This window comes from Plecotus auritus (genome assembly GCF_963455305.1).
Source record: "Plecotus auritus genome assembly, chromosome: 8".
Lineage (NCBI taxonomy): Eukaryota > Metazoa > Chordata > Mammalia > Chiroptera > Vespertilionidae > Plecotus > Plecotus auritus.
This window is the reverse complement of record NC_137782.1, coordinates 98,466,359-98,744,238: the sequence shown is the minus strand read 5'-3', so window position 1 is coordinate 98,744,238 and position 277,880 is coordinate 98,466,359. Positions and strand designations below refer to the sequence as shown.

At 55.0% G+C, this 277,880-nt stretch overlaps 13 protein-coding genes across 67 annotated transcripts in view; 6 read left to right on the top strand and 7 right to left on the bottom strand.

The window, feature by feature from the left end:
- Positions 1–39, bottom strand: part of PCMTD2 (protein-L-isoaspartate (D-aspartate) O-methyltransferase domain containing 2) — a 16,716-nt gene extending 16,677 nt beyond the window's left edge. For 4 of the 5 annotated variants that reach the window (XR_013961377.1, XM_080683347.1, XM_080683346.1 and 1 more), the window contains exon 1: positions 1–17. This exon is cut by the window's left edge and continues 114 nt beyond it. The gene's annotated coding sequence lies outside the window, so the exon portion shown is untranslated. The other variant, XM_080683343.1, reaches the window with a different exon arrangement.
- Positions 40–12,303: 12,264 nt separating this feature from the next.
- On the bottom strand, positions 12,304–65,715 carry MYT1 (myelin transcription factor 1). The gene is made up of 23 exons (XM_080686457.1): positions 65,426–65,715; positions 50,432–50,529; positions 43,184–43,238; positions 42,699–42,729; positions 37,983–38,045; positions 37,316–37,563; positions 35,670–36,491; positions 34,101–34,235; positions 33,458–33,548; positions 33,057–33,170; positions 32,050–32,264; positions 30,517–30,641; positions 29,665–29,931; positions 27,301–27,455; positions 26,379–26,441; positions 26,198–26,266; positions 22,060–22,122; positions 21,751–21,834; positions 18,356–18,574; positions 17,335–17,426; positions 16,647–16,750; positions 14,277–14,420; positions 12,304–14,042 (listed from the first exon to the last, which is right to left on the bottom strand). Exons 3-23 carry the CDS (start codon positions 43,236–43,238, stop codon positions 13,902–13,904), a joined length of 3,300 nt encoding a protein of 1,099 aa, XP_080542583.1. The 5' UTR covers positions 50,432–50,529; positions 65,426–65,715; the 3' UTR covers positions 12,304–13,901.
- A 44,234-nt stretch (positions 65,716–109,949) lies between these two features.
- Positions 109,950–123,683, bottom strand: OPRL1 (opioid related nociceptin receptor 1). 2 transcript variants are annotated; one of them, XM_080686264.1, is made up of 4 exons: positions 123,390–123,683; positions 122,455–122,710; positions 117,537–117,892; positions 109,950–117,464 (listed from the first exon to the last, which is right to left on the bottom strand). In XM_080686264.1, exons 2-4 carry the CDS (start codon positions 122,676–122,678, stop codon positions 116,941–116,943), a joined length of 1,104 nt encoding a protein of 367 aa, XP_080542390.1. In that variant the 5' UTR covers positions 122,679–122,710; positions 123,390–123,683; the 3' UTR covers positions 109,950–116,940. The 2 variants fall into 2 exon arrangements, with proteins under 2 accessions (XP_080542390.1, XP_080542391.1); XM_080686265.1 differs by lacking the exon at positions 122,455–122,710.
- Positions 123,684–126,835: 3,152 nt separating this feature from the next.
- Positions 126,836–127,795, top strand: LKAAEAR1 (LKAAEAR motif containing 1; the record flags this gene model as incomplete). Its single annotated transcript, XM_080684120.1, has 3 exons — positions 126,836–127,289; positions 127,536–127,658; positions 127,736–127,795. Exons 1-3 carry the CDS (start codon positions 126,849–126,851, stop codon positions 127,793–127,795), a joined length of 624 nt encoding a protein of 207 aa, XP_080540246.1. The 5' UTR covers positions 126,836–126,848.
- Positions 127,796–131,545: 3,750 nt separating this feature from the next.
- On the top strand, positions 131,546–137,126 carry RGS19 (regulator of G protein signaling 19). Of its 17 annotated transcripts, none has more exons than XM_080685928.1 (6): positions 131,547–131,652; positions 132,061–132,181; positions 134,683–134,779; positions 134,925–135,043; positions 136,035–136,109; positions 136,191–137,125. In XM_080685928.1, the coding sequence occupies exons 3-6, from the start codon at positions 134,750–134,752 to the stop codon at positions 136,615–136,617; spliced, it is 651 nt and encodes a 216-aa protein (XP_080542054.1). In that variant the 5' UTR covers positions 131,547–131,652; positions 132,061–132,181; positions 134,683–134,749; the 3' UTR covers positions 136,618–137,125. The 17 variants fall into 17 exon arrangements, with proteins under 17 accessions (XP_080542060.1, XP_080542058.1, XP_080542054.1 ...); XM_080685927.1 differs by having other exon boundaries at positions 131,852–132,181; XM_080685929.1 differs by having other exon boundaries at positions 131,573–131,652; positions 131,852–132,181; positions 136,194–137,126.
- A 690-nt stretch (positions 137,127–137,816) lies between these two features.
- Positions 137,817–144,956, bottom strand: TCEA2 (transcription elongation factor A2). Of its 3 annotated transcripts, none has more exons than XM_080683205.1 (10): positions 144,717–144,956; positions 142,229–142,291; positions 141,807–141,912; positions 140,632–140,722; positions 139,712–139,842; positions 139,544–139,600; positions 139,005–139,159; positions 138,779–138,925; positions 138,211–138,282; positions 137,817–138,016 (listed from the first exon to the last, which is right to left on the bottom strand). In XM_080683205.1, exons 1-10 carry the CDS (start codon positions 144,786–144,788, stop codon positions 138,008–138,010), a joined length of 903 nt encoding a protein of 300 aa, XP_080539331.1. In that variant the 5' UTR covers positions 144,789–144,956; the 3' UTR covers positions 137,817–138,007. The 3 variants fall into 3 exon arrangements, with proteins under 3 accessions (XP_080539331.1, XP_080539329.1, XP_080539330.1); XM_080683203.1 differs by lacking the exon at positions 144,717–144,956 and adding an exon at positions 142,941–143,903; XM_080683204.1 differs by lacking the exon at positions 144,717–144,956 and adding an exon at positions 142,941–143,163 and having other exon boundaries at positions 138,779–138,922.
- Positions 144,957–155,197: 10,241 nt separating this feature from the next.
- SOX18 (SRY-box transcription factor 18) lies at positions 155,198–156,908 on the top strand (the record flags this gene model as incomplete). Its single annotated transcript, XM_080683445.1, has 2 exons — positions 155,198–155,525; positions 155,655–156,908. 2 exons carry the CDS (start codon positions 155,198–155,200, stop codon positions 156,440–156,442), a joined length of 1,116 nt encoding a protein of 371 aa, XP_080539571.1. The 3' UTR covers positions 156,443–156,908.
- Positions 156,909–167,198: 10,290 nt separating this feature from the next.
- LOC308256624 (uncharacterized protein C20orf204) lies at positions 167,199–168,922 on the bottom strand (the record flags this gene model as incomplete). The annotated part of the gene is made up of 4 exons (XM_080684933.1): positions 167,199–167,336; positions 167,538–167,690; positions 167,788–168,060; positions 168,917–168,922. 4 exons carry the CDS (start codon positions 168,920–168,922, stop codon positions 167,199–167,201), a joined length of 570 nt encoding a protein of 189 aa, XP_080541059.1.
- A 2,092-nt stretch (positions 168,923–171,014) lies between these two features.
- PRPF6 (pre-mRNA processing factor 6) lies at positions 171,015–210,543 on the bottom strand. Of its 2 annotated transcripts, none has more exons than XM_080683162.1 (21): positions 210,350–210,543; positions 208,729–208,897; positions 207,104–207,222; positions 195,442–195,520; positions 194,825–195,001; positions 194,461–194,616; positions 190,509–190,603; positions 190,014–190,170; positions 189,018–189,180; positions 186,136–186,254; positions 185,073–185,291; positions 182,541–182,663; positions 179,463–179,584; positions 177,891–178,029; positions 176,918–177,037; positions 176,473–176,649; positions 175,954–176,087; positions 175,229–175,320; positions 174,049–174,163; positions 172,178–172,304; positions 171,015–171,654 (listed from the first exon to the last, which is right to left on the bottom strand). In XM_080683162.1, the coding sequence occupies exons 1-21, from the start codon at positions 210,418–210,420 to the stop codon at positions 171,502–171,504; spliced, it is 2,826 nt and encodes a 941-aa protein (XP_080539288.1). In that variant the 5' UTR covers positions 210,421–210,543; the 3' UTR covers positions 171,015–171,501. The 2 variants fall into 2 exon arrangements, with proteins under 2 accessions (XP_080539288.1, XP_080539289.1); XM_080683163.1 differs by having other exon boundaries at positions 179,463–179,527.
- Positions 210,544–212,369: 1,826 nt separating this feature from the next.
- SAMD10 (sterile alpha motif domain containing 10) lies at positions 212,370–217,049 on the top strand. Of its 4 annotated transcripts, none has more exons than XM_080683938.1 (5): positions 212,418–212,639; positions 214,553–214,734; positions 214,810–214,981; positions 215,354–215,454; positions 215,695–217,049. In XM_080683938.1, the coding sequence occupies exons 1-5, from the start codon at positions 212,549–212,551 to the stop codon at positions 215,755–215,757; spliced, it is 609 nt and encodes a 202-aa protein (XP_080540064.1). In that variant the 5' UTR covers positions 212,418–212,548; the 3' UTR covers positions 215,758–217,049. The 4 variants fall into 4 exon arrangements, with proteins under 4 accessions (XP_080540065.1, XP_080540064.1, XP_080540063.1 ...); XM_080683937.1 differs by having other exon boundaries at positions 215,354–215,494; XM_080683939.1 differs by having other exon boundaries at positions 212,370–212,639; positions 214,553–214,981; positions 215,354–215,494.
- A 2,345-nt stretch (positions 217,050–219,394) lies between these two features.
- Positions 219,395–230,098, top strand: ZNF512B (zinc finger protein 512B). 10 transcript variants are annotated; one of them, XM_080686877.1, is made up of 18 exons: positions 219,395–219,490; positions 219,731–219,798; positions 221,381–221,503; positions 221,816–221,958; positions 222,309–222,437; positions 222,555–223,303; positions 223,420–223,646; positions 223,751–223,822; positions 223,921–224,067; positions 224,229–224,344; positions 224,414–224,506; positions 224,703–224,801; positions 224,880–225,050; positions 225,199–225,393; positions 225,604–225,705; positions 225,977–226,039; positions 226,372–226,470; positions 226,684–230,098. In XM_080686877.1, exons 3-18 carry the CDS (start codon positions 221,383–221,385, stop codon positions 226,927–226,929), a joined length of 2,772 nt encoding a protein of 923 aa, XP_080543003.1. In that variant the 5' UTR covers positions 219,395–219,490; positions 219,731–219,798; positions 221,381–221,382; the 3' UTR covers positions 226,930–230,098. The 10 variants fall into 10 exon arrangements, with proteins under 10 accessions (XP_080543003.1, XP_080543001.1, XP_080543002.1 ...); XM_080686875.1 differs by having other exon boundaries at positions 219,731–219,810; XM_080686876.1 differs by having other exon boundaries at positions 219,731–219,810; positions 221,360–221,503.
- A 135-nt stretch (positions 230,099–230,233) lies between these two features.
- Positions 230,234–241,656, top strand: UCKL1 (uridine-cytidine kinase 1 like 1). Of its 18 annotated transcripts, none has more exons than XM_080686883.1 (16): positions 230,234–230,415; positions 235,768–235,958; positions 236,121–236,227; positions 236,304–236,474; positions 236,548–236,619; positions 237,523–237,712; positions 237,821–237,882; positions 238,434–238,450; positions 239,464–239,505; positions 240,307–240,405; positions 240,477–240,570; positions 240,645–240,707; positions 240,793–240,915; positions 240,984–241,091; positions 241,168–241,324; positions 241,407–241,656. In XM_080686883.1, the coding sequence occupies exons 1-16, from the start codon at positions 230,315–230,317 to the stop codon at positions 241,484–241,486; spliced, it is 1,677 nt and encodes a 558-aa protein (XP_080543009.1). In that variant the 5' UTR covers positions 230,234–230,314; the 3' UTR covers positions 241,487–241,656. The 18 variants fall into 18 exon arrangements, with proteins under 18 accessions (XP_080543009.1, XP_080543012.1, XP_080543021.1 ...); XM_080686893.1 differs by having other exon boundaries at positions 230,247–230,415; positions 235,771–235,958; XM_080686897.1 differs by lacking the exon at positions 230,234–230,415 and adding an exon at positions 231,337–232,936 and having other exon boundaries at positions 235,771–235,958.
- A 5,039-nt stretch (positions 241,657–246,695) lies between these two features.
- DNAJC5 (DnaJ heat shock protein family (Hsp40) member C5) lies at positions 246,696–276,778 on the bottom strand. 2 transcript variants are annotated; one of them, XR_013961511.1, is made up of 6 exons: positions 276,527–276,746; positions 252,436–252,553; positions 251,611–251,824; positions 250,980–251,151; positions 250,826–250,894; positions 246,696–250,540 (listed from the first exon to the last, which is right to left on the bottom strand). XR_013961511.1 is itself a non-coding variant. In XM_080685882.1 (5 exons), the coding sequence occupies exons 2-5, from the start codon at positions 252,540–252,542 to the stop codon at positions 250,437–250,439; spliced, it is 597 nt and encodes a 198-aa protein (XP_080542008.1). In that variant the 5' UTR covers positions 252,543–252,553; positions 276,527–276,778; the 3' UTR covers positions 246,696–250,436. The 2 variants fall into 2 exon arrangements, 1 of the variants encoding a protein (XP_080542008.1); XM_080685882.1 differs by lacking the exon at positions 250,826–250,894 and having other exon boundaries at positions 276,527–276,778.
- Between the last annotated feature and the right edge of the window lie 1,102 nt (positions 276,779–277,880).

Below are 277,880 nucleotides of genomic sequence, written 5' to 3'. Positions count from 1 at the left end.
TGCGCGGCCAACGGCCCCACTGCGCGTGCGTCCCGGCCCGGCGCCGGAAAGGGCCGGGCGGGCGTTCTTGGCCCCGCCCCTCACCCGGCCCCGCCCACGAGGTTGTGGCTGCGAACTGGCGCGAGGCCCTGGGGAGCCGGCGGGTCGCCCGGCGGGTCGCCCGGCCGGCCGCCCAGCGGGCCTTGCACCCTGCGGGGACGCGGAGTTCAAAGGGCAGTGGGGCCGGTCGAGGGGAGGATTATCCCTTTCGCGCCCCACCGCGAGCCGGGGCCCCTAAGTGAGCACGACAGGCAGGGGGCAGGTGATGGACAGCCGCTGGCAGCGGCGGCTACCTGGGCTTGGGTGGCACGGGAGGGACAGAGGATGTGCAGGACCAGAGGATCCAGCCTAGAGCTGGCCGACGGCTTAAAGCCAGGCCGGGCCGCCCACCCCTCCTGAGCCCCCGCTGCCGGTTGCCGTCCACCCCGCAACCCCGCCTCACCTGCGTCGGGCAGAACCTCCCCTCTTTCCCGGCCCCAGCAGAGAAGCCCCGCAGTTGGAACAGGCCGCCAAGCTCCAGCAAAGTCAGCTGTTTTGTCCATAAGGGACAGTTGAAGACATCCCAAATGACACCTGGTCCCAGCAGTGTCATCTGAACAAATGCGTGTTAATGTCACAGCGCTTCGGTTCCTGGGTATTGACAGCAAACAAAAAGGATTAGGAGGTAGTGGAATGCGACTCGTGCAAGTCCGCCGGTGTGAGGGAGAGGAAGGAGAGGGCTGTCCAGGGCGGGAAGAAGCCTGCGGGTAAGCATAGAGTCTTTGGTGGGGCTTTTCCATCCACCGGGGCCTGAGAGCGCCTCCTTGCAGGATTCCTGTCTCAGATGATGTGGGGGAGGGTGGAGTTTGGGCTACAGGGCCTATTGGGTCCTACAAGGCAAAGAGGAGGTTTTTGAATAATTATGAAAAGGGGTAATATGCAGGTGTGAACTGCAAAGCTACCCTGGGGGAGGCAGCAGGAAGCGTCCGCTAGGACAGCGTTGGGGGTGGGTGGTGAGCTGCTAGAGTGCAGGAGTGGGAAGGGTGTGTCCACTTTGTTCCTCTCAAGGTGAGTGGGGGCTCCTGGTGAAGCTGACAACTGCCACGTGGTGGCCTGGCAGATGGACCCTGCACAGGCTGTCTGATAAGCGCACTAAGGCTTGCTTTGCTTCAGGTAACCCCATTTTTTAGTTGTTGTTTTTTAATTGTGAAAATATATAGAAAACGTAAATTTACCATTTTAACCATTATTAAGTGTACAGTTCAGTGGCATTAGGTACATTCACATTGTTGTGTAACCATCACCACCGTCATCTCCAGAACTTTTTTTATCATCTGCAACTAAAACTCTGACCAAGATGCCTGAGACAACCAAGAGATGGACACAATATGTGAACCGGCAGTGTTTAGGGTGCTGGGTATTGTGCAATAGCTCAGTGACTCCCGAGAGGTCAGAAGCCAGTGGGCCAAACCTTACAATCACCTCTTCCTACTGCTGTCACAGTTTCCAGGCCACAGTGCAGAGGGGAGTCCAAGCAGGTCCTGGAGTTGAGGAAATAAAACTGAGAATGCAGGGAGACCAAGGCAGCTAGCAGCCCCAAATCACGCTGGTCCTGAGGAAGGTCTCAGAGATCTGCAGGTTCCCACAGTCGCACCAGGCAGGGAGCAGTACCTGACCCACCAGCACACTGGGAGCCTTGTGTCCAGTACATAGAAGATCTTGCTTCATCCGTGAGGAGTAACTAGCTTCTGACCCCAGCTAACAAATCAAAGAAAGCTTTGGAGAGATCAAACTGTTCCTAGTAACTGTGTCCTAGAACAAAGCTAAACAATATTTAATATGAATACAAAATTTTCAGCACTCAACAAGGTAAAATTCAGTGTCTGCCTCCAATCTAAAATTGTCAGGCATACAAAGAAGGAGGAAAATACAACTCACAATGAGAAAAATCAATCCATTGAAAGTGACCCAGAGCCCTAGCTGGTTTGGCTCAGTGGATAGAGCATTGGCCTGCAGACTAAATGGTCCCAAGATCAATTCTGGTCAAGGGCACATGCCCGGGCTGTGGGCTTGATCCCCAGTAAGGGGTGTATAGGAGGCAGCCGATCAATAATTCTCTCTCATCATTGATGTTTCTTTCTCTCCCTCTCTTTTCCTCTCTGAAATCAATAAAAATATTTTTTTTAAAAGAAAGTGACCCAGAGCTGACATAGATCTTAACATTAGTAGACACAGACATTAAACCTGTACAGCATGTTACCATACTGAATGCTATAGGCAACTGTAACACAATGGTAAATATTTATGTGCCTAAACATAGAAGAGGCACAGTAAAAATATGGCATAAAAGATAAAAATGGTGCACCTGCACGGGCGCTTGCCAGGAATGGAGTTTGCAGGGCTAGACATTGCTCTGGATGAGCCAGGGGTGAATGGGTGATGTGAGGCCTGTGCACCTCAGGGCACTTTATGAATGCTGTGCACTTAGGCTACAGTCAACATATTTTTTTAAATTCTTACGTCGTAAAGTAATCTTAGCTTTAACTTTTTTACTTCAGAAACTTAACTCTTTTATAATAACACTTAGCTTAAAACAAACACATTGCATAGCTGTACAAAAAGATTCTTTATATTACTCTATTTTTAAATTTTTAATTTATTTCTTCATTTTAAACTTTTTTGGTAAAAACTAAGATACAAACACACACATTAGCCTAGGCCTGCACAGGGTCAGGATCATCACTATCACCGTCTCCCACTCCACGTCCTGTCCTCTCTGGGGGTCTTCAGAGCAGCAACACGCATGAGCTGTCCTCTCCTGTGACAACACACCTTCTGCTGGAGCACCTCCAGGGCTCTTCCTGAGGGTCACCCTTCAGAAATCTGTCCATGGTGGTCGGCTTGGTTTCTTTTTTCCAGCATAGACTTGCTTATAAGCACAGGAGCACGCCTCCCTAGGAATGAAACCTTTCTGTGTTGGGGCCCGTGTGTTAAGGAGTTGGCTGAGGTCTAAAAGCTGCTGTGAAGCCTTCACTGAGTTTCTTGGTGCTTCTTTTTCTTCCCGTGCGGTGTCCTTTTCTCTCACCTCTGCCGCTCTGCCCTGCTGTCCCAGGCCCAGTGGCTCCTCCGTAGTCAGTCCCGGAGCTCAGTGCACCCTCCTCCACCAGCTTGGAGGTGCTGGCATCTCAACCATGGGCTGGTGGTTTCTGCGACCTCCTCATCCTTGGCAAATCCTTTGAAGTCACAGGCTACGACGTCACTAGGTGATAGGGATTTTCAGTTCCATTTTAATCTCATGGGACCACGTTGTACATGTGGCCGTCATTGTCCAAAACATAACTATGTGGTGCGTGACCATAAGCCAGCAATGAACAATTAGAATTAGACATTAAAAACACAATAGCATTTACATTAGCACCAAAAAAGGAAATACTTCGGCATAAGTCTAACAAAGTACGAGATCTGTATAAGAAAAACTACAAAATCCTGATGAAAGAAATCAAAGATCTAAATAATACCCAGATATTCCATGTCCACAAATAGGAAGACTCAACGTAGTTAAAATGTCAATTCTTCCCAATTTGATCTGTAGATTCAATGCAGTCCATCAAAATTCCAGCAAGTTATTTTATGGATATCAACAAAATGATTCTAAAGTAACATGGAGAGGAATAAACAGAGTGGCCAACACAACATTGAAGAAGAACAAAGTTGGAAGACTGACACAACCCAACTTCAAGACTTACCGTAAAATTATGGTGATCAAGACAGTGTGGTATTGGTGACAACAACAGACAAAAGACCAATAGGACAGAAGAGAGAGCCCAGAAATAGACCCAACAAAACAGTTAACTGCTCAGTGACAAAGGAGCAAAGGCAACACAATGGAAAAAGGACAGTCTCTTTGACAGTTGGCGCTCGCACAACTGGACATCCACACGTGCAAAAACCTCACAATAGTCACATGAAAGTTCTAGAAAATAACATAGAAGAGAATGTAGCTGACCTTGGGCATGGCAATGATATTTTACATACAACACCAAACATATGATCCATGAAAAAAAAAAAGATGGGCTTTAGTTAGTAATGTATCGGTCTTGGAACATGAATTATAACAATGTGCCACACTGATGCACATCACTAATAACAGGACTGCACTATCACTACAACTTTTCTGCAATCTCAAAACTACAGACTATTCCTTTCTCATCTTCACCTGAGGGTATTTTCTTCATTGCTTTTTAAGAAAGTGGAAGGGAGGGTGGGAGGGAGAGAGAGAGAGAAGCATCAATGTGAGAGAGACACCAACTGAATGTGCCCTGACGGAAACTGAGACCCTTCCATGTGCGGCCAGCACTCTAACCATTGATTAACCCAGCCAGGGCCAGACTATTACTTCTTTGAAATGATAAAATAAAAGCTAGAAGAAGAAGCAGACTCACACAATGTGACGTGATAAAGCGAGTTTCCAGGCAGAAAGCAAATGATACCAGATGGAAATGTAGATCTACACAAAAGTATGAAGAGCATTGGCAAAGATAGCCACATGGGGAATGTACATATAAGCTATATGTCTGCACAGTAAATGTTTTCCTTCGTGTGCCTGTCCTGGCTGAGGATACCACTTGTTTTATTTGCCACAGAGCTGCCGCTCTTACTGTGGGCAAAGACTGCCTTGGCAGTTACAGTCACGGCGATGTTTATCAGCTCGGAGCCTCCTGTTCTGAGGAGCAGCTGCTCCATTCCCAAACCTCAGACAGTGACCAGGAAGCTGAGTCAGGGCTGCAGATGGAGGCTCCTTCGGCTGGTGGAGTGAAATTAGACAAACGTGACGGGGGGCGGAGGGGAGGTCTTCCCTGCTCCCATGTCAGCCAGGAAGCACTGCTAAGGAAGGCCACCCTCACTGCCTTTTGCAAAGGACGTGGGAGGGTGGGTGGCAGCTCCACCCGCCCCCCTTTCTGACATCTCAATGGAGGAGGAAGGTCTAGTGCCCACCCTCTTGGTGTCCTGGGTCTCTGAGTGAGGTCCTTGCCAGCAGATGCATGAAACACCATGAGGCGGGAAGCAGGCGGGGGCGGGGCACCTCCCAGAGTGGCCTTGGCCCTGAGCCTTCTCTCCTGTCTCTGACAGTGCAGAAAGTGAGCCTGGAGGGTCTGCACCTCAGCAGCTTGAGGCCACAGTGATAACAAGATTCCAACTTCACCACAAGGTGTCGCCACAGCACAGCTTTTGTGATGGGAACATCCAAACTAGGTTCTCTGAAAAGGGGGAAAAATATTTCTTCCTCTTTTTAAGGCATTTGCAACCAGAACGGAGTCAATGCACGGCTCAGAGTCCTGTCAGAGCCTCTCTGCTGTGTGCTGCGCAGGCAACTGGGCGTGATGTTGACTTGAAAATACTGGTGAACTCTAATCTTTTTATTTGTACATGTAAAATGACTCATAAAATAAAAATAACTTATCTTAAAACAAACCACCTTAATAAAAAGTTCCCATGCAAGGGCGGGGGGGGGGGGGGGCGGTCCACTTGGCTAGGCCATTGTGCCCAGGTGGTTGGTCAAACATCAGTCTAAATCAGCCGTGGGCAAACTACGGCCCCGCAGGCCGGATCCGGCCTGTTCGGCTGTTCTATCCGGCCCGTGGAGCCCGCGGAGCCGAAAGAGCGGAGGGTTCTCTTGCTCTCCCCTCCGCTCCTTCACCAGCAGCAGTGTTAACATGGCAATGTCAGGAAACACGGGAAACACAGCCGCAGCTCCTTCTTCTGAGTGGGCGGATTTATATCCGCCCATTCAGTAGAAGGAACAACCTCTCAATCTTCCAGACACTTCTTGTAATGCCCGTGGACACGTCTCCCCTGACATCACCCTGGGAATGCGTAGACATGTTATCGTGGTGATGTAGGGAGACACGCCCTTGGAGAGCACAGTATCAGAGCCTTTCTCAGGTAAGATTAAGAGCTCTACTCAAACACAATTTTTTCCTGTTCCCACATTCTGTACATCACAATGACTTGTTAATAAAACAACAAAGACTTTCAGCTTTTAGGGCTTGTATCCACTGCAGGTTTTTTTTCCCACTGCGGACGCGCGCAGCAGGGAAAAAGACACACAGAGGACATGTTACACTAGCCATGCTGCGGCTGCATTTTTTTGCTGATGCGGCTGCATTTTTTTGTGGTATCAGTAACGCTACCGTGGCCACTAACCGCATGTGTTAGCGGCAAAACAAATGCATTTTGCGCTGCGTTTGCTTCTCCCCCTTGCGCCTGTAAAAATGCGTGCTACAGGGCATTTGTGTTAACATGCACCACTGCACATTAGCATCAACGCAAACATGATGGAAACCTGTGTACCCTGCATTAACCCTAACTGCGCTGCATTGCAGTACTGCACCACACTGCAACGGCAGCACGGCTAGTGTGAACGAACCCTAATTCAGTGGGTTGGACAAAAAGATTGTATAGAAATGTGATGAACTAAAGATTTTATTACAAAATCGCTTAATTTCAGGGTTTCAGAAGTAATTGGACAAATGAAAAACTGAAAATCAAATGTTCATATCTAATACTTGAATGAAACCCTTTCCTGGTAATGACAGCCTGAAGTCTTGTACTTATGGACATCACCAGATGCTGGGTTTTCTCCTTTGTAATGCTCTGCCAGGCTGTCACAGTAGGGGTATATATATATAAATAGCCTGCCATTTCCAGCTTTTAATAAGAAAAACTGTTGCAATGGGCATTTAAAAGTGGCACTTGGTTGTTTTTATAGAGTCCAGTGGATGCAATCTGACATTGATAATGGGCTCTTTCACATTATGTGCACTGCGGCTGTTTTTTGCCAGTAACGGAAGTGCTAGTGGTAACTACTGGTTACCCATGTTTTGCACTGCCCTAGCACCTCCCATACAAGTGTGTCTGGAAGACACAGCAATGTGCAGCTATGTGTGTTACCATAAACAAAGGGCCTGTGTGAAAGATACACAGGTTTTCTATGGAGGAAAGGGGTTGTTCTCTATGGTCAGGGTGTGCCTCTGTCCCATGTCTGAACTTTTTCAGATGATTTTGTTATATATTTTTTAGAAGACCAAAAATGTTATAGTAGAGCAAATTTAATCACTTGTTTTTATACTTTACTGTCTTATTTTAGTAAAGAATTTAATAAGAGAACGGTACTGTTGGTTTTAGCCCAATATTAAACATGAGTGGACCAAAGAAAAGGAAAGTGGACAGTGAATGCCGAGTGTTTAAGAGGGAGTGGACAACAAAATATTTTTTCACCAAAGTCCTATCAATGCCGGTATGTCTGATATGCCAGGAAACATGTGCAGTCTTCAAAGAGTACAATCTCAGCCGTCACTTTGCCACAAAGCATGGCAACTATGCTAGCAAGCAGTCACCTCAAGAACCGGGAGGCTACTGCACAGAGGTTGATGGCTAAATTACAGGCTCAGCAAAATGTCTTTCACAGACAAACTGCAATTCAAGAGACAACTACCAAAGCAAGTTTTATGCTATCATTCAAATTAGCAAAAGCTAGCAAACCTCTCTCTGAAGGCGAGTTTTTTAAAGAATGTATGATAGAGACAGCAGGTCTCTTGTGTCCAGAGAGCAAAGGCAAGTTTGAAAAACTCAGCTTATCGCGCAGGACAGTGACTCGTCGAGTGGAACTGATTGATGAAGACTTGGCCAGCAAGTTAAATAGTAAGGCAGAGTTCTTTAAGTTTTATTCACTGGCATTGGATGAAAGTAATGACCTAAAGGACATTGCTCAGCTCTTAATTTTTATCCGAGGGATTAGTGACAATTTTGAAATTACGGAGGAGTTTTTAGCCATGGAGCCACTGAAAGGAAAAACACGGGGAGAGGACTTGTATGACCGAGTGTCTACTGTCATCGAGAAAATGAAGCTACCATGGAGTAAACTTGCTAATGTCACGACAGATGGATCTCCAAATTTAACTGGAAAAAATGTTGGACTGCTAAAAAGAATTCAGGATAAAGTGAAAGAGGAGAACCCTAACAAAGATGTTACTTTTCTTCACTGTATTATTCACCAGGAATCATTGTGCAAGTCTATATTACAACTTAATCATGTTGTTAATCCAGTCGTAAAGCTTGTTAATTTCATTCGAGCAAAGGGACTTCAGCACCGTCAGTTTATTAAGTTTCTGGAGGAAACTGATGCGGATCACCACGACTTACTTTACCACTCTCGTGTCCGCTGGTTGAGTTTGGGCAAAGTTTTCCAACGAGTGTGGGAGCTCAAAGAAGAGATTGGTGCATTTTTGAAATTAAAGGGGAAGTCTGACGAATTTACTGAGCTGAGTGACAAGAATTGGCTGTGTGACTTTGCATTTGCTGTAGATATATTTTCACATTTGAATGAGCTAAATGTGAAGCTACAGGGAAAAGATCAGTATGTACATGACATGTACACTAATGTGAAAGCCTTTAAATCGAAGCTGATTTTCTTTTCCAGACAAATTTCAGACAAAGTCTTCACTCATTTTGCCACACTAGCCACACAGAAGGAGACCATCCAAAACATGAAGAAATACAGCAAATCACTGGATGACCTGCATGCAGAATTCTGTCGCTGGTTTTCTGATGTTGAAAAAATTGACCAGTCACTTCAACTGGTGGCCTGTCCTTTGTCACAAAACCCTGAAACAGCACCAGAAGAGGTGCAACTGGAACTCATCGATCTTCAGTCTGACTTTGTCCTAAAGGAGAAATTCAGCTCTCTTGAACTAAGAGACTTTTATGCTTCACTTAATGAAGCCACTTTTCCAAACATCCGGAGGATGGCACAGAAGATACTGGTGCTGTTTGGGTCAACCTATGTTTGTGAGCAGACATTTAGCGTCATGAACATCAACAAAGCCCCTCACAGATCCAGCTTAACTGATGAACACCTCAGATCTATCCTGAGAATAGCCACAACAAAACTAACTCCAGACTTTGATGCATTAGCTAAAAAAGGAGACCAACAACACTGTTCCCACTGAAATTGATGTTTTAAAGACCAAAAACCTTTCAACCCAGTCTACATTGCCATCTACATCTACGTCCCAGACATAATTTGGAAGTTGCACTAAAGAAAATGTTTAATTTACTGTTTACACATTTTGTTCTTTTCTATTTGTTTTAGTTTTTAATTATTTTACTATATTTAAGTTTAATTTGAAAGGCTTTTGTACCTTTCCTTTGTTAGGCAATTTTATTTTGCCTTTGCCATCTTCAATATAAGGTATGTTATTGTGCTATGATTCCTCCATTTTTTGAAGTTTCAAATTATAATAATTAGTGTTTACATTCTTCTTGTTAAAATGTTTGAAATGAATAAAACTACTGAAATAAAAAAAAAGACCGTACCCTTTTATGTAATGATGTTTACTTTGAATTTATATTAGTTCACACAAATACTCCATCCATGCTTTTGTTCCGGCCCTCTGGTCCAGTTTAAGAACCAATTGTGGCCCTCGAGTCAAAAAGTTTGCCCACCCCTGGTCTAGATGTTGCTGTGAAGGCTTTTTTGATGTTTTTGTGTGTTTTTTAAAAGTGATTAACATGTAAATCAGTAAACTTTGAGTACGGCAAATTCTTCTTCATCATGTGGGTGAGCCTCATCCAAGCAGTTGAGGCCCTAAAGCAAAGACGGAGACCCCCAGGGAAGAATGAATTCAGCCCCAGCCAGCCTTCCGGTGGGAAGCTACAGCATTAGCGCTTCCTGGGTCTCCAGCCTTCTGGCCTGGCCTTCAGAGTTCAGCCTGAGCCCCAACAATCACATGAGCAATTTGTTAAAATAAATCTATTATATAACTAATCTATCTCCTATTGGTTCTGTTTTCCTGGAGAAACCTGACTAATGCAGGGTCCTTACAAAGAAGTGGCACCAGACCCGGGTCCAGAGGTCTGTCTACAGGACACCACACTTACTAGGATGTAGTCCCAAGGTTAAGGTTCCCTGCCCCTTCGCCAGCTCCCCGCCACTCATCACTCTCTCTTGTGGCTGAGGAGAGGGAAGAGCATGAGTGGGTAACCGCCTCAGTGAAGGGCCAGTTTGGGAAGAGTGGACTCCAGAACTCCGGCTGAAGCTGTTGGTGGCAGGTGTCACTTGGAAGGTGGCAGTAGCAGATGCGGGCGCTCTGCGGGTGCCAGGTGGGCAGCAGCGAGACTGTGGGTGCTTACGGGAGGCCTGTGTGGCAGCTGTGCGCAGACATCCGGTGGCTGCCACCAGCCAGGGGCAGAGCTCGAAACCAGGAATGGCAGCTGGTACAGATGGGAAGGGGGGCGGGTTCGAGGGTGTCCTCAGGGTGAGTGAGCTGGGGTCTAGGCTACCCCTCCTTCAGCAGCATGTAGTGGGGGCCCCTTTATTGAGAGGCTGGAAGTGACCTGCAGAAGGTTCTCGGGCCGCGGGGGAGAGGGGAGGACATGGGCCAGATGCAGCCTAGAGCCTTCACCTTCTGCATCGGAAGCCAGAGCCCCCATGACAGACCTCACCCAGCACTCCTGACTTATCGCTGCACCATCCCTCAGCCCCTGCGGACACACTGCCCCGCCTGCCCCTACAGAGCATACATCCCTGAGGGGCTGTGGCTCCCCACCCCCTCCAAAGCTCTGTACTGAGCCGAGGAGTGGGAACTAGAGACCCTCTGAGAAGGGTCCGTCTGGGCCGCTCCATGGTGCTGAGCTTCTCCCCAGACCACACCAGCTCTGACCCTCCATCTTGGCCGGGTCAGGGTCTGTGCAACATCCCACTTAAAGGGTTTAGGGGCTTGAACAATATTCAAAGGTCACGGTCCTGGCTCGTCTCCCACACACAGGGCGGCAGCAGCAGCTTGTGGGGAGGGTACTGGGCTGCATGATTCGACCTGCCCACTCCCACCTGCCCACCCACGGTCCCTTAACACCTGCTCCCAGGAGCCATTCAAATGCCCAACCAAACTGGGTGCCTTTGGCAGAGACACCCACATTCCCAGCTTTACCGACACATCCACAGGCTCCCCTACTCGGATCTGCTGGTGCCCCACTCCCAGGACTCCTCGCATGAGCACCCCATGCATTACATGCCACAGGTCTGGGGATACAGCCCGTCTCCTGGGTCCTGGACCCTCCCCCCACTCTGGCCTGACTATGGGGGCACCCTGCTCAGCTCCACAGGCAGGGGGACCAGAGGAGCTCTAGGGGATGTGCCTTTGCCTCAAGGAGTCCTGAGGGCCTCTGAGCAGGGCCACCCTCCTGGGGAGGGTCGGAGCATCCTGGCAGGGGATGGCATCTACCTGGGCCAACTCTTCCAAGAGGGGGGCAACCCTGTTCCTCCACTCCCTGCCCCTCCCCCCCACACACACTCCCCAGCGAACTCTCAGCCTGCAGAGTGGACACTTCAGAATCAGCCTTGCTCACATCCAAGCACCTGTGTGCTGATGAGCAGGGGCACAGTCCAGGCCACAGGCACCCCGTCCCCAGTGAGGCTTCAGCAAAGGGGACCCCAGGACACAGGCTTGTGGTACCCTCTGTCCTACAGCGGCACTGGCACCTCTACACCCCACGTGCCCAGCCTGTCTGCTCAGACAGGACTTGAAAATGAAACCCGGGATTTCTAAAGTTGCTCCTTTGCTCACATGGTAAACAGGAGCTCCAGGTCACCCTGCAGAGCCACATTCCCAGGGAGGTCAAAGTGTGCCCCTAACCTAGCCTGACCCTGGGGAGCTAGAGCCCCGCGCAGGAGCAGGAGACAGTGAGGTGCTGCTGCAAGGCCAGGGCTGAAGCCAACAAGAGGGAATCTGTTGCTCTGTGGCCTCCTGTAACTGGGAATTGCAAGGGTATAGCCTTCAGGTCTGGCTGGATCCAGGAGCTCTGAAAAGGTCCTTACAGAGCTCTTTCCTCCCTTCCTCCCCCCTCCACCTCTCTCCCCACTTCTCAGCCCTGCCTCCCTTGAGGGGTCCAAGCTCTCTCCTTTTGTAGGCTTTCTCCTTGTGGCCGGGAGAGATGGCCGAAGCAGCCACTTACCCCCCAGTTACACTCTCAGCAGGAAGACTTCTCCCTGAGCCTATAAGAACACACTGGTTTGTACATGCCTGGGCATGTGGGCAGGAGGGTGCAGCGTCTTAGACCTTCTAGAACCACACCTCGGGAAGTTGCGGGTTCCCTGAGTGGCAGCAGGAAGAGGCCTGAGATGAAAGCCCACCCCCCCAACTCCCCCACAAGGTGAGCAAGGGCTGCCCACCAAGGTAACGGGCGCAGGCACAGAGGCAGCGTGCGCACAACACACTCCCATCATAGTCAGAGTGGGCTTTTATTAGGAAATCCCCCGCCAACACACTGAGAAGTACTGTGCTGTGGGTTCCACGCATTTCCTGAGGAAGGAGGGTCACAGTATGAGCTCAGAGGAGCTGGTCCAGTGGGCGGGCGAATGCTCAGTGCCGCGGTCAGCACCCCCAGCGACAGGACTCGCCATCACGATCTGCACACGGACGCAGCACGACACACAGCTGCGCTACACACATCAACATAAACACAGAGCTGCTGGGGGCCTGCAACAAAGGAACCGAAAGGGAGAAAGAGAACCAAGTCTTTCCATTGGACCAAGGGAGGGCCATCCCCCAAACCACCAACTCCTCCATTACAAAACACTTTTTAAAAATTCCATTATTAAAAGAATAAATAACAAAATATATTAAAAATAATTTGATTGCATCAAAATTATAACTAGAAGTTATAGCAAGATTTCCTGTATGTGTGGCCTACCTCATAGTCAAATCGTTAATTTTGCTTTGATTTCATTTATTTCTCTCTCGTGGTATCCTGGCATGTGGGGGGCTACTTCAAACAGTATAAAATTAATAAATAAAAATGTCAAATAAATAGCAAATGTTAACATAAAAAAGGTTGTGAATATAAATACTTACATCTTGACAAAATTAAATAATTTACAGAATAATTAAACTAACTACTTTTTTATTTCTTCCAGAAAGAGCAATTTCTCTACTTGTAAATACTAACTTGGAATTGCAGTCACAACTGATTTGGACTCTATTTACATGTAGGAACATTGTGTTTTTAACACATTAAATTAAAATTTACCTTTTTTCGCATCTTTAGATCTAACAAGGAGTGAAACCTTGGTGTCTCCGATTAGAATTTGTCCCCTGACCTCACAGACACTGTCCCGCCTCAGTCGAGCTGAGCTGACCCCTGCAGTGACGGGTCAGGCCTGGGTCAGGCACCGAGTCCAGGCCCAGCCCTGAGCCAGGCCTGTGCAGAGCTGCAGCCCGGGAGGGGCTGCCCCGCCGCTCTGCCTGTGCAGCGCTGGGCAGCCAGCGCCCAGGCGTGAGGTGCTTTCCGAGTGAGCCAGCGGCTGACTTTCAGGGGCGCCCCAGGTTAGACACCTTGAGCTGATGGTGGGCTGCAGGCCTGCTCCTAACTTACCCTCTGGAGCGGTGCTTTGTTCCATCTTAACACAAAACTGAATTAACTGAAAACAGAAAACACACTCGCCACACTGGCCTTACAGAGCAGACGCGCCGGCTGGGCCCAGGCTCGCCATGGCCACCCCAGCACCACAGACACGGGAACATCGTGGTCACAAACTCCAAAACTTCCCTGAGAACCACTGGAGACCTCGAGCTGTACTTCAGATTATTTTCAGAAAACAAAAATAAATCCCTTTGTAATACTTCACACTCTGCTCTCGCTCAGGGAGGCTGCGGCCTCGGCCTGACCAGCATCGGAGGGAGCCCACCCTCCAGGCACCCCTCTGATCAACCGCGAGGCGGGCTGCCACCCAGAAGTCACTGTGACTTGGGAACCTCTGGGAGGGCAGTGAGGGGGAGGTAAACATGGAGCCCAGCTGGGGTCCTGGCACCCCATCCAGGCGGGGCCTAGACCTGGATGCCCCTCACGGCCTGCTTGATGCTCTCCAGGAGGGCCCTGTGCTCGGGGTTCTGGTAGCTCTCCCGGCTGGAGCACATGTCGGTGAGGGTGCTCACGTAGGCGTCGAAATTCTGTTCACATATTGGCTCCTGGAGGACAGAACCAGTCTAGCAAGCCCTGCCCGTGGCAGCCCCTGCCCACAGCAGCCCCGGGGTTTCAGGGGCTGTGGAGCTGCAGGGGACGAGGCCACACCCACCCAGCACTGACTGCCCCCTCCACTCTGTCACCCAGGAGGGTTGGCTGTGGATCTCCAGCAACTCAGGAGGACAGGAGTGTGTGGCAGCAGCCCGCCCCGTGCACCCTCAGGACCACCTGCTGCTCACCATGTGTGGAAGGCGGATGTTGGCGAGACTTTGGATGAGGGCCTGGCTCAGGCCCGACAGCTCCAGAAACAGGGCTTCATTCTGCTCCTCGATGAGCTTGTTCTCCTGCTCAATGGTCCGCAGGCTCTTCTCCATGGAGGAGATCTACACCGACAGAGACAGGAGCCGCGTTCCTCATGTCCTCCTGGGCCCAACTCCTGCCTCGGAGGGAGGGCCCTGCCCCAGGGAGGGGCTGGCAGCGACCTGGTCCCTGGGTGCAGGGCACACGGTGACTAGCAGGGCAGTGTGGGCCATGGCTTGTGTGTGTCTTCCTCGGGGTGAAGGAAAGGAGCCCAGGCAAGCTCAATCCTGGGCAGCTTCATAGTCCTTGTTTGTGATGGGAATTCTGCACCCAGTGGGGTGTCTGCTGCCTTTGGGTTTCCACCCCACAAAGACCAGCAATGTGTCTAATGCAGCTGTGGAGAGTGGGGGGCGGGGGGGGGGGAGGGCAGGCAGCCACTGTCCCCAGCAGCCCATCACCGAGGGGAGCGGCTGATGGCTCCTCCAGGCACCCTGACAGGGCCCTGGGGTTTCCAGCAGGACACCAGAGGGGACTCCCAGTCAGAGCCCAAGGGGGCTCCTGGTTCTACAGTGGAATGCCAGAAGACAGCGATGCCTGGGCTGGCGGCCATGGGCAGTGCTGTCTGCTCTGGGCGGCTCAGGCCACCTGTGCAGCCGTGCAGAGGCGTGTGGCTAGCACAGGAAGGTGGGAAGCCTGCCCTGAGGCCGGGCCTGGAGAAGACATGCTTGGGGACACCCCCTGCCTGACTGCATTTCGCAGGAGCCTGGGCTCAGAAAGTTCAGTGTTGGTGGTGACACTGTTGTGGGGGGAAGGGGGACAGGGGGATGTTTTCCTCCAGCCAGGTGGCTCTGTGACCAGTGGCTGGGAGCATCCTGAGTCGGCACCTGGTGGCAGCTCAGACTGAGGATGAGCTGGGCGTCTGCCTCTCAGCTTCAGCCTCCACCCAGCACCGGCTGAAACTCCCTGGAGGGGGCAGGGAGTCCTCCCTAAAGGACTGCTGAACACGCTTCTGTAGGTGGGCGTGGCACCCTGGCCGTGTGACTCAGTGGGTAGAGCGTTGGTCCTCAGACTGAAGGGTCCCAGGTTTGATCCAGTCAAGGGCACACCCCTCGGTTGCAGGCTAGATCCCTGGCCTGGTTGGGACGTGTTGGGAAGCAACCAATCAATGTGTCTCTTTCACATCAATGTTTCTCTCTCTCCCTCCCTCCCCCCCCCCCCCCGCCCCGCCCCGCCTCTCTAAAAAGAGAGAAAGGAGCCCAGGTGAGCTCAATGGAAAAATATCCTCAGGTGAGGATTAACAACAACAAAAAAAGATGGGTGTTGGCAAATGAAGAGAAATTAGAGGTGCTACCTGCTGGTTACTGATGCCAGAGGGCCCATGGTCTTTGAGAAGGCAAGGGCCAGGGCGGGACAGACACGGCACAAAGATGTGTCTTGGAGCCCAGAGACGGCCTGAGGCCCTCTATGCTTCCACTGCCCATGAACCTGGGGAAGATGCCGCTGGCATAGTAAAACCTCCCTGACCTCCAGGGCTGACGCTGTGTTTACATGGCCTCTGAGTGACAGGCAGCCAGCTAAGCCCTTTGCCTGGGAGGAAGGAGCAGAGTTAGACATGTCACGTGGCAGCCTCGGGTCAGGAGCCCCATTTTCTGTGCCGTCCTCGCTGCCCTCAAGTCCGACAGGGCCTGGTCCCCTCCTCATCCCTTTGTCCCGTCAGCCACAGGGACACTACTCTGTGCGGCCCCACCTCTGTATGCCCAGCTCTGCTCCAGCCCCACTCAGCATCCAAGGGCAGGCCATGGTCTCCTTTTCAAGATGAGATTTTTACTGCTTTTTTTCTGATCGCAAGCATTCACTTGGGGGAAATCCGAGGGATGTGGCACACACACGTGGAGTCCTTGGTAATGCCACCGATCAGCGGCAGCGCTGCTTTCTTGCAGAAACACGCTCCTCTGACGACCCGTGGAGCTGACTGCACTGTATCCGCCCCACAAGGACAGAAAGGTGTGCCCAGCCTGTGTGGCCACGCGGCGTGGGGCCAGCTCTGTCCAGGCTCTTCCAACCCACACTGTGGTGTGCTCCTCCCAACACTAACTCTGATGGGGCCACCAACCGCCAGTGCCAGAGGTCCAACACTGACTGGCAGAGTGGGCCAGAGGCGGCCATGAGCACCGTGCTCATCTGCCCAGCCCAGCAGTGACCTTGGTGTGGGGCTCGGCTCTTCCCTCCTCAGAGAGGAGGCCAAGGACCAAAGACAAAAGGACTTTGTTGAATTGAGGGCCAGTGGGCAGGTGGGCAGAGCCACCCACCTGGGACTGCAGCTGCACCATGGCGGCCTCCATTTCTGAGTTGGACTCGTTCAGGTCTCGAATTTCCTGGTTCAGCTGCTTGATCTCCTCGTCGTTCTCCAGCACTGCCCAGAGAGAAAGCCTGGTGGTGGCTCTCGGCCTCACACCCAGGCCAGCGAGTGGGGGTGTGGCAGAGGTCTGCTCTCTGGATGGAACTGGGGCCCCTTTTTAAGCAGAGGCACCTGGCCTGCTTTCTGAGCTCCCCTTGGTGAGTGGCTCACCTCCCACATTTCATGCTGAGAAGGCTGGTCTGCGGCCACTGGCTGTGTCTGTGGTTTGCCTCCTGGCCCTGGGCCACAGGCATTAATTGCCAAGAACAACATGGAAGTGTTTTCAGATGATACTGAGTTTCCTCAGCTGCCTTCTCCATGGAGACTGAGCTCTCTGCTCCACAAGCCTGCAGGGCACAGCCTCCAGGGCGGCCAGCAGGCTGCTCTGATGCCAAGACTCACCGATGCCCAGGTCAGAGCTGGAGTGCTGGGGGCCCAGACACAGGCCCCCTCCCAAGGTTGGGAGACCCATTGTCTCAGGTCAAGGGATCTGTCTCCACCATGATGGGTTCTGCATCTTTAACCCCCTCCCTATGGTAAGGCTCTCTCACCCCGGGTGCCAAGGTCCCATGCAGACGCTGCCCGAGGGGCGTCCTTACCATCACTAGTCTTAAACTTCGTGCCGAGAACATCATCCCCTGAGAGTTTTCCCTTCTTTCCAGCAAAGGTTGCTCTGGGACAGCCGGACAAGCTGGAAGCAAAAGTCACACATCAAAAACCAGCCCAAGGTCACATATCCCAATGGTGGCCTGGGAGGGTCCTGAATGGAACTTTCTAGCTCATGACCTTTTGCCCCCTCACCCAGGGACAGTCCCCCAGCTCCCTTCATCCTCGTCTAGGACCCTGGTCACTGCCCTGAAGACTTGTCTCCCAGATGGCCTGGGAAGCTGACACCTCCCTCAGCACCCTCCCAGCTACGCCTCCCCAGCGGGGACCACGGCTGACCGCACCAGGCGTTTCACGTGTTTGTTTGCAGCCATCTTCCCACCCGCCCTGCCCATGTCGCTTCCAGGAGGGCCAGCTGTCAATCTCATCTCTGCTGTCTCTCCAGAGCCTAGTGCTCCGTGGACTCCAGGAGAGCTTGTGGAGTGAGTGAGTTAATCAACCTCATGGTGGACAGACGAGGGCAAATACAAGAAGGAAGACAGGACCCGGTGGTGGCCCTGTGCATCTCACCCATCACCTGGCACAGAGGAAGCGGGCTGACGAGAAAGGTTCACTCGCCCTGGGGCGGGGGGGCGGGGGGGTGAGCCCCTAGGACTGCTGACAGGACGAGGAGGGGTCTTGTCACCAGGCCTCTTTGCAAGACAGGCAAGGCCTGGCCCCAAACTTCAAAGAGGCCCCAGCATGAAGGCAGGGCCTGGAGCATGGCAGCCAACGCTGCTCCTGAGACGCTGGCCGCTGGGGCGAGAGGGACCCGGGCACGTGGAGGGAGGCGGTGACAGCCACCTCAGGACAGGCCACAGGCACATCACCTGGGCCACAGGCTTCCTCTCACCTCCCTAGGAGCTGCCAATCCTGGCCTTGATCTTCCCTCAAGAAAGTACCTGTCACCCCTGAGCCCTGTCAGGTCCCCAGGGGTCCCCAAGAGGCTCCCACATTGCGCAGAGGGACAGTTACCTCCGGTGGGTGAGGAAGCCCCCGTTGGCGTGGCCGGAGCCATCGCAGCCCGGAGTGGGGCAGGTGGGCCCCTCGTTCCTTGGTGACTTCCAGAATGAGGGGCCATTGAGGGAGCCCTCCTTCTGCCTGCGGGCAGCCAGCGGGCAGCCCGACGCGCTTCGGTGGGAGGCGTACTTGCCGCTGACGTGGCCAAGCCCCACGCAGCCTGGAACTGGGCACCTGGCACAAACGTTTCAGAGGTGAGCAAGGGGTGCTGGAGGAAGGGCCCAGAGACCCTCCCACACGGTCCCTGCCATGGTCGCAGCCCCAGGGAGGTGACAGAAGCAGGGATCACGGCCCCTCGCCAGCCTTGGCCTCCTGCCCCCTGCGTGGCCAGAGGGTCCCCAGCAGACTCTAACATGACTCCCTGGCCCCGAGGTGGCTCGCAGGGGTCTCTGGGTCCACACCTACTGGTAGACCTGCTGCCAATGCTGCCTTGTAACACGCCAGCGGTGAAGTGCCCGCTGGGACCACCCAGAGACCACTGGCTGGGAGCCTGCACCAAGCACAGGCCTGGGTGGCCTAGGAGTCACAGAGGGCAGAAGGGCACCCTGAGCCCAGCAGCTTGGGGACAGCAGGGGCCCTGCCACCCCACAGCACCCATAATGAGGCTGGTCATGGCATGATGCCCATGGTTGTCCCAACTTCGCCACATCTGAAATGGCGATGGAAACCATAGCTCGTGTGGGAAACGGGCTCAGACACCCCACAGTGATCCAGCCTGAGGCTGGCCTTCCCTTTGTTCAGGTTGTTCAAGGAGAGGAAGGGGTCCCTACAGAAATCACAACGCCCCAGGGACAGGTGAGATGACGTGAGGGGGCCTCAGAGTGACTGCCCCGCACCCTGCTGTCAGACCCAGGCGGTCACAAACAGCAGGGCGAGGCTGAGAGCTCTGGGTGGCCTCATGGGGCGGGACCTAGCCCGGCAGCTCACAGCTGTTCCTTCTGAGCACCGAAGGGTCTGGGCTTTAGGGCCAACAGGGGACAGAGAACAAGCTCCTCTACCTGCAAGTTCCTAGTCTTCTCCCTCCAACAAGCGAGCCTCCTTTAATGTGATGCTGTCACCACTCTTTGTGCTACAGACCCGCCCGCGCACAGGGCCCAGGAGGGGACACACCACCCAGGTTACAGAGAGGTCCCCAGGCTCAGAGAAGTCAGGGCAGGAAGCCCATGGCAGGGCCAGGCTGTCCCAGGGCTCCTGCAGCACCGGGGTGGGGCAGGGGGGCGGGGGGTGCACTGCCCAGTGACAAGGCCATCTGGGTTTCTGGCCCCAACACCCCAGCCTCAGTCGGAGCAGCCGCCACAGACACTTTCCCGGCCTTATTTGTCCCCCTCTGCCAGCTCCCTTTCCTTAGTCATCCCACCCACACAGACCTTGGCCTGTGGGGTGTCCACTGACCCCATCCAAGGTCACCTCAGCCCATAGTTCAGAGCAGACACACTGCCAGGGGCTCACAGGGGTTTGGGGAGGTTCCGTTTTACACCCATCCCCAAACCTGGACACCTCCCAGCTGAAGGCGTCTTGTGGGAGGCTGGGCCAGGTGCCCATGAAGCCCCGACATGACAAGATCAAAAGGCCAAGTGAGTGGTGGGACCTGGAGTCTCCTTCGCTCTCTGTGTCTGCAGGGACTGTGTGCATAGTGAGCACTTTCTTCCCATCCACCCAGTGCCCAAATCTTCAGAGCTGTCAGGTGACTATGTTAATAAGTGTGTGGAATGCCGACTCGGGTGGCTTCTGCACTCCCCGGAAGCCTGTGCTGGGAGCAGGAGTGATGAGCCACCGGGACCCCAGATACCACTGCAGCCGAGGACAGAGAGCATCCAGCTCCTGACCCCAGGAGACTCCACAGACCTGGATGGCCAGTTACTCAGCTGTGGCCAAAGGGATTCCCCACAAAGTGCTGACGGGACTTAATCTCAAGCAGAGCAGACACAGGGGCCATAACGGGAGCGAAACCCCGTCCCGCAGCAGGGCGGCCTGCAAAGGGAGGCGCTGCGTGGGCAGCCCCCTCCTTGCATGGGAGCCTCTAGGAACTCGCCCTTCCTGTAAAGGTTGAGCATTTCTGAAAGTCACCTTCTCAGTTGGCTGCAGAAATCTTGTTTGTTTGTTTTGTTTTTTTAAACAAAGTTCACAGCACACGGGGAAGAGGAGCCGATTCCCCGTGAGCCTGCTCGTCCCTGGTGCTGGTTTGAATCATGGGCCAGGACAGCACAGTGCGCTCACAGCCTCCAGCAGCACCAGGCATCCACCCCTGCGACCCGGCAAGCCCCGGACTCTCAGGAGGAAACACGCGGGCCACCCTCGCAGTTAGCAGGCAGCATTCCAACAAAAACCTGTTTTGCATTTTTGATTTAGCTTCCATTACATTGTTACCGCAAAATGTAAGTGAAGAAAAAGGTCACAGCCTATTACACCAAAAGGCTATGGGCCCCCTGTGAAGCTGTGACGCTGACCAGTGGTAGCTCCCCTCAGCGGGGTGCGTATCTGGCTGTTCTTGGCCACCAGGCAACATGGTCAAGTCAGACCTGCTCCCCGCTTGGATCAACCTGGCGATCTGACCACACGGCGATCTGATGGCCCAGCCCCGCCATGCTGCCCCAGGTGCCACACAGGGCCACAGCCACTCCCTCCCACTCCTCAGCTGCCAGGAGGACCCACTCTTGCTTTGCCACATCACCTCTCAAAGTCCTGGGCACACTGCATGGTGAGGCACCCTGTTTGTCCCTGTGGCCTTGCCCCCACCTGCTGGTAGAGGTTCAAGTGGGCAAATGGCCTTCTGGGAAGGTTACCGTGCAATGACATCAGCCCACTGAGAGGGGGACACAGGACCAGGACACATGCACCCAGTCACGGGCCAAGCACCCTCAGTGAGAAGGTCAGAAAGGGTTTCAGGGACTTAGATCACATAAGGCACAGGCTGCCCCCCTCCTCCCACAGCCGTGTCGAGGCCCCAGTCCAGGGTGAACTCCAAGGATCTCACTCGGCTCCCGCGAAGGTGTGTGAGCGCGCATGTCTGTGAGTCCCACACTCACAACCGGCCACAAGATCTGCCATCTTTCTAACCATAGCCTCCTCCTCAACCCCTGCACCCACCCTTTCCCACAGACAGGCAGAGACCTAAGCCCTGCACCAGGTGGCCTCCGGTGCATGGGTAGCAGGGCCCTGTGCCTCTCAGCCTATGGCTGGGGTCTGTGTGCCCCGATACAATGTACAGGGCTCACGCCTTCGTAGGCGTCCACATACCTGGGGCGAGAACATCTGTACAAGCAGGTGTTGTCACTGCCTGGAGTGTTAGTGGAAAGGGGATCGAGAAGATACAGGAAAGCCCCAGCTCTGCAGGCAAGGCCCTGACTTACTTCATCAGCTCGGGGTCTTCCTTGTCGTCCTTCGTTGGCGTCACCTTGGCTCCGCTCTTCTTGGCACGAGGGCAGCCTGATAAGCTGGTTTTGAAAGAGGAAAAATACAACCGTGGTCCCAGAGCAGCAGCGTCTCACCCTGGGATCAGCAGCCCTGGAAGGCCCCGACAGGATGCGCCCCCAAGAGCCCAGCTCTGGTGCAGAGGCAGCCCAGCCTGGCTGCCAGCACCATTAACGTCTTACTTGGACCTTTACACCTTCACCTGAGAGAGAGGCCCGCCCCAGCATCCCTGGGCGCAGCAGGCTCACCTGCGGTGCGAAGCGTAGTTCCCTGTGATGTGGCCAGAGCCGTCGCAGCCAGGTGTGGGGCACCTGCAAAGCAAAGGGACAAGGGAGCTGGGACAGAGCCGGTGAAGACGCCCGCCCAGGGGGCCTCGCCGTCGGTGGTGCCCATCCTGGCCAGCCTTCCACCGGGCCTTTGGCCTTCACTGCTTTGCCAGTGATTCCTCCACGGAGTCCCAGGAAGGCCAAGAGGAGAGCACAACCCCACAGCAGGGATGCTGGGCTCTGAGCCTGGCCTCGTGCAGGGTTTGGGGCTGCAATAGAAGGTTCCAGAACACACACCAGCCTTCACGCTACACGGCAAGCCTAGCACCTAGCACCTTGGAAGGCAAGCCTAGCACCTTGTCTCATAGTGTCACTGGGAAGGAGAGGGCTTCCTGAAGGAGGCTGTGCCGTGTCAGTGCCACTCACACCGGCCCCAGGACCACTGCTCAGCGTGTTCTCACCCAGCGCAGGGCGGGGCGGGGCAGCACCGGGAAAGGGGAGCATGACACACACAGCCCAGCTCTGCCCACACAGGGCATTGCAAACGCATTGCAGAGACGGTAGAAATCCCACTGTAGCGCATGAGTGTGGCTCCCTTAAATGATTTTCCCCAAATGACCTCTGAGCAACTTGAGTGTGCCTGCGGCTGCGGGCCTGGCTCTGCAGGTGTCCCCGTGAGGGTGCACCCCGGTCGGGGGCCAGGGGACCGGCAGGCCTGTGGTGTGGCATGGGGGAGCCAGTACTCCCAGGGCACTCCCACTGCTCCCCCTTCACCCTCCCACACAGAACCCCAGCGCCCACGTGGCCTGAGGGGCTGGGGACTAGCACGCTGCAGCAGGACACAGGCCTTTGCCTGCCGACCCCTTCTTCAGTGTCCCCACCGGCACACACAGCATCTGGCACTGGGGGCAGGACAGGAAGCTGGTGCTGCCAACGGATACAGGAGCACCTCCAAGAACCCAGCAGGCGGCACTACCTGTCCCCATAGGAATCCTCGAGGTGGGCACGTGACATGGGGCTCAATGCCCAGCCTCTTCTGGCCTCTCCTTGCCCTCAGGACTTTCTGGGGCCCCTCCTCATCGCTGCCCACATCAGGACCACACATCAAAAGCCTCCCTGGCATGGCCGTTGACCAACCAGTCAAATCACCCCCTGACCAGGTTGTGGGGTAACTCAAACCCCATTGGGGGCCATGTCCCAGTCATATGTGGTCACATTTCAACCCACCCATGTCTGGGACAAGGAGGCTTTTGCATTTTAATAGGAGCCGCCCCCACAGCCATCCAGGCAGCCATCACCCTCCCATAGCACTCCTGCGCTGCCCCCATGTCTCTGCACTGCCCGAGGCCCAGGGGCCAGCCGCTCGGGTCCTTCAGGCACATGGGGGGCCCCTCACATGACTCTCTGTGCTGAGGCCACAGCCCTGTGACGTCCTGCTGCCTCTTCCTCAAATGAGGGTCCTGCAAGTGCTCCCCAGAGGCAAGTGCAGCGCGGAGGGAGGAGGCTCTGCTCAGGCCTCTGCTTCTCCTCAGCCTCCACCCCCGAATGAGACTCAGAGGCTCAGGGTGGGTGGTGTCCTCGGCCTTGATGGGTTCCTGATGGTGGGGAAGGGCCCTGCAAGGTGCAGCCCCAGTGGGGCCTTAGTTTAGGGCAGGAACACACATGGGGTGGTGCCTGCCAGGCCCAGCACAGGTGGGACCAGCAACCCCAGGGGTCCCACTGAAGCACACCTGCCCCAGGCCGGTGAGATTGTCCTGCACTCCTTGCTGAGACCCAATTCAACAGCTTTTCCCAGAGTCGTGTCCCAGAGAGGGTGCTGTCCGTGTAGCTGGAGCAGTCTGGCACCAGCCCCTCTCGGGGCCCTGAGGACCCACAGGGCCAGCTGCAGGGACCTCCCACCACTTGCTTGTGAGTGGGCTGTCTGGGCAGGAGAAAGCACCTGTGTCTGAGGGGCATGGCGATGCACAGGCTCTCCCCTCTGAGCCCCATCCCTGTCCCCACCCTGTGCAGAGCCCCCATAACACCTTTGCACCCCAACTCCCCACACAGAGGGTCCTGAGCAGCCAAGTCCCACCCCTGACCACACCGGGGCATGTGAATGGGAAGAGCAAATGGATTTAATTAAAATACAGAAAACATCGTATGAGACTCACTGCACCCAGGTGTCACTAGGGAGGCCACCGAAAGAGTCTCCTTTGCAAGGGGTTGGCATAGGTGTCTGTCCCCATCCTGGCGACAGGGCTGGTCGGGAGCAGCCATACCGGCCGCCCACTGGACAGGGGGAGGGAGAAGGATCCAGGGAGCATTCGGCACCAGAAAGTGCTGGGGCCTCCCCCCCACCCCTACCCCCCGCCCCCAGCCAGGCAAGCAGGGCCCTGGGAGGCCCTGAGGAGAGGCTTTGGAACAGCGGCCTGCCCAAGGCTGAGGGGGAGCTTATTTCACACAAGGAAGACTTTCTGGTGCTACCTCTAAATATGTTCTGGGTTAAAGTTATTTTTTCAATCCTCACACGAGGGTATTTTTTCCATTGATTTCTAGAGAGAGTGGAAGGGAGGGAGGATGGGGAGAGGGAGAGAGAGACACATTAATTGGTTGCCTCCCGCCCCTACCAGGGCTGGGGAACTTGCAACCGAGATATTGCCCTTGACCGGGAATAGAACCTGGGACCCTTCAGTCTGCAGGCTGATGTTCTAACCACTGAGCAACCAGCCAGAGCTGGGATAAGTTCTTCACAGGCTTTTAGTCTGAAAAGGATGCAACACTCTCAAAGCCACGTTTCTGGTGTTTTCCATCCAGTGGCCCTGAGCACACGTGGTCATGGCTCTAAAATCACTCAAGCCCTCAAACCAAAAATCCATGAAAACCAATCACAGGTAAGAAAGGCAGTCGAATTGGAAAAGAAAACAGGAGGAAGGAGCGTGGGAGCGGCGGAGAGAGGAGAGGCTGGAAGGCGAGAAGGGGTCCCAGTAGGGCTGAGTGTTCCGCTGGGTTTCCGGGGCTGGACCCCAGGCATGAATTGGGATGAGCCAAGCCTTAGGAAACACTGTGTCCCAGCTGTCACTCCCAGAAAGACCCCTGGCAGCAAACAGGCCTAGCGCCACCCGGGAACAGAGCCCCTTGCAGCAAGGGGCAAGGAGGCTCTCCCCGCTGCGGGGGCAGAGCACTTGGAGATCTGGAGCTTTCTGACCTATTCTAAACCAGCTCAGGGCCTGGAAGCTTTGGCACTGCAGCTCCTCAGCTCAGCGCCAGGCCCGCTCCGTCTGGCCCCAAGTGGAGTGGCCAGGGAAACTTGTCTGGACCCAGGGCCTCCCAACACAGAGGCCTGGAGGGAGGAGCAGCCGCAAAGGGTGACCCGAGGGGCCAGAGGGACACCTCGTTTCCCGTGTTGGCTCAGCCAGCATCAGCCTATCACCGCTCAACTGAAGGCGTGAACACAAAGGCAAGGACAGTCCCACTCCACCCCAAGAGGACACTGAGACCTGAGAACCTCTGGGTGCATCGAGCAGGCTGTTGGGCAGGTGCTGGTGCCACGGAGTCTGCCATGCTGTGGTGCGTTAGGGGCAGGAGGAGCAGAAGCAGAAAGAGGAGGAGCTCGGCAGACAGAGGGAGGAGCAAGGAGCAGAGGCACATCTGGGGCACCAGGGCCAAGACTAGCAGCTGGAGGGCTGCAGAGAAGGGAGGGAAGGAGCTTTCTCTTTCACCAGCAACAGCACTTCATTTAGCACAAGTGGCACAGACTGGCCAGACTGGCGGTGGCGAGGCCAGTTCTGGGCTGGTCCACCCCAAGTGCAGGGGAGCAGGCCCTCGTCAGGACCCTCAGCACAGGGAGAGAACAGGCCACCAGGGGCCCTCAGACAGGCCGGCAGGGCCCAGGGCAGCACAGGAGCCTACAGCAACCCAGTGGGTGGGGACAGACAGACAGCAGCCTCAGAGCAGGAGACACAAGCACAGCGGCCCCAACCACGGGGAATCGGCTCCTCCACGGCCTTGCCTCTCTGCCCCTTCCTGCAGGCGGGCCGGCCCGGGACTGATGCTTACGATTTGGGCTGGAGCCTCATGGAAGGGGACAGCAAAGCTAGGGAGCCACCCAAGAGATGGGTGGCCAGAAGGGCAGACATACTTGAGGTCAGCAGAATGGGCAGCCATGAGGTTTCTGAGGCTCTTGTCAGCAAGAGGGCAACCAGAGAGGCTGAAAGAGAAGAGAGGGGGGGGGGGGTAAGCCAAAGAGGGGAGCAGAGCAGGAGAGGAGGAAGACCCACCACGCAGCACCCCAGCCAGGCAGGCCCGAGCAGGGGACGAACCTGCGGTGGGAGGCATAGTTCCCGGTGATGTGGCCACTGCCGTCACAGCCCGGGGTGGGACAGCTGGACAAAGAAAAAGAGCGTCAGAAGAGAGCGGGGCCCGCCTGCGAGGCCTGCCCCCGAGCCTGAGCAGGGACAGCGGTGGCACCTCTTCCTGAGTCACCCCAGGGGCAACGCCTCCCCCTCAGTCCTCAGAGCACAGTCTCAGCCTCGGACGGCAGCTCCCAGAGAACTTAACTCAGAAAGGAAAAGGGAACCAAGTCAAAGCTCTGTTTGAAGTTAGGGTGTCTCAAGCACACATGTGGGTGCCCGTGAACACATAGGAAGTTCCTTTCCAAAGAGCATGGCCTTCCCTGAGGACAGGGGCCCAGCCAGAGCCCGGAGCTGGCCGTCCTGGGGAGCAGCTACGGAGCAGGAGGTTCAGGACAAGAAGAGGAGCCCCGGGCACAAACAGCAAAGGCGCAGGCTGGGCGCCGGGTGCAGGTGCAGGCCCTCGCCCCTCCTCTGTGAGAGCTGGCTCTCACGGGCCGACAGGAAGGTGTGGGTTCCGTTTGTCTATGAATAGCTCCCAGCAGCCTCCCTGCTCTCCGGTGACACCTGGCTCCCTGAGGACCAGCTCAGAGGGCCAGTTGGCTTCCGGAGCTGAAGGCACATGCCCGGGGCAGTGGTCAGGCCTGGCCGTGGCTTCCCTCAGCCCTGGCCTGGTGCATGGGTAAAACAGGGACTCTTTCTCATTCTCAGTCATGTTCGAGGACCACATGAGAGCCCAGCGCAGTGCAGCGATGATGGACACTGTCCCTGGTGCCTGGTCAAGCCCCCTCTGCATAGAGGGCAGCGGAAGGCCCAGACAGAGTGACCCAACCTCCCAGCCCGGCCCGGCTGCACTCCTGTCCAGACTGGAGTTTCCCCAGGTGAGACTTACGTGAGCAGCTCCTTCTTTATGTCCTTGGAGAGAAACTTCAGCTTAAAGTTGGTCAGGGTGACATCCCCGGGATACTTCCGCTCCTCAAAATTCTCTTCGGACACTTCCTGGTCATCTGCTTCAGAAGAAGCAAAAGAATGGGCTGCTGGCTCTGACTGCAAAAAACCAGCAGGGAGAGGTTTTAACCGCTGGCGGGCCAGGCGCCCGCCCTGGGCTGAGGGAGAGGACCCTTCAGAGCAGTGGTCACAGAAGCGCGTCCTGGAGTCTCCCATCCTCTAGATAAGGGAGAAGAGAACCCTTAACAGACACAGAAAACAGCACCCCAAGGGGCTGGCGCCCCTTGACCTCAGCCAGAGCTGCCCGGCAACAGGAGACCCTGACATCCTCTGCATCCCGCATGGGGTGGCCTTGTCCAGCGGCCGCTGAGCCACCTCCTGAACACACACCTCGCCACCAAAGGTTGCCCTTCAGAGGGTGCACCCGGCACAGTGGGCACCAAATCATCTTGGTGGAAAGGCTGTGATGATGAGGTGGCACAGGAGTAACCACACGCAGAGCATAACAGAATGATCACCGTGACCCACTACCAGCTGGCCCTCGGTCCCCCGGCGACGCCTGCACTACAGCCGGCACTTCCTAAGGCGGCCCACGCAGGCGTCACGGCGGCTCATGACGCACCCCCAGCACTGGTCCTCGCTCTGTGTCCCTGCAAGTGTTCATCCTCTTGGGGCTGAGCTGTCCCTTTGGAAATGGAGCTCAGGGGAGCCCCTCACAGGCCTTCTGGGAGTCAAAGGAGGACACGCCCTGGAGCACCAGCCCTTGGAAGGACTGCTTGAGGTCTTGTCTCTGTTATTGACTCATTCGCCTGATTGAGTTGCAAGCTATTGACCAATGTCACCCCAATAAATTTAATTTTAAAAAAGCTCCTCTTCGGTGTGGACAAGGCTCCCAGAAGCACCGAGCAGGGAGCTCCGGGGGCTGTGGGTGCGGAACAGTGCGGCCGCACTGGAAGGAGCGTCTGAGCTGGGAGCCAGGGTCGTGGTACAGGGACCGAGAAGGCGTGGCTCAGGGTGTGTTGCTAGGGGTGGCCCCGTGGACAGGGGTCCCATGCCCGGGAGAGACAGCTGGGGAGAGGAAGGGACAGGGCTGAGCTGAGGCTTCTGCCTGGAGGGGCTGCTGGCTGCAGGGTAGAGCATGGGAACAGGCTTCAATGGCAGGAACTTTGGGGTGGGGCGTCTGGGCCACCCCATAGATGATGGCCAGTCCTGGGAGGGGACGAGGATGCTCAGAGAGAAGGGGACCAGCCCAGGGATGGGGATCAGCCTGAGGAGGGTTGAGGAAGGGCCAGTGAAGGAGACAAAGGGGGCCACTAGGGACAAAGTCACTGGCGGGGGGAGTGCAGCTAAGTCCTGGGGACAAGACAGGAACAAAGATGACACAGACGCAGAGGCCCCACATGCACTGCAGCCCCACAGGAGGGTCTTGACTATAGACGGGTCTCTGCCAAACAGGGAGGAAGTGGGAGCACAGCTCCAGGTGGGTGGGTCTTGGCCAGCCTCCCTCCACTGGGGCTGTCTCAGAGGAACCCCTCCTCAGTGCCAAACACCAAATTACAGCCATGTGACCTCAGCCTGGGGCCTCGTCTGCTCTTCTGTAAAGTGGGGGTGCATATGACACATGTAGAGGGAGCCTGGCTCACCAGCAAGACAGGATCACGGAGGGGACAGTGCTCAGACGGGAGGTCTCCCTGCCACCTCCTCCTCCTCCACAGGGACCTGCCCTGCCCTCCGGGGGTGAGGGGGCTGGCAGGGAGAAAGGGGCGAGGGGACCTGCCCACACTGAAGAGCTGCCAGGGCGGTGCCGCCCGCAGAGCTGGGCTTTGTTGTTCAGGACACACAGCTCTTCAGAAAAGCCCTCCATCAGCCAGCACCTCAGCTGGGTAGAGCGAATGGGCAGGGACTGCCCGCCACACCCAGACGGCAGCCCAGCACAGGCGCCCAGCTTTTTGCTCTTTACCAGGCGGTGCTTGTCTTGGGACCAGGCCACTGCCCAACACGGAGGCTCTGAGGCCAGGAGTTCTCTCCTGCCTCTGTTCACGGAGCCAGGTGGCCTGGAGAACCCAGGGCTGCTGCTGGGGTTTAGGTGTGCCTATTTGGGAAGTAGGTTGGCGGGAAGCCCCCAAAACCAAGGAGCTCTGAAAGAAGCCCCTTTTTCCCAGACTCTCCAAGGCCCCACCATGTCTTAGAGGCAAAGAGACCACACGCTCACACTGGCAGAAACCCCGCCCAGAGGCAGCTGAGTCCTTGCTGCCCGAGGGTGCAGAACCAATGCAAAGGGACAGGACCCCTCAGGCCGCGAACCCACCTCCTCAGGCTCCTCCTCTCGCTGGCGGCTGGGCTTGGTGTAGTCCAGAGGCCGGTCCCATTCATCCTGGTGTGAGGCCTGGCTGGACTGGGGTGTCATGGAGCTGCCGGGGGCACTGGTGCTGCTCTGGTGCTGGGAGGCCTCAGGAGCCTTCACCCCGGGGCCGGGGCCGGGGCCGCCGCCGCCAGGGAACGTGCCCTCCCGCCTGCGGTGCCTGTGCATACTCAGGTCCAGTGTCCCGTGCTCATCCACCTCGATGGCCACTGCCTACAACGCAAAGGGGCGTCTGCGTCCTGACCTCACACCCTCCCACATGGGCCTCGAGGTCCCGAAGGTGGCGCTGCACAGCGCCCAGACCTACTTCCCTCGGAAGGAAATAGCCAGACAGAAAGAAGCGCCTCCGAGAGACGAGGCCTGAGGCCCAGATGGAGGACATGTGACCGCCCTCCTTCAGTCTCCCAGGACCACAGACCAGGCCCTGAGGGCATGAGCATGGTCAGCCAAGAACATGTGCATGACCCTCAGTCTTAGGGAGACATGAGGGAACATATGTGTGCATGATAGTCTCAGGGAGATATGAAGAACACATGTGTAAGTGACCCTTAGTCTCAAGGAGGCACGTTGGAACACCCATGTAGTCCCTCTTTAGGCTCGGCACACAGAGCTCTCAGAAGGCACCCGTCCAAGCTCTCTGCTCACCAGGAGCCACAGCGGAGGGAGAGGGAGAAAATAGCACCCTCCCCAGATGGACGGGGTGGCCCTGAGAACGCCGCCCTCAGGCCTGTGGCCCTGACTGCAAATTCCTCCAAACAATGTCTGCCTCCGAAGGGGCCCCACAGGGGACACACCAACCTTGCCGGGCGCTTCCTGTGGCTTCGTGCTGAGGTTCTCGGGCCTTTCCCAGCAGCGTGTGGAGAGGTTCAGGATGGCGGTGGCGGCCATGTGCGCGGCCTCTGCGTCGTGCGCGTAGTCGAAGCCTGCAGAAGAGGGTGGAGAGCAGGAGCTGTGCTGGGGGAAGAGGCCTTTGGGAAGGTTTGGCTGCAAAGAGTGAACAACACCACGCTGATGTGCAACTTGGACAGCAGGTGGCACGCAGATGCACATGGGACGGGAGGGTGGGGTGCACAGGGCAGAGCTGCAGGGGAAGGGGTCGGGGCAGGGCCGTTCAGGCTGCTCACATGTGCCCACACCCAACTCCCGCTCGCCCTCCTGTTTGGGACTGAGGAGGCTATGTCTGGCTTGACCAAAATGTGTGCAGAAAGAGTAAAACTCTCCAAAGACATCAGCATCCCTGATATTTAAAAAAAACAAACACAAGTTGCCCATTGGTGAGTGGCTATCACAAGACGAAAGAGTTCTGCCAACAGGATGGCTGTTTGGAATGCCACCCAAGCAGGACAATTGTGTCAATCATCTCAAAGGGCTGATTTTGGTGTCCCCATAATAGTCCCTCCTTTAGTAAAGCAGCATTAACGTTCATACAAACACAAGGCATAAAATGGTGTCTTTCCTAGTAATTGTGCTCTCAGGTCTGAGATTTCTGAGTAATCACAACTTCCGACTTGCGGAGCGCGTGGGCGCTGGTGTCAGGGTGCCATGCGGGAAGGCAGGCTGCCCTGTCCTAGCAAGTGAGCGAGGCGCCATGCTCCAGTACAGCCATCTCGATCGGCATCTTTATTGTTAACTAACAGGTAGGAAAACCATCACTGCTGCGCTCAGGGCCAATTCCTACCAGCAGATGCCAGGTCCATCCCAGGCACCATGGGGCGCTTTTCCATTTCACATGCATCTCCAGGGCTCAGGGCTGGCAAGCAGTGTAATAAGTGACAAAAGGGCAGGAAGGGTATTCCCGAAGGTCCATGTTTATTAGTACAAATACCCAGAAACTGTGTTGCTTACTATCACAAATAGCACCTTGCATCCACCGGGCTGCCCCCAGCAGGAAGGGAAATGGCCCCTGTCAGGTACCAGGCTCAACACAGCAGTTGTCTGACCCGCCCCAGACACACACACACATGCATGCGCACCGATGCACCCACACATGTGCACACACATACACACACACGCACTCACATGCACACACACTCGCACACACCCTGCCTCACTCTGAGAATAAACAGGCTGGGAGTAGGTGGCCAGAAGAGCGGGACCTCTCAGGGTGACCACAGCAGCGATGTCATTCTCAAGCCTTTCGACACACACACACCACAAAGGGCTTGGTTTTGTTTCATGAATAGTGAGTCTGATGGTGAACAAGGAGGGTGGACACTGGGACAGCTAAGCCCTGGGTCTGCCCCATCAGCCCCAGGGCAGATGCCCTCCTAGCCGGGGTCCCTCCACTGCTCCTCACTCTACACCTCCCAGGAGCAATGCTCCCCAACTTACATTTAAAGGCTTTAGGTGAGGTTTCGCTGGTCTGAATCTTTGGGGCAAGCATGCGTTTGCCAAAAACCTGAGCATCAAAACTTGCGTAGTCAAAGGTGACCTTGGAGAACTTCTCCAGCTCCTTGGCCAGGTTGGCCCTGGGCGTGGAAGGGGCCACACTGGGCCGGTAGCTTCCATATGGAGGGACCTCGAGCTGCTTCACGAAGCACATGGGTCTGGGGTGCAGGACAGATGCAGAACCGTGAGGGCAGGACCCAGGAACCCAGTGCTACTCATCCCCCAGCCTGCTCAGGGACCCCTCAGAGCCAGCGGCCAGAGCCCTGGGAGACCCTCCTACATGTCCCGCCACTAACAGTTGTCTGGGGCCTGGTCTGTGTGAGGAAGAATGTCCTGACTCCTTGCAGACAGCATTAGCCAGAGGAGGCAGGGCCTGCGACCTTAGGAGAGCAGGTTTCAAACAGCTCAGCAACAGTGCGCGGGAGCCCTTGGCTGCGGGCCGCCCCAGGGCAGCCTCCAGTGGGGGTGGTATGGGCCCAGGGAGGAAGCTCTGCAGCAGATGTCCGAGAACCCTCAAGGAGAACCCTCAAGACTGGCCCGACGCAGCTCTTCACGGGCAGGAACGATTGAGATGGCCCTTGAAGGGCTGCGGCAGGGATGGGGCAGGCGTTGGAAGGCCACTGCAAGCATGCCGTTCTTTGTTATTGAAGCTCTTGGAAGAATTCAGATATTTAAATGCATAAAAGGTGGCATGAAGACCAGCTCAGAGAGCTCAGAAGCCGGGCAGGAAGACCACCAGGAGGAGACTGTCAATCACTCAGGACGAAGGAGCCTGCCCCCTCCCCTGCCCCCACCTCTGCAGCAGGCCAGAGAGTCCTGTGCACCCTGAAACTGCCCTCCAGCTCCATGCTGGAAGGCCCGCGGCTACTTGAGGCACATGCCCACACCCACATCCACAGGCACGCGCTGCCCACAGGCAGTCCCTCCAGTGCTGTGGCGCTTGAACTCGCCTGAGGATCCGCTCTGAGTTGGAGTCAGTCTTGGAAGGATCTCCTGTCTGCGGCTGTTGCTTCTCGTGAGATTTGGCTAACTTTTCTGCAGCAGCAATGGGACACCCAGACAAACTAGAGAAGGACAAAGGGGACAACTGAGCCTCTCCTCTGGGCCCTGTCCACTGGGCCGGGGACACGGCAGGAGCCTGTGGAGCCTGGGAAGCTGTCACTCCTCCAGAGTTGGCTTTTTCTTCTGCTCTGGGCTCGAGCATCAAAGCACCCACTGCTCAAGTGGTTTGTTTGGGGAAATTCTAAACCAGTGATACAAAGGGCTGCCCTGACCTTATGGCTGCCCTGAGGGGCCACAGCAAGCCCTGCGCACCCACAGCCACCCTCAACATGCCCAGCTTGGCAAGTACCTTCTGTGTGTGTTCCTGTTGCTGTTCACGTGGCCCTGGCCCGTGCAGCCGGGAGTGGGGCACTTGAGCACGTTCTCGTGCATGGCCAAGACTGCAAGAGAAGGATTGTGAGCACAGCCCGGAGGCAGGAGTCCGCCCGGAGGCTGTAGCTTCATAGCACAGGCACACCGCACCTTGAGCCGTGGTCCAGGGCAGTTCCAATCCCCAAGTCTTAGCCCAGTCAGGGCATGCCCCCCACCCCCCACCCGCCCCCTGCCTCCCTGGGGCAGAAACGAACTCAGCTTAGCAACCCCCAGCTGTGCAGTGTGACTGGCTCCTGTCAACCTCCAGTTCAGTTACTGCCTCCAGCCTGGGGCCAGGACAGGCTTGCCCTGAGTCCTCAGGGCGCAGACACAGCCCCTGCCCAGGGGTGGGGGGGGGGGGTGGCTTCATCTTCCTGAGCTGTGCCTCCCATGCCCATCTTCAGGGGGCCCTGACCCAAGCTGCCTTCTCACGGTGCATGACTGGGCACGCTCCATGTCCCCAGCCTCATAGGGCTCACGTATGGGCATCTGGACGGTGCCAATCCAAGGGACAGGGCCCAAGTGGCCACTTGGACACCATCCAAAACCAGCTGTGTCCTGAGCTTTGCAGAGCTACTCACTCTCTGGAGGGATCCTGTCCTTGTGGGGGCACCCTGACAGGCTGCGGTGGTGCGGGTACAGCCCCGTCACGTGCCCGGTGCCATCACAGCCCGGGGTTGGGCACTTGATCTCACGTTTCTCTGCTCTTGAGGAATCTAAACACACAACACACCAGTCAGAAAGTGCCCAGGAAGCTGCAAGCTGGGTGGTGAGAAGGACAGCTGATCCTTCTTTCTGGGCGTGCAGAGAGGAGAGTGGCCAGCCTGCCCCACAGCCCTAGAGGGACCAGGGCTGCACAGTGAGGCTACTCCAGAGAAACTGGTCCACACACGTGGTCTGCCCAGAGATCGGAGAAGCCCGGAGACTGCCCGAGCACCCCGAGAGCAGCTGCTCTGTGGCTGAGAGACACCTGGGGGGCAGCCAACCTGGTCCCTCTGCCAATGGCTTCAGAGTGAGGGCACACCTCCCAGAGCCCCACCCTCAGGGTAAGCCTCGGCAGAGAAAGATGACGGTCAGGGGAAAGGTCCCTGCCAGGACTGGCCATTTGATTGTGACAAAATGAGGAGGACAAAGAAGTTAAGAAACTTACCCAAATCACATGCCTACTAAATGCTGGGGCAGAAATTTAAGCTCAGGTCTCAGTTACCAGCCTCATTTGCTCTCTGCAAGGCCAGAGAGGTCACTCGTGCGTGTGGGGACCCAAAGGGGACACCTGTCAGGACACTGGTGATCTCCGGAGCCCGGCCTTTGCCCTGGAGAAGCTCCTGGGCAGACCAGCCCCTCTGGGAGAACCCGGAGACCTCGCAAAGCCTGGCACCAGCCTTATGGGTCTGTTCCCTGGGTCCCTGCCCTCAACTTTAGCCCTGAAAGCAGGGCACTGCATCTGGGTCCCCTAAGGCCCATCCCACCGGTATGAGTCCCTGAACACCTAGGGTCTGTATCCCCTCTCCAACAGCGTCCCACTGAACTGTGGATCCCAAGTCCACCCTCGGACTGACACCCTACACCACCCCTAAGTCCATGTCACATTCACTCGGGCCTCCTCGTGTCCACGTCCCCTCAAGGCCTGTGCAGGAGCCTGTGCTGGCCTGACTAGGAGCCCCAAACTGCTGTCCCTCAGTCTGCCACCCCCAAAGGGTCTCCCCTGACAGCTCTCCTCGGGTTGAAATAACATCACCATCTGTGTCCCCTCCGCTGTGCCCCTGAATATCTGATCCTGCGCCGGTCCCACAGGAGTGATCGTCTCCAGAAAGCATGGCCCTGTGTCTCCACAAGCGAGGCGGCCCCATGATCTACAGCTCACGCAAGTCCCTCCCAACCCGGTCGCTCCCCAGGCTGTGGCTGAGCCACTGAGTTGGGTCACTGTCCCTCCCCCTCTGCTCAGCTGGTGCCTCAGCTCAGTGCTGCTCTCTGGTGGCCCTGTGTGCGCAGCATGAGCCGTCCTCAGATTCGATGCCTCGTTCTGTGGCATGTGATCTTTGCCCCTTGGCTACGCTGCATCGGGCCGGGTCTCTTCTGGTGGCACCTGCACACCTGGTGTCCCCGGGGGAGGGACAGGGGTGGGCATGTAGGGCCCGCGCCAGCCCTACCTTTGCTGCCGTAGGTCTTCCGCATGGCATCCAGGGGCCTGGCCACCTTTGCCAGCTCTCCCAGGCCCGGCTCCGCGGGCTCGCACGCAGCCCGCACCTGCTCGGCTTTCAGGGCAATGGCCTGCTCCAGGAGGCCCAGGTTTCCCCGGGTCATCATGTCGTGCATCTCGGACTCGTCCGTGACTGCGGACTTCTGGGAGTTCGAGTCCTCATCTTTGCCGTCATCAGACCGCAGCTCCACCAGGACTGAGCACTCGGGCTTGCGGCAGGGGGGCTCAGGGGCCTGTTCTGGGGGGGAATGAGGGGTGCTCTCCCGGCAGGTCACATCAGGAATGACCTCCTCATCATCATCTTCATCTTCCTCGTCTTCGGTCTCCTCCTCCTCTTCCTCTTCCTCCTCCTCCTCTTCCTCCTCCTCTTCAGCTTTCTCCTCCTCTTTCTCCTCATGGCCCTCAGAGACTGTCTGCTGGCAGAGCTCCCTGCTGGCCACGCCCTCCAGGAACTGGGGGCCAGGCCCCTGAGTGCACTCACTGGTGACCTCAATGACCTCCTCGATGTCCTCTGGCTGGATAAAGACGTCCTTCTCCCCTCTGTCGCCGGCGGCCCCTCCTTCCACTTCCTCCTGCACCAGATGCAGGACACTGGGGCCCAGTGTGGCCTGCTGGCTGGAGCCCTCCCTGACCAGGGGCTCCTTGGAGATGTGACCCAGGTCTAGGAGGGAAGTGGCAATGACCTCCTGAAAGCTGCTGTAGCTGCCTTTGGAGGAGCCCATGGGGGTGCCGATGGAGTTGGAACCGAAATGAGACTGGACGGGGCTCCTTCCTGCACAAGATCAGAAAAGCCACATGAAGGGGCCACGGGGAGGCGGGTGTCCAGGCCTCTGTCCCCGCCCAGCAGTGGGCATCAGTGAGGTCATTTGCGTCACTGCCACGGCCTGGACCTGGAGGCCACAGTGAGCTTTCTTATGGGCAGACGGGTAACACCATGTGGTATTTTCTCAAATCACCTCACAAAATGGAGCTCAAAGAATACATCAGATTTTTAAAAATTGTTTCAAAATTGAAAAGTAGTAGACAAATTTTTTTTAAAGGACCCAAATTTAAATATTTTCAGGGCAATGACTAAGATGTGGGGTACTCCCCGCGCCGGCCCTGCAGTCCATGCTCCAAGGTATGGAGCACCCTCAGGTGCAGCCAGAGCTACGGACGGAGGCAGGTGTGGGGACCCTGCAGGACTGGCAACAAGTTAACCAAACCCACCTCAGACCGAGAAGCTCGAGGGTGCGAGGGGGCTTGGAACTTGGTCCGTCACACCAGCATTTGCCAACGGCGGGGTGCCCCAAGGGAAGCCAGTGCAAACAGGGTCCCCTCAATCCTCCTCCATCTCACCAAGTGCCAAGCAGCCCCAGGCTTCACTTCCCAAAGGCCACACAGCTGTGTCCGTGCATCAGTCTCTCACATGCACAGACACACACTCAGTCATACAGCGTTCACACAGCGCAGCGCGGCCTCGCAGGAAGCCCACCGCCTGCAGACAGGGTGCCCTTGTTCTCAGGAAGGGCTTTCTTGGCAGGGCGCTCTCGGCCCAGCCAGCAGCTCTCTGGCTCACACTGGGCGCCTTGATTCGGGGCAGAAAGAACAAGGCACCTTCAGCTGGCGGGGGGTGCCGAGCCTCCTCCTGTCCTGACATCTCGGCCTCGGCCTCCTCCAGAGGTCCTTCCGATTCCTCTGAGACAGAGGCGTCCTTCACCTCGGCGTCCTCGCTGCCGTCGCTGTCCATGCCGTATCCCTCATCCAGAGACAGCTTCAGGGGGGGTGACTTCCGCGTGGACACCAGGTGCTGGGCCTCAGGGCCCTCCAGCTTCCTCTTCTTGGCCAGAGGGCAGCTCTGCAAACTGGAGGAAGGAGGCCAGGCTGTGGCCACCCACAATGCCTCCCTGCCCCCCTGCCCTTCACCCTGTTTCTCTTGGCATCACATCACCATCCCTCTGCTAGAAGCCCTGGATTCGCTGGCGGGGTCGCATGGAGCCCCCAGGATGACTTGAGTCACCCCAGTGTGCCCCGGGTCTGCCCCAAGCTCTCCTACACAGAGTCCTGCGGCCTCCCAGTAGCCCACCTGGGAGAACCAGCGCTTTGCCTCAGTTGGGACAGCCCCTCCGTAACAGGTGGCGTGGGAGGACACCAGCTCAGCAGCCGTGGACAGACATGGAAGGTTCTAGATCTACAAAAGGCTCAGAGCGGTGGATGGGCTACAGCATCCCAGCAGCCCACCCTTCTTCCCAGGAACCAAGGTGAGGCCCACAGGCCTCCTTACCTCCGGTGCCTGGAGTACTTGCCACGGATGTGCCCTGAGCCCGAGCATCCCGGCGTGGGGCAGCTGGGGAGGCAAGCAGAGCGGTCACTGGGGAAGGGGCCCAACCCAGACCTCACCCAGGGGCAGAAGATTGTTTCCAAGCTGTTTGTCTCAGAACAGCCGCTTACAGTTGGCAAAAAACAAATGAAATCACTCCCCACATAACTAACTGTCGGGAGAGTGTCCGTGCGGAGGCAAGGCTCCCAGTGCACAGCTCCAGGAAGGCTCTCCCTCTCCGAGGATGAGGCTTTTCACGGCAGCCAAGCTGCCCGGGGCTGGGCAGGCTCTGAGGCACCCCCAGGACCGGGCCTGAGGTTGGCCCATGGCAACACACAGACTCTGGGATTCTCTGCCTGCAGCCTCGCCCAGCGCTGAGCCAGTGCCCGCAGGAAGGACGGTGCAAACACGAAGGTGTGGTGGCCACACCCGGTGTGGTGAAGCCAGGAGGATGGGTGACCCAGGAGCTGCCATGAGACCTTGGAGGGGGTGATGGTGGGCCTCTCCCAGCCTCCCTCAGGACTGGTGAACAAACGTGAATAGAGGCGAGACCCCAGGAGTTCCTCACCCTTCACCATCATCTGTCTCCCCACCGAACCAAACCGTGGGAAGCGCCAGAAACTTCTGGTCATGAACGTGGACCATGCCACCCAACCCACCACCCAGGAGCACCTCTCCAGTGCCCTGGGTGGGGCCTGGGTGGGTGTGGAGTGAGCATCCTGTGGGCTGTTGGACACATCACAGACTAAGGAATTTAAAGAGCTGTTATCACCCCATTTTACAGAGCAGCAAACTGACACCCAGCAAGATGGAGAGGTCACTTAAAGGAGGGGTCCGAGCTCCCCCTAGAAAGGGGTCACCCCAAGGTGCCCTGCCCAAGGGGAGAAGATCTCCTTTTTAACAGGAGCAACACCATGAGGCCTGAGCTCCACCTTGGAACAGACTTCCCCAGAGCCGAGAAGGAAAGAACATTCAGGCCTGACATCTGCAGGCTTCTGGGGCCAGGAAAGGGGCACCACCCTTGACCTCTGTCCAGACACCCCCAATAATTTCTAACCTGATTGGTCACTGGCCTGAGTGCAGACAGCTGTGGGGCCTGACTGGCCAGAGGACCACCCCTGTGACAGGTCAGGGAGAAACAGGACAGAGTGTGAAGGCAAAGCCCCACCCACACTGCGGCCTTGGGGCGCAGCTGGTGGGAGCACTGCCTGCAGCCATGTGGGGCCTTGAGGCTGCTCTCGGTGCTGATTTTCATTGATTTAGAAAGAAGACGGAAGGAGCAGGGGAACGAGGGGCGGGGAGGGAGAAGTGGAGGAGGGAAGGCGGGAGACATGCCACTGTCACTGTGGATTTCCTTTGCAGGCGCAGAGCTGCAGCCTGTCCTGGGCTGGCTGTGGCAGGCTGTGCCCCACCCTTTGAGACTTTCCACAAAAGCTCCTTGTTACGGGGGATTGGAAGCTGAGGTCCCAATTAGTCGATTAATCACTGAGTTAATCAGGCAATTAGGTGGCAGCTGCTGGGGAGGCCTGCGGGGCACTGGCGCTGCCTCAACACATCACCTGCCCTGAGACACACCTCCGCCCACTGATTCAGAAGAGGCCTGGCCTCCAGCCGGCCTGTGTGCAGCACTGGTGAGGGCCACTCGGGAGGCACTGGGATACAGGCTCGCGGAGGGCCTGGCGTGGGCAGCACTGAGCAGACCTGGAGACCGCTCCCCAGGTCTAAACACGAACAGTGTGTGTGGCAGCAGATGGACCCGGACTGAACCCCAGGAAAGTGTCTGTCACCTCTCGCAGTGTGAAGGGAAAGGCCACCGGACCACATGTTCTCACCCAACACTTAAATCCGCCCCAGAGGCAGGAGGTGCTGGGGCCCCACCTGTCCCAGCCTCCCGGCAGCTCATCTCATCACAACCCCTGTGCTACCACCCAGACACCAGGGCCATGCTTGAGCTGGTGAAGGGACAGCTGGGGTGCAGGTGACACGGAGCTCTGGGGCGATGGGGCCCATGTCCTCACCCACAGAGTGAGCCCTGAGCTTCTCTAACCTCACAGTGCTCCTGGCACACCACAGCTCTCCCTGTGTCAGTACCCACAGTGGGCATCCCACCAGGACGGGTGCCTGTCTGTTTGTGGTAGGGGGCAGTTCTAGCTTGCTACCCGTCAGCCTGTGGTGCAAATGTGCCCACTGTGGGCGACGTGCACAGAGCGCCGTTTGTGGCCATCGGTCACATACCCGTGTGCAGCTCATGGCCACGGCAGCTGTGTGATGCCTTGGTGCAGTCCACTCCGCTTTGCTAATGTCAGTTCTCGGGAACCTGAAGAGCAGCTGGATACACTATTGCTAGAACGCTGGGCGCCCATTCTACCCTGCTTCTCCATAGGAAACTAGATGGGTGTCTGTGACCAAGTCCACGGGCACCTGTCTGACTAACGAAGCTGGAAAGCCTGGCGCTCACAGAGCCTCATTCACCTGGCTGGGTCTTCTCTTAGGGTGTTTCAAAGCAAATCTATTTGAGTAATTTTCTCTTCAAGAGAATATCCAACCCTTTGTGTTTGCTTTTCTAACTTCTTCATAACTTCATCTATTGGCAGAATTAATTGCCTTTACCAAAGCAGAAGCCAGGATGTCCCCAGGTGAGCGTCACACGGCCCGGCCAGGAAGCGGGCCCTCCTCTCAGAAGCTTCTGCACCTGTGCTCAGGGCCTCGGGGGTCCCGCGGCCTCTCTCAGGGCGCCTGGTCTGCCTGCCGCCCACCCTCACCCTCTCACCCTTGACCCCGGACTGTGCTTTGAGCTGCAGAGCATCTGGTTCTGCTCTTTTGGCTGGAAAGCTTTAACCCTCTCACCCTCCGGTTCCCACTCACAATGACACCAGCAGGCACAGCTTCCAAGCCGATCCCTGACATCCAGACGGCACAAGCAGCCAGCGTGGAGCCTGCCCACGCCGGGGCTCTGAGCCTCCCGCCTCCTGCCCACGCCCCTTCCCTTTTGAAACCAAGTTAGAGCCCAGAGCTCGGGGGACTCTGGGACACTTTGGGGTCCTCCCGTTCTCCTGGTTGGCAGCAGCCAACCGCTCAGCAACCACCTAGAGAAGAATAAAGTGGTCCTGGCCCCAGTTGTTCCTCCGTCTAGTGTGAGTGCATGGAGGGCCAGCGAGGTGGAGCCGGCATTCTGCGGAAAGGCCATCAGCCTCAGGAAGGGCATGTTCTGTCTCCAGCTGGGAGTCTGGAAGCTCACAGAGACTTCCATGGGTGTGCTGGTCGCCCCAGCTCCTAAGCATGGCATCTTGAGGTGTGGCACACCCACCAGCGCCTGCGGGACCAGGCACGGTGCTGCCCCAGCACCAGAGCTGCTGGACAGAGGCCCTCCATCCTCCAAGGATGCGCAGCGTGCAGGCTGCCTCACAGGGAATTTGTGGAGATTAAATGGGGTACCCAATGCCCACATGGCATATTGGGGACCCTCGGCAAGCAGCACCTCCCCTTCTTCCCTTGTATTCTGAGCCAAAACGCGTCGGCACTGCCTTCCTCAGAGAAGCAGGGCCTGGGGCCGGTTTCTTTGCCAGTCACTAGACCAGGGGTGGGCAAACTTTTTGACTCGAGGGCCACAATGGGTTCTTAAACTGGACCGGAGGGCCGGAACAAAAGCTTGGATGGAGTGTTTGTGTGAACTAATATAAATTCAAAGTAAAGGAGCAGAGGGGAGAGCAAGAGAACCCTCCGCTCTTTCGGCTCCGCGGGCCGGATAGAACAGCCGAATGGGCCGGATCCGGCCCGCAGGCCGTAGTTTGCCCCCGGCTGCACTAGACACCACCCCCTGGGGCTCTGTCTGAGACCAAGGTCCCAGACCCCGGGAAGAGCCCATCTGCAGGCAGTGTGGAGAGGGGTGCTGGGCAGGCAGTGTGGGGAGGGGTGCTGGGCAGGCAGTGTGGGGAGGGGTGCTGGGCAGGCAGTGTGGGGAGGGGTGCTGGGCAGGCAGTGTGGGGAGCGGTGCTGGGCAGGCAGTGTGGGGAGGGGTGCTGGGCAGGCAGTGTGGGGAGGGGTGCTGGGTAGACAGGCACATAGGCATTGGGATGGGTTTCCTTCTGGCCATCCCCATCCCAAAGGCTTTGGCCAACCCAGGACAGAAGCCAGCAGGTGAGGGCACCTCAGCCTTCAGCCTCCAGGAGGGGCCTGGCCCTCGGGCTTGCACTCGCACTCGCTGCAGTAGGCTGTCCTTCCTCCTCTTCAGAGCTTGGCCCCTGGCAGTGTGGCCTGGATCTGCAGTCGCAGACTCTGCCACGCGAGACCCCAACACACCGCCTGCGTTTCCCAGTCAGTGGAACCCTTGGGCCCGGAAGCCTGTTCCATCTCGAGCCAAATGGGCCTCAGACCGTCCAACACAGAGCCTTTGTGACCCCACCAAGACAGCCCTCATGACTGCGGGAGACCCTGTGACAGCCCTGCCAGTGGTAGCCAATGTGCACAGGCTGTGCCCCTGCCATGAGGCGGCTGCGTGGTGGGGCCAGGGCAGAGGTGGGGGGCGGGGGGTGACAGCTGACAGGTGCCAAGGAGAGAGGGGCTTCATCAGGGAACGGGGCCAGAGGTGCAGTTGGTCAATCCCAGGAGCCCGGTGAGGGATATTAGGAAGTGCAGGGTCATGGGCACGACACACTCGGCGCCAGCGGGGAGTCCTCTTACCTGAGCTCGGCACCTGTGGGCTCCAGGGGTGCTGGTGAGAGACAGGAAGCACACGGAGTCAGCATTAAACGGGCACAATGGGGGCATGGCGGCCACCCTGTGGCACCTCCTCCTGACCTGCTAGTCGCCTTAGGTCCAACCTGGGAAGGCTGGTGGCTTTGGAGGGACAAGCGCCCCCACCCGACACAGGCTCCTGGGCCCTCAAGAGCCAGTGGGCACCTCCTCTCTAACTGTGCCGAGAACGCCCTGTGGAGCTGCGTCTGCCTGGCACCTCGCCCGGCGCTCTGTCTGGGAGAGCTCCGCAGCGCCCACAGCCCCCTGAGGCCACCAGAGGCCTTAGACCCAGGCCCCAGCCAGGGAGGAGCAGGCAGGCGGGCATCGCTGTGGGCCGTTCTCCTGCGGGGAAGTGGCATCCCACAGCCTTGGCCTGGGACTCGGACAGAGCCAGCTGTGGGTGCCAGGATGGACGGGGAGGCAGCACTCACCTCGCAGGGCCTTGGATCTGGTGCGAGCACGCATCTCCTCATTCTCTAAGCTCATCTGCAAGGAGAAGCAGCTGTCATGTTCAGAGGAAGACAGGGCTGCCGGACCTGCCTGAGTGCTTTCCAGCCCCAGCTTTGCTGGTGAAGGCGGGTCTGCGACACCGAATCCAAGGAATGGCTCCCAGGGCGGGAAAGACCTGGGATCTGGAGCAGCAGTGCTCCCCCACACCCTCCCCCCATCCCCGGGTCCTCCCATCCCCTGTGCCTGCCCCACCCCAACCGCAGGTTCACACCTGAGGAGGGCGGGGCCTGCTCCACACACTCTCATGGGGCTAGGGGCTCAGATACCAGGGCAGTTCACCGGCGCAGACTCCACCCCATTGTGCCCCCGTCAGAAACAGGTGGCCAGGACCTGGATGGACTATCCAGGAAGCGTCCAGAGGTGGGACAGCTTTGAGCTTCACTGTGTGCTGTCCCAGGAACAGTCCAAGGACAGGTGGCCTGAGCTCAGGGACAGTCCCTTAAGTGGGGCAGGTCACCCCTGCGTGTGTTCCTAGAGGCTGCTCGGCACACCCCACCCTGGGGACTACAGCGGGGACTAGAGACACATCTCTGTGTGCATAGCCACATCGACAATGTGAAAAAAACAGCTAAAACTAATGCTAATACTAAACTTAGCCCAATCTACCCAGAACACTATCATTTCAACAATGATTGATATGAAGATTGTGAATGAGACGTTTGTTCTGTGGTAACTCTGAGAAACCTTGCGTGTCTCCTGGTCTCAGAGAACATCTGCGTGAGCAGCCACCTGCCACATGCCCACAGCCACCAGGCTGTGTGGCCTGCCCAGAGGCGGAGGCCATATCTGTGAGAGCCAGGCTGGGGCGTGAATAAAGGCCAGCGATCAGCTCGCCAGACCCACCAGCCCTACCCAATGCCACTTCTCCCAGGAGAGGCTGAGTGGCACCTGCAAGGGGATGAGACACAGTCTAGACCAGCGGTCGCCAACCTTTCGGACCTCACAGACCACCAGTGATCTGCGGACCACCGGTTGGCGACCACTGGTCTAGACCCCACCGGAACCCATTAGTGATGCCCCCCAGTCCCCACCCCTGATCCACTTTGGTGGGGGACACACCCACACTGTCCTCCAAGGAGTCCCGGGAGAGCCCCAGGGGCTACAAGTCATAAGATGGATCCTTGGCCTGTGTCACTCATGACACATCTGGGCAGCAGGCGACGATGAGGTAGAGCATTGGGCAGGAGCCTCGACATGCTCTGTGTCTCCAAGAGAGAGCGGCCTCTGCCCGGTACCCACACCCGGGAGAGCGGGCCTCACCGCTCACTATGGTCAGGAAAAGGAGGAAGCAGCCCCACCTGTCTCAGGCCACCACTAAGGCTGCCAGGGGGACAGTGGACAGTGGGGAAGATGTGTCAGGAGAGAGGGAGCCGAGACAGTGGGAGCAGTGTCTGGGGTAGCCCCTGGGAAGACAGGTGGAGAGATCCCCAAGTAGTGAGATGAATTTTGCAGAGGGAAGCTCCCCCAAGCAGCACTAACATATGGTGATGTATGTGATTTGTTGAGGAAAAACCAAAACCTGGGGTGACTATGCGGGGCGGGCGTGGGCCGTGCGCTGAGTGCAGCTGTCCAGCAGCAGGAGTCGGGGGCTGCACTTTCCACGTTGGAGGCTCCCTGCGGACCAGTGGCTCACAATGGGAGTGAAAAGAGGAGCAGGTGTCCAGGGGCTTCATTACCCTACGAGCCTCACACTGCGGGCTGCAGCGCCCGCCAGGCAGGACGCACCGAGGCTGACGCCTGGCTGCCCGGCACCTGCTTGCAGCTGAAATGCAATCTATCGCTCTTTTTTTGTGATGTTTCCCAAGGAAGTTGGCAAGCACCCTGCTAGGTTAAAGTGTTCCTGGGTAATTTGGATTTCCTGCAGATAAATTATTCAAAGAGCAGAGAACAGAGAAGGTGGCAGGGGTGGGTCGTGGACGCCACCTCAAATGGCAAGCTCTTTGCCGAGCTAACAGCTGTGGCCTCTGTATCGGATGGTCGATCAGTGAGTTCTCCTTGGGGCATGTGGCTTTGATTTTAAAAGGGAAAAAAAACTGAATTACAGGAGGGAAGGTGGGTTGGCTCTTTAACGTGAGAGTGAATTGGGAACATGGCAGCCAAGGCTGCTTTCTGAGCTGTTTGGAAGTGGTCCTGGCTCCTCGGAAGCACTGGGCAAGGCTGCAATGACCCCAGTGAGCTCCAGGGCTCCCGGAGCACCTCCGGCTGAGGGTGCCGCTCCCATCCCAGGTGGAGCCAGCACACCCAGCAGCCCCCATTTTGCAAAGGCAAGGAGACACGTCCCCATTTTTCATTCATTTATTATTTAAAAACCCTTCACTTGTTCCAAGCACAAATCCATCAAGTTTCTGTTTTGGAGCTGCCCACAGATAACTAGACAGCCTCTCCCCTTAAGGGGGAAGGCCCCTTGGCACAGCTGAGCATCCTGCAGCCACTCTCCCGGGCACAGGAGCCCCTCAGAACCCGCCTGTGTTTCTGTAACTCCAGCTCGTTCTGCCACAGGAGCCTTTCCCACTTCCCGTGCTCCTTAAATGGCTCTAAGCTCTCATTAATATTTCACTAGTTCTGCCTTCAAAAGGAAAACTGGGGGGAGGAGGGGGCGGGGAATTTACAGATGCAGACGCACCGGCGTTGCCACATCTGCGAACCAGAGAAGGTGGTCCTGTCCTGTGTCGTCTCAGGACCCACGTCATCATGTGGCTCTCCCTGCTGTCCACTCAGCGTGTGACCAAAGCACAGGCGGGTCTCACAGCCACATGCCACAGAGACCAGCCCTCGTCCAACCGTCTGCATATTGCCGTTGCCCAAACTGGGTTCCCTGGGTTGAATATTTACAAACTGGGAACCAAGCCCATGTGGTCAGCAGCCTCCAAACCTCATCTGGACTCTGGGGCCACAGAGGTGAGCAAGGCGCTTGGGCCCAGCCAGTGACAGAGCGGACAGGGAAGGGTACTCTGTACCCAGGAGGGTGCAGTCCACATGGCCCACAGGCTTTGTGCATCTCCACTTTTATCCCAGAGGCCAGGTCTGTCCACCCCCCAAGTTCAGGGACTCTAGGGTGGTCTCTGGAGGTGCCCTCCACCCCCCCTTCCCTCAAGTCCCCAGCCCCACCCCGTCTATCGCCTCTCTCCCTCTCTTTCACTCCTTTCTTCTCCATTCTTCCCAGGCCTTCACAGCTGAAGAGCCTCCCTGCCCTTCTGCATAGACAGCTGAGGCCCAGCCCCGAGGAGCCTCAGACAACCTGCCTGCCAGCCCGAGGGTCCTTCACTCTAGGGAAGGGGGTGTCAGGGAAGAGATTGCTCAGGGGCTGCTCAAACTCGGGACCTTGGTGGGGAGGGAGGCTCAGTGAGTCAATGAAAACCTGAGGACATGTAGGCTGCCTCAGGGTGGGAGGTGCTCAGAGCTGGGGAGCAAGGAGCACCCTTAGGTGTCAGACCCTCTCAACAGTCAGGCCTTGCTCCCTCCCACTCCGCCCTCACAGCCCTCAGTTCCATGTGAGATAAGCTCCTTCATTCCTGTTTCCAGGTCACCATGTCCTACAGAGCAAGGTGCTGTGGCCTCGCTCTGCTCAGAACATATTGTGTAAGGATGGACGGATGGACAGACAACTGGGGAAGGCGGCTGAGCACACACCCGGACCCCGGGCTGGCGGGTTCCAGGGGCCTCAGGGATGTTCACTGGCCCTGGGATGCAGCAGGAGGCAGGTGAGTGTTTCATTTTATTTGGAATTCGCTCCAACAGCTGCAAAGCTTAGGACAATTTTTGAAGCCACAATATCATATGCATTCTAGTGTCTCTGGAACAGACCTAGAGGAAGAGAGGGAAGCATCCACTGACTCCCAGGAGATCATAGGCAGCCCCACCTGAAAGACGGGGTGACATGGAGTGAGGAGGGCAGAGGGACATAATGGAGGTGGTCGGGAACTGGCCATCACCTGCCCTATGGGCTCCAAAGGATCTGCCCAGTGTCCCCTTTCTCCAGGGGAGGGTGGGGGTCTGGGCTGGTTCTGGGCTCAGCTGAGGGCCGCGCCTGCGGGATCGAGCACTGTGGCTGGCACCACACCCACCCAGCAGCAGCTCGACCTCAGGACTAAGGGCAGTCTTCAGGTATGTTCCTTGCTCTTCTCCCTGGAACCCTTCAGAGCTCCCCTGCCCGCACTCCTCCCAGCTTCCCTTTTCTCTGAGTGTGCACCTGTGTGGATGGGTGGCCCTGAGCAGCCTCTGCTTCACAGATGGGCAGGCCCTGCACCTCCAGAGCCTTTGGCGCACACCCAGCTCCCCATCCTCTGATCTCTGAGGCTAAACCCCTCACCCACACCCCTGCACCCTTGATGGCTGGTGTCACAGCTCCCCTGGTTCCCTGCAGTGACAGCTCTGTCTCCCTTGGAGAGTCCCACTGCATGTCTGACATTCTCCTGACACTCCACCCATTGTCCGACCTCCTGGCAGCTGAAGACACCCGCCTCTGTTTTGGGTTGCAAAAAAGACACCCATGGAGTATTATTGAACACGTGTCTTGGGAAGGGTTCTCCTGACACCTCTAAGCATGGGGTCATGGCTCACTCCAACCCCAAGTTAAAATGTATAGCTACATAATGACACCCTGATAAAGCAGCCATGTCTAAGTCTCTCTCTTTAAAACTCCACCATAAATGGAATTTGTACCTTCCCAGAGGTAGAAATCAGGTACCTCCCTCCCTTGTCAGGAGCCCCAGGCAGGGTGACAGGGAGAAAGCCTGGCTGGGCGTCATGCAATCCACCTTCTCCATAGCATATCTCTAGTCATCCACTGAATAGCACTGTTTCATTCTTCAAGGTCAAGAAGAGGTATAAGGACCTACAATCAATGCCTGCACCTTTTCTCCTTAGGTTTAAACACACACACACACACACACACACACACACACACACAGCCCTAGCGGGTTTGCCTCAGTGGATAGAGCGTTGGCCTGCAGACTGAAGGGGTCCCGGGTTCAGTTCCAGTCAAGGGCACATGCCTGGGTTGTGGGCACAATCCCCAGTATGGGGCATACAAGAGGCAGCTGATCAATAATTATCTCTCATCATTGATGTTTCTATCTCTCTCTCGCCTTTCCTCTCTGAAATCAATAAAAATATTTTTTTAAAAATAATAATAAATTAAATAAAATAAGCAAGTGCTCACACACACACACACACACACACACACACACACACACACACCAGCCAGCACTTCCCCTAAACGCACAACCACCTAATCTTGTCTAAGGGCCCCTGCCCAGCCCACCTGGGAGCTGTCCACACGCCTGGTGCTGAAGCCAGGGTCAGATTGTGCACACCTCCCACAGAGGGTTCCGCTGCCCTCCAGGCACTGAGCTGATCCTTGCCTCACCCACCTCCTGCCTGAGGCCAGTCCTGCTTTGCCACTTGGTGCTCTGCTGTTCCAAGGCCAGCACGTCTGTGCTGCGGCCTCAGCCCACCGTGCTGGAAACCCACCCTTTCACTGCACATCCTCGGATCAGAACAGCAATTCAGGCCCTACCTGCCGAGGTAGAGGGACAAGTCTCTCTTGTAACAGCCAATGCTGCCAGAGAACCGAGCGTGGCCCACAGACTAGTGCACGGCAGGTCCCACACCATGAGCTCCTCAGGCCAGAGCCACAGTGGCAGCAGCTTCCTGACATCCCTCACAGCTCTAACACCCGCAGGGCACGTCCCCAGGCCCTCAGCCTCAGATCAAGTCCAGGCGGGCCTTCTATGGTGCTTCACAGACCCTGTGTTCCTGCACGTGGAAGGCCTATGGCAACCCTGCATGGGAAAGTCTATCGGCGCCATTTTCCCTGCAGTGTTTGCTCACTGCATGTCTCTGTGTCACATTTCGGCAGTTCTCACGATGTTTCAAACTTTTTCACTATTGATATATTTGTTATGGTGATCTGTGATTAATGATTTTTGATGTTATTATTGTAATTGTCTTATATGGGCCATGAGCCATGCCTATATAAGACAGCGAACTTAATCAATAAATGTGTGCATTCTGACCAAAAACAAAAAGAAAAATGTGTATGACTCACTGTCTTTTGATATCTGTTTTATTGTGGATGCCTGGACCCGCAATGGCTCTGAGACTGCTGTCACTTTTCTGGTCACGTGATCTCTGTTTAGCTGCTCAGGGCTGGGATGGGGTGATGCAAGTAAGGCCATCACCCGGGTGCAAATTTAAGGGGGAAACAAAAACTCAGTGATCAAGATTAAACAATATTTTAATGCAGTATTTTAACACATTGAAATCAATGTAGGAAATCCATGATCAAAATTTAAATAAAGGCAGGGTTGGTGTTACTGCCTTTTCTTTTGGCCTCAGGCTCCAGATGGCACCAGTCACCCCACAGGAAGGAAGGTGTGGATGGAGGTGCTAGGACAGACCCATGAAAGTGCCCAGTCCAGTCACCAGATTGGAAAGAAAGATGTTGGGCTTTGAGAGCAAATTACCAGCACTCTCAGAGGAGGTTGTCACCCAAAACGTTGTAGCCCTGGCCACCTACACTCTGGGCAGTCGCATCTTGGTGGCCAAACCTTGGGTCATGGTTTGGAGCCTTGTCAGAGAGTGTCTTTGTGTCAAGACAATGAGATCAGAATCTGAGATCTGGGAAGGGAGGCCCACCAAGCCTGCTGTCGCCTGCACTTTCGTCTCTGAGGGTCACCTGACCCTGGGGACCCTGCTTTACCTGGAGAACATCGTGGAAGTTCTAGAATTAGAGGCATGGTGTGGCTGCCAGCGCACGGGATGTCCTGGGCTAGGGAGCAGTACCACGGAGGGCACCTGAGCCACCGCCACCCATCTGCCTCTACCTGGGGAGATGGAAATAAACGAGGAAGCACACCTCACGAGTCCCTAGGGATTCTCAGCCTGCCCAGGGCACAAAGGGGAGAATGGCAGCAGTGGCTGAGGACATCAGGGAGCCTGATGCAATGGGGCCTCGGAACAGGGACCTGGCCCAAGTGAGGCTACTGTCACCTGTGGATTTGCTCTATTCGGCCACTCTTCTCCCTTAATTTAAAGTTCCCCTAGCCCCACCGGTCCTTTGCCTAATCTAGACTGATGACTAGACAAACGTCACCTGTGCTGCTCCAGGCCTGGAGGGGAGAGCTTTGTCTGCCCAGACAGGGCAGATGGCCCTCTGAGTGCCTCACCTTGCCACGTGCGTCCAGAAACCTCGAGGTCCTGCAGTTGCTGGCCTTGTCTCCGTGTGTCCACCTCTGGCTCAGCAGCTCACCCCGGAACTCATTTTCTGAGGGCCAGAAAAAGGAAACAATGAATGCAGCTGTGCGTCCCGAGGACAGAAGCCGAGCAATGTGGGTCATGTCTGTGCAGCCATCGACAGCCCCTTCCTAGATCCACTGAAAGACACGCCAGGCTCGTGGAGGAACATCACTGCTGATGGGGACACCCTGCACCTCATCGGGGTTACAAGACACACTGGGGCTTCCAGCCGGGGCTGGCGTGTCACTGAGGGGACCCTGCTCCCCTCGGCCTGGCTCCCGGCACCCGGCACCTTTCCTCTGCAAGGCGCCCAGTTAGGTTTAATTCCTCACAGAAACTAGGCTCAGCTGGATGGGACAAAGAATGGCCTTGTGTGCCTATTCCCTGCGGCACTCTGTTTCCATGACAACTAGCTTTCCACACCAGCAGCAGCGTTGCAAAGAAAGGGCATCAGTAACCAACAATAAAAACAGGAAATGAAAATGCCTGCGTTCTGCTCTCTGCTGCTCCCTGAAGGCAGCTTGGACTCTGCTGGAAGTGGTGGGGCCCACAGCTCTGACACCCATCGGCCCTGCACTCTTGGCAGGCATCCCCACATGGTCTGTCTAGAAGTTCACCGCTCCTGCCCTGGCACCCATGTGGCTCCTTCCCATAGCGTCCACGTGTCTGGAAACACCTCCAGACCCTCAAAGGGCCTCCTGTGACCTCCAGGAACACGACACTGAGAGACTCAGACTGGTTGTCAAGGCGACGCCTAATGCAAGGTCTTCAAAGGACTGGTTTGGTACCTACCATGTGCCTGCCTCAGTGAGCCAGGGGTGACCTGCAGGGGACCCTTGTGAGGACTGGCCTTGACCAGAGAGGTGTGGGCTGTGACTCCTGGCTCCCAGGTCCTCATCAGTCACTAGCACACCCAAAATGGGGACAGGCCCACGCGCCAGCATTCAGATTTCCAAACCCACCGCAGGTGTATGGGAGCCACACAGGCCCTGAATGAACAGGCAGAGGCTGCAAAGTGGGCGCAGACAGACTCACACCTGGAAGGGATAAAGGAAACGCGGGTGAGCCAGCCAGTCATAGGACGTGTCTGACACCTGAGGGCAGAGGTGAGCGTGCACCGGGTTCGTTCTCCACATACACCTCCCGGTCAGGAGACGCCACAGCCACCTGTGCACTGGCTGACGTGCCAGGCTACAGCGGCATTTCTTGTCTCCATGACACGTGTAAATGTGTGAGGTGACTGGGGCGTGTGTCGTGGCAGCTGGAGGGGAGAGCATAAGAGCCTGAGTAAGGTCTGTGCTGCGGGCAGGACTGTTTCCCCTCTTAGCACCCAGCAGGGGCCTTAGGTGTGCCCCACCCCTGTGCAACCCCTCGAGTTCCCTCCTGCTTCCCAGAGGAGCCCAGCCAGTGAGCAGAGCAAATAGCGCGGACGGAACTCTGTTTTTCTGTTTGATGGGAGACAACCAGCTCACAGGTGCTTCCCACACCACCTGGCCTTGCTCCCTGTGCTCCCCACACCTGCGCAGGGAAAGCACGGAGTAGAGAGCGTCTGGGCACAGGAGCAGGGCGGCACCTCAGCAACCTGGAGCTCACACCCCTGGGACTCAGCGTCAAACAGGGCGCAGCCCCGGGACCAGACCCTCGTCATGAACCAGTTCTCCCCTGATGTGAGTCCTTCCTCTTCCTGGGAAGATTTTGGCAGCAAACTGTCATCACTGCTGGGAGACAGCACTCCTCCTGGGCTAGGCCCCCCAGGACCTGCCCGTGGCCCGGCCACATCGCAGACCGGACGCCTCCTGTCTGACACATGGAGGCAGCACACAAAGCCCCCACCCGCCCAACTTGGAGTCCTCAGGCTGGAGGGCGGCCCTGCTGGGGCCCCAGCAGGATGTGCCTTGCAGGGGTCACCTGCTCTGAACACATGGGGCGGAGAAGCAGAGCTGCTTCCACCCCTGACCTGCATGTCCCCTTTCCACCCACCATGTGAGGGGGAAGGAGGTCTGGGGATTGAGAGCTCATGTGGAACATGCCCTCCCGGGATCGGTGCACAGTAGACACGTGAGGATGGCACAGCCTGTTATGGGGAATCTGAAGGGAAGAGCAGGCTGTCCTCGGGACGAGCTGCCTGTGAGCTCTTAGGTGTCTAATCAGCTCATCCGAATCCCTGCGCATGGACTCAAACAGCAATCAGGCCACTTGGGGGCAGGTGGTGAGGAGGAGGCACTGGCCGTGACCCCTCTGGGACCGGGCACCACGTGCCCTGTCTGTTCACACTGCCCAGTGTCTGTCCCCACAGAGGCCCCAAACTCACTTCTACCACGAGACTCTGGCCGGCAGACAAGCTCAGAGCAGCGACCAGGGTCTGCTGCCAGGGTGGTGGGTCTATGAGCGGGGCGACTTCCTGCCCAAGCCCAGCCAGCCCTCTCCTGATGGCAGCCACTGCCCAGCTCAGCAGCCCCAGGGCCAGCCCACCAGGCCAGGACAGTTTCTGACAAACAGCAGCACAGCCCTGGGCCCCGAGCATGAGAGATGGTCTCAGAAGGCCTCAGCCCAGCCCTCCTTGGTCCCCCTATGTTCCCGACATCCTGGCTGAGCCAACCTCTCCACGCGGGCCTGATGCCCCCTCCTTCCCAATATCGAATAAAGGGTCCCAGGGGCACCTCACAGGCTTCTCAACTGGACCCTTCCTGGGGCTTTTCAACTCTTCAACACACTTGAGGTTAAAATGACCATCCCTGTGGGCTCCACAGCCAGCAGCCTCCCTCTCACCCCCATCACAACCACATTTCTTAAGGGACCCAAACTGGCTAACTCTGCTCCTCACTCCCCACCGCAGTGGCCTCCACCCACAGCCTTCCACCAGAGCATGATCCCTGAGGGGTCACCAGTCATAGCCACGTCACATCCCCATGGTGCACCCCTGACCCCAAGCCTCCCCCCAACTACTTGCAGGTCCTTCTGGCCACTGGCCATCCCATCGACCCCTCTTCCGACTCTGGTCCCTGCTCTTAACATCTGCTCTTCATAGGACTGAGCTTTCCTCTCCCTGCTCCTCAAGCAGGGCACCAGCATTGTCTTGGGCCCCAAATCCTGCCACAGTTACATCCTGAGTCTCACCACAATCCGGCGACTTCTGTCTCTCCAGCTGTTTTGTTCGCGAAAATTGACTGATTCTAAAATGTACATGGCAATTTGAGGAGCACAGGATTGTCAACAATGAAGCTGGACACTCTCACATCACACGCAAAAGTTAACTCACAGTGGATCACAGCTCTCAATGCAAGAGCTAAAGTCTTAGAAAGCACAGGGGCACGCCTTCCTGACTCTGACTTAGACAATGGTCTCTCAGATATGACACCAATAGGACAAGTAATAAAAGTAAAAAGTGAATAAATTGGACTGCATCAAAGTTTAAAACTTTTGCACATCAAACACCATCAATAAGATGAAAAGACAACCCATTAACTGGGGGGGAAATATTTGCAAATCATATATCTGATAAGGGACTGATATTCAGAACACATAAAGAAGGCTTACAATGCCATAATTACTAGACCACCCAGTTTGAATAGAAACTTGTCCAAGGACAACATATGAATGCCAATACACACATGAAAAGAAGCTCAACATCTAGTTGTTAGGGAAATGCCAATTAATACCACAAACTCACTAAAGTGGCTATAATTCTTTTAAAACTCACACAATAACAAGTGTTGGAGAGAATACGGAGAAGCTGGAATACAAATGCGTTGCTGGCAGGAATGAAAAGGGCACAGCCCAGCCAGCGGGTCTCAGGGGTTGAGCAACGTCCTGTGCACCAGTTGGGTTCCCGGCCAGAGCACATGCTCAGGTGGCAGGCTCAATCCCCACTAGGGGGCATGCAGGAAGCAGCTGATGGATGGTTCTCTCTTATCAATGTTTCTCTCTAGCCCTTCCTCTCTCTAAAAAATCAATGAAAACATATTTTTAAAAATAAATTTTAAAAATTAGGGTGTATCATTAAAAAAAAAAAGTTTCTTTAGACAACTTTAAAAATATATATCAAGCCCTAGCCAGTTTGGCTCACTGGATAGAGTGTCGGCCTGGGGACTGAAGGGTCCCAGGTTCGATTCCAGTCAAGGGCATGTACCTTGGTTGCGGGCACATCCCCAGTATGGGGTGTACAGGAGGCAGCTGATCGATGCTTCTCTCTCATTGATGTTTCTAACTCTCTATCCCTCTCCCTTCCTCTCTGTAAAAAATCAATAAAATATATTTAAAAATTATATATATATATATATATATATATATATATATATATATATATATATATATAATTTTGGCATAGAGTCACTATATGACCCAGCAATTCCACCCCTAGGTAAAGAGCCAAGAGAAATGCAAACATACGTCCACACAAAGCCTTGGACACAATGATTCTTTACATCATTGTTCAGACCAGCCAAAAAGCGGGAACAGCCCAAATGCCTGTCAACTGCTGAATGGATGAAATGAAATACCACGGGCCTCGCCTCAGTTGGTTAGAGGGTCGTCCCAACACACCGAGGTGTGGCTGGCCAGGACACATACAATGAGCACATAAACAAGTGGAGCAGCAAATTGATGTCTCTCTCCTTCCTGCATCTCTAAAATCCATCAGTCAGTTATTTTTTTAAGATGCCACTGAGCTGTACTTGGCGACAAGAAGGAATGCAGTGCTGCTAGTGGTAGGGTGTGTGAGCCTCAGACAGAGAGCAGGGACACCGGCGCTGGGCTCCGTGTGCACGGCCATCCAGAAACGGTGACCCCGCAGAAGTGTCGAGGCTCAGGGCCCATGGGGAGGACCGCGGGTGGCACGGCTTTCCTTCTGGAGGATGCAATGTGGTGGTCCTTGCGGTGATGGGCGAGGCCCTGGATGTACCGAGACCACCGAAGCACTCACTCCGGTGGGGATGCAGCAGAGGGTCCAGGCCCACACCGGTGGCTTCCACTGGTCAGCAGGGACAATTTGCACATCAACGTAATGAGTCTAACCCGCTGGGTAAAACCAGTCGCATCTACTCAGAGATCAATAAAATGAATAAATTGGTAGTTAAGTGAGGAATGAGGCATCTCCATAGTTTCAAAGTACCTTCCTGCCAAATACTTACCAGGTGCAAAGAAAAAGACTGTCCCTGCATCAGGAGCTGTAGGACGGCACCATCTGACCAAAGCAGAGGCATCAGGGCCAGGGCACAGGGCCCCATGCCCGGGGCCTCCAGTCTTGGGGACAGCCAAGAAGTTCTACCAAAAGCTGACCAGCACTCTTCAGGAGGGTGAAGGTCATTGAAAGGTTAACGTGGTGGTACGTGGGCAGGCTACAGAGTATCTCGGATGGTGGATAAAGAAAATGGAATTTATTTAAGGAAAGGGCTGGGGCTGGGATGCCCAAAGGGAAGGGCTGCACAGCCCCGAGCCAAGGGCACACAGGGCGATGCTGGCAGCCCCAGGGGCTGGAGCTCCACCTCCTATGCAGCCACTGGCGGGAAGCCCTGTCGTCAGTGGGTCGGGCCGAGCTGGCAGACTGGGGATCAGATGGAGCACAGGTGTGCGATCAGGTGCCTCCAGGACAGGCGCCCTTCCTTATATGCTCTGACACCTGGTTCCAGCAAGTCCCTTCTGGCCTGTGCTCTCCTGAGGCGGGAAGCTTACAAATGGCCTTTAAGGATCATATTGCCCCCTGGTCCTAACATTTTCCTCTTCTCTCTGTTAGAAATTATTCTTATGGAATCGGGGCGAAGGTCTCTATCTTCTGGAACCACCTCCTGCTGATTGGGGGTGTAGAGATGTCCCTGACCCATGTTCGCATGTTGGGGACCTGGAGAGTGATGATAGTGTGTCCTGTAGGCCATGGTCGGGGTTGGCTGTGTGTCTGGAATAGTTTGTATATGGTTTTGGAGCAAGAGAAGGAGGGCATGGCCGATGCGAGGTCTGAGAGAAGGAGGAGACTCACTGAGGTGAGTGGACCCAAAATAGGTAGAAGCCACATCCTATTAGGGCACCAGGAAGAGAGGGGTTGCTCATTATCTTGGTTTTGTCAGTTACATATGTGTAACCATTCTGCCTGAGCATAGACTTTCTTTATGTTAGTTCCAACGAGACCGGAAGTGTTGATGGAGGGACAGAAAGTCTGTGAATACCTGCACAGACCCCTCCCTGCTCTTTGAGGATGGTACCAGGGTTACAGGTTGTCAATGACTAATCGTCTAGGGAGTCCAGGGGCCTGGGAAGTCAGCTAAGCGGTCCGCAGGGCACAGAGACGTTCCTCCTATTGGGTTGGTGAGTTCTATTAGAGTGTGTTCATGGCAGGTGAGCCCTCCCCATGGAGCTACAGCTGAGATTGTCCCAATGACCTTGCCAGGACTAGGTCAAAGGCCCTTTTTGTCCTGTGTGGGGCTGTGCTTTGGTTGGGTTGCGCTGAGGATAGCGATGCCTGTTGGTGCAATGACCCCAGGTTACAATCGTCCCGTGTTGGGAGTGAGCTATAGCCTCAGGGGTTCTGAATGGAGAGTTAAGCAGTTGTTGGGAGTTCTGCATGGACAAAGGAGTCCTAGGGGTGCTGGTAGAAGAGAAGGGTTAGAGGAATTATACTTCTTGAAAAGATGGCAGTTGGGTAGAGAAAGACAGTTGCGGATGGACCGAGCTTGGAGGTATTGTGTGGCTTCCGTGCTAGGGCTTTGAAAATGGGGGCAATGTGGTTTGTAGCTTTCCTAGCCACCAACTGCTGTGCTGAGCAGGGTTTGTGTCAGCTGTTCCTGAAGTAATGGCAGAGTGGCTTGTGTTTGGAGTGCAATTGTCGTCCTAGTTTGGCTGGCTTCCAGACAGGCTCAGGGGGTGAGCGGGACAAGCTGCCTGCTGCTGCCCACTGCTCCCCTGGTTGCAAGTTTCATGGGTCCCTTAGCGGTTAGGGGCTTCGTGCCTGTGAGGGGAGGAGAGAGGGGAGGGAAATGGCCGGGATGCTCCTTGAAGGGGGAGGACACACGGGGTCCTTGTCCTGAGTGTATTTCTCTCTTTCTTACAGGTGGAAATTTTAGGGGTGGTCTCAGGGGAGGGTCTTAACAGAATATTCATCAGCTTTCCAGGTGAGTTCTTTCAGGGTCATGGTCTCCACTGATTGGTCAGTGCCAGGTCAGGGGGTCATTATCCAGTCCAGCTCACTTGTCTGGTTTTGCTGGGTCTGGAACTGAAATACAGCTGAGGCCTCAATGTTATGTTTAGAGGAAAAGGTCAGGGGCCTAAACCCTGATATGAAAGATCAGGGTCCAAACTGTATGTCCACTGATGTGCCGGGGAGAGGAGGTCACCCTGGGGACAAGGTTCTTGTTCTCCCAGTTTTGCTCCTTGCTAGGCACCCACAGCTTTCTGCCCTGCGAGTGTCTGTCCCAGGCCATCGTCCTGGCTCTGCTCATGTGTAACAGTCAAGACTGATGCAGACCAGTGAGATCAGCCACCAGGCGCTGCGGCCGAGCTTGCCGTGAGCTGCCCGCGCAGGGTGTTCTGGGTGACGGCATGGCCGCGGCAAACATGCTCTGCAGGGGGTCAGGAAAAGCAGCTCTGTCCTGCATTTGAAATGTTCCTGTGAGTTTGAGGTTGCTTCAAAAATATTTTGAAAAATAACAGGACATGAGGACGTGATTTCAGTGACAGGGCAGTCAGTAGAGGTCTGTGAGGAGAGGTGCAGTGGGGCCGGCACCCTCAGGCCCTGCAGGTGCATGGCCCCTCTCAGCTGTAGGACTGTCCCTGGAGCCCAGGAGGCTGGCTCCAACCTGCCCTGCTTGGCCTAATCTGGGACACACTACTCTGCGCAGCCTCCTGGGTGGTGCTGTCCCTCAGGAGTCTGACAACCACAACATGAAAAAGTAAGTGGCTATGGTGCCCTGGACACATGGGCCCCAGGCAGAGGGACCCTATATTTGCCTCCTCCCACTCCCACCCCTATCCCTCCACCCCCCACCCTGGCTTTTCCTGGAGCCCTTGCCTCTCAGATAGGGAGCCCTCGTACCCCAGCCTCTGGGCCCCTCTCGGCTCCACACCTGGGTTCACAGCTGCGGGGTCCTGGGGCAGCGCTGGCATCCCACCCACGCTCCAGCTTTTGGCAGGAAACACAAGCAGAGCCCAGGGGTGAATGAGGCAAGTTTTGCTCTTTTTCTTTCCTTTTTCCTTAAGCTGGGACTCCGTGAGAATAAAATGAAGACTTGCTGAGTAGAGCAAAGACAGACGTGCTTTTGCTGAGTTTAGGTGGAAAGGGGGGAAGGGGAGGGGCATCCCTTCGCTCTGCGAGGTTCTTTCATTATTTTGCTTCTAAATCAGCCTCACTGGAACTTTCTCTATTCAATAAAAGCCACATGCAAGCCTGTCCTTAATCACGGCAGCAGCAGCTCTCTGCTGAGAAAATAATACAGACGTAACTTCCAGCCTCACACTTTTCCATTTATGTGCAAATAGTGACCTTTCACCCAGGCTGTCTCAAAGAAGTGGTTCCTTAAAAATGCAAATAGCACGTTGCTGTCAGTTACTGTGGCTGAGTCTTTGTTACGTTATTATTATTATTTCTTTTAACCTCACCAAGGCTGTAAAAACAACAGTGAAGTGCCCGGCAGTAATAATGACTTTCTAAACCAAATCACAGGCTGCTCTCCAGGCATCTGCCACAGAGCCTGCCAGCGGGGAGGGTGGGTCCCAGGTGGTGGGCGGAGCTGGTCAGCCCCCTGAGGCCGGCGCCTGTCCTGGGAGAGGCCGCTGTGTAGAGCTGCTCCAGCCTGAGTCGCCCAGGCCAGGCCTCCAACCCAGCCAGGTCCCAGACACAGGCTGCAGGAGCTCCACGCGGATGCTCACGGACTTCACAGGGAACCTTCTACCCCAAGTGGAGTTCCACTATGACCCCAGTCCCACCTCCATCTGGGCTGATGGGACCCCGGACGCTCTCGGAAGCTCCCCCCAGAAAAGAGCGGGGGTTGGGGTTGGGGTGGGGAGACAGGAGTGAGAAAGGCTGGAAGAACAGGCTAGGAGAACCAGGGGGAGCCCAAGGGAAGTGGCAGAAGGCATTGGGGTGGGGGCTCCCTGCGATTCCCTTGACCCACCCCACTAACCAACCCAGGCAGCAGGCCAGGCATGAGCTGGGAAGACGTGTGCTATGTCCCCTGCATCGCCCCCAGAGCTCAGGGCCCCATCAGTGCCACCCACCCATCCTCTCTGTCTGTGGCTGCTTCTCCTCAAGCTCAGAGCTTAGGCCACCCCGTGCTTAGGAAAAAAGGGTGGTGGCCAGCCAGGCTGAGCCGACCTCAGAAACCTCCAGAGCAAGCGCGTCAGATTGCCTGTCTCAATCCAGGGGTACACAGAGGAGAAGGCAGCATGATGGCCTGGCATGGCACAGCCTCACCCACAAGTGGGGAACCCAGAGGGCTGGTTCAGGGCCCTCCTCACAGGTCTCTGTCAACTCCAGAAGACACATGGCCCCATTTCCCTTCTTCACCCCCAGGGCCTGTTAGGGGAGACAAGGGCCAGCTCCAGGGCTCAGTGGCCCCGAGTGGCAGACAGCCAACCAGCCTTCAAGCAATGCCAGGGAACACTCTGCCGCTGTCCGGTCAGTCCAGGGTGGCCTCAGAGGGACCTTGTACAGGAAGGGGCCTGGCAGGAGGGGTTGGGCGGGGCCAGAGAGTGCACCCTGTAGCATAAGAAAAGTTGGGAGTCCAGCTCCCCTAACAGAGCCTATCTGGGGTCTGCAGGGGCCAGACGTGCAGCAGCAGGTTCTGAACCAGAAGGCGAGGGTCAAACCTGCAGCTGGATGGCAGGCCAGGGCCCAGAGCCAGCAGCCTGTGAAGGGCCACACCAATCCCACCCCTCGCTCCTGACTCTCTGAGGAAGCAGGGCCTGGCGGCAGCCTCTCTGGCTTTCCTGGAGGCTCAATGGCATTTCCAAGGCAGGCGCAGCAGAACTTGCATGAGCAGAGGCAGCGCGCTCACAGCTCTCACCAACTGTGAGACCTGGCGGGTGCACGTGAGGGGAGGAAACCCACACCGCTAACCTGCTTTAGGGGCCTCAGCAAACCGCCACAGCGAGGGTGGGAATAAAATGAGGTCACACAGAAAGCTGAACACGCTGAAATCAGACCGTAGGCAGGAGGAGCTGGAGGCAGCTCTACAGTCGGATAGCACACTCACAGGATGAGGTAGAACCAACCTCAGGAAGGAGCAGAGTGGACAGAACATTCAAAACCGAAACTCCTCACAGGGCATGTCAGTAGCTTTTCTTGTGACTCCATTTCCTTCCCACCTGAAACCACCATTGAGAAGCATCCCTGGCGTGGCCAGCCCAGGGCCGTCCACGGGAACCTGGGCAGCTGCACCGGCCGCAGCCAGGGGGGCAGGCCTGGGCCTGCAGCTGCTCAGAGGGAGCGGGGCACATGCGAGGGGGGTCAGTGTCCTACGGAGCTGCCAAGACAGCAGGTCAAGGATGAGACACTGAGCGCACAGAGAAGCTGCAGAGGTCCCTCACCCTCCCCACCCCCCCAACCCCCCCGGGGCCTCGAAGGAGAAGGAAACTCAGCTGCAGGGAGAGGGAGGAAGCGCCACTGGGAGGCAGGTCGGGGACCTTCACTTGGGGACGGAGACCAAGGTTGGAGGAAGCCGGACACAGACCATGGGCGTCTCCCAGGAGGGCTGTGCGGGAAGGCAGCCTGAGTGCATCCCAGGAGAGCGCTGTGTCTGACCCGCCGGGGGCGCGCCAGCACCTCCAGCATCACAGGAGCCCTGAAGCCAGTTACTCTCAGGGCTCAGCAAATCCTGCAGGTGCAAAGGCTGAAGGGCTGCCACACGTCAGCTCAGTAAGACGACAGGGATGTGGAAGCATCTGGGCCCTCAGAACTGTGGGTCTGGCTCACCATGACCCGGAGCCTCCCCAAGCCACAGCTGATGTGGGTTTAAGGTCTGGGAGCCCCAGGGACCCCTGTGGGCCTTGTCAAGCAGGTACCTGCACTTAAGGGAGTGTCTGAGCCACCATAGCAGAGAGAATGTGGGAGGGTAACCCTGGGTCTGATGAGAAGCCTGCGGGGGGGGGGGGGGGGCGGGGGGCGGTCTCGGAGCTCAGGCTGCTCCTCTAATGCGCAGCTTTTAGGCAACAAAATGGGGGAAAAAAGAGAGGCCCCAGATGGCTTCTGCCAGAGCCTTCAGACCGCTGTCCAACACGATCAAGGTGTGAAGCCAGGCGTGAGTGTGGGTGGGAGCTCCGCAGCGGGTCCATCAGCAGCTTGGGCCATATGGCGCGTGTGCCTACATCTAGGTCACCGCGTGAACACACTCGCACCGCCACCACCCCGAGCAACACAGAATGCCAGTCCTTCAAGGACCTATCACTGCCTGCCCCACTCAGTGCATGGCCCCAAATCAACCCCGCAGCACACCGCACACACTGGCCAACAAGCCCCTGCAGTTATCAGGACACCCTGAAGGTGGGGCTGCAGAGGCAGCGCTCGGGTGACAGGAGGGGCCTGAGACCAGTTGCCCCCCCCTCCCCCCGCCACCCCTGCGCAGCTGCCTCTCCCTCCGACTGCTGCGCTGGTCCTGACAGGGCCTGCTCACAGCCATCCTCCAGTTACTTTCATCCGTCTGATTAAAATAACATTGCACTTTTGTGGGTAAATTTAAAAACGGAAAAGGGATGAAGTGAAGGGTAAAGCCTCTCTTGGCACAAGAAAAGCACACGTGTTCCTGACGGTGAGAGCCAGCAAGGGCGGGATGGCTGACGGGGAAAGGAAGCGCTGGAGCTGCGCTCCCCTGTAGGGGTCCTGTCTGCGGAGTCTGAGAGCAAAAGCATTTCCAGTGAAAAACGTTCCTCTCTCATTTTGTTTTGAGTTTTTAAAGCAGCATTTGGAGAAATGAAACTCAGCATTCATGAAAGACAGAACGTCCTCTGAAGGCCTCGAGACCCCACCAGACCCGGCAGCACTCTGGCTGGGCTGCCCGGGAGGGTCCCCAGAGAGAATGGCCGTGGGGTCTTAGGAGCAGAAGGCCCTGGGGCCACTGCTCTCACCCCTCCGGGAAATGGCATTTTGGGGGCTGACTAATCTTCTAATGATGCCAGCTCCCAAAGACCATTTTTCTATAAACTCTCACCACAAAATTCCCGTTAAAGTGGACACTCAACTGCTCCGTTATTCATGAGGGAGTTCACAGGAAAGCCATAGGAGGCTGTCTGGGAGCTGGGACCGGAGCGAGGCCCTTTCCACAGCTAAAAGCCAACAAGAGGACCTGGCCGGTCCTCCAGGGCTGGGGCAGGTGCAGTGTTGGTCTTCCCAGCAAGCCTGTGTGACTGCGTCCCACTGGCTGCCCAGTGCCCTGCAGACCCGATCAGGTGACAGCAGCACCCCGCCCCTGGGCCAGTCCCTGCCTCCTGTCACTCCATCACTCTGGGCCACGTGCTGACCAAGGCAGTCACCCCAGTGGGCACTGAGCTTTCACCATGGCACATGGCATGCCCAGCCCATCCAGGAGGAGCTCGGCCCCACCAGTGTGCCCACTGCCATCAGGGCCACCGCAGGAGGCCCCGGGGACCTTGCTGGCACTCTGCACAGTGTCCGTCTGCAGACACTTGGTCCTGCTGTGTGCCCAGTGCTGGGCCATGCAAACCAGCACTCCCAATAGTGTGGCCGTCGTCAGGCATGGGCCCCATCCAGAGGGAGATCAGCTTAGCAGTGCTGCCTACACACTCCAGCCCCCTGCCCCCACTCCCACCCCTGCCATCACGCTCATAGAGTCACCATGTCCTGGTGGGCATCCTGGGTGACTCCAGGCCAAAAGAGGGCAGTAGGAAAAGGAGGGGCCAGGCTCTGGGTAGCACCAGGGAGAGTGCCCAGAACAGTTGGGCCCAGCTCCAGCCAGAACCAGCACTCCTATGAGCCAGGGGCCAGCATACTCTGCAGGCCTGTCTGACATCTCTGAGCAATGACAGGGCTTTTCAGTAAAAGCTGCTGTGACAATAGGGACAGAGCAAACTTTCAGCCCCAAAGGCTCTGCACCCACATAGGGTCACCTCTATCCAGGTTCTCTGCCATCTGGCACCAGAACTCTGCCTTTGCCAGAACCTTCCAAGAAGGTATATTGTCTCAAGTACTTGGGGCTGCCTCTAGACCAGGGCAATCCTGAGGGTCCCACAGGCCACCAGGTCAGAAGCGCCCTCCTTGACCTGCATGAGCTCCCAGGCCCACATCTGGGCCCTATGGTCCAAGGGAACTCAGCCCAGGTGGTTCCAAATGGAAAGGCCTCTGTTCCCAGCTCTCGTGGCCCTGGGAGGGCCAGTGCTGCGCAGGGCCCCTGTCTCCAGCTCCAAGGGCCGAGGGTTCCTGCAGCTGCCTCCTCTTTGCAAGCAAGCTGCGGCCTGCGCCCTGGCTGGCCTGCTCTGTGCAGCGAACCACTCTGGGAAGCTGGCAGGTCCTGCCCTGTGGGGGACGCCCTCCCTGCTGTGCCACAAACTCCAATCCCTGCTCTCCCACTCTTTTGTTTATCATTAAGTAACAGATCACACAGAAGGAGGTGATCATCACAGCCCTGGACCGATGGGAGACCTACTGCTGACGGAGCCAGCATCCTCTCCGTCACAGCCACGGTCCCACAGCTGCAGGTACACCTGCTCCTCTTCAGAAATGCACATAAAGTTTCTCGCCTTGCTACCAGATACCCCGGTGGCAAGGACCAGAGTAAGCACACCTGTCACCCCCCGCCAGGGACTCACCTCCTCGGATCTGCCCAACACCCGCCTGCCTTTTGTTCACTCAGCCACTAGCCCCAGAGACCTTCACAGGTTCTCTGACTTCTTTTTTAAACCACTAAGGCAACATTTCCCACCTCCTTCTCCCAAAAGAATAATGACAATAACTGCTGTCATCAGCACCCGGACAGGGACAGTCTGCTGGCCGAGACCCAGCCCTCCTCTTGCTCCAGAGCCACCTCCCCAGTGTTTTGTTTCAGGAATTAAACAAACTTGACCGGCCAGTGGTGTGCACTGGTGACATGGACGCTGAGACAAGAACAGCTGTGGGACAGGAAGAGGAGGTAGGCTCCCGTGTGAGGACCCACACACACAAGGGCCCAGGGCTCATCTACTTTCCTGGCTCACAAAGAAGGAAGTGATCCAGGGGACAGAACGAAGTCCACACCCTGTCATGTCACCCACAGACAAGGGCACCACGTCACTCAAAGCTCACACCAACTGCTCGGCCAACCAGGGCTTTTAGTTTTAAATACACAAGCCCAGTTACACCCATACATACACCATGGCCCTCGGGACATTGTCACATCGTGAGAAGGGACTGAGAGGAGCGGCTACTCAGTCCTGCACGTCTCCCCCACAGACACATGCACCTAGGTGTCGCTCCCTAACTTTAGAGATACATGACACGCAAAGACAAATGCTCACATGACCATCTCCACTCCGTGTTTTGTGGGGGGGGGGGGGGCCACACATGAAGTGTGGACTCTGAGTCCCCGTTCCAGGGAGATCTGCTGCTGACGGAGCCAGCGTCCTCTCTGTCACAGCCACGGTCCCACAGCTGCAGGTACACCTGCTCCTCTTCCAGAAATGCACATGAAGTTTCTCGCCTTGCTACCAGGTACCCCAATGTCTTTTCCAGCAGACACACAGCGTGTCCACTAGACTCAGAGGCCAAGCGTGTGAGCGAGCAGGGAGGGACCGAGAGGGGAGGAAACCAGCCCCGGCAGACCCCGGAGGAGAAGAGCGCCTGGGCCCAACAGAGCAGCTCTAGAGAGCCGTCCCCGACCTGCTCCCCCTGCAGATAAAGCCTTCATCCCGTCAGTTAGCTGCTCGCACACCCGGCCCTGTCCCCTGTCCGTCCGAGGGGGAGCCAAGCACCCGGGATCTGCCTTTGTCCGCGAAAGAACGTAACATTGACTTACCTTTCCCCACAGCTATTGTCTGTCCTCTTTCAAAATGACATCACGGAAAGCAATCATGAAATTTACATGGGGGGTGCAGGGTGGACGGGAGGAGGGGCAGGCAGCTGCCTGCCAGGCATCACATGTGGGGAAGCCTGTGTGCGGGTTTCAATTAAATATCTTCTCCCCTCAGTGTGCGGGCTCCTAAGCCAGCGAAAGGCAGCGTCTCATTTACTTAATGACCGCTCTCATTAGCAGCGGTGGCACGGGCTGGCAGAGAGGCTCCTTTGTAAATACGCTACCCATGAACCCTTGGGGCTCAATATATCTGTTTACTCTCCGAGGTGAAATAAATTTACAGTATAGCATCAGCAAGATGGATCTGCTGACCTGGGAACTGAGAGGGGCTTGGCTGGCGGAGCCCCAGCTCCTGCTCCAAGCCACCTCTAGCACAAGGTGCCTGCATTTGCGCACACTGGTTTATAATTAATATGCGGCATGATTGGATTTTTTATGCAAAATACACAAAAGGGCAGAAAGCGTCACAACTGCCATGCTCACCCCCCTCTGCTTTCTCCACCAGTGGTTCAGTCCAATAATTCCTAATAGCAGCAACCGGAGTGACAGATGCCCTGGGTTAGCACGGCTGCAGAGAAAGTACTTTACAATATTTATTGGTGGTTAAGAATATGACCTACCATCATAAAGAACGGACGACAGAATTTATCACTCAGATGAACCAGGAGGTTCATCTGCATATTCAAGTACCAGTGACTTAAATGGATATGTGTACATATTTTTAAAGTGCTTAAATAGTACTTGTGGCCACAGACCAAAAAATACACTCATACACACAAATAATCAATCAAGAAAAGATACTTTTCTTTTATTACACATTCCCTTTTTTAAATAATTATTTTAAAATAATAAAACCCTCTCAAAGAGAGGATGCGTACCTCCTGAAGCCCTAAAGCAGTAAGTTTATCGCATATGTGCAAGTTCTCTGCTCCATCTTTTTGAGTCTTTTTAAAACTGCCTGCAAGGAGCTATCCAATGAAAATCAAGAGGAGGAAAATCCATAGCACACACAATAGAAGTACCCACCCACTCTTTAGTCAACCCAATTGTCTGCTTTCTCATCTGTCATTTTGGGATTTTTTTCCACATTCAGGGGTAAATGTAGGCATTTCCTCAGGGTACCCGGGAGCCAAGGTATGCTTGCTAACTACTCAAGTTCCCTTTTCTTACTGATAAATCAGGCAAACAATTGTCCATTATCACAGTTAGGCTATTAGGAACTGTCCTGTGAATTTCAGACTCCTTCCTAGGACGGACTGCCATGGAGTGCAGTAGCTTCCCAGCAACAAACAGCATTTCCTGGTAAGCTATCCAAGAACACATAAACCCCAACTTAATTAGCGTCAAAGGTCTCAGGCCATCAAAAGTATGAATGAGACAGAACTAAAATATTTCACATTCTTTAAGAAAGCATGTGTTGAAAATCAGCTGAAACTCTTCCACAAGCAATTAGTTTTAACATGCAGTGTTCTATCTACAGGGAAGCCAACAAGCATCATCCTAAAAGTAGGCAAGTCGGTATGTTCAGTTCTTATACACACACATTATCCTCATCACATAAAATGCACACTATACGGAGGGCAATCTTTCAGATTGAGCAAAAGGCAATAAATGCACGCCTTCACTGGTCAAACTGAGGGTGAAACATTAATTATCCAACAAGGGAAGTTTGAGTCTTCTGCAGTGACTGCCTACCATTGTTTTTATTCTTTCGGAAGCTCATGTCCATTAGCCTAGAAGGACATAGTCCATTGAGAACTCTCCTAAAAAACCACTTCCTGTCTCCTCTGGACACGCTGTGTGTGCTGGGATACTTTACATCCGAGCCTTTGGCATTCAGCAATCCTATTAAACTCTTATCAGCAGGCTGCAGGCTCAGGCAGCCCTGGGCGCCATTGTTTGCAGGGGAGATATAGCCAGGGGGGGACCGGTGCTGAGTCAGCCAATTCCCCAACAATGCCCACTGTCTCAGGAAAGCACTAGTTCAGATCTGTAACAGTCACGATTAGGAACAGCAACAAACAGGTAGCAACAGGGAGGGATCGAGTTGTACAACAAAAGACCTGGTGCGGCACAGTTATTTCTTCAGGTAACAGGGCTTACATCTGCACAAACCTCAGTCTCAGCATTTCACGCAACCCCCAAAGACTAACCCCCACCCCCGCCCCGCCCGCCCGCCCAGCTGTGCAGCTGTGTTAGGAATGGGGCCTTCCAATGTGCTCGCTGCCAGTTCCAGGAACCGGGAGAGAAGCCCCGGGGCTGTTTCAGAAGAAACAGGTTTTAACGAGCACAGGTTTAAAATCTGGGGCTGACTCGTCCAGAGAACAAGGGAGAGTCACAGGAGAGGAGCAGGGAAGGGCTGTAGGGGCCAGCTTCTAAGGTTTAGCGGCTTCCCTTAGCCTGGAAGGTGGGGTGGCCACGCGCCTTGGTCTGATCAGCACTTTGGACAGCGCCATCGCCCAGAATGGCCTTTGTTCTCCCCACAGCCTCGGCTTAGGAGGACTCCGCGGGAGCCTTCACACCAAGGCTGCCAGCCCCTCATGGAGGTGACAGCCGCCAGGTGCAACAAACACTTTGTTTCTGGGTGACGAACACCAGGGCATTTTAGTGATGAGAACCTTCCTTTCCCACAGGTGAGCATGGAGCAGAATGCGTTCCTTTATGCTTTACAGGGAAGTCGCTGTGGCTGTTAAGGTTGGGAACATCCACAGGGAAACAACCTCTGTTTGGCTGAAGGGTCTCCAAACTCCACTGGGGGCAGAGAGAGCTTAGCAAAACCAAACCTGTGGCTGAAGCCGCGCTGGGGAGGCTTGATGATCGCTTGGCTGGAAAGATCATGTAAAATACGTGTAATTCCTTGTGCAAATCTGCACAGATATTCCAAGTATCTGTTCATTTGCTTCATAAAAACTCTTTCAAGTCATTTTGGTCTAAACTTTCTGCATCTGTGATTGGCACCACCTTCTCCGTGACCAGCTGGGTGAGGCTTTCTTGTGTGTGTTTTCTGAAAGCGTCCCTGCAGATGGGCGCCTGCCTTAAAGCTGCAGACGACAATTAGGGCCCTTGTGTGTGGAGCCGAGGTGGTCAGCATTAATATTGTATATGAACAGCTGAGGGCGAGGGGGGTGCGGCCCCAGGCAGGCGCTGGCAGATGGAGCAAACAAAACCCAGAGCCAGCCCTAACCGGTTTGGCTCAGTGGATAGAGCGTCGGCCTGTGGACTGAAGGGTCCCGGGTTCGATTCCGGTCAAGGGCATGTACCTTGGTTGCGGGCACATCCCCAGTGGGGAGTGTGCAGGAGGCAGCTGATCGATGTTTCTCTCTCATCGATGTTTCTAGCTCTCTATCCCTCTCCCTTCCTCTCTGTAAAAAATCAATAAAATGTATATTTAAAAAAAAAAAAAAAAAACAGAGCCACTCTTACCAGCACCCGGGGCTGACTTTGTGTGCCATCTCGTGCACCCGCACACACTCTGGGCCAGATTGTGAGACTGTTTCACGCTGAGACATCAAACACACCAACCCTCTGACACTGTGTGAACAGATATACGCACACAAACACACGTTTGGGAGGATTTGTAGGGCTCACACACTAACTCTTGCTCCAACACAGTGTTAATGGTACACACGGAGGAATTCTGCGTGTAACAGGAACGCAAGCAGCTGCCCCGGACACAGCCCCTCTATTCCAGATGAGCCTCTCCAGTCATACAGAGACCTGAGGGGCACACACGCCTGCTCCTCACCTCACCTCCTCTCAGAGCCTGGCAGCCTGCTGCACCTACACCCTCCCTCGCTGGCCCCCAACTTCAATCCCACAGCCAGCCCAAGGACAGGTGCTGCAAGCTCTCAGTCAGCCGAGGGAGGGGCAGGCTGGAGTCCGTGGGCCTGGCCTCTTTCAGGAGGAGCCTGTCTGTCACCTCCCCTGCTTCCCAGAGAAGAACGCTGAGTGCTGACGGAGACACAGCTAATTAGTCCCTTTGGCGTCTTGGCGGAAACCTGTGAACAGGCCCAGGGAGGGGTGCAAGGGGCTGGGGGGAGGTACGCACCCAGGAAGGTCCCGCAGAGTGCCATCCTGGCTGAGCAGGTAAATCTCCACTCCGAAGCCTGGACACTCGGTCACTTCATGCTGGGAAAAGTTGCTGCACAAACTTCTGTTTGCCCTGGAGAGCCCCTTCTCACCCAGCCAATCAGAGCAAAGAGCAGACAATCACAAATTAATGCCTTGCCAATGAGGCTCCCTTCCCCACACAATGGGCCCCAGTCCAGACAAAGAGCCCCACCTGCAGGTGGGGAAGAGGAACGGCCCCTCATATGGTGAGCCAGAGAGGCGCTTCCAAAGGACACTTCCCCCTCCCCCCATCCCTTCTTCCCTGAGCGCCTCCTCCCCTCCCCTCCCCCTCCTCTTCTCCCCTTCCTTTTCCTCTCACCTTCTTCCCCCCACCTTCCCTCTCTACCTACTTCACCCCCGACCAAGTCAGGACAGAAACTAGGTGGGTGACCAGTGGGATGGGGGGGAGGATAGGGTCGGGGGAGTCCTGGCCTGTCCCCAACATAATCACTGGCTGCCTAGGGGGCAGGCCCTAGGGCCCTGGAACTATGGGCTCCCCACCACCAAGCTAGGGAGCCCTGGTGGGGGATGCGGGAAGGTAAAGGGAGGACCAGAAACCCACCTCTCAGGGACGGAGGGTTAGGAGGGAGAAACTTGAGTTTGGCCTCTGGCAGCTCAGCCCAGACCAGTGTGGGGAGGGGCGGGGTGGTCTTTCTAGGACAAGTCCTCCTGCCTCATCCCCTTGTCCCCATTCTTCACTGCCTGCAAGGCTTTGTTTATGCAAAGTTTGGCCAATCCCAGACCGGGCTGGACACTCCCAGCTCGAAGCCTGGCTTTTGCTTACCCTGAGACAACTCAAGTCTCACCTCTGGGAGGTCTCCATCCCACCCTCCATCTGGCTACTCCCCTGCCTATAAGTGGGGGCACAGGCTGCTGATGGTCTGGGTGTGGGGTGGAGGCAAGACACACCGTAGGGGGCTGCTCAGGACTCCAGGTTGAGCCTGAGCCATTGGTGGGGGCAGTGCCTCTCACTAGTGGGGGAGGAAGCAGGTGTGTGGGAATCTATGTGGGCTCCAGTCTGAGGCTCAGGGCCAAGATCAGGCTGGAAATAAAAGGTGAGTCCTCTGATTAGTGAGGTTGGTGAGGGTGCAGGGAGAGAGGGGCAGGTTGGGGAGGAGAGGTGGGACAGGTGGGAGATCCCCTCCAGGCATTCATTGTCCCTTGTCTGCAACGACCCATGTGCTAACAGAACAGAGCTGACCTTGGAAGAGACATCCAGCCCTTCTGTGCCTCAGCTGCCTCCTCTTCCCAGTGGGTCCCAGGCCGGCGGCACTGACTGGCTGATGTTGGGTCCCCATCACTCACCCCTGGCTGCCCAGCCTCAGGGACCCAGGAAGCCCTCCTGGCACCACAGACACCAGGTGCCTGCAGTTAGCAATTCGCTCCCTCCACCTCACCCCACTCCCTAACCTTGGGGAAAGAGGATGGAGTTATTTAAGATTGATTATTTAAAGTAACAATGGGGGAATCTATGAATGCTTGTGCTGTTTCCTTTAATAAAACCAAATGACCTCCTAATCCATCACATGACAAAACCACTTGGACAAGTTCAGAGTCAAGTGAAACAAAGTCAACTACCCTCTGAGGGCTGCAGGGCCCCAGCTCCTCCATGCCCCACACCCCGCACTCAGTCAGAATCCTGGAATCAACACGACCCACCAGCCGGCCTGCAGCCCTAGAGCTTCAGGAGCATTTGCCTCTGGCCACAGGGTCCCTGGGAGGGCTGCCTGTCTGTAGGGTTCAGTTCTAGCTGTCAAGGGCAGAGGTCACTCCAGCCCCTCTCAGGGGCTCTGTGTGGCAATGCACCTTCCTCCAGAAGCCAGGGCAGCACTGAGCTCAGCCACCAACCCAAGGGAGCCCTTGGGACATCACCTTTCACAGCTATATGTCCCCTCACAACCGAGGCTTCCTGTGCCCTACCTGCCAGCTGGTTTTAGGGTGCTTCTGCCCAGAGTGAGGCTTCTCAATGCCAGCTGAGGGCAGGCTGCCCCCAGGCGTGGGGCCAGAAAGCTGAGTGCCATGTCAGATGGCCCCTGCCCCACACCTGGCCATCTTGAGGTTGGGGAGGCCAGACAGATTCAGACCTGATCGGGAAGCCCCACTGAGACTTCTAACTGCATCTGGGACAGTGAGCAGGGACCAGATGCCTTCTGAGGGCGTGGCCTGCCAGGACAGAGAGCAGCTGGCCTGGTCGCAGGGAGGACAGAGTCAGAGAAAAAGACCTACATGACAGGCAGCAGTGGGAAGGGGCTGGAGGCAACGGTCAAGGAGATGGACACAGGCAGAAGAAGGAGACGGGTGGGGATAAAGGAGAGAGCAAGGTAGAGAGGGGAGGAAGAAACCAGGCAGGCTCGGACAGACAGATGGACAGAGAAGTGAGGGAAGCAGAAAGGGAGGGAAGACAGGGAGCAGTGCTGGTGGGAATTTCCCCGCACCTTGTCCTTTTTGTGGCCTTCCACCCTCATCTGCATGTGTAGACATGTACATATGTGGTGTGTGTGCACATGCACATGTGTGATGTGTGACATGTGTAGTGTGTGTATGTGGGTGGTGTGTGTTTATGTGCACACATGTGGGAAGACGGAGGGCTCAGCACCTTCCCTGCTCCAGGGTCTGTTTAAATGGCTTTGGAATTCTGCTCCCAGAACAGATGGCCGCAGAGATAAAGTGCCCGGAGCTCGACAGAGTGAGGCAGAGGGCCGTTGCCATGGCAGGCCAGGCTAGTGGCATCTGCTTATTGGTGGCCATGAGGCTGCTGCCCACAAATGTCAAGACAGCTCATGGGGGGAACCCTCCAGCAGAGCCCTGGAGGGAGCACCCCAGCAGCAACAGTGGAGTTTGATGGAGCCAGGGGCCACTGTATGGCTGCAGGCTTGGGTCTGGGGACATCAGCAGCCTAGTCACATTGGGAGATACACTCCCTCCAACACTCAGTCCACAGGGGCTGGAGGTGGAACTCAGGACAGCTGACCCTGGGGTGTTCTAGCCGCACCCAACAGTGGAGACCAAGAGCCAGCCCACTGAGTGAGTGAAGGAAGAAAGAACAGACCCCGGTCAGCCCCAGTCTCAGACAGTGCCCTGGGGTGAGGGTGAGGTGCAGGGCCCTCCCATCCCAGAGGGCACCACAGAGCCCAAAAGAGGGAAAAGGCAGCTGGAGCCCTCAGCAGAGCTAGTCGTAGGGGCCAGATCTGGGCTCAGCAAGCACAGTAACCTCCTGAGGGAGCCAGCGGCCCAGCCTGAGGAGGAGGGAGAGAGACGTTGCATCTACACCTGGCACTGTGGAGTGCCCCTGCAAGGTCAACATGTGGCTCCAGACTTGCAATGTGGCTCAGAGTGCCAAGGGCCACAGATCCCAGACAGAGCTGGCCCTGGAGTCCAGCACCATCTGGAGCCACAGCCCAAATCCTGGCCTTCGGCACCATGGCGGCCCCAGTGCTTCCTCCCAGGGAACTCCCTGGGAAAGGCTCTCGGCGCAGGTACTCAACACCTCTGGGTGAGGAAGGCTCCCCCCTCCACCTGGTCAGCCTAGGGCTGCTCACCTGGCCAGTGGGCCTGGGGCAGGCCAGGACTAGCAGCTCTGTCCAGGGCCCCAAGGCCTCACCTTTCCCTGCACCCCACCCAGCCTTCATAGGTTAGAGCAGCTTGGAAACTTCCAAACCCTGTGCAATCCTTCCACCCCAACACACACACACACACACACACACACACACACACACACTCTCACACACTCACACTCGCACACACTCGCACACACACTAGTATTCACATGCACACGCACTCGCACACACTCACACTCGCACGCACTCGCACTCACACTCGCACATTCACACGCACACACTCACACATTCACACTCACACTCGCACACACTCACACACACATTTGCACTCACACACACTCGCACTCACACACACTCGCACATTCACACGCACATTCACACTCGCACACTCACGTTCACACACTCACACACACACCAGAGGCCTGAACCTGCTGGATGAAACTGCAATGAGCCCATCATTAGCCCTGACCTTTCCATGCCCACCTGTGCCATCCATGAGTGTGTGGAAGGTGGATGGATGGCTGTCTGGGTGGGTAGGTGAATGGGTGGGTGGTGGGTGTGGAAAGTGGGTGGATGAGTGAATGGATGGGGGTGGATGCATCACTTTGCTGGTTAGATTGGTACAGGTGATGGGGCTACATCCGTCATGGACATGGGACACTGCTCATTGGGCAGCGCCAGTATAACCATCCACAATGCTGCTGGAGCTCAGAACCCTGCGTGCCCCTCCCTCCCTGACCTGACCCCCCCACACACACACTGGGGATCCTGGGTCTGGAAGGAAAGAGAGACAGGCTGACAGAACACAGCCACTCCTGGTCCCCGGAGTTCAGGCTGGGACAGGACCTGGGAAGCGGCTGCCAGGCAAGGGCCCAGAGCTGGCCGGGAAGGGGAGCTGTGAGCCCAGAGCCTCCCCAACTGTCACCACGGGGGTCACCAGGCCCTGAGGACAAAAGCACAGTGAGACTCCTCTGGCCCACCAGGCTCCCAGCCTGGGAGAATGCAAAGACTGCCAGGCAGTATTCCCAAACAGGGTGTGGCCGCATGCACCTGGGAAATGCCGCCCTTTACAGCTGAACTAGTCATTGGGTGATCGCTTGATCAATTACAACACTCCAGACCCTGGCGCCTGCGGGTCTGTGGATGGGCCTGCCAAGCCTCAGCACCTGCCTGGCCAAGCACCACCCCATTTGGAGGGAGCCTCAAAAGTCTTCATGGGAGACCTTTGTGATGTGCAGCCGGACCTGAGGGCCACCTCCATCAGCACAGGCCCTGCAGGCCATTCCCCAGGGCCATGTCACCCCAATTATAGACAAGGAATGAGGCTCAGACAGCCACTAAGGGTGACAAGGCTCCAGGGCGAGCTCATGGCAGCCCAAGGGCTCCCCAGGGGCCCCACAGGCCAGAGCCTACCCTCCCCCACTGGCCTGGGCAAGGCTGCAGCTCTGAGGAGGCAGCAGGAGAATGAGACTCACTCTGAGTGGCCATTGTCCCACCACCTGTGCTCCTGGTTCCCACCCCCAACCCTCAGCTGCACAGGCAGGCGCACCTGTATGCAAATCTCCCAGAGGGCACAGAGGAGGGAGGGCCCAGCAGACCAGGGTGCTGGAGAGGAGGGCAGAGGGCAGGGGGGCACAGGCCCCCACCCAAAAGGGATAAGCAGGATCATGGGAGGAGGGGCTTCAAGCCCCACTCTGAGCTGGGGAGCCCCGTGGCTGAGGGACAGGACATCTGGGCTATGGGCTTGCATGGACCTGGGCACAGCAGTTACTGCTTGAACTTGAAGCTGCTGGCCCTCCAGTCATTCGACTGCAAAGTTTCCTTGGAAACATAACAAGGGCCTGCCTGAGTTCTCGTAAAACAATCCTGAATATCACGCGGTGGTAGGAGGTGGCGGTGACAGTCACTAAGTGCTGGCAGTGGCCTCCTAGTGATGTCGCTGCGCTTTGGGGAAGCCTGGTTCTGCAGTCCATCCTGCATCAGCCCAGATGGACTCGCTGGAAGCTCGAAAACCACGCCCACGACACTCAGGGTCACACGGAGCACAGGCAGAGCCGGGGCCAGGGCCCGTGTGCACACTGCACACTGGGAGCGGGATGTGGAGGCCAGACAGGCACAGTCCCGAGAGCACACCGAGCCCTGGGATAGGAGGGGCCAGGTGGCAGAGACACAGCTGGACGTCCAGGGCGCACCGAGGGCCCCTCACAGAAGACGCTGTCCTGCACCCTCACCACTTGTCTGAAGCCTGACTGAGGGCGCAGGCACACGGCACATCCTGAGCCTCGCTTCCTGAGCCAAGGTACTCAGACACCGCTAGGCTCCAACGGACAAGGCAACGCACTCCCGAAATTTCCCTTCATGCAACTGGACACACATCACCAGGGTTTGCAAAGCAGACTCTCCTCTAGTGCCATCCAGAAGGCGAACACAAACTCAAAAGACCTGGTGCCCCAGCTTCACCCCACAGGGCGGTGGGTGGGGAGCTCCTGGCAGCCCACAGCATCCCTGGCAGGCCTGGCCACGCTCAGCCACACCTCCTGCAGGGAAGGGATTGCCATGTCCTCTTCTGGGATGGACTCCAAAGCCAGTTCTGGACTCATCCTCAGCCTGAGCCGGAGGGTCCCAGGCCACAGCCACGCCGCCTGCAGCCACCTGCCCCCTGTGGATGGTGACCCCCAGTGCCCTTGTCTCGGTGCCTCGATGGTGGTTTTCACATTTATCCTGCAACGTGGGCCACTGTGCTGGAAACAGCTTCACAGGAAAGTGAGAACTGGCCATGGGACAGGGAGCACCAGGAGAGAACGGGGCCATTCAGCAGCCTGGGAGGGCCTTCAATCTGCCCCTCTCCTCGCGCCTCGTCCCAGGGACAGGGCTAGGGCAGACACAGCCTGCTTCACCCAGAGGCTACCCACCAGGGGCCCGGCGCTGTCGGAAGGAGGGAGTTTGAATGACGGGAGCGGCTGCAGGGTGAAGTGACCGAAGGGACCTGAGAGGACGCCCTGCGGGCATGAGCACGCCTCCTGTTCGCACTCACAGGGACAGGAACCACAGTCCCCAGCTCCAGATGGCCCCACCATTTCTAATGTAACCTTAGGGGGTCTGAGGGCCCCAGTCTGAGCCCATTGCCTCACACCCCTCAGTGCCCTTCCTTAGCGTACCTTTTGGGGTGCACTCACTTGCTCAGCGGCAGCTGTGGGGACACAGGGCATGGACACTCACTTGTGCTCCGGCCCAGCAGGGGCTGCCAGCCCACATGGACATGGACAGCACAGCAGGGGCTGGACACAGGGATCCATCTCACAAGTGGAGGCAGGCTGGTTCCCTCATGTCCTGCCATTGGGGGTCAAACACCCCAGAGCCCAGCCAAAACCATTTCAGCTGTCCACCTGGTTTAGTCCCTGGCCTGCGAGGGGTCTCCACTGAGGCAGACAGGCAGGCCCCTTCCTTGGCTGGAGAACAGGTAGGGCCCTTCCTCCTGCCCATGCCCAGCACCTCCCTGCACTCACCTGGCAGCAGCTACTACCCTGTCCTGTGTGCCCCCCATTAGGCCCCATCCTTCAGGATAAAGACCCAGCCCTCCACCTGCCCCTGCCTCCCGGTGCTCAGCCACCTTGGGGCTTGCTCCCACCCAGCTCTTTCCAGCTCCTCCTGCTACACCCTCTCTGGGAAGCTGCCAGCTGAGGTCAGCGTGTCCTTGGAGCTCTCCAGGCCCTGGGCCCTCCTGCAGCAGCCTTATCACAGATGGAATCTCACAAGTCCTGTCACCACTTGTCCAGCATCCAGCTCCTCAGGGACCGGACAGGGACACTCGGGCTGGCTCAGAGTTTCAGAGCGGAGTGGATGGAGAAGGGAGGAAGAACATGGAGGGGACTGCTGCCTTCCTGCACATCTGAGAGAGGGGTGAGGATGCTCCCCACTCCCCCGAGGGAGAACAGGCCGTCTTTGAAAGCTGGGCTGGAGGGAGCTGCCCGGAAGGCCGGTCTGGGAGTCCTACACAGAGTCCTACACAAAGGGCTCTGTCTGCAAAGTTGGGCCCTGCACCTGCCCTACGCTTTTCCATCCTCTCACCCAGAGGAGGGGCCTAGGCCTTCCCCAGGGAACCCGCAGTACCCGAGTCACCACCTACATGTGGCCTGGAGCTGGCTCAGATGGGTGTTGCCACATGCAGGGGCACAGGCCTTGACACTCACTCACCCTAGTGTGCAAAGTGCAGAGGCCAGAGCCCCAAACAGAGGCTGGGGGAGGGCAGAGCTGGGGAAATTCCCCCCCCCCACCCCCGAAACTGCAGCAGAATGCTCCCCTCTTCAGGCCACAGAGTGGGAGGAGCTGTTGAGAGCAGAATGTCACCAATAGCGCACCCAGGGCCCTCAACTCCCAGCATGGGGGCAGAGCAGAGGGAGGGGGTGGGGGGAGGGAAGGGAAGGGAAGGGAAGGGAAGGGAAGGGAAGGGAAGGGAAGGGAAGGGAAGGGAAGGGAAGGGAAGGGAAGGGAAGGGAAGGGAAGGGAAGGGAAGGGAAGGGAAGGTGGTGCTCAGAGTGAATCTGCACCCAGCACCCAGCTCAGGGGCTGAGCTTCTCACCAGCATCCTGTCTTGTCTCCTCCACAACAAACCCAGGCCCAGGCGTCCCTGGGTCTCTCCCCTGGGCTGCCCATCCTCCCCTCCTAGGACCCAGGAGAGAAGGCGGACCCTGAGCTGCATCTCTAGGCTGGGCGAGTCAGCAGCAGCTGCCAGGCTGGGGGAACACAGAGGGGCCAGGGCAGGTGGGGCATGAGTGCATTCAGCAGCCTGCAGAGCCTGACTGCTGAGTCTCCTAATTGCTTTAAAGTTGTACTAATTGACTTACTGAAAACAGAGTCTGGGGAGGGGGTGGAATGAGGGGAGGGAAGGATGTCCTGGAAGTCACAGCCTGTCCCCCAGCCAAGCTGAAGACTCCCAGTTCCCAGGGTCTCAGCCCGGTGGCTCTCTGTCTGCTGATGCCAGGCCTAGCCCAGGCCCCCTGCCAGATTTGGAGCTGGGGTTGGTTGGGGCCACACTCAAACTCAGGGCATGTCCATCCCGAGGGCAGGATACAGGTAGGGGCTGACCAGGCCCAGGCCCAGCACCAGGGGCCACAGTCAGTTAGGACAGGTCTGCCCCCCACCTGACCAGAAGACCCAAAAAGCAGACCTTCTGCTCTAACCGGTTTGGCTCAGTGGATAGAGCATTGGCCTGCGGACTGAAGGGTCTCAGGTTCAATTCCAGTCAAGGGCATGTACCTCGGTTGCGGGCACATCCCCAGTAGGAGGTGTGCAGGAAGCAGCTGATTGATGCTTTTCTCTCATCAATGTTTCGAACTCTCTATCTCTCTCCCTTGCTCTCTGTTAAAAAATCAATAAAATAATTTTTTTAAAAAAAAGCAGACCTTCTTCAGGACCCCAAGAGAAGGGCCAGCAAACATTTGGGAAGGGGAGTGAGTGGGTATAAAGGACCCTTCACCAACTCAAGATATAAACATGAGCATGGGTTTTTGTTTCTTCAAAAGCAAGCCTCCAAACCCTCTATTAGCACAAGTTTATGATTTCCTTCCGAAGCTTCCTCCTCCAACCTGAGTGTCCAGTAGTCCGAAACCATGAGGGGCTCACAGGAACAAGAGGAGCTGTCCTGCCCCAACCCAGGCAGGGTCCACCAGGTGCTGTTCCAGTGGCGGCCAGAAGATGTCACTGTGGAACATGGGTCCTGCACAGCCCTGTTAACTGGCTCCTGGATCTGTGGTCTCTCTGCTGTCCCCATCCCCATGGGCCACAGTGGGGACAGGGATCATGGCTCTCATCAGTTTAAGCAAGGCATAGATCCAAAGCCTGGGGGCTGTCTGCATTACTCCACTGTGTGCCTCCACAAGTCTCCAGGCCCTTGTGTTAAACCTGATCTTTCATTTGGGTCGGGGGTGGCAGTTTTTCTATCAGGCAACTTCCACCTGCATACTCCCAGCCCATCAGAGTGGCTCTAACAATGTTTGACCTAAAACTGAAGGAACTGGTGGGATGGAAATGGTCTCTCCTTTTCCTCCCAAGAGGCTGCCATGCAGATATCTCCTCCTGGCTTGGCCTCGCACCTGGCTGGCTCCCAGCATAGAGGGACACCCTCAGAGGGATATTTGGAGAGGCTCTGCCCACAGAAAGTGCTCATCCAATTTCTCTGCAAGGAGGGGCCTGGAGAGGACTACAGACATGCCACCCAAAAGGTGGCTCAGCCCTCCTCAGGGAGTGCGAGTCCACGCTCGGGCCTGTGGTGGGAAGTCTGTCCACCCAGAGGGGTTCCTCTCAGGCTCACCAAGGAGGCGAGGGGGGTGCGGGTGAGAAGAGTTCCTGGGAGAAGGACTTGCCACGCCCTGTGCATAGGAGGGGGTCAAGATTGGATGAATGGAAAAAGGTACAAACATATGAACAGATACAAGACCCACTTGAACACTCCGCAAGACACTCCGGGGGAGACAGGGCCACACTGGTACCAACACACACAGCACAGGAGCTGAGTAGTAGGAACAGGTACTGCTTACGGAAAGGATGAACCTTGCGAGCCCAGGTAGGGAGATGGGTGGGGAGGCCATGGACAAGCTGAGGGGCTGTGGTAAAGGGAGCCCGAGAAGGGAGAGCAGGGCCATGTCAGACCGGTTACAGGGGCACCGACTCTTCTGGTGCAGGGACAGCAGAGCACAGCAGGCTTGGGTGGCTGGGGAGGAGGGTTGAGTCTCCAGGAGGCAGGTGGTCCTGGAAGGAGCTGCTCTGGGAGGCATGACCAACTGCAGAATTTGGGATGTGGGAAGATTGGGAGCAGGATGTGAGGTAGCAAGATAATAAGCTGATTGGCAGATGAGTAAACAGTAATCTCTAGATGGAAACATGTTTATGGTGCAATTAGCAGCTGCGCCATAAATAAAAATGTAACTGTGTGATCAAGTTGTTGAGCCGCAGGAAATAGCTCTCCGTGACTGAGCCAGGCTTTTACACTGATGCTTCGCGCAGTGTCTGCATGAGGCATCATTGACTGCACTCCCCCCTCTCCAGCCCACATCTCCATGCCCAGCTCTGCCCTGACCCAGGACCAGAGGGAACAGAACCAACCCCTCCCATCTACTGCCCAGATTCTGCAGTACTGCGCAGGTACACGTCCCACCTGAGCTTTGCCCCGGACTCTCCCTCCTCTCTCACTCTTCCTCCTACAAAATCCTGCTTGGAACCCTCCCCCACCACTGGGGGAGCTCCCAAGGCCGGCCTCCTTGTCCCAGCCTCCTGATTTTTCTGTCTTTTTAAATTTTTTAAACACAAAAATGTTCAAACACATAGACAATGATAAACACTCTGAATTCATCGTCGCCTCTGAAATTGGTTTGTATCATCTCTGCATGTTTTCCATTTTGCCATCTACATACACATCCAAGAACATCATGTACCATTCTTTGCAGGTTACATTAATGTGATCGCACAGAGTAAAACCCTTTGAAACATGCTTTTTATTGCTCAGCATGATTTCCGAGGTGTATCAGAGCTGATCTGCCTGGTGTTAGCCCTGTGTGTCATTACTTGGGATGAATCGAACCTGTGCATTCCTGCCCAGGGACACGCAGGTAACGTTTTTGTCATGACAAGTACATTTCCAATGGCTCTGCCTCCTTGCTGCTGAGTGTTACAGATGACCTTGGGTGGCATGGATGCCCTGGGTGCCAGGGGGAGGCTCGCCAGGATCCTGGTGGTGGCTCTCTGGCCACAGCATGAAGCTCACATCTATTCACCGCACTTTGAGAATCCGATTTCCGTTTTGCGAGTCTCTTGTGTTTTCTGGGTGATTAGTGAGGTTGGGTGTCTCCACATAGAATTTGGAGCAGGAAGTACCACACACTCAGGTTCAGTCATCAGCCAACAACCCAGAACTTCGGGATAGTTAGGAGACTTCTCCCAGGCTCACTCCCGCAGGGCCTCGTGACTGACGGTTCTCCATGCCAAACAGCACGTGGCGTGCCTTTCTCAGACGCAGCTCAGCCATCTGGGGCGAGGGAGGCAGCACACAGGGTTCCCGAGAGCCACTTCTCCAGCTCTGCTCCCTCTGGCAGCTCATCTCTGGACAGCCCTGTGGCCCCCTTCTTTCCATTTTGCTGTAAATTTTCTGTTAAGGTATAAACATTTCCCCACATTGGAGGAGTAAACCTTGCTGGCTGTGTGTTTTACAAACGTCCATGTCCAGCTAAAACTCCTCTTTCCTTAATTTATAACCTTTCTGGGCCCTTGACCCCTATTCCAGGCACGTCGGCCTCTGGCTGTGGGCTCCTGGGCGCAGGCCTGCACCTGCTTGTAAGTGTATGCTGTTCTCTTGGTTCCCAGGGCCACTGCCTCCCTTGCAGGTGTCCCTGGTGGGGCCAGAGTGGGGACAGCCCCAAGTGTGGGGACAGCTGCCCCCATGCAGCCTCCTCTCCAACACAGTGTTGGAGGAAGGGCCACCAAGCCTGAGGATGAGGAAAAAGGTGAGCTGTCCCTTTAATTTCTTCCCAGGCAAAGCCTCCAGACTACAAAAGCAACGTTTTAATTTAAACATCCATTCACAGAGCACAGCTCTGAGCAGGGGTCTCATCAAAGGCTTTAATGATTTAAAGGGACTTGTCACGTGCAGAAGAGGTGGGAGGAGACCCCCTGGCTCGGCTTGGGGAGCGCAGCAGCTCAGAGCAGATGCCCAGCCCTGTGAGTGGGAGAACTGGTGCCCCACGGGGAGCTGCCACAGGAAATCAAAGGACCGGCAAGACCCAGGTGTGCAGAGGACTTGGCTCTGGACAGGGCAGCGAGGGGTCTCAGGTCGCCAAGTCCCTGCGCGAGGGCCAGACACTTTGCCGAGGCTCCTGGGTGGCGGCAGCTGCTCCCAGTGCCCACAGCTCCCACGGTTTGGAGAAAGGGAAAGCAACTTGAACTTTTACCTGGCTTCTTCCCTTCCTCTCTCTCACAATCAATAAATAAAACTGAGAGTGCTGGCCATCCCTGGTGGGCCACAGGGTCAGACAGGCAGCGTCCGCCCACCCCGCAGGTCTTCCTGTGTCCTCCAGACCCCGCGCACCTGGTGGGCCTCGTGATTCCTTCATTCCCACTGTCACCAGAGGGCCTTCCTTCTGTCCCCTTCCCAGCCAGGGTGCTCAAGGCCGTGTGCGGGGCCTCCTGGGGTCCTACCCGGCCGCACCAGGCACACATTCCACAGCTCTCCTGTCCTCCCCCTTCTCCTCTGACTGGGCCGCAGACTGAGGGGTCACCTGATCTGCACCCCACATCCCATGCTGTCCACATTCAGCTCAAGGCCATCTCAGTAGTCCCAGAGGCCCCTGTCCAGCCACACCACACTATGGTCACCAGCAGCTCCTACGGGACAACAGCCAAGTCCCTCTCCCAGGTTGGTTTCCCTGGGACCCAAACTCCTGTTCCCCACCCCCACCCCACTGTCAGGCCCCACCCACAGGGACCCCACCCAGCTGGGCACTTAATTTCTGACAGAGCAATTGTTAGAGAACCATCAAAGCTGGGCAACCAAAAACAATTGTTTTAAGAATTGGACTTCTCACCAATCAGGAAGAATATATGCACCCCTATGTTCATAGCAGCACAATTTACAATAGCTAAGATCTGGACACAGCCCACGGGCCCATCAGTAGATGAGTGGATAAAAAGTGGTGGTACATTTATAGCATGGAATACTATGCAGCAGTAAAAAAGAAGAATCTCTTACCCTTTGAGACAGCATGGAGGGACCTGGAAAGTATCATGCTGAGTGAAATAAGTCAGTCAGAGAAAGACAAGTATCACATGATCTCACTTATATGTGGAATCTAAGTAACAAAATAAACTGATGAATGGAGTGGATCCAGAGCCATGGAAGCAGGGAACAGAGTGCAGAATCTCAGAGGGAAGGCCGGGGAGGGTGGGTGGGTGGGAGGCAATCAATCAAAGACCTTGTGTGCATATATGCATGGCCCTTGGGCAGGGACAATGGGGTGTCTAGGGTGGGGGGGTGGGGGACAGGGGCGGGCTGGAAGGGTCAATGGGGGAAAAAGGGAACATGTATAATACTTTCAACAATAAAGAATTATTTTTTAAAAAAAGTTTTTGATTTTTGCTAATTGCCAGCAAACAGCAGATAATAATAAAATGCCCTCATCAAACCAAAAGAAAAAAGAATTGGGCTTCTTTTTTTTTTCTCAAAAGAGTCTGTCTAGTCATACTGGGAAAAATCATCATTTGAGTCTTTGTTACACCGATTTATGGCTTAATGTTTTTGGTTGAATTTTATGTCAGGAAGGGTCACAACTTTTTTGGCAAGGGCTCAACACACATGTGCTGAATGAATGAATGAATGAATGAACAGTGGTGCAGCACGGTGCTCTCACTCGTGGCCCTCTTTGGGAGGAGGCCGGAGCCCTGTGCACACCAATGGCCTCCCTGGCACTCCCACCCCCACAGACCTGGCTCCGTGAAGCTGCACTTCATCCAGACACCAGACCCAGCCCTTCCTCCCTCCCATTCCCAGCTCAGTGACCACCATCCAGCCGTCCACCATCAGCCTCCCCACCCAGCCCAGAGTGGAGGGGACCTGCAGGTGCACCCATTCTGCCTACCTCCCGGTTAGGATTGGTCTTGGGGGAGCCCCACAGGAGGGGGTATTTATTCCCCCAGCCCCCTCTCTGCAGGATCCCCACCCACTGGTCGCCCCCTTGTTGGGCAGCCTTCTCCAGGTCCTCTAGGGTAAGGGTGGACCTCTTACCCTTAGTGGCTTCTCAGCGCCCTGCACATACCTGAAGCTCTTTATTCAATTTCCCAAACTGACACAGATCCCTGACTTGGATCTTTTTTCTTTTTTAATCCTCACCCAAGGATATATTTTCCATTGCTTTTCAGAAAGAGTGGAAAGGAGGGAGGAAGACAGACAGAGAGGGAGAGCGGGAGAGAGGGGGAGAAGGGGAGAGGGAGAGGAAGAGAGAGATTGATGTGAGAGAGACACATCAACTGGTTGCCTCCTGCATGTGCCCTGACCAGCACAACCCAGATATGTGCCCTTGACTGGGAATCAAACCCATAATCCTTCTGTGTATGGCTGATGCTCTAACCACTGGGAAACACTGACCAGGGCTGACTTGGATCTTATACCAAAACTAGTGGCCTGGTGCACGGAGTCGTGCACATTGAAAGAAAATTAATTAGAAGAAATATTTTAATATCGCTATTCTCTATATTGAAATGTCAACCAAATTCACAATCAACAATGACAGATGAAAACACACACATGTGATTGGCACCAGTGAAAGCTTTATATGTACAGTGCATGTGAGAGTCAACTTAGCCTTTTTTCTTAATATTTTATTATTGATTTTTTACAGAGAGGAAGGGAGAGAGATAGTTAGAAACATCAACGAGAGAGAAACATCTATCAGCTGCCTCCTGCACACCTCCTTCTGGGGATGTGCCCGCAACCAAGGTAGATACACTTGACCGGAATCAAACCAGGGACCTTTCCATCCCCAGGCCAATGCTCTATTCACTAAGCCAAACCAGTTAGGGCTCAACTTAGCCTTTTATATGTAGAGAATAAACTTGCTTAATTAGAGCTGCTTTTTGATTTAGCTAAACTTTCTCCAGCCCAGTCAAGCACCCCAACTTCTCTTTCAGGTAATTATCAGCAACACAGCAGTAAATATCAACACAAAGCAGATTATTATTGTAGATCACACAGGGAGAACAAAGGGTAAAATATTTAACTGCAGCAGTGTTTGACTATATTCTGCGCAGTGAGAAAACCTGAAGTCATTTTCAAGTTCTACCATTTCTTACTTCTTTTCAGTCAGGTCAAGTTTCTAAACTTTTGAAATCTTGAAGGGGAAAGTGGATGTTATCGGAAGCCTGAAAATCTACAACAGCGGCACCCACCGAACAGCTGCAAACCCCAGAGCACTGGTCCCCAATTGGCGCAAACACGCGGATTCAGAGGAGCTCTACACTCCACCACAAAAAGGTCAGATTTCGCATTGGATAAGGTGAGGTCTCTGGTCCCGGCAGGAGAGAGAAACGCGTGCACTGCAGGAGCTAGAGGACTGGGGGAAGTCTGCGACTAGAAAAATTCCGTGGCTGTTGGGGCTGGCATGATCCATGAATGTGGAAGGGGGTCCTCAGAGCTGCTAACAGAAAGGAACTCTTAAAAGCAACCCATTTTGATCTGACACAAAAGGACAGCCTAAAAATTTTAAAAGTGTGCTGGCTGCTTAGACCCAAGGGGGAAAAAAAGACTGCACAGACTTGTGTGCAGCCCCAGAGTTCGCACACTTACGCTGGCTCTTTTTGTTTGTTTGTTGGTTTTTTCTTTTTTCTTTTTCCTTTAAATCCTTGCTTCTGATTAGTAAGCCCAATACATAGGATCACCCAATTGGGGACACCCTAAAACAGTGGTTGGCAAACTGCGGCTCCTGAGCCACATGCGGCTCGTTGGCCCCTTCAGTGTGGCTCTTCCACAAAATACCACGGCCTGGGTGAGTCTATTTTGAAGAAGTGGCGTTAAAAGAAGTTTAACTTTAAAAAAATTGGCTCTCGCCGAAACCGGTTTGGCTCAGTGGATAGAGCGTCGGCCTGCAGACTCAAGGGTCCCAGGTTCAATTCTGGTCAAGGGCATGTGCTGTGGTTGCGGGCACATCCCCAGTGGGGGATGTGCAGGAGGCAGCTGATCGATGTTTCTCTCTCATCGATGTTTCTAGCTCTCTATCCCTCTCCCTTCCTCTCTGTAAAATATCAATAAAATATATTAAAAAAAAAAATTGGCTCTCAAAAGAAATTTCAGAGGAGGATCCAAGATGGCGGCGTAGGTACACACCTAAACTGCTGCCTCACACAACAATTTCAAAACTACAACTAAAAGACAAAACGTCTATCACCCAGAATCACGGGAAAGCTGGCTGAGTGGAAGTTCTACAACTAGAAGGAGAGAGAAAACAGCATTGAGAGGTGCACAAGCGCTGAAAAGCTGAGGTACGGAGGAGCGTGGATCGGGCTGGCAGCGGACAACTGGGAGCACTGCTTTTTTCAACCCGAAGGGAGACAAGCTCCCGATTACTCCAAACTCCAGTTTCTGGGGAGACACGGGGGACCCAAACTCCTACAGGGAGAAGCTGGACTGTCTGCCAGGGTCGGAAAGTGAGGTTGGCTTGCTAGCAGGGCTGCGCGCAGGAATAATTGTTTACTGTGCTGGGGCGCGGGACGCGGGACGCAGTCGGAGATGCAGAGCTGGCTAACTGGCAGCCATCGCTGTTTGCCACGCCATAGCCTAGTGATGCCCTGAGACCCCGCCCCGCACAACCTACAAACCCACCCAAGCTCCAAGCAGCGGCTTTAGCATATGAATGGCCTGCCCTATCACAGCTTAACCTAACAAACTAGCAGCCCAGGTCAGACAGCTCCAAAACCTCCAAACCCCAAGCAAAGAGGAGAAAACTGTAGTTCTGGCTGTACCTCCTGCTGGGTGGCCTCAGACAGTAGCTGACCTGCACCCCATTGGAGATCCAGAAGCCAGAGTACCTAGTGGTCAGTGTGAGACACCAGATTTCAACTCTTCATATCCATAAGTGATACATTCAAGAGGCAGACTCAGTGAGCACCAAAGCCCCACTGAAACAAGTCCTGCACCATAAGAGTGTCTCCAGCACAGCAGTTCTTCCATTATAGACACAGCGGGTCCTGACAGCCAATTGGCCTGGAGGTCATTTCCTCCCAGTGTACCAACAGCAATCAAGGCTTAACTACACCAAGACTTTGCATTCAGCCCACAAAGGGGTATACCAAGAGCATCCACCTCAGGTGATTGGGGAGGCTGAGCTACTGGCCCCTATAGGTCACCTACCACACAAAGCCACTCCATCAACACAGAGAAGCAGCAAAATGCGGAGACAAAGAAACATGTCACAAATGAAAGAAATGGAGGAAAGCAAACTACTGGACAACATAGAGTTCAGAACCACATTTATAAGGTTACTCAAGAATCTTCTAAAAACCGCGGAGGAACTTAGTGAGACCTTTAAGGATCTTAATGAGAATGCCAAAAAAATGGAAAAAGACCAGTCAGAAATTAAGCATACACTGTATAAAATAAAGAATATACAGAAACTCAACTGTAGATCAACATACCCCAAGAATCAAACCAAAGATCTGAAATATGAGGAAACAAAAAACACCCAACCAGAAAAACAAAAAGAAAAAAGAATCCAAAAATATGAAGATAGTGTAAGGAGCCTCTGGGACAACTTTAAGCGTACCAACATCCGAATTTTTGGGGTGCCAGAAGAAGACAAATATTGAAAACCTATTAGAAGAAATAATAACAGAAAAATTTTCCTACCTGGTGAAAGAAATAGACTTACAAGTTCAGGAAGCGCACAGAACCCCATACAAGAGGAATCCAAAGAGGACCACAGCAAGACACATCATAATTAAAATGCCAAGGGCAAAAGACAAAGAGAGAATCTTGAAAGCAGCAAGAGAAAAACGGTTAGTTACCTACAAGGGAGTACCCATACGACTGTCAGCTGATTTCTCAGCAGAAACTATGCAGGCCAGAGGGAGTAGCAAGAAATATTCAAAGTGATGAATAGCAAGAACCTACAACCAAGATTACTCTACCCAGCAAAGCTATCATTCAGAGTTGAAGGTCAGATAAAGAGCTTCACAGACAAGAAAAAGCTAAAGGAGTTCATCACCACCAAACCAGGATTACATGAAATGCTGAAGGGTATTCTTTAAGAAGAGGAAGAAGAAGAAAAAAGTAAAGATAAAAATTATGAACAACAAAATGACATCAAATACATACCTACCAACAAGTGAATCTAAAAATCAAGTGAATAAAAAATCTGAAGAACAGAATGGACTGGTGAATATAATAGAATCAGGGACATAGAAAGGGAGTGGACTGACAATTCTCAGGGGGAAGGGGGTGTGAAGGGTGCGGGAAGAGATTGGACAAAATTCTTACACCTATGGATAAAGAGTGGTGGGGGGTAAGGGCATGGGGTGGGGTGGGAAATCAGGTGGAAGGGAGCTAAGGGGGGGGGGAAGAGGAACACCTGTAATAATCTGAACAATAAAGATTTATTTAAAAAGAAAATTTCAATCGTTGTACTGTTGATATTTGGCTCTGTTGACTAATGAGTTTGCCGACCACTGCCCTAAGAGACTGCAGGGGAAAGTTGTTTTTCTGGAACCTGGAGATGAGAGCGGGGAATAACCATCAGAGAACCAGCTCTGGGGCAACCCACTCCCACAAACAGGTATTGAATGTCACAGGGAAAGCAGGATCTAAGCACTGGCTAGAGAGGACCTTTAGACCCGGAGGTCAATCCAGAAACACTGCCACCCAGGGGTTGAATCACAAATTGACTCTTGTGTAAACACAAATAAAGGAATACAAGAAATTAAGACACATTGCCTGCTTAAAAATCAGGACTGGCTTACAACACTGAGGAGCAGTGGAACACAGGGAACTGCAATACTGTCCTGACTAGGAAACAGGCGTGCCAAACAGAACAGTAGAGGAAGTGAATGACCTTCACTACTGCACTTTTTTTTTTTTCATCTTTTACTTAAGAGACTAATTTTTTTCTTCTTTTTTCCTCACTTGATTTTACCTTTTTAATTTACATTTTTATTTTCAATCAGTATTATTACTACTACTATTTTGCCTATTTTTTAAAAAAGTATCATTTTATTTTCTCTTTATTTTACTTTGGGATTAGTGTTCTACATTCTATTTTCATCTTCCCTTTAGCATCATTTTACTCTATCTAAACGTTACCTTTATGCCATCACTCTCTTCCTAACTTTTCCCCTTTTGTTGTCCTGTTTCTCTTACCCTTTTCCTGCTTTAGATTTTCCCTATTCTTTCTTTTTAACCCCTGTTAAAATTTCACACTACTTATATATCTAATTTCCAATCCCCTGCTCCAAGTCCATACACACCTCTCTCTTCTGTCTTCACTATCCAAAAAATTGTTTTTCTCTCTGTCCTTTTGTTGTTATTTGCTTCATTGTTGATTATATCGATTTTTTATGCTTATTTGTGACATTGTTTTGCTTATTCTTTTTTTGTTTGTTTTGTTTTTGTTTGTTTTTTGCTTCTGTTTTCCCCCGCATTGCTTGATATTAGTTGTTGTTTGTAGTTTGTATTCATCTCCATGTACTTGTTGCTGGCATTTGCTGGGAATAGTGGCTGTTCTATTGGAGTTTTATCCCCATATATATAGTTTGTTCCCCTCTTCTTTCATATTCTCTTTCTTTTCTCTCTTACTTTTTTTTCCTTTCCCCAATTTCATTTTTTGCACTCCTTCCTTTCTTTTTTTTTTTTCTCTTCTTCTTCCTCTCCTATCCTCTAATTTGCCTTTCTCTAGTGGTCACCTTTACTTGGGGTTATTAATATCATGAATACATTTCTGTTCAGTGCCTTGTGTGTTGTACCTGTTTGTGTTGTATTTTGTGCCTTTTAATCAACGCAAGAGAGAGAGAACTACATAACCAGACACCCAGAGAAGAGAGACCATGGGGAGACAAAGAAAGAGCCCCCATATGAAAGAAAAGCAGGCATCACCAGAAAAGCAAGTAAACAAAATGGAGGCAAGCAACCTGCCAGAGAAAGAATTCAGAGAAATGGTCATAAGGTGACTGAAAAGAATGGAAGACAAATTTGACAATATGAGCAAGAACCAAGAGGAAATGAAGAAGAACCAAGAAGAAATGAAAAATGACATCGCTGCTGTAAAGAACTCAATAGAAAGCATCAAGAGTAGACTAGAAGAAGCAGAGGACCCCATCAGTGAGCTAGAAGACAAGGTAGGAAATAATACCCAAATAGAGCAGCTTCTAGAAAAAAAATTAAAAGGCAGGAGGAGAGCCTAAGGGAACTTTGGGACAACATGAAACAAAACAACATCTGCATAATAGGGGTTCCAGAAGGAGAGGAAACTGAGCAAGGAATAGAAAACCTGTTTGAAGAAATAATGACAGAAAACTTCCCTGATATACGGAAGAAAAAACCCACACAAATCCAAGAAGCTCACAGAGTCACAAGCAAAATGAACCCCAAAAGACTGACGCCAAGGCACATTATAATTAAACTGGCAAACACCAATGACAAAGTAAGAATCTTAAAAGTGGCCAGAGAGAGACAGAAAGTTATGTACAAAGTAACCCCTATCAGACTAGCGACTGATTTCTCAACAGAAACATCAGGCCAGAAGGGAATGGAATGAAATACACAAAGTCATGCAAAGGAAGGGTCTGAATCCAAGAATACTGTACCCAGCAAGGCTATCAATCGAAATTGAAGGTGAAATAAGGAGCTTCACAGACAAAAAAGGACTAAGGGAATTTATAACCACCAAACCAGCAATGCAAGAAATGCTTAAGGGTCTGCTGTAAAAACAAGTAATAGGAAGCGAATAAGAAACACAAGGGTAAAGAATAAAAATGGCAACAAATAAGCACCTATCATTAATAACTTTAAATGTAAATGGATTAAATGCCCCAATCAAAAGACATAGGGTAACAGATTGGATAAGAAAACATGACCCATATATCTGCTGTCTACAAGAAACCCACCTCAGAAAAAAAGACGCACACAGACTGAGGGTGAAGGGATGGAAAAAGGTTTTCCAGGCAAATGGAACTGAAAAACAAGCTGGGGTAGCAATACTTATATCTGACAAATTAGATCTCAATGTGAAGGACATAACAAGAGATAAGGAAGGTCACTTCATAATACTAAAGGGAGCAATCCAACAAGAAGAAATAACTCTTTTAAACATATATGCACCCAATACAGGAGCACCCAAATACATAAAAAAAAAAACTCCTGGAGGATATCAAGGGAGAGATTGACAGCAATACAATCATAGTAGGAGACTTTAATACCCCACTATCACCATTGGACAAATCCTCTAAACAAAAAATCAACAAAGAAGCATCAATCCTAAATGACTCACTAGACCAGATGGAATTCATTGACATCTTCAGAACATTTCACCCCAAAGCCACAGAATATACATTCTTCTCAAGTGCACATGAATCATTTTCAAAGAGAGACCATATGTTGGGTCATAAGCAAAGTCTCTTCAAAGTCAAGAAGATAGAAATCATATCAAGCATCTTCTCAGATCACAGTGGCATAAAACTGGAAATCAACTACAATAAAAACAATCCAAAAAAAATCAGACACATGGAGACTAGACAGCATGCTATTAAACAATGACTGGGTTACCAGAGAGATCAAAGAGGAAATAAAAAACATCATGGCAACAAATGACAATGAAAACACAACAATCCAAAATCTATGGGACACAGCAAAAGCAGTCCTGAGAGGGAAGTTCATAGCTCTACAAGCCTACTGCAAAAAAACAAGAAACAATGGTAATAAATTACCTAAACCTACAACTCAAAGTGTTAGAAAGAGAGCAACCAGAAAAGCCCAGTATAAGCAGAAGGAAGGAAATAATAAAGATCAGGGCAGAGATAAACAACATTGAGACCAAAGAAACAATACAAAAGATCAACAAAACCAAGAGCTGGTTCTTTGAAAGAATAAACAAGATTGATGAACCTCTAGCCAGGCTCACCAAGAAGCAAAGAGAGAGGACCCAAATAAACAAAATAAGAAATGAAATAGGTGAAATAACAACAGATCCCGCCGAAATACAAAGGATTGTTAAAAAATACTATAGCCCTAGCTGGTTTGGCTCAGTGGATAGAGCATCAGCCTGTGGACTGAAGGGTCCCAGGTTCGATTCCGGCCAAGGGCACATGCCTGGGTTGCGGGCTCGATCCCCAGTAGGGGGCATGCAGGAGGCAGCCGATCCATGATTCTCTCTCACCATGGATGTTTCTATCTCCCTCTTCCTTCCTCTCTGAAATCAATAAAGAAATATATTAAAAAATAAATAAATAAATAAATAAAATACTTTACATTTAAAAAAAAAATACTATAAACAACTCTATTCCAACAAAATGGACAACCTGGAGGAAATAACGTATTCCTAGAAAAATACAACCTTCCAAAACTCAATCAGGAAGAATCTAAACATCTCAATAGGCTAATAACTATGGAAGAAATTGAAGCAGTCATCAAAGAGCTTCCAGCAAACAAAAGCCCAGGGCCAGACGGCTTCACAGGAGAGTTTTACCAAACATTCAAGGAAGAACTAAAACCTATCCTCCTCAGACTATTCCAAAAAATTCAAGAGGAAGGAACACTTCCAAGCTCATTCTATGAAGCCAGCATCACCCTAATACCAAAACCAGATACAGACAACACAAAGAAGGAGAATTACAGGCCAATATCCCTCATGAATGTAGATGCCAAAAACCTCAACAAAATTCTAGCAAATTGGATCCAGCAGTATATCAGAAAGATCATACACCAAGACCAAGTAGGATTTATCCCAGGAATGCAAGGATGGTACAATATCCACAAATCAATAAATGTGATACATCACATAAAAAAATTGAGAGATAAAAATCACATAGTCATATCAATTGATGCAGGAAAAGCACTTGACAAAATCCAACACCCTTTCTTGATAAAAACTCTCAACAAGGTGGGAATAGAAGGATCATACCTCAACATAATAAAAGCCATATATGATAAACCCACAGCTAACATCATACTCAATGGGCAAAAACTAAAACCATTTCCCCTAAGAACAGGAACAAGACAGGGATGCCCACTCTCACCACTCCTGTTCAACATAGTACTGGAAGTATTAGCCATTGCAATTAGACAAGAAGAAGAAATAAAAGGCATCTAAATTGGAAAAGAAGTAAAGCTGTCCTTATTTGCAGATGACCTGATATTGTACATAAAAAACCCCAAAGAGGAGACCGAGTTTCTTCTTCTTCGAAAACCCCCATCTACGACTCCTACCCCTTCACCCCTCCAGTAGCCTCCCTCCCAAGCCCTCTCCACACTCCTCTTTGGCCATGAGAGAGGAGAGAATGAGACCAAAAGTCTCTTAGCAATACAGACCCTTCTCTGCTGCTGTTGCTGCTGTTGCTGCTGTTGCTGCTGTTGCTGTACTGCTGCTGCTTGGCCCTGGCTGGAGACATCTCACTACACCCAGGAGCAGCCACTTCCCCAGCTCTCCTCCTCCTTCGCAGCCTCCTCCTCCTCCTGCACTCCCCCCTTTACTACCCTTTGTGTCATCCTCCACAGCTCCAGGGAAGGCACTCAAAAGTGGGGGGCAGGAAAGGAGAGAGAGAACTACATAACCAGACATCCAGAGAAGAGAGACCATGGGGAGACAAAGAAACAGTCCGCATATGAAAGAAAAGCAGGCATCACCAGAAAAGCAAGTAAACAAAATGGAGGCAAGCAACCTGCCAGAGAAAGAATTCAGAGAAATGGTCATAAGGTGGCTGAAAAGAATGGAAGACAAATTTGACAATATGAGCAAGAACCAAGAGGAAATGAAGAAGAACCAAGAAGAAATGAAAAATGACATCGCTGCTGTAAAGAACTCAATAGAAAGCATCAAGAGTAGACTAGAAGAAGCAGAGGACCGCATCAGTGAGCTAGAAGACAAGATGGGGAAAAATACCCAAGTAGAGCAGCTTCTAGAAAAAAAATTAAAAGGCAGGAGGAGAGCCTAAGGAAACGTTGGGACAACACGAAACAAAACAACATCTGCATAATAGGGGTTCCAGAAGGAAAGGAAGCTGAGCAAGGAATAGAAAACCTGTTTGAAGAAATAATGACAGAAAATTTCCCTGATATACGGAAGAAAAAACCCACACAAATCCAAGAAGCTCACAGAGTCCCAAGCAAAATGAACTCCAAAAGACCGACGCCAAGGCACATTAAACTGGCAAACACCAACGACAAAGTAAGAATCTTAAAAGCAGCAAGAGAGAGACAGAAAGTTACATACAAAGGAACCCCCATGAGACTAGCAACTGATTTCTCAACAGAAACTCATCAGGCCAGAAGGGAATGGAATGAAATACACAAAGTCATGCAAAGGAAGGGTCTGAATCCAAGATTACTGTACCCAGCAAGGCTATCAATCAAAATTGAAGGTGAAATCAGGAGCTTCACAGACAAAAAAGGACTAAGGGAATTTATTACCACCAAACCAGCAATGCAAGAAATGCTAGCCCTGACCGGTTTGGCTCAGTGAACAGAGCGTCGGCCTGCGGACTGAAGGGTCCCAGGTTCGATTCCAGTCAAGGGCATGTACCTTGGTTGCGGGCACATCCCCAGTGGGGGATGTGCAGGAGGCAGCTGATCGATGTTTCTCTTTCGTCGATGTTTCTAACTCTCTATCATCCCTCTTCCTTCCTCTCTGTAAAAAATCAATAAAATATATTTTAAAAAAAGAAATGCTAAAGTGTCTGCTGTAAAAAAAAAAAAGAAAGAAAGAAATAGGAAACGAAGAAGGAACAGATGGGTAAAGAATAAAAATGGCGACAAATAAGTACCTATCAATAATAACTTTAAATGTAAATGGATTAAATGCCCCAATCAAAAGACATAGGGTAATGGATTGGATAAGAAAACAGCACTTATATATCTGCTGTCTACAAGAAACCCACCTCAGAAAAAAAGACGCACACAGATTGAGGGTGAAGGGATGGAAAAAGGTTTTCCAGGCAAATGGAACTGAAAAACAAGCTGGGGTAGCAATACTTATATCTGACAAATTAGATCTCAAAGTGAAGGACATAACAAGAGATAAGGAAGGCTACTTCATAATACTAAAGGGAGCAATCCAACAAGAAGAAATAACTCTTTTAAACATATATGCACCCAATACAGGAGAACCCAAATACAAAAAAAAAAAAAAAAACTCCTGGAGGATATCAAGGGAGAGATTGACAGCAATACAATCATAGTAGGAGACTTTAATACCCCACTATCACCATTGGACAAATCCTCTAAACAAAAAATCAGCAAAGAAACATCAATCCTAAATGACTCACTAGACCAGATGGAATTCATTGACATCTTCAGAACATTTCACCCCAAAGCCACAGAATATACATTCTTCTCAAGTGCACATGAATCATTTTCAAAGAGAGACCATATGTTGGGTCATAAGCAAAGTCTCTTCAAAGTCAAGAAGATAGAAATCATATCAAGCATCTTCTCAGATCACAGTGGCATAAAACTGGAAATCAACTACAATAAAAACAACCCAAAGAAATCAAACACATGGAGACTAAACAGCATGCTATTAAACAATGACTGGGTTACCAGAGAGATCAAGGAAGAAATAAAAACCATCATGGCAACAAATGACAATGAAAACACTACCATATAAAATCTATGAAACACAGTGAAAGCAGTCTTGAGAGGGAAGTTCATAGCTCTACAAGCCTACTGCAAAAAACAAGAAACAATGGTAATAAATTACCTAACCCTACAACTCAAAGAGTTAGAAAAAGAGCAACAAGAAAAGCCCAGTGTAAGCAGAAGGAAGGAAATAATAAAGATCAGAGCAGAGATAAACAACATTGAGACCAAAGAAACAATACAAAAGATCAACAAAACCAAGAGCTGGTTCTTTGAAAGAATAAACAAGATTGATGAACCTCTAGCCAGGCTCACCAAGAAGCAAAGAGAGAGGACCCACATAAACAAAATAAGAAATGAAATAGGTGAAATAACAACAGATCCCGCCGAAATACAAAGGATTGTTAAAAAATACTAAGAACAACTCTATTCCAACAAACTGGACAACCTGGAGGAAATGGACATATTCCTAGAAAAATATAACCTTCCAAAACTCAATCAGGAAGAATCTAAACAGCTCAATATGCCAGTAACTATGGAAGAAATTGAAGCAGTCATCAAAGAGCTTCCGGCAAACAAAAGCCCAGGGCCAGACGGCTTCACAGGAGAGTTTTACCAAACATTCAAGGAAGAACTAAAACCTATCCTCCTCAAACTATTCCAAAAAATTCAAGAGGAAGGAACACTTCCAAGCTCATTCTATGAAGCCAGCATCACCCTAATACCAAAACCAGATACAGACAACACAATGAAGGAGAATTACAGGCCAATATCCCTCATGAATGTAGATGCCAAAATCCTCAACAAAATTCTAGCAAATCGGATCCAGCAGTACATCAGAAAGATCATACACCATGACCAAGTAGGGTTTATTCCAGGAATGCAAGGATGGTACAATATCCACAAATCAATAAATGTGATACATCACATAAAAAAATTGAGAGATAAAAATCACATAGTCATATCAATTGATGCAGGAAAAGCACTTGACAAAATCCAACACCCTTTCTTGATAAAAACTCTCAACAAGGTGGGAATAGAAGGATCATACCTCAACATAATAAAAGCCATATATGATAAACCCACAGCTAACATCATACTCAATGGGCAAAAACTAAAACCATTTCCCCTAAGAACAGGAACAAGACAGGGATGCCCACTCTCACCACTCCTGTTCAACATAGTACTGGAAGTATTAGCCATTGCAATTAGACAAGAAGAAGAAATAAAAGGCATCCAAATTGGAAAAGAAGAAGTAAAACTGTCCTTATTTGCAGATGACCTGATATTGTACATAAAAAACCCGAAAGACTCCATAAAAAACTAACAGACTTAATAAATGAATTCGGCAATGTAGCAGGATACAAAATTAATGCCAAGAAATCTATGGCATTTCTATACACCAATAGTGAACTTACAGAAAGAGAGACTAAAAAAGCAATCGCATTTACCATCGCACCCAAAAAATTAAGATACCTAGGAATAAACCTAACCAAGGAGGTAAAAGACCTATACGCGGAAAACTACAGGACACTGAAAAAAACAGATAGAGGAAGACGTAAACAGATGGAAGAACATACCATGTTCATGGATTGGTAGAATCAACATCATTAAAATGTCCATACTACCCAAAGCAATCTATAGATTCAATGCACTCCCCATTAAAATACCAACAGCATATTTCACAGACCTAGAAAGAACTCTCCAAAAATTCATCTGGAATAAATAAAGACCCCAAATAGCCACAGCAATCCTGAGAAAAAAGAACAAAGTAGGTGGGATCTCAATACCAGATTTCAAGCTGTATTACAAAGCCACTATTCTCAAAACTGCCTGGTACTGGCACAAGAACAGACATATGGATCAATGGAATAGAATAGAGAACCCAGAAATCAACCCAAATCACTACACTCAATTAATATTTGACAAAGGAGGCATGAACATACAATGGAGTCAAGACAGTCTCTTCAATAAATGGTGTTGGGAAAATTGGACAGATACATGCAAAAAAATGAAACTAGACCACCAACTTACACCATACACCAAAAAAAACTCAAAATGGATCAAGGACTTAAACATACGACGAGAAACTATAAAAATACTAGAGGAATCCACAGCCAGAAAAATCTCTGACATATGCCAAAGCAATTTCTTCACTGATACTGCTCCTAGAGCAATGGAAACTAAAGAGAAAATAAACAAATGGGACTACATCAAAATAAAAAGCTTTTGCACAGCAAAGGAGACCATCAATAAAACAACAAGAAAGCCCACTGCATGGGAGAATATATTTGCCAATGATATCAACGATAAGGGTTTAATCTCCAACATTTACAGGGAACTCATGCAGCTTAACAAAAAGAAGATAAACAACCCAATCAAAAAATGGGCAACTGATCTAAATAGACACTTTTCAAAAGAAGGCAGAAGGAAGGCCAAGAGACATATGAAAACCTGCTCAAAGTCACTAATTATCTGAGAGATACAAATCAAAATGACAATAAGGTATCATCTCACACCTGTCAGAATGGCTATCATCCACAAGGAACCCTCATGCACTGCTGTTGGGAATGCAGACTGGTGCAGCCACTGTGGAGAACAGTATGGAGTTTCCTCAAAAAACTAAAAATGGAGCTCCCATTTGACCCAGTAATCCCACTTCTAGGATTATATCCCAAGAAACTAGAAACACCAATCAGAAAGGATATATGCACCCCAATGTCCATAGCAGCACAATTCACCATAGCTAAGATTTGGAAACAGCCTAAGTGCCCATCAGCAGATGAGTGGATTAGAAAACTCTGGTACATCTACACAATGGAATACTACGCTGGTATAAAAAAGAAGGAATTCTTACCATTTGCAGCAGTATGGATGGACCTGGAGAGCATTATATTAAGTGAAATATGCCAGGCAATGAAAGAAAAATACCACATGATCTCACTCATTTATGGAAAATAAAGAACATTATAACCTGATGAACAAAAAGATAGATTCAGAGGCAGTAAAGCACTGAACAGACTGTCAAATTACAGCGGGAAGGCTGGGGAGTGTTGGGGAGGGAGGGAAATAGATCAACCAAAGGACTTGCATGCATGCATATAAGCACACCAATGGACACAAGACACTGGGGGTGGGCGGGGATGAGACATGCTACAGGGAATAGGGCAGGCTGGGGGAAGGTCAATGGGGAAAAAAAGGGAGATATATGTACTAATATATGTAATATTTTAAACAATAAAGAAATAAAAATAATAAAAAATAAAAAAACAATGAATGCATAAGTAAGTGGAACAACAAAAAATAAATAAATAAATGAAAAAGAAAAAGAAAAAAGAAATTGTGAGGTAACCAGAACCCAAGAACGCCTGAGAACGTCTTTCTTGCCATGCTAGCAGTCATCAGCTGTACGGTAATATTATCTGGGGCAAATAGGGAAGTATTTTGGACTTATGTTCCTGACCCTTCATGGGTAAGAGCCCTTACGTGGGCTGATCCCCCACCTAATGTAGTCACCAATAATACCAAACACCTTGGTCATCCAGGAGGACCATGGGTGGGGTAAGGAAGTATAATTACACAGAGGTCGCCACCCAGCTTCCCTTTTGTATGACACAAAATCAAACCACTGCTCCTTTGTGTGTAAAATTAAAGAGAGGTTTCTGGCTTGCGTGGACACCAAAGGAAGGGGCTATCACTACTTGCTCCTGGAAGAGGTGCAGAAAATGTAACTAAGACCTTGTCTATACAAAAAGAAATTGACAGCCAGTTTGAAATGGAATTGCAGTGGTCTAGAGCAAAGAATATCCTTACATGATATTATTCTACAATGTCATTATAATTTTTCCTAGATTTGTGTTACCCCCATTACCTATAATAGTACCTCGCACCCTTGGGAATCAATAAAAAATCATCTTTATGGTGCTTGGAGACAAAGGTAACACATCTCTTGATATTTTAGAATTACAACAGCATAATGTACAATTATCCCAAACAAACTTACAAACTAATCCTTTGAATGTCTGGCAGCAATTTAAAAAGGACATGAAAGGATTTAATCCCTTCCACTGTGTAGAAGGCCCCCTGGGAAGGCACCTGAGCATTCTATATTGGCCCCTCTTGCCCTTTTGGCCAAGAGGGACCCTCTTCTCACAATCCAATTGCCCACAGCTGTTGCCTGAGCTTTCTGTTCATGCTGAGCTTGAAGCCTCGCGGTGGCTGATACCATGGATCTGTCTTTCGCCCAGTGGGGTGAGCTGGGCCCTCCCTGGAAAAGAAACCTGGGTTCCCCAAGATATGTGATCAGTGCCGGGGCCCCACCAGCAGGTGAGGGGATCCCAAGGCAGGTGCTGGGCGTGGAGGCCACGGGGGCATAGGCTACCAAGGAGACAGAACTGAACCTCACATCACCCTGCTTGGACCTGGAGGATGGCTGGTTAGCTAGAGATGGGTAAGATTCCTCAGGGAAGGAACAAACTAAGACAGGCACAGTCGCAGAGGGGCCATCAGGAGAGAACTTGGGGGTCAACAGAGGTGGGGCACAGACTCTCATCCCCCCAACTTTGCAGGGGCCTGAACCCTCACCCCTTCTGAGAGAGGTCTCCTACCCCATGGCTGCTTCACTTCCCATGCCCAGCTCAAATCGGGACCCAGGTAACAGACAGAGACTTGGCCGACAGCAGCTGCCCTCTCACTGCAACAAGACTTGTTTGAGTTGTCTTGTACCCATGGTATGGGGAAGTGGGCTTTTGATATCCAAATCCAGCCTAGCACCAGGAATGCTCAGGGCCTACTCAAGAAGGCAAATAATCCTTTCCACTAATATTTACAGGGTACAATAAGATTGTTGTTAGAGTATTAAATTTGACAGTAAAATAGTAGTCAAGTTTTCAGACTAATTTAAATTGACTAATTGGAATAAGCGAATATTCTAGAAAAATTAATGGTATTGGACAAAAAGCTGTTCCTAAAGTGTTAACTAAAATTTTTATCGGTAGTTCATCTCATGGTAAAATTGCGTAACATGTAATGAACCTAAAGCAGTCATATTTTAGGCAAAAAAAAATAAAATTTAAAAGCTATCAAGACTACATTATAAAATTTCCAAAAGCCTCCTAATATTAAAATCAAAAAAGGGGGGATAGTAGAAGAATATCATGTAAGGAAAAATATCCTGTAAGTAAATTACATCTAGAAAATTTTTACTTTAGAAAATTAACTTTCATTTGTAATGCTAACAGCAAGACACCCATGAAAAACACACATGGTGTCAAAACAAGCCAAAGGAAAATCGTTTGGGCAAAAAATGAAAAAGGATCCCAAGTCAAATTTATAGAAAAGATTCCTTTATTAACTTTTGGTCGAGAATATGTTTGTATATTTTCAGAAAACAACTCCAAGACCATGTGGATTCCTGCAACAGAGAGTATTGACAGGACTGTTCCAGCCATGAAGACAGAAGAGAAACAGTCCAGTGATGGAAGACACTGACAACACCTCGCCATACTAACAGTCAGCAGCTGTGCATTGCTGCCGGTTGCCCAGGACCAAACCAGAGAGGGTCGGACCTGCATTACCACCATTTGTCCACCATCCAGAACTGAAACATCATTGCTGACATGTACATTGAAATTGGGACTCAAAAGAACTGTTGGCCCAGAAAGAAACTCACTACAGACTGATTCATTTGCCTCTCAGTATAACCATTATTGCTTGTCTCATTTCCGGTTCTTATAAGTGTATTTCTAGTGTCACATGATCTCACTCATCTGGGGGAAATAATGAACAACATAAATAGACCCGGAGACAGGGAGGCATCGATCAGACTGTCAAACCTCAGAGGGAAGTAGGGGAGGGTGGGGGTAAAACCAAAGGACTTGTATGCATGCATATAAGCCTAACCAGTGGTCACGGACAACAGGGGGGTGGGGGCATGCATAGGGAGGGGTTTGGGATGGGAATGGGGGGATGAGGACAATATATGATACCTTAATCAATAAAGAAATTAAAATAAATAAATAAATAAATAAATAAATAAATAAATAAATAAAAATAAATGAGAGAAGAACAAAGAAAAACGTTTCACAGACATTTGGTTACAGTGTAAAATGTTTGCACCTGGCTATAAAGCAAGTCGGGTTCCAAGGAGGCTAGTCGCTAGTGAGAGGAAGCTGGGTGTTGCTACATGACATCATTACCTGGCACCCACAGTGACCGTTTCCAGGCTGGGCTGGGCTATGGGCTGCATTTTGCTCCATGGGGTCTTGGCAGCATTGGCTGCGATTTGGTGGGATGTCACTCCAGGGTGGTGGTGGTGCCTGGGTCCTATTTGGGAGAAGCTGAGTGTTGGTTTGTTGGCGCCAGGTCCGTGGTGTCGTTTATTTTTAAACTAGAGGTCTGATGCACAAAATTTGTGCATGGGTAGGGTCCCTAGGCCTGGCCAGCAATCAGGGCTGATTTGTGGGGCAACCGGCAGGGTGATTGGGGCCCCTGCTTACACCTGCTTTGACCTGGTGCTGCCCACTCACCTGCTCCACCATCCTGCCGCAGTCCCGCACTTATTGGGGCCCTTCGGGGCTGGCAGCGCCTACACAGCTGCCCACTGCCAGCACTGCATCACCAACGCCTGCCATGTTCCACACCGCCCCTGGTGGTCAGCGCACGTCTAACTCCCGGTCAGTCAAACTCCTGCCCATGGGGGCAATTTGCATATTAGCCTTTTATTATATAGGATGGCCAGTGCGCATCATGGCAGCTCCTGCATTGAGCATCTGCCCCCTAATGGTCAGTGCATGTCATAGCTACCAGTCAGATGGACACTTAGCCATTTATATATATAGATAAATCCTAAGTTGATCAAAGAAAAAAGCATTTAAAATAACCATAAAGTACTAGAAGAGAATATGAGGACAATATTATGAGCTCACAAAGCCCACGCCATAAAGATTAATTACCTAACATAATAAAAAATTTCTAAACAGCAAAATTACTTTAAACAAAGACAAGAGTTAAAGAACAAACAAGGATAAATATTTAGGGATAAAGCCTTCCTATATAAAGAGTCTGTACAAATAACTAAGACAAAGTCCAACAATTCAATGAAAAACATGGGTCAAGAGTCGTTACATCTGATTCATGGTAGGAGACACTAATTTTAAGATGCAGAGTTTCTCTTTTTTTAAAATAAATTTTTATTGTTCCGATTATTACAGTTGTTCCTCTTTTTTCCCCCCATAGCTCCCCTCCACTGGTTCCCACCCCACCCTTTGCCCTTACCCTCCCCCCCTCACTGTCCTCATCCATAGGTGTACAATTTTTGTCCAGTCTCTTCCCACACCCCCCACACCCTTTTCCCCCCGAAAATTGTCAGTCCACTCCCTTTCTATGACCCTGATCTTATTATATTCACCAATTTATTCTGTTCATCAGATTTTTTATTCACTTGATTTTTAGATTCACCTGTTGATAGATATGTATTTGTTGTCACTTCGTTGTTCATAATTTTTTATCTTTACCTTTTTCTTCTTCTTCCTCTTCATTTTTTGTTTGTTTGTTTGTGTTTTTTGTTTTTTGTTTTGGTTTTTTCTCCTGGTTTTTATTTGTGCTTATAAGGACACTAGAGGCCCGGTGCACAAAATTAGTGCATGGGGGAAGGGGGTGTCCCTTAGCCCAGCCTGCACCCTCTCCAATCTGGGACCCCTCGAGGGATGTCTGACTGCCTGTTTAGGCCTGATCAGGATCAGGCCTAAACAGGCAGTCAGACATCCCTCTCATAATCCAGGATTGCTGGCTCCCAACTGCTCGCCTGCCTGCCTTCCTGATTGCCCCTAACCGCTTCTGTCTGCCAGCCTGATCACCCCCTAACCACTCCCCTGCCAGCCTGATTGATGCCTAACTGCTCCCCTGCCAGCCTGTTTTCCCCTAACTGCCCTCCCCTGCAGGCCTGGTCCACCCCTAACTGGCCTCCCCTGCAGGCCTGGGTCCCTCCCAACTGCCCTTCCCTGCAGGCCTGGTTGCCCCCAACTTCCCTCCTCTGCTGGCTTGGTCACCCCTAACTGCCCTCCCCTGCAGGCTTGATCGCCCCCAACTGCCCTCCCTTGCAGGCCTGTTCCCACCCAACTGCCCTCCCTTGCTGACCATCTTGTGGTGGCCATCTTGTGTCCACATGGGGGCAGGATCTTTGACCACATGGGGCAGCCATCTTGTGTGTTGGAGTGATGGTCAATCTGCATATTACTCTTTTATTAGATAGGATAGAGGCCTGGTGCACAGGTGGGGGCCAGCTGGTTTGCCCTGAAGGGTGTCCCGGATCAGCGTGGGGGTTCCCTTGGGGTGTGGGGCGGCCTGGGCAAGGAGCCTGTGGTGGTTTGCAGGCCGGCCACGCCCCCTGGCAACCCAAGCGGAGGCCCTGGTATCTGGGGTTTATTTATCTTCTACAATTGAAACTTTGTAGCCTGGAGCAGAGCCAAGCCTTCTGCTTGCTCCGTGGCAGCAGCCATTTCTATTGGGATTTATGTATCTTCTATAATTGAAACTTTGTAGCCTTAAGCGAGGCCTGGGCCGGCCAGGATGTGCAGAAAGCTTGGCTTCCTCCATCGCCGGGGACAACCCTAGCCTCCTGCTCTTTCCAGCTCTGTGGCTGCCACCATTTCTGTTTGGGTTTATGTATCTTCTATCATTGAAACTTTGTAGCCTTGAGTGGAGGCCTAGGCTGGCAAGGACAGGCGGAAAGCTTGGCTTCCTCCATTGCTGGGGAAACCCAAGCCTCCCTCCTGCTCTCTGTGGCCGTAGCCATCTTGGTTGGGTTTATTTGCATATTTGCTCCTGATTGGCTTGTGGGCATGGCTTGTGGGTGTAGCGGAGTGGTGGTTAATTTGAATATTACTCTTTTATTAGATAGGATACCTGATGGATCGATTGCAAAGTGGACTATGACATGCATCTGAGAGTAAAGTTATATGGAAATTGTCTAAGTGGACTATGACATGCATCTGAGAGTAAAGTTATATGGAAATTGTCTAACACTTCACTTTGTTTAAATGACTTCAGTGGCTAAAATTTAAATTCTTTAAATTTCTTCTGTGGCTAAGACACTTCAGTCTGAATACTGGTTGTAAAAGAGTAGAGCATATTCCAGAGAGTAAGGCAGTGAGCTAATGTGTTGGAGTTCAGGCAATTTTAATTTTAGGGACACTGTCCCTTGGTTTTGGAATTTTTCAACAATCGTACCATTTATGATTTTATTTTATTTTAACCATGTCCTTTGGGGGCCCGAGATATTCAAGAGAAACAGCGTGCAGACTTTGACAATATGCCTTTCCATGGAAAGTATTATAACTGGAAACCCTTTACTGGAGGTAATGTATAACCTGGCAGAGCATTCATCATGCTTGAGAGCTTTGCAAACATGAAATAATATATAAATAATACAAAGACACACACATTTCTACACATACTAGTAAAAATTAGTGTTTGTAAATCAAAGCAGGAAAATACTTATAATACTATAAAGGTCTCATGTTTTAGTTTCCCTTCTTCTTCCTCTTCTTAAAGAATACCTTTCAGCATTTCATATAATACTGGTTTGGCTGGTGATGAATTCCTTTAGCTTTTTCTTATCTGTGAAGCTCTTTATCTGACCTTCAATTCTAAAGGGTAGCTTTGCTGGGTAGAGTAATCTTGGTTGTAGGTTCTTGCTGTTCATCACTTTGAATATTTCTTGCCACTCCCTTCTGGCCTGCATAGTTTCTGTTGAGAAATCAGCTGACAGTCATATGGGTACTCCCTTGTAGGTAACTAACTGTTTTTCTCTTGCTGCTTTTAATATTCTCTCTCTGTCTTTTTCCCTTGACATTTTAATTATGATGTGTCTTGGTGTGGTCCTCTTTGGATTCCTTTTGTTTGGGGTTCTCTGCACTTCCTGGACTTGTAAGTCTACTTCTTTCATCAGGTAGGGGAAGTTTTCTGTCACTATTTCTTCAAATAGGTTTTCAATATCTTGCTCTCTCTCTTCTTCTGGCACCCCCATAATTCGGATGTTGGTACGCTTGAAGTTGTCCCAGAGGCTCCTTACACTATCTTCATATTTTTGGATTCTTTTTTCTTTTTGCTTTTCAGTTGGGTGTTTTTTGCTTCTTCGTATTTCAAATCTTTGACTTGATTCTTGGAGTCCTCTAGTCTCCTGTTGGATCTCTATATATTATTCTTTATTTCAGTCAGTGTATGCTTAATTTCTAGTTGGTCCTTTTTCATATCCTTGAGGGTCTCACTAAATTTATCAGCAGTTTCTAGAAGATTCTTGAGTAACCTTATAACCATGGTTTTGAACTCTATATCCAGTAGTTTTCTTTCCTCCATTTCTTTCATTGTGACCTATTTCTTTGTCTCCACATTTTGGCTGCTTCCCTGTGTTGATAGAGTGGCTTTGTGTGCTAGGTGTCCTATAGGGCCCAATGGCTCAGCCTCCCTAATTACCTGAGGTGGGCACTCTTGGTGCACCCCTTTGTGGGCTGTGTGAATAGTCTTATTGTAGTTAAGCCTTGATTATTGTTGGTATCACTGGGAGGAATTGACCTCCAGGCCAATTGGCTGTGAGGATCAGTTGTATCTATGATGGGAGAACTTCTGTGCTGGAGACACCCTTATTGGGCAAGACTTGCTTCAGTGGGGCTTTGGCACTCACTGAGTCTGCCCCCTGAGTGTGTCTCTTATGGATCTGAAGAGTTGTAGTCTGAATGGTCTCTCTCTGACCACTGGGTACATTGGCTCTTGGATCTCCAAGGAGAGAGGCCACCCAGCAGGAGCTACAGAGAAATCTGCAGATTCCTTCTCTTTGTTTGGGGTTTGGAGGTGCCTAGATGAGGCCCAGCTGTGAAGCAATGCAAGCTGCTGTCCAGCCTTGGGTCTTCTTTTGGAAGCTCTGGGGCTCTTTGACCCAGCTGCAGTACGTTAGGTTTCAGATTGCAAAGGGCCAGGCCATTCATATGCAAAAGCCTCTGCACACAAATTGGGTGGGGTAGTGTCTCAGGGAATCACCAGGGTGGAGCAAACAGCAATGGCTGACCGTCAGCCCTGCCAGGAAGAGGTCCCATGTCTCTGTGTCCCACGGCACCATGCAGAAACAATGATCGCTGCAAGCACCTCTGAGAGAAAGCCGCCCTCAAGTTCCGCCCGATGCCAGACAGTCCAGTTTCTCCCCGTATGAGTCTGGGTCCCCAGAGTCCCGCCCGGAACTGGAATTCAGAGCAGTTGGGAGCTTGTGTCTCCCTCCCAATTGAAAAAGACAACAGCGTACTCAGTTGCCAGCCCTTTCCACACGCGCACCTCCGTACCTCTGCACTTCACTTCTGCACCTCCGCTCCTCCTCCGAGTCTCAGTGTGCTTTTCTCTTTCCTTCTAGTTGTAGAATTCCCACTCAGCCAGCCTTCCTGTGGTTCTGGATGATATCCGTTTTGACTTTTAGTTGTAGTTTTGAAGTGGTTGTGTGAGGCAGCAAGTTCAGGTGTTTACCTATGCCACCATCTTGGTTTCCCCAGTTTCTCTTTTAACCCTTAGATTGTCAAAGATGCAAAGACATGTTGCAACACAGACAAAGATGCAACACAGACATGCTGAAAGGGTGTTGGGGACAAAACACTCCATCCACTGCTGTGGGCCAGTATGAGGTGAGCTCACAAGGCCATAGTCACTGTACACTCACCACTGGGAAGTTCACATACTCAAGGACATCACTGATACCGTCATCTATGCAAAAAATGTGGGAGAGAACCCACCCGTCCATGGATAGGGGTATGAGCTCTGTGGAGAGAGGCCAGCATGTGCACAGCCCAGGAAGGCCCCTAAAGCAGACAGCAGGCTGATGGGGACAACAGGGACAGACATTTCCTTTTCACAGGGTTCTCACTTTTCTGTTTGACTCTGCTCTGCATGTATGAGCTATTGCTCCTTCCCCAAAAGGAAAAACAAAATATATTAAAATATTTAAATAATCATGTTTAAATTCCTGCTTCAGTTGCCAGTCCAGAGGTTCTGACCCTGGGGCCTGGGGTGGGGCCCACCAGGAGGTTCTCAGTTCTGGGGGTTGGGAGCTGGGAGCAACAGGTTGCCTCTTCCTTCTGTGTCAGCCCTTCCCACGGGGGTACCACTGGCCCCCAGTAAGTCTCAGCACCCCACAGGTGGCCCCCAAGAAGCCCTGCAGCTGTCCCAGTAGGCAAATGTGAGGAGATGGTGCCACCCTCTGGTGGGTGAGGGAGGCGACACAGTCTGGGGGACCCTACTAAAACCTGGAGGTATCCCAGGGCCACATTCCATTCTGTGTGGTCCGGGGCTCACGGTGAGAGTCCATGGGACACACACTGGTGTCTGAATGTGTCATGTGTCTGCTGTGCATCAATCTACACTAATAAAAGAGAAATATGCAAATTGACCATACCTCTGTGATGCCCACCAGCCAATCAGGGATGAGTATGCAAATTAACCCAACAAAGATGGAGGGTTAATTTGCATATGCAGGCAAACCCTGAAGGCTCTGGCCCAAGCAAAGACTGGAGACTGAAGACTGAAGACTGAAGACTGAAGACTGAAGAGGCTTGGCTTCTCCACTGCACCCGGAGTGAAGGCCTGGGTCCCAGGTGCTGGAGGAAAACCGGTGCCGGCAGCCAGGGGAAGGAAGGCCTATTACACAAATCTTCGTGCAATGGGCCTCTAGTCAGAAATAAAGAGATAAGCCAGATGGCAGTCCCCTCCCACCTGCCTGGGCCGTGGAGGGCTGGAGGTAAACAGGGTCCCCAGGGGCCACTAGGGGGCTGCTCAGGCTCCTGGCAGTGTGGCTGTGGCTGTGGACCAAGATCAAGACCCGGGGAGAAGTGCATCCTGACCCTCCAGTCCCCAGGACTCCCCCAGGACAGAGACAAGAGGGGGGTCCCCACAGGATGAGAGTGGAGCCAGAGCAGGCATGTTGGAGAGGATGGACCGCCACCACACCCCTCCTGGCTCCCAGGCACTCCTCCTGCCTCCTGCCCTGCCCAGAGACCAGGCTCAGCTAGATGCCTCCAAGCCCCACTGCACAGCGTGGTGCTGGCCAGACAGCCACACTGTCCACTCTGAGACCTGCTCCTGCATCGCAGGATCCACCCGCAGAGGGTCCTTCCTGCTCTGCATCTAGCGCACCTTCCCGCTGTGGGCATCTGTCCTAGGACACCCACCCTGTGATCCGCCCACAAACAGTGCACATGCCTGGATCCAGGGCCCCCAGAACACAGTTCCCCTGCCACCTGTGGGCTAGATGGTGTCAACAGTCCAGGACACACTGGGAACGCTCTGCCCTCAACACCCAGCGCAGTCCTCCGCATGACCTGGAGAGGGATTCGCACAACCTTTGACACAAGGGCCCTGCGTTTACCTTCACAAATGTATCTCAGCATTTTCTGATGAGATGTTATTTAGCTGGTGGTGGCTGTTCAAAAGCCTCCCACTACCTTTAGGAAAAAGTCCAAACTCCCCTCCAAGACCCACCCTCCAGCCAGGCCCACCTGGGAGGCCTCCTCCCTGCCCCTCCCACACACTGCGTGAGACCTGGTGGCTTCAAAACAATCTGAGATTCCCTCTCTCACAGCCGGGATGGCAGAACTCCAATTCCAGATGTGGGCAGGTGCCCTAGCTGGTTTGGCTCAGTGGATCGAGTGTCAGCCTGGGTTCAATTCCAGTCAAGGGCATGTACCTCGGTTGCAGGCTCAATCCCCGGCCCTGGTCAGGGTGCGTGCAGGAGGCAACCAATCGATGTGTCCCTCTCACATAGATGTTTTTCTCTCTCTGTTTCTACCTCTCCCTTCCACTCTCTCTGGAAATCAATGGAAAAATATCCTCGGATGAGGATTAACAAAAAATAAAAATTAAAGTAAAAAATAAAAATATATGGGCAGGGCCGTGCTCCCTCCGAGGCTCCAGGGGAAGAGCCTTCCGGCTCCGGGGCCCAGGCATTCTCAGTTGTGACACATCACCCGGCATCCACCAGCTGTTCTTCCTCTGTCATCGGTGTCTGTCCCAATTTCCCGCTTCTTCTGAGGACTCCAGTGCGACCTCACCATCACTAACCACACCTGCAAAGACCTGACTGCCAAGCAAGGTCCCACGACAGGTCCTGGGTTAGGACTTCAACATGTCTTTTTGGGGATACAGTTCAACCCACAGCACTCATTAATGACGAAAGCAGTGACTGTCACAACCCAGGTCACAGGGGAATGGGACCGCCCGAAACACGCAGGCAACCAGGAACCCCAAAACTATTTGTCAGTAGATGCAGAACTAGTTGAGACCCAAAGAGCAGTCATCAACTGCTTTCCACTGGACAAAATTGATTTGCATTTCTATGAAGAATTTACTATCCATTTTCTGCAATTATAGAGCATTAAAATAGTTCAAAAATAATGAAAGACAGGAAATCTGGAAGGGCAAGCCAACAGGACACCGAGTTGTTGTTTTTTTTACATGCAAAGTCTTTTGCAATTTATTCTGACAGAACTTCTAACATACACATAGGTAAAGAGAGCCCAGGCACCATGGGCATCCCTGGGCCCAGCGAAGATGGCGCTGGCTACCCTGGCTGTCTGCTCTCGCCCACAGCCACAGGGTCACCTTGAATCAACCCCAGCGGTGACCACGTCATTTCATTCATCCGTATTGAAATGAGTTGTTTTTAAGACTTTTCAAGAGAGAAATGACATGACCCTCCTGGGTGTTAGGACACTCGCTCTGGCTGCCAAGAATGGCCTGAAGGAGAGGAGCAGCCCAGCACACATGCACAGGTGCGCACAGACACAGGCATCCACACAGCATGCCTGCATGTATGCATGCACACACTAGACACACATGTGTGTGCCCGGCCCAGAAGCTTCCCCTCCAGGATGACAGCTCTCAGGTCTCCAAAGCTCCTCAGGCCTCACCCCTGTGGCTGCCTCAGCTCCAACCTCATCCGTGTTCCCTGGTCTCCAGGCAGCGGCCACTGCCCAGCACCTCTCCATACTCAAAAGGCTCCGGACCCTCTCCTCTGCTATTTCGCGGTGTGGGGTTTGACCCCACACTGCCTGCCTCACTGGTCAGGGAGATGACGGAGGCCTTCCCAGGGGTCCAGGTTAGTCTGAGGCCTTGAGACCTATTGAGCCCGCCCACAGACCCCCATCACCACATCAGCCGGCAGCTGCGATGCCAACCCAGGCTCCCACCACCTTCTGCCTCAGGACGGCTGGCATCCATAATTGCTCTCCAACTCCCCCCCAAGTTCCAGCTGTCCCCACGTACTCTGCTAGTGCCCTCCCCCACCAGGTTGGGTCCCTGCCTCCAGGCCCCACTGACCCCCTCCTGCAGCCTCGGTGCCTCTGTCCACCTTCCAACCAGCAGCCAGAATGACTGCTCAAATATACAAATGTGGCCACGTTGCTCCTCTGTCCAAAGCGCTCTGAGCCCCGCCCCACCCCCCAACTAGAGTCCCACTGCAGCCCCTCCCAGTGCGGCCTCCTGCCTTCAGGCCTCACCCCTCCCAAACACGCTCACAGTTCTCCCAGCAGCCTCTCTCCCTCCCTCCCCTGTTCCTCACCTCCCCGCCCCACTACTCACCCCAGAGGCACAGCTCAGAGACCACCTTCCCCTGACTCCCATTGGGGTGGGCCTGTCACAGACAAGCCTCCAGAGTTACAAACATCAAATCCAGAACACTCCTCCTTAGGCGCAGAGACCCACTTGTCCCTGAACCCTCAGAGGCCACAAACCACGACACAGAGCTCCTTTGGGTGTGTTCAGGAAGGGGCGCTAGGCCTGGGCTGGGTCACAGACAGCCCCCCAGTCGCTTGCTGGGCCAACTTTCCGGCCCCCTACCGCAGTGCTCAGAACTGGCCACTGGGGGTCAGGCTTGGGCTGTGTTGCGCAGAACCGTGAGGTGGAAGCAGGAGGTAGGAGGCAGGGAGGGGACCCTGCTACCTCTCCGCCCTGGGGCAAGGGCTACTCCTGCTGGACAGAGCTGACCCACAGGGCCTCCTGAAAGAGGGGCCCTGAGGCGCTGCCTGTGCAACACAGGCTTATTTCCAGCCAGTGACCACTTCCTGGTACCACAGCCCCTGTGGACCAGGATCTCCCATCAGGGCCTCCCAAATTGACCGGACTGCATTGGACCTTCCCAAGGTGGCCTAGACCCACCTGGCGCCTGACCCCTCACCGGTGCCAGCACTGCTGACTCCGCATTTGTACAGAGGAGCTCACGGTGCAGGCGGCGCCCCAGGCTGCGGGCCCACCTCTCTGTTCCCGGCTGATGTCACAGCTTGATGACACACTGAGGCCAAAATTGGGGGGGGGGGGTGCCAGTCTAGATTCAAACCTCTGTCCTTCTCCAGGCACCAAAAGCAATGGTGGCCACGGGCCCCAGGACACGGGACTGTCCCCACAGACACTGCAGGACCCACCAGGAGGCCAGGCCAAGGCCCTCCCACCCCCTGTGCAGACAGCATTTTGGACCTTGATAGAGACTGGCAAGGCAGTGGAGCTCTGACCAGGCCACATGCCTCACCTGCGTCAGCACCAGCCCTGAGATGCCCTGTGGCTTCCACACACAGCAGCCCAGGCAGGACACCACGCCCACATCTGTGTGGGAGGCCTGCATTGCTATGGCAACCCCAAGACTGAAACCTGCTTCTGCCAGGTCTTCCTCTCCTGCGGAAAGCTCCTTCCACTGGGTGCCAGGCCCTCCCTTCCGAACCCCCACCACTGAGCATGCGTTGCCCACAGGGGGGTCCCAGACCCCAGCCAGGGCTCCAGGAGGCATGTCTCACAGGATAATGAAAGGGGCCAGGATACATGGGTTCCTGGACCACGGTCATCACTCACTTCTCTGTCTCCCTCAGTCCCTCAGACAGAGCCACCACCAGGACTCAAAGCAGAGCCCACCCCACCCCTCTCCCAACAGCTGCCAGGTGATAGCAAAAGCACCCCTCTCATAAGCCTTGGACAGAGGTGAGACCCCAGCACAGCCTGGGCCTGGCGCACAGTGGGACAACACCAGGCTGCGTTACACAGACCAGCTGAGGGGCCGCAGGCACAGAGCCAGGGCGGGACCCAGGGCAGCTCTCCTGGGAGGCCGGGGTGCAGCAGGGTCCGGGGTGAGGTCCCCAGGCTGAGGGTGCCTCCCTCTGTCAGCAACCATCATGCACTTCAAACTGAGGCCACAAAACGCACTCTCAGGTGCCCCATGCTCCCTCCGCTCCCACTGTGGCGCCAGCCCCCGAGCTCCTCATGCCACGGCCATGCACCTTGGAGCCCTCCCAGCAACAGCCTGTGGCCCCTTGTGTCCTGCTCTAGGACTTTGGACCCTTCGGCCAGGACCTTTGGGCCCCATAGTCCAGAGGGGGCATTGGCCATTTAGACAAGCTGGCATCTGGCCCTCTCCTCCTAGGTGTGGCCTGGGGCCTTGGCAGCACTGGGTCAGGTGGGGACACAGCATCTTGGCTGCTCAGAGCATCTCCCCGGTGGGAGGGGGTGGTTCCTGAAGACCAGGCTGTGACACAGCCTGACTCTGAGTCACCCAACACCTCCCTATAGGTCTTCTCCCTCGGGTGCGCAGGTTGCTTTCGGTCCTCATGACACACAGCTCCCGGCAGTCTGTCCAGCTGGTTCTCAGGACCCACTATTTGCCATCCTCTGAGGTGGCCCCAGGGTGCAGGATTGACTCCTCACCTAACTCGTACTCCAGCTTCCTGGGTCACATGGTCCTGGCATGTCTGAGCCCCAAAGAGCTCAGGCCCACACCCTCTCTCAGCCTGAAACAACACGGTCCCTCCTGCGCAGGAACACTGCTGTGCGCAGCCTCCTGGCAGCGAGCTTGCTCTGCGCGCTGGTTTCCATCATGGTTGGTTGGTTGGTCGAGGCAAGACCCTCCACCAGCAAACGAGGCGGTTCCCTGAAGGCTGGACAGGGAGCTGAGGGTTTGGGTCCTGCAGTGTTTGTCACTGAGGTCTGGGCATTGCTCATTGGACATTGCTCTTGCACACTGACAGACTCCGGTAGAGCGCACCCTCACTGTTATGCCTGTGAAACCAAAAACGGTGAGATGCTTTGTGGCACTGCCTGACACAGCTGCGAGCCTCCCAGGGGGGCCTGCCTTGGCGCCTTTGGGTCGGAACCTGAGAGCAGCTTCCAGAAGCTCCAGTCCAGATGCCCTCCCAGGGCTGCGTGGGCATCACGATGGTGAGGATCCCCAGGGCCAGCTATCGAGGGGGCCGGGAAGGGCCCCATTCTCTCCACTAGAAGCACAGCACTAAGCTGGCCACCGCGGGCTGGCACCCACTCTCTGCCCGCTCCCTCTTGTGTCACAGTCACACCTGAGGCAGCAGCATGATTCGCACATCCTGTGCCCCGTCCCCCCCCCCCCAGTTCCTGGAGGGGAGGCCTCGAGACCCCAAGAGAGCAGGTGTGAGGTGAAGGACAGAATCAGTGTGAGACACAGATGGGGAGTGAATAGACAAAGGCAGCAAAGCAGGAGTGAGCCACCCCTCCCGCCCCAGCTGCCCTCCAGCCACAGCAGGCAGAGCAGTGCCTGCCAGCCTCTCCCTCGGGGGCTCTGGACCTGCCCCAGATCCACAGGAGAGCATGTCCCCAGGACAGGGGCCAGGTGGTCCGTCACAACCAAGGCACACAGCCCCCGCCCCACCCCACACCCAACAGCAGGGAGACCTCAGGACCTGGGAGCCATGGGCCAGCCAAGATGCAGGGGCAGGTAAACCCTCTCCAGAACCCTACCCCAGGGCATTGCGGGCCCAGGAGGAGAATGCCATCCCCCCACGGATGCTGGTCTCCCACCTCCATGGTGACCCCCTGAGATGGGCAAAGGCACGGACAGGTAGGGTTCCCATGCTCTGGGCTCCTGGTCCCAGGGAGAAGCCGGCCCTCCCCTTCTGGTCCCCAAATACCACAGCCATTGCCCAGACCCTGGCCAGCCAGAAACATCCAGCTCACCCCTGAAAACACGTCCTAGGGCCACAGCAGCCTTAAGGCCAACACTCAAAGCGGGGAGGGCTGGGGGGGTGGGGGGGGCAGTCCACAGCTCCCTGAGGTCCAACCCAAGTGACACCTTCCCAGAGCTGGGCCACTACCAGAGCCCCACAGGGGAGGTTCAGCCTTTTTGGGCTCAGGTGAGAAAGGGGAGCTTAGAGGAGCCCAGAAACCAAACCAGGGGCTGGGGCTGCAGCCTGGGGACAGGGGGTTTGGGGGGCTAGGGGGTGGGGCCTGAGATGGAGGTGAATGTGGGGAGATCAGAACTATAATGGGGAAGGGGGTGGGACAAGGATTGAAGGTGGGGCAGTAGTTGGGGTTGAATGTGGAGGGAGGTAGGGGTGGGTGGGGCCTGGGGGATCAGGGATGGAGGTGGGGCCAGGAGTGCAGACAGGGCTCAGCCCTGGAGAGCTGGGGGAGATGGCCCACTTTGGAGGTCCCCTGGAACTGCCCACCCCTCACGCCTGCCTGGCCCACTGCTCCCTGCCAGTCAGTGCGGTCTCCGTGGAGACGCCTGGACACGCAGCCGCAGCCTGTGTGGTGGGAAGGCCACCTGCACGGGACGCACCACTCCCTAGTGCCTTTGCCTAACTGCCCGTTCCTCCCACACTTTCCCTTGATGCTAAATTTTTGTTTTAACAGCAAAGTGCTGGTCATTGAAACTTGTATAAAACCGCACCTTGGCCCGTTGGCCTTGACCAAGCACTTCAGCTCATGGTCACCCTCACATCCCTCAGAGCTGCTCCAGGAAGGAGAGCAGGGCTGGGGTGCTGAGAAGCCACACCCATGTGGGAGGAGCCCACCCCACACACACTGGATCCACAGGGAACCTCCCACTGCAGGAGAGAGAGATGCAGGCTGCTGTTTACGGAGAAACTATTTGTGCTGAATAAAACACATGAACTAGCCCCAACACATGAACTAGTCGCACCCCTTCTCGACATTGGAGCGGAGCGGGGGAGGCCGATGAGGAGCTCAGAGCGGGTGGGAGGACCACACATGCTAATCCCAGAGAAGTTACCCCAACAGCCCACCCTGCAGGAGTCAGAAAGGCCACCAGGAGGAGTGCGCCTGGGGGGAGGAGCAGGGGAGGCTCAGGTGGGTCGCAGGCAGGGCTCGCTTGGCACATGCATAAGTACATGGGCACAGGGGGCACAGGCACACGTTCACGAGTCTCTGTCTCAGCAAGAAGGCGCCCTGTGGAGGCTGGTCCTCAGAGCCCCCGGGCTCAGGCCTAAGGGCCAGGGCACCTAGCCGGCCAGCAGGTCCTTGCTTCCCAGGTGCTTAAGTCACCTGGCCCAAGGCTGCGACTCAGCTCACAGGGGGAGGCAAAATCATCTTGTCAACGTGCAGGGCTATTTGCAAAGTCACCAAGCTCCAGCTTCCATCTGCAGGCTGGGGCGGGGGTGGGGCTTCTCTGGTGACCACACTAGGGAGCCACTCCCACCGGCGCCCCACAGCCCAGATGGTTCTCACAGCATCACTCAAGCTGGCCCTGCCAAGTCCCACCTCTCACCAGTTCCAAAGGTGAAACTACCCTCTGGTTTGGCACCAGATGTTCAGGCCTCCCCCACAGACACCTGGAGGCTTGGAAATGAAGCAATGGGTCAGTCACTGCTAGTGCAGAGCAAAACCCATCCCTTTCAAGGCCACCCAGACCTAAGGAGGGCACAGGGTCCTGCCAGCAGCACAGCTGGGGACCTCTGATTTCAAGCAAAGGAGAGACTGTGAGGGAGAGAGCCCCAGGAGGGCACAGGGCCCCAGGCGGGGGCCCTCAGCATCAAGCAATCAAGACCAGGTACACAGGGCCGCTTCACGAATGATGAACAGAGCAGCCTGCGGTGGCCCCGCCCCACCCCGCAGCCCAAGCCAGCTCTGCACACGTGGCCCCGCGGTTGCAGCGCATTAGTTCACGGAGTGTCTGGAGGGAAAGGCTCCTTGAGGGCTGGAGGGACATGGACGTGGGGGACCCGGAGGCGGCACCAGTGACTCTCGGGCAAGTCCATGTCAGTAGCTCCCAGCTCTGGGCCAGTCCCACTGCCCTCACGGAGACCACACACAGCACAGGGCCCTCAGGCTGCACACACTGCTGTTCCGCCTCTAGGTGTGCCTGCTAGAGCCCGCGGGTGCAGCAGAGAAGAGGCATGGAGTCCTATGGATCGTGGGTGTGTCCGTGCGCTCTGGCCAGGCTCACTCACTGGTGAGTTCTTTTGCATCCTTCCCCCACCCCGGAGGAGTGGGTTAGTGTGACTGAGGCCACGGGGCAGCCCTAAGCAATGGGTCCCATGATGTCACCAGGCCCTTGGGGTCATAGGGAAGCTCCCAGAGTCTGGTTATGCTCAGGGGTCAGGTTGTTCATCAGCCTAGAGAGCAGTAACCTGGGTGAGCTCCGTGTTGGGTGTTGACGGGCTCTGCGGGCTGACGGGCACCATGGGCAGGTCCACGCCTAGTCATGCAGGCCTTGGCACCGTCTCTGAGGTCTTGCGGGCGAGGGCCACATCCTTGGCCGTGCTGCGCACACGGTCAGACCCCGGCCCCTCCCGGCGCAGTGCAGACGTGCAGCAGAACTTGCGGAAGCAGGCCTTGAAGTTCTCGTCTAGGAAGGCGTAGAGGATGGGGTTGAGGCAGCTGTTGACATAGCCGAGGGCTGTGCAGAAACGTAGGATGGCCACCGCCGTTTCACTGCCCGGCTGGACTCCCAGTCCTTGGACCAGCACGAAGACCTGGACAGGCGTCCAGCAGCCCACGAACACCGCCACCACCACCAGCACCAGCCGTGTGATGCGCCGTAGGTTCCGGTCCTTCTCTCGGGAGCCTGAGAGCAGGCGGACACCCCGCAGCCGCCGGATCATGAGGCTGTAGCAGATAGAGATGATGAGCACGGGGATGATGAAGGAGAAGAGGAAGATGCAGACAGCAAACAGGGGGCCCCAGTAGTCCTGAGGGTTGGGGATCTCCACCAGACACTCGATCTCTGCAGGGAGAGAAGCAGTGTCAGATGTAGCCAGGGAACATGGCCCTGGGGAGGAGGGACCACCCGACTGACCTTCATCCTCGACCTGTGCCGAGCCCATGATGGCCACTGGGATGCCGACGACAGAGGCCAGGGCCCAGATGGCCACATTGACAGCCTGGGCCTTGCTGGACGTCCGGACATCGAGGGCACGGATGGGGTGGCAAATGGCTACATAACGATCCACACTCATGGCAGTCAGCGTGAAGGTGCTGGTGAACATGTTGTAATAGTCGATGGCAATAACTATCTTGCACAGGGCATTCCCGAATGGCCAGAAACCCAGGAGCACGTCTGTGCCCTGGAAGGGCAGTGTCAGCAACACCAAGGTGTCTGCCAGGGCCAGGTTGAAGATGTAAATGTTGGTAGCTGTCTTCATCTTGGTGTGTCTGCAGGGGGCACCGGGAGGGGAAAGGACAGCTTCATTTGGCCACTGGCTAGACCTGGGAGCAAAGCCACCAGGAGGGCACCCACTCTGAGGCCCTTGTTAAACGCAGGCTCCTGGGCACTGAGCCTGGAGCAAACAGTGTAATAAGCTTCAAGTCCTCCTGGCACACAAGAGAGTTCCACACCTAGGACAGGTCTGCTTGGGAAAAGTGGGTGTGAGGGTAGCAGAGCACACCTGACATTGCATGGAGTGAAGAGGTAGGATTGTGAGCAAAAGAGCCTTGCCTCCTCCCTTGGAGTTTCCCCCAAGACCCTTTGTGGATGAAATCCTGTTCCTGTAGCTGCCAGAGTTCTCCAGCCTCCCAGACCACATTGTCGTCCAGCCATCAAGACAGGAAATAGCAACTGTGATGGGAGGGATGCTAATGAGCTCTGATGGTATCCAAGCTACTGGAATAGGGCTAGGGAAACTGGGTGTTTCAGAAATATTTGTTGAATGAAGTAATAGTTGTGACAGTGGTGGTGGAGGTCATGGTGATGGAGGTAACCGTGGAGGTGGAGGCAGCGGTGGAGGTGGGGGCGGAGGTGGAGTAGAGATGGAGGCAACAATGGCAGTGGGGGCGGAGGTGGAGGTGGTGATGGAGGTGGAGGTGGTGATAGAGGTGAAGGTGGTGATGGAGGTGGAGGTGGTGATGGAGGTAGAAGTGGAGGTGGAGGTGGAGCTGGAGGTGATGATGGAGATAGAGATGGTGATGGAGGTGGAGGTGGAGGTGATGATGGAGGAAGAGGTGGTGATGGAGGCAAAGATGGGGGTAGTAGTGGAGCGGGGAGGCAGAGGTGGTGATGGAGGTGGAGGTGGAGATGGAGGTGAAGATCGTGATGTAGGTGGAGGTGGAGGTGGTGATGGAGGCAGAGGTGGAGGTGAAGGTGGTGATGGAAAGAGATGGTGATGGAGGTGGGGACGGTGATGGAAGTGGAGGTGGTGATGAAGGTGGGGACAGTGATAGAGGTGGAGGTGGAGGTGAAGATGGTGATTGATGTGGAGGTGGTGATGGAGGCAGAGGTGGTGATGGAGGTGGAGGTGGTGATGGAGGTGGAGGTGGTAATGGAGGTGGAGGTGGTAATGGAGGTGGAGATGGTGATGGAGGTGGAGGTGGTGCTGGAGGTGGAGGTGGAGGTGGAGATGGAGGTGGGGATGGTGATGGAGGTGGGGATGGTGATGGAGGTGGGGATGGTGATGGAGGCAGAGGTGGTGATGTAGGTGGAGGTGGAGGTGGAGATGGAGGTGAAGGTGGTGATGGAGGTGGAGGTGGTGATGAAGGTGGAGGTGGTGATGGAGGTGGAGGTGGTGATGGAGGTGGAGGTGGTGATGGAGGTGGAGGTGGTGATGGAGGTGGAGGTGGAGGTGGAGATGGAGGTGGGGATGGTGATGGAGGTGGAGGTGGTGGTGGAGGCAGAGGTGGTGATGGAGGCAGAGGTGGAAGTGAAGGTGGTGATGGAGGTGGAGGTGGTGATGAATGTGGGGATGGTGATGGAGGTGGAAGTGGTGATGGAGGTGGAGGTGGTGATGGAGGTGGAGGTGGAGGTTGTGATGGAGGTGGTGGTGGTGATGGAGGTGAAGGTGGTGATGGAGATGGAGGTAGTGATGGAGGTGTTGATGGAGGTGAAGGTGGTGATGGAGGTGGAGGTGGAAGTGGTGATGGTGATGGAGGTGGAGGTTGAGGTGGAGGTGATGATGGAGGTGTTGATGGAGGTGAAGGTGGTGATGGAGGTGGAGGTGGTGATGGAGGTGGAAGTGGAGGTGGAGGTGGAGATGGAGGTGGAGGTGGAGGTCAAGGTGGCGGTGGAGGTGGTATGGAAGTGGTATGGAGGTGGAGGCAGTGACAGAGGTTGAGGCGGTGATGGAGGTGGATTTGGTGATGGAGGTGGAGGTGAAGATGGAGGTAGAGGTAGTGATGGTGTTGGTTGTGCCAACAGCAGAGGTGAGAGTGTTCCATGTTAATTCCACCTCCACAAGGGAATATGAGGTTTACTCTTGCCTCTTAATGAGGGATTGAGAATAAGCACTGAAGCCTTCATGACCAAATAGCCACTGCATAACAGTGATGAAGGCAAAGTCCTGTGCCAAGCTCTTCACATTGATTTTATCATATTTAAGTTTCCAAAAGTGCTATTTTTGTTGCCCCCTCTATGCAGGAGGACACACAGGCTCACAGGATTTAAGTGGCCTTCTGAAGACCACAGAGCCAGTAAGCAGCAGAGAGGGCCAAGGGATTGAGAAGAGCAGCCACGGACAGGAGAGATAATGTGCCAAAGACACACGAGGTACAGGGCTGTTATCCAGAACACAAAGAACCAATACTCAGCCATCAGAATACGCACAACTGAGTAATGAATGGGCCAGACACCTTGCTAGAACCTCACCAAAGACGACATACACAGTGAAAAAGCAAATTAAAAGATGCTCCAAGTCCTAGGTCATCAGGGAAATGGAAATTAAACAATGAGATTCCACTGCACACCTATCAGAACGGCCAAAATCCAGAGCACTGACACCAAGTGCTGGCGAGGACGTGGAGCAGCGGGAACTCTTCTTCACTGCTGGTGGGAATGCAGCTGGTGCAGCCACTTTGGAAGGCAGCTTGGTGTCTCTTACAAACTGAACAGACGTGTGGGACCCAGCAGTCACGCTCCCTGGTGTTTACCCAAAGGATTTGAAAGCTGGTGTCTACACAAAACCTGCACATGAATGTTTATTATCATTTTATTCAGAATTGTCAAAACTTGGAAGCAACTAAGAAGTACTTCAGTGAGTGGATGGATAAATAAACTGTGGTTCATCAGACAGTGGAATGTTATTCAGCACTAAAAAGGAATAGCTGCCCTGGCCAGATAGCTCAGCTAGTTAGAGCATCAGCCAATACACCAAGGCTGCAAGTTCGATCCCCAGTCAGGGCACATACAGGAATCAACCAATGAGTGCATTAATAGGTGGAGCAACAAGTCCATGTCTCTCCCTCTCTCTCTCCCTCTCTCTCTCTCTCTCTCTCTCTCTCTCTCTCTCTCTCTCTCTCTCACACACACACACACACACACACACACACACACATTAATAAGTAAAAAATAAACAAATGAGCTGTCAGGCCATGAAGAGACAGGGAGGAACTGAAATGCATGATTGAGTGGAAGAAGCCAATCTAAAAGGCTGTGCGACATCTGGAAAAGGCAGCACTGTGGAGACAGTAAAGACCATGGTGGCCAGGGGCTGGGGGGAGGGCTGGGGGGAGGGCTGGGAGAGGGGCACAGAGGATTTTAGGGCCATGAAACTACTCTGTGTGGTACTATGATGGTGGGCACATGTCATTACACATTGTCCAGCCCCACAGAACGTACAATCCTGAGGGTGACCCCAGTGCACACCGTGGGCTCTGGGTGATGATGATGTGTCAAAATGTGTTCATTAATTGTAAAAATTGTACTATTCTGGTGGGAACTTTGGCCATGGAGAAGACTGTGCATGTGTAGAGTGGGGAGTATGCGAGAAATCTCTGTACCTTCCTCTCAATTTTGCTGTGAACCTAAAACTGCTCTTAAAAAGTCGTCTTTTAAAGAGACAGACTTGGAACAGTGGTCAGTACTGGGAAGAGGGCAGCTATTCCTCCCATTCCCTTGTCTGAACCTGCATACCACACACACCAACATAACACCATGTGCATTGCACACTCAGTTACATGTACATGTGTGCACACTTGGACATACATGTAAGCACTTGCACATGTTTCTATATACTAGCACATAGATGTGCCCACTTGCACATATAAGTGCACACACATGTACACCTACATCATGGAGCATTCATAGAACAGTGGTACATTCATTTACATAGTCACATTTGTGCACAAGTGTACATGTTAGCATGTTATGTGTGTGCATACATGTACAGTGTATGGCACATACTCTGATGCATGCACACTCACATGTGTATGCATGTGCTCACATATGTGTACACACATCTGTCCTCCCATGCTGTCCCCATATGGTCCCCATCCTGTCCTGTATGTTATCCCCCCACATGTCCCCATACTCTCCCATACTGTACCTCCACGGTCCCCACAGTCTCCCCACACCTTCCCCGGCACTGTCCCTGTGATGTGTAGGGACCTCATAGCCTGGCCACCCCTCTGGGCCCCACAAGCTTTCTCATTCTGAGCACACAGATGCTGGAGCCGCCCAACGCCAGGCATAAACAGGAGCCTGGGATGGACTAGCAAGTGCTCCTCTCAGGGTCTCAGGGCCCATGAGACCTCATGACTGGGAGCACCATCTGTCAGGAGTCAGGGGGACACTGTCTGGGGCACACCAAGGCTGGTCCCTTGCCTCCCTCTCTCCCCAGCCCAGTGCCCCCCACCCCCACCCCTGAGGAGCTGTGCATCAGGTCGGGACCAACTCCACTCCACGGCAGGACAACCAGCCACCAGCCAGGCCCACCCAGCACAGCCTGCCTCCTTTCCCCTGCAGCTGCATGGGGTTCACCAGGCGGGGACTTCAGCAGGGCCCAGCTTACCTGAGGATGACATACATGACGAGGCAGTTCCCCAGCAGCCCCCCGACACACACAGCCAAGTACAGCCCCACGATGGTGACTTTGAGCCCGAGGGGCAGGAAGGCCCCATGGCTGACATTGAGGAGCAGGTCAGGGGGCAGCAGGCTGTGGTTGGGGCTCACAAGGCCGTCCTGCAGGTCATTGCTGTAGACCTCCCCGGGCGGGGTGGGGAACAGGCACTCCATGCTGCTGCCCTGCCTGCGCAGCCACTCAGTACCTGGGAGGCACAGGGACATGTGACCACAGCGCCTGACACCCACCCAGCTGAGGCCTCCAGCACCATGTGCATGGCCCAGCAAGCACGTGAGTCCCCCCATGGGCAGCCACAGTCCCAGAGGTACATGCTTGCACACAGGGACACAGGCCCACACATGTGCACACATAGGGACACACAAAGCACAGAGCCATGCCTGCCAACACAGGGACACACAAGCACACAAATGTGCATACACAGGGGCACAGGCACATATGCAGACATGAAGCACAGACAGGGACACACAGAGAACATGTGTGCACACACATGCACAGTTTCATTTGGTCTGCAGACCCCACATGGGATGTGTGGGTATAGGTACACACCGGGACATGATTCCCCCACAGGGACTCCTGCACATGCAGCTGCCCCGTGTGCTCACAGGCACAGGGACACAGGGACGCGCGCGCGCACACGCACATACACACACACACACACACACACACACACACACACACACACAGATGCCCAAACCTGCCTTCCTGCGCACACAGGCACAAAAGGGACCAGACATGCCCAGGAATACCTGAGACAAGGACACAGGGGGCACAAGCACAGCTTCCGCCCGCCCCCACCCTGAGCGCAGCTGGCTGGCGGCAGGTCACCCCACACCCACACCCACAGCCAGTGGTGCAGGCCTTACCTCGGCACCCCCAGGGAGCTGGGGCCGTGAAGACCTGGTCCTGGCCTACGAGCAGCTGCGGCTCCTGCCCGAGCAGCCGGGGTCTGGCTGGGGCTGCAGCAGAGGCAGCTGCTCCTCCTCAGCAGACGCCAGAGCAGCCACAGCCACAGGAGCAGGCGGGAGAGGCTGCCGCTGAGGGGGCGGGGCTGCGCAGGCTGGAGGAGAGGCTGCAGAAAAGGGGGTCACCAGGCCCCTCACTGGGTGGGACAGATACAAGGACCAGGGGACACGTTTAGAGATGAATGACAGAGCCAGGCTCAGACACAGACACAGGGACACAGATGCAGACAGGAACGTAGACAAAAGGACAAACACAAGGACACATGGGGACTCAGAACAGGCACATGGGAACAGACACACACACACAAGGACACAGAGAGACACACACAGGCATGGGACAGAGACACGAGAAAGTGCATACAAAACACACGACTGGGACATAGATATGGGGCCATGTCTCACATGCAGATACAGCCTTGGATGGGCTCAGACCGCCTGTTTGAGGCTCCCAAGGGAGCTGAGCCACAGCGGGCCAGCAGGTGGCCAGGGTGCCCTACTTGGCCAGCCTCGAGTGTATCAGTCTTTTTTTTAAAAAAAAATATATATATTTTATTGATTTTTTACAGAGAGGAAGGAAGAGGGATAGAGAGTTAGAAACATCGATGAGAGAGAAACATCTATCAGCTGCCTCTTGCACACCCCCTACTGGGGATGTGCCCGCAACCAAGTTACGTGCCCTTGACCGGAATCGAACCTGGGACCTTTCAGTCCACAGGCCGACGCTCTATCCACTGAGCCAAACCGGTTTTGGCTCGAGTGTATCAGTCTTGTTGTCAACAAGCAGGATACCTGGACTCTGCTGTGAGCCCTGTGTACCTACTGAGTGCCCCACATGCCTCCAGGCTCCAAGCCAGCACAAACATGAACTCATCCATCGGCATCGCACCTGGCCATTGCTATCAGCATCACCTTTGTGCAGCGAGAGCATTAGGACTCAGAGGTGTGAGGCCACCTGTCAAAGTGGCAGAGACAGGGTTTGAACCCAGGTCGTTCTGTCACTTTGAGATACCCTAAGGAGGTCTGCGCCACAGTTGGGCTCCAGAGTAACATCTGAGTATCATTCTCTCATGGCCTGCCCTCAGCAACCACACAGCTGACAGCCCCCACTGGGAAGTTCCTTCCTAACACTGGGGTCACATGCCATGTCGGGAACCCCTCAGCTGAGTTGTCAGCCCCACCCAGTCATGGGGTCAGTCTTCTTGCACAGGCTCTGCCCACGCATCCCAGACCCTGTCTGAGCCTCCGTCTCCAAGGTGGGGACGTGGTTGCTAGATGACTGGTGCAGCGTCGCTAGGATACCTGGGGAATCAGGAGAGGACAGAGTGAGCAGATGCCTCAGGACTCAGCATCCCAAGCTGTCCCCCAGGACCTGTCTCTGCATCTTTGCAGCAGCCGACTCAGGGGCACATGTGGACTTGGGCACAACGTACAGGCTCACACGTCTGCAAACAGGCACATGGGAAACACACACACATGGGCACAGACAATCGCAGGGATGCACAAACACCTGGGCCACACACATGTAAACCCATACCAATGTGCATGTGAGGCACACGGTTAGACATGAGAGAACAGGCAGATAGAAGGTAAGGACCTTAGACACCTGGGGTACACACATGGGCACCATCCTCCCCAGGGGAAGCTTGGTCCTGCTGACCTCAGAACCCAAGAGGCTCACCTCCTACAGCTGCCCCTGGCTAGGCTCACCACGGTCTCAGCAGGCAACCCTAGTCCCTCCTGCATTCAGGGAACCTCTATGGAAAGACGGGGGGCGGGGGTGGACAGTCCTTTTGTGGAGCCTGGGGGTGGGGTCCACGCTCGGAATCTAGGGGCAGAGACTCCTAGTTCACCCTCACCCAGGAGGCCAGAGCAAGCTTGCAACAATGGGGGACAGTCAACAGCCTCCTGTGGAGAGGGCCGGACTTCAGCTGAGACCCCACTCCACAGCCAGGATGGTCCCCTGCTCCGCGGCTCAGGTCCTGAATTCCCAAGAAGGCCCCATCACGGGCCCAGCGCCCACAGCCCTCAGGACACATCCACGAGTGAAGGCGAGAGTGGCATAGGCACTGTGGAAGCCACCGATACTTGAACAAATTATGACTTAAAGCACTAATTTGGGCCCAACATAAACTGTGGGGTGAGCATATGAATTAATGAATTCCAGAATAAACTGATGAGTGCATGAACAAATTACAGAATCAACTGAGATGTGAATTGGTTATAGAAAAGTATGAAATTAACAAACACAAATAGATTACAGAAATCCAGGAGCCAGAGGTTTAGGGTTCAGCAAAACCCAGGTCTGATCTTGTGGGAACCCTGGGACCCCAACCTTGCCCTGGGAGGAGTGAATGGTCGTTGGTGTTGCCCCATTTCCAGTCTGTGAACTCCAGCGGCTGTGGGGGGTGGGCCATGTGGAGGGAAAGGGCTCAGCGCCAAGGTCTCTAGCTGCGCAACTTGCCCTCAAAACTAGCCACCAAAGACCACCCCAACCAGGAAGCGGAGTGCACAGGCCCCCACAGTGTACTTGGGGCCCCAGAAGGAAAGACAGCTCATAGGGACCAGAAAAGTTGCCATCACCACTTCGACAGGCTGGGGCGACTGCGGGTATCAGGTGGCTATGTGGTCCGCTCACCTGGACCAGGGTTTTGCCCACGCCGCCCATGCTAGGAGCCACTTGCTGTGGCCGGGCTTGGGGAGGGGCGGGGCTCCCCGTTGCCGGGCAACCGCGCGTCACAGGCCCCAGTGAGTACCGGCTTTGTTGGAGGCTCAGACTCCAGAAGCCAAAATGTACGGAGTGTCGGAAAGGGGAGGGGGGCAGGACCTGGCCCGAGGTCTGGGGCCTGGGACGCTATGGGATGGACCCTGGGAAGGGAGGAGCCCTGGAGGGGAGACCGATCGACCCTGGTGAGCCCTCCCCGTCTATCCCAGCCTCCCGTTTAGACCAACGGGGGACAGACCAGGAAGATGGGTCTCCCCAGAAGCAAGCCAGTGTCCATTTGGCTCTGAGCCTCCCCCGGGGTTCCAGCCCTCGGGGACTGGAGCCCAGCGAGGGCCCCAGAGTCGCAGGGAGGGTCTGCCAGGCCTCCGAGAGGGTCGCACCTGATCTCCAGCCTTGGGTGGGGCCTGAGGGCAATTCAAGGGTCTCAGCATTTTCTCAGTGGACAGAGAAACAGCCCGTGGGCAGGAGTGGAATTTCCTGAAACTCCCAGAGAAACAGAAAGTTCTAGCAGGACTGATAGACTGAGGGGATACTGCTAGGCTTGACCCAGGGGCAGAGGCTGGAGGAGCGGGACTTAAGGCGAGCTTCGGGGTCTAGAGGGGGGTGGCAGATGCCCTATGGACAACGTGCCGGCACCAATGACGGGACGTCTTCCTCCCTTAGCAAGACCTAGGATGCCACCCCCGGCCGCAAAGGAGGCCGGGAGCAGGGACCTGCGGGAGAAAGCCGGGAAGGGTGCGCAGAGCGCAGAGTCCCGTGAGAAGTGCGCCAAGGGGGCACCCGCAAGGGAGCCCCCCAAGCCAGGCTGGGCTCTGTCACTGGAGGGGCTGGAGGCCATGAGCCCCAAGCAGTGCCGCCGCCACCTGCTCTTCGGGGACTTGCTTGAAGACGTGGGTGCGGCTGCCTCCATCTTCCCGCGCGAGTCAGCGGAGTTGGGATACCGGATGCCCGACCCGCGGGCGTGGACGCAGTCACTGGAGCTGTCGACGGCGCGCCAGGACCGGCTGCTCGGCGTCCTCAAGGCGGCCGAGGCCCGCGGTCGGGTCCGCGCCTTGCGGTTGCGCTACACCTACATGCGGGTCAGGCGAGGGGGCCAGAGGCCAGGGCGGGCATGCGAGAAGTGGGGACAGCCTGCGGGGGAGACCACCAGGCCCTGAGGAAAGGGGTGGAGACGGCTCAAACGGGTGGGGATGGCGAGGGCTCCCTGCGGGAGCGAAGGGTGGCGGTGGGGCCGGGGCGGCCCGCGCGGTGCCCTGCGGGAGAGAGTTGGGCAGGGCAGACTCTCTTGGGCTCAGAAACCCCCCACGCGGCGCCCCGACCCACAGGCGGAGGAGATCTCGCTTCTCATCCAGCGACAGAAGTCCGCGCGCGCCGCCATCCGGCTGGAGCTGTTCCTGCCGCCTCAGCTGAAGCCCACGCGGATCCCGGACCCTCTGGACCGCCAAGAGGTGCCTGCCAGCCCGGGAAGGGACGGAGGGGGGCCGCCCACCGCCCTGCACACCTGGCCCCAGCCCCTCTCCCGCAGCGGAGGCGCGTGGAGACCATCCTGGAGGAGAAAGTGGACGGCAGGAACTTCCTGCGCTGATGGCCTGGTGCAGTGGCTACCACACCCCACCTCACGCATAAAGTTCTCGTTCTCCAAGGCCTGCTGGTCTTTATGCTCCCCCTCCAGGCCTCGGGAGGAAAGGGGTTCACAGAGTGGGGCATCTCCAACAAAGCAGGAAGATGCAAGTGAGTGGGTGTCAGGTCGACAGGGGACAGGGACACCCTTAACCTGACAAACCCAGAGCTGTCCACCCGTCAGGAGAGGGGACAAGATCCTGGCTCAGCAACAGTCATAGCTACATGGGAGAGAAAAGGCAGCCTCGGGAGAACCGGCAACCGGCAGCCGGATGCACCCCAGGCTGCAGGTCACCCCACAGGGGTTCAGAGAGCAAGTGACTGCACTCCCCAGGGCTACCTTCGGAGCAGAGCGCAGCGGGCTGGGCGGTCCTTGGGAAAACCAGAGGTGGGGAGGGAGGGGGACTAGCCCCTGTGCCCTCTGGCTTTCCTTTCCATCCTGAATGGCCGCCTCTGCCCCGTCCATCTCCCTGACCAGCGCACCCCCCCCCCCACACACACACACGGAAGGACACTGCCCCTGTCCATTTGGATAAACCCACATCCTGCAAATCTTCTAGATTCTGAAGAGCCTCCAAGTTTCTGGACAGACCTTGGAGAATACTCTTGCTGTTTGCAGAGCCCAGGACTTCCCTCAGCCACCCTCCACCCCCTTCACCCCCCTCGCCACCCCCAGACTGCAGTGGGGGCTTCAGGGACTCCATAGCTCCATCCCTAGGGGCCCTCCCCACCCCCAATAGGCTGCAGCAAAGATCCTGGAGGGGTGCATTCTTTACTCCCCCTAGGTCAGAGCTGGGGTCTGGCAAGGAAGCTTGCTCAGTGGTCACTATCCCTCCCTAGCCCAGCTCAGGATGGGGACCACTGCAGGTGACCTGGGCCCTCTGTGCCCTCAGCAAGCCCTTCCCCCGCAATGACCCTTTGCCCTCTCTGGGCTCTTGCTGCCTTTGGCCTGGATTATACCCAGGACTGTGTATGGAGCTGGAGTCTGGAAGCTCCGGGAAGGTGGAGAGTTCTGTCAGTGCTGGTGGGAGGGAGGTGTTCAGGAAGGAAGAGGGAAGGAGGAAGGAGAGACGAACAGGGAGGCATTCTGTCCAGGAGTGGTGGCCACTCACACCCTGACATGCACTGGACGGCAGCCAGCCCTGGCTCTGCTGGCCCAGCTCCCTGCAATCGGGACCCCAGCGTTCTGTCTCCTGAGAATGTGCTGAGGGCCTAGGATGAGTCCATGTGTTTGTAAAAGCACATTTCATTTCATCACTTCTCTGGGCCTCCATTTCTTCATCTCTAAAACGGAGGCCTCAGGAGCTTTGCTGGGTGCCATGCCCTCCACACAGCATTACTCCACCAGGGAGGGCACTGCCTTAGGCAGGCACCAAGGACAGAAGGACAACACAGACATGCCAAGCCCTAAGAAGGCCAGCAACAGAGTAGCCTCTCAGACGGCTGTACACCACGTGTCAAGCTGGCACACAGGGCACCCTTTGACCCCCATGCCAAGGAGGGGACCCTAGGTCTGCAAAGGAGGCCAAGGAAAGCGGCACAGAAAGGTGGCTGGGCCTGGAGGCAGTGGCTGCTATGAGCAAGCATGTGGACTAATACTCAATGTATGTGGGGGATGTGAGGGATCAGGTGGTTCCCAGGGCAGCAAACTTATGCTCTGGACAGAGGGTCCTGGGTTCGAATTCCACTTCCACCATTATCTTTTTTAAAAATATATTTTTATTGATTTCAGAAAGGAAAGGAGAGGGAGAAAGAGATAGGAAACATCAATGATGAGAGAGAAACATTGATGGGCTGCCTCCTGCATGCCCACACTGGGGATCGAGCCACAACCCGTGCATGTGCCCTTGGCCAGAATTGAACCTGCTGTCAGATACTCTATCCACTGTGACAAACCGGCAAGGGCATCTCCTCTACCATTTTCTTTTTTTTTTTTTTTTTAATATATTTTATTGATATTTTACAGAGAGGAAGGGAGAGGGATAGAAAGCTAGAAACATCGATGAGAGAGAAACATCGATCAGCTGCCTCCTGCACACCTCCCACTGGGGATGTGCCCGCAACCAAGGTACATGCCCTTGACCGGAATCGAACCCAGGACCCTTCAGTCCGCAGGCTGACGCTCTATCCACTGAGCCAAACCGGTTTCGGCTCCACCATTTTCTTGAGTGAGTTTCTCCCCAGCCTGCCTGGGCTCCTCCGTGGAACATGGGGACCCTCTACAGAGACAGACTCCCCAGAGGAGGTGCAGGACACCCAGAAAGGCCGAGGCAAGGTCATGGAGAGCAGGCCCAAGTGGCCAGAGGACACGGGGAGTGGCTCAAAGGGGCAAAGAGATTTGCACACCCGCAGCCATAGCCAGCTGCCACACATTTCTCAGGAGGGTGGAGCTGCTGCACCAAGGGATCAGCCTGGCGGAGTGGCCTTGGCCAGTACTGGCCTGTCTTCGTGGGACCTCCGGTCTGGACAGGCCCTCGGCCTCTGCCCCTGTCCTAGCCAGCCTGTCAACATGGCAGCCAAGCTCCCTGGGCCCACAGCATCATGAGGCACTCCAGGCTCTAGGGCCCTGTCATCCCTCTGCCCCCTCACCTGCCTCTTCATCTCTCACCCAGGACAGGCAGTCTGCTCCAGGGCTGGTCTGTTTCACACCCTGCGAGGCCCCACTAGAAGAGTGTGTGTAAAGTCTCCACTTCCCTTCACACCTCCGAGTTCTGGAAGCCTGTCCACAGGACGACCTGTGCAACCGGAAGTCGTTTTGTGAGCAGAGCCCAGCATCAGGAGCTGTGCAGGCTGCCGCCTGCAGGGGACCCGCTGAGACCAGGGGTCACACCCACTGCAGACCTGGAGCATGGACAGGGCCACCGCGACGCTCCAAAACCTGGCTAATATAGGAACTGAACTACCGGCTGTACCAGCTCAGAATACCAGCTGCCGGGCGGACGTGGCTTCCAGGGGTGGGCAAACTTTTTGACTCGAGGGCCACAATGGGTTCTTAAACTGGACCGGAGGGCTGGAACAAAAGCATGGATGGAGTGTTTGTGTGAACTAATATAAATTCAAAGTAAAGGAGCGGAGGGGAGAGCAAGAGAACTCTCCGCTCTTTCGGCTCACGGGCCGGATAGAACAGCCGGGCCGAATCCGGCCCGCGGGCGGTAGTTTGCCCACGGGACTCAGCCCAAGGCCCCACGGATAGGGACATTTGATGACTCCAGATGCAAGAACCCATATCCCTCCCCCGCACCGCAACCTCCCCACCCCCGCACCGCAACCCAGGGCCCCTGCCCTTCCTTGGTAACCCCCTACAACACGGAGATAGGGGCTCCTACCCTCATTTACTGGTGGGGCCCGCCTGGGAGAGGCGGGCAGAGTAACGGGCGGTCCTGGCTCGGCCTTAGCCCAGGGCTCTCTGGCTCCACTTTGGAACAGCGTCTTAGGGCACCCACGTGCATGGCAAAGCCAGGGTGGCCCGGCTGAGCAGAGCCAGGCACGACCACACCCCCGGCTGCTGCAGAGCGAGCCCAGGCCGCTCAGGGGCCAGAGGCCCCATTGGCAGCACCTCACCTTCAGCCGCAGCCCTAGCGATGGACGGTGGGGACCGAGGGCCGAGCCAACCCTGGCGGGGTGATGGGGAGGAGGAGGGAGGGGCGCGGAGCTGCAGGCGCGGGGCGGGGCCCGCGGGCGCCTACCCCAGCGAGGAAGTCCCGGCCCCGCGCTTTGGGGAAGTGCGGTCAGGCGCCTGCGCACAGCACCCCGCGCCCGGCCGCGGCGATCCGCGGGACCTCGGACCTCGGAGCCGGCCGGCGAGCGGCTGAAAGCCTGGCGGTGAGTGAGCGCCGGTGGCGCCGGGACCATGGCCCTGCTCCTGCGGCCGGGGCTGTGCGGGCGGGAGCAGGCTCCGGGTTCCGCACCCCAAGGACTCCCGCGGCGGGGTCCACGTGGACCCTGGGCCGCGGAGGGACTGGAGTCCACCCCCACGCGCGTGGGGGAGGGAGTGCTACAACTGGGTTCCCCTTTTCTGCAGCTCAGAGCCTGGGGAAGTGATTGCTCAAGGGGGGGCCGGAAAACCCAGGTTTCCGTGTCTCCTGCCCCCGTCAGCTGGTGGGGAGGGGCGGAGGCGGGACACCCTGTCGGCCCCGCTCCGTCAGATCTGGCAGCTCCTCAGACCTGCGAGTCGCAGAGGAGGCACTGCCCCCCACCCCAACCGATAGGGCCGGGCCGGCCTTGTTCCAGAACCGCGGGAACCTCCTCCACCGATTCGCCCCCGCTGCTGCGGCGCACGCCCCTTCGGCAGCCAGGGGAGGCCCAGACCGAACCTGGCCCCTCCTGCTCCCACCTCGCCTTTGGGTCACTGGTGAGTGGGGCGCCATGGCGACTTCCTGGAGGTAGGGTGGGGGCCTCAGGTCCCTGCAAAAGGAGACAGGCTTTTCCAGGCCAGACCCTCCCGAGAAGTGAGTCCCCGCCGCCACTGGAAAGGGGGCTGGGGCGAGGGTCACCGGATTAATTGGCCTTGGAGGAGCCAATCTGGGGCTCCCCCACCAGCCAAAGGTGTTGGGGGCGGGGGGGCAGCAGATAGGAAAGGTACTGAATAGGATCCGGAGGGAATGGAGCCTGAAGGTGATGGCAAGTCTACCTAGAGGGTACACTGGCTGCCTGTCCAGCCTCTTTCATCCCAGAATGGGGGGGGGGGGATTGCTTCAAGGGGTTGGGGAAGGGGAAGGAGCCCTCCTCCAAATGCCAGGGTGAGGGGCGGGAACCCCAGCAGGTGCCACAGCCAGCCTGAAAAGGGAGTCAGGTCCAGGGCCTCCAACCTGGACAGCAGGAACTTGTCCCCCTTCGGCCCCAAATTTGGACTCCAGCCCCTGGGCCCTGCACCCTCAGAAGGGCCTCTCCAATTCAGAGCTGAGTAGGAGATGGCAGCCAGCGCAGGTACTATGTGCTGGGGGACAGGACTGAGGCCCCGCCCCCACTAACTGGTGGGGGTGCAGAGGAGGAGAGCAGCTCTGCCTGGGGAAGTCACAGCAGCCTGGGGTACAACTACCGGGCCTCAGAGGTTGCCACACCCCTTCCTTTCCCTAGAAACTTGACCGCTGAGGGAAAGGCTGTGGGCTGCTGCTTCCCCATCTGCTTGCTGGGAGCCCCTAGGACCAAGTTTGAATCCTACCCTCTACCCTACCATGACCTCAGGGTTGTAAGGGGCTAAGGCCCCAGGGGACCCTGTGCCTTGCTCCCAGTTATGGGTCAGGGCAGGGTCTCTGTGCCAGGCCCTGAAGACAGGGGTGCCCTGAGCATGCATGACTCGTGTGCTGTCACCTGCGCACCTCACATAGGGTCCTGGCCCAGACCTGGCCAGGGCCACAATGGAGCCTGCTCCATAGCTGCTGACTTGGGGACTGCCAGGGCCTGTCCCTAGAGCATCCACCGTCCCTCCTGACCATGGCCTAGGCCAGTGGTCGGCAAACTGTGGCTCGCGAGCCACATGCGGCTCTTTGGCCCCTTGAGTGTAGCTCTTCCACAAAATACCACGGCCTGGGCGAGTCTATTTTAAAGAAGTGGCATTAGAAGAAGTTTAAGTTTAAAAAATTTGGCTCTCAAAAGAAATTTCAATCATTGTACTCTTGATATTTGGCTCTGTTGACTAATGAGTTTGCCGACCACTAGCCTAGGCCAACATGGACCACAAAGGATTAAAAGATCCCTCAGCTGAGTGATGAGAAAATCACATGAAACCAAGTTTTGAGCCTCCTGCGGCTGAGACAGGTGGTGGGGGCTCAGGAAGGTTTGCAAGGCAGATGGACAGGGGCTCCGCAGGCCCTGTGGGCCCTCACCTGGGCTAAGGTGAGCACTGGCAGGGGCCGTGGTGGGGAGACATTCAAAACTGCCTCCAGGGTGCTGATTGGCTGCCCTGTGCTGTCGCTTTCAAGGTGCAGTACTTGGTGATCCACAGTCGCTTCCCTGGAGACACATGAGGGCTACCTGGCTCGAGCCTTCAGCTCCCCCCACCCCCACCCCCGCACTCCCTACACAGAAAGTGCTGCAGAGACACTGAGGACACACCCCTTGCCTCCCCTGGGTACCCTGCAGTTCCAACTAGGGAGCAGGATACCCCCTCCCCTCCCGCTGTAACCCCTGCTCCCCTCCCCCCACCTGTGCCCGCTCTGTGGCAAGGCAGCAGTTTGCCCAGCCGGGAGGGGGAGGGAGTCCAGGAAACCTGGGCAATAAGTGGCCAGCTGGGGTTCGGGGCTACCAAGGGCCACGTCGTTGAGGACAGAGGAGCGGTGGGTCCACAGCAGAAAGCTCATGGCTCTCCTCACCATGAGCCCCACTCTCCGTGCCCTCAGGAAGTCCCGCTCCCTTTCCCACTCAGACCCTTCATGCTGCAGGCATGGTCGGCACCCCTTGCTGAGTCCCAGTGAACAGGGCATTGCTGTGGGCAGATCTGGATTCCTGGTGGGAAGCAACCCTACTCACCCCCACCCCCCATACACAACCTCCACAGAAAACCCAGGATGGAGGGAGCTGGGATAGGGGTTCTGCATGTCTAACCACCATCCCTGTGCACTGACCTGACAGCCCCAGACCCTTGGGGCCCCCAGTCCCCTTGGGAGGGGCCAGGAGCCAGAAACCAAGAAAGAGGAACCCAGGCTTCCGGCTTCCCAGGGACCGAGTAGATGGGGGTGTCCCAGAACCTCCTGTGGAGCTCTTCACAGCCCTGAAGTAGGCTTGGGCGAGGTTGCAGGCAGAGGATCAGGCCCTGCTGGGGCTCCAGGAAGGAGGGCGGCAACTCCCAAGACCCCTCCCGGGAACCTCAGGACTGGGGTCTCAGGTTCTCTGAGAACCTTGGCCTCTCCTCAGACCCCCAGGTTGTGGTCAGGGTCCCGAGCCAGCACCACGGAGCCCGAGCGACGACCTCCACCCACCCATGCCCACCGTGCATGAGGCCGAGAAGCAGGTGCACCTCCTCCACCCCTGCCTTGCCCCCTCAGGGACTGGGGGGGCAACAAGGAATTGAGGGACCCTCCAGCACCAGGGAGCCTGGAACAGTTTTGCCCTTGGGAGCGTGGCGATCTGTGACTGAGGCAGCCCATCTCCCCCAGCACACAGGGCCAGAGGAGGCAGACCAGCCTCCCTCCATGTCCAGTCATGCGGGGGCCCCGGCTCCCCCCAGCCGCAACCCCTGCTGCTTGTGCTGGTGTTGCTGTTGCAGCTGCTCCTGGTACGTGGGGGTGGGGAGGGGTGGGCTGAGCAGACCTGGGCCCAAGACCCCACTCCCTGACCCTCATGTGGCTTCTGAGGCATCACCCGCAGACAGGACACCTCTGCCACTCACAACACGTATCCAGGGGCTGTTGGGTTCTGGTGGCTGGTAGCCAGTGCCCTGTGTGTGTGCGCCCCTCTGTCTTTTATTCAACACACGCTTACTGACGCCACTTATAGCCTGGCCCTGCGGACCCACAGACTGTCGGGTGGAGGGGGCTGAGCAGAGACCTGGCCTGGAGATGATGGGGACAAACCTCCAGAGCAGCTGCTGGAGTGGGCCTGGGCCTCCAGGTCGTCCCCGGGGCTTGGTCGGCATCTGGGGAAGCTGTGTGCCTTTCAGAGGCCTGCCCCTACTCAGGCCTCCAGCCCTAAATTGTTGAGTGGACAGCACTGTGGGGAACCAAAAGGGGCGGGCTGACCTGTGAGCAAGTGAGGCTGGAGCCCAGACCCAGGATGGTTGAGGGTGGGCTGGGGGTGGGAGAATATGAAGAGTTAGGACTCACTGCAAGTTTGGCTTTGGAGGCCAAGGACGGGTTTAGGGTCAGGCAGACACCGCAGGTGCGGAGTTCCGTGCGGACGCTTTGGTGTGAGGTGTCTATAGCCAGGCATGGGTTTGGGAGCCAGAGGGGAAAGACAGGCTCCTCGGGAGAATCAGGAGTCACCCCTTGGGCCAGGAGCTTCCCCACTCCATCAGTGGGGCCTTGGGGAGAAAGTGGGTGAGGTCAGGCGGAGGGATACCAGGAGCCCGTGAAGGCCCAAAGGCAAGAAGACAGTGGAGGTCCTGGGTCAAATGCAGCTGGAGCAGCCGTGGCCCGGGGGCGGGGGAGAAGGAGCAGATCCTAGGGCTGCCACCTGCGGTGGGCTCACAGGTGCTGAGAGCCCCAGGCCTCATGTCCACACATGCTGAGTGTCCGTGTTCACGCATGGGCCCGCGTGTCTGCCATCAGGAGTGAAGGGCGGCGACCAGCATGGCGGGCTTCCGGGGAGAGCAAGCTGCAGCCCCTCCCCAGCTGCGAAGCCTGGTGAGTCTGGGGCCATGAGCATCTGAGGGCGGGGGAGTCTGGGGGAGCGGCATGTGCTTGACGTGGCGGCGGGTGCCCCAGCAGCACGCCAAGCCCTGAGGAGGTGCAGAGCTGGGCACAGTCCTTCGACAAGCTGATGCACAGCCCTGCGGGCCGCAGCGCGTTCCGGGCGTTCCTGCGCACGGAGTACAGCGAGGAGAACATGCTCTTCTGGCTGGCCTGTGAGGAGCTCAAGGCCGAGGCCAACCAGCATGTGGTGGACGAGAAGGCGCGGCTCATCTATGAGGATTACGTGTCCATCCTGTCCCCCAAGGAGGTGAGCCTGGACTCCCGCGTCCGGGAAGGCATCAACAAGAAGATGCAGGAGCCATCCGCACACACGTTCGACGACGCACAGCTGCAGATTTACACGCTCATGCACCGGGACTCCTACCCCCGCTTCCTCAGCTCCCCTGCCTACCGTGCCCTGCTGCTCCAGGGGGACCCCCAGTCCTCCCATGAGGCCTAGGCCGCCCACCGTGGGCAAAGACTCAGGTCACCTTCCCCATGTGGCAGCCAGTGCCGGCACACCAGGCCCAGCACCCTGAGGGCAGGCCAGGAGCTCTCCCTGCCCAAGGGGCTAGTGCCCTGAGGTCCTGCTAACAGGCAGGGGTGCTGGCCGGCCAGGGGCTCCTGCCTGGGGAGGGGCGGACCCTCCAGGAGGCATCTCGGATCCACCAGCCTCAAGAGGCCCGGGGCCTGGAGAAGTGGCTGTGATGGGAGAGGCCTCTGCACTGTCCAGTGTGGGACTTGGCCAGGCCTTCCAGCTGGAGCTGTCTGCTCCCCGGAATCAGACCCGGAACCTCCGCACTAGGCTCCAGGTGGCAGGACCCCATTTCTCTCTTCTATGTTCATTAACTTGGAATCTGGAAACGTGTCCTCACTGTATTTTATAAGGAAAAAAAAGTTTTCATATTTATCTCCATTCCACCTCCCCCCAACATAGGATATCTTGTTATTGAAGATACTTTTAAAGCAAGTCTCCTCCTTTCCATATCCAGACCCGGGCGGGAGAGCAGGAGCTCTGTCTACCCCACCCCTTCAATAAGGGCCTGCACAGCGGAGGTGCCAGACCCCAGCAGGTGTGGTGTCCATAGCACCTCGCCAGGACTGGCAATGCAATGGCAAGTACTGCCCAAGCCTCGCGTGGGCAGGGTCCTGGAACACCTCAAAGGTCACCCCCAGAGACTGGCCTGCAGGGGCAGTACCCATGGGGTGAACCCTCCCTGAGTGTCCCCAGTGCCAGACACTGTTAATTCCACTGTCTCAGGATGTGCTGGCCACTCGTCCCTGAGTTTCTGGGACACAAAGGGGTTCGATGCTGCATGTGGTCCAAGGCGCTGAGCTAGTTGGGGGTCCAGCCCCCCCCACACCTCCCCATGCCTCCCAGAGCAGAGCAGGGTGAGGACTGGCTGTCGGAAGGGCCGCCCACTGGCAGAGGCTGAGGGACCCAGGCTTGCCCTGGGCCCTGAGCAGCAGTGCCTGGGGAGGAGACCAGGTCCTCTGTGTGCCCAAGGCCCCCTCCACCCAGTCCCTCCAGCTACTCCCCCAGTGCCACACCCATGTTCCCTGACCCCAGGAAGGAGGGTTGTCCCCAGCGGCAGTGGGGAACCCAACTCACAGCCCAAGCTCTGTGTAGCCCACCAGAACCAAAATCCAAGGGCAGTGTGGTGGCAAAAAGAAACATTTAATAGTTTGGAGAAAGGTGCACTGCAGATGTTGGGGGGGGGGGGGCGGTTGTCTGCCTTCTGGGGACAGCCAGGAAGGCACAGGCAGGGCTCCAGAGAGGCTGTGTCCACAGGAGGCGAGGAGGGGACGGCCAGTGCTGGCCGCCGCTGCAGGCACATCTGCACGAGGGCTCAGCAGAACTGCAAGGAATGGGGGGACACTCAGCATCGGTGACCCTGAGGGCAGGAGGCAGAGGCAGGCAGGGTCTCCACCTCCCTCACCAGAGCTCCCAGGAGGCTGGCTGAGCAAGGCTGTCACCCAGTTCACACCGTGCCGACACCACACGGGCTAGACACCCACCCCAGAGGAAGGGGGCCCGGGCTCACCCACATACCTTCCAGCGGTTCCCACACTCATTGCAGACAACAAACGTGGTCATCGGCTCATCAGAGCTGCGGGTCTGCACCTGTGGGAGGACGTGGTGAGGACCCCCAGCCCCGTGCAGCAGGTCTTCCCTAGAGTCACAACCTGGAAGGCCACCCATGCTGGCCTCACAGCCCCAGGGTCCCTGTGGGTGACATGCCACGGCTCCCCCAGTGACCCAGCCTTCCAGCCACCTCCCAGGGTCCATAGCAGCATGGCCTCCGAGGGCCTGGGTGTGGTTCTGCAGCCACCACCAGGCCGCACAGCCCACCCCCTCCCACCAGTAGCAACAGTCCTCGGGCCCCTCCAGGCTGGGCTGGGCCAGGTTCCCCAACTTTAGTGTCCACAGCAAGCAGGACCCACCCCCCAAGACATTGCTTACTGGGGGAAAGGGGGGAGGCCCCAAAGGTGACCATCACTCCCTGGCTTGGGTCCCAACCCTGGCACCATTCACACCACGGGGTCAGGTATGAGGGTGTGGACCCCACCCACAGGGCCGGCTCTGAGGGCACTGGGGCCCTGAGGGGGTGGCCGCACACCTGCGTGTAGGTGCAGTTCTTCTTCCTGCACTTGCTGCAGGTGAACAGGTCTGTCTGGGTGCCCCCGGTGCGGGCCATCTGGTGCTCTCGGATAGCCTCCTTGGTCATGGCCTTGCGGATCTCCTTCAGCTCATCACTGGCCATCTCCTGGGGGAGGGGATGCTTAGCTGTGCAGCCAGCTCTGCAGGGCAGCGCCACCCCTCCACAGAGTAGGGCAGGGGAGCACCTCTGACGTCATCACCGCGATCTGCTGGGGCGTGATGGTGCCACACAGCACGTTCCGTCGCAGGTCAGGGTTCTTGGCGTCCTTGAGGTTAGCAATGCGGCTCCGCACACGGTTCTTGTACTTCATGTCCGTGTTCCCCACGTCCCGGAAGATGCGTGCGGGCATTTAAGGACCCACTGTAGGCTGAGGTTGCTGACCTCCACCCACCCCACTGGGCCAGGGAGGGCCTTCCAGGGGGGCCACCAGGGTGGGGGCTGGGCTGGGAAGAGGAGCCCAGCACTCTGGGTCAGTCTGCCCCCAAGTCAGGTGGTGAGCTGAGGGGCTGCTGGGTGGCCCACCTGGACCCAGTCCTGGCTGGGTCCCAGCTGCAGGCTCAAGGCCCAGGTCACACCAGCAGGCAAAATCAGTCCTCAGCAGGCTCAGGGATGAGCCTACCTCATCACCCAACAGCCAGGACAGTGGCCACCAGGGGGAGCTGGGCCTGGTTGGCCTGGTGACACCACTGGAACCCCAGCCTTAAGCCCCTGCACAAAGGATATATTCTTCGATCTGGGCCGACAGGCTCTCGCAGTCTGCACTGATGGCTGTGTGGTCACCTGCAGGAAGCAGCTCTCTCCAGCCGCCTGCTGGCTCCACCCACCCCCTCAGACGCCCAGCACCAGGTGGCAGCAGTGGGTTGGGGACCAAGCTGTCCAGTGGACACTCACGGTCCATCTGCAGGGCGGCCGTCAGCATCTCCCGGCACTTGTTCCGCACAGCGTCGCAGGTGACTGGCACCGGGGGAAATGTGGTCATCCTCGGGGCCGGCAGCACCCTAGGCAGCTCCAGCCTCTTGCAGCTGGAGAGAGACAGGACCCTTGGACCACGTGAACTCATGAGACACTGGTCACCAGAAAAGCCAACGTCACAGCCAGTCTCCCCTAAATCCCTTCAGCTCCACCCTGAGAGCAGCCAGTGACCCCATGCATCTGCAGTCCAGCACAGCATGCCCTGGGGTCTGCCCCACTGTCCAGAGGTAGTGAGGCCTGCTGGGTAGGGCACCCCTGACAGGGCACTAGGGGGACAGCATCACACCCAGGGAAGCCCAGATCATGGGGCCACAACACCCAACACCATGTGCCAGAATGAGGAGAGGCAGGTGAGACCGGGAGTCGTCCAAGGCCAGGTGCCCACCAGCATGGCTGCCCTCACAGGGCTAGGAGCCCCAGCCAGGCTGCCTGCCATCCAGGCTGCATCCTCCAGCCCTCCCTCACAGTCTCATGCCAGTCTCATGCTGTGACCCCACAGGGAGGGAGAGGCCGCAGTGAGTGATGCAAGTTCAAGGGTGTGCAACCTGAGAACCAGACCAAGGACGGCCTGCAGCCCGCTCAGGGTCGCAGCGCCCTTTTCAGCCCAGACCCAGCCTCTCCCCGCGATGGTGGAGGCTGAGGACAGTGTCTAGAGGAGCTTTGAAAGGGAGGCACCCCAACAAGCCGGCCAGGCCTGGCTGCTGGGAGAGTCCCTCCAAGAGGCTAGCAGGGCCCATGTTCATGTGCCCTCAGCTGCCCAGGGCAGAAGGCAGCACCTTCATGCTGAGCAGGTAGGCCCCTGGCAGCAGGATGTGTGCACCGCCTCCCATGCGCACTACCTGGAATCCTTGACCTCGGAGCCCTCCTTGGAGGATGATGTGGGCAGAGGCCCGCCCCTCCTCCGGTCCCTGGCTTTGGCATCTGAAGCATCTGCAAGTACCCAGAAAGGAGGGGGTGTGGCTGGCTAGGGGAAGGTAGACTGAAGGGCAGGGCCAGGCCAGGGAGGGAAGCAGATCATTACGAAGGCACAGCCTCAGGCCGCTTGCCAGCCGTTCCCTCCCCCACCCCCCCAGGCCCTAGTGCTGAGCCTTCCTGCTAACAACAACTGGGGCCCTCTCCTGCCCAGCCTCAGAAAGATGGCCCCACCTTTCTCATACATATCCCCCCTCTAGCAGGCTGCCTGTGGGCCTTTCTGGGGTCCCCCCAACTGCCTGTCCTGCTGGAGGAGACTACCATCCACCCACAGTGATTCCTGCGACCTCAGAGTCCTCATGAGGCACCCCACCCTTTCTAGGAGGGAGCCGTGCACTGACCCAGGACCCAGGAAACCTTCACCACACCCACCCCAGTGTTCACAGTCCCCCACCCCACCCCACCCCCATCAGTCTCTGCAGGACTCTCTCAAGCCCTGGCCAGCCACCCCTCTCACAGACAGTCTCCGCAGGTAAAGCATTTGAACTTGGACAAAGGCGAGGCAGGACAGGCCACTCCCCAGCTGGACCTCAGGCACCAGTGAGGCCCCTCCCCTGAACACACCCCTGCTAGGCTCCTGGTCTCCCTGGGACCTTCACATGGGATGAGGCTCCCATCCGCCACCAGGCCACGCGGGCCAGAGGGAGGCCCAGGACACAGGTCTGCACTCTGCAGGCTGGGGCAGCGCAGAGGCAGGAGGGGCTCAGGGCCCTGAGGCGGGCACCTCTGCAACGCCAGCGGCTCCGCAGTCCCCAGGAGGCTGCCCAACCCCTCTGAGGGGCAATGCCCCCCTTCCTCTCTGCCACCTCCCTCCTCTTCCCTCCTTTTCCTCACCCTCGGCCCCTTCTCCCTCCTCCCCCTCCCTTCGCCCCTGGCTGGGTGGTTCCCTGTCCTCCTGCGAGAACTGCACTCACCCCCCACTCTCCTCTCTCCTGGCTCTACATAGCAGCCTGACCCTCCCACCGGCCCTCAGCCCCCTTCCCAGGTGGCTCTGACTCAGGGACAGCGTTGCCCCAGCACAGCCCGTGCTGCTGACTCGCACCCAGGAGCTTCTTCCAGGACTTGATGAGCGACTTAGCCAGTGAGATGACCTCCTCATCCGAGCTCTGCTTCCGCAGGGCGTTGACGGACATGCCGACCCGGGTGGACTGCAAGGCAAGCGTGTGGGCTGGGGCAGCCGCCAAGCCTCCTCACAGACCCTCGGAGGCTCCCCCAGGGCGGGGCTAAGGGAAAGGGACACTTTCCGAGGGCTACTGCCCCGCCCGCCACCCCCCCCCCCCCCGGGACTTGGGAAGCTCAGTGTGAGGGCAGGTGGGCAACCCTGTCCCTCCCCATCTCAGAACAACAGAACAAGGCAGGGACGGTCTACTCGGGAAGGTTTTTGTGCTGACGGGGGCCAGGGAGCCCTGCGAGGGCCCAGGAGCTGTCCTGGAGCTGTCCTGAGCAGGGGCACGAGGGCCCTACCTGAAGCAGGTGCAGCGTGACCGGCATGGCCTTCAGCTCCCGCAGCAGGTCCACGGCTCCCTCCTAGAAAGGGTGGGGTGCCTCATGAGGACTCTGAGGTCGCAGTGCACAAGCCTACCTCTGACACACGAGGGGGGACAGGGCAGTGACGATTGGAGATCACCTGGTCAGATGCCCGGGGAGGTGGGAATAAGTGGCCATGCACTCACCCAGCATTACAGGTCGTGTGACTTCTCACCCAGCATCGGCCACTGACCAAACCAGGACGAAGGGAAATGCCTTGGGGGGCCTCAGCCAGGTGAAGGGGTGGCCCAGGGGTGCCCACTGTCCTATGCAGTCCCATGTCCCTTGCCCAGGTGCCTCTTTCTAAAGTGGCCCACTCACCCGCTGAGAGGGGCTGACCCAGGACCCAGGACACCTTCACCACACCCACCCCAGTGTTCACAGTCCCCCACCCCACCCCACCCCCATCAGTCTCTGCAGGACTCTCTCAAGCCCTGGCCAGCCACCCCTCTCACCTGGACTCTTAGACCCCTGGTCTTTCTCTGCCTCACCCCCACCCCACATCTGTTTTCTCAAAGCCCTCACACAATAAGGCACAGCCCCTCAGGCCCCTCCAGTGAGCCGAGCTGCTGCTCCCACTACAGGGACGTGGCTCCCAGGGTGTCCAAAGGGTGTGCCCTCCCTCCTTCCACAGCTGTTCACATGACACCTTCTCAGCGACGGCACCCCATCCTTCTCCCTGCTTTTCTTCCTTCCACAGATGCTTCGATTTTTCATGCGGCGAGGTTTTCATGTGTGTCTCTCCCCTGGCGTAAAGGGGCAGAGAGGACCCCACCCGGCCACCCAAGCTTGTTAGAGCCTCAGATGTCCCAGGTCATGGGAGGGCGTGGCCCACCCCCACCACCAATCTGGGTGGCATCTCTGCTCAGGCTACAGCCCTGGGTGATCTCCTCCGAGGGGACTATGTCGCCAGAGCCAAGGGCACAGTGCCACTCACTGATCATCTTCCCCTGACGGAACCTCAGGCTTCAGAATGCCAGCTTTCTGGGGCTCCAGACCAGAGAGACAAACTCGATTCCTGATATCCCAAGCAGGGCCCCAACTCCCCCAGGGGCTTCGTGGGCACTGGAACCCAAGAGCCTCTGCCAGCTCTCACCCCCATTCCACAGCACCCAGCCCCACCACTTCCACAGGCAGTGTTCACCAGCCACAGCTGCTTCCCTCACTGTTCCCTGGGGCTTGGGGTGAGCATTGCTCCTACCTGCATACCCCTCCCCAAGTCCTGCCTGGCCCCATCCTGCCCTACACGGGTTTCAGGACCCATCGCTATCCCCCGCTGGGGGTGTTTATTGGTCGTTTTGTCTCCTTCAGGGGAAGTAGCTTCTTTCTCTGGTCATCTCTGGAAAAGGCTACATACTATTCCCACACCCCTGCTCGGTGCCCACTACCTCCCAGGGGTTTGCACACAAGGGGGAGGGGGCACAACACTGCTAGCAGGGTAAACGAATGAGTGGGAGCCAGCCCCTTTCCCAGCAACCGGGTCAACCAGGGATCCACACTCAGCCCAAACCGTCAGTGCAAACACCCAGCTGGGAAGATGCAGGGATGCGAGCCCAGGACCTCCACTGGCTGAGGACCCAGGAGCTCTGGTGAGCAGAGAGTGAGTCGTGTTTGCTGAGCCTCCCAGGGGGCCGGCCAGGACCCTCTCCGCCCACAAGGATACTTCAGTGGAAGGGCATGCAGGATGCCGAGGCCTCCGAGCTGTTGGAACCCCATCTGCCAGGCCCCTCTCTGCAAAGGCTCTTGGCGGCAGAACAAGAGGCCCAGGCACCCTCGCCAGGCTCCCGGACCTCGGAGGGCGCTTTCTTGGAGGTTTCTACTGCCCACCCACTCCCCAGTTGCTGCTGGCCGAGTCCTGGCTAAAGAAGGGAAAGCATTTATTAAGGAAACCTGGTTCTTGTGAGGCGGGGACAGGGAAAGGCCTGTGGCCGGCTCCTGAAAGGTGACCATGAGGGTCCCAGGCCCCGCAGGGATTGCAGGGGATAAGAGGCCGATCTCGCACTACAATCTCTTGCAGGCCGGAGTGGGTGCGGGAGCGAGGGATGCGGTGAGGTTGCCCCGGCTAGGCTGGCGCGTCGCAAGGCCCGGAGGGGCGGGGCCGAGGAAGGGCATCGCGGGCCGCCCCGCGGGGTCTGGAGTTAGGGACTTGCAAGGGGCGGGTCCCAGGCCTGCGGGGATCTCAGCCTGCCGTTGGGGTCTGAGTCCAGAGCGGTGGCTGCCGGACATGGTCCAGGCCTGATCGCGGCCTAACCCTGGGTGCGGGGGTGATGGGCAGGGCTGGCCCGGGGCAAGGGTCTCGGCTCGGCCACCGGCGGGGTCTCGTCCTGCCCCTCGGGTAGTCTCCCGGGCCCTGACGGGGGCTCGGGGGGCTCGGCGGGCTCGGCGGGGCGGGGGTCCCGGGGTCCTGGCGGCCCGCGCCCCTCACCGCGCTCTTCTTGGTCACCATCTTGTCCAGCCTCCGGGCGATGCGCGTAATCTCCTCCTCTTTGCCCATCATTGCCTCAGGGGCAGCGCCCCCAGCGCCCGCCGCACCCGCCTCAGCCTCTCGGCACAGACGCCAAGCCCCGGCCGTCACCGCCTCCCGCACCCGCCGCCGACGACGCAGCCTTGCCGCGGGAGGGAGACCCTCTGTTCAAACCCTTGGCCCCCGCGCCCGCCGCGCTGCAAACTGGGACATGTAGTTTTCACTTCCGCCCGCCTCGCGCGCGCTCTCCCCGCTCTGGACCACAACTCCCAGGAGCCACGCGGGTGCGCACCCCTTCTTGGGAATTGTAGTCCTGACGCAGGCCGTCATGGCAGACCTACGGAACCGAAGGACTCGCAGTCCCACGAGCCCTCGCACGGTCCGGTTAGCCGGTGGAGGGCGCTGTGGTGGCGCGTGGGGCTAGGACGTACCAGATGCGGCTTGGACCCCGAGATGTGCCCCCATCCCCCGCAATCCTCCTCCCTGAATTGGCCAGGGGACCCACTGCGCGGGAGACTCTAAGGCAAAGGCATCTTAGAGTCCTTCCCCTCTCTCCACCCCCTTTGAGCCCTCCTTTTCCACCACCCGCTGTCGCAGGGCAGCCGCATTCTGACTCTGGTGCCCAAGAGCCAAGTCCTGCAGAAGATGCCTTGAGCGCTCAGCTCCGGATTTGGGCATCTAAGGCTTCGTGCAGGGCGCCGCCTGGAGGCCTGAGGGAACAGTAACAGGTTCCGGAGTCTGGGAGAGGCATGGGCTGGGGTTAGCAAGGCACCAAAGGACTTGGAGAGGCTGTGTGGCCAGGGACCCTGCCTCCACAGTCATCTACCCGATGCGAATCCCTGGCTGCCACTTCAAATAAGTCATTGGCCACTTTGTGCCTCATTCTTCCCATCTGTGAAATGGGATGTTGATAGTATCTACCTCACTGGGCTGCTGTCAGGATGCTGTGAGCTGATTCACATCATGCACTGAGAACAGGGCACAGGAGAGAGCATGAGCAATTAGGTTGTCACCACCCTTGCTGCTGGAGCTCTAGGGGAAGGGCCAGACTGCACTGAGTTGAAGGGATGGCCTGGCCCCGGGGAAGATTGGGGAGGAGGGGAGGGACAGTGTCAGCATCTCCACCAGATGTCTACCACCTCCTCAGTGATGCAGATGCTGGGTGATTTGCTGTAGGGGGCACAATTCTGGGGGAGGGTAGAGGCCAGAGGACTGAAGTCTATAGTATTGTGGGCCCCACAGTCACTAAAATTCAAGTCAAGTAACTGTGAGGCCAGATGGAAGATGGGATGTTCAGATGACCCCAGCTGACCATGACTTAGCTATAACTGAGCTTTTCAGCAGCCAAAGTGAAAAGGAAAACATAGGTTATGAGATTCTTAGTAATTATTAATATAAGGAAAAAGCATGGAATTCCTCAAAGGGAGCAAAGGTTTTCCAGTGTAACAGGAGAACACAGCACCTCCAATTTACAAACAAGCTCTGATTCTGCCCCTCACATGAGCCTGGGCCATAGCTCTGAGCCCAGCCCAACCATGTAAGTAGTTGAGGCCAAAATCTCCTGGTTAAGAGAGTGTGTGCAGCCTTTGAGGGTCCAGCAATACCAGTGACACTAGGGAGATTGGAGCCACACACCCTTCAACCTCTCAACAGATGACAACTGGCTAAAACAAGGAGCTGGCCAGGGACCTGTAAAACAGAAACCAGCAGTAATTCCGGAGGACCCAGTCCCAGAGATCAGGCTTCCATGTAGGAGCCACCTGCACTGTGTTGGAGTTCAGGGCTCCCATCACAATGGAAGGGCTGTGGTCCCCAGGTCCCCAGCTTGGAAGCCATCTGTCCCCTTCTTGTCCTGCCCATTTCCTTGGGCCATCTCCCACAGGGATGTGTCCATGAGACTGCCCAGCCAGGCCCCCCAACAGGCAGGGTATGTGGATGGAGGACTGCTCAAAGGGAACTCCCCTTCATGCTAGCACCACTTCTAAGCACCACGACTGGGGATCCAACAAAGGTTGGAGCACAGGGGAGAGAAGTAAACCCACATGGTCAGCGTGGAGCAGCCCTCAGTCTCTGCCCTCTGCAACAGGAAGATGTGTATCCTAGAGACCTCAGAACAGCTTCAGGTCCCTAAGAGTAGAGTCAAAAGGAGAAGATGAGCCCAGCAAGAGTGGCTCAGTGGTTGAGTGTCAACCTATGAACCAGGAGATCACTATTTGATTCCTGGTCAGGGCACATGCCCGGATTTCTGGTTCAATATCCAGTGGGGGGCATGCAGGAGGCAGCCAGTCGATGATTCTCTCTCATCATTGATGTTTCTCTCTCCCTCTCCCTTCCTCTCTGAAATCAATAAAAACATTTTTAATTTTTTTAAAGGGAGAGGATGAGCACAGGCCTCTCAGAAGTCTCGCCTGGGATGTCAAGAAGGGTGTGTGCCAGACGCCCAACTCTGGCCCAGGCCTCAATGGGGCAGAGTCTGGGCATCAACACAGCCCCTGGAGTAGGCTGCTGCCAAGGAGCCAGCCTCAAGGCCAGTCCCCATCTAATCTCTCCATGGGACGCGTCAGCACAAAGTACTGGGGAGAGAACGGACATGCAGACACCCCGGAGAGCCAGCCTGAGGGCTCACCCTTACCTTCCTGGGTAGACCGCCCTGGCGAGGGATGGTCTCCCAACATCCTGTGCAAGGAGCTTTGCATAAGGGATACTGCTAAGTGTTTAGCTGGACTGAAGACGCGCTAGTGCAGCCCTGTAAGTATCTGCTCATGCACGAATGTAAGGGCATGGAGGAGACGAGGCACTACTCCCTTGCCCAGCCAGAGTGGGAACCCAAACTGCCTGCCCGTGGCCCTCGGTCTCCGTGAGAAGCCGGGTGGTCTCCACCTCGGGGGCTTTGGGGGCCACAGAGACAGCTTGTAGGAGCAGGCATGTCACAATGCATCAGAGGCCCACTGACACTACAGACCGAGGAGAACAAGGCGCTGTGGCCCCTTGAGGGTGATGGCCAAGAGGTGGGGCCTCTGTAGGAGGAGTGCCCAGCAGAGGGTTCAGCCTGTGGGGCTGAAGCAGGGCGTCCAGGGAGTCTGGCCCAAGGAAATGGGCAGGACAAGTAGGGGACAGATGGCTTTCAAGCTGGGGACCTGGGGACCACAGCCCTTCCCCTGTGATGGGAGCCCTGAACTCCAACACAGTGCAGGTGGCTCCTACATGGAAGCCACCACCGCAGGGGGAGGGGAGTGGCCCTGTGTAAAGTGAGCCAGAGTCCAGGGTCCAGGGTCCAGGTGGGGTGACCCTGCTCCAAGGCCCATGTGGCCCAGCATGAGCAGTGGCCTCTAGGTGGCGGGAGTGAACCAAGGACCGGACCTGCCTGTCAGCCAGGCATTCACCCTCCCCTAGGGAGGTCCAGCCCGAGTGGCCACCACCCTGAGGCAGCCAAAGTGGGACTATGGTCAGTCCTGGAGAGAGGCCTTCCCTCGTGGAGGCTGTAGGTGGGTCCCACCCTCGCCAGGGCTCAAGCTGAAGTAGCACTGGCCAACCCCCAAACTCCCAACTCCCCACCTGAGAAGTCCCTGTCCTTGGGACCCTTATGAGTTGATGACCCCCAGAACCTTGCTCACCTATGACCCCTGATGGAACTTACCCGACCTTGGGAATTTCCTTCTCCAAGGAGCTTCCCCAACATGCGCCCAGAGGGTGATGTCAGATGGGGGACTCTCCTTCCAGGGGTTCCTGAACCTGGCCACAGCCTCAGCAGAGTGCCCCCAGAACTGGGTCCTTCCACCGCCCCCGCCCCTCCCACCTTATTCCAGGCTGGGTTTGGAGCCATGAATATGTGGATGTGTGGGGAATTGGAGGCTCCTTATTAGAGGTCAAAGGTTAAGAGGACTAAGGGGTGGGAGACAGCACACTTACCTCCCAGACCCCTACCCCCATCCTATTTCAGAAAGCCCTCCTGGACACTCCGTTGGCCCACCACTAGTGGGTCTCACTCAGTTCCCACGGTGTGCCAAGGGGTGCGCGCGCATACACACACACACACACACACACACACACCACCCCCAAGCCCCAGGCCTGCCCCACCTCCCTGGGGCTGCCCTCCCCTCAGGATTGTATCCCCTCCAGGGCTTCCACACTCCACCCCTTTACTGAGAGAGACGGGGGTGACCTCAGGAGCCCTCTGTCCCCACTCTGTCCAGGAGGCTTGGAGGGGGGGCCAGAAATGGCCCTGACAGGAGTCTGGACACACCCCAACAACACCCCAGGGTCTATTCCACACAGGCCCCACACACCTTTAGCCCAGAGGCCTGCTCCTCCCCTATCCGCAGTCCACAGAAAGATCGGAAGCTCATGCCATTTATTTTTCTATTTGTGTCCCCTGCCCCCACCTGCCCAAAGCCGGCCATGACCCCAGCGGGTCACATCTGTGCTTCCCTTCTGGCGGGGGCGGGGCCTTGGTGGGAAGGCCTGTGCTGCTAAGCTCACAGGCCCCTTGTGTCCCATGGTCACAGGCAGGCGGGGGCGGGGGGGTGTCTTGCAGACTAGGAGCACTCCCATCCCTGCCCCCTGCAGGCAGCTCTCCTGGCCAGCACCCAGCGCTATGACCCTCTTCCTCAGACCCTCTGGCCCACCATGCGACCACAGTCTCCCGCACAGGGACTCCGTGGGACTAGGACCCAGCCTACTCCTCTGAGGTCAGGCAGGCAGCGACCAGGGGCGTCGATCCTGTGAACCAGTGCATGTCTTAGCTCTGCACTGCAGCCCTCTCTCTGGGCCTCAGCCTCCCAGTCTGCAGAATGGGAAGAGCCACCTGCCCAGAGCAGGGTCTCTTGGAGTCTCCAGCCAGTCCATCGGCCAATCACCTTGGCCCAGGTCCAGCTTCCCACCCCCCTCCCCCCCACTCCCACCCCCACCCCCTCTACCCCTTCCCACCCCCACCAGAGGCAGCACTTAGAGGGAGGCAGGCATCCCCTAGAGGCTGGTGGCTGCTCCAGGCTGCTCTAACAATGCTTCCCCCACACAATTCCCAGAAACACCGCCCTCCCTGCCCTGCCAGCCCGCCAGCCTGGCGGCCACTCCACCTCCCCTCCCCTCCCCAGGGGCCCCAGGCAGCAGCAAGTCAGGGGCTATGGATGAAAAGAGGAGGTCAGCAAACCCTGGGGCCCAGGCACACCAGCCCTGCCCTTCTGGGAGAGAAATAGAGGGGTTTCGTGAGGGGGGTTGGAGGACGAGGGGACAGGCCTTGGGAGGTGGCCTTGGCCAGGTCCAGACCCCCTGCCTTTGTCACCTGGCCCTGCAAAGGCCCAACTCCACACAGCACTGCTAAGGCTGTGGAAGCTGTCAGGTGACAGCCCTCTTCTGCTCAGAGCCCTCCCAGGCCCCACACAGCCCCCTCCTGCTCTTCCCACAGGCCTGCACACTCCCTGCCCCGGGCATGTGCACATGCTGGTCCCTCTGTAAACACTCCCCAGAGATCCCTCATGACGTTCACATGTTTCCTTCAAGAAGCAGCTGAAGAGTCACCTCACGAAAGGCAGTGGCACCCCGGACACAGTCCCTCTCCTCCGCGTGGCACCTTCCCTGGAGCAAGCACAGCTGGCACCCATGTTTGGACTTGTTTGTAGACTCGCTGATTGTCTCTCCCTCAGGGCTGGAGCTCCCCACTGGCAGAGATTTGGGTCTGATTTGTTTGCTGCCAAAGCCCCACTTCCTAGAACAGGGCCTGGAACAGAGCAGATGCTCAGTACAAACAAGTCAATGGTAGAGGACTGGTTCCTGTCCCTGAGCAAGAAGGGAGAGGTGGTCCCTAAGAACACAGACCCCAGCCTATCTGACAGCCCCACCTGGTTGTGCCATCAAAGCAGCTTGTCACCACAGCTGCAGGGCCTAGTGGCTGGTGACCACCTCGGGGCTCGGCTCTTTCTTTCCCTGCTTCCCAGGAGCTGAGGACTGTCGCCAGGACCTCCAGGGGAGTGTGGGGCCAGGCCCGCCAGGAGGCCACTGCACTCCCGGGGCCGGGATACCCATGTGTGCCAACACATGGCCCCCATGCAGGGCACACAGAGAGCCCCAAGAGCCACGAAGGGGGAACAGGGCACAACTTCTGCAGAACAGGCACCTCAGAGCCAGACCCAGGGCACTGATATCTGAGGAAAGAAGCCCCACCAGCAGCTGCTTGTGCCCAAATTGGGTGGCAGAGGGTGGAGCCAGGGGCAAGAACACCGGACGATGGCACAGACAGTGTCTGGCGCCTGCTTGGCCAGGCTGGCCCTCAGGCTCCCTCGCCTCAGCTGCAGCCTTCCTTCCTGAGCTGGTGTTTCCTGACTCCTCCCTGCTGTTGCCAAGGAAACCTAGAGCCACCCATCCCCAGCCTAGTTCCCATGGAGCCCTGCTGAGCAGAGATGGGGCCACACAGCATGCAGCAACACCCCAGGACACACAGCCATATAAGGTCCCCAAAGGCTTACATAGCTCAACACCCCAACTCCCGTTCAGGGCAACACCCACTGACACTGGAACACTCACAAAAGTCACTCCCACCACGTGTGACCTAACCCAACCATCCACAACTTGTCTGCCACCCTCCAGCCTGCTATCACTCAAGGCCTCCCCCACCCTCCAGGCCTGTGCCCCACCCACCCAGTCCTGCTGGCCCAGCAGCACTCAGGTCAGATCCGACATCCTGCACAACAGCTCCCATCTCCCCACACACCGAGGCACCCACCATGACAGCAACACACCCTCTGCTCACTCAAAAGGCTCAGACCTCAGCCATCCCACGCCCACAAGCACCAGTCCCACAACCGCAGCTCTGCCCGGCTGCAGGCCCATGTGACAGGGAATCACACACTGACCCCAAACCCAACCCACTAGAGATCTGCCACCCTCACCTTTCCCCCTACCACCACCCTTCCCAGGAGAGGCCCACAGCACTGAGAGCCCAGCACACCAGGAATAAGCAGGAGGACCAGGTGGAGCATGGGCCCATGTCCAACTGAACCAGACTGGTCACTGGGCAAGAGACACACATGCACACACGTGTGCCCACCTGATTCCAGGTCGCCAGGTGGCCTGCCCAGAGGCGCTGTCCCCACGCAGAGGCCCAGGCTGACCCTCACCTCACATCCCCCGGGAGCAGCACAAGGACCAGCATGAGGACCTGGGCCAGGCCTGCAGCCCGGGTCTCAGGACACGAGGCAGGATCTGAACTGGGGAGCCTGGCTCCAAAATTGAGGTCTCAGGAGACCAGAGAGTCCCCTCCACCCAGACCTGTATCCAATGGGGACCCACCTCCACCCTCTAGAGCAGGAGGGTCCAGCCCACAGGACTCAGTAATTGGTCCCAGGCTTGCTGCTCCTGCGGCAGGGCTGGGCGCTGGGCGGGGGGAGCCTGTGAGGGCTGTGCCCCGGGCAGTGCCTGGGAGGTCTGCCACCCCCAGAGCCCATACAGCCCCCACAAAGAATCACTGAGGGGGATTACCCAGCATCCTTTGCAGGCTTCACCCAGAGGTTGGGGGGTCCAGTCCAGGCTGAGGGAGGGAGTGAGCAGAGGGCAGCAGAGCAATGTCTACACGACACGCAAGCCAGCCGTACACTTTAGAGGGATCTTGCCCTCCACTGTACCTTTTGTCTGGGGAGTTAGGGGCTACACACAGGGCCCCCCAAGGGTGGGCAGCAGCCAACCTGAGCCTCAGGCCAGCCTGAGGTGGGTCCTGGAAGCAGAGGAACGCCCCCAAACTCATTAATCATCCACACTTTGGACAGAGCTGGGACCACAGCTTGGTGGCCAGAGAAGTCTTGGGGATCCCCCCTTGGTGGGTGTTGAGGGCAGGACTGCACTTGAGCAGGACCCCCATTCTAGGTCCTGTTCAACCTCCAACACTAGAGCCTACCTCACCCCCAAACCCAGGCTGACAGTCACAGGCAGACCACACACAGACACAGACACCCACATCTGAGGTGTTGTGCCCCCCCCCCCCCGCCCCTCCCGCACTGCCACACACACAGCCAGCCACACCCACACCAATCTTGCAGAGCCCTGGGGAGTCCTCACCCCCATTGTTCTCCCATCTGGACAGTGGGCCTGAGGGGCCAGGCTGTCCACACCCTTACCAGGCAGCTCAAAGCGGAGAGTAGCCCGACCCCCAAAGAGGTAGGGGGCACCCGGGAGCTCTCACCTTGCCCCAACCAGTCCCACCCATAGGACATGACATCCAGACACCTGGACCAAGAGGGAGGATTACTGGCTGGGGCCAGGCGAGGCCCTGGGCAGGTTGGGGGGCGGGCCAGGGGAGGTAATGCTGGGCTGCCTCAGAGCAGCTGGACAACTCCGGGCTTTCAGGGCAGAAGGGGGTCAGGCAGGGCCCCTTCAGGAACTGAAATTCTTTCACAATGGGGTGGGGGAGGTGGGGGGCACTGCAGTGGGGGACCCCAGATGCCTCCTTCCTGAGCCCCAATGACCATTGTCCCAGAACAGCTGCTGCCAGGCTGAGCCAGGCCTTGGAGACCCAGACCACACCCAGAGCCTCTGCCAGGAAATGACCCCCTTGAACCCACCCTTCCATCTGGAGTCTCCCCCACACCTGCCTACAGGGTTCACCCCTCACTGGTCAGAGGGGAGCCGGCCCCACTGGGAGGGGCCTGCGCACCCGTCTACCCAGGGCCCTCCGTTCTGGCCTGCCTCCCAGAGAAGCCAGTCTCCCTGACCCAGAGAACCCAGTTCCTTGGCTGCCTGAACATCAGCTGGGCTCAGGGTCCTGGAACTAGTGGCTGGGCCTGGGAGACCCGAAAGCCAGCCTGGAACCCCCAGCCCTTCACTCCTCCTCTGGCTGTTGGATGAGACCCTACAGGACCAAATCACCTGAGGGCCCTCAGGGGACCCCCGTGGGGTCCTGGCCTTCCCTGGGCAGCAGGGCCTTATGGGGAGCTGTAGGCCCCAGTGGGGTCCACCCCAGTCAAGAGTGCAGATTGTGCCGAAACCAGTTTGGCTCAGTGGATAGAGCGTCGGCCTGTGGACTGAAAGGTCCCAGGTTCGATTCCGGTCAAGGGCACGTACCTTGGTTGCGGGCACATCCCCAGTGGGAGGTGTGCAGGAGGCAGCTGATCGATGTTTCTAACTCTCTATCCCTCTCCGTTCCTCTCTGTAAAAAATCAATAAAATATATTTAAAAAAAAAAAAAAAACTAAAAGAGTGCAGATTGTATATGGCCCAGAGGGGCCACCAGGGACAGAGCATGAGGGCCTCTGGGTCCCTGACACCTGTGGTCACACCAAGAAGCTCCCCACACCTGGCCAGGGCTCCTGGCACGGTTGGGGGTGGGGGAGGGCGCGTCTGCGGAGCTCCAGGGCTAAGAGGGATGGATGTGTAGGAGGAAAACTCAGTGGGAGCCCATGGCTGCCTAGGATCCTTGCTCCACCGTCAACAGACCCACCCTCAGCAGGACCAAGTGGGAAGACCTCCCGCTCAGAGCCCAGGCCCCTCCTGCTAGGTGCCGGGGGAGGGGGGTGGGGGGGAAAGAGGCTGGGAGGAGGCCGGAAGTTCCTCTGGAAATCCTCCTAGGGCTGAGGGCTGGTAGGAGGGGCTCCCCCTCCCTCCTCCCCTCCCTTCCCACCTGCCCAACCCTGGGTCCAGCCTCACTCTCCTCTGCTGCCCAGGTGGCCTGAGGTGGGCAAGTAACCAGCTGGGACTGTCCCAGACCCCACCCCGCACCCAGCAGGCCCTGGGGAGGAGGAATGAGGCCTGGGGCTCCTCTGCCCGCCTGGCCCTTGGCCCAGGTGTGTCCTGTTCTGAGTGGGTTTGGGAGGGGGAGGGAGGACGTAAAGACCATCTTCCCCATTAACCCCACGGACAGGACTGAAAGGTCACGTGTGTGGAGGGTCGGGGACATTACACCCCTGGTTACCAAGAGCACGACACCCCCCCCCCCTTAAAGGGAGGGCTCTTTCCCAAAGCGCTTTTTACCTTTGAGCGTCAGACTCATGGAAGGACTTACATGGTGCTAAAATATGGCCCCTTCCTCCCACGGTAATCTAAGGGGCAGGCAGCCACCTCCCCCAGTTACCACCCGCGGGTCCGACTCCGTGGGTGGGGCGGCAGCTCATCTCTGAACGTCTGCCAACCCTGACGGCGCCCCTCCAGCTTCAGCCCACATCAGTGCCCTTTCGCATTCGGGGGTCTCTCCTTCAGAGAGGGTGCGGGGGGCACGACGCGAAGGCCGGGCGGAATGTGCCTGGAGGAGAAAGGGAGCCCCCGGGAGGGGGCGGCCTCGGCCCGCCCCGGCCCGCCCGCCCCACAGCCGATTGGCCCCGGGTTGCTATATCTGGGCGCCCACCCGGCGCGAGGCCACCGCCGTCCCCACCGCCGTCTACCCGCCCGTCCCGGCCCCGAAGTGACCGCCTCCGGCCCTCCGCGCTCCCGCGCTTCCTTCGCCCAGGCCGCGCCCAGCTGGAATGCAGAGATCGCCGCCCGGCTACGGCGCACAGCACGACCCGCCCGCCCGCCACGACTGTGTATGGGCCCCGCGACCCGGGGCCGCCGCTGAGCCGCGCGGCCCCTCCGCCGCCCCCGTCGCGCCCGCCTCACCGCCCAGCCCGCCGCGCAGCCCCGATCCTGGGAGCTATGGCCTCAGCCCAGCCGACCGCGGTGAGCGCCTGGCGGCCGACGAGTTGCGCATTCGACGGCCCATGAACGCTTTCATGGTGTGGGCGAAGGACGAGCGCAAGCGGCTGGCGCAGCAGAACCCGGACCTGCACAACGCGGTGCTCAGCAAGATGCTGGGTGAGTGGCGGGGCGAGAGGTGGGGGGCGGTGTGGGGGCACCTCTCCCCGGGAGGGCCGGGGCAGCGGGCGCGCGGGACCCCCGGAGTCGACCCGCGCGATGGCAGCCACTGACCCGGCGCGCCCGCAGGCAAGGCGTGGAAGGAGCTGAGTCCGGCGGAGAAGCGGCCCTTCGTGGAGGAGGCGGAGCGGCTGCGCGTGCAGCACCTGCGCGACCACCCCAACTACAAGTACCGGCCGCGCCGCAAGAAGCAGGCGCGCAAGGCGCGGCGCATGGAGCCCAGCCTCCTGCTGCATGGCCTGGCGACCCCGGCCCCGCCGCCCGAGCCCTTCCCCGCGGCGCCGGGCCCAGCCCGTGCCTTTCGCGAGCTGCCCCCGCTGGGAGCCGAGTTCGACGGCCTGGGGCTGCCCACGCCCGAGCGCTCGCCGCTGGACGGCCTGGAGCCCGGCGAGGCCGCCTTCTTTCCGCCGCCCGCGGCGTCCGAGGACTGCGTGCTGCGGCCTTTCCGCGCGCCCTACGCCCCCCCCGAGTTGTCCCAGGACCCTGGCGGCTGCTACGGGGCGTCCCTGGCGGAGGCGCTCAGGACCGCGCCCGCCCCCGCGGCGCAGCTCCCGGGCCTCTACTACAGCACCCTGGGCGCCCCCGGCCCGCTCTCGCCGCCGCCTGAGGCCCCGCCGCTGGAGGGCGCCGAGCCGCTGGGGCCCGTCGCCGACCTGTGGACGGACGTGGACCTCACCGAGTTCGACCAGTACCTCAACTGCGGCCGGACTCGGCACGACGCCGCCGGGCTGCCCTACCACCTGGCGCTGGCCAAACTGGGCCCGCGCGCCATGTCCTGCCCGGAGGAGAGCAGCCTGATCGCCGCGCTGTCCGACGCCAGCAGCGCAGTGTACTACAGCGCGTGCATCTCGGGCTAGGCCGGTCCGCGGCCTCCGCCTCGCCGCGCTCCCGCAGGGGATGCTGCAGCCGCTGGCAACCGCAGGCAGAGACCACGAAGCTTGAGCCCGGCCACCGGCCCGCGGGCCCTGCAAGGGTGGGTCCCACTTGTACAGGCTTTTCCAGGACGCACCCGGTCCTAGAACCTGTGGGCTGGCCCTGCCAGGGTTAAGTTTTCGAAGCGCCTAATCTTTTCCTGCAGTGTTTTCTAGAATCAGGCTGTATTTTTTACCTTGCCTTTTTTATATATATATACATAATACACTATATTTAAATTTTAAACTTTTAAACCTTTTCTTCCATGGGGTTTCAGTAATCAAAGCATCAATGTAGCAAGGGCTTTTTAAATAGGAGGAATCACAATGTTTGTTTGCTGTAAAGAAGGAGCCTGGAGCTGGTCCCCCTGGGCCAGGTGAGGCCACAATAAAGTGCCTCATCTTTGCCCCTGAGCACCCGCCTTGTCTGTGGTAGTTGGGGAGGATGGAGCAGTTCCAGTGGGGGCCCTGGACATGCCCTTCCTTCCAAATCTCCCTCGAGAGTCTTACCCCCAGCTTGGACCCCACAGCACCCACTTTTCCATCCTTCCCAGAGAGAGTGGGTGGGAGGCAGGAGCTGTGGGCACTCCCCATCCTCCCAGCCCCCCATTTCCTTTCTGCCCTACCCCATTTTCACTCAGGCCTCATAGGGTCAGACTACTGAGCAATCCCCTCACCCAAGTTTCCTCCAACTCGTCTCCTCCTTAAACTTCTTTTATGCCCAGGGACTGCTCAAGACCTCACCGAGGCTGTCAGGGTTAACACCTGGATGTAGACACGGCATCCTGGGCCCCGACTGTCATTTTCAACCCAGTGTCTCCAGAGAGGGCAGAGCCATGACACACCCATGATGCCCCCAGGGTCACCTGTCCGGACCAGAGCAGGGGGCAGGCCTCACATCTCAAGCCTCCCACTCTGGAGTCACATGGCACCGGCCATCTGCCCCCAGGATGGGGCCCTTCCCACACTGCCTCCTTGACCCCAGCTCCTGTCCAGCGCCCCCAGTTTTAGGAAAAGTTGGCAACAATCACCTTTGTGGGTGATTCCCTTGTGGGATCAAGTCCATTAGCACCCCCAGACCTGATTCCCCTGCACCAGCTCCTCAGGGCCTAGCAGGTCTTCTAAGCCATGGGGAGAGTCATGTGTTCCCCTGGTCTGTCCTGTCCCAGCCCCCCACCCCATGGTATATTTAGGGTCCTGCTGATCCCTGACCACCCTGATGGGGGGAAGTCACACTCAGTTTCCCACGAGCATGTGCTCTGGGGGGGAGCATGGTGTCTGATATTTGATGTGCAGGCCTGTGATGCAGGTGAAACTGAATCTAACTACACACCTGTGAGCATGCTTGTAAGTCAGTACGTACATGTGTGTGTGCACATGAGGCTCTGAGCATAGCTGCGATGCTGAGATTGTGACCATCCATAAAGGTGACTGTGTGTATGGTATGAGACTCTGTGTGCACACGGGTGTGCAGCAAGCCTGGGCCTGGCTGCTCATGCGCCCGTGTAAGCCTTGGTGTCACACACGGGGTCTGCTGCCTGAGTGTGTGTGGGTGAAAGGTGTGCGGCTGTTAGGAGGGTCCTGCCTCTTGGAGGTAGGCTGACATCAATCACCTGTGTGTTAACTGGCATGAGCCCTGCATCTCAGCTGGCAGAGTTGGGGAGCAGGACCTGGGCCCCCTGTCCCCACCCCATCAGCAGCAGGGCCCAGAAAATTCAAAGACAGGGATGGAGAAAGACAAGCTGAGGAAGCCAGAGATGGACTTAGAGGTGGAGAGAGATGCCTCCAGTGGGTGGAGGGACAGACAGAAATAGCCCACAGGACACCAAGAGCAGCACCCACTCCAGAGCACACGTGACGGCCAGCACACAGTGGGGCAGGCAAGCTGAGACACAGGCAAAACGGGTGGTGCAGTCCAGGCACATTTGTCCCAGCAGGGGAGGGGCTCTGAGGCGCCCCTGCTGGTCCTGGGCTCTCACATGGGAGAAGTGCTCATTGCCCATGAGTGCTCAAGCCACACCCACTCTCACAGCTCATGAACTCCTGTCCTGGGCCTGACCCTGCTGGGGGAACAGGTGGCCCACCCCCTGGAGCCCTGGATCAGCTTGGCCAAGGTGCACCTGCTGTGGCCCCTCCCAGGACTGGACACAACAGCTGGAGCCCAGGAGCCTCTGCGCAGGTGTGGGCCCTCCTACCCCTCCCCTACTCCCGACCAGGCAGATGGGAAGGAGGATCAGCCCGGCCTGTCCTCTGCCTAGAGCCACGTGAACAGCCCGAGGTCCTCCCTGCCTGGGCCACCGGTGCCCCTGCCCAGTGACACCCATGGACACACCGAGAAAGGTGCCAGGCCAGTTACAGGGCTGTAAGGGGCTGTCTCGGCTGTTTTCCGGCTTAGGCTGGAGCAATCTTCACACCCTTAATTCTGGGCTCCACACCCCACCCCATCTCACCGAGAGGCCCCCAGCCCCAGGGCCAGGGGATGAGGAGTTCCATGGATGCCTGGGGTGGCAGGACCCCACTACCCAAGGAGGGCAAGGCCCAGCAGCATACTCCCCAGAAGCCACTCCCTCAGTTCCAGGTGGGAAGCCAGTGAGGGTCCCCATGTGGAGGAGTCCCCTGCCAGGAACAGGGTCTGGACAAGGACCCAGAAGGGCCTCTCCCCAAGGGCAGTGTTTCTACTAGCTGCTCCTCAGCAGTGGCGCTGGGCCAGGGGAGAGGGTATCCTCAGAGGGCCCTTTGTCCAGATCCCTGCCTGGGGGGCTCACAAAGGGGCCTGGCTCTGCCCCAGCGGGTCCTAGGCAGGACCACAGCCCAGAGCCTGGGTGGCTCCAGCTCCAGGTCAGACTTTCCACCTCTGCCTCCTGCTCCACCTACTTGGTTCCCCAAGGGTCAGAGAAGGGAAGTCCCCACCCCACCCACCCATCCCCCCTCCCGCTGAGTCAGGCCAGCCAGGAACAGGCCCAGGCAGCCTAGTGCCCAGCGGGAAGTTCTAGTGCCCGGCCTGGCAAAGCCTTGGTTCCCACGCCCAGGACCCAGCCTGGCCCTGGAGTGACCTGCGGGGTTGTTGAACCCTTCCCAGCAAGCTGCCTGTGGGAGGAGGGTAGGGAGGTGGGGCAGAGAGCAGGTAAACTGCATCCTCTTCCCAGCAGACCCGGTCACCACCCTCAAGAACACTGTTAAGAGATACACCACCACCAACTCAGTGCTCACACACCAGCCCGTGATGCCATGCTGGTGAGCGAGCAGGGACCAAACCACCATGCCCTCCCCTGGACAAGCACCAGACAATCCAACCGCCCAGCTCACATGCTACAAAACCCACACACATTTTTAATGAACAATTCAGTGTTTTAGTATATTCACAGGTTGTACAAACATCACCACTGATTTCAGTGTTTTTCTATAAACCCCCCAAAGCCCCTGCCTGGCAGCAGTCCTGGTCCATTCTTTCTCACCCCAGCCCCTGAGAAGCGCCATCTTCCCCCTGCTCTGTGCACTGGTCTGCCCGGGACACTTCCTACAGAGCAGGTGTGGGACACCCAGCCCGCAGGCTGTGGAAGGCCTGAGAAATCATTTGGTCTGGCCCTGCCAAGGCATTAGGGGTGATTAATTAAATGTTTGATCAAATATAGCAGCTAATTTTTTTTTAATATTTTTTTAAAATATATTTTATTGATTTTTTACAGAGAGGAAAGGAGAGGGATAGAGAGTCAGAAACATCAATGAGAGAGAAACATCGATCAGCTGCCTCCTGCACACCTCCCACTGGGGATGTGCCCGCAACCAAGGCACGTGCCCTTGACCAGAATCGAACCCGGGACCTTTCAGTCCGCAGGCCGATGCTCCATCCACTGAGCAAAACCAGTTTCGGCAGCAGCTAATTTTTAAGTTGCTGATTTTGTCTGGCCTGAGGATGGTGTTACAAATATCCAAATGGCCCTCGGCAGAAACAAGGTTCCCCACCCACAGTAAGTGGCCTTTTGAGTCATGCTTTGCTCACTTAGCATCACATTTTCAAGGTTCACCCATGTACCAGCATCATCGGGCTGTTTCTTATTCCTTTTTATTTATTTTTATTTTTATTGATCTCAGAGAGGAAGGGAGAGGGAGAGAGAGAAACATCAATGATGAGAGAGAATTATCAATCGGCTGCCTCTTGCATGCCCCCTACTGGGGATCGAGCCCGCCACCCGGGCAAGTGCCCTGACCGGGAATCTAACTGTGACCTCCTGGTTCATAGGTCATTGCTCAACCACTGAGCAACACCTTCCAGCCTCATTCATTTTTTAAAAAATATATTTTATTGATTTTTTACAGAGAGGAAGGGAGAGGGATACAGAGTTAGAAACATCGATGAGAGAGAAACATTGATCAGCTGCCTCCTGCACACCTCCTACTGGGGATGTGCCTGCAACCAAGGTACACGCCCTTGACCGGAATCGAAGCTGGGACCTTTCAGTCCACAGGCCGAGCTCTATCCACTGAGCCAAACCGGTTAGGGCAGCCTCATTCATTTTTAAGTCTGAATAATATTCCATCGTATGGACAGACCACATTGATTTCTTGATTCATCAATGATGGACATGTGGGTTGATTCCGTGTCTTGGCTGTAGTGAATAATGCTATGAACATTTTGTGTGGATGTGTCTGTGTTAAAATGACATACATTTGTATCTCTGATAAACAAGTCTGAGCAAGTAGATTAAGCACCTTAAATCCATATGCTAGAGCAACTGCCCCCAAAAGGGGGGTCCAGAGCCTCTGAGCTCCAATCCCATCGACCCCTACAATCAAGGCCCACCCCACGCCTGCCGCAGGCCGGGGCGGGGCTCCCGGGGACAGGCGCCGCCTGGTCCAACGAGAGTTTTGGCCCAATGTGTGGGAGGCCTGGCCCAGGCCTGGGGGGAGGGTGTGGGGGCACGGAGGTTCCTCCTCTTCTGTTTCAGCCTACAGGCCCCGGCTTCCGCCGGCCCTCCTCCTTCCACAGCCAGGGCCTCCCAGGGAAGCGCCGAAGTGGCTCCCTCCCTACCCCGGCCCCACCCGGTGCCCAGGACCCTGTCCCCACGACCCGGCCGGTTCCCAGGAGCCCGCCGTCCCCCAGGCCCCGCCCAGTCCCCACGACCTGCTCCCCGCCGCCGGCGCTCAAGGAAACAGGAAGGGGCGCGCGGCGCTGGGAGGAAGCGCAGGAAGCGGTGCGGGCTTATCTGGGGCCGCAGCCGGACCCCTGGCCGCTCGCCCTGCGCAGGCCGGGCAGGGCGAGGGGAGCGGCAGGCAGGGGCGGACCCTGTGGTGCCCTGCCTGTTCCAGCCCCAGGCACAACTGTCACACTGGGCGATGGAGGGTGAGTCCCTGAATCAGGCTGCGCCCCTCCACCCGCCGGAGCGGACTCCCAACAAGATGAGACGCAGCCCGGAGGTGCCCAGGGGCCAGCGTCCAGCCCAGGGACGCCCCTCCCCCAAGCACACACGTCCCGACCACCTCATTTCCCCCCAAACAAGGACTGCTTCCCCAGCAGGTACCGGCTCCCTGCGGGTTCTGGGGGTAATTGGAGAGGTAGATGGTTGTTTCTGTGCTTACAAAGCTGGGTCTTTTCCTAGGGAGGGGCAGGATGGGGACTGTCGCTGAGCACTCCCCAGGGTCCCACAGGCAAGGACAATGGGCTGCAGCACCTGGCACCCACATAAGGAGTGTTTGCTTTGCTTCCTGGAGTGGGGCCTTGTTTGTTCCCGCAGCCCAGCTGGAGCAGGTAGCCTCCTTGCACACCTGCAGGGACGAGGTCCAGTTCAGGCTCACACGCTAGGGCCCTTGCTGGCAGGCTGTGCCCAGGTCTCCCTGCAGGTGCTTCCTCGGGCTCCTGCTCGGGCACTGCCCAGTCCTCAACACCCAGCACAGATATGGGGGCAGCCGTGGCTCCAGGAGCCTAGAACTGCATGAGAGGACCCCAGGGAAGGGCTCATACCCCACCCCTGGGCCTGTTGGCAGCGTAGGAAGGGGCAGAGGTGGGGTGTGGAACACACAGTGGCGAAGTCAGGACTAACTTCGGTTTTTCTAACCCAGAGACTAGTTTGCGAATGGCCCGGGTTCCAGATGTTCTTTCAAAAGCTCCCAGTCTAGGGAGTCCGTGGGACGGCTACTCTTCAAAGTCAGCCTGGCCCCTCCTTGCACGCTGTGTGGGGGGCCTGGCTCCCTGCTTTGGGAAGTTGCGCAACCCTGGCTAGTGCCCTGCAGCCCCATCTGCTGCGCGCTCAGCCCTCCTCTGTGTCCCAGCCCCTGCCTCCTGGAAACAGCTGAAAAGGCATGAGTGTGGGACAGGACACCCCTGGACCCAGCCCTGACCCCACCACGTGTGAGCCCCAGAAACTGTTTGGTTTTACACTGAGAGAACCAGGCTCAAGCCACAGGCCCAGGGCCTCATCAGGGAGGGCAGTGCATACCTGGCAGACGCAGGGACACGAAGGCCCGTGCACCAAGCCATGCCTAGGCACACAACCTCCCAGCCAGTGGCTCTGTCCCTGTGGGCCAGTGGGCCAGTCTCACTCCAGCTCTGCCAGCACTGGTCAGTCCCAGCCAGTGCTCAAGTGCCGTGGTGAGCAAAGCACGGAGGGGGTCCCAGTGCTGAGCCTGAAGAAAAGCCAGCACCTTGGGATCTGGACGGGCACCCGGCTCACCCTCTAGTCTGTCTCAGCAACAGTGTGGCTCTGTACCTGCCCCCAGACCTGACTGATCAGGACATCCCCACTCAGCCCAAGTGAAGTTTGTCCCAAAAGCCAGAAGCCCACCCTGACCCCCAAAAGACATATGTGCACACCCAGAATCTGAATGGCACCTTATGTGGAAAAAGGGATTTGGCAGATGTGGCCCTGAATCCAAGGGAAATAACCTTCCTGAGAGAGGAGGTAGAGATGGCAGCGACACAGCCTCCTCTACAGACACCTGGGCTGCCAGAAGCTGCGAGAAGCAGGAAGGGGCCCTCCTGTGGGCCCTGGAGGGAGCATGGCCCCTGACACGTTGGTTTCAGGCCAGTGATGCTGATTTTGGACTCTGGCTTCCGGAATCGTGAGCAAAGAAACTTCTGTTCTAAGCCAACTAGTTTGTGGTGATTTTTAAAAAATATGTATTTTAGTGCAGCCACTGTGGAGAACAGTATGGAGTTTCCTCAAAAAACTAAAAATGGAACTCCCATTTGACCCAGTGATCCCACTTCTAGGAATATATCCCAAGAAACTAGAAACACGAATCAGAAAGGATATATGCACCCCTATGTTCATAGCAGCACAATTCACCATAGCTAAGATTTGGAAACAGCCTAAGTGCCCATCAGCAGATGAGTGGATTAAAAAACTGTGGTACATCTACACAATGGAATACTACGCTGCGGTAAAACATCCATGCAACAACATGGATAAAGATGGAGAGCATTATGCTAAGTGAAATAAGCAGAGAAAGACAAATACCACATGATCTCACTCATTTGTGGAATATAATGAACAACATAAACTGATGAACAGGGACAGATCCAGAGGCAGAGAAGCATTGATCAGACTGCCAGACCTCAGAGGGAAGGTAGGGGAGGGTGGGTGAAAGGAGGAGATCAACCAAAGGAAGGACTTGTATGCATGAATATAAGCCTAACCAATGGACATGAACACCAGGGGGGTGAGGGCATGAGCGTGGGGGAGTGGGGGGTTAATGGAGGGATGAGAACACATATGTAATACCTTAATCAATAAAGAAATTTATATATATATATATATATATATATATATATATATATATATATATGTTGCTTTTTTACAGAGAGGAAGGGAGAGGGAGAGTTAGAAACATCGATCAGCTGCCTCCTGCACACCCCCTACTGGGGATGTGCCCACAGCCAAGGTACATGCCCTTGACCGGAATCGAACCTGGGACCCTTGAGTCCAGGTCAATGCTCTATCCATTGAGCCAAACCAATTAGGGCTAGTTTGTGGTGATTTTTTACAGCAGTCTTAGGAAACAAATACAGATAGTTTCTTTTTTTCTTTAATCATGAACAATCTATCACTGTTTTTTTGTTTTTAATCTTTATTGATTTCAGAAAGGAAGGGAGAGGGAGAGAGAGAGAGAGAACATCAATGATGAGAGAGAATCATTGATCAGCTGCCTCCTGCATGCCCCACACCGGGGATCAAGCCCACAACCTGGGCATGTGCCCTGCCCAGGAATCGAACTGTGACCTCCTGGTTCCTAGGTCAATGATCAACCATTGAGTCATACTGGCCAGGCCAGATGGCTTCTAAGGTGTGGGGACAGGGCCGGGGTCCCCCACACCCACAATACTGGCCCATCATCCAGGGGTTGGCATGTCTGAGGCCTCAAGAGAAAGGTCAGAGGGTGGGTGGGGGCGTTGCAGGAACAGGATCATGGGAGTTCCGTGTTCTGCTGGCTCAGACCAGAGGACTCCAACGCCCACCCCCCAGGCATTCAATTTGCCAGGACAGACCGGGAGGGCCTCAGAGAGGGGAGCTCACTGGGCAGGGGAAGGGGGAGGGGAAGGCAGGAGCCTGGACTGTGCTGCACACGCACCTCTATGTACACACTCAAAGGTAACCCCTCGGTGCACACTGACACAGGCACAGACACACACACTACCGGGTGGGGCCAGGGAGTGGGAGCATCTCACCCACTCATGTGGTCGTGGTCCAGGACCTGGGTGGGGATTGTGTCCTTAAAACTCTGAGACCTCTGCTCTTCCCCCCACCCCCCCAAGCTGCGGTTTGTGTGAACCACATGGGTGGATGAAGGGACTGCCTGTTACCATCTGCTTCCAGCACAGCAGGAAGACAGCATGGTGGGTGGGCAGCAGCCATGAGTGCCCGGAGGCCATGCCAGGCATGCTCTCCCCATGGCCCCAGGCCTGGGGCAGGTCCATGTGCTGGGAGCTGGCTGCCCGGGAAAGACAGGGGCCTAGTGGGGGCCTCCTTGGAGGGCCTGCTCACCTCCTACCCCTGCACTGATGCTAACTCTTACCTTCTCCAGCCCCAACTCAGCGGCCCCATGTCTTAGGCTCCAATCAAATTGGACCTGTTCCCCCTACCTGGACACTGTGCCCCCACAGGGCCCACAGAGCAGGAGCCCGGGGATGTGACTGCTCCATCCAACACAGGTCTGCTCCCCTCATCAGTGTCCCCCAAGTTCAAGAGAACACACCCAGGTGCTCAGGCCAGGACCCTCAGGTTGCCTAGACCTCCATCGACCCCTTCATATCCCAGCCTATTCCTTCAGCCTCAACCACAAAGCCCCCCTCAACCCCCCGCACTGGGTCTGCCCTAATCAGGACTCTAACATCCCTCCTCAGCTCAGCCCCTCAGGCTGCACCAGTTTATAAACCCATGTGTCTTAGCCCCAGTGGGAGCTCCTGCACCAGCCACATTCCACACGTGGAACGCTCCTTGGGGCACGCCAGCACAGGGGGGTCCTCCACTCAGAGTGTAGCCCCAGGGCTGCGCCTCGTGGATGGGAGCGTTAGGAGTGAGCCAAGGCTGAGCACTGAGCCAGGAGCCGGGCTCTCCTTCTGCCCACAGGCATATTTAGGTACCACCCTCGCCGCTGGGTCTTGCCCTCGCTCTTATACTTCCTGGTGTGTGACCTGGTCAAGTCCCGACCTGGTGCCTCGGTTTCACCTAGAAAACGGACAATAGTTCCTGCTGCAGGACTCAATGTTAACACAGACAGTGGGCGCTGGGCAGGGTCCATCATGTCCTGATGGTCACGCCAACGGCTGCCCCCTGAAGGCCTTCCTGCACCTCCTGCCTTGGCTGTGCCAGGACCTGAGGCAGGGCCTGCTTTGGGGTCTCCAGGTGCAGCCATCTCTGGAGAAGCATCCGCCTCAGCCAGGTGCTCTGCCTGCCAGACTCCCCCATGGCCACAGGCTGGACTCGGGAGGGGACAGACCCCAGGCCCATGCAGCCACAAGGGGGAGAGCAGGGATTGGCGCTCCACTCTGCCAAGCAAACGCAGGGCATGAGACAGTGGGTCTCTGGCCAACCTGTCTAGTCCCACAAAGGAGACCACGGCCACCCCTCCCAGGGCCGCAGGAAATGGCCTGGCCCCGCTTGCAGCCAGGGCCAGCGACTCCGGCTTCCCTTCAGGCCCGTTTCCTTTATCCGGCTGTTTTGCTGTGAATTCACAAAGCCCAGCCTTCCCTTCCCCTTCATCACCACCCCTCCCCCGCTCCAGAGGGAAGCCCAGGACACTCAACATGTCCCAGCACCTGCAGGAGTCCCCTCCACCCCAGCCTAGAGCGGCAGACTGAGCAGGAGCCCAGCGTTGGAAGGCGCCCCCTGCTGCCCGAGGTGGGGAGGGCAGCGCTTGTCCAGGTGTAAAGGAAGTGTACCCCAGGTTCCCCAACAGTCGGTGCCCCCAGCGCCCACTCCCAACCAAGCAGAGCCTGGGCGACCGCCCCCCAGCCAACAGGCAAAGGGAACAAGAACCGGACTGGCAACACCAGCTGTTTATTGAGGCCTCTCTTGGTGTGGAGGGCAGCCTGGTACCGGACAGGGCTCACATCTCCAGGTCCTGGGCCCTCGGGTGAACAGGGGCCAAGATGAGACCTGGGTGGGACTCAATGGTCAGCCAGGTCCACACGGAGCCTTGGTGGTCACCAAACGAGACTCATCCCAAGTAGCTGCTCCATCCAACACAGGTCGGCTTGCAGGGCGAGCTAGGGGCCCCGGCTGCCCACGGCTCGCAGGGCGAAGAGCTTCTCCCAGCAGGTGGCGAAGGCGTCCAGGGCTCGCAGCAGGAGCCGCCTCCGCCTACCACGATGCCGCTGAGGGCGTGGCTGGGCCCACCAGCCCCGGTGGCTCCACTGTCGGGAACGGGCAGTCAGCACCTATGCGTGATCCAGGAGCGCCCCCCGACACACACCCCGCAGCTCACATCCAGCCCCTGGGACAGGGTATCACTGCCTGGTCTGTGGGCCCACTGTGAAGCCCATATTGTGGGAGGGCCCAGGGTCTCTAGACTCTAGACCCGCACACACTAGGGGACAGGCGCACACCTGGCGCAGCGGCCGGCAGTGGCGCCGCATCACCGCCTCGGTGCGCAGGGCCACGGTCCAGGCAGCTCTCTCCAGGGCCCCGCGGGGGTCCCCAGCCACTGCTCCACGCAGGGCCCGACCCAGGGCTGCGATGGACACTAGGATACTGTGCTCCTGGGGAGGAAAGGGAGGAAATTGCGGGGCTGGGGGAAGAGCCCTCTGAGAGGCGCAAGTAAGGAGGCTGAAGGGCGTGAGTGGGGCATCTCCTCACCTTCTGGGCGCCACAGGAGGGCCCCACCCGACCCCGCCGTCCAGGGGCCATGGCATCAGTCTGGTTTTTCTGAACGAAATGGAGATGTCTGGAGCCTGGCCCGTCCCCTGCATCCCCCGGCCCTGCCCGCCTCGCAGCGGCCTGCAGGTCCTCGAAGATGACAGCTTGGTAGTGGCGCAGCACATCGGGGACACTGCAGGCGCGGGGCTGGGTGGGGACCGTGGTTCTTAGCAGCACCAGCAGGAGCGCCCAGAGCATGGGCTTGGGGGTTACCTAAAAGGCCACCAGGTCAGGGTGGGGCGCCCAGGCCTGTGGAGGGGTCTCCCCTCCAGCAGCCTCACAGGCAGTGTGCTCTGCCCCCAACCTTGAGGAATCTGAGCTGGTGTAAATGCAGATGTCATCCCAACATCCAACAAGCAGCTGAGGCACAGGTAGGGCCAGACAAGTTCCTGCTGCTTACATAAGTCATGGGATGCACAGCCGAGGGAATGGTCAGCAATACTCTAATCACTAGGCTGGTGCTGGGTTTATTGGGGTGATCACTTATTATGTAATGTCCGGTCACTGGGGTGTACACCTGAAACTAATATGATGTATGTCACCTGTAATTGAAGATAAAACACGATTTAAGAAGTAAGTACTACAATAAGCCAGCTCAATACTGAGTGGGTGAGGCTAGAAAGGAGACAGAGGCTCCAGAGCCCACAAGACTGTGGGGGCAGGGCTGGCCTAGGCAGGGTACAGCAGGGTGCCCCTCCCAGAGCCGGGCTCATTTCTGTGCGCCCACCCTCCCCACAGGAACCCTGGGCAGAACTACCTCTATCAGGGGCTCTACTACAATTAGCTCTGACCCAGGAAATGGGGGTCCCCCTGCACACCTAACCCAACCAGGACAGGGTGAGGTCTCAGAGCTCATGGCCACACCCCTTTAGAAGTGGAAGGCTTGGGGAAATCCCCAGACCAGAAGGGAGGGGGGGCACACTATGCCCCACCAGATATTCTGTTTAAGGCCTCCCTCCTCAGAATGGGGGGGGGGGAAACCAGCCCCCATGGGTAGAAATCCAACGCCCTCAGAAGCCCAAACATCGACGAGAAAGTTTTGTCTCCAGCTCCCAGCCCCGAAACCCACCCTCATGCTCCAAGATGGAATCCAACAGCAACTGGAAAATTAATCAAGTGAACTGAGCGAGACCAGGACTCAACTCCGCTTCCCAGCCCTGGCCAAGAGCCTCCCGGCAGCACCCAAGCAGGCGCCCAGGCCTGGTGTCTGCGGGGCTCCTGCACGGGCCACCTGGCCGTGGGAGGAGCAGATGCAATTAGCCGTGTCCCTTCTCAACCCTGGGGCATACAGGGGGATGGCCAACCCGGAGTGGCACCTCTGCCTGCTGTGGGTCAGAGGGCACAGTGACAGGAGAACAAGTTGGTACTGGAGGAGGGACATCCAAGTGGGCATGTTTGTTGCCCAGGGATCCTAAGAAGACCCATCTGTCCCGTCTCCCCAACAGGCACACATGCAAGCACGCGCACAAACAGGGCCCAAGGCTCAGCCCAGCCTGCAGACTCCCTGCCCCCAACACTTCTGGGAAAGGCTCGGCCCAGCACCTGCGGCCCGAACACGCAGGGCCAGGCTCTGTAGCCACCCAAGGGGAATTTTCCCAGTCGGTCCTGACCGGTCCGTGGGGCACTGAGGATCAAGTAGCCTTCTGGGGCTGTAACTGCTTCCAGCTCCCAGCCCCTGGGCCATGTGAGTCCCGTCCCTAGGCCTGAAGCTGCTCACCATGGGCCTCTCAGGGTCAGGCCCTCCCTCACTCCCGCCTGTGAGCCTCCAACATGATCCTGGGGTCCTCAGGTGGGGGTGCGGAAACCTCTCCAGGTCCGGCTCCAAGCCCAGCCAAAGGCTTCCCTGGATGGGCTGCAGCAGGGCGGCTGTGGCTGGGCTGGCGGCAAGCGGACAAGGCTTTTGAAGTTGGCTCCTCCAGCAAAGGAGGGAGGGAGGAGGGAGGCCCCAGGATCCCAGCCTGCCCCCTCCCACTCCCAACTCCGTATCCAATCGCTTCTCCAATTAACCTGACCCTGGACCCAGCAGTGCTGGGCTCTCTTCCCACCCAGTGGGTCCTGGATTGAGTCACCAGCCCCACAGACATGTGCTGTCCCAAAGGGGGTGGGGTGCCCAGTGGGCAGTACAGCCAGGTGGGGAAGGAGAGCCAAGTAAGTGGGGGGCCACCTGCACCCCCCATCTGGGTCTCCCTCTGAGGTTGGCAGTGCTGTCTCTCCCAGGAACCTGGCCACGACAGAACCAGCGAGGGGGACTTTATCCCCACCACGCCAGCACCACACCTGACACCCGGGGGTCCTGCCCCAGCAGGTCCCTGCGTGGGACTTCCCGCTGGTCCAGCACTCAGCTGCTGCCCCTCCTGGCTGGGCCTGAAGGACAGGGACAGCCTCTGGGACCCACTCGCCGGGAGGTGGAGTTGAAAAAGTGTCAGCTGAAGAAAAGTTGAAGTGCTTCCCAGGGAGAAAAATAATGTGCCTCAAAGCATTTGAGAAAACTACGCCCAAGACACTCCCGTGGATAATCCTGATGCTCTGGAACTTTCCAAGGGCCCTGCAGGAAGCCTCACCTGACATCAAAGCCAGAGGAGGTGCCCAGAAGACACGCCCAACTTGGGGTGCAGAAGACCACCCACATCCCTGTGGCCACAGCCAGTCACTGTCCCGCCCTGAGCCTTGGTTTCCACGTCACAGAAACGAATGAGCTCCAAGAAGCTTCAGGACTCAGTCTCGGGGCCTGGGCAGACCTCCCGCCTCGTCCAGAAGAGGTGGGAGGAAAGCGAGCCCAGCCACCTGTCTCTCCATGCAGGGCCTAAGGAGGTCCTTCATCCTCAGCTGCCAGTGTCCCGGGTAATCCCTATTCAGTTCACAGGTGAGGACAGCTACAAATGCTTTAGGAGCTTTGCTGATTATAAAGCAGCAAAAGCAAAGTCACCTGCAAATGTGAGAACATCTCTCACGGGTGACATCTTCCTCCAACACCAGCCCGAGGACCTCCCAGGCATCCTTTGGCAACTGGCTCTGGAGGCACCTGAGGACGTGGCTGTGTGCACTCAGACTCACAAAAGCCTCCCCCCTCCCCCTGCGAACCTGTGATCTGGTGCCCCCTCCAGAGGAGCTGCAGGCTCCAGAGGGGACAGACAAGTCACTAGTGAAGGTGCACTTCTTTTTTTTTTAAACATATTTTATTGATATTTTACAGAGAGGAAGGGAGAGGGATAGAGAGCCAGAAACATCGATGAGAGAGAAACATCGATCGGCTGCCTCCTGCACACTCCCCACTGGGGATGTGCCCGCAACCACAGTACATGCCCTTGACCGGAATCGAACCCGGGACCCTTGAGTCCGCAGGCCGACGCTCTATCCACTGAGCCAAACCGGTTTCGGCCTGAAGGTGCACTTCTACCACCTACCCCCCGAGTCACCTTCCTCTCTCAGAGGCCTCCCTGCACACGAGAGCGCTGAGCCATCCAGACCAGACTGTCGCACAGCACACGGCAGGAGGCCCAGAGAAAACCAACAGGTCACCAACCCTATACACTACCTAGAAAAACTTTAATTCCAGAGCAGAGACCGCTCGGGCCCCTCCAACTCCGTCCAGACATGGCAGGCAGGCACCCTCGCCCACCCGCCCCAAGACCCCAGCCCAGAGGGACCACCCAGTCAAAAGGTGTTCTTGATGCGGGCTGCCACCAGCACGAGGATCTCCCCGATCTTCCTCTGCCAGTTGGTGATGTCCTTGGACACAGCGCACCACAGCTCCCCGTGCCGTGGCTCGGCGTTCTCGCAGCGCCTCCTCACCTCCTCCCGCTGCTCCTGGGTGGGGACCAGAGGGCTCTTGAGACAGGGCTCCTCCCAGGCTCTTCCTCACCTGTCCCACTGTGCACATCAGCCCCAGCCTGGGCCCTGCTTGGCAGCAGGGCAGGGCCCTCCTGCTGGGAGCAGCACCCACTGCACCCCACCGGACAGATGACTTTGGGGCAGGCCTTGACCCAGATGTACAGCAGAGTCAAGCCCCTACCTCCCTCAAAGGCAAAGTCAACTTCTCGTGGGCACCCCACCCTGTGAGCCCAGGCTCCCCTGGAAGCCATACCGGGCAGATAGACCCACCGAGGCACAAGGACAATCCTCAGGCCCTGGAATCCATCCTCATTTCTACTGGGACCCCATCACCAACTGAGATGCTAACAGGCCACTTAACAGGCCCAAACACCTACATTTCAGGCTGAGAGGCTACAGAACTGTAACCAGCAAACAGCTGCAGAGGAGAAGCTGTCAGCAGAGCTGCTGTCCGTGTCCTGCCCCCCCCGGCCTCCCACCCTCTGGCGCGGGTGCAGACCTCTGTGCCGTGCTGCAGCTCAAACTTGTAGAAGAGGGCCCAGGCGTCCCCCAGGTCGGAGTCGATCTTCACGGTGCGGTGGAACCACTCCCTGGCCTTGGTGATCTTCCGCTCACTCCAAAACAGCCTGTCGGAAGCAGAAGGGGGAGAACCCAGGGTGAGCGGCCAGCGATGGCCTGGTTCCAGCCTCCCCATGTGTGGGTGCAGCATGAGCCCCGAGATCCACTGAGGCACCTGTCCTCCCTGCAAGCCCTGGGCTCCCCCAGGAGGCTGAGGAAGGGGCCTGGCCACCTGGAAACCGTGCAGGTCACAAAACTGGAGCCGTTCTCCAAGTGTCTAACCAAACTGTTTCTGAGAAAACCCACACGGAGGAAGGAACTTGCACTCCTTCACATCCCTCTTTCCTCCAGGTAAAATACAAGGGGATGAAAGGAAAATGACAAAAATGTGAACTAAGGTTTTGATTTGGGAAGGAAGGGAAGGTCTAGCCTGCTCCTGCCCATCAGGCAGCCAACCCCGAGGAGAGGGCCTCAGGTCAGCACAGGCACCTGGGCACGGCAGACACAGATACCTGGAACCAGGTCACGGGAGAGAACCACCCGCGACCATATTGAGGGTCCACAGAGCCCTCTGCACGTCAGGTAGGGCAGGACGGTGGGAGCACTTGCTTCCACCCTCCACCCAGCCCCGCCTCCCTCTTCGCCAGAGGTACCAACGCAGAGGAGGGCCCACTAACTCTCCACTCCAGGCAGCTGCTGGGGCCGGTCTGTAACGAAACGGAGTAATTGGATGCAATGATAGCTTGATTGTTTTTTAAGCCTTGTGGTATTCTTAATTGCTTGGTGTTAGATAAACTGTGATTTAAAGAGCACAAACCCAGATAGCAGGCACACAGAACACCAGCCTGGGAACAGCAAGGAGTGACTTGTTGATTTTAGCAAAGCCTTTTATGAGGTTTATGGCCGCCCTATCTGAGTGGCACACATAAAGGTCACTCTGGGAGGCGGAAGCACAGTACAGGAGGGAGGGAGCCCTGACAGGCCTCAGGAGCCTGTGGGAAGCCCTTGTCCCCATAGCTGTGAGAGAAGGTGCTGGGCAGCACCTGAGGAAGAGCTCTAAGGCCAGCTGGGCACATTCCCGGCTCAGGCTTTGACCACCTAGGTGCCACCTCTCCCAGGAGCAGCCCCAGGAGCCATCCATATGCAAGCCCTGCCCTGCACGTAGGTCCCACTCTTCTCAGGAAGTCCTCCTGCAAGCAAGCAGGGAGCAGCAGCTCTCAAGACGCTCCACTAACCTCACCCAGTGTTTCCAAGACCCTGAGCTCCTTCCCACGCCCCACACAGCTCACACCTCCCCAGGGAGCCCTGACCCAGCACCCGACACACAAACTCATGGTGTGAGGTCACTGACCTCCTTTTGCCCGGAGACCATTTGCCCTAAAGGAGGTGGCATTTCTGCAACCCAGGCACTGACAGCCGGACCCAGGGCCCCGATGGCTCCCAGGCCACCCAGGAGCGACATTCTCCCCTGGCCTGGGAGACAATTCCCTTGCTTACAGCCCTTTCAGCCAGAGGGGCTTTGCTTATGAATTAAATTGTGTGGACCAACATTCGAAGTCTGTCTCTGTCTTGAAACCCAGGGCACATATGTGTGTAGCTACAAAGTGGCAGACACAGAGGAGCAGTCCCATCTGAAGGACTGAACAGAGGGGACCAGGCAATCCAGGCAGCTCATGTCCGCATGGCCTCTGCTCCAAGAGGCCAAAGCGCTTCGCTACAGAGGTCTAGGGACCAAGGACCAGGGAGCCTGCCCTGTTTCAGAGACCAGGTGGACCCTGGCGGGAAGCAGCCCCGCAGGGTCTCTCCACTCACTTGGCCACGGCCAGGAGCACGTGGGGGTCGTGCTCACATTTCTTCAGGGCATCGACACTCTTGGTCTTCCTCTGGGGCCTGGCCTCAAGGAAGATGGCTTCAGACCACAGGACACCTGAAATTCACAAAGATGCCATACCTCAGACTCTGACCTTGGCTCGGAAACTTGCCTGTCCGGCCAACACAGCTGCCCGAGAGGAGGGTCCTGCTTTGGGGGGCACCACAAAGACCACATAAGCCCGCTGTCCCGCAGCCCGCCTAGGACCCGCAGCACCAAAGGCACAGACTAGACAACTTTCTGGGGATGACGAGTTGGAAATAACGAGGCCTCACTCCTGCTGACTAAGTAATTCCACATCCATCCAAGAGTCAATTGTAATAAAACCATCAGAAATGCTAGTCAAGATTCACACAGAAAGGTTGTAATACTGAATTAAAATCAGATTAAAAATTGAGTAGCAGTTGAGCGGTGCTGTCATATTTACAAAATTTTATAATTTGCATCCTTGAAGAGTCACCGATAATGGAAAATTCTCATCAACTTTTCAGCTTTTAAAAAAAGGCACAAAACTAAACATACTAGCCCCAGCCAGTGTTACTCAGTGATTTAGAGTGTCAGCCCACACACCGAAGGGCCATGGGTTCGACTCCCAGTCAAGGGCATGTACCTGGGTTGCAGGTTTGCTCCCTGCCTCGTTGGGGCGCCTGCGGGAGGCAATCTAGTTGATGTGTGTCTCTCACATCAATATTTCTCTCTCTCTTTCTCCCTCCATCCCTCCCTCCCTCCCCTCTCTTCTACTCTCTCTAGAAAGCAATGGAAAAAACATAAAAACTAAACATACTTCATTACTTTACAAAAAGCTCAAAGTAGTGGTCTCTGAGCAGTGGCTTAGAGGTGGTTTCATTCCCTTTCACTCCAAATCCGTTTATACTGCATGTGCATCCCTCACAGACTTGGGGTAACAGAGTAAAAGATGAAGGAAAGAAGTGGCAGCACCTCAGAACAGGAAATGGAATGCCCCTGACGGTGAATTCAGTTGCAATGTCTCAATGACCGTGTTAATAAACCTTCTGACTAAAGTGACTCATGCAAACCAAACACTGTGAACAGTCCACTGAATCTTGGGACCCACCACCCAGGAAGTGCCTGCAGCCCTGCCTGGGACCCAGTAGGCCTTACCGGAGCTGGGGCACTCCTGCAGCGCCTTGGCCATGAGCGTGTTGGCGATGTTCTTCAGCCCTGCACGGTACTCCAGCCTCACGGACTCCAACCTGAGGACACATGCCCCAGAGGGAGGTCTAGTGCCTGTCCGCGGACAGATAACCCGAGCAGAGCCGCAGCAGCGGGAGCTGCCCACGCTGCCACAGGGAGCAGGGACGCACTGGTACCACACTGTAATGGCCCTGCCCGGAGCCTGGGACCCTGACATCGTGTTTCTTCAGGGCATCGGCACTCTTGGTCTTCCTCTAGTGCCAGGAAGATGGGTGGGAGGACAGACTGGCGTGTTGCGGCGGCTGCGAGTGCACAACACAAGGGTGTCTCCTTCAGCCCCCGCTGCACGCTCCAGCCCTGACTCTGAGACCTGCGCTGCACCTCTGTATGCAGTTTCCTGTGGGCAAAACGCCATCTTCACCCGAGAAACTCCTATTCATCCCTCAAGGTCTCGCCTAGACGCCACGTCTTCTATGGAGCAGCTCGTAACTTCCTCCATCCTTGATCCCCCATCATTAGCTGCTGGCTCCCCTGGACACCTGCTCTCAGAGACAAGTTAAACTACATCTGAGCACCTGGGCTGAACCCTCTTCACAACCGGGACCTGTCACTCTTCCTGCGAAGCCTGAACTGGAAACACTGCCCAGCAGCACCAGCGAGGGCGCCCGAGCGTGAGCTGGCCCGAGCCTCACCACAGTCCAGGGTTCTTCGGGTTCTTCAGGCGAGACTTCTCCAAAATGGCCCGAGCTCGGGTCAGCTGCCCGATCTTCTCCTCCAGTCGGGAAAGCAAAAGCCACAGGGGTGTGGAGTGGGGACATTTCTTCAGCTGTGGCCAAGAAAGACAGACAAGTAAGAGAGAGGGGACTTGGCTGGGATCTGGGAGGGGCTGTGACAGCTATGGCCAGCTCCTCAAGCCAGAGAGTCAGGCTGCCCATGTACATGGAGACACATCCACTTCATGCCTTGGTTAAAGGTTTTATGTGCATGGCTGTGCTGGGCACACGTGTACAGGGTGTGCACACAGCAGTTGTACATTAGAGACGGCGTAAACTGCACCGCGTGCAGTGCATACAGCTTTGAAGGACCCCGAGTCGGGTTGTCAGACACCATCGGGAGTGCCCAGAAGCATTGCCCTGAGCAGGGGATGAGGCCCAGCAGGGGCTAAGCAGGTGCTGACCACTGGGCCCAAGTGTGCAGCGTGCAGAGCTCACCCCATGGCTATAGGCCTCCCGAGCCTTGTCTGTCTGTTCCTCCTGCTCCTCGATCTGCCCCTTCATCATCCATAGCTTGGGGAAATCCTCGTAGTGCTTCAGGGCCTCCTCACATAGCTCCTGGGCGGCCTCAATGTTCCCCAGCACCCACTCCAGCTTCACAGACTTCATGAACACCTGGGGGAAGGCACACATCAGTCAGCCACCCCACCCGGCTCTGGCCCAGCCTCTAGTACTGGGCCTGGGCTCGGCTGGCGCCTTTGTGGTAGATGCGAAAGGTCACATAACAGGTCGCCTTAAATGCTGTTTGTCCAGCTATTCACCTTGTAAGCTGCCTTGCAGCTGTGGTGAGCCTACAGTGTCCTGGCCTCAGGTCCTCCCCTACCGCCCCCTTCCCGACACTGCAGAACAGGAGACCCCACGTGGCCTGAGCCACTCTGCTCACCCGGGCAGTGGGTGCGCTGCTCCGAGCCTTGGCCAGCAGCCGCCGGGCCCGCTCATACTCATTGTTCTCCGATTCCAGCTTGACGGCCGCCAGCCAGATCTCCTCACTGTTGGGGTTGGCCTGGAGGGTGAGCCCAGCAGAGCCAAGGTGGGCACAGGACAGAAGTGAGCAAGGCTGGGCTCACTTAACACAAGCAGCCTCCTGGGAGCACACTGGCCACACATGCTGATCACGCCAACCCAAAAGTGGCACTACAGTGACTGGCAGTGGGGTCAGGGCAGATGGGGGAATGAGACAGCAGAGGGCACAGCCAGTTCCATGCCAGCCCTTCTCTTGTAATCCCTCTAGAACTACAGCCTTTGTCATGCTAGCCAGAGTCACAACAGCTCCACCTGTATACAGCACCCCAGTTTATACAAAGATGCTGCAAACTACTGACAAACGCCCACACTATCACAAAGTACTGTATCAGGATATTGGATGTGGCAATAAAAGGAAGGTACACCAGCCATGACAAGCCTGGCTGGGTGCAGATGCCTTGATGTAATGCTGCCCACGTGTGACCCATGTGGCCAGGTGGGGTGGCTGACTGCTTGAAGCAAGGGGCACAGGGCTCCCTGCTCCAAGAACTGGATGACCTAACTTCCATGTCGAAGCCCAGCTGTCACTCACTGTGTGCTCCATCCTCCCCGCCCCCCACCCCGGGAATGTTCCTGCTCGCCCTGTGTTGTGTGTTCCGGAACATTTAGCCGGTGGTCACACAGAGTGGTGGTGACCAAGAGGCAGATGTCTACCAGCTGGGCCATCTTCCCTGTTCTCAGGTCCTCGTGGGGCCCCAGCTGCCTGCACAGCTGCCTGAGTCCTATGCACTGTGATCACACACGGCCCCCTAGGGTCAGCACCATGGGTGGGCGGGAGGAGACCTGAGGAGGTGCGTGAACCAGTGCCCTACAACACAGCCGACCTCACCCACCTGGAAGGCCAGAGCCAGGATGCTCCTCGCCGCAGGCACATCGCCCGCCAGCCACTTGGACTTGGCACCCATGAGCCACAGCACCTCCGCTTTGGGGCAATGGGCCACGGCCCTCTGCAGAAGTGCTTCCAGGGACTCCCTGCAAGACAGGCCCACGGTCACCACAAGCGCACAGGGCACTGCAGCCGTGGCGCGGGCACTGAAAAGACAGTTACTGCTCCAAAGTCCGACACCATCAATGATTGACCAGGTTTACGATGGGGAGAGTGCGGGGAAATCTTCTCTCCATAAAGGTTCTAAAATCAACTACTGCAGAGGGTGCTACAAAGTGGCGCATTGTTCAAATAGCAGAGCCTGATAGAAGAACGTCTTAGGAGACCCTTTTACAGCCGCATGTCCTGGAGGGAGTGGTAATGTCACAGTCTGGGTGACAGGAGAGCCTTTCATCTCTAGCCACAGATCCGCTGATAAAGATTATGGCCTCCACCCACTCTCTGGCATCCAGAGACACTATCTTATTGGAAGAAAGTTATTTTAGGTCACTATTGAGTAAGAAGACGGCCAGCCTGGGTACCAGGTGTAAAGCCCACCGCCCCTCTTTCATGCCACCTGGCACAGGTGACCTCTTCAGACCTCAGCAGCGAGACCCTGTGCAGGAAGCCAGACAGCACACAACCCGGGACCGAGACCCCAACCCCAAGCACTCGCCTCCCTCACCCTCCTGAGTCAGCAGATGGCACAGGTGCCAGATGGGAGGAGGGGCTGCTCTGAGCCCAGGACCAACAGCAGCAGTGCCCCCAAGGCCACAGCTAGGAGGGCAGGCTCTGCTAGGCAGAAGACATCCGAGGCGAACTTGTACAGGGTGAACTCAAAATGTCCCCAAAGGAGTGAACTCCACAACACAAACCAGCTGGCAGGAAAGAGGAGGGGACAAAAGCACCAAAGACAGGAAAGAGGTCTCAATGCTCCCAGCGGCAGCCCTGGTGAATCAGCAAGGCCATCCCACCAGCACCCAGGACAGCAGCACACGGCCTGGGCAAGGGGTGCACAGTGACGTGAGCCAATGCCCCGGCAGCCCACTCACCACCAGAATTGCAACACCTAATCTAATCAGCGACTGTGGCACCGAGGCAGGTCTGAAGGTTTTTTCAATTACAGAGCACAATTAGAGAAAATTATCCAGGACCTCCTCAGAGCACAAAACCCAACTCCAACCCAAAGCCAGCACAATTTAAATGAAAACCATGCCTGCCTGGGCCCAGATGCCGCCCCGCCCACACTGATGGAGCCAGAGCTGATGGAGCCAGAGCTGGCAAGACACGGACTCCGGGCCCTGAGCTCCAGCACCCAGGAACCCCCAGGCTAGGCTGCAGGTGCTTTGCTTTGGCAGAGAGGCCCCTCTGCACCTTAGTGCCACAACGATACAACAGTGATAACCCTATCGCCCGAGGAGCCACAGGGACAGCTCCAGCTGCCAAGTTCAAGGCCAGGCACTCGCCCATCTGTGGGGAGCATCACATAGCCTAGAGCTGGAGGTGCAGCTGAATGCAGGGTAGACAGTCCCCCACGTACCTGGTGCCATGGTTCTTCTCAAAGTAGGCGGCTCGCAGCCACACACTCTTCTTGCTGGGGAACACCTGCAGAGCGTAGGCATAGATAGCTCGTGCGCACTCCAGGGCATTGTGGGCCACACACTAGAGCAGAGACAGGTGTAAGAATGGGCCTCGGAGCAGGAGGTGTGGCGCCCTCCCCAATGGCGCCCTCTGTTAGAAACCATACCACACAGGAGGGAAACCCCAGGAGGATGGGGTGTGAGCACAAAAGTGGGAGCATGTGGGGCTGTGACGGGGTGGCCTGCCAGCCCAGACAGACCATGGGAGCTGGTGCGAGGAACACCCACCACGGCTGCAGGGGAGTGGCGGGCACGGGGTGAACACAGCCATGCATGTGAGGTCCTTTTGAAAAAAAAGTGTAGTATGTATTTTAACTGTAAGTCACACACACACCGCAGATACTTAAAGTCCTCTCATGTCAAGAACAGGCTTGTGTCTTGAGATGAAAATCCATTAGGAAGTGTGTCAGGAACAAAGCTTTGCAAGTAGGACATGAACTGAAATTGGACAAGCAGCCTCACACCTGTGCAGTCTTCGTACAAGGAGGGCACCTGAGTCAACCAAGGCTACTTCCCATTTCAGCAACTTCAGACTGGGTCCCTCCTCAGTTCCATGGCTCTGCCGAGCCAACACCACAGATACCAAGAAGGCCCTGCCGTGGGCGTGTCCTGACCAGGAGCAAGCACCTGGTGAAGTGAGAATCAGATCCGGGCACATTGGCCTGCACCCTTATCATCACTTTTGACCAAGGTCCTGGAGGCCAGTCACAAAGGCTTTCGGGCCTCCGTCCACCACAGCCGTGGCCCCAAGCCCCATAGGCTCACATGACAGCTAGGCCAGGCCTGTTGGTGTGAGAGCCCCAGGAAAACGCTCCACACTCCAAGCACAAACACCTCCGCTCCGCTTAGGAGCACAGCCTCTGAGAACTGTGCACTCCAGTGCTTGCGAAGGGGATGGAAACGAGGACACCGGCACCAGCTCAGGCTGCAGGTGCCACCTTCCCCTACCCCTACCCCCCCCCCCCCCCCGCTGCTGCTGTCCGCAGGGCGACGCCCACCACACCTCCATGAGGCCAACAGTAAGGAAAGCAAACAGGCACAGTGTCTAACTGCATTTGGAATAAATAGAGGCTCGGCAACCAGGGTCTGGAGTCTTCTGGGTGTTTAGAGATTTCCTCCCAACACAGAGTCTGTGTGGATGTTTATTAAATTACTAGAGGCCCGGTGCACCGGTGGGATCCCTGGGCCTGGCCTGTGGACATCCCCCGAGGGGTGCCAGATTGCAAGAGGGCGCAGGCCAGGCCAAGGGACCCCACCGGTGCACAATAGGGACTGGGGAGGGACCGAGGGAGGGCTCTAGGGCGTGTCCAGCCCGTCTTGCCCAGTCCCGATCGGCTGGACCCCCAGCAGCAAGCTAACCAACTGGTTGAAGCGTCTGCCCCCTGGTGGTCAATGCACATCATAGCAACCTGTCAAACAAATGATTGGACACTTAGCATATTAGGCTTTTATTATATAAGGATTCTTCATACTTTTGTATGTCGTATTACATATTAAAAGGTTGTAACAAGATGTCGCAGTTGGCCTGTGTCTTGTGACCCAAGTGTGTGGTCAGTGTGCACAGGCCGTCTGCAGGCCGGGGCACTGCCAACACCACCTTCGGGGAGGGGCGGGGGGCCACAGTGCACACAGGACTTGGGATGATGGCCATGGTGGACAGACTCCCAGAGAATGGAGTGGGACCCTCACTCTCTCCTGATGTAAAGGAGTGGACGCCACATGAATGAGGGAGAGAGGGAGGCTGTTCTTTACTGTAGAATTCCTACTAATAAACTCTAATCAATCAGAAGAAACAACATTTAAAAAACCTCCATTTGGCAAATACCATGGCAATAACTGACACAGGCCAAACTTAATGGACCCTCAGGTTAAAGTTTGGCAAGAAACAAGATGTGGGGAGTCTCAAAGTGTCTCCCCATAAAATACTGATTAATTAAAAGGGGAAAACCAGTAACCTTCCATTGGCCAGCCTGGCAAGTGCCACCTGAGCTGGTCAGAGTTGAATGGGTGCAGACGTCCCCCAGCACAACCCGCCGGGAAGACGCAATCCCCACCAAGATGCAGAACCTCAACCCGCCCATGAGACACGGTGCAGGCTGAATCCAGGGGCCCCACAGAACCACTGGCCCGTACGCCTCAAATACACCAGACTCGTGGAAACCAGAGACAGACCAGAGCCCTCCTCAGGCCATGGAGACCCGAGGAAGTGACCTGGCAGCTATGCAACAGAACGCAGCTGAGCCCACCGCTGACATCTGATAGAGCCTGCAGCTGACTAACAGTCCTGCACCAACACCCCCACCCAACGGAGAGCTGTGCTGAGCTTGTGCACAAGTGTCAGCAAGCTCACGAGTGCCCTCCTTTAGAGAACACACACTGAGGTCTTGAGATGTAAAGGGCCATGCCATCTACAACTTACTCTCAAAGGGTTCAGAGAAAAATGAGGAGCATGTGTGTGCATGTGGAGACTGAGAAAACAAATGTGGTAAAATGGGTAAGTCTGGTGGATTCTGGGTGAAAGGCATAAGAATTCTTCATAGAGTTTTGCTACTTTTAGGTAAGGCTAAAATTATTTCAAAATAAAAAAGCTAAAAAAGGGCTACATACAAGGGATAAAATACTTTAACTGTGTTTATTGACTGTGACCCTATGTCTTCTCTAGACAACTGTTCTAAGGAAATAATCTCAAAGTAGGCAAAAGCTTTGTGTGCAAAATGTCTTCTGAGTGCCATTTATAACAGAAACCAGGGGATGGGGACCAACCAGATGCCCAGAGGTAAACAGCTAAGGAAGCATGTGAGCCTGGGGTCCGGTCCTCCCAGAGCTCTGCAGGCGAGTGAGTGTTAAAAAAGCAGCTCTTCATGTGGACCTGGGTTAGAAATAGCTATCTCTTACAACGGCAATGATGACTACACACCAGCAGATCAGAGATTCTCAAACCCAAGCAAAGAGACTCCAGACCCGAGGACCAGACTCACACTGTCGGCGTCTTCCATCCAGGTGTGCTTCCGGTCCTCCTCCTCGATCCCAATGCCAATCACAGCTCGCATGACTGCCTGACAGGTGGCCACACTGCCCGCCTTGTCACATTCCTCAGCATCCTGAGAGGGAGGGACACAAAACTGAATCCACAGCAGGGTGCAGAGGCTCCATGGCAGGAGTCCTCAAACTTTTTAAACAGGGGGCCAGTTCACTGTCCCTCAGACCATTGGAGGGCCGGACTATAGTTTAAAAAAAAACAACTATGAACAAATTCCTATGCGCACTGCGGGCCCGGGACGAGTCAGCTGCTAAGCAGGACAGGCAGCGGCACCCGGCGGGCCGGATAAATGTCCTCGGCGGGCTGCATGTGGCCCGCGGGCCGTAGTTTGAGGACCCCTGCTCCACGGGGTACTCTGCTGCCGGACAGCGAGAACCGAGCGCCCTGGTACTGCAGACTGCAGGTGTGTGGGCTCCACAGGTTCTGACTGTCTGTCTTGCTCACTGGTGTACCCATCCCAGCAGATCATTGCTCAACAAATGGCTAACGACTGGATGAAGCTGCACCCACCACTCAACAAACATTAAATAAGCACTAACTGTGCACAAAGTGCTATGGAGGCAACTCAGTGGCAAGAAGAGGCTCCTACGCTAAAGAAACTTCCAAAGAGCCTGGAGGAAAGACAAGTTCACACACACTTGTGTCTGTTAGTCTGGAACAGAGAGACCTGTCAGGGCGCAGATGAGCCTCGCGCAGAGTCGGCAAGGTAGAAACCTGAGGGAGGGACCAGCACAGGAGCACTCATGGGGCAGGGGCTGCTGGCCACAGGGGAGCACTGGGCTTTCGGGCAGGAGAGAGGAGACAGCAGGAGACACAGACCTATCACTGGTATCTCTTGCACATCAAATGGAAATGGACCAATAACACAAGAGACATACAACACACAGTTCTCTAAGAAAGAAAATGCAAATGACTTTTAAATATATGAAAAGAAATTCAAAGCCACTTTTTTAGAAATTGATTTTTAGAGCCCTAGCTGGTTTGGCTCAGTGGATAGAGCATCAGCCTGCGAATTGAAGGGTCCCAGATTTGATTCTGCACATGCCTGGATTGCGGGCTCAACCCCCGAGTAAGGGGCGTGCAGGAGGCAGCCAATCAATGGTTCTTTCATTGTTGATGTTTTTCTCTCTCTATCCCTCTCCCTTCCTCTCTAAAATCAATAGAAATGTATTTTTTTAAATTGATTTTTAGAGAGAGAGGGAGAAGGAGCGAGAGAGAGAAACATTGGTTGGCTGCCTCCTACACGCCCCCTACCGAGGATATGTCCTGACTAGGAATGGAACTGGCAACCCTTTGGTGCACAGGACGATGCCCAACCAACCAACCAATCAAGCCACACCAGCCAGGGCCAAAGCCACTTATTTTTAAAATGCTCACTAAGTGCCGAAACCGGTTTGGCTCAGTGGATAGAGCGTCGGCCTGCGGACTGAAGGGTCCCGGGTTCGATTCCGGTCAGGGGCATGTACCTTGGTTGCTGGCATATCCCCAGTGGGGAGTGTGCAGGAGGCAGCTGATCGATGTTTCTCTCTCATCGATGTTTCTAGCTCTCTATCCCTCTCCCTTCCTCTCTGTAAAATATCAATAAAACATATTTAAAAAAAAAAATAAATAAAAAATAAATAAATAAATAAATAAATAAATAAATAAAATGCTCACTAAGCTATCCCAAGTGCCATTTCATACATATCAGAACAGAGGCCTTGAAACGCAGCCAGCACACAGCTAACACCTTTTGTCACCCCTTTTATTTCTTTTGTTAATCCTCACCCAAGGATATTTTTTCCATTGATTTTTAGAGAGAGTGGATGGGGGGGAGAGAGAAAGAGAAAGAAAGGAAGAAAGGAAGAAGAAAGGAAGAAAGGAACAAGGAAATCAACTGGTTGCCTCCCACACTGAACTTGCAACCCAGGTGTGTGCCCTTGACTGGGAATCAAACCTGAGACCCTTCATTGCATGGGGCCCAACACACAAACCACTGAGCAATATCAGCCAGGGCTGTCTTTCACCCCTTTTATTTTTTTTAAATGTTTTGATTTATTTCAGAGAGGAAGGGAGAAGGAGAGAGAGATAAACATCAATGATGAGAGAGAATCATTGATTGGCTGCCTCTTTCAAGCCCCCTACTGGGGATCGAGCCCTAACACAGGCATGTGCCCCCCTGGTTCATGGGTTGATGCTCAACCACTGAGCAACACTAGCCAGGCTGTCACCCCTTCTAGATGTGTTATTTCTAGTCACAAAGTGACATGAGTGACACATGTCCACATGCTAAAAGGGCTTCAGAGCATCCAACCTCAATGTGTACTTGGCTTTGCCACTACAAAAAGCTGCAGTGCGATCAAGTAAAGCCCCACATGCCAGCATGGGACTCTAGGCACCATCAACAGCCCTGTCCTAGGAGAGATGCCACATGCGGGAGGACATCCATTTTTGGAGCTGCCACTGACCCTGAGGGCAGCTGCAGTCCCACCTGGATCCACTGCTCGCGGTTGATCTCCACACCGTTGGCCCGCAGAGAGGTGATGGCCCGGTCGATGATCTTCTCCACCATCTGTGTGTTCCCATTGGCTTCCTCCAGCTTGGCAGCCGTGACCCAGATGTGCCGGTCTGTGGGGATGTTCTCACGGGCCTTGTTCAAGACCTTGCGGGCATTTTCATAGGTCTCCAACCTTGCCAGAGCGAGCCACAGCTGTGTGGAAAGCCAGCCATGAGACCCGAGGGGCAGGTGGCGAGCCTGCCTCAGTGGCCCCACGGTGCTTCCCAGGCCTGAGCTCTCAAGGACCACCTGAGCAGGGCCCATGAACGTGACAGCAGCATTTTCACATCTGAAAGCTGCTCAGTTATGCTGCTGATTTACTTAGTAACTGTCTCGTTAACAGGAAAAGTGACAGGTGGTCACCCGTTCCACACACTGACGAAATGTATGTCGTGTGTGTGGAGCGGAGGTGAACAGGACAGGAGGCTGCTTCACAAGCTAAATGGTCACATGGGTGTTCAGCCTCCTGGGCTCTCATACCCCAGCTGGTGACTCGGCAGCATTTCAACACCAAGCATGTGTACAGGCTCTGTTTATATTTATATAATGAATTAAGATTGATTTTGTTTGGAAAATTTCGCAATACCCCTCAGGATAATGAAATACATACTGGATATCATAAAACCAAGACTAAAAGCACTGCACAGACTGCTGTGAACCTGAATGTTTAAAACTAGAGAAATCCAACTAGCTCAGAGACAAGAAGCCGACCTCTTGCTGGGTTGGCAGAAAGATGTGTCAATAATTTCTATCACTCTCTCCCCTCAGGTCCCATCTGCAAATTCTGCATGGCCCCAGGCCTGAAGGAGGGCTCCACACAGCCCAAAGAGTGGTCGGGCTGACCACAGCCAGGCTGCCCACTCTGCCTGTAGCTGTCAGGCGGCTTCCTGTGGCTTCTTACTGCACCTGGGTGAGCTCAATGCCCAGCTGATGCCACTTTCAGATACTGGGCCTGGGCTCACGCCTCAGTGGTAGTGATGATGGCTGGAGGACTCACCTCCACGCTAGTGGGGCAGCACTCCACGGCTCGGCTGAGCATGATTCTAGCATCTTCAGGCTCTTCCAGCTCAACCGCTGCCTTCCATAAGCGAACAGAATTGGGTACATGCTCCAGGGCTGGGAAAGGTCACAGAAAAGGGGAAGTGATGCTGCTGCCATCAGGGTCAGGAAGCCTTGCCCTAGGGACAGCTGGGACAGCAGGCCTGCACTTTCTAGGGGTGCTCCAAGGCCTGGGGCACAGCAGACAGCTGGGGGTGGTGCATCCCCTCCACCCCCATACACACTTGAAAATCAATGTTAGAAAACAAAGCAACACAGAGGCACCCGAAGGCAGTCACCACACAGGAAGGTCCAGCAGGCAGGTGGTGAGTGAAGAAGCGAGCGAGAGTGCAGAGAGCACGAGAAAGGAAAACAAATGACCCTGGGATGTGCATGCCCAGACTGGTGTGCACCCGAAGGCCGGCTAGTTCCTTGAGACCCAGGGACTGGTTTATACAAGGCTCTGCCAGGCTGTGTCAAGGCCACCTCGAGATGCTGTGGCTGGCAGCATATAAGGGACAGGCCAGGCAGGAAAAGAGCAGTCTGAACAAGAAATGCCTGTGAGAAGCCGGGACCTCACAGAGGCCGATGTGACGGCAGCCTACAGCCCTTTGGGGGGGGGGGGGGGACGGGGGAGGGACACACAGGTGTTGTCCCTGTGCTCAGTGACCAGACGATGAGGGCTGCTACAGGCTGCCATGCCTTACAGGCCAGAGTCCATGCTCTCGGGTAAAGAACCGCTGTATGTGAGTGCCCTGATTCACAGAGCGGCATGGTACTGCACACCAGGAAGTTGCCCATGGCCCAAGCCCAGGCACAAGGCTCCCGACCCACGTGTACCCTTACAGAGGAGGACACTGCGACTCAAGTCAAGCACCACGCCCAAGGTCACTCAGCCTCAAGTCTCAAACTAGCAGATGAAGCTGAAGCTCTCCCAGCAGAGCCCCAGGACGTCAGCTGCACCGACTGTGACCACAGCCGATTCACAGACCAGAGGCTGAGGGCTGCACAGTGCCCTAAGTCATCAATGGCGTCATCTTCGTTTTCAAACATCAGACCTTTCCAGTGGTGGCTGCCAAGTGCACAGGGAGGCAGCAGTGGCTTTCTCATACACCTGGGAACAGGAGCTGCTTCGGGAAACCCTCTACGGAGGGGCAGGAACCAGGACCATAACCAGGCCAGCTGGGGTTTCCACATTCCTTCCGCCTGAGCACAGTTGCTCCCCTGACCAAAAGAAGAGCCTAAAGGCCTGTGCCCCTCCAGGTCCAGGATGGCCAGTGTGTCCCATCCTCCTCTCTCCTCCCCTCCCTGGGCAGAGCCTCCTCCATGCCCATCCCCTCTCCACATATCAAGCCAACTGGAAACGAACCCAGGTTACCTGGGGGGAGCCATTCATCACGCGGTGCAGGGCGGGCCAGCAGAGCTTTCCTAAGTAAATAATGCTAACTGCTCAGTTCAATGTGTTTGTCATTAGAGAGCTCGTTTCCTGGCTGAAAAAAGGTAGAAGCTGATTTCTACCAAAGAAGGTACTAACTTTCTGCTCCTGGCTCCGTTTTGAAGAGTCTGGCTCTGAGAATTTAATGGATAGCAATGCTGCAATCAAGAAATCAGAGGTGAGCCCTGGCTAGTTTGGCGCAGTGAATTGAGCATCAGCCTGCGGACTGAATGGTCCCGGTTTCGATTCCGGTCAAAGGCACATGCCCAGGTTGCAGGCTCACTCCCCAGCAGGGGGTGTGCAAGAGGCAGCCAACCAATGATTCTCTCTCATCACTGATGTTTCTATCTCTCTCTCCCTCTCCCTTCCTCTCTGAAATCAGTAAAAATATATTTAAAAAAAGAAAGCAGGGGTGAGAGGAAAAACACTGAGCACGTGATACACACCTGCAGGCAGAGCCACACACAAGGTGAATGCCACCTGGCCTCTATCAAACAGCTGGTAAAGTCAGAAACTACGTGATGACACCGGCAGGCCTGACATCACACACCTCTAACACGTGACTCAAATACATCTTAAACACAAGAGCTGGAAACCACTCACTGGAAACTGCCCCCACTGCCACAAATGCATCTTCAGCACCTGTGCTAAACTCAGGCTCCCTCCCAGCTGACTAGCATCTGCTCTGGAACAAACATCAGCAGCAGGCCCATGTGGCGGCGAAGCGAGATCCTGTGTATCAGTCCCTCAGGATGAAAAACACAGCACCCTCAAAAGCTGCATCTTGGCAGTGATTCCTGGATGGAGTCAGTTTCCCTGGCAACAAGCTGTTCAAGGGGACCCACCTGACAGCCCCCGCTGCCTCGTCTACAGCACCAGGCAAAGCGAGGCGCGGCCACCCACTGACGTGCAGGAGTCTCACAGGACAGGAAGAAGTCCATCTACCGCAGAGCTCTGGTGCTTCTCCCTGCCAGACACCAGGCTCCTGACCCTAGGGAGGTGACTGCTGCCCATGGGGCCTGCATGATGCTGGCGCAGCTCGCCCTCACACACATCACCCCCCTGAGCCAGCCCACAGAAGCAGGTTCTGAACCAGCACTGTCCACCATACCTGGGCCACAGCGATGGCCAGGTTGCACCGCAAGAAAAGGCAGGAGTGGGATTTATGCCAGAGCATCTCAGCCAGGTGGAAACTCCCCCCACAGAGGAAAAGGGCAGAGGTAACCCAGCCAGAAAAAGGCCTGAAGATGCCACCCACTCGTTACCTACTCCCAGCAACATCTGAGCAAACCCATGGAAGGAAAGCTGCTCTCTCACAGGGCACGGGCACCGGGTGTGGAGGAGGCAGCCACACCACACGGGAGACAGCAGGACACGGCTCCTGGCGGCACCCCAGGGAGGCTCACCTTTCCGAAGAACCCGCTTCTTGGCACGAATGTCTGTTTCCAGCTCTGCTGCTCTAATGTAAATCCTAACAGACTGTGGGAGGTGACGGACAGCTTGGGCCACCACGGCCTTGGCAGTGTCCCCAGGCTGCAACCTGGCTGCTTCCAACCAGACGTCTTCACTCTGTGGGCAAACAGAAAGAACGGCATGTGTACATGCAAGCCGGAAGCCCCAACGGAGCGGAAGCCCCTGGAACTCGCACACAGCCTCAGGACACGCGGCTGGCTCCTCGGACCACACCCATCCACCAGGGCTTTTTAAAAAAAATATGTTTTTATTGATTTTTAGAGAGAGAGAGGAAGGGAGTGGGAGAAATAGACATTAATGAGAAAAACATCAACATAGATTGAATGTCTCCTGCACCCCCACTAGGGATCAAGCCCACCCATTCGTGTGCCGATCAGAAATTGAACCAGCCACCTCTTGGTGTGGGGGTCTACACTCAACCACTGAGTCACGCCGGCCAGTCCCCCTGTGCTTGGCCTCAAACACAGCTGTACCACAGACCTCTCGTACTGCCAAGGCTTGGGACCGTGGCTGTGGCACACCTGTTGGCGTGGGGAAAGGGCCACACCCATGAGAGGAGCACAGCAGAGGAACGAGCCCAGGTGAGCATGCACAGGCCCTCTCAGGTCAAAGGCACCCCAGGCTGCCCAATAGCGCAGTCACCTAGAGCAGCGATCGCCAGCCTTTCGGACCTCACGGACCACCAGGGCTCTGCAGACCACCGGCTGGTGACCGCTGGCTTAGAGGGTCTCATTTGCCTTTTTAAAGCTTATTTAACCACTCCACCTTCACAAGGGTGGCATCTTCTCCTAAGATCAGCATTTATCTTTAGCATTTTCAGGTGAGGTGGGGTGGGTGCGCTGACCAACCTCACCCTTTCCAGCTAAGGTTATCCTGCCATTAAACCATACCTGCTAGTGAGGGTTCCTCCTGGCCCACACACGCCTCACCTTGGGGCACATTTCTGTCCCCTTCATGATAAGGTTTCGAGCGACTTGCAGCTTCCCGGTGACTTCTTCCAGGCGGGCGGATGCAATCCAGGCTGGTGGGTGATGAGGGTTTGTCTCCCGAACGGACTTGAGGAGCAGTCGTGCCTTTTTGATGTCACTACAAGGGTGAGGAGGCACAAGTCAGGCCGCCATGCGCTGAGGTGTCCCAAGCCCAGGGAGGGCACCAGCACAGACAGGCACTCATATGAGCGCTGAAGCCAGGTGAGACCCAGCTCACCCTGGCCAGCACTCCCAGCTTGCTCAGCAGCCATGCAGACAGGCACCAAGCACATGTGTCCAATGAAGGGATACAGATGGATTTAATGAAAAATCAACTCCACCACATACTTCTGAGAACACCCACATCCTATTTGACTGCATATTTTTCAAAGAAAATCCAAACATTCTAGGCAACCTGAGTCCCGCTCCGACCCCCCCGTTCCTCAGAGCACTCACTTGATGTCCCCTCCATGGGTCGGGATCATGGAATTTAAATCTGTCAGATAGCCTTTGGGGTCGACTACAGTCTGCCCACTCACAGAGTCAGACACCTGCAAAACAGGCCAGGCCACTCTGGTCAGAGGGGCCCTGGAACCCCTCCCATCCTGCCTGCCAGTGGGTATGAAAACTTTAGAAGCAGGAAACATCTTCAGGTAAACAACAGTTTGTGATGATGATGAACCAATTTCATCTATACAGAACACAGATTTATATTAAAAAATAAAACCATGCCCTGGCCGGTTTGGGTCAGTGGATAGTGTCGGCTTGCGGACTCAAGGGTCCCAGGTTCGATTCCAGTCAGGTGCATGAGCGTTGGTTGCGGGCGCATCCCCAGTGAGGGGTGTGCAAGAGGCAACTGATGGATGTTTCTCTCTCATCGATGTTTCTAACTCTCTATCCCTCTCGCTTCCTCTCTGTAAAAAAATCAATAAAATATATTTTTAAAAGCCATAAAATTCCAAGCGGAGCCCTGGACTGTGTGACTCAGTGGTCGAAGTGTTCAATTCAGATCAAGGCCGTACCTGGGTTGTGGGTTCACTCCCCACCCCCGGTTGGAATGCATGTCGGAGGCAACCAATAGATGTGCCTCTCTCTACATAAATATTTCTCTCTCTCCACCCCCTCCCTTCTAAAAGCAATGGAAAAAATATATCCTGTGAGGATTAAAAAAAAAGAAAGAAAGGTCTAAGAATGAGTGAAACCCAAGAATCAGAAAATTAAAAAACTGATTATTTCAACTAATTATATTTAAATCTGCACACACAATTATATTATCCTACCCTTCTCTCTAGCTCTGAGTGTTAAAATTGATATTACAAAAACCAAAAACCCAAGTAAAAAATGGGCAAAGGATCCTGGCTAATGCAGCAAGACCACAAAAGGACAAAAGGGGCGCAGGCTGGGAGGAAAGAACACACTCTCCCTGCTCATAGGACTTGACTGTATTTATGCAGAAAGTTCAAAAGAACCATCAAAAAACAACCCAGCCCTAACCAGTTTGGCTCAGTGGATAGAGCGTCGGCCTGCAGACTGAAGGGTCCCAGGTTCGATTCCGGTCAAGGGCACGTACCTTGGTTGTGGGCACATCCCCAGTGGGAGGTGTGCAGGAGGCAGCTGATTGATGTTTCTCTCTCATTGATGTTTCTAACTCTCTATCCTTCTCCCTTCCTCTCTGTAAAAGATCAATAAAATATATATATATATAAAAAAACCAACCCAGCCCTAGCTGGTGTGGCTCAGTGGATAAAGTCGGCCTGTGGACTGAAGGGTCCCAGGTTTGATTCCGGTCAAGGGCACATGCATGGGTTGCGGGCTCATCCCCAGTAGGGGGTGTGCAGGAGGCAGCCAATCAATGGTTCTCTCTCATCATTGATGTTTCTTATCTCTCTCCCTCCCCCTTCCTCTCTGAAATCAGTAAAATATATTAAAACAAACAGACAAAAAACCCGAATAAACAATTACAGCAAGGTGGCAGGGTGCAAGGCTCATGTGCAGAAGCCAACTGCTTTCCCAGGTGCCTTCAACCAACACATGGGATCTGAACTTAAAAACCCTATCCCGTTCTTTTTTATTTTTTTACAGAAAGGAAGGGAGAGGGATAGAGAGTTAGAAACATGGATGAGAGAGAAACATCGATCAGCTGCCTCCTGCACACCCCCTACTGGGTATGTGCCTGCAACCAAGGTACATGCCCTTGACTGGAATCGAACCTGGAACCCTGGAGTCCGCAGGTCGACGCTCATCCACTGAGCCAAACCAGTTAGGGCCCCTATCCCATTTTTATAACAGCACCCAGGATGTGAAACACTAATATGTATATAATCTAACAAACACATACAAGACCTCTGTGAGGAAACTATAAAACTCTGATGAACGGAACCAAAGAACTTGGTCAATGGGGAGAGATATTCCATGTTCACGGACAGGAAGAATTAATATTGTCAGGATGTCAGTTCGTCCCAACTTGATCTGCAGATTCAACACAATCCAATCAGAATCCCAGCATGTTATTTTGTGGGTACTGACAAACTGATTCTAAAGTTTATATGGCGGGAGGGCCATAAAATCTAACCGAGGATAGCCAACACAGTACTGAAAGAACAGAAACACAGCCTGGCTGGTGTGGCTCAGTGGTTGAGTATCGACCCATGAACCAGGAGGTCAAGGTTCAATTCCTGGTCAGGGCACATGCCCAGGTTGCGGACTCAATCCCCAATGTGGGGTGTGCAGGACGCAGCGATCAATGATTTTCTCTTGTATCACTGATGTTTCTCTCTCTCTCTCCCTCACTCTCTGAAATTAATAAAAATATATTTAAAAATAAATGAATGAATGAATGAATGAATGAATGAATGAATGAAAACAGCCCTGGCAAATGTGGCTCAGCTGGCTGAGCGTCCTCCTGTGTACCACAATACCACAGTTCGATCCCAGGCCAAGGCACATGCCAGGATGGTGGCCTTGATTCCGGTCGAGGCACGTATAGGAGGCAGCCAATCAATGATTCTCTCTCACATCTATGTTTCTCTCTCCCTCTCCCTTCCTTTCTCTCTCTAAAATCAAAAACATATTTTAAAAAGTCATAATAAATGTTGTTAAGGTTGTGGAGAAACCAAACCCTCTTTGCAGTGGGCATCTAAATGGTGCAGCCACTGGGGGCGACAGTATGGGGCTCCTCAGAAAACTAGATACAGAACCACCATAGATCCAGCAACTCCACTTCTACGTTTATACCCAAAAGAATTGAAAGCAGGGACTCAAATAGCTATTTGTGCACCAAGGCTCACAACAGCACTAGCCACAACAGTCAAAAAGTGGAAGCAAACCGTCTTTATAAAATCTCTGCTCACCATCAAAAGTTCAACAAGTACAACTTTCAACAATAAAGATAACTTTTTAAAATCTAAAATAAGTTCAAGAAGAAGTACAGTAAAAGATCAATGAAAATGTAAGTGCTTCCACTGCATCCAAGGGCACTGATGGGCGAGTTCACTGCAACACTTTCACTGTGTCTACGTATAGGCAATTGTTCCTTTAAGGCAGTAGTCGGCAAACTCATTAGTCAACAGAGCCAAATATTAGCAGTACAACGATTGAAATTTCTTTTGAGAGCCAAATTTCTTAAACTTAAACTTCTTCTAACACCACTTCTTCAAAATAGACTCGCCCAGGCCGTGGTATTTTGTGGAAGAGCCACACTCAAGGGGCCAAAGAGCTGCATGTGGCTCGCGAGCCGCGGTTTGCCGACCACAGCTTTAAAGCATTTACCAGGAATCTTCATTGCACCCCCCGCCCCGATTCTCTGGCATCTGGGTGGGGGGGCAGGGGGGAATGCAGACATATCTGTGTGCGTGCACATCTCTCCAACACAAATCAGAATCACATACATTGCTCTGCCATCCATTGTCATGTGCACGAGTCTTCCCCCAATTTGTCGGTGCTCTTGACTTTAGAGTGCTTTCTACTGTGCACAAGTTTTCTACTTATATACAATCGAACTTGAAAGTTATCTTCCTTCCTGATTTCTGCTGTGCATGTCCTAATTAGAACGGGCTTCCCACTTTGCCTGGGTCTTCCTTCCAGAGCATCGAATGGAGTACCAGCCTCCTAAGGGCTATGATTATTGAGGGTGCAGGGAGAAAGCACACGCACTGAGAGTCCGCATGCCAGGGTGCCCGGTTGCTGGCACTGATCACATCCCCGCAGGTGGAGCATCCACCAGCTGGAATGTAGAAAACCCTGCCCCTCTGTAATGGGACAGGGACGGCACAGCACCGCAGGTCTGCTCATCTTGTGACAAAGCACTTCAAAAAATGAACTTTTTACAAGAATGTATTAGTTTTATAATCAGGAAACAAAAATTTTAAAAAATTATCTGTAGAAAATGTTAGAGGACACGAACTCTCACCTGGCTCAGCCTCATGTCCATCAGCGTGTTCCTTGCTTGGCCAATCTTCCTCATGTCCAGCTCACCTGTGCCAGGTGTCATCAATCCAGGTGTCATTCCACCTGGGTATGGAGTGTTCAGTCCACCAGGATAGGGTGTGTTAAGACCTCCAAATTGCTGGAGAGAGAAGGGGTAAGATGCTGAAGTCCCTCAGGACGTATGCAGCTGTCCAGACAGACTTGGCGGCAGTGTAGCCTGGACTGCAGAAGCACCAGGTCCACCACACTGTCTAACTGTGACCAGAGTAAATGAGGCCCATCCCCACCACACTGTCTAACTGTGACCAGAGTAAATGAGGCCCATCCCCTTCTAGCAGCTCGCTCACAGTCTGCCGGGGGTCCACGGAGGTATGGTTCTCTCCAGTCTGCAAATGTTTGGCGAAGAAGCTGTCGGGAACAGGGGTCAGTTTCTCGTAGCGTGGGTTCCGCTGGCGTTTGTTCCTGGCGTCACCAACCTCAGGGATGCTCAGCCACTCTTCCTCTGTGACTTCTGCCAACTTCCTCTGAAAACATCCGGCCCCTCCAAACATTAATTCCCTGAATTTGTTTCACATTGCTCAAGGAAAACTATCCTCTCCCTGGCCCCACCCTCCAGATCATCATACTTAGAAAGGACCTGGATGCAGAAATGGTTGTCTACTCATTTAGAAAAGTCAACTTGCTGATCTGCTCCACTTCACTCAATGCAAACTGTTCTGTCAAAGCCCAGAGGACACAGCTTAGAAATGTATAAACAGAGTTAACCTTACAAAGAAAATACCCACATTTATCTGTCCTTTAGCAGGGGGGAACCCTTCAGCACACAGACATATAATTAAACAGACTAAAGCAGGGCCTTCTTCTAGCCTGAGTGAAAGGAAGAGCACAGTTAGGAAAGTCTCAGCAGCTCCACCCCAGACAGGCTGGCTCTCTGCGGGCAGCCTGGGTGCCCTCCCTCTCTTACTTTGAGATCTGAGAACTGCTGTTGGATTTTGGGGCGTTCCATACGGTACTTTTCAATTTCTTCTTTCTCCCTTTGCTCCCTAGGAAGTAAAATGTGTGCATGCATTAGAAATGCTGGGCGTCTGAAACAAAGTCACTTTATTTTTTTTTTATTTTTTTTTTAAAACATATTTTATTGATTTTTTACAGAGAGGAAGGGAGAGGGATAGAGAGTTAGAAACATCAACGAGAGAGAAACATCGATCAGCTGCCTCCTGCACACCCCGCACTGGGGACGTGCCCGCAACCAAGGTACATGCCCTTGACCGGAATCGAACCTGGGACCTTTCAGTCCCCAGGCCGACGCTCTATCCACTGAGCCAAACCGGTTTCGGCCAAAGTCACTTTATTACACTTCTCAATTAGGCCACCAAATATAACTCAAGTATCTACCAAATGAAAACATGCAGAAATTCAACGAAGTAAAAACAAGTTGTTTTACTCTAACATAAATACTTGCATTTGAACACAAGTATGTTTGCTGCTTTAAAATTCTACAAAATAGCAAAGGCAGGGCCATCCTATGAATGCCAGCTGCCCCTCCACCCTCCTACTGAGGTAAACAAACAGTAAGCCCTCCCAGCTTCCCGGCTCCAACCAGGTTTCAAAGAGGGAGAGTTCCTGGGCTCCTGGGAGCTGAGACTGGTCTAGACACTGGGAAGAAATCTGAGGTTATATTTGAACATAGAATAACAGGCATGTAACAAAGTATCAACCAAGCTCAGCAAACAGGACTTGACAGGAACCAAGCGGCTGCCCAGCTGGCGTGGCTTGGTGGTTGAGCATGGGTTGAGCATCAACCTATAAACCAGGTCACAGTTCGATTCCTGGTCAGAGCACATGCCCAAGTTGCAGGCTTGATCCCCAGTAGAAGGCATGCAAGAGGCAGCTGATCAATGATTCTCTCTCATCACTGATGTGTCTCTCTCTTTCTCCCTTTCCCTTCCTTTCTGAAATCAATAAAGATATATTTTTAAAAATAAAATAAAACTTCCTAACACTGAGATTCACACTTCCCTCTACCAGGTAAGAGAAAGGTATCTGTAGGCAGGAATCTGAATGGACTATGACAGACGATGTGTGTGGAAGGGAGAAACCCTTCTCCAGGAGCTGGAAAGTCAGTCACCATGGCCCCTGACACAAAGCAACACACAGGTGCACCTGTCAGGTGTTCTGGCCAAAAATGCTGCACCTGTATCAGTCAGGCCTTGGCTCCAGTGTCCACTCCACAGGAACAGAGAGCAGGACAAGTTAAAGGACAGGCGCTTCTACAAATAACTGATCTCTTCAGAAAGCTGATGTCACAAAAGGTTCAAAGGCAAAGGCAGGGGAAAACGTAGGAGATATTACAAGGGAACTGGTTTGACTGTATGGTGGTTTGGGAGAAAAGCAGCTCTGCCATGTTTTGGGGACAAGCAGGGAATACGGACATGGCCCAGATCAGGTAACAGAATCGGGTTCATGCTGAGTGGGACAAAGGTGCTGATCAGTGTGGGAGACAGACTGCTCAATGCTGAGGGTGAACTGACCCTGAGTGACCCAGCAAAGACCACCTGCAGGTGTGGAGAGATGAATGTGCAAACTGGGACCAGTGCTGGTACTCCACAGGGGTGGGCATGTTTGCTGCACTATTGTTTCTACTTGTTTCAAGTTTTCATAATGAAGTTCTGAAAAGCCAACCACTTACTTAATACGACTTTCCACAGGTATCCATGCCAGTTTTTTAATGAATGACTTCCAGAAAGTTGGAATCAAAGCTTCTTTAATATGCAAACCATGTGCACTTAACTACCATACTTGTGCACAAGCATAAAAACACTCCCGTCAAGTCCTGGCGGTTAGAGTTCCAGCCCTAGGACCAAAAGATCTGGTGTTCGATCCCCAGTCAAGGGCACTTAACTGCGTTGCAGTTCCATCCCCAGCCTCGGTCTGGGGAAGGCAACCAATCAATGTATCTTTCTCACATCAATGTTTCTCTCTCCCTCCACCACTCACTTCCACTCCCTAAAAAAATCAATGGAAAAAATATCCTCCAGAAGATTAAAAATGGTGGCAGAGTAAGTGGATGCTGCACGGACATGCTCCTAGGACCAAACTGGAATTGCAACTAAAATACAGAAAAACTTCTTGAATAATCAATGGGAGACTCACAGGAGAGAACCCTGATAACTAAAGACAGAAAGTGGAGACCGCATGGAGACTGGTAGGAGGGGCAGAGGCATGAAAGGGCTGGCCAGACACCCACAGACAGCAAGTTCAGGAGTGATATCTCAGCTGTGGGGGTTGCCACTGAGAACTCTGGGGTTTAATCCCCAACCTGGGCCCCCCAGCAGAGAGCACCAGAACTAAGAAGGGTACCCACATAACATCTGGTTGTGAAAAGTAGTGGGGATGCCATCAGCCAGGGAGAGATGGCTGGAAATTCAGACCCCCTCTTAAAGGGCCAACATACAAAATTCCCATGCAGCCGTTCACCTTGTGCTCTGGCAGAGGGAGGGCCGAGTGGGCTGGAGCTGTGCGAGCAGAAGCCAGGGTTGGAGGCTCTGGGATTAGAGCTCAGAAGGCAGACATCCTGATTCCCTGTGCTGAGTCATTCCGTCACTCTGCAGAAGTCATCTTTCTCATGAAGACAATTACTATCTAGGCAGTTTTGCCTGGGGGAAGACAGCTGACCCACCCAATTGGAAAACCCCTTGCCCCAAGGTGTGGAGTTGCTGAGGGCCATTAGAAGACTGAGAATAATTAGCCTCCTGGCAGAAGCAATCACCCCACCCTGTTGGGAAAAATTCTTGTCATACCTGTGGACAATTGCCTGAGGGCTATTCAAGGCTAAATCCCATCAGTCTGCAAACAGAGGCAGTGTCTGGAGGCTTTGAGTCTTTGCCTGATCTAATCAGTCAGTGTTTGACATTGTCCTGCACTAGAGATTGAAAGGCGTAGCACAGTGGTCAGCAAACTGTGGCTCGCGAGCCGTTTGCCGACCACTGGCGTAGCAGATCTACCTAAAATGTGGTCACAAACCCAAAACAGGTACCCAAAATGAGGAAACAAAGAAACAACCCCCAAATGAAAGAACAAGAGAATTCTCCAGAAAAGATAAATGAAATGGAAATAAGAAATTTATTTTAAACAGAGTTTAGAATAATGATGGTAAAGATGCTCAACAGCATGACAAAAGAAATAGTAACTATGAAAACAGAAAGAATGACACAGCACAAATAAAGAACACATTGGAAGGAATACACAGCAGAGTAGGGGAAGCTGAGGATCGAATCAGTGAATTAGAAGACAAGGTTGAAAAAAATCACTCAATCAGAGAACCAAAAAGAAAAAACAATTAAAAAACAAGAGGACAGCTTAAGGGAGCTGTGGGGCAATATGAAACATAAACAATATTCACATAGCAGGTGTGCCAGAAGAGGAAGAAAGGGAGAAAGAGATAGAGAACATATTGAAGAAATAATGGCAGAAAACTCCTCTAACCTGGTAAAGGAAAAAGTCACAAAAGTTCAGGAGGCACAGAGTCCCAAGCAAGAAGAACCCAAACAGGCCCATGCTCAAACACATTGTAATTAAAATGCCAAAAATTAAAGACGAAGAGAGAATCTTAAAAGCAGTAAGAGAAAAAAAAACTGTTACCTACAAAGGAGTTCCCATAAGGCTGACACCTGATTTCTCATCAGAAACTCTATAGGCCAGAAGGGAATGGCATGAAGTACTCAAGGTAATGGAACGCAAGAATCTGAAACCAACATTACTATACCCAGGAAGGCTGTCTTTCAAAATTGATGGTGAAATAAAGAGCTTCCCAGACCAAAAAAAAAAAAAAAGGCTAACGTAGTTTATCACAACCATACCAACATTACAAGAAATGCTCAGGGGACTACTGTAATGAGAAGAAAGAGAGAGAGAAACCTAGGCATACAGAATTAAAACGGTAATAAATAAGTACCTATCAATAATAACCTTAAATATAAATGGATTAAATACTCCAATCAAAAGGCATAGGGTAGCTGAATGGATACAAAACATGACCCAATTATATGCTGTCTACCAGAGACCCACCTCAGAACAAAAGACTCACACAGGATGAGACTGAAGGGATGGGGAAAAAATTTTCCATGCAAACTGAAATGAAAAAAGAGCTGGAGTAACAAGACTCATATCTGACAAAATAGACTTCAAAATGAAGGCCACTGAAAGACACAACAAAGGTCACTACATAATACTAAAGGGATACATCCAACAAGAGGATATAACCCTGGTAAACATATATGCACCCAATATAGGAGCACCTAAATATATCTAAACCAGGGGTGGGCAAACTTTTTGACTTGAGGGCCACAATGGGTTCTTAAACTGGACCGGAGGGCTGGAACAAAAGCATGGATGGAGTGTTTGTGTGAACTAATATAAATTCAAAGTAAACATCATTACATAAAAGGGTACGGTCTTTTTTTTTTTAATTTCAATAGTTTTATTCATTTCAAACATTTTAACAAGAAGAATGTAAACACTAATTATTATAATTTGAAACTTCAAAAAATGGAGGAATCATAGCACAATAACATACCTTATATTGAAGATGGCAAAGGCAAAATAAAATTGCCTAACAAAGGAAAGGTACAAAAGCCTTTCAAATTAAACTTAAATATAATAAAATAATTTAAAACTAAAACAAATAGAAAAGAACAAAATGTGTAAACAGTAAATTAAACATTTTCTTTAGTGCAACTTCCAAATTATGCCCGGGATGTAGATATAGATGGCAATGTAGACTGGGTTGAAAGATTTTTGGTCTTTAAAACATCAACTTCAGTGGGAACAGTGTTGTTGGTCTCCTTTTTAGCTAATGCTCTGATACTGTGCTCGCCAGGGGCGTGTCTCCCTACATCACCACGATAACGTGTCTACGCATTCCCAGGGTGATGTCGGGGGACGCGTCCATGGGCATTACAAGGAGCCTCTGGAAGATTGAGAGGTTGTTCCTTCTACTGAATGGGCGGATATAAATCCGCCCACTCAGAAGAAGGAGCTGCGGCCGTGTTTCCCGACATTGCCATGTTAACACTGCTGCTGGTGAAGGAGTGGAGGGGAGAGCAAGAGAACCCTTGGCTCTTTCGGCTCCGCGGGCCGGATAGAACAGCCGAACAGGCCAGATCCGGCCCACGGGCCGTAGTTTGCCCACGGTTGATCTAAACACATCTAGAGGACTTTAAGTGCATAGGGGTCATTCACAAAGATAAACCACATGATAGAACACAAAACAAGTCTCTACAAGTTCAAGAAGACTGAAATCATATCAAGCATCTTCTCAGATCACAGTGGAATGAAATTACAAATCAACTACAGTAAAAACACCCAAAAACATTCAAACACATGGAGGCTAAATGGCATGTTATTAAGCAATGAATGGGTTACCAACGATATCAAGAAAGAAATCAAACACTTTCTGGAAACAAATGAAAATGAACACACAGCAAAAGCAGTCCTGAGAGGAAAGTTCATAGCACTACAGGCCTACCTCAAAAAACAAGAAAAATCAACAATAAACTATTTAACCCTACAACTTAAAAGAACTAGAAAGAGAACAAGAAAAGCCCAGAGTAATAGGAGGAAGATTAGAGCAGAAATAAATGACATAGAGACTAAAAAAAAATACCAAAAAAAAATCAATAAAACCAAGAGCTAGTTCTTTGAAAGGATAAACAAGATTGTAAGAAAATACTATGAACAACTATATGCCAACAAGTGGACAATGTGGATGAAATGGACAAATTCGTAGAAAAATACAACCTCCCAAAACTGAATCAGGAAGAATCAGAAAACCTGAATAGGCCAATAACAACTGAGGAAATAGCAGCAGTAATAAAAAAAACTCCCAGCAAACAAAAGCCCAGGTCTGGACAGCTTCACAGGAATTTTATCAAACATTCAAAGAAGAACTAACACCTCTACTCCTCAAACTATTTCAGAAAATGCAAGAGGAAGGAACACTTCCAAACTCTTTTTATGAGGCCAGCATTATCCTAATTCCAAAACCAGATAAAGACACTACAAAGAAAGAGAATTACAGGCCAATATAAATATAGATGCTAAAATCCTCAACAAAATATTAGCAAATCGGATCCAGTAATATATTAAAAAGGACATACACCGTGACCAAGTGGGATTTATTCCAGGGATGCAAGGCTGGTACAATATTCGCAAGTCAATAAATGTGACATATCACATAAACCAAAAATCACATGATCATATCAATACACGCAGAAAAAGCATTAGCAAAAACCCAACTCCCATTTTTGATAAAAATTCTGAGCAAAGTGGGAATAGAGGAAGCATATCTCAACATGATAAAGGACATATATGACAAACCTATAGCCAACATCACACTCAATGGGCAAAAACTAAAACCAGTTCCCCTAAGAACAGGAATAAAACAGGGATGTCCACTTTCACCACACCTGTTAAACATAGTACTGGAAGTGCTAGTCAGCCGTGGGCAAACTACGGCCCGCGGGCCGGATCCGGCCCGTTCGGCTGTTCTATCTGGCCCGCGGAGCCGAAAGAGCGGAGGGTTCTCTTGCTCTCCCCTCCGCTCCTTTACTTTGAATTTATATTAGTTCACACAAACACTAGTTCATTTATATTAGTTCACACAAACACTCCATCCATGCTTTTGTTCCGGCCCTGCGGTCCAGTTTAAGAACCCATTGTGGCCCTCGAGTCAAAAAGTTTGCCCACCCCTGTGCTAGCCACAATGATCAGACAAGAAGAAATAAAAGGCATCCAAATTGGAAAGTAGAAAGTAAAACTCTCATTATTCACAGGTGACATGATATTGTACATAGAAAACCCTAAAGACTACTAGATTTCATAAATGAATTAAATTCGATGGCTTGTTATTACATTAACTAGAGGCCCGTTGCACGAAGAGATTCGTGCAAGAGGCCTTCCTTCCCTTGGTTTCCAGCACCAGTTTTCCTCCGGCACCCGGGACTCAGGCCTTCGCTCCGGCCAGGGTCTGCCTTCTTCATCTTTGCTGCAGACTCCGGAGTCTGCAGTCTTGTCTCCACTGAGGCACTCTGCTCCTGTAGATCCCTTCACCCCCCACCCTCCCTCTCATAGCAGGCATCCTGCCCTGCTCTGCCCGGCCACTCGGCACCTGGAGCAGCTGGTGGCCGCCATCTTTGGCCTTCTAATTTGCATACTCACTCTGATCAGCTGTGGGTGTAGGGAGGTACGGTCAATTTACATGTTTGTCTATTATTAGGTAAGATAATGAATTCTCAGAGACACTAAAAACAATCCCATTTACCATTGCAACAAAAAAATTAAGATACTTGGGAATAAAACTTAACCAAGGAGGTAAAAGACCAGTACTCGGAAAACTACAGGACGTTGAAAAAAGAGAAGATATAAACAAATGGAAGAATATACGGTGTTCATGGATTGGTAGAATCATTAAAATGTCCATACTACCCACGGCAATCTACAGATTCAATGCAATCCCTATTAAAATACCAATGGCATATTTCACAAATCTAGAACAAATACTCCAAAAATTTATATGGAATAAAAAAGACCCCAAATGGCTGAAGCAATCTTGAGAAAGAAGAACAAAGTTGGAGGAAGCACAATACCAGATATCAAGTCATACCACAAAGCCACTGTAATCAAAACAGCCTGGTACTGGCACAGGAACAAGCATACAGACCAATGGAACAGAGCAGAGAACACAGAAATAGACCCAAGCCATTATGCTCAATTAATATTTGACAAAGGAGGCAAGAGCATACAATGGAGTCAAGACAGTCTCTTCAATTAATGGTGTTGGGAAAATGGACAAGTACATGCAAAAAGATGAAACTAGACCACCAACTTACACCATACACAAGAATAAACTCAAAATGGCTAAAAAATGTAAGTCAGGAAACAAGAAACCATAGGCAGCAAAATCTCAGACATCTCTCTTAGCAATATGTTTACAGATACATATCCAGGGCAGTGGTCGGCAAACTGCAGCTTGGGAGCCACATGCGGCTTGCGAGCCACGGTTTGCCGCTCTGTTGAATAATGAGCTTGCCGACCACTGTCCTAGGGCAAAGGAAACTGAGGAGAAAATAAACAAATGGGGCCACATCAAAATAAAAAGCTTCTGCACAGCAAAAGAAACCATCAACAAAAAGAAAAGGGAGCCCAACTGCATGGAAGAACATATTCAGCAATGATACACCTGATAAAGGGTTAATTTCCAAAATATACAAGGAACTCATACACCTTAACAAAAGGAAGACAAACAATCCAATTAAAAAATGGGCAAAGGCCTGGCTGGCGTGGCTCAGTGGTTCAGCGTTGACCTATGAACCAGATCATGATTCGATTCCCTGTCAAGGCATATGCATAGGTTGTGGGCTCAGTCCCCAGTGTGGGGCGTGCAGGAGGCAGCCAATCAATGATTCTCTCCCATGGTTGATGTTTCTCTCTCCCTCTCCCTTCCTCTTTGAAATCAATAAAAATACATTATTTTAAAAAATGGGCAAAGTGGACATACAGATGGCCAAGAGACATATGAAAACATGCTCAAAGTCACTGATCATCAGAGAGATGCAAATTAAAATGACAATGATGTATCATCTCACACCTGTCAGAATGGCTACCACCAACAAATCAACAAAAGACTAGTACTGGCAAGGATGTGGAGAAAAGGGAACCCTAGCACACTGCTGGTGGGAATGCAGACTGGTGCAGCCATTATGGAAAACAATATGGAGTTCCCAAAAAAATTAAATATGGAACTGCCATTTGACCCAGTGATCCCACTTCTAGGAATATATCCTAATAATCTCGAAACACCAATCAGAAAGAATGTATGCACCCCTTTGTTCATAGCAGCACACTTTACAATAGCTAAGGTTTGGAAGCAGCCCACGTGCCCATCAGTAAATGAGTGGATAAAAAAGCTGTGGTATGTTTACACCATGGAATACTATGCAGCAGTAAAAAGAGAAGAATCTCTTACACTTTGAGACAGCATGGAGGGACCTGAGAGTATCATGCTAAGTGAAATAAGTCAGTCAGAGAAAGACAAATATCACATGATCTCACTCATGTGGAATCTAATTACAAAATAAACTGATGAATGGAGTGGATCCAGAGACATGGAAGCATGGAACAGAGTGCAGAATCTCAGAGGAAAGGCAGGGGGAAATAGGATGGGTGGGAGGTAATCACCAAAGACCTTGTATGCATATATGCATAACCCAGGGGCAGGGACAATTACGTGGTGAAAAGCTGGGGCGGGGGATGGGGGGCCAGCTGGAAGAAGTTAAGCTGGGTGGGGGGGAAAGGGGACATATGTAATACTTTCAACAATAAAGATTAAAAAGAAAAAATTGCCCTAGCCGGTTTGGCTCAGTGGATAGAGTGTCGACCTGCGAACTGAAGGGTCCCAGGTTCAATTCTGGTCAAGGGCACATGCCTGGGTTGCAGGCTTGATCCCTAGTAGGGAGCGTGCAGGAGGCAGCTAATCAATTCTCATCATTGATGTTTCTATCTCTCTTTCCCTCTCCCTTCCTCTCTGAAATCAATAAAAATATTTTTTAAAAGATTAAAAAAATAAGTAAAAAATAAAAAAATATCCTTGGGTGAGGATTAACAAAAAACAAACAAAAAACTCTTGTCAAGAACTATGTTTCACTCTTCTGAAATGATCTTGAAAATATTAAAAATGCTACATGTTATGGGAAGTTATAAAATTGCATGTGTAATGAGCAATAAAAAGAGGAAAGTAAAACCAAATGCCAATTGTCACTTTCCAGGCTTATGAATTAATGTCACCCTATCCCTATACTTAATCTCATTGTCCTAATATCCTAATATATAAAATCCCTGGGTCATAACGACCAGTAACGACTGATGCTCGACCAACCAGAAGTCAGCCCTGCAGGCATGGTGCCTGACTGTTGAGGGGGCTGCAAATCAGGGCCAGAGGCAGGCCTGAAGAGGAAGCAGGGACTGATCCGTTGCCTCTGTGGCAGCTTTGGATCAGCACTTGCCTCTCTTTTTCTCTCCCAGTCTGGCCAACAGCTACACCTCCATTTCTTTCCAGGCCTCCACTGGGGCTGCTGATCAGCCCCGCCTTTCTGATCAGGCCCCGTTGGTAGGCCCAAAGACGCTCAATGACATAGGAACTGACCAATCAGAACCAAATGTGGGTGCTGTGAAGAACCAATGGCTGCCTAGGAGGCGGAGCTTTTGACATAGATTAGCATAGCAACCGGCCAATCAGAACCAAGTGTGGGTGCTGTGGGGAGCCAATGCTGCCTAGCAGGTGGTGCTTTTGACGCTGACTGGCATAGAAACCAACCAATCAGAACCAAATCTGGGTGCTGTGGGGAGCCAATGGCTGTCTAGGAGGCAGAGCTTTTGACACTGACCGGCGTAGAAACCGACCAATCAGAACCAAATTGGCCAACAGGGGAGGGCAGTTGGGGGTGATATCAGGCCGGCAGGGGAGGGCAGTTAGGGGTTATCAGGTTGGCAGGCAGAAGCAGTTAGGGGCGATCAGGCAGGCAGGCAGGTGAGCAGTTAGGAGCCAGCGGTCCCAGATTGTGAGAGGGATGTCCCCAATTGGAGAAGGTGCAGGCTGGGCTGAGGGAACCCCCACTCCATGCACAAATTTCATGCACTGGGCCTCTAGTTCTATAAGGATAATGCATTTTTAATTCTTTTAAAATATATTTTTATTGATTTCAGAGAGGAAGGGAGAGGGAGATAGAATCATCAATGATGAGAGAGAATCATTGATTGGCTGCCTCCTGCACATCCCACACTGGCAATCGACCTGCAACCCAGGCATGTGCCCTGACCAGGAGTTGAACCGGTGACCTCTTGGTTTCTGGGTCCATGTTCAACCACTGAGCCACATCGACCAGGCAGAACGCATTTTTAAAATAAAAAATATAAAGAACTTAAAATGATAACTCAACATATATTAATCAACATCACTACACCTATTCCAAAGACAGTAACCCTGATGTGTAATCAAGATAGTCCCCCAAATGCTGCTGGGTTCTGGAAGCCAGCGCAGAGTTTGTAAGCTCTCCATTGCAGCCCCAGCCCTGCGGCTCCTGACCAACAGCCCAGCGTTTACGCAGGTGCTGCCACCACAGGCAAGACCCAGGGGCCTCAAAGCTGAGCACACACAAACTATTCTTGCAACTTTTCTCCAAGTCTAAAACAAGGCAAAACAAAACTTTATTTTAAAAAAGCTCCATAAAAGACAGTGAAGAGCCCTGACTGGTTTGGCTCAGTGGATAGAGCGTCAGCCTGCGGACTCAGGGGTCCCAGGTTCGATTCCAGTCAAGGGCATGTACCTTGATTGCGGGCACATCCCCAGTAGGGGGTGTGCAAGAGGCAGCTGATGGATGTTTCTCTCTCATTGATGTTTCTAACTCTCTCTCCCTCTCCCTTCCTCTCTGTAAAAAAAAATCAATAAAATATATTTTAAATAAATAAATAAATAAATAAATAAATAAATAAATAAAATAAAGCAAAACATCTACAGACTAATTAAAAAAAAAAAAAAAAAAAAGACAGTGAAGAATAGTAACTGGTTTTACCTTCTTTCTTTTCTTCTTTCGTCCATCCTTTTATCCAGAGCTGCATAAATAGCATCTGCTTCCTCGTCATCCTTTTCGTAGGGCCCACTTGAGAAGAGGCTCCCTGCATAGCCATTAAACTGGGAACCAAAAACATACCTGGAGGGTCAACTTCTCCTCCTACACAATCCCACAAGCAGAGACAGAGGACTTCCAGTTGCAAATGCTAAACAATATTCTGTAACCAGACAAACCCAAATTGAGGAGTAGCAAAGCAGCTGTCAAGGGCAGGGAAGATGAAGGAGACTAAGCAGCCAAATGCAACGAGGGGTCTGGACTAGGTCCAGGACCAGAGGAGGACACAAGATGGGAAACTGTGGAATTCAAGTAACACTTGTAGATCAGTTAAGAGTGCTGTGTCATGTCTATTTGCTGGTTCGATAACTATATTAAGATCATGGAAGATGGGGAGAAGCCTGTGAAGAGTAGCCAGGAATTCTCTCCATTATTCTGCAAGTTCCCTGGAAATTTAAAATTATTTCTGAACTAATTTTAGAAAGCTTTTCCTCTGAGGAAAAATGCCATGTTAGAACATATCTGAAGAAAACTTCAATGGACCAAACACCAATTAACAAAGAGGGTGGCTTGGCTGGTGTGGCTCAGTGGTTGAGCATCAACCCATGAACCAGGAGGTCACGGTTTGATTCTTAGCCAGGGTACATGTCCAGTTTGTGAGCTTGATCCCCAGTAGGGGGCATGCAGGAGGCAGCCGATCAATGATTCGCTCTCATCATTGCTGTTTCTATCTCTCCCTCTCTCTGAAATAAAAAACAAACAAACATTTAACAAAGAGTGTTCACACTAAAGCAAAAGAAAGCAAATACTATCACTAATCCCACTTTACATTTTTATTTTTAAATTTTCACTGGCCAAGGCTTGAGCGCTCTTTCCCCGCAGAGCATGTCCACTCGAGTCTCGTTTTTGAGAGTGTACTTTCCTAAATTCCAAGGGCCCTTCTTCTGCTTCTGTAACTTGTTTCCTGAGTCTACACAGCCTAGCCGACGCACTTCCATTACCTCTGTAACTTTTTTATTTTTATGAGTTTATTTGAATCAAACTAAAGACATATGTCAGGGAGCAAGATCTCAAATGCTCCTCTGTAACTTTCTAAATAAACTTGCTTTATAATTTGAGAAAAAAAAAAAAAAACTTCACTGGCCAAGACAAAACACCAATGCAGTGGTTGTAACAGCTGCAAGAACATGTCTCTTAAAAAAAAAAAAAGTTTTTATTGATTTGAGAGAGAGGAAGGGAGAGGAAGAGAGAGAGGAACATCAACTGGCTGCCTCCCTCACGCCCCCGACTTGGGAGCGAGCCCAAAACTGGGGTACGTGCCCTAACTGGGAATCAAACTTTCGACCCTTTGGTGCACAGGACGACACTCAACCAACTAGGCCAGGACAGATTTGAAGAGGTAGTAAATCTTTATATTTGTCCTGCTCCCCTCACTCCGCTACAGAAACCCCATGAATAGCTGAAAGAGTAAATGCACCAGCCACATGGAGCCACCCATCACAGATGCCAATAGCACAGGGTTTAGAAGCTGCTCAGCTGTCTGGAGACCGGCCGGGGAGCCCACGAATCACCTCATCATAGTTGGTGTCGTTCAGATCCTCATCATCATCATCCGCAGCCTGGCTCTTCTTCATCTGGTCCCCGACGGTCCTCTTGCCCGGTGGCGCGTGGCGGTCATCCACAGGATCGTTGGCATCCCGGGCAGGCCCGATGTCTGACCGTGTGGTGAAGCCAGTGGCGCTGCAGAAGACCCCAAGATGCCCATTTACCTTGTTTCTGTGCTCTTCCCTCCACACTTTTCACCTTTCCTAACACCTCCAAAGATGCTGGTGGCAGTGAGCTACACGTTTGTGCTCCTCAGGCAGAAATTTACCCTGAGGTTACTCAAACTTGCTTTTGCCACCACATCCTCCTTAGGAGAGAATCCCCAGGGCATTAGAATGCCCTCCTTCCAAGCCCCAGGCCCCATTCCCAACAACCTCCCATCCAACCAGGCCCTCAAACCCAACCTAACCCCATCAGAGTTCCTCTTCTGTGTCCCCCTGTGGCTACTTTGGGCAGTTTCAGCTGATGAGGACAGTGCCATCCTGGCATCAAGGCAGACACCCTGGTATGAGACTTGCCTCCCTCAGTCCTTCTCCATCCCATCTGTCCCCACGGTGCACTGAGTCCAGCTCCCAACCCTTCCTTCTCAGACCACGACTCCCAACAGCTGGGAACCAAGTGAGCCCCCCCTCCGCGCACCTCCCCTCCAGCAGCTCGGAAGCTCTGCCTCCCCAATGCCCCCAGGGCCCCACTGCCATCACCACACGTTCTGCTCAGACTCCTCGCTATCTATTCCCTCACCTGCCGCATCTGTTTCCTTAGCTGCCTACTACACAAAACGTGTTTCTCCTATAACCCTGCCACATTTCTGCATGACTAAATCCAGCTTTCCTTCTAAACTTGGCTCAAATGCTACCACTCCATCAAGCGTCCCTGGCCTCTGGACCCCAGAGTTCTAAATCTGTTACCCTTTGTGAATTTATTTATGCATTTAGCCCAACTCTCCTAGCCAACTACAGGTCCTCTGAAGGCATTGTCAAATATGAGGCGTATGTGTACCCACAGATTCTAACACAATACCCCCAAGGAGAGATACCCAGTTTTCCTAACCAAATAAATCATCAAACAGGATGATAACGACTGCTCATTTATTCAACAATGTACGGTAGTCGTCTGTGTGACGGGAACCCAGTCGCAAGACTCCCGGATGCCGTCCCTGAGCCTGGGGAGCTGAGAGTTTGAGCAAGCAGGGTGAGACCACGGACAGCACGGGGAAAGTAGGCACTACGAGCAGCCACACAAAAGACTCTCCCAGATGATGGGGAAAGGCCCAGTGACACTGGACACGGCGGGAGTCTGCCTGACAACGTGGGCAAGCCGATGCCCGCATCGCAGAGACCTAAACACGAGCTTGGGGCCACCGCGTGGTTAAGCCCAGTCACCCCGCGCCTGGGGTCTGTCCTATCCCCGAAGAACGATCCTTCCTACAAACACTGAGCCAAATGGCCTCACATCTTCCAGACTCGGTGACCGCAGATCCTCACTTATTGTCTCAGTCCGGTAGTTCGGACGGGCTCGCACCGAACCCCTACCCCTTCCCCCAGCGCCCAGACCCGGCCAGGCCCCGCAGCCCGCCCCACGGCTCACCCTCGGCCCAGACCCGGCACGTAGCCGAGCGGCGCGGGCATGCCCAGGAACGGCTTCTTCTTCTTGTTCATGGCGCCGCCGCCGACGAGGACTGGGAAGAGAAGGGACGGAAACCGCACCGGAGGCGAAGGACCGCAGGCGTCCGAAGCTGCGAGGCAGGAAGAAGTTACGGGCTCCGCGTCACCCGCGCCCCGGAAACAGAGCGCGCGGTACGCAAGAAGCCCCGCCCACCTAGGGTTCCCGGGGCGGAAGTTCCGGAAACGCAACTTCCGGTAACGGCTAGGGAACGGAGGTGTGGCGGGTGCTTGAGCGGGAGCGCCTCAAGTGGCGCGGCGGGCCGACCGCCCGGCGGAGACGACGACACCCTGGACCATCCCTGCGGGACCTGGAAACCGAGCGGCATCCCTGCTTCCTGCGTATTCCCCAGGCTTTCCAGGGAGACCTGCCTGTATCAGCCCAGCCGCTCACCCTGCTTCCTCTCCAGAGTTGCCCCAGTCCCGGGCAGGCCCTAACACACCTGAGTGTTGTGCAGAGCTTCTGCAGGGGGGGTTGGGTGGGGTGGGGTGTGTCGTGGTTGTGGGCACCCCTGTCTGCGTGTGCTCCTGTGTAAGGGCTGCTGCCCTAGCTCTCAGTGTTCCGATGCGGACACAGACCCCTCTACAGGCCCTGCCGCCCATTGGGCCCTAGCCATTCCAGTGAGGGCAGGAGCCCAGCTATGGGGAGTGGATGGAGGAAAACAAATGAATGCAGCGCAGAGGTTGGGGACTAGTCAGCATGTGGGAGGGTGAGCCCAGCGCTTGGGTGAATCCCAGGCACACCTCTACTGCTGGTGTTGCTGAGCGTGGGGACAGGTAGGTCATCACTGTGCTCAAGCTTTAAGTGGACACTCTTGACTGTACTTCGCACACAGTCCATGGGCACCTTGGCTCATGCCCCCACACGAACCTGGGAGAGCACTCAGGCGCTTGGCAGAGCAGGCAAAACTCCAGCCGAAAGTCTGACCTTCTGCCCTGGCTGGTTTGGCTCAGTGGATAGCAGGCTGAAGGGTCCCGGGTTCGATTCCTGTCCTCGGTTGTAGGCTCCATCCTCCAGGACCAATTGATGTGTCTCTCTCACATCGGTATCTCTCTTTCCCTCCCTTCCACTCTCAAAGTCAATAGAAAAACACCCGCAGGGAAGATGAACAGAAGGAAAGAAAGCCGGGCCTTCTGCTAGACCAGCAGCCCAGCCCGCTCAGCACTTCTCTGTTCAGGAGCAAACACATCCCTCCTGCCTCTGCAGCCTCCTTGGAGTTCCTCCCTGCGCCTGGCCCAGCCCAGTCCAGCCCTTTTAGGGCCAAGCCTTGGGCACTGAGTCAGACTCCGGGGCTACAGGAGGGGACAGACCTTTCGTTTCCTGGAGTTCACAGTGTGGTGGGAGGCAAGAGGGGGTCTAACTGACTTCTCCTGGAAAGCAAGTGCCCACTTGAGGGAGAGACCTATGGAAAACACTGGAAAATGTGTAAATTAAGAAGTTAGCCCTGACTGGTTTGGCTTAGTGGATAGAGCATCGGCCTGTGGACTGGGGGGTCCCGGGTTCGATTCCAGTCGGGGGCGTGTACCTTGGTTGCGGGCACATCCCCAGTGGGGGGTGTGCAGGAGGCAGCTGATTGATGTTTCTCTCTCATCTATGTTTCTGACTCTCTATCCCTCTCCCGCTCTGTAAAAAGTCAATAAAATATATTTTTAAAAAAAAAGAAGTTAAAGGTGTAAATTGAGGTAGGAGAATGGAGGGAAGTGGTTGGTCTGGCCTTTGACCTGGGCCCCAGGGGGCAGAAGGTCCCAGGAGCAGGTAAGACACCCCCTCCTGCTATGCAGACAGGGGACGGAGGTGTGCTGACTCCCGCCTCTTGCACCTGCAGACGCCCGGACCCCTGCAGGCGCACAGTCCCTGCCCCGGAGTCGTGCCGGGGCGCAGGCCGCCCCTCGCCCTGGCGGACACCTACGTTTGCATCGCAGACCGCGCGCCGCCGACACACCTCCAAGCTTCCGGAGCGCGCCCGGCGCCCGGCTCAGCGGCAGGTGCCTCGCCGCACAGACTCCGGGACGCGGGGACCCGTGTGGGCGCGGGCGGGGGCCGGCCGGGGCGGGGCGGTGGCGCACGTTCCCCGCCGGCCACACGGCCGCCCTGCGCCCGGCGAGGGGCGTGTGCGCGGGCCCCATGTTCACGGAGCTGAGCACCCAGCTGAGCCCCCCGCGAGGCCGCGCTGGGGCTGTGCGCGCCGGATTCGGAGAGCGCCGGGATGTGGACGGTGAGCGCGGCTGGACCCGGGGATCTCGCGGGCTGGGGGCTTGGGGGCCGAGGGGACTGGGGCGGAAATTCGCGGACTCTGAGCCGCGGCAGGCGGAGCGGGGGCCGGGGGGGGGGGGTCTCGTCCTTGCTGAACGGGGTTCCTAGTGTCTTTGTCCTGCGCTGGGTTTAGGGGTGCCGCGGCCTCGGGCCTTTGGGATCAACGCTTCCTTGGCTTGGGGGTGGTGACCGCTCTCGGTTCCTGTCCCTAGGCTGGCACCACCGTGAGGTTCCCTCTTTCTTCGCTTGGGGCGGGGGGGGGGGGGGGAGCGGTAAAACACACGCACACACACACACCCTCCCCAGCCCTTTGCATTGGGGCCAAGGCCACAGCCCGGCTCGAGCACTCCCCCACCCCTCACCCCCCACTCCCATTTTCTACTGTGGAATTAAAGACGTTGGGCTGGGAGGAGAGAAGGACAGACGTGTGGACGGAGATCCCACCTGGAGCACGGTCCGGAAATGGGTGGGACCCGGCTGGCCGGGGACAGGTGCGGCGCCGGCAGAGGCGTCCGACTGGTTTGCCCAGAGCAGCGCCCTCTCGCCCAGGCCGGGCCGCAAAGCGAGGCCGCGCAGCCCTGGCGCCTGTTCCCCAGAAGGTGCCCGCTTAGAATAAGTGTTTCCCACGGTACTCGAAGCCATCTCAAGGCGGTGGCCACACTGGCCACACTCAGTCTGACCCTAGACCTCAAGTTTAGAGTCCTCTAGGGCCATCTGATAACAGAGGGGTGCGAGAATGAGGAGGAGGTGCTAAGTCCGATGAATGGAATGGGGTGGAAGAAGAAGGGGGAGGAAGATGCGGCCCCCCTACCTCCACCCCCACCCCCGCTTACTGAGACCTGGGCACGCGGCCAAGCCCTCCCCGCCATGGGGTGGAGGAAAGGTCTCTCACTCTGTATTCAGGAAGGACTCCGCCTGGGAACCTGATCCTTCCTGCTGAGTCAGAGTCTGGATGCTGTAAAGACCCGGCAAGCCTGGGCCCAGCTTTCTGTGGCGCCGCAGGGCCCTGTTGACTTGTGGACATTACCCAGAGCCTTCCTCCCTCCATTCACTCATTCACAATGTTTCTGGGCACCTCCTGTGTGCCAGGACCTGTGCAAGTCCTTGGGAGGGGTCTGTCCAGGTGTCCGCCATCCCCCAACTCATGTCAGCAGCAAGCCCAGAAATTATGGTAAAACTAAAAGTTGGCAGGTGTAATAAGCTTGTTGTGGGGAGAGACATCTCCAAGGGTCCTGAGTACATAGCTGCACCCTGCACCCTGTACTGAGCAGCCCATGCCAGCTAGGCAGCCGCCATGCACAGAAACCATCCTGGGCCAGGGCCCTGTGGGAGGTGGGAGCAGGAATCCTGGGTTGGCCGCCGGAGTTCAGGCTGCTTGTCAATGAGCCACTCCTAGTGAGCCCTGCTAGGCAGGGCGAAGCTTCAACTCCAGATGCAGAGCCTAGGTTCAGCCTATGAGGATGGGCAGGCAGGCCACCCGAGGGCCTCCCACCACACAGCGTGTAGCAGGCAGATCCTATGTGTGTGCCTTGGCTTGGTGTGGCTTGTGCCAAGGTAAGGATGAGGTCAGGCTGTCCCAGGGCAGCCCCATTGGCTGTCAGTCTTGGGCTTCTTGGTGGGCATATCTTTTCTCTAATCTCAGAGAGAAGAATTGGTCCTGCTCCCCAGAGCATGGGTGTTGGACTTGTTTGTTCTTCATCTTTGAGCTAGGTGGGGTTCTCAAGACAGCTCATGGTGCTTCCTCCTGCCTTTAGGGGATTGGGAACCCCTAGTTGGGAAAGTGGCTCCTTCCTCAGTGGAGGGGAGATGGGCTGAGCAAGGAGAGTAGCCTCTGGCTTTGCCCCTGACCACTCTGACCAGTGCCCTGCTCCACAGCCACTGCCCACTTCAGCTTCTGCCGGACCCTCCTGGAGCACACAGTGTCAGCTGAGAGCATCCCCTGCCACCTGCCTCGGATGCCAGGCTCCAGCCTCACCTGGCATGACTCACGAAGCCAGAGGGCAGCTGGTGGCCGGCCAGTCAAGCTCCTGCAGCAGCCTGGCACAGAGGCCCCCCAGGTACCCAGCTTCCATCTCCATTCGGCCCCTGCCCTCCCCACCACCTCACTGCATCTGCTGCCCTCTCCCCCACAGGGCCGGCTGTACTCTGACCACTGTGGCCTGTACCACACGAGCCCCTCACTGGGTGGCCTGACGAGGCCTGTGGTCCTGTGGAGTCAGCAGGATGTCTGCAAGTGGCTGAAGAAGCACTGCCCCCACAACTACCTCATCTACGTGGAGGCCTTCTCCCAGCATGCCATCACCGGTGAGGGGCCAGATCCCAGGAGAGCTCTGTTTTCTCCTGCTACCCTTTCCTTTCTGTTTTCTCCTGACAGCCTCTCCTTCAGGCCTGTGTCTCTACAGAATCTCTCATTGTCTCTCCCAGTCTCTCCTTTCATCTGGCTTTTCTCTGCAAAGTCTCTATCCATCCTTGTCTCTCCCTCTCTCTCCCTGTCTTTCTGAATTGACCTGTCTCTGTCCCCCCACCACTCTCTCTCTCTAAACCCCCTTTCTCTTTCTCTGTTTCTCCTCCCTGTCTTTGGGTCTGTGCCTCCCCTCCCCACTTCTCTCTCTCTGCCTTCGCTCCTGATATCCACAGGACATTGACCTGAGCTCGACCCCTTTCCCGTCCCTCCAGGCCGAGCACTGCTTCGGCTGAATGCGGAGAAGCTGCAGCGGATGGGACTGGCCCAGGAAGCCCAACGGCAGGAGGTGCTGCAGCAGGTGCTGCGCCTACAGGTGCGCGAGGAGGGGCGGAGCCTGCAGCTGCTCAGCCAAGGTCAGTGGGAGGAGCCAAGAATGCCTAAGAGGCTTAGAGAGGTCTGGGGGATTGGGTTGAAAGTCCCCCACTCTTGCGTGCAGGGAGAGTGGGTAGACCTCAGGAGCGTGGCCGTGGGATCCCAATAAGGGCTCTCCTATACCCACGGTGGTGTGGAGAACTCCAGAGGCCCCCATTCCAACTTACCCATCCACCCATAGCTTCCTTCGGACACGTGTCCTAGTTGCTGCCCAAGGCTTGAGCCCCAGACCCCAGCACTGTGACCAGAGCCCATGGCAAAGATGAGACACAGCCCTTCTCGGACCTCCAGGAGTCCCCAGGGCCAAGCCTGGCCCAGTAGAAGGTGGGACCAGGATTGTCACCTCAGCCACCTCTGGTTGTGCACTGTGGGCTATGCCTGGGATTGGGCTGGTGGGGGCTTCCTCTGTGTATGCCCACCTCCCAGGACCTGGACCCAAGCCCACCCCTTGGTGCTGCTGGTGGCATTTGGGGCAGCCGCCTGGAGCCAGAGCGGGGTTTGGATGTTCCCCCAGAGTCCCAGGGAGTGTTTATTTATACTCCTTTACTCACATCCTCTGGGCATCCTGCCCTGTCCCAGGACGAGAGAGCTGTCTGCCACTCGTCCAGTTCCACAACCTCCCAGCACCTGGAAGACTACCCACAGAGGTGGGATACACTGCCAGGCTCTGTATACTGTGTGCCCACTCCCTGCCCTTGCCCAGGCCCAGCAGGCCCAACCTGCTGCCCAGATTATGGTCATCAGTGTCCACTGGCCAGGCACCCTGCCCAGCACCTTCACTCATTATGTGACCCTCACACGCCCGCATCTACTCATGGGAAGTGAGGATAGAGAGGTTCAGGATTGCCCAAGAGCCTAGGACCTCACAGGGCATGATAGGGACCCGCACCAGCACAGGCAGGTGGCACGAGAGGGACCCGCACCAGCACGGGCAGCCCGATCCTGGCCTTAGATTTGGGAAAGCTTCTCTCCTCTCAGGCTCATGGAGCCACCCTGGAGGCATAGTGATGGGTGGGCATTCCCACTGTCCCTTTCCAGGGAAAACCTAGATTCTCATAAGAGACATCCCCATGCTGCCCACTGGAGACCCAGCCAGTGGTGACAAGCAGTCGCAGAGGGCCTGTGGTGGGGCGGGGCTGACAGCAGAGGGTCAGTGAGGCAGTCCTGAGCCTCCTGCCTCCTGCTCCCTGCTTGCTGCTCCTCTGGGGGCCTCAGAACCTCTGGCACAGACGAGGCTGAGCCCCCAGCCTGCTCTGGCCCCGAGCTGGCTTAAGGAGGCTGGTTTCAGGTCCCACGTGGAATTTAGATAACTGGTCTGGTGCCCAGCCCCCCGTGGAAAGTCCCCTGCCCTGTCTGGCTGCCCTGAGTGTCCCCCCACTTTGTGTCATTGCAATGTCACCCTTTCCAGAGGGCCCCTCCCATCTCTGCCCCCTTCTCCCTCCTTTGTCTTGTCCCCCAAGCTCGTCTTGTCTTTCTTGTTTTTGCGTTCACTTTTTTTATATTCTGATAAAAAGACCAGAAATAAACCTGGTTCTCAAGTGTGGTGTCCAGTCAGCTGGCTTGTGGGGGTGGGGCAGCCCTGAACCGGAGCAGGGGTTACCCGGCCCAGCTGCCTCCTGCCAAAGCCACCAGGGGGCAGTGGTGCGGCATCCTGGCAGGCACCTGTTTATCCCAGGAACGAGGGGGAGGAGCAAGAGCAGAGGCTGGGCTCAGACCGAGGACTGCACCTGGACACACGGGCACAGGTGAGCGAGGCTCCTGGGGCTGCTGTAACAAATGGCAGCTGGGAGGCTTCACGCAACAGAAACCAATTCCCTCCCGGTTCTGCAGGCCACAGTCAGAGACCCTCATCCTTCCCAGCTCTGTTGGCTGCTGAGGATTGCTGGGCTCAGAGACACGTCACTGTGTCCAGGGCCACACGGTCACTTCGCCTTCTGTCTGTCTCATATTTCCCTCTTACAAGGACACTTGTCACTGGACTTAGGGCCCACCTGGATAATCCAGGATGATCTCATCTCAAGACCCTTAACTTAATCACATCTATAAAGACTCTTTTTCCAAATAAGTTCCCATTCACAGGTTCCAGAGATTTTTTTTTTAAAGATGTTTTTATTGATTTTAGAGAGAGGAAAGGAGAGGGATAGAGAGAAATATTGATGAAAGACATCGATTGGCTGCCTCCTGCATGCCCCACACTGGGGACTGAGCCGCAACCCAGGCATGTGCCCTGACCCAGAACTGACCATGACCTCCTGGTTCATAGGTTGACACAACCACTGAGCCACACCAGCTGGGTGGTTCCAGAGATTTGATGTGGCTATCTTTTGGGGACTCCCATGTAGTTTGCCACAGGGCAGTGCCCTGACATAAGAAACACGGGTCATAGCACATGCTCTGACACATGTATGCAGGCAGCAGCCAGACACCAATAGTAACTCAGAGGCATAAACCAACCCCTGCAGTCTGAACACACAGACACAAACACAGAGACACAATGACACCAGCATCCAGACCCAGAGCAACACACTCCAACACAGTATCTCAGACACACAATGACCCCAACCTACAGAAACACACATGACATTGCATGAGACCTGACCTCCAAACATGCTGCAGCCTGAGCATATGTCTGCTAGGTCCAGACATACTCCACCCCCTGTGTCCAGCCACCTGTAAACTAACACAAGTATCTTCTCACCTAGTACAAGACACAGACACACCCTGACACTGATGTCCAACGAGGATGCTGCCCGACATACATGGTCACCGACATACATGGTCACTCGGACACACACCTAGCGACACTGACACATCACATACAAGGACATGCAGACTTACACAGGGAAAGTTGACAGCCTTGGATGTACCTCAGGGCACGCACGCTGACCTCTCCCAAAATCTTGTGTGTCCTGTCCCCAGGGTGGGCAAGGTCAATGAGGGAAGGACATCCTCTCTTCCTGTGGTCACACAGGCCTCTCTGATTTCCAAGGGAAGGACTGACGGACTGACCCCTCCATAGAGTGCCCCCACCTTGCTTCTGCCTCATGGTGAGACCTTGGCCTTGAGGAAGCAGATCCCCAGGGTCCCTGTGAGAAGTGGACCTCAAATGTGCCATATTTTGTGCCATGCCCCCCAGCAGTGCAGCCGAACCTGCTCCAGGGTGGACCAGTGGGGGTCGAGTGTGTGTGTGGGATGCAGTGTGCGGGTGGGGTGGGAAGGGCCTCAGGGAAGGAGGCGCACCTTGTAACTTCATTTCCAACTAGCACTCCTTCCCCTCTTTCATTCATTCCCGCGTCCTGGTGGGCTTGCTGCCCATCACCTCCCCTCCTGACACCAGCTTCCCTGCAGGGGGCCAAGTTCTGGGGCACAGAGGAGCAAGGCAGTGGCCACTGTCCAGGAATATCCCATCCCAAAGCAGACAGGCTGGTCTAAATGGTCAGTAACCCCAGTGAAGCGCGGCCTCACACGCCAGGAGCCAGGTCCCGAGGGTGGCCACAGGCAGAGGTGTCCAAGGCTGGATGGAAGAGGCCGGACTCTGCACTGCAGGCCACGGCCAGCTCAGGTCCTAGGACCCTGCGGCAGCACCTTCTCAAGGCTGGGACGGAGCGGCGGTCGGTGGCTTCCATCCGAGCGCGCTGAGCTTGGGCAGTACCCGGCGCCCCTAGGGTGCCTCAGTTTACCCCACTGTCTGAAAAAGCGTCTCCCGCCCTATGGGCAGCATAACTGGCCACTTCGTACTGGAGGCCCGGCGGAGGCTCCCCTAGCCCCCGCCAGCAGGCCGCGCCCCCTCCCTCCGCCGCGTCCCTCGCGCGCGCAGGATACCGCGAGAGTCCCGCCCCCCAGCTGTCAAAGGTGGGAGGGGCGGGAGCGCGCATGTGCGCAGCCCGCGCCGCCCGCGCTGCCGGCCCCGCGCCCGCGCCCGGTCCGCCCGCCCGGCCCCGGCCCCCGCCCCGCCTCCGTCCCGCTGGGCGCCGCAGGTAAGCGCCCGGCCCAGACCCCGCGCAGCCCCGCGCTGGCCGCGCCCCCGACCCTGACCCCGCGCGCAGGTGGGGGGGCCGCGCCCGAGCCCCCGCCCGCCGCCCCACGCCGCGCCCGCCACCCTCCCCCCGCCCCACGCCGCGCCCCGCGCCCCGCGCCCCGCGCCGGCGCTGCGGCCCTGCCTCCTCCTCCAGAAAAAGTCGCCATTTTGGTTCACTGCCTTCCCCCTCCCTCCCCAGGCGCCCGTGATCGGCCCTTCCGGGGCCAGGCCGGGCCCACCCCGCGCAGGTGACAGGTGTGCCACGAGGTCAGCCGCCAGGTGTGCATCCCCTGGCCAGCTTCTTAGACGCGTCGGGACCGGACCTGGGGTCCAGGGCCGAGGGGCCTTGCCGTTGCCCGGCTGGCTGCCTGTGGTCAGCGTGTGGTGCCCCCACAACCCAGCGAAGGTCCCACCTTTTCGTCCCTGCTGGGCCCTCCCAGAGGGTGGAAGCCCTTTCTCCTGTTGTGAGAGTTGCAGGCCTGGATGGAAGGAGGGTCTCTGCCTCCTAGGCCAGCCCTGGCCCCAGGCCCCCCAACTTTGAATTCTCCTCTCAAACTGGATAAAGACTGGAAAGGGGGTCCCAGCAGGAACCTACACCAAAGGCCACTTGAGGTCATCATGGGGCTGGGGTGACTGATGTTGGCATGGCTCCTTTGGAAGTTGCATTGTGAGGCCTTTCAGAGAAGTTTGTTCAGACCTTTCTAGACCTATACCTCTCTCCAGGCCCAGGATATGGGCACCTCCTTGGCAATGGGCAGTGACTGTACTGACCTCTGACCTCAACCTTACAGATAGCTTCTGTAATTCCCTTCTTATCCTCTCTGATCTAAGTTAGTTAGAAACTGCCAGGAGAGGGGTCACTTGTTCACATAGCCCCCTACTCACCCTCTTCTGCAGCCTTGGGTGTCCCTATTAGAGGACCCAGCAGGACTGAGCTCAGAGCCCTCCAGTTCTCATGCCCATGCAGGCCCAGCTCACGTGGCAAAGGGTTCCCTGTGGCTGGTGGCCAGTAGTCTCTGAGTGGTGCTGGTGGCCCTGTAGATGGGGACAGAGAGGTTCCAGGGAGTGGAGGCGAGGAGGTCAGCTGGGCAGAGGGTGGCCGAGGAGCCCAGCCTGCATGAGGCCTCCATGGGAGTGGAGGGGCCCCAGCAGGAACAAACAGAGAAGAGGATCACGTAGGAAGGATCCACTAGCACAGGGACCAGAACCCGGTGCCGCAGGGTCCTCCTTCCTTGGTCCTGCCTCTGGAAAGGGACACACGTAGCTGGGGAGTGGTTAGGGGCCCTCAGTGCCCGCATTGGCCATCTTTCATCTGTGTCCTGGGGAGAAGGATCCAAGGGCACCTGCCTGGGTAGGGTGGCATTGCCTTGGGTTTGGGTGGGGCTGTAAAGGAAGGTGTCCCAGGGTGCCCGACCAACACAGCCTGTGTGCCAACAGCCATGTGGTATCATAATTGGCCCCAGAAGGAATGCTGTTAGCCTGCTGCCCGAGCACCTGCCTCTCCTGGGGCCACCTACCCCGTGCTGGGCATGAGGTGCGTGGCTCTCGGCACCTCGGGGCTGTGTCCAGGATGCATGGAGCCCATTGGACCTGGTGAGGGTCTCAGGAGGGGTTAGATCCTTCCGAGCTGTGGGGTCTCCTAGGGAGAGCTCAGCTGGGCAGTCACTTCCCTAAACTAGAAGCCCCCCATCACCTGCTTTCCCTGTGACCAAGAGCACAGGCAGGCTGGCTCCCTTTTCTGCAGCCAATGAGCAGGTCTGTTTGTGTGTAGGGGGGTGCAAGGACAGCCATTTCAAGTCCTGAGAGCCGGCCCTGATGGACCTCACAGGTCTGTCCACTTGCTCTGCAGCAATGACTGATCCTTTCTGTGTTGGAAGCGGCCGCCGGCTCCTGGGGTCCAGCAAGAATGGGCCTGGGAAGGATGGCAGCCAAAATGAGGCCCGGCTTCCTGTGAGGCATGATCCAAAGCTGGGTAAGAGGGGTCAGGCTGAGGTCAACTCCAGGCTGTCACAAGCAGCTGTGCTGAGTGTGGGCCACCTCCTGAATGTCCAGCTCCTGGGTCCAGGTAGCTGCCTGGGCTCCGAGAGCCTTCCCCGGGGGGCAGGGGCGGGGGAGCAGCCAGGGGCCCTGGATTCTTGTCCTAGGCTGACTACAGCCTTCCACCCCCACCCCATGCCTCATCAGGGAGGGGAGTGAGGCTTCCTCCAGGCCTCACCAGCCTCCTGGAGAGCAGGTAAGACTCCAGGGAGCACAGTTCCAAGCCTTGATGTGCCGTGTGCTGCAGGGTTGCCGGTGTCCCGGGGTGGGCAGACAATGCCTAGCCAGGCCCCACTCTGCTTTGACCCGGGAAGTCCAGCCAGCGACAGGACAGAAGGGAAGAAAAAGGGGCGTCCGAAAGCTGAGAACCAGGCCCTCCGAGACATTCCTGTGAGCTCCCTGAGGGCTGGGTGGGGCTCATGCTGGGGTCTGTCTGTTAAGGCCATTGCCCTGCCTTTGCTTGCCATCCACATGTCCAGCACCACGCCCTCAGCCCACATCAGTGGGCCACTCTGTGCCTAGGGATTCATGGCGTGGCCTGGGGCCCCGTGGACCATGTTCGCGGGCCCCTCGCGAGCACTCTCACTGCTCAGGGTGGCCTGGATCTTGCTGCAGTCCCAAGGTCGAAGGGCTCCTGCAGTCTGCCTGCCCTGCAGGCCAGGGCAGGTGCTGAGTCTGGGGCTCGGGTCAGCAAAGGCCGGGGTGGCTGAGGGTCAGCAGCCTGGCCTTTCCCACGCCAGCTCTCCCTGATGAACCAGTGGAAAGATGAATTCAAGGTGCACTCACGGGTGAAGTGTCCCAACTCAGGGTGCTGGCTGGAGTTTCCCAGCATCTACGGGCTCAAGTACCATTACCAGCGGTGCCAAGGGGTAAGGGGCTGTGGGCTGGGGAAGAGGAGGCCTGAACCCACCCTGCCCAGCTGTTGGCTTGGGTGTGTCTGCACAGAGGCCTGGGCAGCCCATCCCACACCTGCCCTCTCCACCCAGGGTGCCATCTCAGAAAGGCGGACCTTTCCCTGCCCCTTCTGTGAGGCCACCTTCACCTCCAAGACCCAGCTGGAGAAGCACCGGATTTGGAACCACATGGACCGACCCCTGTCTGCCCCTAAGCCTGGGCCAGTCAGCCGGCCAGTCACCATCAGTCGGCCCGTTGGGGTCAGCAAGCCCATTGGAGTGAGCAAACCTGTCACTATTGGCAAGCCCGTGGGTGTCAGCAAACCCATCGGTATCAGCAAGCCAGTGACGGTCACCAAACCAGTGACAATCAGCAGGCCTGTGCCAGTCACCAAACCAGTGACAATCAGCAGGCCTGTGCCGGTCACCAAACCAGTGACGGTCAGCAGACCTGTGCCGATCACCAAGGCTGTGCCGGTCACTAGACCTGTGCCAGTCACCAAGGCTGTGCCGGTCACCAAGCCCATACCAGTCACCAAGTCTGTGTCTGTCACCAAGACAGTGCCAGTCAGCAAGCCAGTGCCAGTCACCAAACCTGTGCCAGTCACCAAACCAGTGACCACAAACAAGCCGGTGCCGATGACAAAACTTGTAACGGTTACAAAACCTGTGCCAGTCTCAAAGCCCGTGACAGTCAGCAGGCCCATTGTGGTCAGTAAGCTGCTGACAGTCAGCAGGCCCATGGCCATCAGCAGACACACACCATCCTGCAAAATGGTGCTGCTGACCAAGTCTGAGAACAAAGCTCCTCGGGCCACGGCGAGGGCCAGTGGGAAGAAAAGGTATGGGGGTGCCTTCCAGGTCAGGGTTGGGGTGCTCACTGGCTGCAGCCTGGGATAACGGCCCACAGCGAGCCCCTTATCCCCCTGCCTCCTGCTCCGTACCTCCCTTCCTGCAGGGCTGCGGAAGGCCTGGACGCCTGCCCCCTCCCACCCAAGCAGGCACGGTCAGAGAGCGGGGAGTGTGGCCCATCCACCACAGGCCAGGGCTCAGCCTTCCAGCCCAGCACAGACCCCAACAGTGGCCCCCTTTCTCTGGGCAGCAGGCCCTTGGGGGGCAAGGAGGTGCCAAGGGCCACAGGCCCTGTGTCCCTGCCTGAAGAGGGAGCTGAGCGCATGAAGCACAGTAAGACGGGGAGAGGGGTGCGGCAACAGCCAGGATGGGCAGCAGCCAACCTCCCGATGGTTATTTGACCAGATCTTGGCCCTCTTTTCTCTCCCCTGAGTCAGGAAGGAAGCAGAAAACACCCAAGAAGTTTACAGGGGAGCAGCCATCCATCTCAGGAACCTTCGGACTCAAAGGTGAGGCCCCAGTCAGCCAAGCACCTGTGGGACTGGGCTCATGCACAGGTGTGCTCAGGCCCTTGGCCCACACCTGCACCACCCACATGTGTACACAGGCCTGGCCAAGGCAGAAGACAAATCCCGAGGCTACCGTGCCAAGAAGCAGGAGGGGCCTGGCCCCGAGGATGTCCGAAAGAAGGTGCCAGCCCCTGCCAACACTGTCAGCAAGGAGGTGCTGGCCCCCGTAGCCCACTCAACCCAAGGTGGGGGCTACTGTGTGGTGGGGCACAGGCTGGGTCTTGACTGTGAGGTGGTTACTGGACCACACAGAGAGGGGCTGAGTGTGGACCCTGGGCTGTGTGCATGGCGTTCAGGGCATCTGGGAGCCCAAGACAGCCCCTGAGGCCCTGGCTCTGCCCCGCAGAGGAGCAGTGGCAGCGGGCCATTCATGAACGGGGGGAGGCTGTCTGCCCCACATGCAGCATGGTCACCCGAAAGACCCTCGTGGGGCTCAAGAAGCACATGGAGGTGTGTCAGAAGGTAAGGATGCCCCAGGGGCTTCTGTGGGGAGGTGCCCAGAGCAGCTTCTCATGGGTCACCTGTCTGCAGCTGCAGGATGCCCTCAAGTGCCAGCACTGCCGGAAGCAGTTCAAGTCCAAGGCCGGTCTCAACTACCACACCATGGCTGAGCACAGCACCAAGGTACGCCACAGGGCCCAGCTGCCATCCAGCCTGACCACTGACACTGACCACAGGCCTTCCCTTCATCTCACCCACCCTGCCCAGCCCTGCCCACTGACCTTTCATTCCCACACTGCCTGCCCACGGACATCTGTGGCTCCAACTCGGGGCAGGGGCCCTATGGGGATGGGGTACTGAGGCTGGGCCTGCCCCCCAGCCCTTTGACACAGAGGCCTCCGAGGGGAGTGAGCAGGAGGAGCGCGAGCGACTGCGAAAAGTGCTGAAGCAGATGGGGAGGCTGCGCTGCCCCCAGGAGGTCAGTGGGACAACAGGTGGGACAGTGTGGGGTGAGGCACAGCCCCTTGCTGGCCTCTTACTGACCTGTGACCCCCAGGGCTGTGGGGCCGCCTTTTCCAGCCTCATGGGCTACCAGTACCACCAGCAACGCTGTGGGAAGCCGCCCTGCGAGGTAGACAGTCCCTCCTTCCCCTGTACCCACTGCGGCAAGACCTACCGCTCCAAAGCCGGTCATGACTACCACATGCGCTCTGAGCACACAGCCCCGGTGAGTGGCCAGTCCTCCTGTCCTTCAGGCACCGAGCATGTGTGCCCCCCCACTTGCTTATGTGCCCCTGCCCACAGCACATGCCTGGCTCACCGCACCTGCAGGCCATGTGGCTCCTGTCATTCACCTTGGCCTCCTCACCCTGCAGCCCCCCAAGGAGCCCCAGGACAAGCCCCCTGAGGCCGAGGACCTATTGGGTGTCGAGCGGACCCCCAGCGGCCGCATCCGCCGCACGTCGGCCCAGGTTGCCGTGTTCCACCTGCAGGAGATTGCAGAGGACGAACTGGCCCGAGACTGGACCAAGAGGCGGATGAAAGATGACCTGGTGCCTGAGACGGCTCGGGTGAGCCGCCTGGGCTCTGAGCAGGATGTGCCTCCATGTGGGGTTCTCTGAGATGGCCCTGCCCCCTGTGACCTAGGCCAGCATTGACCTTGAAGGTTCAGATCTCCCTATGGAGGGTACAGTTGAGAGCCTCTTTAGAGCAGTGGGAGTGTCGCTGTCAGCTCTGGCCCAACTGCTGGGGCTCACCCCAGTGCCTGTCTGTTTTCACAGCTCAACTACACTCGGCCAGGCCTCCCCACACTCAACCCCCAGCTGCTAGAGACGTGGAAGAACGAAGTCAAGGAGAAAGGCCACGTCAACTGTCCCAATGACGTGAGCTGGGGCAGGCTGGTGGGTGGGCATGGGGACGGTGGGACTTAGGGACAGAGAGCCCAGGTATGGCCCTGGGTGACAGCCTTGCAAGTGGCCAGCCTACCTGTGGTCCCTGGGCCTCTGCAGGGTGCTCAGACAGAACCCTGTTGGCAGAGAGGCCTCGACCTCAGCCCCCGAGGCCTAGCCTGCCCACAAGTCTCCATGGGGTAGGAGCTATGATTTGTGTGGGGGCGCTGCCAGGAGGTCCTCCCCATGACTGTCTCCTGCCCAGTGCTGTGAAGCCATCTACTCCAGTGTGTCCGGCCTCAAGGCCCACCTCGCCAGCTGCAGCAAGGTGAGTCCCAGGCTGTCCACCATGTGCACAGGTGCTCAGCAGTGCCCCCGGGACCCCACACGTGGAACATGCGACCTGGCCTTTTGGGCAGCCTCTTCCATGAGCCCAGAACTAGCTGGTGCTCCGTGATCACCTCAGCCCAGGAACCTTTGCCGTCCCCCAGCCACAGACATAAGTCAGTCAGTCCCAAGTTGTTCCGCCCACGGGCTTCTCCCATGGGTGCCAAGGGGCATGCTGACCTGCCTAGATAAGCCGGGGCCACCTTCCCTGTAGCTGCAGGTGGGGGAAGTCCTGAGCCAACACCTGGGGCTGGGCTGCCCCGTGTCTTGCAGGGAGACCACCTGGTGGGGAAATACCGCTGTCTGCTGTGTCCGAAGGAGTTCAGCTCTGAGAGTGGCGTCAAGTACCACATCCTCAAGGCCCACGCAGAGGTGGGTGGCACAGCCTGTGCGAGGGGCCGTGGGGCCTTGTGCCTGGGCGGACTGGGCGGTAGGGGTGGGGGGTGATGTTTGAGTGAGAGGCCAACGTGGAAAGACTGGGCGCTTCTCACGCTTCTCGTCCAAGTGGCTTCAGCTTCCTGAGAGCCGAGAAGCTCGGTGCCCCCTCCGTCCCGGGGCCTCTACGGCTGTTTTTCTCCCCCCCAGAACTGGTTCCGCACTTCGGCAGACTCGCCTCCCAAACACAGGAGCCAGGAATCACTGGTACCCAGGAAGGAGAAGAGTCTGGCAGGCGGGAAGAAGCGGGGCCGCAGGCCCAAGGAGCAGCTCCTTGAGGAGTCTGCACCCAGGATGCCCCCCTGCCAGGAGGACTGGCCCCCAGGAGGCAGAGACAAGGGTGCCCGGGGCTCCACTGCCCGGAAGGTGGGAGCCAGCAAGTCACCCGAGAAGTGAGCATGGTGGTTGGCAGGGCCTGGCCCCATGCTGGCCGAGCCCTCCTCTGTCCAGGGTGGGGCAGCTAGCTCTGGGATGCCCTGCCCACCAGTTCCCCAGCCCCACCCCTGCCTCCTCTGCCCAGTGGGGCAGCAGCCCTGCTCTTCTCCATGAAGGTGGCCCTTCCCTTGCAGGCTGCTGCAGGCACACCTGGGCTGGGGCTCCCTGAGAAGGGCCAGGGGCAGTCACAGAAGTGCAATCGCCTGGAGGGTCATTCACGGGCCTGGCAGAGCCTGGAGGGGTAGGGAGAGGGTCTGCAGCCTGGGCCTTGGTGCCATGGGGGTGGTGCAGAGTGGCCAGATGCCCTTTGGCCCCGGGCACGTGAGCTGCGTGCCCCACCTGCTTCCTCAGGCCCAAGGCTCCGGGGTCCCTGGTTCTGGGCTGATGAGGGTACCTCAGCAGCCTTGCCTCTCTACCCAACACTGGAACCCCAGCACCCCCAGCTACCTCCCTGGACAGACCCTGAGTCTGACCGCTGCCGTGCTGACCTGATGGTCCGTCCCCTTCACCCTTCCTGCCTCTGGTTCCTCAGCTTCTGTTCTCTACCTCTCCAGGCCCACCCTCCCTGCCTGTGTGACCCCTGCTGTGCTTGGGCCCCCTGACCCACTGGCTTGTGTCCATCCTGGTGGGGATAAAGTGGCCCCGCCAATGGGCTCTCTGCTATCCCCAGCGGTACTCCCTGCTTGGGGCAAGGGAGGGCCTCTGGTTTTTTGCTTTCAGGGCTGCAGGAGCTGGGGCCACGAGGAGCACACTCCAGCTTGCCGTCACTGCGGGCCTGGCTGGGATAGCCTGATAGGTTAGGGATAGGCCAGTCTGGGCCCTGGGGCCGTGGGCATGTGGGGCAGGGAACTGAGCCCAGCTCTGTGGAGTGACCACTGCAGGAAACAGCCTTCTGTCTGCTGGTCTGGTTTGGCCTGTGGCCAGGTTCCTGTGGGAATACCCTACCCTTTTTTTACCTGCCCCTTTGTTTCTGGTTGTATGGTCTTTTGATATGAGAGCTGAAGGCTAGGGAGGGGGCTTGGCCAAGGTCACCGTGGGTTGATGGGAGCTCGGGGCTGTCTTGGCTCCCTTTGGGGCCTTGAGGACAGCTAGGCCTGCAGGTTGGGGTTCAGGCTGGAGTCCAGGGCACCTGGAGGAGTGGGTCGACACCTCTGACCTCCTCCCTGGGCCCCGCCTTCCAGCTGTGGCATTGCCTCGGGGAGGAGGGCACTCAGAGTCACTGGGTTTGGATGGAGGCTATTTTCCACAGGGGGGGTGGGGGTGGGCTGAGGGCTCGGCCTTGCCGATCCTGGACGATGTGAATTTTGATATTTTCCTGTGTGCTTGTTTCTCCTGGGTGTGTAGTGGATGCCAGTCTTGTGGCTGTGACAAGTAACAACCTTTTTTTATTCTGTTTTTTATACAAAAACTTACAACAATCTGACATTTTGGTGCTAAGGATCTCCTGGTGCCAATGGTGGATCTGAGGGCTGGGCTAGGGTCCCTGGGGTCCCTCCCCTGCTCAGGGAGGCAGTACTGACTGGGCACCCTTTTGCCCCAAGCTGCCATCCTCACCCAGCCCTGGAGAGGAGGGGCTCCAAGCTGGACTGGGCTCTCCTCACCCTGCAGTAGGGGGACAAGTTCCCAGGGGCTGTGGGGCCAGATCACTGTGCTGCCTGTCTCTGGCTTCTTTGTCCAGATGCTCTGTTCCTGGGCAGCCCTGGCCTGGTGGTGTAGGGAGGGGGTGTAGAGATGTGGATCCTTCCTACTCACACACATGGCACATGGGAGTGACCCAGTGTCAGTCAAGGTGGGCGCAGGGGCTGGGCTCTGGGATAGGAGGCTTTCCTTCCTGTGTCCTGGGTGTCATTGTGGTGTAGAGCCGGTGGAGGTGGGTCAGGCAGCCACTGCAGGGGCAGCCTCAGGAGGGGAGAGGGAAGCAGGTGCTGACAGGAGCCCCAGGTACACTTTCTCTGCCCTTGTCACCAATGGCTGGAGGAGGTTGGACCTCAGCACCTCTACTGGGGACAGCCACCTGCCCCAGCCTCTCAGGTACTTGGCCCTTGGGGTGTGGGGGGCTGGTTTTTGCTGGGGGGTATTTCCAGGTCACCCTCCAAAGTCCACAGATGGTCCCTGGAGTGGGACTCCCGCCTAGATGTGTGGGAAGAGGTGGGGTCTTGGATAACTTGAAGTTTAGCACTTTAACCCCCTTCTTTGTCTTTAAAGTGGGTGTGGGGGCTGCTGCCCAAAGTGGCTGGTGGGTTGGACCCGCCTCCCTACTCCCCTAGCTCTGGTTGTTGAGTGCAGTGGCAAGCTGGATGCAGAGCCCTCCTCACAGGGGCAGAGCCCTGGGTGGCTCAGCAGGACCTGCCCACCTCCACTCTGGCAGGAACACAGCCAGGTAAACTGGCCTTGGCTGACACCTTCGGTGAGAGGGTCCCGAGTGGCAAACTCCAGGGTGTAGTAGGCATGGACTATGCCCGAGACCCAGCCCAGGGCACAATGCCGGGTCCCTTTCTGAAGATCTACCTCTGGCCCTGCCCACCCCCTTGCCCTGAGAACAGGAAAGGGCTGACACTTCACACAAAAATAGGATGCACTTTATTTGCATGTGCAAAGGCAGATGGATGAGGGTGTCTCCTGATGTGACTGGTGGCCCTCAGCCATAGCTTGCCTTCCCCCCCCCCCAACCCCCCTCCCACCCCCGCGTTCCTCTAGTTCAGAAGGGAAAGGACGGTGCACCCTGACCTGCGGAGGCAGGGCTGTCCCCGCGTGTCCTCGCTCTGCTGGCCTTAGGAGGCTAGTCCTGGAACTGAGGTTCAAGGGGACCGGCCAGTTCCTCCCGCCTGGCAGCCACACATTCTGTACTTTGGGCTTCTTGGTTTGTTTTTTTTAATGACAGTTCTCCGTACATAAGTGCATTTTGAAAGAGAGGTTCCAGCTATCCCTTGTAACCATATATATATACATATATATTCTATCTACAAAGTGTTTATTTGCAAGATGTTTTGACGGCGAGCTCGGGCCCTGCTCACCTCGTGACTGTCCCGGTCCTCGTCCCCGCCCCCAGGCCCTGAGTGGCACGGGCGGGCCATCAACTGTATGTATTAAAAATGACTGTATCAAATAAATGTTTATTGATTGTTTTCCAGGGGTTGTGTGCGGCTGAATTTGTGGCAACACGCGGGGTAGGGTCCTTCCCCGGGCTGACGATGCCCAATCAGGGTGGGGGTGGGGCGTGGAGGTGGGGGAGACCCAGCCGCGTAGCCTTGTGGGATTTGTAGTCCTTGGGACGCGTCGGCAGGCTCCGAACTGCGGCTCGAGCGGCCCACCCCGCCCATTCGTCAGCGCTGAGGCCTGGAGCTCCATGGCGGCGCCCCCGGTCTCCGCTGATACTCCCCGCTCGTCCCCGCCGCTCCCCGCGGCCGGAGACGGAACGGACCAAACGGCGGCGAAGAGCGAGGACCGGTAGGCGTGGCGGCCGAGTGCGGCCGGGGTCGCGCACGTCCCTCCTGTCCGCTGTGGGAGGGACGGCTGCGGGAGCCAGAGCATCCGCCCTGCCCCGGCTGGGGCGAGGAGGCCTCAGTCTCCTCGGCACACCGCACCCACGCATTCAGGTCCCCGGCCGCGGTGGGAGGTCCCCGGCGGGCACGGGGTTGAGCCCGCAGCTGGGCGCTCAGGCGGAGGCTGGGCGGATGGAGCGCGTTCTGCTCCCTGAGGCTAACGGGTTTCTCTCCCGAGTGGATGGGCCTTGGGCACCCGGGCTGCCGCGTGTGCCTGCCTGACGCCCCTCGGTGGTCCGTTTCTTCTGGGGCCCGCCCCCGCCCCACCGAGAGACCGGCGCTCATGATTCTGGGGACCAGGTGGTGCATGGATTATCCTCTGACTGCCCCGCCTGGTTGGAGGAACACCCTCGAGGCTTCTGTAGGGGTTCGCGAGGGGACTTCGTGGTTGGAGTGGGGAGGAGTCTGGCTGGCTGGGAGAAAGAAGTGGCTCCTGCTCGGTGCCTGGGGGGGGGGGGGGGGGGGGCGGGCCGCGCCACCAGGGGGCGGTGCAGAGCATTGCTGGGCCACGCCCCGGCCTGAAGGCTGACCTCCCTGCTGGTCTGAGCTGTCCCCTGAAGGCCCCTGGGCTCCTGGGCTCCCATGGGCCGTCACGGGAGGGAGCCCTCTAGGGCAGCCTGGGTACTGCAGGGAGAGGAATTAGGCCCGGCCGCCCTGCCATGGCAGCTCCTGCCAGAGTGTCGGCAGGAAGAGGCTGCGTGGGCTCTGACGGAGCATGTGTCCTCCTGGGCTCACACCCTCCCAGTGAGCAGTGACTAAGAGCTTGGTACGGGGTGACAGGGTCTAATAGGACCTGTTGGTGACACCTGCTGGTTCCAAAGAATCTTTGATTTAGCCCAAGCTAAGAGGAGGCAGGGCCAGGCAAGTTCTTGAGAAAAGCACTCCCTGGAAGACAGGTTGGTGGCAGCTACTGTGCAGAGGACGGGACCCAGGACCAGAGGGCAGTGACTGGACTGCAGGGCTCTTCTCCGGAGACCATGGGTCTGCCCTGGCGCTGCTCTGCTCACCGCCCTTTACTGACGCTGAGGCCTAGGGCTCCCCTGCAGTCCCTGTACCACCCTGGAGGGCCCCAGAGTTGGCTCTGCTGGAGTCCAGGGTCCCTGAGCCTCTCCCTGCCCACTGTCCCATCTTCTCCTTCCACCTTGTGGCCACACCTGTGGCCTGTCTATCTTGCTGTTGTTTTTTGTGCCTGTAGAGGGTCAGCCCCATGAGGACAAGGACCTCGAACACCACACCCTTAACCCTGGACATGCTGGTGGACAAATGGGCACCTGTGGCGGTACCTGCACTCCTCAGGCTGTGTCCTGGTTTGGTCCATGTGGGGTTGGGGCTGCAGCTGTGGGGTGCAGGGAGACTGGCCCAGAGCATAGGGAAGGAGGGGTCCTGCCAGGGGTTCCAGGGTGGTGGGGATGCAGCCCCATTCCTGCACCTGCCCTGAGAAAGACACCCTGAACCCTCTGTCCCTGAGCCTGGCCCTGGTGAACCAGCCCCTCTCTCTCCCCTACCCTTTGCCTCATTTTACTCACTCCCCCAGCAAACTTTCCTCAACTGGGATGGGGTGTCAGGCAGGAGTGGAAGCCTTGGGTGCCTGCCCCAACTCTGCAGTCCTGTCCAGCCTCCCTGAGTGTGGGCCTGCCCCCCATCTGCCCAAGCCCAGGGTCAGGAAAGAAGCTCCTGTGGGCAAAGATGGACAGGCCAGTCCCGCCTCCAGATGCCTCTGGTGGGTGTGGACACACCCATGTTACCTAGGCAGGCAGGAGAGGCCCCTTTCAGATGTTTGAACCCTATCTGGAATTTTTTCACTGGTGAGGTTCTGGCAGCCGTAGGGATGTTGTTGGAAGCTGAGTCAGGAGGAAAGCTGGCCCTGGCCAGTTTTGCTCAGTGGTTGGGGCATCAGCCCGTAGACGGAAGGATCTCAGGTTCCATTCCCGATCTAGGGCATGTACCGCCATTGCTGGTTCCATCCCAGCCCCAGTTGGGTCACGTGAGGGAGGCAACCAATAGATGTGTCTTTCTCACATTGATGTTTCTCTCTCTCTCCTTCTCTCTCTCTCTCTCTCCACCCCCCCTCTTCTCCCTTCTTTCCATTCTCTCTGAAAATGAATGGAAAAATCCTTGAGTGAGGATTAAAACACAAACAAGGAAAGCCAGCGACAGGCAGTGACCTGATAGGAGGGAGGAGTTAGGATTTCTGGCAGTCCTCCCTGGCCCACTTTCCCTTGTTCCCAGGAAGGTGCCTGCCCCAGGCTGTCGGCAGCACCAGCCTTGGAAGTCGTCCTTGCCGGTGGTCATCATGACTTGTGGAGGCAGCCCCTGTGCAGACTTGAGGACAGCTCCTTTAGCGACTCGCCCTTTCTGAATCGGCTCCTCTTCCTGCCGCCAGGCTGGGGCATGGCTGTGTCATTCCCTCCCAACGCCGAGCACAGGTGGCCTTGGGGGACATGCTGGAGCCTAGCTGTGGAGGGCGGAGCAGGCAGTTATTCTCAGATGCTCAGGAGGGTAGAGTTTCAGATTTGTTTATGCCTCTAGGAGGCACCTTGGGGATGGGTGGAAGGCCCAACTCCGCACCGACATTCACCTTAGCTTGGCCAAGAGATAGCTCAGATGCCCCTGTTCTGCTGGGGGCAGTTGGCCCTGCAACTCCAGGCAGGCCTGGGCTCTGAAGCTCTTTTCAGGGTGTTTCAGGGGGTGCACGGTGGTCCTCACCAAGCCCTGGGCCAGCAGTGTGCCAGCCTGTGCCCAGGGGGCAGTTCACACCCGAGGCTGGCCTGTTCTGCAGCAGGGTCAGTGCTATTAATATCGGCAAGTGCACAGCCCCAACTGGGTGATCCTCTTATGTCTGTGACCTCGGCTCTGGGGCCGGTGGTGAGAGCTGTTCCTTCGGCACAGGGGCCTCAGGGGCATCCCAGCTGCTGGCTCCCTACCTCCCAGTGGGTAGCCTCTGCAGCCAGGGGTCTGGCCTCATACTGGCTGCCCACCCACCCATGGAGGGGCAGTCACGTGGTTCCTGAGTTGTCCTAGAGGGCTGCTGTGGACCTAAGGTAGTGTGGGGTGCCCCTGCAGACACCTCGGATCATCTTGTGTCCAGCCATGAGCAGCCCCCCAGCTTACCCTGGCATCAGGATCTCAGGGTGCTGGGTCCTTGGAGCAGAAGGCAGGTGAGTGGCAGGCCTATTGTCCGCAGCTATGGTGAAGAGCCCCGCCTCCCCTGCATCTCGGTCAATTCCTGTCGGGGGGCGCTGCACATCAGGGAGCAGGAGCCAGGCAGGTGCTTGGGGCGGTAGGGCCCACTACCCGCAGGCACGGGGGCTGCTCATTGCAGGCGGGTCTGTGTCTCCCAGTCCTGTAGCTGAATTGCCCTGTCATTGTAGTCACCGTGCCCTGTCTGCCTGTGACCAGGGAAATAAGGTCTGTGCGAGTTTGTCTTATCGAAATCAGATCGGTCCCACTGTGAAATGGCTCGCTCTGAGGGCACATGAGGCTTTGTCCCTGGCTCCCAGAGAGCCAGGCTTGGAGAAGGCCATGGGCTGGGCTTGGCTGCAGACCCGGCCTGACGCTTGCAGGCCCCTTGCATGCTGAGGCGGGCGGATTTCTGGCAGTCCTCCCTGGCCCACTTTCCCCTGTCCCGGGGAGGTGTCTGCCCCAGGCTGTCGGCAACACCAGCCTCGGAAGTCGTCCTTGCTGGTGGTCATCATGACCTCAGTAGGATGCGGATCAGGCACAGCAGGGACCTGAAGGCTCCCTCCAGAGGCCACCAGTCTGGGGTGGGAATCAGAGGAACAGGAGCGGTGCCAGTCCTGGCCTCCACTGTCGGGGTCCATTCTGCAAGGCCATCCTCAGTATGGTGCGCCCTTTGCAAACCATAATTTCTCGGGGTTTCCTCCCTGAGTAGAAAGCACAGAGGGGAGGGGCTTCCTTGTCGCCTGGGTGGCTCCGTCTGCCATTTCCAGGGTGACCGGGGCCTGGGGACACCATCTGTCTCCAGGGCGCTGGTCCGTGCCAGTCTTGAGTCCCCCAGGCGCTCACGGTCCATGGTGGTGCTGTGGCCTGTCCCCAGGCCTACCTTGCCACTGGGTCATCTTGGCACCCAACCCCATGGCAATCATTAGCCCCGTGTTCTGAACGGAGCCCAAAGGTAATGGCTGTCCCCGTGGAGGCGCCACATGCGGAAGGCTCGCTGCTGGAAGCTGCGCGCGCGCCCTCCCCCCGCCCCCGCCGCCCCCATGGGGCCATGTGTCTCCTGTCAGCGCTGCGGGCTTGCTTGCCCCTTCATGTGCGGACATCGCTCTCTGTGCCCTCGAGGCTGCTGGTGTGCCTATCGCGTGGGTGCCGCAGCTCACCTCTTCTGCTGTCCCCCAGCACGTGCACAGGCACCACCTGGCACTGCGGGTTATAGCGGTGACAGCAGGACTGAGCTGTAACCCAGACCAGGACTTGGTCTGGTTTTTGATAACAAAGGGACATGTACTTGTAAGACATTCAAATGGGGCAGAAATCCCTGTTCCAAATCTTGGTGCCCAGGGCAATCGTGGCACTGCTTCTAGCTCATTGTATGCATACATGTCCCACTCACATGCACAGACCCGAAGGGCAAGCAGGCTGGCAGTCCACATGCTGGTTTTCACATAAACATCTTCGTTTACTTCTTGCCCGACCCACGTCCAGGACACCTTCCGTGTCCCCATCCGTCTCAGGCCTTTCCTGAGCAGGTGTCGAGCCAAGCCGCTCAGCCACCCGGGCTTCTCCAGAAGCCCTCCCTGTTGGTTTTGGGGCCTCAGGCCAGTAACCACACTGGACCCCAGGCGGGTAGTATGTCCCCTCCCATGAGCAATGCAGCATGGGGATAGCTGGGCACAGGTGCTGCCTGTCTTTCCCAGACTGAACTGCCACCTTGTGGGCTGTGGGCCCTCTGCCCTCCTCCCTGCAGTTTGCAGGGTGCTGGAGGGCGAGGATCAGTGGCCTCTCCAAGGGTCTCCCAGCTCACAGTCTCCCTCCTACCTCCATCCACGTCACTGTCCTTGGCATGGATGGCACTCCTCCTGCATTTTCGTTGTGGTTTGCTGTCCCTCTGAACTTGTGTGAACAGTGACTGAGGCCACAGGCCCTGTGGGTAGGTGGCAGGTGGGTTTTGTGTGCCATCTCAGCCATGCCCGCGTGCCTGCATGGGGAGTGCGTCATAGAGACAGCCACGCTGGGCCTGATATGGTGGTGGGCTTGGCGGTGGGGCCGGCCAAGCGAGCTGTTCTCCTTCCTGCAGCAGCAATGCTGAGGCCTTGGACAGGCTCCTCCCGCCTGTGGGCACTGGGCGCTCGCCGCGGAAACGCACCACCAGCCAGTGTAAATCTGAGCCGCCTCTGTTGCGCACCAGCAAACGCACCATTTACACGGCGGGGCGGCCGCCCTGGTACAACGAGCACGGCACACAGTCCAAGGAGGCCTTCGCCATTGGTGAGTCGCCAAGTGGGTGGGCAGGACCCGCCATCAGGTGCCAGGGCACTCTCCAGTGGCAGAGGTTGGGCTTCCAGTGGCGGTGACTTGGCTGGAAGGGCTCTCCTGGCCCCACCGCCCCTGGGACCCAGGTGTGTGGCCACCTCCTCTGCTCCCTCGCAGGCCTGGGCGGTGGCAGTGCCTCTGGGAAGACCACTGTGGCCAGGATGATCATTGAGGCCCTGGACGTGCCCTGGGTGGTCCTGCTGTCCATGGACTCCTTCTACAAGGTGAGGTGGCCCAGCGGTGGCCGCTTGCCAGGGCCTGCCGCCCCTCCGCACTGAGTGCAGCCTGCTCTCCTCACAGGTGCTTACCCGGCAGCAGCAGGAGCAGGCTGCCCTCCACAACTACAACTTCGACCACCCAGATGCCTTCGACTTCGACCTCATCGTGTCCACCCTCCAGAAGCTGAAGCAGGGCAAGAGCGTCAAGGTCCCCGTCTACGACTTCACCACCCACAGCCGCAAGAAAGATTGGGTAGGCCCAGCAGCCGGGCTGGAAGGGTACACAGGCGGGCACAGGTGCCAGCACAGGCTCCTTCCCTTTGCAGAAGACGCTCTACGGTGCCAACGTCATTATCTTCGAGGGCATCATGGCCTTTGCTGACAAGATGCTGTTGGAGGTGAGGGCGGGCTCCAGGCCATCCTCCTGCCAGGACACCCTCCCACAAGACTTGCCTTAAATGCCTCCTCTGGGCAGGCCCTGTCACTCACCCTGTTCCGTGGTACAGGGTCACCTGTCCTATCCAATATGTGGTCCCTAGGTGTCAGTGAAGAGCGGGTCCTCTCCCAGAAGGGGGTTCAGGATGTAGGTTTAAGCAGACAGGGCAGGTCTGCCACCCACAGAGAAGATGGAAATGCCTTTGGTGGCAGATTGAGGGGCCACATCTCCTGGGTCTGGGCACAAGCTCTGGGCTGGTACCTTGGTTTCCTTTCTGTCCCCACCTGCACACACCACGTTCCTGTCGGTATTCTCTCTGCTGTCCTCTGGGGTCCCTGTGGTTGCCAAGATCGCTGTGACGTTGGGGGTGGTGGGCATGGCTCATGTGCATGCTGGTGTCTGGAAGGGAGTCGCCCCCGTCTGTCTGTGGGTCTGCACAGGGTGCTCCTGACCCTGGGGGCATGGACAGCCTGGCCATTCCCTGTCCTGGCGCTGCAGAGGTTGTGCTCACAGCCACTGTGCACTTCCTGTGGGAGTTCTGAGGCTCAGGCCCCAGGAACCCGCTACCCCTAGCACCCCCCATGGCTCCTTCAGGGGTTACCTGCTGTGTGCTGAGTGTGGGGACAGACCCCAGACTCACCAAGCCCCAGTCCCCAGTGTGAGAGCATCAGTGAGGGAGGCTGCCTAGAGGCGCATCGAACCCTTGCCCTTGGACCAAACCTGGCTGACAGCACCCCTGCCCTCCAGACCCTCCATGTGCCACGGGCCTGGCTTGCTCTCGGGCTGTGCAGGAGCCGGGTCGTGGTCACACGGCCTCATGGCTTCTGCGTGCTAGCCTCCCTAGCAGTGGCTTGCTCCCCTCCAGCTCCTGGACATGAAGATCTTTGTGGATACAGACTCTGACATCCGCCTTGTGCGACGGCTTCGCCGGGACATCAGTGAGCGTGGCCGCGACATCGTGGGTGTCATCAAGCAGTATAACAAGTTCGTCAAGCCAGCCTTTGACCAGTACATCCAGCCCACTATGCGCCTGGCCGACATCGTGGTGCCCCGAGGTAAGCAGGCTGCGGGGCGGGGGGGGGGGGGGGGGGGGGAGGGAGGGCAGAGGGATGCGCCGCCCATCACCCTCCCACTGGTTCACCCTCCTGCCCTTCCCACCCCAGGGAGCGGGAACACAGTAGCCATTGACTTGATCGTCCAGCACGTGCACAGCCAGCTGGAGGAGGTAAGCCATCTGGCCAGGGCCTGTGTCCCAGCCCCACCGGCCCCTGCCGCCACCACTCATAGCCCTGGTCCAGCAGCCCCCATGTGCTCCTGCTGTCCTGCTCAGTCAGTCCTGTGTACTATGGACACAGCAAGGTTCCCTGAGAAAGTGGGGCTCAGGTCTGCCTCGGTGCTCCCAGCCTGAGCCGAGCCTTGCCCAGAAGGGGCCATTCCTGTCCCTCCCACCCTTTGGAGGGACTTGGATTTTGGTGCAAGTCCCACGTCCTGAGCACTCTTGGCAGGACCCCGACCAAAGGTCACATGTTCTGGGCTGAGACCTGTGGCTTTGCCTGCCCAGGTCAGAGGGCACCCAGGTTAGAGGGTGCCCAGGTCAGAGGCTCTAGGGAGCTGGCTCCCTCTTGTGACTGGGACTGTCCTCCCATGTGGCATGCCCATTCCTGGGGGGGGGGGAGGGGACGGGGCACACGGCAGCAACAGGCTGTCCGGTGACTGTGAGGTGAGTATGCTGCCGCCATTGACGCACTGTTCCCTTGTCTCCTGTCACTGCTGCAGCGCGAGCTCAGTGTCAGGTAAGATATCCCGTACCTGTCCGCACAGACAGGCCTTCCCAGCACCCACGGCGCCAGGAGCCGGGGCTGTCCTCGCTGCTGCGCTCAGCCTTGGCAGCCCTGGTCCAGGCACAGAAGGGGGTGTGGTGGCCCCCACACTGCTTCTGCCTTTCCTTTTGGGCAGATGAGGAAACTGAGGCACAGGGAGGTTTAGGGACTTGTCTAAGGTCACCCTAGCCTAGGCTGACCAGACCTCCCTGGAGGCTCCCTCCCAACCCCAGAGTCTCAGCTGCCTGGCCCCCAGGGCAGTAGCCACAGGCATGACCCTCAGTAGCCAGAGGGCTGGGGTGCACGTTTGCCTGATCAGAAGGGCTGGACCGCCCAGGTGGTGGTGCCCCAGCCCTCTGGCCCCATGCCCACCTGGGGCTAGTGAGCAGACAGAGCCAGGAGGAGCTCTGGTATCCTGTTCTCACACAGTGGGCAGCAGGAGTGACCCGCTTTCTGTGGAGTCAGGATGTGCTGGGCTGAGCCACCTGGCGGGGGAGCCCCCAGTTCATGCTCAGAGCCCCTAAGCTCCACTCTGCTGGAGCCGCCAGCTGCTGCCACTGTGTGGTCCCTGGCTCACCAGGCCCAGCCCCGCGGTCTCCTGGGCCAGGTCCGCTGCAAGCCTCTGCTCTGAGAAAAACAGTTTCGGGGTTTCAGGTTGGAGAAAACACCTCAGCACAGCCAGTGACAATTCCCCTTCTCTGGTCAGCCAAGGAAGCAGCGGCCCGCAGCTGGCGCCCCCCAACCTCCGCAGCCCCAGGAGGTGCTGCTTGTGGGTGGGTGGGATGACATCCTGGGTCACCCTCCTCCAGGGCTTCCTGCATCTGGTCCTGGCCTGCCCGCCTCTGCTTCTCCCCAGGCCACTGGTGGCAGGGCCCATGCTTCCTGCTGAGTGGTCTTTTCTCTGTTCTTTTCCTCCTCTCTGTAAACCTGGGGTTGCCTGCCCTTCCCTCCCCGACATGCTCTGGGCCTCCTCACCTGGCAAGCAGAGGAAGCTGCGCTGGGATATGTGAGGACGAGTGCAGTGCCTGGTGTGGTGCCTGGGGGTTGTGCTGGGGCTGCACCTGCCTGCCCTTCCTCTCCCCTCCCCTCCCCTCCCCTCCCCTCCTGCCCACCTCCTCTCCCCTCCTGCCCACCTCCTCTCCCCTGGCTACCCCTGGCCCTTCCCCGTCCCCTACTCCTGCTCCCTGGCTCCCTCCAGGCATGGGGCAGCAGGGGGAGCTTCAGCCAACTTTGTCCCCCTCTCCTGAGGGGCCTCACATCCCCTGGGGGCAAGGGTCAGGGCTTGCCCCAAAGCTCAGCTGTTCCCTTAGAGCAGGGGTGGGAACAGCTGCCTGTATCTGGCCCTCAAAATCATGGGGTCTGGCCCTGCCAAGGCATTAGTGGTGAGTTAATTGCATGTGTGACCAAAACAGAACAGGCTAATTTTTAAGTTGATAATTTTGTATGGCCCACAAATGAGGCTATAAAGATCCACGTGGCCCTGGGCTGGGAAGAGGTTCCCCACCCCTGCCTTAGGGAGAGGTGTCTGGTGGGGACTCCTTGCAGGCTGAGGCCCTGCCCCATTGCCTGGTCCCTGCCTCTGGGAGGGAGGCTCCCACTGCAGCTGGCTTCCTACCTAATGGTCGGCTGCTCTGCCTTCCACTGTCCGTTAACCTTTGCCTTGTCCTTGAGAGGGCGGGGCTATCTCAGGCCAGGGCCCTCCCTCCAGATGAACCACTGGGAGGTGGCGGCTCCCACCTGCACAACCAGCTGCCCCACCGCATCAGCCCACAGTGTCTGGAGTGGGAGGATGGCCGTGGGAGAAGCGCTCAATCCGTCTGTGTCCCCAGGGCCGCGCTGGCCTCGGCGCACCAGTGCCACCCGCTGCCCCGGACGCTGAGTGTCCTCAAGAGCACGCCTCAGGTGCGGGGCATGCACACCATCATCAGGTGAGGGCCCTCAGCTGGGGCGCAGCGGGCGGGGTGGGCGGGGCGCCTTTTGCTGAAGCCCAGGCCCACAGGGACAAGGAGACCAGCCGAGATGAGTTCATCTTCTACTCCAAGAGGCTGATGCGGTTGCTCATTGAGCACGCGCTGTCCTTCCTGCCCTTCCAGGTGCGCAGGGCTGGGTGGGGGGTGGGGCGCGCGGCCCCTCGTGCTCATCAGCGCCACCAACCTCTGTGCTGCAGGACTGCGTCGTGCAGACCCCGCAGGGGCAGGACTATGCCGGCAAGTGTTACGCAGGGAAGCAGGTATCGTAAGGGTGGGGCAGGGGCGCGGCCTGGGCTGGACTGGGGTGGCCTGTGAGGCGTGGTCCAGCTCAGCCATCCTCCTTAGATCACTGGCGTGTCCATCTTGCGGGCGGGGGAGACCATGGAGCCGGCGCTGCGGGCAGTGTGCAAGGACGTGCGCATCGGCACGATCCTCATCCAGACCAACCAGCTCACCGGGGAGCCAGAGGTGCGGGCGGAGCCTGGGCGCGGGCGGGGCCCTGGGTTGGGTTCCTCTGATGCTCTGGCTTCCCCCAGCTCCACTACCTGCGGCTGCCCAAGGACATTAGCGACGACCACGTGATCCTCATGGACTGCACCGTGTCCACAGGCGCCGCGGCCATGATGGCTGTGCGCGTGCTCCTGGTGAGTGGACCCGCTCTGGACGGCTGGGCTGGGCTGGGCTGGGCTGGGATTCCCCATCCTGTCCCTTCTGTCGCAGGACCACGATGTGCCCGAAGACAAGATCTTCCTGCTGTCGCTGCTCATGGCGGAGATGGGTGTTCACTCGGTGGCCTATGCATTTCCACGCGTGAGAATCATCACCACGGCCGTGGACAAGCGTGTCAATGACCTGTTCCGCATCATCCCGGGCATTGGTGAGGCTGCCTAGGCCAGTCAGAGGGGCATGGGGGCCGCAGGGCCCGATTCCCCACCACAAGGGTCTGCTTCTTTCTCTAGGGAACTTCGGTGACCGCTACTTTGGGACTGATGCCGTCCCCGAAGGCAGTGACGAGGAGGAAGTGGCCTCCACGGGTTAGCCAGCCGTCAGCCTCTTCCATCTACATCCACACCCAACCTCCTGCCTATTGGCCCTGCTTACAGAGTACAGACATTGACTCGTTCTAGTTAAACAACGTTACCAGCATAACTTATCTATACCTTTCATAAAATAAATACATTTTTAGAAAAACTGAAATTCTGACCAATAAGCTGGTGCCTGGGAATGCTGTTCTGCCTGGGACTGGGCTTGGGCATGGCCCCCGAGCTGCCAGCTGCTTGGCTGCTTGCGTCCCCAAACTGCAAGGCAGCCTTGGAGAGGTGGGGTCTAGGGACTGTCCTCTGCAGCTTCCTGGCCGGGGCCAGCCTTCTCCCCAGCAGGACAGGCCGTCCTTGCCTCAGGCTCAGGGCCAGATTTAGGAGAGGGCAGAGCTGGGGCCCTGGCTCTCCTGGATGAGCCACCCGGCCTGGACTTAGGGCCCTGGGTCTCCCAGGCAGCCTCTGCAGGCACCCCACCCCCACTCCCCACGTGTGTGTACTAGGCAGGAAATCAGTGTGCGGGCAGCTGCAGGAGGGAGTGATGAGCTGGTCCTAGGCACTGGCCAGATCCCCAGTTGCAGGAGAGGTGGCCAGGGCCTCAGCAGGTCAGCCGTCCTTCACTATGTGCAGCTTGCCTTGGCTGCTCCTGGCTCCTCACAGCCGGCCTGTGGCAGGCCTGCCTGGTCAGGGCGCACAATACTGATGTCTGGGCTGCTCTAGGTGAGCTGTCAGGCTCCAGTGCCCTCACCCGCCCCCTCCGCCCTGGCTTCGGCCTCTTTCTTGTCCCCCAGTGTCTTTGGTCTCCCCACCCCCCACAAAGGCCATGTAATGGAAAAGCTTGTCATGGGGTGGAGACAGGAAGTCACTGGGTGGGGGCCAGGCCAAGGGTGGGCAGATAAAGGCGGGAGGCTTGTCCAAGGGGTGGCCAGGGTCCAAGGACAGAGGACCGACCTGGGGTCCAAAGGTCAACAGGAGGGCTTCTCCCGAACCTGGTGAGTCTTTCCTCTCCCATGTCTCCAAGGCCCCCATTCCTTCACTCACTCATTCTTGTGCTGTGTGCTGGGAACCTGGAGGCTGCAGCAGGCCTAGCCCCCTCCAGAGGTGCGACAGGGCCACGAGGCAGGGAAGATGCCATTCTGTCGAGCCAGGTTTCCCAGAGAAGGACTGGGGCGCACAGAGAGTAGCCGGGTAGGTCATTTCTAGGTGGGTCCCCCAGAGTTCAGCTGGGGGCTGACCAGCTCCCAGAAAACAAAGACACACGTGCACGTGCCGACACCACCAGACGCGCTTGTGCAGCAGCAGTCCACCTATAGACATGCATGCACATGTGTGCTAGGAGGAGAGGGTGCAGCTGCCTGCCCCTCACTCAGCCCCCGCCCTAGGGGAGACAGCCTCCTCCCTCTTCTGGAGGGTCTATGGGGCCTGTCTCCTCCAGTTGGGTCCACTCATCAGAAGCAGCTCAGGGAGACTTGGCCACAGGTTAGGAGACTTCTTGGGCCCATTTCTTGCCAGGGGCCCCTGGAGTGGCGGAAGTGGATCACCTTCCAGACAGTCATGGCGGAGGGTAATTGGGAGCCAGTGGGAGGAGGGGCAATTCCTCTTGCACCTGGGAGCCTCCCAGGTTCCAAGGTCCAAAACTGTCCAGGGAACAGCACCTAATGCAGCTACTGGACATATCAGGGGTGTCCAGTTTGAGGAGGAGACTCAGTGGTGCCCTCAGGGATGCCCTCTGATGGTCCGATTGGGGGTTGGAAGCCAGTGGCCTTGGAGCTGTCTTTCTGAGCCTCTGAGCCTCTCACCTGGAGGAGAGAGGAGAGCTGTGAGGATGGGGCTGCAGCCTGGACATATCCACAGAACCTGGGGACAGTTGGGCAGGATGCAGACCTGGAGCCACTTCCTATACTGGTTCAGAAGCTTCTAGTGCGCTCGGGGGGAGGGTCCAGGAGGAGAAACCTACATGCCAAGGGCTCTGCCAGCTGCCCCTGGGCAGTGCCTCCAGGACTGACCAACCTGAGAATGGTGTCTCCAGGTCAATCTCAGGTTCGTCAGCCTGTGAGGTGCTGACCCTTCCCCACAGTGGCTGCCACAGGCACATATGGTTGTCACACTGAGTCAGGCATGTTGCACATGCCCACAGGGTCTGGAGGGCTGGCAGGGCCTCATGGTGCCTCAGCTGGCATACCTGGAGGCAGGAAGCACCTCACTTGGATTTCTGGGCCCCAGGCCTGGTGCAGCCTCAAGGGCATCAGGGTAAGTCCTGGGAGAAGACCTTCTGCTCTGGTCCCTGGGCCAGACCTTAGGCTGGAGGCCAGGGAATTCCAGGCTCTTCAAGGTCAAGCTGAGTGTTTGGGGGGAGGACAGGGGGAGGGTGCACAGGATTCAGAGGTGGGAGGTGGTGGGACAGGGGGTAGCAGGTGGATTTGGCTTGGGTTAAAAGGGCAAGAAGGGGGCAATTCCCACATAGGGATTGTGGGACCAGGTCTGTGATGGGGCTGGAGGAGGAACTGGGCTAGAAGCAATGGCCACTTCAGGGGTGACATATCCACTGGGGCAAATGCTAGGCAGGTGGGCCTACTCCAGGTGTGGGTTCCTTGGCGCATCTGCTCACCAATGGGCTTCCAGCTAGGAGCCAAGAATCACCAGGTGCCACATGGCTGGATGTGGGGCTAGCTGAGCCCTGACCTTCCCTTGGTCTCCATGTACCCCAGTCCCAGTGGGCGTTGAGGGCGTGACTGTCAGCCACCAAGATGGCTGGGGAACAATGCATCTAGGGGAGAGGGGCCCTTGTCCCGGCGCTGGGGGTGGTGCCTCAGATACTTCCTAAGTTCTGGGGAATCAGCATCTAAACTGGGGTGCCCAGCAGGGTTTATCCCTCTGAAGCAGAGGCTTAGGGGCTCTACCTCTCCGAGACTTGGAGTGGGAGGCCCGGGATAGCGAGACAGGCAGCACCACCACCAGGATGGGACCTCCAGTTGGTGTGGCTGGCACTGGCCCTGCGGTGTGCTCACTGGCCGGCTGGCTGGGGCCCCTGGAGCCGACAGCTAGGGGAGAACTTCACACTTTGCGCGTGGACTGCATGTGTCCTGCGGATCCTCCCCTGGTTTCCCAGGTCCTGCCATGGTTATCGAGCAGAGGAAGTTCTCATGTGGCCCTGGTGACCCAGGTCCCCAGGTCCCTGCATGTCCTCGCCGCAGGAACCCACGTATTCCTTGCAGGCCATTCCCTCCAGCTTCTGCAATAAACTCCTTCAAGTAGTCATGCTGACTGGCACAGCCCACGGGGTCAGATGGTGCATCTGACACAGCAGACCCCAGTGGTTTCGGAGCAACTAGTCCAGGAGGTCCAGGCCCAGGGCGCCCCTGGGGACCACTCACCTCTGGGTCAAGCCCCTCCAGCCTGGCGCTCGCCCCATCAGGTGGGTCCACCGGGACACAGAGCCTTCCGCCAGGTCCGAAGGGTGGGGGAGGGAGGGGTGGAGAGGATCCCAACAGGCCCTGCCCTTCCATGTAGACCACACCCACTGCTAACACCTGCCTGTGGAGCTCAGGCTCCAGGCGACCTGGTCCCTGGTTGTGTCCCTGGCAGGGACCCCTGCCAGCAGCGGGGCCGGGAGGACAGGGCTAGGAGAGCGGAGGGCTGGATTACTTCATGATGGTCCATAGAATCCCATAGAGAAAATAATGAATATAATCGTGGTTCTACCTAATTAGGATAATCAGAAGAGTAAACAAGCCCTAACTGGTTTGGCTCAGTGGATAGAGCGTCAGCCTGCAGACTAAAGGGTCCCAGGTTCGATTCTGGTCAAGGGCACATGCCCAGGTTGCAGGCTTGATCCCCAGTAGGAGGCATGCAGGAAGCAACTGATCAATGACCCTCTCATCATTGATGCTTCTATCTTTCTCTCCCTCTCCCTTCCTCTCTGAAATCAATAAAAAAAATATACTTAAAAAAAAGAAGAGTAAACAATAAGGAAAAACGTGTCAGAACACTAAGGCTGGCAGGGAGGTGGGAGGGGCCTGCAGATCAGGAAGCAGGGGGGCCGCAGCCCAGGGAAGGCGCAGGATGGGGCAGGCCTACTCCTCTTCAGTGAGAAACTAAAACCACTGCGTCCAAAAGCCCAGCCACTAGGCGCTGTGGTCAATTCAGCTGGTGGACACTGCTCAGCAGTGAGAATACACAAACTAGACCTCCACTCCCGGTCAGGGCACAAGCCCAGGATGCTTCTTAATGGGGCAGCCTCTGGGTGGCCCTGATGTGGAAACGAACCCACAACTTCGTTGTATCAGGACTATGCTCTAACCAACTGAGCTACTCGGCCAGAGCCAATGCTGGTTTAATTTTTTCAGAATGTTTTTGCCTTGCCCTGAGCTAAGACCAAAGGCACAGAGGAAGACCCACCCCCCCTCCCCCGCAGAGACAGCTGCTGCCCACAACCCCTGGGCCTTCTGGCTTAGAGTGGCCTCTCCCACCTATTGTGTGCAGAAGGGAACACATGGCTGGACACGAAGCCCCAGGGACACAATGGAAGCAGAGCTGGCACCTCTTTATCTCAGGGGCAAGGCAACAGGCACAAAGGTGGTTTTAAGTGCAGGGACATCTCTCCTCTTGCCATCAGCGTGGTGTGAGGATGGGCCCTATCCAGGAGATACCCTTAGGAGGACTGGGACACCACCGGCTTAGAGACAGATGACCCAGGGAGGACGGTGGTGTCCAGGAGTGAGGACCCGAGTTTTCGCCACAGGGATGTCCCGGTGGGGCAGGCCTCTGTGTGGCCAGGTCCAAAGGTGGGCATGGATGGAGTTGCCCGAGGGTCAGCACAGAGCACTGGCACAGCTGAGAGGGGCCACCACGCCCACTGTTCCAAACACTGGCAGCAGCTCATGCAGCTGGGTGGAAGGAGTGGAGCTGCTGTCTCCAGGGGTTGGTGGGGTGGGGGGTGGGATGATAGTGTGGGTGCCACTGGCCTGCCGGCACACGCCCTCAGAGGGCTGCAGAGCCCAGTCCCAGCTGCCCTGGGCCCAGGGCTCTCAGAGCTCCCTTCTTTTTCACTCCAGTCTCAGCATTTAGAAAGCGGAGGGGAGGGACATCCAAGCCACCCTTGGAACAGGCAGGTGGGCGTGGCTTCCCCACCCCCAGGGGACTGAGGAGGGACCCCCAAGGTCGGCTGGCCAACAGGATTCTTGCAGGGACAACTAAATAAGACACACCTGGTCTGCAGTGAAAACATTTATTTTACAACAGTTATCTTTATTCTAGGTCAACATTCAGACATACAAGATGGAGGTCACTGTGGGGAAACATCCTAACCCTCCCGTCTGGCCCTCAGGTGTGCACGTGGGGTCAGGGCCTGAGGCATCCCAGCTCCGCCAGGCTCTGCTCACAGGACAAAGCCAACGCGGACAATGCTTCCCATGCATCGCACCTGTTTTAAAAACAAGGTCAATATATTTCAGTGCAAACTGCCTCCCCTCACTTAGTGTGAAACATGAGTCCATTTTCCAGGGAAACAAAATCTAAGGTGTGGCTAGGACCAGGCCGCTCTTCCGGTAGGGGGGCAGCACAGCCCTGCTCCTCTCCGCGACCCCCAGGCCAATCTGTGGTCCCAACAGAGACTGTTTAGAACGAAGTTGGTCACTGATTGTATCTGATGCTTAGAAAATTGGTTTTAAATGTTCCAAAGTGGAATGGGTTTCTACCACCTCCCAGATGTCACACAGGGACATGTGATCGTGATGGGCACCCTACCCCGGATAAGGTGACACTGCAGTGGGCTCAGGCACCACGCCCAGCCACCTGCCCAAACTCTAGGTACATGGTGGCGTCAGCACTGTCTCCTGAGCAGCCAGCAGAAGAGCTCTCAGGACCCCCTCCTGCCCAGACTCGCCAAGAAACAGGCTGTTTTGGAGCCAACTTTTATTGTACTTGCTGCATTGCCCCTGGACAGCAGCAGTCAGGCCTGCTGCACGATATATACATATACACATATGTACACACACGGAGATACACCACTGCCCACACCTGCAGCACAGACGGCGCTAACGGTGCCTGGCAGGACTGTAAAAATGTAGCTTTCGCCAATTCCATAGCCAATGGTCGGCAAACTGCAGCTCGCGAGCCGTGGTTTGCCGCTCTGTTGACTAATGAGTTTGCCAACCACTGCAATAGGCGGAAGATTCACAGCCAAAGTAACAAAGCAAGCAGGTCAGGCCTGTGTCGCACTGGCTCACAGAACACAGGAAGGAATGAGATCAGCCACCTGCCTCACACCCGTCACCACCGCCCCTGGAAGATGCGCCGAGATGAGAGCCAGGAAGGACAGACAGGCCCCTTTCCCCCGTCTCTCCTGAGAGCCTGGTGGTGGGGAGGGCGAGCATACCCCCCCGACTGCCGGCAGCACCGTGTGGGCTCCTTGGGGACAGATGGCCCGCGCTAGAACATCGAGGATGGTCCTGGCAGGAGCCTGGCGGTGAAGCCCAGTGGCCAACAGCGTGGAGACACTGCCTGCTCCAACCACAGCCACTCTGACCTCTTCCTCTACCAGGTCCCAGCGGGGCAGCTGCACTGACGGATGGGACAGCAAGAGAGGCTCACACACCGAGTGGTAATATCTAAAGCAGTTTGAAATGAACAGAGCCAAAAGGAAGACAAGGCGAGACACATCACTGAGCAGAAGAGAAACCTACACACCAGCAGCTGCCATCAGACATGCTTCCTGCAGGGACAGGGCAGTGCTGCCGGACCCCTCAGGGCGCCCACAGCACTGGCTGCCCGTCAGGCCAGCCCTGCCTTGGCAAATCGGATGGGCTTCCTCTTACACAGACCCCAATACCCCTGGGTCACACACACTACCTGCTGTCTGACAACAGCACTGGCCAAACCTAGCCCCAGCTCTGGAAGGCACAGGGTTGTCCCCCACTTAGCAGAAGAACCAGTGCCTCTCCAGGCTCAAGAACTCTGATCACCAAAAACAGGCCAGGCAAGCAGAGGGAAACGCACCAGGACCTTCGCCTTGAAAGCGACCACAGTCACACTCTGGAAGGGGCCAGCCCTCAGGGCCACCCGCGGTCCTCAGCACCGTTACCACCGATCTAGTTTTACAGATTCTGAGAGGCCTGCCGTCTTTCCCAAGCCACCCTGCCCTGAAGAGCAACACAACGCTGCCACCGGCAGACACCTGGCGGGGACTCAATGACACACATGAAGGGCCTGGCTGGGTGGAGGTTTTAACTGGGTTCTTGGTCATTCTGGGGAACAGCAACTCATTTCCTAAATCACTTCCAGAAGCACTCCCAGGTGGACGGCGGCCAGCAGCTCAGGCTGAATCCTGGGCTTTGGAACCAGGGTGGGCACAGGAGATGGCCTGGTCTCACCTCCTCCCTCGTTCCCCGGTGGGTCAAACAATGAGTTTCTTGTCCTTTTAGGAGAGGCTTGGTTTTAGCAAATTAGTTCTAATTCAACATCACAGTGCAGAGATTCCCTCTCATTGGACATCTTCATGATCACTAACTACAATGAGCAAAAAAACAAAATGGGACCAAGCAGCTGCCCAGGTCCTAGGCTGGCCTGCAGGAGGGCTAGCTGGGAGGGGCCTAGGACTGAGGGTTCTGCCAGTGGCCAGACCCCACACACAGCTCTGGCTAGCACAGCCTGGCGGGCAGCAAGGGCCACAGGGGAGGACAGTGGCTTCAGGAACATGTCTGGTTTTTCCGAGCCAGGGAACCATGTTGCCCAGCGCTCCCCAGTTTGTCCTTCACTATCCTGGGGGTGCAGCGACACAGGAGCAGCGAGTACATTCATTCTGCAGACACCAGGCCCACGTGGGCCCCTTGAGCCTCCAGAAGCTGGTGTAGGGCCAGCAGGGAATCTGCTATTTAGTACATCGTAACCCACATCTCCTCAGTTCCCGAAGCAGGGGCACCACCCACCAGGCCTGGGCCAGAAAGAAGGACGGACGTGCAGCAGTTCACAAAAGGCTCTGCCCCCAACAGTAGTGAGATCCTGGTTTGGCTGCTGGCTAACAAGCCAAGGGCGCCAGGCTCCCCGGGGCCCACCTCTCCCACGCTGAGTGTGCCTCTGACCCAGCGGGTCCTCCCCAGGGCCCTGATGTCTCTGGCTCTGGCTGAGGAGCAGCTGCAGGAAGAGGGTGGGCAGGGGCTCGGGAAGCAGAGAGGAAGCTGGGCAGCCAGGCGCCACCTGCAGCCTGGACTCAGCCTGACTGACGATCTGCGCCGCGGCTGCCACTGTGGTGCTTTGACATCCAAAATGGTTACTAAGAGGCCACAGGGCCTGGAGGGACGTGGAGAAAGGAGGATACGCCAGTTGTGGCCATCAATCCAGCTCGTGGCACAGGGGATTCAGGCTAGATCCAGGCTGAGAGGTCTCAGATGAGGAGCTCCCACAGTCCCCACAACACACCCCGGGAAAAGCCCCACTACAAGGCCATGCACACAAGGTGAGCAGCAGCTGCACGAACTGTCCTTGCTACCAACACCTGGGGACGTGACAGTGCAGAGGCCCCTACTGGACTAGACCCACAGCTCTGCAGGCAGCACCTGCCCCGGCACAGGAGCATGGAGCGGGGCAGCCCCTCCCACCTGCTGGGGACACCATACCATGTGGCCAGCTCATGGCAGCGACCTGACAGCACAGGCAGTGCCACCATTGCTCAATGCGGTCTCGCTGCAGCACGTCCACAACACAGACAGACATGGAACAGACCCCACACATGCTATTAGAAAGGAAAAACAGAAGACGGCGACCGTAGCTAAACTGCTTTAAATACTGCATGCTACGCACTTCACGTGTTGGGGTTGGCGGGTGGGTGGGCACAGAGGCGGAGGGTCCTTCCCAGGCCAGAGTGGCTCCCTCCCCACCTCTGTGACTACAGTTCATGATGCTAAGGTCGAAGTGGCCGGGTGCTGATTAATCCGCACATCACAGCTTCTCCTGAACTTAATTGAACCCGTCAGTGTGGTAGCTGGGGTGGGACTCGGCCGTGAGCTGGGTGGTCTCTGTGGCGGATGCTGGCTGTATGACAATCGGCGTGTCTGTGGCCTCTGAAAAGCAATCACACGCATGTTCATCACATGAGGATGGCGGCCTTCCGAGTGCACCACGTGCCCTGTCAACACGTCCTCCTGTGATAATGCTCCGTCACTCTGCTGGGGTCAGAGGTGGCAGGACAAACACTAGGAGGGAGAGGCTATTTACTGACCTCCCCCCAGCATGACCACCTTGTCGCCTGAGGCCGCCACTGGCCCAAGGCCCACCCCACCTGCTTGGTCCCCAGGACTACAGCTAGCGCAGCTGACGGGCAGGGACAGCCCCTGCGTCTGCTTTACCTCCGAGTCCACGTTCAACCTCAACGGGCCCAGCTGCCACACTCATCCTGGCCCCATGTCAGTGCCCTCCTGTTTGACAAGACAGGTGGACATGGTTGAGGGCCCATTCTGGCACCACCCCACTCACGCAGGCCAGGCCCTGGGCGGCACTCACCCCGCTCGTCCGACTGCAGCTGCGCCTCCAGGTCCTCGGGGGACACGTAGAACTCGGTCTCCTCGCCCTCAGGCGCCTTGGGCTTGCACTTCCCGCAGCAGCAGTTGAAGCAGCAGCACAGGCAGCAACAGCAGTAGCAGCAGGTGAGGAGCCCGCAGAAGACAAACAGGGCCTGGGGGGGAGGTGGGCGCTGGCTGAGATGGCTCGAGACTGGGGACTCCCCAACAGGGCACCCACACACACCCGCTGTCACCCTATGAGAGCGACAGACAGATAGACAGGCGGGTGCTCCTATTCTCCTCCAGATCGATGAGTGTAAGAAAGGACCAACATGGGAGTCAGGAGAGACAGAGCATCCAGGTGCGTAAAGAAAAACCATTTACAGAGGGGACTGCGAGCAGCCCTGGCAGTGGAGATGTGGGCTGTGTCCTCACATGTGACAGGGGCTTTGAATGAGTAAAGGAGGGTGTTGAAAAACGTTCAGTTGACAGGCACACAACTGCCCACACTCACACGGGATGTGCAGGGCACAGCCACCCACCAAGCACCACTGTCAGGAGTGCAGAGCACACGATCATGCAGGGACCAGAGAGCCCGACACCCTGCCGCCCCATCAGCTCCACGTCCTCACCTTTGCCCACCAACTGGACAGCACGAAGTAGGTGTTCACGTTCTCCTCCCCAAACTGCTCGGCCACGTAGAGCCCCAGGGAGCCGTACTTGTCGTAGATGTTTCTCTTCGTGGCGTCCGTGAGGATGGTGTGGGCGTTGTTGATCTCCTTGAACTTGTCTGCAGCCTCTGGGTTGTCCGGGTTCTTGTCCGGGTGATATTTTAGGGCCAGTTTCCTGCAGACCAAAACCATGGCTTGGTCTCATGTTTCATGTTCACCCACTGGATGGAGGTGCCAGTGGAAGGAACATTTGCCATGACCATCCCACTTTCCTACTCTCCACAGAAGTCGAGAAGGTGTGGGTCAAAAGAAATCTCTGCCATCATTTCGAACTTTCCACAGCGCAAAGGCAAACTCTACCCTGACCTCTAGTGTCCGAGCGGCTAACTGCACACTTCTGCACAAAGCAACAGGCAGGGGGTGTGATCAGGCACTTTGCTGTGTGTTTAGTCATCACAGCTTCACCAATGACACCGCACCTAAGGGTTCCGTTCAGGTTCAGCCTGGAGGTTACAACAGGGCAAGCAGAATGTCACCACCGTGTGGAACCAAGTCAGTCATTCAACGGCCAACAGCCCCTGCTCAGCACGTCAGAGCTGCTTGCTGCACGACTGTCTACTCCAGGGTAGACAGTCTGAAAAACATTAATGTACCAATTTTAAGCTACAAGGGAATACACTACACATACAAAGATGTTAAATACTAAGTCAGCCAAGAAAAAATTTTAAAAATATATATGGTAGTTCTTGGTCGGTGCCAATCACACCCACGAGGCATGGCTCTTACCGGTAGGACTTTTTAATGTCGTCTGAGGTTGCATTCTTGTCCAGCCCGAGAACATGGTACAGCGATTCCCCAGAGGTAGAGAGTGAGCGCTGTCTCTGGTCGGCCATGGTAGGCTAGTCTAGAAGAAAAATTCAAAGAAAACTCAAAAAGTATAAAGTGTACAGACAGGGCACTCAACCACAGCACAGCAGTTTTCAATTGTATGTGCAGAGGGCTGTAATACCACTACCCTAAGTTGACTTTCAAAATTAAGTGGATTTATTGTAAACCCTAGAGCAGAGAGTACGTATAACTAAAAGAACAATGAAGAGATTATAAAAATGGATAAAAATGCAAGAGCCACTCATTATGCTGTCCAGAAGAGACAAACCACAAAGACAAACCCTCTAAATACCTGAGAGAGAAAGCAAAGATGAAGCAGGTAACCCACAGCTACAGAACCTTAATGCTGATCCCCTTTCTCCTCAATGACAGAACAAAAGATAAACCACCCCAGGCACTGAGGCCTGAAGAACACCATCTTAGTTGTTATTCCAGTTTGGTCCTGGGAGCATGTCTGTGTAGCATCCATTTACTCCGTTGCCATTTTTTCCTGAAGAACACTATAAACACCATGACTAACTGATTCTTATACGACACCAACCTCTACAAAACATACACTTTTTACTTTTTTTTAAAATATATTTTTTTATTTCAGAGAGGAAGGGAGAGGGAGATAGACAGAAACATCAATGATGAGAGACCATTGATTGGCTGCCTCCCGCACGCCCCCTACTGGAGACAGAGCCTACAACCTGGGCATGTGCCCTGACTGGGAATCGAACTGTGACCTCCTGGTTCATGGGTCAACAATCAACCACAGAGCCAAGCCAGCCGGGCCAGAACATACACCTTTTAAAAATCACAACATGCCCCAAGTTCAATTATCCACAAAAATATATTGGTCATTGAGAAACGAGACGCTATTGCATGTGCACTAGAAGAGCATGTGTCAAAGTGAGGATGAGGGTGTGAAGCACTGGAATGCTCCCATGGGCTGCGCCCCCTTCAGGACAGTCTGCAGCGCTTCACCCACACTCATCACAGGCCCAGCAACTCCACTGCGGGTGTGGCTCTCATCTATGCTTACACACAAAGGTTCACAACAGCCAAACTCTGGAAACAACCCAAATGTCCATCAGTGAGTGAGTGGATGGACAAAAAGGGGTCTAGGGCAGTGGTCGGCAAACCGCGGCTCGCGGGCCACATGCGACTCGCGAGCTGTGGTTTGCTGCTCTGTTGACTAATGAGTTTGCCGACCACTGGTCTATGGTAACTCATTCTGGGTCCCCTTCCTGCTGCCTTGCAGCAGAAAGTCCATATACCCCCCCCCAACTTTGTTTCCCCCAATACATTTTGTTTTCTTCCCACCAAAGAAAAGAGGGGTCTATACAAACAGAGTGATATGTCCTGAGTGGGACCTGAGAGACAGAGTGCTGCACAGGAAGTTCCTGCACACGCAGAGCCATCCAGAGCGCAGACGGATGGCTGCCTGGGCATGGCAGACGGACAGAGAGTTACCGAGGGCTCAGGACCCAGCATGCCACTCCCTGGCAATTTATCCAAGAAAAGAGAAAACACTCGCAAAAACCTGTGCACAAAACGCTCACAGTGGAATCAGTCCGATTCCTCCAATTGAATGGACCAATAGAATCAGTCCGATTCCTCCAATTGAATTTACTCAGCAATCACAAAACTGCGGATGCACAGACAATGTGCGTGAACCTCACACAGGTTAGTTTGAATGGTAGGGAGGTTGTGCAAGGGCAGCAGCAGGGCCCCGTGGTGTTGGTTAGTTCAGTATCTTTTTTTTTTTTTATATATATATATTTTTATTGATTTTTTACAGAGAGGGAGAGGGATAGAGAGCCAGAAACATCGATAAGAGAGAAACATCGATCAGCTGCCTCCTGCACACCCCCAACTGGGGATGTGCCCGCAACCAAGGTACATGCCTTGACCGGGATCGAACCTGGGACCTTCAGTCCGCAAGCCGACGCTCTATCCACCGAGCCAAACCGGTTTCGGCGGTTTGTTCAGTATCTTGACCTTAGAGGCAGACGTGCACACCACACTGTGAGAAAACTACAGCAGCAACACACACGCACACAGTCACAGTGAAAGTGGTGAATCTGATTAACACTGGCAGTCAGAACCCTGGTTGTGATATTAGTTTTGCAAAATGTTACCACTCTGGGAAACTACATGTGTGTGAATCTACAATTATCTCAATTAAAATGACAATTAACAGTGAATTACCAGACCAGTTCCAGATGACCTGGTTGGTTTAGACCAGTGGTCGACAAACTCATTAGTCAACAGAGCGGCAAACTGCGGCTCGTGAGCCGCATGTGGCCCATGAGCCGCGGTTTGCCGACCACTGGTTTAGACCATGGGAATCAGCCCGAAGTAGAGACAGATAGCATATTGTGATCAGCAGCAAAGGTAGGATCTAAATCACCAGCCACAGGGAAAGGCAGTCTAAATGTGTGAGCAGCTATGTTACCTTCCCTGCTGCTGATTAGCAAACAACACAGTGCCTTTGCAGGAAATACCTGAGCGAAGCTTCAGCTGCCCACAAAAGGAGGCTTCAAATATCTCTGAAAAAACCTGCCCAGCAGGAATAAGAAAGGCACGGAATACAGCCAACTGACAAAAAAGTCAGAGACGAAGTGAACAGCCAAACCAGAGCCAAGAGGAAACAACTGGTGTGCAAGCGGAGGCCCCTTCAGGCCAAGGCCACACCTAGACACCTGGCAAACAGGCTTCCAACACCAAGGAAGCTCCAATGGGAAAGAGGAAAGACTTTCAGCTACAAGTGTACAGCCAACCAGGGTAAGTCAAAGGAATGGAACACAGGTCTGGGGACAGGGCTGCTCCGCACCCCACAGGACATCCCTCTGTGGAGGAAGGAAGCCAAGGAGGAAGCATGATGGGATGGGAGGGTCTGAGGCCTGCAGGAGAGGCCAGGCAGGCCAGGCGCTGCTCTACACTCTCCCCCTCCCCAGGCCTCATTACAACACAACATGCAAATGTTAAGTGACAGGGAATTCACAACAGACAGCAGGAGGGCACAGGATGGTCACCGGGGTGTGCTGGCACCTCAACTTCCTCCAGGGCCCACGGGGACCGTCAGCCTGGTCCCTGAGTCCAGGGGTCAGGGCTCCCGCCACCTCGTGAGGCAGGTGCTACAGCGATATCATCGCTGAAGAGAACGAAGAAGCACAGAGAAGGAAAATCAGTATCTGAACCTAAATCGAAGGGCATGACCTTTTGCCCTAGGGACACCAGGTAAGCCACCTGACCCCTGCTGAGGACAGAAAATAAAACAAGTCTCCCTCCCCAAAAAAGGACATGTTGGAATCTGGACACGAGGATTCCAAGCCCAGTTTTGGGCAAGTTGGTACAGGGCTCTGGGTGTCTGTCCTTAGTCACTGCGGACAGAAACAAAGACATGCACCCACCTCACAACTGGGCTGGCACAGAGCCAGGGGACCCTCAGTACAAAGCAGGGATTTGGGCTGATGTTTACCTGGCATACTCTGGCCAACTCTCCACCACTAAGTACTGTGCCACTTTAACCCACAGAGAAACACAGCCCCACAAGTTTAACTACTACTCCTTATGGTACTGGTCCCAGAACTGTTTTAGAGAATAAAGATGTGACAAAGTATTTTTTAAAATATATCTTTATTGATTTCAGAGAGGAAGGGAGAGGGAGAGAGACAGAAACATCAATGATGAGAGAGAATCATCGATCAGCTGCCTCCTGCGTGCCCCACACTGGGGATTGAGCCTGCAACCTGGGCATGTGCCCTGACCGCGAATCGAACTGTGACCTCCTGGTTCACAGGTTGTCGCTCAACCACTGAGCCATGCCAGCCAGGCATGACAAAGTATTTTTTATTTTCAGTTACTCAGTGCCTGCTAAATACTTGACCTCTAGACCCCACACATGGAAAAACATCAATAATTAATACTGCCACATCCAAACAAATACTTTTATTTAAAATGCTGCACTGCCCGGCCAGAGTGGCTTAGTGGTTGAGCGTCGACCTATGAACCAGGAGGTCACAGTTTGATTCTCGGTCAGGGCACACACCCAGGTTGCAGGGTCAATCCCCAGTGTGAGGCGTGCAGGAACTGGCTGATTAATGAATCTCTCTCATCATTGATGTTTCTATTTCTCTCTTCCTTCCTCTCTGAAATCAATAAAAATATCTATCTATACTAGAGGCCTGGTGCACAAGATTTGTGCACGGGGGGTGGGGGGATCCCCTCAGCCTGGCCGGCTTAGGTCCAATCCTCCGGGAATCAGGCCTAAGCCAGCAGTCAGACATCCCTTTTGCAGTCTGGGACCCCTCGCTCCTTACCGCCCCCTGCAGCAAAGGCAGGAGAGGCTCCCGCCATCACTGTGGTGTTTGCCAGCTGTGAGCCTGGCTTCTGGCTGAGAGGCACTCCCCCTGTGGGAGCGCACTGACCATCAGAGGGCAGCTCCTGCGTTGAGCATCTGCCCCCTGGTGGTCAGTGTGCGTCATAGCGACCAGTTGTTCTGATGTTCGGTCGATTTGCATATTACGCTTTTATTATACTAAGGGCCCAATGCACGAATTTGTGCACCTTGAAAGGAACTGTTGGCTGCAAGGCTGCGGTGGGCACAGGGGCAAGTCTCGGTCCATCCTCCATGCCCCCGCCCAGCCCCTCCCACCACAGCGCCAGTCCCCTCTCTTGTCAGCAGCCCCACTCCCGCCGCCACTGCTCCCACACGCTGACAGCGTGGGCCCTGCTCGCACCCACTGACAGCACAGAGCAATTGGGGCCGGCACCAGCAGCGGGTGCGAGCAGCAGCTGCTACCCTGATTGCCCCTCAGGAGCAGGGGGAGGTGGAGAAGCCCTCAGGGGTGATCGGGCTGGCAGCCGCTGATGGCGTTGAGCAATTGGGACCGGCGCCGGCAGCAGGTGCGAGCAGGGCTGTCGCCAGCAGCGGGAGCGTGAGGCGGCTGCTGGCCCCAATTGTCCCTCATGAGCAGGGGGAGGTGGAGAAGCCCTGAGGGGCAATCAAGGCCGGCAGCTGCTGCTCGCATCCGCTGATGGCGCCGAGTGATTGGGGCTGGCTCCAGGTGCCAGCAGCAGGTGTGAGCGGTGGCTCTGGCACCATTAGTGGGTGCAAGCACTGGGCGGGACTGTGACACATGGGAGCAAGAATTTTCAGTAACCACCAGAAGCTTGCCCTGATGACAGCGACCGGTGCCTTGCCTTGGTCTGGTGCCCCTGCTCACCTGCTCCACCATCTTGCCATGGCCGACGCTGGCCATGTTCCATGCTCTGCCTCCTGCTGCCGACGCCCGCCATGGTCCGCAACGCCCCCTGGTGGTCAGCGTACATCATAGCGACCAACTGTTTCACTGTTTGGTCTATTTGCATATTAGGGTTTTATTCATAGATAGATAGATAGATAGATAGATAAAAGGATACATAAAAGGCTAATATGCAAAGTGTCCCTTTGGGAGTTTGACCGGGAGTTCAATCGCTTGCTATGATGTGTGCTGACCACCAGGGGGTGGTGTGGAAGGAAGGCAGCTGGGGAAGGAAGGCCCCGGCCGGCAGCTGGAAGGCCCTGATTGGTCCTGATTGCTGGCCAGGCCTAGGGACCCTACTGGTGCACGAATTCCATGAGCCAGGCCTCTAGTATTTAAATAAGTAAAAGTAAAATGCTGCGTGGATACCTTTAGAAGGTGAGCATCTGGTAATCGAGTTGTTTCTGGGAAGGACCAGGGACCAGAAGCTGAAAGACATCCTTTGCTGTACAGCATTTCTTTATCTAACCCTACACCACTGCTTGGTTTTTAAAATCACGTTCATTGCCATGCTTTTCTGTATTGTTTGAATTTTTAATAAACCCATGTATCATTTTCATAAAATGATAAAGTTGTCACTAAGAAAATGAGCAGCATAGGACCTCCTCTCACGTGCCTCAGTGTCTCTGTCCACTTGGAGGCAGCATTGAGAAGAGTCCCTTCCAGGGCGCGTCAGTCACAGCAGCTGTGAAGTCACCAAGTGTGCGGCAGCAGGGAATGGAGAACCTGGGTCTGTTCTGTGTAGGACCCTCCTCTCTAATAAAAATAACACAGCAACACAGCAATGGAGTAGAGCAATCCCACACACACACTGTGCACCAAACAGTGAAGAGAACCTCCTAGGGCAGAGAAACATTCTGTAACTTAATTTCACAAGCACAGCATACACCAAAACTCAGTGAAATTTAGTTAGTATCTGTGCACTTCAAGGTATGCCAATTTTACCTGCATCAGAAAAAGGGGGCAGCTTGTCCTGGCCCAGAGACTCAGTTGGTTGAGCATCGTCCTGTGCACTGAAAGGTCTTGGGTTCAATTCCCTTTCAGGGCACATACTCAGGTTTTGGTTTCAATCCCCGGTTGGGGCGCATGTGGGAGACAACCACTCCATGTTTCACTCTCACATCAATGTTTCTCTCTCTCCCCCTTCCTCTCTCTCTAAAAGCAATAAAAGCATGCCCTCCAGTGAGGACTAAAAAAAAAAGGGAGCAACTGTTGTAGTAGGGTATTTGTCCCCAAAGCCAGTTAGATACAAGAAAATAAAAAGAAGCATAAATTCTCCAGTCTCTCCACACCTTCACGGAGCAGAGCTACACCCACTTGCTCCTGTGGCGTCGGTAATCACAAAGCCTAAAACACCGACTGGCTCTTTTAAGAAAAAAGTAGCTGCAACAAACAGTATTCAAATTGGTGTTTTATATTTTGAGTCAGAAGAGGAAATAAATGCTGTCCAAGCACAGAAATGGCTAAATTAAATTTCAACACTGTTTCACACACATTTCAAAAGTTAGCATCTTGTTAAGGATGAGCCACTGTCAGGCAATGTGTACATTTAAGTTTCCTGTTCAACTGGAACACAGTCTTGAACCACAAGACAGATTTAACCCACAAATAGAGATCTTGTTTTATTCTGAGGGAAGGTGATGGCAAAAAGGAGACAACAGTGGAGGAGAAAGCAAGTTCTGTGAGGTTTTTTTTTGTTTTATATTTTCATTTATTTTTTAAAATATATTTTACTGATTTCAGAGAGGGAGAGGGAGAGATAGAAACATTAATGATGAGAGAAACATCAATCATTGATCAGCTGCCTCCTGCATACCTCACATTGGGGGTTGAGCCCACAATTCTGGCATATGCCCTGATCAGGAATCAAAATGTGACCTTCTGGTTCATAGGTTGATGCTCAACCACTGAGCCACACCGGCTGGGCTTAAATTTTTATTTATTGATTTGAGAGAGAGAGGAAGAGAGAGAAACACTGATTTGTTGTTCCACTTTTTGTTGTTGTTCCACTTATTTATGCATTCATTGGTTGATTCTTGTACGTGCCCCAACTAGGGATTAAATCCAAAACCTCGGCGTATTGGGATGACCCTCTAACCAACTGAGCTACTTGTCCAGGGTCTTTTTGTGAGTTTGGCTTTTTAAAAAATATATTTTTATTGATTTCAGAGAGGAAGGGAGAGGAAACGAGTAAACATCAATGAGAAGAGAGAATCATTGATCGGCTGCCTCCTGCACGCCCCCCACTGGGGATTGAGCCCGCAACCTGGGCACGTGCCCTTGACCAGAATCGAACCCATGACACTTCAGTCCACAGGCCGACATTCTATCCACTGAGCCAAACCAGTTAGGACTGTGAGTTTTGTTTATTTTTAATCATTACATTCAAGCCTTGAAAAGTTACTGTCTTCTTTTCTTAAAAATCCTCACTCGAGGATATGTTTATTGATATATATATATGTTTAAAATATATTTTATTGATTTTTTACAGAGATGAAGGGAGTTAGAAACATCGATGAGAGAGAAAGGATAGAGAGTTAGAAACATCGATGAGAGAGAAACATCAATCAGCTGCCTCCTGCACACTCCCCACTGGGGATGTGCCCGCAACCAAGGTACATGCCCTTGACCGGAATCGAACCTGGGACCCTTCAGTCCGCAGGCCGACGCTCTATCCACTGAGCCAAACCAGCTAGGGCTGTTTATTGATATTTTTGCTGTTATTGTTAATCCTCACCCGAGGATATTTTTTCCATTGATTTTTAGGGAGAGTAGAAGAGAGAGGGAAAGACAGAGAGAAACACTGATGTGAGAAAAACACATTGATTGGTTGCCTCCTGCACAACCTCCCCCCGCCCCCCACACTCTGCCCCACCAGGGCCTGGGCAGAGGAGCCTGCAACCAAGGTACATGCTCTTGACTGAAACTGAACCCGGGACCTTTTGGTCCACAGGCCGACGCTCTATCCCCTGAGCAAAACTGGCTAGGGTTGATTTTTTTTAAAAAAACATCAATCAGTTGCCTTTCCATACACACCCCAGCCAGGAATCGAACCCAAAACCTCTGTGTATACAGGCAGATGCTCCAACCAATGGAGCCACACTGGCCAGGGGCCACCTGCTGCTTGAAGTAGCACCTCACCACTTGGTTTTACCTAAACCTGTTTCAATTAAATTTCAAAGGCATTTCTGAGACCCAAGTCAAGATCTGGGAGCAGCCATGCCGCCTGAACTACATATCACAGGTTCATTCCCAATCCTCATTCCAGGAGGGTTCAGCCCCGTGTTAGGCTGGACTTTCTTTAGTAACATTGCATCTTTAAGAACAAACACAGGGCACACCTGCAGGTCTGCAGTGCAACCTTGTGCAGCTGCTACAAATAGCTGGAGGCTGCCACAAGCCAGCAGACACAGGAGCAGGCATCTGGTAAGTGCAGGGTTTCTACTCTGTCTGCCTTCCCACGCCGCTGTCAGGGGTCCAAGGCTCAGCTCTGCTTCTGTCACCACCCCACTCTGGAGCTTCCCCAACACCGCCAGCTGCAGCAGCAAATCACAGCCTAACACCAGCCTCTCTGTATCCACCAGCCAGGCTGATAGGTGACTAGGTGATGGGACCAACCCCTCCTGGGCAAAGGCTCCGCTGTCCTCCCTGCTCCCTCCTACCCAGACCTCTGGGCCCTGCAGAGCATGCCGCCCTGAGCAACCCTTCCTGTCAGCCTGCCCCACGCACACCAGCAGAGCCCGCTGCCTTATGTGGAGCATCCTGGGCCTTGAGTATATTGTCTGTGCTATTAGTTTAACAAACATTTATGAAGCATCTGCCATGCACCACGTTGTCCTCAAAGCTGGGATCTGCCAGCGAACAAAATAAGCAGAACGGACAACACCCGTCCTGTAGGCATGCCCCTGAGACGCAGAGCGCCAGGGAAGACTGTGCATTCTGTGTGAGCACTGCGCGCTGACCAATGGCGCCACGGGAGCTCCTGCGCCATGCATTCTGACTCATGTTTGCAGGTCATCTCAGCACAGAGCAATGGTTTATAAAGTTGCTGCTGAATTCAACCTATTACTGGGTGAAAATCATATACCAATTTTGGAAAAACAGATTTGAAAATATCTTAAAAGGAAGTCCATTTCTGTTCCAAGTATTTCATTATATAATTTTACACAGGAATAAATGGAGCATGTAGGCCATGATGCACAGTAACACAGTGAGCACTGGACCCCACCCCTCGATCTAAATACTACAAAAGCAACAAAACCTTGACACTTCCTGCACTGTCCATTGTCCCTGTTCACACCACCTGATTAGCTCCCTTACTTTAAAATTTGTTCTGGTATGTTTCTCTCTCAACTATTTAGTTTAATTTTCTGAGCTTAAGAAAATGGTCTACCACTGTGGGTAGCATTCTGTGAGCTGCTTCACTCTGCATGTGCTCGATGTAGCTATAACTCACTCATTTCCAGTACTGGACAAATTGCATGTTGTGAAGTGACCACAATTCATCAATCCACTCTGTCATGGAAGGTGCCGGGTTGGTCCCAGGTCCTACTAACAGTGCTGCTCTGCACATCCCTGAGCAGTGCCTGGGGTGCGAGTTTCCTGAGGGCAGTGCCAGGCACGGAAGCCCCAGGGTGAGGCTGGCTCAGGAGGGGGAGATGCAGAAGTTGTCAGCAAGAGTGAACAATCTGTTACACAATAGCAAACAAGCACAAAAGGTACTCATCTTCCTTCCTTTGGAAATCCAAATTAAAACTACGAGATACCACCACACACCTACTGGAACCACACCTACTAAAACCACACCTACTAGAACCACACTTACTAGAACAGCTTAAAAAAAGACTGGCAAGACCAAGAGCTGGTGAGGATGAACTGTACCCAGACTTCACACAGCTGGGGGATGCGGAATGGGCCGGCCACTCTGGAAAAGACTCTGGAAGTTCCTTATAAAGTAAAAACCAGACTCATCACATGACCCACAAATCCCACTCCTAAGCATTTACACAAGAGAAATGGAAATGGTGTTCACACAGAAGAACCTGTTGGGGAATGGGTGTAACTGCCAAGCCCAGAAACACGTGTCCTTGTGAACAGGGAGACAAGGGACACTGCCGTCCCCATTCAACCTGGTGACTCTTAGAACACCGAGTGGCAAGAGGCCAGTCAGCACCAGGGCAGGGGATGGCCAGATCCTCAGAAGGGTGACGGTTATACAAACCTCAGACTGTACATAAAAAAGTCCATTTTCTTCAATGTTTATTGAAAAGTAAAAGAGAAGAAAGAATCTGGGCTTTTTTTGTTTGTTTGTTTAATCTAAAAAGGGAGAGGGAGAGAGAGAAACATCAATTGAGAGAGAATCATTGATTGGCTGCCTCCTGCACGCCCCACACTGGGGATTCAGCCCACAACCTGGGCATGTGCCTTGACCGGGAATCGAACTGTGACCTCCTGGTTCATAGATCTATGCTCAATCCCTGAGCCACACCGGCCAGGCTGGGCTTGTATTTTATGTTTATGATTTACTTTTCTATTTTGTCATTTTCACAGAAGTTTGCAAAAGTACCAGTAGTCTGTGACATTGGAAATTAAATATAAAAACCTGGTCCTTCACCACACACAGTTCAGGAGGAATAGACGCAGGGTCTGGCACTACCTGTGGAACTCCAGGGTCCCTGGCAGGCTCGACGTGTCAAGGATGCCAGCTGCTGCCCACTCCTGAATTGTACCTCCACAATGACACCCTGCCTAGCCTCTGTGTCGCCTGCTCCTGGGCAGCATGGCATGCCGCTGAGATGCACAGAGCGCCAGGGAACACTCGTCATGGACCCAGCCCCCACAGGCTGCTGAGGCCAAGTGCTCTGAGCAGTCCGTGGGTGGTGCCATTCCACCATAGCCATTTCAGGCACACAGCTGTGGGTGGCATAGGCCGCACGCTCACAGGTTCTTAATGTTCATGTAACTGAACACACCGAATTTTTGTGAACTTACCCACTTTCCCCATCTTTGTTTTTATCCAATAAATCCGTCTCAATCCCAAGGTCAAAAATAAACTGACCTATACTTTCTTCTAAAGTTGTGTCACCCATAGGCGGTCTGATTCGTTTGGACGTGAGACAGCCCAGCGCCTGAGTCCCAGGAGCCCCGCGTCCCTCCAGCTCGCTGTAGACGCCTAATTGTTGACCAGAAACAACATGGTTTGAGCTGCACGGGGTCTTCCAAAGACCTGTGCAGTCCAATCCATGTTCAAGGTCAACGCTGAAGCTGGAAGTCCTCGTATGCTGAGGTTGACGTAGTTATGTGGGATTTCCCACTGAGCAGGAGTCATCATCCCTAACACCGCCTTGTTCCAGGATCCACTGTATTCTATTCCATTCTTAACACACCTCATTCAAACTTCTGCAGTTATCTGAGTTAGTCTCAAAAAATTTTACAAAAGCTACAAATTTTTTGGTATTTCTTTTTATTTTATTTTAATCATCACCCAAGGATATTTTTCCATTGATTTTTAGAGAGTGGAAGAGAGAGGGAAAGACAGAGAGAAATATCAATGTGAGAGAAACACATCAATTGGTTGCCTCCTGCATGTGCCCTGACCAGGGCCGTGGAGGAGCCAGCAGCTGAGGCACATACCCTTGACCGGAATCGAACCTGGGACATTTCAGTCCGCTGGCCAAAGCTCTACACACTGAGCCAAACCGGATAGGGTGGTATTTCTATACACTTCATTAGATAACACTACTTAAAACAACTGTTTATGTCAGCATCCCCAAGCCAGGTTTTATGGCCTGAAGTCTGGGTGATGCTGACCAGTAGCGTGAAGGCCACACTAGGGGTCCTCACTGCCTCTGGGGACGTGCTCCGAGATGCAGAGGCACCCCAGGACCGCCACATCTGCCCTCAGCCTCCCGGACAGGCAAGAGAAAGTCAATGCGCTGGGAGCAGGGACCCTGGTCCAGAATACACGCAGCTTCCACAAGTGGAAGTAATGTCGAATTTTATGGATCTTTAGGAATAAACTCACAGACAAGCAAGTTCAAAAAATTTGTAAATATATTTTATTGATTTTTTTTTTTAGAGAGAAAGGGAGAGAGAGAGATAGAAACATCAATGATGAGGGAAACATCATCAATCGGCTACCTCCTGCACGCCCCAGACAGGGGATCGAGCCCACAATCCAGGCATGTGTCCTGAATGGGAATCGAACCAGTGACCGCTTGGTTCCTGGCTCGATGCTCAACCACTGAGCTACACCAGCTAGGCAAGTTCAAATTTATGATCATGAAACACGATGTCAATGTCTTTGCCTTAACAAGGTGTAAAGGGAAAGGACGGACATAACTCAGAAGAAGAGAAGGGGAGGAAGAAACACTTTCACACTCAACTTGGAGAGACATGTGCTGTTGACAGGGCAAGACCAAGTCACGTCACACAGAGACCAAGAGACCATGCAAGCACCCGAGACAACCAAGGAGGGCAGTTACATAGGGACAGGGGGGCAAAGGTAACTCGTTAAGTGACGAGTCAGAAAACAGTGGCACCTGGCATGCAGTGACCACCAGCAAACCCCTCTGGGAAGCAAAATGCTGCTCAGCCTCACACACCCTGGACCCAACCATACAAACAAAAAACTCTGCTAAAAACAAAAATATATCTGGTGTCTCAAGACAGCTATGTCTATTCCTTGGAGGAATCTTCATTTAAAATCCACACTGAACTTACAAGACTCCATGGCCAAAGGACACTGAAGAAGCAGGTAAGTCTGGAGCGCCTGTCAGGAAGGAGCCAGCTGCTGACAGTGCTGGGGACAGTGAGAAGATTCAGAAAACTATCTGTTTGAATGTGTAACTTTGAGTTTAATATTTATTCCAAAATAAAATAATAATATACTGCGGATCAGAAGGAACCGGCCAAAAATGGAACTCCACAGACATATCTGACAATGTTATCAGCAAATGTGTACGGCATGAGAAGACACTCGTGTCACAGCTGTCTGTTACCTTTATTCCCAATCTCAAATGGATTTCAAATGGAAACGATTCCTAAAGTCGCTGGAAATACAGGACCCCCAAATATTTCCCCTTTCCTCCTTCACTCTGAAAATAAAAATCAAGTGATGCTCAGCCTTAGAACAGAGAGAGAGAAAAAGGTAAAATGGATCACTTGTTTAGGGACAACCTCCCCACAAATCTTCAAAGAACAAGAGAAACAACGAACCTAAGTCCCAGGCCAAGGAACTCACCTACAAAGAAGAACAGCTAACAAGCATTTTCACATCGATATGCACTATGCTTGGTCACGAAGAAGAGTGTCTTGTATCCTGGACTCAAAGAAAACAAGCATCCTGGCCCTGGCTGGTGTGGCTCAGTGGATAGAACATTGGCCTGCAGACTGAAGGGCCCCAGGTTTGTTTCTGGTCAAGGGCAAGTACCTTGGTGGCAGGCTCCTCCCCGGCCCTGGCCCTGGTTGAGCGCGTGCAGGAGGCAACCAATCAATGCATTTTTCTCATATCAATATTTCTGTCTTTCCCTCTCTCTTCCACCCTCTCTAAAAATTAGTGGAAAAATATCCTCAGGTGAGGCTTTAAAAAAAAAAAAAAAGGAAAAAAAAAAATCTGCCCTCATGACTCACAAGGTCAACAGGAAGCACCAAGCCTGGAGCCTGACCACCAAGGGCTGGGGACCAGAGCAGATACTTAGAGGAAGAGAAATGCCTGACCCAGGGCCCCCCACCAAACCTGGGTTTCCAAACTGTAAAATCACTCCTGACAAAACTGTGATTCCCTGGCCGCAGTATTTCCCACACAGTGACTACCTCCCTACAACCATGACCAGAATCAAACTGTTCCACCGAATCTGGTCTGAGACCAAGTGCCAGATACACCAATTACACCATGACAGTCCACCTGTGACAGCCGCCTATTGTCAGAGGCAGCGAGTGTTACAACACAGGAACACACCAAAAACAGAGCCAGCACACGCGGGACAGAGCTCGTCAGCACTGCTGCGATTTCACCATCACGGCAGCTACCACCCAGGGGGCTCACTGTGTGCAGACATCACACTTGCCCGGAACCCCAGTGAAAGCTCCCGGGAAGTCTGCGGGACAGGCACCCAGTCCAGGAGGGTGTTGTGGGGGCTGGAACCTGGCTGTGCCACTGACGGGCTTAGTGACCCGGGCAAGCTACTAAACACTTCCCTGCCAGCTCCTCCACACGGTGTGCCTGTGAGTCAGCCTGGGTAGAGTGCTTGTGACAGAGACACAATAAGCACCAGCCATGATGATGAAGATCTCCAATTTACAGATGAAAAGACACACTGAGTGATATGCTCGGGCCACAGTGCTATGGATCGGTAGGGTTGTGATCCAAATCCAAGCTGGGCTCCCAAGCACCGTACAATCTGACTATCAGTTACTGTTGTACAAACAAGGGTAATTCTTCCTAGCTCTGAGCACAGATCTTGCCTTCTTCTTCTTTTTTTTTTTTTTTGTATTTGTTACCTGGAGAGGCATAGTATCAGTTTTATTGAGAAGATCTTGCCTTCTTGTACATTAACTTTTATCTGAATATGTATTTTACTAACCACTTATTTATTTTTAAATAAAAATAAATACGCATGTGCACTGGCCAGATAGTTCAATTGGTTGAACCAAAAAGGTTGTGGGTTCAATTTCCGGTCGGGGTACGTATGGGAGGCAACCATTCGATGTTTCTCTCACTCCCTCCCTCTCTCTCTAAAATCAACATAACCTCATGTGAGAATTAAAAATAATACTAATAAAAGTATGTACATACACAGGTCTGTAATGCTGGTTATAATTTTTTGATGTGGAGCTCCAACACTAGTATTCCTGTTGCATACGTTTAGATGTAAAAGGTATTTTCCTTTTCCGGGGAAATCTGTCTTCAGAACTTTAGGGGACATCTAATTAGGGGAGGTTAACTGGGCTCAACAGACTTGAGGTGAGCTGTCAGCTGGGTGGCCACTCTGAAGTGAGGACAGGACAGTCACCAGCCCATTCAGGGAGTAGACTGGGGGTCTGATGAAGTGGCAGTGTATCTAGACATGCTTCACCACGCTGACTGCAACCAAGTTAAGGTACGCCATAAGTCAGAGGTGCAAATCACAGACACTTGGGAAGATGTGCACATTTCCCCAAACTAGAGCAGGTCAGGAGCATGGCCCTGCCGTCCACACATGTGCATCACAGCCCACAGCCACCAACACAGCCCCCTCAGATGACACGCTATAGTTGCCCTTGACATTTCTATAAAGGAAGAGCTGCCTGTGGGAGAAAGATACTGCTGGTACCAGCCACTTAGGGCTAACCAACTGTCAGGCAAGGCCAGAGAAAACTGCACCGTTTTAAGAGCTGTAAATCCTGTGTGCTGTCGTTTTAACGTGTGTGATATTTGTGTGTATTCTTCAATACCACACCTTTATACTAAGGAAATATGTAGCTCTCAGTTTCCTTATCTATAAAATTGAATAATAGCTACCTTGCAAGGCTGCCCTAGGGATTCTGGCTGATGCACACTTAGTACAACCCATGCCTGGGGGGACAGTAGGCATCCTCAGTGAGTTTCATGAGAAACTGTTTCAAACAGGGAGCAACTTTACTTGGACTAGTTAAGAAATACTTCACAAAACCAAGATGGTGGCATAGATAAACACCTGAACTGCTGCCTCGCACAACAATTTCAAAACTACAACTAAAAGACAAAACGGACATCATCCAGAACCACAGGAAGGCTGGCTGAGTGGGAATTCTACAACTAGAAGGAAAGAGAAAAGCACACTGAGACTCAGAGGAGCTGCAGGAGGCAGAGGTACTAAGACGCGCGCGGAGAGGACTGGCAACTGAGTATGTGGCTTTTTCAAGCAGGAGGGAGACAAAAGCTCCCGACTGCTCTGAACTCCAGTTCCAGGAGAGACTCTGGGGACCCAGACTCATATGGGGAGAAACTGGACTGTCTGGCAGGGGGCGAAACTCGAGGGCAGCTTTCTCTCAGAGGTGCTTGTAGCGATTACCACAGGACACTGAGACTCAGGGGCCTCTTAGGGCAGGGCTGACGGGAAGCCATTGCTGGTTGCTCCACCCTGAGACTCCACCCCATCCAAGCTGAGTGCAGAGGCTTTTGCATACGAATGCCCTGGTCCAGTGGTCGGCAAACCGCGGCTTGCAAGCCACGGTTTGCTGCTCTGTTGACTAATGAGTTTGCCGACCACTGGACTAGACTAAATGTTACCATGTAGTTGGAAGCTGTGAGGATTAGGCAATTGTGGCATATTGTGTGCAAAGAGGTAAAAGGTAGTATATGACAGTGGTCGGCAAACTCATTAGTCAACAGAGTGGCAAACCGCGGCTCGCGAGCAGCATGTGGCTCACGAGCCGTGGTGTGCCAACCACTGCCCTAGTCCTTTGAATTCTAAACTTACCTAACAGACTGAAGCTCAGTCAGTGAGACCCAGAACATCCAAAAGAAGGTCCAAGGCCCCACAGCAGCTTGCATTGCTTCACAGCTGGGCCTCATCTGGGCACCTCCAAAACACAAACAAAGAGAGGAATCTGCAGATCTCTCTGCAGCTCCTGCTGGGTGGCCTCAGGCAGAGGCTAAATTAGCACCCCCTTGGAGATCCAAGAGCCAGTGTACCCAGGGATCAGAGTGGGACCATCCAGATTACAACTCCTCAGATCCATAAGGGACACACTCAGGGGGCAGACTCAGTGAGCACCAAAGCCCCACGGAAGCAAGTCTTGTCTCATAAGGGTGTCTCCAGCACAGAAGTTCTCCCATCGTAGACACAGCTGATCCTCACAGCCAATTGGCCTGGAGGTCAATTTCTCCCAGTGATACCAACAACAATCAAGGCTTAACTACAACAAGACTGTGAACACAGCCCACAAAGGGGTGCACCAAGAGTGTCCACCTCAGGTAACTGGGGAGGCTGAGCCACTGGGCCCTATAGGACACCTAGCACACAAAGCCACTCTATCAACTCAGGGAAGCAACCAAAATGCAGAGACAAAGAAACAGATCACAAATTAAAGAAATGGAGGTACGCAAACGACAGGATATAGAGTTCAAAACCACGGTTATAAGGTTTTTCAAGAATTTCCTAGAAAAGGCTGATAAATTTAGTGAGACCCTTGAGGATATGAAAAAGGACCAACTAGAAATTAAGCATATATTGACTGAAATAAAAAATAATATACAGAGGTCCAACAGCAGACTAGAGAATCGCAAGGATCAAGTCAAAGATTTGAAATACAAAGCAGCAAAAAACACCCAACCGGAAAGGCAAAAAGAAAAAAGAATCCAAAAATATGAAGATAGTGTAAGGAGCCTCTGGGACAACTTCAAGTGTACCAACATCCGAATTATGGGGGTGCCAGAAGAAGAGAGAGGGCAAAATACTGAAAACCTATTTGAAGAAATAATGACAGAAAACTTCCCCCACCTGGTGAAAGATATAGACTTACAAGTCCAGGAAGCACACAGAACCCCAAACAAAAGGAATCCAAAGAGGACCACACCAAGACACATCATAATTAAAATGTCAAGGGAAAAAGACAGAGAGAGAATATTAAAAGCAGCAAGAGAAAAACAGTTAGTTACCTACAAGGGAGCACCCATAAGATTGTCAGCTGTTTTCTCAACAGAAACAATACAGGCCAGAAGGGAGTGGCAAGAAATATTCAAAGTGATGAATAGCAAGAACCTACAACCAATATTACTCTACCCAGCAAAGCTATCACTCAGAAGTGAAGGTCAGATAAAGAGCTTCACAGATAAGAAAAAGCTAAAGGAGTTCATCACCGCCAAACCAGTATTATATGAAATGCTGAAAGGTATTCTTTAAGAAGAGGAAGAAGAAAAAGGTAAATATAAAAATTATGAACAACAAATACGTATCTATCAACAAGTGAATCCAAAAATCAAGTGAATAAAAAAATCTGATGAACAGAATAAGCTGGTGAATATAATAGAATCAGGGGCATAGAAAGGGAGTGGACTGACAATTCTCGGGGGGAGAGGGGTGTGGGGGGTGCGGGAAGAGACTGAACAAAAATCGTACACCTATGGATGAGGACAGTGGGGGGGGGGGGGTAAGGGCAGAGGGTGGGGTGGGAACCGGGTGGAGGGGAACTATGGGGGAAAAAAGAGGAACAACTGTAATAATCTGAACAATAAAGATTTATTTAAAAAAAAAAGAAATACTTCACAGATAACTGTCATCTTTAAACTGTAGAATTTCCAGTTTCATTTCAAAATGAAACAGGACTATTAAATTTTACATTAAAAAAAAGTTTTAATTTTACATGTGATGAGCCTCCTGAGTCAAAGTATAAGATGAATACAGTCTAGTAAAAATCTATATCTAGCCCTAGCTGGTTTGGCTCAGTGGATAGAGAGCGGCCTGCAGACTGAAGGGTCCTGGGTTCGATTCCGGTAAAGGGCACGTACCTCAGTTGCAGGCTTGATCGCCAGTAGGGGTTGGGCAGGAGGCAGCCTATTGATGATGTTCCTCTCTTATCAATGTTTCTATCTTTCTATCCCTCTCCCTCCCGCTCTCTCTAAAAATCAATAAAAACATATTAAAAAAAAACCTTTTATCCAGAACACAACTTTTTTTATAAATGTTTTTATTAGTTTTCAAAGAGAGGGAGAGAGATACAGAAACATCAATGACGAGAATCACTGATTGGCTGCCTCCTGCACGCCCCCTACTGGGGATCGAGCCTGCAACCCAGGCATGTGCTCTAGGAATAGAACTGTGACCTCCTGGTTCTTTGGTCAACCACTGAGCCAAGCTGGCTGGGCCAGAACACAACTTTTTTAGTTAATTAAAAAAAGAGAGGCTTACTGGTTTTATGAACTTAAGAAAGTCCACTTAAACTAAACATTTTATTTTATTTATAACTAAATTATTTTACTTCAGGATTCATTACTCTTTATTTTAGCAATATATAACTACATTCTTTCTTCTTTTTTTCCCCCAAACATCAATGTGAGAGAGACACATGGATTGGTTGCCTCCCACACTAGCCCCAACCAGGGCTGGAGATCAAGCGTGGAACCAAAGGTATATGCCCTTGACCAGAATCAAACCTGGAATCCTTCAATCTGAGGGCCAATGCTCTATCCACTGAGCCAAATGACCAGGGCCTATATTCTTATTTTAAAGGAAACAGCAATGTTTACTGCAACTAGAAAAAAAATCCCAGATTTTAACATTAAACCCATAGCATCAAAGTGTTAAAATCCCACGTAGGTGAAGAGGAAAGATACACTGACAGAATATAAACTCGGAAATATATGGCCAAAATTATAAAGTTTGTACTCTTTGACCCCAAATTTTTCCTTAATTATCTTAGAGAAACCCTCTCACAATAAAACACGCTCCTATATAATAAAGAAAAATTAAATGGGACTGCCTAGTTAAAAAACAAGCATATGTTATGCCGCTAATCTCTTCCAATAATAGGAATAAAAAGAGTAAACGCTGGCAGTGGCATGTGCCCTCTGCAGAGCAGGGAGCCCAGCAGTCCTGCCCCATACCTGCAGATCCTGGAGCTAGCACCTCCAACCCGGGAGCCTCCATTCCAGCTGGGGCTGTCTGCTAGGAGCCCAAGGTTTTGAGCCCCTAACACCTGAACTCAGCCCCATGGCTAGAATAAGACAGGCAATTTTAGTTCTGTTGGTATCACAATGACACATTCCCCTGCACCCTAAAAAACAGTGCATAGGGCAAGGAGAGCTCTCTAAGAAAGGAGCTGGCCTCATGGACAGAGCCAGGGCGGGGCACAGCTGATAGGGCAGCCGGTCAGCATTCCAATCCTCTGACTCCCAGAATGCAACTTTATAACCAATTGGCACAGATTTTCTCCCAACACAGCAGTGGAGACACCAAACGACTGTACATTTCACCCTGTAAACCACCATGTTTGCTGGTGACACATGTTCAATTCAGAAAAATTGTAAGGACAATAAAATTACAAATAACCCATGAGGATGAGTAAGTTCATTCACATTCATACATTCAAGGAATAGTCACAATCACTCTCAATGTATCAGATTATTTAAAAATATTACTGGGTTTAACATACAAAGGTTTTTGCCACAGAGCTGTTTTAAAAACCATTCATGTAGATAGATGTGGAATGACATTAGAATTCAGTAACCCTTTAATGTACACAGATCAGTCCTGAAAAGGAAATTGCTTAGGGTGCCATTTCGGTGACACACAAGCTGGAGCTCACTCCGTACTTCCCTCTTCAGGAGATGCTGTACTTCATTTTGCAATTTCAGTGTTAACTACCAATATGTTTGCAAAACTCTTAGAATTTAAAACAATTTTATTTGCTGAAGACCTAAACCTATTCATTCTGCCAGACCAAGAGGTAGAATGCGCTATTTCACTGGCACAACTTACACAAACAAAATTGGTCTGAAGAATAAGGAAAGACTAAATCTAAACTAAAGGTTGTTTGGTAATCTAATCCTTAAATCTTCCAGGTGCCCGATAACAGACCAGGCTAATCCTCTCCAGGGGATGTCATTACCTAAGAGCTGGCCCTGGCTTAGCAATTCCCTTTCACAAGGTACAACTGTCATGGTTTTTCCGCATCTTTGTTACTTATATTCAGGAAGCAGTTGAGAAGTATCTTTCCACTTATCACCTCCTGTACTCCCCCAACTGCAGGCAGGGCAAGTACCTGCACCCTCATCTCTGTGATGCCCCTCATGTGAGTCCTACTAGCCTTGTCTTCTTTCAGGGAGGAAATCCTGCACAGACTCCAGTGACACTGAGAGAGAGAGGACTATGAACAAGAAGGAGGTGTCTGCAGTTCCAAACATTCTGATCTGACTATCAATAGAAGAAACTAATGAGCCTCATTTTAGGACTGTAGGTTTACCTTTGATCTGGAGAGCACCGGAGACTCATGAGGCACCATCAAGAGCTAAGAGTCAGTCTCCTGTCTACTTCTTGTGCAAGGACAGGTCATCAGGCTTGACACGGGTTCTTTGAAGACACAGGGGCCCGTTTTCTCACTGGCCTGAGCCTTCGTGGCTGAGATAAGGTCTGCCTACAGCATTACACACTCCACGCCCTGCACAGACTACTTTACAGAGAGTCCAGGAATTTTCCAAGGGTCACTATATCTATGTGCATCACGTCCACCTTGCTCCCTGGCTTTAGAAGCAAACTCCCACCTCATAAAATTCTCCCTATCCCGACCCAGTCTCACTGCATTTTGGTCCTTCATTCAGCAAACACCTGCACCCAGGACGGATGTGAGCCTCTCATGCCTAGGGTTCTAGAGACGCACCATAGCAGCTGGTTATGGGGGGATTCTGCAGGGTGGTCAGAACAGGAACCTGTTCAGGAGCCTGAATTCAAGTTCCAGGTCTGAGGGTACCGCACACCTGAGCACCCTCTGCAAGTGAGGGGGACTCAAGGACCAAAATGGCTGAGAAACATGCAGCACCCATTCAATACCTGCACACTGACAGTCACCTTAGGAACACAAGAAAACCTGCAAGTTCATGTGGGCATGAGGTGAAAGTTCTGAGTCCCTCAGTCCCGAAGCTGTCACAGCACCAGGGCAGTCTCTGGAACAGCTCACAGACACGTGGCTCTGCTAACGGATGACTCCACTCACTCCACTTCATTGACAGATGCCACCAAGTATTAAGACTAACATGTAGGTTTTAATTTTGGGGGGTAACCAAAGACAAAATTTCCAAATGTATTACCAGTGGCAGGTCTGCTTTTAAAACCGTTTAATTTTAATATATATTTTTATTGGTTTCAGAGAGAAAGGGAGAGGGAGAGAGAGAGAGAAACATCAATGATAAGAGAGAATCGACTGAGCCTGCAACCTGGGCATGTGCCCTGACCTGGAATTGAACCGTGACCTCCTGGTTCATAGGTCAGCACTGAACCACTTAGCCACGCTGGCTGGGCAAAAACCTTTTTATTTTGAAATCATTATAGAAGTTGAAAGATTTACAGGTCGGTCCCAAGCACCTCTCCAATCTGCCTGTAACTGACTGTCCTCCCTCAGAACCCATGATGATGCCCAAAGGTCATCATACCTATCACTATTGCCAGCAACTGCTCTTTGCACAAAACAGCCTTCCTATGAACCTTACCTCACAGTAAAATATTAAGTTTAACAAATATATTAAGTAGATCACTAGGAGAATTAAGTGTTGTGGGGAAGTCAGGGGAGCCCTGGCCTCAGGGAGCATGAGGGAGAGGAAGCCGAGTATTCTGGGCAGACTCCAGGACAAAACATATGACTTTGTTCAGAAACCAGCAAAGAGGTGATGTGGGGGGAGGAGTGAGTCAGGGGCCTGTGGTGGGAGACAGGGCACAGAGGGGCGGGGGTGGCTTGACAGGCATCCTCCTCAAGGGTTCCCATCAGAGGCCACAGGGCTCCACAGCAGGGGTCCCTTAGCAAGGCTGTCTCCTGCACCTAGTGTCTGTTCAACACACAGGCCCTAGGCTCTGGGCCTAGGGTCCTGTAACACACATCTTGTTCCAGTCCAGCCCTGGTCACCATGCCATCCACAATGACCAATAGGAGACAGAGCCATCTACATCGCCCAAGAAGAACTGCCACAGCCACCAGAGCCACCCCGAGTCCCAGCTCTGACCCAGGTGAAGGGAGACCTACACACGCCCAATTCTACAGTTTCCCGAAGCCCAGAAATCCTGGCTCCTCATTTCATCTCCCAGGACACAGAACTCAGTCCCGAAGCTCATGGCAACCTTCAGCAAGAGGAGCAAGTGAGTAAACCTAAGACCTTAATGCAACCCTGGCAATGGAGCAATTTTTGATTTGATGTTCTTGTCATCAAGACGGTTTTTAAACACAATTAGGTGAGGACAGATGTGTCTAGCAGTTCAGACACAGCACCTCTGAGGTTATGACCAGGTGGTTAAAACGTCCCCAATCAAATCTAAACCTGAAGATAGAAATGAAACGGATACTTCTGCTTCCGTTCTCTGTAGGCCACAACAGAATGAATTCCAGGGAAACATCTTAGGCAATGAGACAGGGAGCCCTCCCACACTTGACAAACACTTTGGAATCCCAGCAGATACACTCAGGAAGGAAGACCCTCCAGTCGTCCCGGGGACAGCGGGGTGGGGATGGCGGCGCGCGCCGCGACCTGGCAGGACCTGGCTGGACAGGAGGCTTCGCACGGCCCGAGACCCCCAGCGCCGCCCCACCTATGTGTGGACGCTGCCCGCTGCGTCCTGCGCCCCCGAGGGTCCACCCGACAAAGGCACGTGTGGGACCGGGGTCGCGCGGTGGCCTCACCTTTCCGCTGGCCCGGGGGTCGCCCCGCCGCCCGGACCTCTCCCAGCCGCGGCCTCCACCTCCCCGCCCGCTCCCGGCCCCGAGGGAGGGTCGCCATTTCCGGCTGCGGCGCGCGACCCCCGCCCCGAGGCCCGCACATCCGCGGCCCCTCCTCGCCCCGCGCCGACCCCCCCCCCCCCGAGGCCCCGCACATCCGCGGCCCCGCCTCGCCCCGCGCCGTCCCCTGCTCCGCGGCCCCGCACATCCGCGGCCCCGCCTCGCCCACTGCTCCGCGGCTCCGCACACCTCGCCGACCCTCGCCCCGCCGTCTTCCCGGACTGACGGGAGGCCCACTGGGCCCGTCGCGAGCTCACCTGTCCGCGCGCCCGTCCGCCCGCCCACTCTGCTCCGCGACGCTGGTGGGCAGCCGGCCGGTGCGCTCCTCAGCCGGGGCTGCGCCTCAGGGACCCCGGGCAGAGGTGGCGTCGGCGGCGGCGGAGGCAGCGGCAGAGGGCGCGGGAGCGGCACCGGCAGAGGCGGTGGAGGCGCGCACGCTCACGCACGCATCCGCACCGGCGCGCGCGCCCCCGGAAGGACGTGGGCTTCGCCTGTTCGTAGCGGCCGGCGGGGCCGACCGCGCATGCGCCCAGAGCGCTAGACAGTGGCCCCGCCCACCCGGGACGGGGTTCTGAGAGACAGCCCGTGGGCGGGGTCTTCGGAGCTGTGGGCGGAGCCGGCTCCAGGGAGCTAGCAGCGGCCGCCTCCAAGCCGCGCCTCCGCTGGTCTCAGGCGGGCCGGCAGGTGCCGCGGGGAGCCGCGCAGGGGGGCGGGCACTGGTCTTGCAGCTGAGTTTGCTCAGCGGTTTATATGAGAGAAACATAATTGTTCTTGTTAAAGAACGGGAGACAACTGGTATGAAATGAGCCACAGGCCGACACCCCTCCACCCAGCCACTGTGTGACTGACGTTTGCTCATTCCTGGGGCAAAGAGATGGCACTTCCTTCCTTCCTGCTCAGCCATCAAAGTGCCCTTGTCATCGTCCAACCACCCTCCCAGAACCACCCACAAACAACGCCGTGGAAGGGCAGAACTCACCTCCCTCCCTGCTCAGCAGGTGCGAGCCATGCTCATCCCATTGATCCCGAGGGAGGGAAGACCTGCTCATCACCCTTTCCTATTTAGACTCCCTTTGAGCATAAGAGTCTTACCATTTATCATGTGCCTGCCTGTGCTCAGTACACTGGTATTGTCACTTTCCACCCTAGAAGCCACCCAAACAGACCTGGTCAGTGCGCCTGCCTCATCACTTCCACTTTTGCCCCACTGGCCATTTTCCGCTCAGAAACCTGGTGACATCCAAGGCTTCCTATGACACTGAGTAAAATCCAAACTGTTTGCCAACAAGCTCTGCCCTATCAACCTCTGTCTTCTTTCACCTTTTTGTCATCAAGCTGATCTTGAACTGTCCAGTTTGCCACAGGCGCAGGGCCTGTAAGTGGCAGAGAGCTCTGGACATATCCCGGCAATCATTACATTGAGCAACACCAAGCAGGCAGCAAGAAAAAAGCCCATGGAAACCAAGGAGCAGAAAGACCCGATATCTGTGTCTGTTGATGAGAGATTCCAGGCCAGAATCGAGTGATGAGAACAAAACAGACCAGGTACCACTTACAGATTGCAGCTGTGTTCACCTGTGTTGGAAGCAGCACAAATGAACAAACCAAGCC

Bases quoted from the DNA above. Each gene is read 5' to 3' on its own strand.
- MYT1 (XM_080686457.1), bottom strand. From the start codon at position 43,238: ATGAGCTTAGAGAATGAGGAGATGCGTGCTCGCACCAGATCCAAGGCC. The intron at 27,456-29,664 runs GTGGGTTCGCGG...GGTTTTTTGCAG, and splicing joins GAGAGGAGGAGCCTGAGGAG to TCAGAGCCAGCAGCCCATTC. The intron at 14,421-16,646 runs GTGGGTGGCTCT...CTGTCGGTGTAG, and splicing joins TGGTGCAGCTGCAGTCCCAG to ATCTCCTCCATGGAGAAGAG.
- OPRL1 (XM_080686264.1), bottom strand. From the start codon at position 122,678: ATGGAGTGCCTGTTCCCCACCCCGCCCGGGGAGGTCTACAGCAATGAC. The intron at 117,893-122,454 runs GTAAGCTGGGCC...TGCCCCCTGCAG, and splicing joins GTCATGTATGTCATCCTCAG to ACACACCAAGATGAAGACAG. The intron at 117,465-117,536 runs GTCAGTCGGGTG...CTCTCCCTGCAG, and splicing joins GGCACAGGTCGAGGATGAAG to AGATCGAGTGTCTGGTGGAG.
- RGS19 (XM_080685920.1), top strand. From the start codon at position 134,763: ATGAGGCCGAGAAGCAGGTGCACCTCCTCCACCCCTGCCTTGCCCCCT. The intron at 135,044-136,034 runs GTACGTGGGGGT...GTCTGCCATCAG, and splicing joins TGCTGTTGCAGCTGCTCCTG to GAGTGAAGGGCGGCGACCAG. The intron at 136,110-136,190 runs GTGAGTCTGGGG...CGGGTGCCCCAG, and splicing joins CTCCCCAGCTGCGAAGCCTG to CAGCACGCCAAGCCCTGAGG.
- TCEA2 (XM_080683203.1), bottom strand. From the start codon at position 143,024: ATGAAAACCTCGCCGCATGAAAAATCGAAGCATCTGTGGAAGGAAGAA. The intron at 142,292-142,940 runs GTGTCATGTGAA...CACCCTTTCTAG, and splicing joins GGGGTGCCGTCGCTGAGAAG to GAGGGAGCCGTGGACCTGCT. The intron at 138,926-139,004 runs GTGCTCCCCTGC...CCCCTCCCCCAG, and splicing joins TCGCGGTGATGACGTCAGAG to GAGATGGCCAGTGATGAGCT.
- PRPF6 (XM_080683162.1), bottom strand. From the start codon at position 210,420: ATGAACAAGAAGAAGAAGCCGTTCCTGGGCATGCCCGCGCCGCTCGGC. The intron at 208,898-210,349 runs GTGAGCCGTGGG...GGTCTTCTGCAG, and splicing joins GTGCCGGGTCTGGGCCGAGG to CGCCACTGGCTTCACCACAC. The intron at 194,617-194,824 runs GTGAGCGAGCTG...TTCTCTCTCCAG, and splicing joins CCGTGGACCCCCGGCAGACT to CAATTTGGAGGTCTTAACAC.
- SAMD10 (XM_080683939.1), top strand. From the start codon at position 212,549: ATGTTCACGGAGCTGAGCACCCAGCTGAGCCCCCCGCGAGGCCGCGCT. The intron at 212,640-214,552 runs GTGAGCGCGGCT...CCTGCTCCACAG, and splicing joins AGAGCGCCGGGATGTGGACG to CCACTGCCCACTTCAGCTTC. The intron at 214,982-215,353 runs GTGAGGGGCCAG...CCGTCCCTCCAG, and splicing joins CTCCCAGCATGCCATCACCG to GCCGAGCACTGCTTCGGCTG.
- ZNF512B (XM_080686873.1), top strand. From the start codon at position 221,347: ATGGACCTCACAGGTCTGTCCACTTGCTCTGCAGCAATGACTGATCCT. The intron at 225,706-225,976 runs GTGAGCTGGGGC...TCTCCTGCCCAG, and splicing joins ACGTCAACTGTCCCAATGAC to TGCTGTGAAGCCATCTACTC. The intron at 226,471-226,683 runs GTGGGTGGCACA...TCTCCCCCCCAG, and splicing joins TCCTCAAGGCCCACGCAGAG to AACTGGTTCCGCACTTCGGC.
- UCKL1 (XM_080686883.1), top strand. From the start codon at position 230,315: ATGGCGGCGCCCCCGGTCTCCGCTGATACTCCCCGCTCGTCCCCGCCG. The intron at 235,959-236,120 runs GTGAGTCGCCAA...GCTCCCTCGCAG, and splicing joins CAAGGAGGCCTTCGCCATTG to GCCTGGGCGGTGGCAGTGCC. The intron at 241,092-241,167 runs GTGAGTGGACCC...CTTCTGTCGCAG, and splicing joins TGGCTGTGCGCGTGCTCCTG to GACCACGATGTGCCCGAAGA.
- DNAJC5 (XM_080685882.1), bottom strand. From the start codon at position 252,542: ATGGCCGACCAGAGACAGCGCTCACTCTCTACCTCTGGGGAATCGCTG. The intron at 251,152-251,610 runs GTGAGGACGTGG...CCTCCCCCCCAG, and splicing joins TGTCCAGTTGGTGGGCAAAG to GCCCTGTTTGTCTTCTGCGG. The intron at 250,541-250,979 runs GTGAGTGCCGCC...ATTGCTTTTCAG, and splicing joins GCTGCAGTCGGACGAGCGGG to AGGCCACAGACACGCCGATT.